The sequence below is a fragment of the Mchenga conophoros genome, linkage group LG22 (genome assembly GCF_057382185.1).
Source record: "Mchenga conophoros isolate Kocher_MC1m ecotype Shallow Benthic linkage group LG22, M_conophoros_male_GT1.1, whole genome shotgun sequence".
NCBI lineage: Eukaryota > Metazoa > Chordata > Actinopteri > Cichliformes > Cichlidae > Mchenga > Mchenga conophoros.
The window spans coordinates 27,509,465-27,797,029 of NC_140546.1; the positions used below are offsets into that span (position 1 = coordinate 27,509,465).

The 287,565-nt window shown below is 42.0% G+C and overlaps 13 protein-coding genes, 1 long non-coding RNA gene and 2 pseudogenes across 21 annotated transcripts; 9 read left to right on the forward strand and 7 right to left on the reverse strand.

The window, feature by feature from the left end:
- Positions 1-19,020: 19,020 nt before the first annotated feature.
- Positions 19,021-29,894, reverse strand: rnmt (RNA (guanine-7-) methyltransferase). 2 transcript variants are annotated; one of them, XM_085262723.1, is made up of 11 exons: positions 29,776-29,894; positions 27,923-28,060; positions 25,848-25,977; positions 23,687-23,812; positions 21,890-22,005; positions 21,563-21,744; positions 20,856-21,020; positions 20,647-20,764; positions 20,017-20,115; positions 19,638-19,671; positions 19,021-19,466 (listed from the first exon to the last, which is right to left on the reverse strand). In XM_085262723.1, the coding sequence occupies exons 2-11, from the start codon at positions 28,058-28,060 to the stop codon at positions 19,429-19,431; spliced, it is 1,146 nt and encodes a 381-aa protein (XP_085118849.1). In that variant the 5' UTR covers positions 29,776-29,894; the 3' UTR covers positions 19,021-19,428. The 2 variants fall into 2 exon arrangements, with proteins under 2 accessions (XP_085118849.1, XP_085118850.1); XM_085262724.1 differs by lacking the exon at positions 29,776-29,894 and adding an exon at positions 29,566-29,754.
- Positions 29,895-34,357: 4,463 nt separating this feature from the next.
- On the reverse strand, positions 34,358-42,644 carry glmp (glycosylated lysosomal membrane protein). Its single transcript, XM_085263217.1, has 7 exons — positions 42,489-42,644; positions 37,882-38,046; positions 36,704-36,802; positions 36,460-36,624; positions 36,168-36,386; positions 35,166-35,434; positions 34,358-35,086 (listed from the first exon to the last, which is right to left on the reverse strand). Exons 1-7 carry the CDS (start codon positions 42,582-42,584, stop codon positions 34,912-34,914), a joined length of 1,188 nt encoding a protein of 395 aa, XP_085119343.1. The 5' UTR covers positions 42,585-42,644; the 3' UTR covers positions 34,358-34,911.
- Positions 42,645-45,084: 2,440 nt separating this feature from the next.
- On the reverse strand, positions 45,085-52,140 carry cct3 (chaperonin containing TCP1, subunit 3 (gamma)). The gene is made up of 14 exons (XM_085262589.1): positions 52,014-52,140; positions 51,452-51,513; positions 47,796-47,846; positions 47,642-47,704; positions 47,464-47,560; positions 47,218-47,335; positions 46,958-47,144; positions 46,694-46,843; positions 46,452-46,584; positions 46,228-46,309; positions 45,970-46,150; positions 45,643-45,888; positions 45,422-45,553; positions 45,085-45,320 (listed from the first exon to the last, which is right to left on the reverse strand). Exons 1-14 carry the CDS (start codon positions 52,039-52,041, stop codon positions 45,228-45,230), a joined length of 1,623 nt encoding a protein of 540 aa, XP_085118715.1. The 5' UTR covers positions 52,042-52,140; the 3' UTR covers positions 45,085-45,227.
- Positions 52,141-58,507: 6,367 nt separating this feature from the next.
- Positions 58,508-70,028, reverse strand: LOC146549633 (protein disulfide-isomerase A3-like). Its single transcript, XM_085262370.1, has 13 exons — positions 69,612-70,028; positions 69,135-69,213; positions 68,936-69,053; positions 68,743-68,850; positions 65,817-65,946; positions 65,609-65,722; positions 65,358-65,483; positions 65,078-65,260; positions 64,777-64,885; positions 64,561-64,689; positions 62,158-62,237; positions 62,025-62,082; positions 58,508-58,862 (listed from the first exon to the last, which is right to left on the reverse strand). The coding sequence occupies exons 1-13, from the start codon at positions 69,773-69,775 to the stop codon at positions 58,773-58,775; spliced, it is 1,488 nt and encodes a 495-aa protein (XP_085118496.1). The 5' UTR covers positions 69,776-70,028; the 3' UTR covers positions 58,508-58,772.
- Positions 70,029-72,815: 2,787 nt separating this feature from the next.
- gon4la (gon-4 like a) lies at positions 72,816-87,102 on the reverse strand. 2 transcript variants are annotated; one of them, XM_085261309.1, is made up of 26 exons: positions 86,585-87,101; positions 86,025-86,220; positions 85,735-85,949; positions 85,330-85,404; positions 85,192-85,242; positions 85,031-85,084; positions 82,791-82,886; positions 82,616-82,708; positions 81,851-82,012; positions 81,545-81,755; positions 81,370-81,471; positions 80,972-81,012; positions 80,701-80,816; positions 80,213-80,393; positions 80,032-80,118; positions 79,779-79,956; positions 79,550-79,700; positions 79,306-79,453; positions 77,574-77,690; positions 76,090-76,722; positions 75,928-76,005; positions 75,660-75,845; positions 75,439-75,582; positions 75,041-75,252; positions 73,819-73,921; positions 72,816-73,730 (listed from the first exon to the last, which is right to left on the reverse strand). In XM_085261309.1, exons 2-26 carry the CDS (start codon positions 86,200-86,202, stop codon positions 73,626-73,628), a joined length of 3,717 nt encoding a protein of 1,238 aa, XP_085117435.1. In that variant the 5' UTR covers positions 86,203-86,220; positions 86,585-87,101; the 3' UTR covers positions 72,816-73,625. The 2 variants fall into 2 exon arrangements, with proteins under 2 accessions (XP_085117435.1, XP_085117434.1); XM_085261308.1 differs by having other exon boundaries at positions 86,025-87,102.
- A 4,829-nt stretch (positions 87,103-91,931) lies between these two features.
- Positions 91,932-103,935, reverse strand: LOC146549635 (dynein axonemal intermediate chain 2-like). Its single transcript, XM_085261317.1, has 13 exons — positions 103,843-103,935; positions 103,344-103,599; positions 101,665-101,826; positions 98,595-98,716; positions 95,922-96,064; positions 95,730-95,843; positions 95,507-95,646; positions 95,313-95,435; positions 93,283-93,506; positions 92,862-92,997; positions 92,636-92,782; positions 92,335-92,556; positions 91,932-92,256 (listed from the first exon to the last, which is right to left on the reverse strand). The coding sequence occupies exons 2-13, from the start codon at positions 103,524-103,526 to the stop codon at positions 92,194-92,196; spliced, it is 1,779 nt and encodes a 592-aa protein (XP_085117443.1). The 5' UTR covers positions 103,527-103,599; positions 103,843-103,935; the 3' UTR covers positions 91,932-92,193.
- A 1,406-nt stretch (positions 103,936-105,341) lies between these two features.
- Positions 105,342-107,112, forward strand: LOC146549636 (uncharacterized). Its single transcript, XR_014890322.1, has 3 exons — positions 105,342-105,424; positions 106,596-106,690; positions 106,807-107,112. It is a non-coding gene; the product is annotated as an uncharacterized LOC146549636 (long non-coding RNA).
- A 3,620-nt stretch (positions 107,113-110,732) lies between these two features.
- Positions 110,733-118,832, forward strand: LOC146549637 (uncharacterized). The gene is made up of 3 exons (XM_085261316.1): positions 110,733-111,096; positions 113,867-113,935; positions 116,062-118,832. The coding sequence occupies exons 1-3, from the start codon at positions 110,811-110,813 to the stop codon at positions 117,528-117,530; spliced, it is 1,824 nt and encodes a 607-aa protein (XP_085117442.1). The 5' UTR covers positions 110,733-110,810; the 3' UTR covers positions 117,531-118,832.
- A 5,033-nt stretch (positions 118,833-123,865) lies between these two features.
- LOC146549638 (uncharacterized) lies at positions 123,866-130,206 on the forward strand. Of its 2 annotated transcripts, none has more exons than XM_085261312.1 (2): positions 123,866-124,242; positions 127,251-130,206. In XM_085261312.1, exons 1-2 carry the CDS (start codon positions 123,948-123,950, stop codon positions 129,356-129,358), a joined length of 2,403 nt encoding a protein of 800 aa, XP_085117438.1. In that variant the 5' UTR covers positions 123,866-123,947; the 3' UTR covers positions 129,359-130,206. The 2 variants fall into 2 exon arrangements, with proteins under 2 accessions (XP_085117438.1, XP_085117439.1); XM_085261313.1 differs by having other exon boundaries at positions 124,157-124,242; positions 127,301-130,206.
- Positions 130,207-132,142: 1,936 nt separating this feature from the next.
- On the forward strand, positions 132,143-133,763 carry LOC146549639 (uncharacterized; annotated as a pseudogene). The gene is made up of 2 exons (XR_014890321.1): positions 132,143-132,384; positions 132,512-133,763. The product of XR_014890321.1 is annotated as an uncharacterized LOC146549639 (transcript).
- A 4,797-nt stretch (positions 133,764-138,560) lies between these two features.
- On the forward strand, positions 138,561-171,959 carry npr1a (natriuretic peptide receptor 1a). Its single transcript, XM_085261310.1, has 22 exons — positions 138,561-138,714; positions 141,878-142,618; positions 150,186-150,376; positions 150,473-150,586; positions 150,697-150,862; positions 160,647-160,741; positions 162,084-162,219; positions 163,065-163,149; positions 163,850-163,970; positions 164,540-164,614; positions 164,700-164,777; positions 165,088-165,192; positions 167,039-167,110; positions 167,272-167,431; positions 167,517-167,672; positions 169,362-169,530; positions 169,879-170,025; positions 170,110-170,233; positions 170,585-170,653; positions 170,738-170,912; positions 171,027-171,125; positions 171,610-171,959. Exons 2-22 carry the CDS (start codon positions 141,910-141,912, stop codon positions 171,753-171,755), a joined length of 3,192 nt encoding a protein of 1,063 aa, XP_085117436.1. The 5' UTR covers positions 138,561-138,714; positions 141,878-141,909; the 3' UTR covers positions 171,756-171,959.
- A 3,675-nt stretch (positions 171,960-175,634) lies between these two features.
- Positions 175,635-192,070, forward strand: ints3 (integrator complex subunit 3). Its single transcript, XM_085261311.1, has 28 exons — positions 175,635-175,944; positions 176,513-176,596; positions 178,292-178,375; positions 178,452-178,565; positions 178,857-178,941; positions 179,030-179,096; positions 179,208-179,349; positions 179,436-179,663; positions 181,018-181,209; positions 181,295-181,382; positions 181,488-181,567; positions 181,688-181,779; positions 181,864-181,970; positions 182,112-182,231; positions 183,454-183,583; positions 183,672-183,726; positions 183,843-183,946; positions 184,036-184,200; positions 184,285-184,438; positions 186,422-186,490; positions 186,572-186,647; positions 186,735-186,848; positions 186,923-186,971; positions 187,073-187,240; positions 188,332-188,432; positions 188,515-188,587; positions 188,663-188,819; positions 188,895-192,070. The coding sequence occupies exons 1-28, from the start codon at positions 175,861-175,863 to the stop codon at positions 188,970-188,972; spliced, it is 3,060 nt and encodes a 1,019-aa protein (XP_085117437.1). The 5' UTR covers positions 175,635-175,860; the 3' UTR covers positions 188,973-192,070.
- Positions 192,071-193,027: 957 nt separating this feature from the next.
- LOC146549642 (C2 calcium-dependent domain-containing protein 4A-like) lies at positions 193,028-195,482 on the forward strand. Of its 2 annotated transcripts, none has more exons than XM_085261318.1 (2): positions 193,028-193,157; positions 194,772-195,482. In XM_085261318.1, exon 2 carries the CDS (start codon positions 194,820-194,822, stop codon positions 195,390-195,392), a length of 573 nt encoding a protein of 190 aa, XP_085117444.1. In that variant the 5' UTR covers positions 193,028-193,157; positions 194,772-194,819; the 3' UTR covers positions 195,393-195,482. The 2 variants fall into 2 exon arrangements, with proteins under 2 accessions (XP_085117444.1, XP_085117445.1); XM_085261319.1 differs by having other exon boundaries at positions 193,064-193,157; positions 194,753-195,482.
- A 7,643-nt stretch (positions 195,483-203,125) lies between these two features.
- On the forward strand, positions 203,126-208,479 carry LOC146549643 (uncharacterized). Its single transcript, XM_085261315.1, has 2 exons — positions 203,126-203,522; positions 206,212-208,479. Exons 1-2 carry the CDS (start codon positions 203,288-203,290, stop codon positions 207,846-207,848), a joined length of 1,872 nt encoding a protein of 623 aa, XP_085117441.1. The 5' UTR covers positions 203,126-203,287; the 3' UTR covers positions 207,849-208,479.
- A 3,953-nt stretch (positions 208,480-212,432) lies between these two features.
- LOC146549644 (uncharacterized) lies at positions 212,433-218,177 on the forward strand (annotated as a pseudogene). The gene is made up of 2 exons (XR_014890320.1): positions 212,433-213,068; positions 214,743-218,177. The product of XR_014890320.1 is annotated as an uncharacterized LOC146549644 (transcript).
- Positions 218,178-278,597: 60,420 nt separating this feature from the next.
- On the reverse strand, positions 278,598-283,751 carry LOC146549645 (cbp/p300-interacting transactivator 3-like). Of its 2 annotated transcripts, XM_085261580.1 has the most exons (3): positions 283,576-283,751; positions 282,618-282,624; positions 278,598-281,675 (listed from the first exon to the last, which is right to left on the reverse strand). In XM_085261580.1, exons 1-3 carry the CDS (start codon positions 283,734-283,736, stop codon positions 280,977-280,979), a joined length of 867 nt encoding a protein of 288 aa, XP_085117706.1. In that variant the 5' UTR covers positions 283,737-283,751; the 3' UTR covers positions 278,598-280,976. The 2 variants fall into 2 exon arrangements, with proteins under 2 accessions (XP_085117706.1, XP_085117705.1); XM_085261579.1 differs by lacking the exon at positions 282,618-282,624 and having other exon boundaries at positions 283,580-283,719.
- Between the last annotated feature and the right edge of the window lie 3,814 nt (positions 283,752-287,565).

A 287,565-nucleotide genomic window follows, 5' to 3' on the forward strand; every position in this document is an offset into this window, starting at 1 on the left:
GGCCTTCATGGCTTCTAAGCCAGCCAATCATATCTGAGGGCTGAGGAATTCAAATCCACAAATCAGGGCCTGCACAGCTTCCCAGCCAGCCAATCATGTATGTGGGCTCCAGGTATTCAAATTTGCATATTGGGGAATTCGTGGCTTCTAAGTCAACAAGTCATCCATGTCATATATCTCTAAAAATTCATATTTTAATGATAAATTGTCAACACTTGAAGATTCCCCCATCTCTTCTGAACAAAACGGTGTAAGAATGACCGCTCTAGCCCCTATGGTTAGGAAATTATGGTCATTTGTTTGAGGGGAATCCTCACTATGTGAAATAAACTGAAAGAAGCAGGTCTATGTCTCTGTGCTGCGTGTGTAAAAAGAGGCACCTGTTTTGGCGGGAAAACGTAAACAGCCTCTCTGATTGGTGGATTCAAATTCAGCAGCTCCCAGGCTGACCTAGAAACTTAGTCCTCTCTCCCTGTGTGTGTGTGTGTGTGTGTGTGTGTGTGTGTGTGTGTGTGTGTGTGTGTGTGTGTGTGTGTGTGTGTGTGTGTGTGTGTGTTTAGTGGGAGAGAGAGGACCCTGCCCTTATTTGACAGCATGTCATTGTAGGATTTAAATTGAACATAGTTAGACTGGTTGACTGGATTAGAGCCTGTGTTTGTGTGTCCCTCTGTGCATTTGTGTTTCAATAAGTTATTACTATTCTGCTAAATCATAGTATTTCTGGTACTTTTCGGTACTTGTGCTAAATACAGTATTTCTGCTAAATCATACTATTTCTGCTTTTCATAGGATTTGTGCTTAATATAGTATTTCTGCTAAATTATAGTTTTTCTTCTTTTTATAATATTTGTGCTAAAACATAGTATTTCTACTAAATGTAGTATTTATGCTTAATAATAGTATTTCTATATATTTCTGCCAGGTCCCCAGGCAGCCAATCCTCTGTGAGGACTGAGACATTCAAATTTTCAAATCAGGGCCTGCACAGTTTCCCAGCCAATCAAATAAGTGTCCTGAGGCATTCAAATTTGCATATTGGGGCCTTCGTGGCTTCTAAGCCAGCCAATCATATCTGAGGGCTGAGGAATTCAAATCCACAAATCAGGGCCTGCACAGCTTCCCAGCCAGCCAATCACATATGTGGTCTCAGGCATTCAAATTTGCATATTGGGGAATTCGTGGCTTCTAAGTCAACAAGTCATCCATGTCATATATCTCTAAAAATTCATATTTTAATATTAAATTGTCAACACTTGAAGATTCCCCCATCTCTTCTGAACAAAACGGTGTAAGAATGACCGTTCTAGCCCCTACGGTTAGGAAATTACGGTCATTTGTTTGAGGGGAGTCGTCACTATGAGAAATAGACTGCAAAAATCCTGTGTCTCTCTGTGCTGCTGCGTGTGTAAACAGATGCACCTGTTTTGGTGGGGAAAAGTGCACAGCCTCTCTGATTGGTGGATTCAAATTCACCAGCTCCCAGGCTGACCTAGAAACTTACTTCTCTCTCCCTGTGTGTGTGTGTGTGTGTGTGTGTGTGTGTGTGTGTGTGACAGAGAGAGAGAGAGAGAGAGAGAGAGAGAGAGAGAGAGAGAGAAAGGCTTTTAATGGGATGATCTCATTCTAAGATTTAAATTCAATATATTTAGACTGGTTGACTGAATTGGATCTTGTGTGTGGGTCTCTCTGTGCATGTGTGTTTCCTCATGTGTACATATTTGTGATTGTGTGGCTGTAATAAATGTTTTTGCAGATTTTTGTCATTTAACAAGTATATTTGAGGGACCCTCAGCATGTTCAGCATTTTTTCAGCTGTCCATTTTGCTTTTCCAATTTTTCTGTTTAACTTATTACTATTGTGCTAAATCATACTGTTTCTGCTATTTTATAAGATTTGTGCTTAATATACTATTTCTGCTTTTATAGGCTTTGTGCTTAATATAGTATTTCTGCTAAATGTAGTATTTATGCTTAATCATACTATTTCTGCTTTTCATAGGATTTGTGCTTAATATAGTATTTCTGCTAAATTTAGTATTTCTGATTAATTATAGTTTTTCTACTAAATCATGGTACAGTATTTCTGCTTTTTATGGGATTTGTGCTAAAACAAAGTATTTCTACTAAATGTAGTATTTATGCTTAATCATACCATTTCTGCTTTTTATAGGATTTGTGCTTAATATAGTATTTCTGCTAAATTATAGTATTTCTGCCAAATTATAATATTTGTGCTAAAACATAGTCTTAATTTAAAATTACAATATTCATAGTTCATCACAGTGTCTCTGGTAAATCACAATATTTCTGCTCTGTTGTACTATTTTTCTAAATCATAGTGTTTCTGTAATGTTTAAGTATTTTTGGCTAAATATATTCTTTCTGTTATCTTATACTATTTCTCCTAAATTCTTGTATTTTTGAGAAGTTATCATATTTCTGGTAAGTTACAATATTTCTGCTAAATTCTGCTATGCTATTGTATTTCTGCCAAGTATTATGTTTCCTCTAAGATATTGCAGTTCTGCTAAGTTATTCCATTTTAGCAAACTTCTTTTGCTTCTGCAAAGTTTTTACAATTTCTGCAACTTTTCAGCTTTTTCAGCTACTTTTTGCATACAGCTTCAGCTTTAAGCATCCACACTGCATTTTCGCAGGAAATGCAAATTTTTCTAGTTCTTTATTATTATTCTTCAAGTTGCTTCCGTACACTTTTCGCCGTAGAACTACTTCCACAATTTTCAGCCGATTTTCACCGTTCAAATTTTAAACTATTCTGCTATTTTTGCTCTTTCCGGCTATGACTTTTGCTATTTTTTGCTATTATACTTTTTAAAATATTAAGCTTTTTTCCTTTAATTTGTCCCATTGAAATGAATGGGAAACTTCAGCAATTCTGCTAAAATTTGCTTGTTTTTGAAACTTAACTACTTCCTCATACTTTCACCTAGAACAACCATTCAAATTTTAAAATGTTCACAAATTATTGGGCTATTCAGGTATGATTCAGCTTTTTCAAATCTTTTACTGTTTTACTTTTATGCCTCTTAAAGTTTTGAGTTGCAAAATTGTGATTTTTCACAAAATACATCTGTTGTTATGGTTGCTATGCTCTTGGCTTCCAGTGTGCCACTGAAGGTTTTGCAATTTTCACTTCATGTCCGAACAACTTCCTGCTACTTGCTCAATTTTCACTCAACTTCCACAAATTATACATCAAAACGTAGGTATTTTTGCTGGCTTTCAGAAAATGTCACCATCATTGTTGTGGGATTTATAGAATTTTGGCAAATCTCCTCAGACTAACACAAGGTCAGAAAACTCTCCATATAAAGTCAATGGAGAGTTTGTTCAAAATCACCGCTGCATTTCTGTAATGAGAGGCATATTCGAATCGTCATATCTCCTTAACGAAGCAAAGTTAAGACATGAGGCTTGTCCCGGTATATCTTCAGACACTCGTGACGCTCACAATTCAAGAATTATTTTCTCACCTATTACCGTTCTGAAATGAGTTGGACTTGTTTGAGGGTAGGAAATTTGTCCTTCGCTCAGATTTCTTCAGATTTCAAACTGTGGAAATGAACCACTTTTTTCTCTCGTCATAACTTTTTGTTGGATTTCCACAGAGACCTGAAAATTTCCATGATTGTTCACCAAAGCCTGCTGTCTCTTACGGTGAAAGAATGATATCGATACTCCAAATAGATTTCGAGTTAGAAAGCGTTGTTTGAGGGCAAGTCAAGGCAGTTTTTGCTTCGCTCTACTCAGTTATGGTGCATTAGAAGTCAAATATCTTTAATAATTCATATTTTAATGATAAATTGTAAACACTGGAAGATTCCCCCATGTCTTCTGAACAAAACGGTGTAAGAATGACCGCTCTAGCCCCTACGGTTAGGAAATTATTTTCATTTGTTTGAGGGGAGTCCTCACTATGAGAAATAGGCTGCAATAATCCTGTGCCTCTCTGTGCTGCGTGTGTAAAAAGAGGCACATGTTTTGGCGGGAAAAAGTACACAGGCTCTCTGATTGGTGGATTCAAATTCAGCAGCTCCCAGGCTGACCTAGAAACTTATTTCTCTCTCCCTGTGCATTTTTTTGCTGATTTTTTCATTTAACAAGTATATTTGAGGGACCCTCAGCATGTTCAGCATTTTTTCAGCTGTCCATTTTGCTTTTCCAATTTTTCTGTTTAACTTATTACTATTGTGCTAAATAATACTATTTCTGCTATTTTATAAGATTTGTGCCTAATATAGTATTTCTGCTAAATTACAATATTTCTGCTTTTTATACTATTTGTGCTAAAACATAGTATTTCTACTAAATGTAGTATTTATGCTTAATCATACCATTTCTGCTTTTTATGGGATTTGTGCCTAATATAGTATTTCTGCTTTTTATAGGATTTTTGCTGAAACATAGTATTTCTACTAAATGTAGTGTTTATGCTTAATCATCCTATTTCTGCTTTTTATAGGATTTGTGCTTAATATAGTATTTCTGCTAAATTATAGTATTTCTGCTTTTTATAGTATTTGTGCTAAAACATAGTATTTCTACTAAATGTAGTATTTATGCTTAATCATAGTATTTCTATATATTTCTGCCAGGTCCCCAGGCAGCCAATCCTCTGTGAGGACTGAGAAATTCAAATTTTCAAATCAGGGCCTGCACGGCTTCCCAGCCAATCATATATGTGTCCTGAGGCATTCAAATTTGCATATTGGGGCCTTCATGGCTTCTAAGCCAGCCAATCATATCTGAGGGCTGAGGAATTCAAATCCACAAATCAGGGCCTGCACAGCTTCCCAGCCAGCCAATCATGTATGTGGGCTCCAGGTATTCAAATTTGCATATTGGGGAATTCGTGGCTTCTAAGTCAACAAGTCATCCATGTCATATATCTCTAAAAATTCATATTTTAATGATAAATTGTCAACACTTGAAGATTCCCCCATCTCTTCTGAACAAAACGGTGTAAGAATGACCGCTCTAGCCCCTATGGTTAGGAAATTATGGTCATTTGTTTGAGGGGAATCCTCACTATGTGAAATAAACTGAAAGAAGCAGGTCTATGTCTCTGTGCTGCGTGTGTAAAAAGAGGCACCTGTTTTGGCGGGAAAACGTAAACAGCCTCTCTGATTGGTGGATTCAAATTCAGCAGCTCCCAGGCTGACCTAGAAACTTAGTCCTCTCTCCCTGTGTGTGTGTGTGTGTGTGTGTGTGTGTGTGTGTGTGTGTGTGTGTGTGTGTGTGTGTGTGTGTGTGTGTGTGTGTGTGTGTTTAGTGGGAGAGAGAGGACCCTGCCCTTATTTGACAGCATGTCATTGTAGGATTTAAATTGAACATAGTTAGACTGGTTGACTGGATTAGAGCCTGTGTTTGTGTGTCCCTCTGTGCATTTGTGTTTCAATAAGTTATTACTATTCTGCTAAATCATAGTATTTCTGGTACTTTTCGGTACTTGTGCTAAATACAGTATTTCTGCTAAATCATACTATTTCTGCTTTTCATAGGATTTGTGCTTAATATAGTATTTCTGCTAAATTATAGTTTTTCTTCTTTTTATAATATTTGTGCTAAAACATAGTATTTCTACTAAATGTAGTATTTATGCTTAATAATAGTATTTCTATATATTTCTGCCAGGTCCCCAGGCAGCCAATCCTCTGTGAGGACTGAGACATTCAAATTTTCAAATCAGGGCCTGCACAGTTTCCCAGCCAATCAAATAAGTGTCCTGAGGCATTCAAATTTGCATATTGGGGCCTTCGTGGCTTCTAAGCCAGCCAATCATATCTGAGGGCTGAGGAATTCAAATCCACAAATCAGGGCCTGCACAGCTTCCCAGCCAGCCAATCACATATGTGGTCTCAGGCATTCAAATTTGCATATTGGGGAATTCGTGGCTTCTAAGTCAACAAGTCATCCATGTCATATATCTCTAAAAATTCATATTTTAATATTAAATTGTCAACACTTGAAGATTCCCCCATCTCTTCTGAACAAAACGGTGTAAGAATGACCGTTCTAGCCCCTACGGTTAGGAAATTACGGTCATTTGTTTGAGGGGAGTCGTCACTATGAGAAATAGACTGCAAAAATCCTGTGTCTCTCTGTGCTGCTGCGTGTGTAAACAGATGCACCTGTTTTGGTGGGGAAAAGTGCACAGCCTCTCTGATTGGTGGATTCAAATTCACCAGCTCCCAGGCTGACCTAGAAACTTACTTCTCTCTCCCTGTGTGTGTGTGTGTGTGTGTGTGTGTGTGTGTGTGTGTGACAGAGAGAGAGAGAGAGAGAGAGAGAGAGAGAGAGAGAGAGAGAAAGGCTTTTAATGGGATGATCTCATTCTAAGATTTAAATTCAATATATTTAGACTGGTTGACTGAATTGGATCTTGTGTGTGGGTCTCTCTGTGCATGTGTGTTTCCTCATGTGTACATATTTGTGATTGTGTGGCTGTAATAAATGTTTTTGCAGATTTTTGTCATTTAACAAGTATATTTGAGGGACCCTCAGCATGTTCAGCATTTTTTCAGCTGTCCATTTTGCTTTTCCAATTTTTCTGTTTAACTTATTACTATTGTGCTAAATCATACTGTTTCTGCTATTTTATAAGATTTGTGCTTAATATACTATTTCTGCTTTTATAGGCTTTGTGCTTAATATAGTATTTCTGCTAAATGTAGTATTTATGCTTAATCATACTATTTCTGCTTTTCATAGGATTTGTGCTTAATATAGTATTTCTGCTAAATTTAGTATTTCTGATTAATTATAGTTTTTCTACTAAATCATGGTACAGTATTTCTGCTTTTTATGGGATTTGTGCTAAAACAAAGTATTTCTACTAAATGTAGTATTTATGCTTAATCATACCATTTCTGCTTTTTATAGGATTTGTGCTTAATATAGTATTTCTGCTAAATTATAGTATTTCTGCCAAATTATAATATTTGTGCTAAAACATAGTCTTAATTTAAAATTACAATATTCATAGTTCATCACAGTGTCTCTGGTAAATCACAATATTTCTGCTCTGTTGTACTATTTTTCTAAATCATAGTGTTTCTGTAATGTTTAAGTATTTTTGGCTAAATATATTCTTTCTGTTATCTTATACTATTTCTCCTAAATTCTTGTATTTTTGAGAAGTTATCATATTTCTGGTAAGTTACAATATTTCTGCTAAATTCTGCTATGCTATTGTATTTCTGCCAAGTATTATGTTTCCTCTAAGATATTGCAGTTCTGCTAAGTTATTCCATTTTAGCAAACTTCTTTTGCTTCTGCAAAGTTTTTACAATTTCTGCAACTTTTCAGCTTTTTCAGCTACTTTTTGCATACAGCTTCAGCTTTAAGCATCCACACTGCATTTTCGCAGGAAATGCAAATTTTTCTAGTTCTAGTTGCTTCCGTACACTTTTCGCCGTTAAACTACTTCCACAATTTTCAGCCGATTTTCACCGTTCAAATTTTAAACTATTCTGCTATTTTTGCTAATTCCTGCTACGATTTTTGCTATTTTTAACTATTATACTTTTTAAAATATTAAGCTTTTTTCCTTTAATTTGTCCCATTGAAATGAATGGGAAACTTCTGCAATTCTGCTAAATTTTGCTTGTTTTTGAAACTTAACTACTTCCTCATATTTTCACCTAGAACAACCATTCAAATTTTAAAATGTTCACAAATTATTGGGCTATTCAGGTGTGATTCAGCTTTTTCAAATCTTCTACTGTTTTACTTTTATGCCTCTTAAAGTTTTGAGTTGCAAAATTGTGATTTTTCACAAAATACATGCGTTGTTATGGTTGCTATGCTCTTGGCTTCCAGTGTGTCACTGAAGGTTTTGCAGTCTTCTCTTCATGTCGGAACAACTGTTTGCTACTTGCTCAATTTTCACTCAACTTCCACAAATTATACATCAAAACGTAGGTATTTTTGCTGGCTTTCAGAAAATGTCACTATCATTGTTGTGGGATTTATAGAATTTTCGCAAATCTCCTCAGACCAACACAATGTCAGAAAACTCTCCATATAAAGTGAATGGAGAGCTTGTTCAAAATCACCGCTGGATTTCTGTAATGAGAGGCATATTCGAATCGTCATATCTCCTTAACGAAGCAAAGTTAAGACATGAGGCTTGTCCCCGAATATCTTCAGACACCCCTGACGCTCACAATTCAAGAATTTCTTTCTCACCTATTACCGTTCTGAAATGAGTTGGACTTGTTTGAGGGTAGGAAATTTGTCCTTCGCTCAGATTTCTTCAGATTTCAAACTGTGGAAATGAACCACTTTTTTCTCTCGTCATAACTTTTTGTTGGATTTCCACAGAGACCTGAAAATTTCCATGATTGTTCACCAAAGCCTGCTGTCTCTTACGGTGAAAGAATGATATCGATACTCCAAATAGATTTCAAGTCACAAAGCGTTGTTTGAGGGCAAGTCAAGGCAGTTTTTGCTTCGCTCTACTCAGTTATGGTGCATTAGAAGTCAAATATCTTTAATAATTCATATTTTAATGATAAATGGTAAACACTGGAAGATTCCCCCATCTCTTCTGAACAAAACGGTGTAAGAATGACTGCTCTAGCCCCTACGGTTTGGAAATTATGGTCATTTGTTTGAGGGGAGTCCTCACTATGAGAAATAGGCTGCAATAATCCTGTGCCTCTCTGTGCTGCGTGTGTAAAAAGAGGCACATGTTTTGGCGGGAAAAAGTACACAGGCTCTCTGATTGGTGGATTCAAATTCAGCAGCTCCCAGGCTGACCTAGAAACTTACTTCTCTCTCCCTGTGCATTTTTTTGCTGATTTTTTCATTTAACAAGTATATTTGAGGGACCCTCAGCATGTTCAGCATTTTTTCAGCTGTCCATTTTGCTTTTCCAATTTTTCTGTTTAACTTATTACTATTGTGCTAAATCATACTGTTTCTGCTATTTTATAAGATTTGTGCTTAATATAGTATTTCTGCTTTTAATAGGATTTGTGCTTAATATAGTATTTCTGCTTTTTATAGAATTTGTGCTTAATATAGTATTTCTGCTTTTTATAGGATTTGTGCTTAATATAGTATTTCTGCTAAATTATAGTATTTCTGCTTTTTATAGAATTTGTGCTTAATATAGTATTTCTGCTTTTTATATGATTTGTGCTTAATATGGTATTTCTGCTAAATTATAGTATTTCTGCTTTTTATAGTATTTGTGCTAAAACATAGTATTTCTACTAAATGTAGTATTTATGCTTAATCATAGTATTTCTATATATTTCTGCCAGGTCCCCAGGCAGCCAATCCTCTGTGAGGACTTAGACATTCAAATTTTCAAATCAGGGCCTGCACGGTTTCCCAGCCAATCATATATGTGTCCTGAGGCATTCAAATTTGCATATTGGGGCCTTCATGGCTTCTAAGCCAGCCAATCATATCTGAGGGCTGAGGAATTCAAATCCACAAATCAGGGCCTGCACGGCTTCCCAGGCAGCCAATCATATATGTGGCCTCAGGCATTCAAATTTGCATATTGGGGGAATTCGTGGCTTCTAAGTCAACAAGTCATCCATGTCGTATATCTCTAAAAATTCACATTTTAATGATAAATTGTTAACACTGGAAGATTCCCCCATCTCTTCTGAACAAAACGGTGTAAGAATGACCGCTCTAGCCCCTACGGTTAGGAAATTATGGTCATTTGTTTGAGGGGAGTCCTCACTATGAGAAATAGGCTGCAATAATCCTGTGCCTCTCTGTGCTGCGTGTGTAAAAAGATGCACATGTTTTGGCGGGAAAAAGTACACAGGCTCTCTGATTGGTGGATTCAAATTCAGCAGCTCCCAGGCTGACCTAGAAACTTACTTCTCTCTCCCTGTGCATTTTTATGCTGATTTTTTCATTTAACAAGTATATTTGAGGGACCCTCAGCATGTTCAGCATTTTTTCAGCTGTCCATTTTGCTTTTCCAATTTTTCTGTTTAACTTATTACTATTGTGCTAAATCATACTGTTTCTGCTATTTCATAAGATTTGTGCTTAATATAGTATTTCTGCTTTTAATAGGATTTGTGCTTAATATAGTATTTCTGCTTTTTATAGAATTTGTGCTTAATATAGTATTTCTGCTTTTTATATGATTTGTGCTTAATATGGTATTTCTGCTAAATTATAGTATTTCTGCTTTTCATAGGATTTGTGCTAAAACATAGTATTTCTACTAAATGTAGTATTTATGCTTAATCATACTATTTCTGCTTTTTATAGGATTTGTGCTTAATATAGTATTTCTGCTAAATTATAGTATTTCTGCTTTTTATAGGATTTGTGCTAAAACATAGTATTTCTACTAAATGTAGTATTTATGCTTAATCATACTATTTCTATATATTTCTGCCAGGTCCCCAGGCAGCCAATCCTCTGTGAGGACTTAGACATTCAAATTTTCAAATCAGGGCCTGCACGGTTTCCCAGCCAATCATATATGTGTCCTGAGGCATTCAAATTTGCATATTGGGGACTTCATGGCTTCTAAGCCAGCCAATCATATCTGAGGGCTGAGGAATTCAAATCCACAAATCAGGGCCTGCACAGCTTCCCAGCCAGCCAATCATGTATGTGGGCTCCAGGCATTCAAATTTGCATATTGGGGAATTCGTGGCTTCTAAGTCAACAAGTCATCCGTGTCATATATCTCTAAAAATTCATATTTTAATGATAAATTGTCAACACTTGAAGATTCCCCCATCTCTTCTGAACAAAACGGTGTAAGAATGACCGTTCTAGCCCCTACGGTTAGGAAATTATGGTCATTTGTTTGAGGGGAGTCCTCACTATGAGAAATAGGCTGCAATAATCCTGTGTCTCTCTGTGCTGCGTGTGTAAAAAGGATGCACCTGTTTTGGAGGGAAAGAGTGCACAGGCTCTCTGATTGGTGGATTCAAATTCAGCAGCTCCCAGGCTGACCTAGAAACTCACTTTTCTCTCCCTGTGTGTGTGTGTGTGTGTGTGTGTGTGTGTGTGTGTGTGTGTGTGTGTGACAGAGAGAGAGAGAGAGAGAGAGAGAGAGAGAAAGGCTTTTAATGGGATGATCTCATTCTAAGATTCAAATTCAATATATTTAGACTGGTTGACTGAATTGGATCTTGTGTGTGTGTCTCTCTGTGCATGTGTGTTTTCTTATGTGTACATATTTGTGATTGTGTGGCTGTTATAGATTTTTTTGCTGATTTTTTTCATTTAACAAGTATAGTTGAGGGACGTTCAGCATGTTCATCATTTTTTCAGCTGTCCATTTTTGCTTTTCCAATTTTTCTGTTTAAGTTATTACTATTGTGCTAAATCATACTATTTCTGCTATTTTATAAGATTTGTGCCAAATACCGTATTTCTGCCAAATATAGTATTTCTGATTAATTATAGTTTTTTCTACCAAATCATAGTACAGTATTTCTGCTTTTTATAGGGTTTGTGCTTAATAAAGTATTTCTGCTAAATTATAGTATTTCTGCTTTTTATAGTATTTGTGCTAAATTATAGTATTTCTGCCAAATTATAATATTTGTGCTAAAACATAGTCTTAATTTAAAATTACAATATTCATAGTTCATCACAGTGTCTCTGGTAAATCACAATATTTCTGCTCTGTTGTACTATTTTTCTAAATCATAGTGTTTCTGTAATGTTTAAGTATTTTTGGCTAAATATATTCTTTCTGTTATCTTATACTATTTCTCCTAAATTCTTTTATTTTTGAGAAGTTATCATGTTTCTGGTAAGTTACAATATTTCTGCTAAATTCTGCTATGCTATTGTATTTCTGCCAAGTATTATGTTTCCTCTAAGATATTGCAGTTCTGCTAAGTTATTCCATTTTAGCAAACTTCTTTTGCTTCTGCAAAGTTTTTACAATTTCTGCAACTTTTCAGCTTTTTCAGCTACTTTTTGCATACAGCTTCAGCTTTAAGCATCCACACTGCATTTTCGCAGGAAATGCAAATTTTTCTAGTTATTATTATTATTCCGGGTGTTTCCGTACACTTTTCGCCGTTTAACTACTTCCACAATTTTTGTGCTATTTTCACCGTTCAAACTTTAAACTATTCAGCTATTTTTGCTAATTCCTGCTACGATTTTTGCTATTTTTAACTATTATACTTTTTAAAATATTAAGCTTTTTTCCTTTAATTTGTCCCATTGAAATGAATGGGAAACTTCTGCAATTCTGCTAAATTTTGCCTGTTTTTGAAACTTAACTACTTCCTCATATTTTCACCTAGAACAACCATTCAAATTTTAAAATGTTCACAAATTATTTGGCTATTCAGGTATGATTCAGCTTTTTCAAATCTTCTACTGTTTTACTTTTATGCCTCTTAAAGTTTTGAGTTGCAAAATTGTGATTTTTCACAAAATACATGTGTTGTTATGGTTGCTATGCTCTTGGCTTCCAGTGTGCCACTGAAGGTTTTGCAATTTTCACTTCATGTCCGAACAACTTCCTGCTACTTGCTCAATTTTCACTCAACTTCCACAAATTATACATCAAAACGTAGGTATTTTTGCTGGCTTTCAGAAAATGTCACCATCATTGTTGTGGGATTTATAGAATTTTTGCAAATCTCCTCAGACTAACACAAGGTCAGAAAACTCTCCATATAAAGTGAATGGAGAGCTTGTTCAAAATCACCGCTGGATTTCTGTAATGAGAGGCATATTCGAATCGTCATATCTCCTTAACGAAGCAAAGTTAAGACATGAGGCTTGTCCCCGAATATCTTCAGACACCCCTGACGCTCACAATTCAAGAATTTCTTTCTCACCTATTACCGTTCTGAAATGAGTTGGACTTGTTTGAGGGTAGGAAATTCGTCCTTCGCTCAGATTTCTTCAGATTTCAAACTGTGGAAATGAACCACTTTTTTCTCTCGTCATAACTTTTTGTTGGATTTCCACAGAGACCTGAAAATTTCCATGATTGTTCACCAAAGCCTGCTGTCTCTTACGGTGAAAGAATGATATCGATACTCCAAATAGATTTCGAGTTAGAAAGCGTTGTTTGAGGGCAAGTCAAGGCAGTTTTTGCTTCGCTCTACTCAGTTATGGTGCATTACAAGTCAAATATCTTTAATAATTCATATTTTAATGATAAATTGTAAACACTGGAAGATTCCCCCATCTCTTCTGAACAAAACGGTGCAAGAATGACCGCTCTAGCCCCTACGGTTTGGAAATTATGGTCATTTGTTTGAGGGGAGTCCTCACTATGAGAAATAGGCTGCAATAATCCTGTGCCTCTCTGTGCTGCGTGTGTAAAAAGAGGCACATGTTTTGGCGGGAAAAAGTACACAGGCTCTCTGATTGGTGGATTCAAATTCAGCAGCTCCCAGGCTGACCTAGAAACTTACTTCTCTCTCCCTGTGCATTTTTTTGCTGATTTTTTCATTTAACAAGTATATTTGAGGGACCCTCAGCATGTTCAGCATTTTTTCAGCTGTCCATTTTGCTTTTCCAATTTTTCTGTTTAACTTATTACTATTGTGCTAAATAATACTATTTCTGCTATTTTATAAGATTTGTGCCTAATATAGTATTTCTGCTAAATTACAATATTTCTGCTTTTTATACTATTTGTGCTAAAACATAGTATTTCTACTAAATGTAGTATTTATGCTTAATCATACTATTTCTGCTTTTTATGGGATTTGTGCCTAATATAGTATTTCTGCTTTTTATAGGATTTTTGCTCAAACATAGTATTTCTACTAAATGTAGTGTTTATGCTTAATCATCCTATTTCTGCTTTTTATAGGATTTGTGCTTAATATAGTATTTCTGCTAAATTATAGTATTTCTGCTTTTTATAGTATTTGTGCTAAAACATAGTATTTCTACTAAATGTAGTATTTATGCTTAATCATAGTATTTCTATATATTTCTGCCAGGTCCCCAGGCAGCCAATCCTCTGTGAGGACTGAGAAATTCAAATTTTCAAATCAGGGCCTGCACGGCTTCCCAGCCAATCATATATGTGTCCTGAGGCATTCAAATTTGCATATTGGGGCCTTCATGGCTTCTAAGCCAGCCAATCATATCTGAGGGCTGAGGAATTCAAATCCACAAATCAGGGCCTGCACGGCTTCCCAGCCAGCCAATCATGTATGTGGTCTCAGGCATTCATATTTGCATATTGGGGAATTCGTGGCTTCTAAGTCAACAAGTCATCCATGTCATATATCTCTAAAAATTCACATTTTAATGATAAATTGTTAACACTGGAAGATTCCCCCATCTCTTCTGAACAAAACAGTGTAAGAATGACCGCTCTAGCCCCTACGGTTAGGAAATTATGGTCATTTGTTTGAGGGGAGTCCTCACTATGAGAAATAGGCTGCAATAATCCTGTGCCTCTCTGTGCTGTTGTGTGTGTAAAAAGATGCACCTGTTTTGGCGGGAAAACGTAAACAGCCACTCTGATTGGTGGATTTAAATTCGGCAGCTCTCTCCCTCTGTGTGGTGTGTGTGTGTGTGTGTGTGTGTGTGTGTGTGTGTGTGTGTGTGTGTGTGTTTAGTGGGAGAGAGAGGACCCTGCCCTTATTTGGCAGCATGTCATTGTAGGATTTAAATTGAATATAGTTAGACTGGTTGACTGGATTAGAGCCTGTGTTTGTGTGTCCCTCTGTGCATTTGTGTTTCAATATGCCTCCATATTTGTAATTTTGTAAGTTATTACTATTCTGCTAAATCATAGTATTTCTGGTACTTTTCGGTACTTGTGCTAAATACAGTATTTCTGCTAAATCATACTATTTCTGCTTTTCATAAGATTTGTGCCTAATATAGTATTTCTGCTAAATTATAGTATTTATTATTTTTATAGGATTTGTGCCAAACATAGTATTTCTGCTAAATTATAGTATTTCTGCTTTTTATACTATTTGTGCCTAATATAGTATTTCTGCTTTTTATAGGATTTGTGCCTAATATAGTATTTCTGCTTTTTATAGGATTTGTACCTAATATAGTATTTCTGCTTTTTATAGGATTTGTGCTTAATATAGTATTTCTGCTAAATTATAGTATTTCTGCTTTTTATAGTATTTGTGCTAAAACATAGTATTTCTACTAAATGTAGTATTTATGCTTAATCATAGTATTTCTATATATATATCTGCCAGGTCCCCAGGCAGCCAATCCTCTGTGAGGACTGAGAAATTCAAATTTTCAAATCAGGGCCTGCACGGCTTCCCAGCCAATCATATATGTGTCCTGAGGCATTCAAATTTGCATATTGGGGCCTTCATGGCTTCTAAGCCAGCCAATCATATCTGAGGGCTGAGGAATTCAAATCCACAAATCAGGGCCTGCACAGCTTCCCAGCCAGCCAATCATGTATGTGGGCTCCAGGTATTCAAATTTGCATATTGGGGAATTCGTGGCTTCTAAGTCAACAAGTCATCCATGTCATATATCTCTAAAAATTCATATTTTAATATTAAATTGTCAACACTTGAAGATTCCCCCATCTCTTCTGAACAAAACGGTGTAAGAATGACCGCTCTAGCCCCTATGGTTAGGAAATTATGGTCATTTGTTTGAGGGGAATCCTCACTATGTGAAATAAACTGAAAGAAGCAGGTCTATGTCTCTGTGCTGCGTGTGTAAAAAGATGCACCTGTTTTGGCGGGAAAACGTAAACAGCCTCTCTGATTGGTGGATTCAAATTCAGCAGCTCCCAGGCTGACCTAGAAACTTACTTCTCTCTCCCTGTGTGTGTGTGTGTGTGTGTGTGTGTGTGTGTGAGACAGAGAGAGAGAGAGAGAGAGAGAGGCGCTTTTAATGGGATGATCTCATTCTAAGATTTAAATTCAATATATTTAGACTGGTTGACTGAATTGGATCTTGTGTGTGGGTCTCTCTGTGCATGTGTGTTTCCTCATGTGTACATATTTGTGATTGTGTGGCTGTAATAATTTTTTTTGCAGATTTTTGTCATTTAACAAGTATATTTCAGGGACCCTCAGCATGTTCAGCATTTTTTCAGCTGTCCATTTTGCTTTTCCAATTTTTCTGTTTAACTTATTACTATTGTGCTAAATCATACTATTTCTGCTATTTTATAAGATTTGTGCTTAATATACTATTTCTGCTTTTATAGGATTTGTGCTTAATATAGTATTTCTGCTAAATGTAGTATTTATGCTTAATCATACTATTTCTGCTTTTCATAGTATTTGTGCTTAATATAGTATTTCTGCTAAATTTAGTATTTCTGATTAATTATAGTTTTTCTACTAAATCATAGTACAGTATTTCTGCTTTTTATGGGATTTGTGCTAAAACAAAGTATTTCTACTAAATGTAGTATTTGTGCTTAATCATACCATTTCTGCTTTTTATAGGATTTGTGCTTAATATAGTATTTCTGCTAAATTATAGTATTTCTGCCAAATTATAATATTTGTGCTAAAACATAGTCTCAATTTAAAATTACAATATTCATAGTTCATCACAGTGTCTCTGGTAAATCACAATATTTCTGCTCTGTTGTACTATTTTTCTAAATCATAGTGTTTCTGTAATGTTTAAGTATTTTTGGCTAAATATATTCTTTCTGTTATCTTATACTATTTCTCCTAAATTCTTGTATTTTTGAGAAGTTATCATGTTTCTGGTAAGTTACAATATTTCTGCTAAATTCTGCTATGCTATTTCTGCCAAGTATTATGTTTCCTCTAAGATATTGCAGTTCTGCTAAGTTATTCCATTTTAGCAAACTTCTTTTGCTTCTGCAAAGTTTTTACAATTTCTGCAACTTTTCAGCTTTTTCAGCTACTTTTTGCATACAGCTTCAGCTTTAAGCATCCACACTGCATTTTCGCAGGAAATGCAAATTTTTCTAGTTATATTTTCTTTTTCCGTACGTTTTTTGAAAGCCTACTCCTTCAAAACCGTTCAACTTAGAAAAACCATTCAAACATCGTTAGATTCCTATTATTTTGGACATGACTGCTTCTATTTTTCTCATTTTTAACATTTATATTTTTAATTTTATTCAACTTTATTCAACAAAAATTTCCCATGTATTTCAATGGGGAGACCCTTCAAATTCTCATTCAATTTACTCATTTTTAAACTCTTACTACTTCCACATACATTGACATAGAGCCACCATTCAAACTTTAAAACGAAGACAAGACATTCAACTATTCAACTTGTATTTATCTTTTCAATATCTATTATACTTTTTCTTCAGTTCCAGTTTAAGTTTCATGATGTTTTTTCAGCCGTTTCAGAGTTTATAATGGGTGTGTATGGGACGGAATGTTGGGGCTAGAGTGAGGCAGCTCAACTGCTAGAGTGAGAGGAGCAAAAAAATTAATCTTAAAATATTTTTTAAAACTGCTGCTGTGTCCGCAGCGTTTGCTCTACAGGTATGATTTTACCCTCAAAACGTAGCCATGGCTGTCCTCTTTCATCCAATGTGTTTACTATTGTCCTAGGTGTTACGGTTCTTTCATAAATGTCACCAATGCACAGCCTCCTCCTTCCAACTCTTCCATAGACTCTAATGTTAAAATGGCTCAGAAGGTTCGTTTGAAAATCAGAAGAGCATGGTGTCTTTCCACTGTCACCACGTCCATATAATAAACTCCACAGACATGAAAACTGAGAATTCAGTAGACTAGACATTGCTGTCACTCACGGTGAAAGAATTTTGTCAATACGACTTTTACTTTTCATTTGGGAACGATTTGTTTCGGCCTGACTTTTCTGTTCATTTTAAGCAGCAAAAGTGAGGCGCATGTCTGTGTACGTGTGTATGGAGCCATTGGGTGCGGTCACTATAGCAACCAGGCTCACACCTGCCTGCTTAACGAGCTCTGCCTGCCACTGTACCAAGATTCATCTTAAGCACTTCTCTTTCAACTGCTGCTGTGTCCACAGTGTTACAGCCATCATTTTACCCTCAAATTGTCGCCATTATTGTTCTCTTTCCAACATCTTGTCTTTCAAAGCTCAGAGATGTAAACTTTTTAAACTGTGTGGGTCCAAGTGGAGGGATCACATTTTCTTCATTCAGTGATTCAAAGAATATGACCTTTTAATATTCTTTCAGATGTTTTCTGACTCTAAATGTTCTTTTCTCATTTCTTAGGTTTTTCTAATTTACAATTAAAACATTTTCAGCTTTTTTCCAACTTCTTCTTCTGTGTAACCTTCAGCTTTTAGCAGTTCAGCACTTTTGTTTTCAGGTTAAATTCGGGTTTTTTTTTTTTTATCTCATTCAATATTTTTAACTCAAAATTCAGTAATTAATTCATTTCAGTGCATACATTCAGATTCAAGCATTCACACTGCAGTTTCTTCAGAAAATGCACTTTCTAGTTACTGAAGTTATTTCATTGCATTTGGATTATTATAATTCATTTTATGTGGGAGTCAGTCCGTCATTACTCTCACATCTGCAACTGATTCAGAATGCTGCTGCACAACTCTTAGAAGGAACTTGCAAAAGAGAGCAGAGGTCAGCTGACCAGCTGCTTCTGGAAGTATTGAGATCCAAGAAGAAGCTCAGAGAGAGCAGGGAGTTCTCTGTTGTTGCTCCTAAATTATGGAATAACTTGCCCTTGTACATTAGAGAAACCCCTTCACTGCCAAATTTTATAACATGTCTTACAACCCACTTTTATTCTTCGGCTTTCTACCCCAGCAAGACTCCGTTTTTCTCTTAGTTATCTTACCTTTTTAACTGGCTATCATTTGTATGTTATGCATTTTTATTATTCAGCTTCAGTGTGCAGTACTGTGTCGCTGTGGCTGTTATAAAGTGCTTTATGAATAAGTGTAGCTGTAAATGGCCCAGTACTTTCGTTCATATGTTATAGGTTCAGGTCCAGGTTTTTAGGTGAGAATAAACTGATCCTTAACAGTTTGTTTCATCCACAATACTCAAATCTGTGCCTGTCATAAACTTAACAGAGGTTCAATGAATACCAGAGGAATCACAAAGGGGAGGGAAACGGGGTTTAATCTGCCAGTTACATTTTGCACTTTGGAAATGCAACAGAACAAATTTCAGAGTTACATTAGACAATGAAAAAAAAATTAAATTTTAAGCCAAACTAAAAGATTAACAAATCAAAAATAACCAATTTACCCATCAACATAAGTAGAGCTACAGTATAATAATCTGTTTGCATTAAATGGCTGTAAATTCTGTTTATTGTAACTATCCTGTAATCCAGAAAAATACACGCTTTTTTCCATAATTCAGAAGAACAATACACAAAAAAGTTTGACAGAAGTTTTGTTTAATTTACAAACAAAACAATCATTTCTTATCAAAAATGACTTAAAGCAACAGAAACACAAATATGAGCTGAAGAACAGTGAGACAAACAGCAGCAGATGAGCGCAGCATCAGGACATCTTCTGGAACACAAACACCAGGTAGATACCTGCAGAGCAAAGACAGATGAGGGTTTTAGTGATCAACAGTTTGTAGATCAATGGGCCCACATATGAATACATATTTTAAAAGTAGATCAAAGACAACAATACTGAAATGTTTTTACAAGCATCAGTTTAAATGTGTCATGTAAACAGCTGATGGAGATGATCAGACTTACTGGTAGCTTCCCACTCAGATCTGCTCAGCGTTCCCTGCACACATGGAAATACAGACAAATGTTGTAAAACTGGGCCGAACACCTGAAACTGTTTTAGGTTTGTTTTTTTTTTTAAACTGAGCTGTGGGGGTAGACGTGGTCGCTCATCTACTAATGGAGAGGTTGGTTCTTCAATCGCATGCTATATATACACTTGGGCGAGATACTGAAACCGAAGCTGCTCCTGATGCATCCATGTGTTAATGTTAAAAAGTGCTTGAATGCATGTGTGTGAATGTGTGAATGAGACATGTGGCATAAAGCACTTGAGTGCTCAAGTAGAGTAGAAAAGCGCTATAAAAACCGGTCCATTTAACATTTACCATCTGAGCACGCTTACCAGGGGAGTTCTGACGTCGGCTCGGTCACAGTGCTCTTTAGCATGACAGTATTCCTCTGCACTGTCTGAGGCTTGAAGACCATCCTCACTGGGAAATGGCTGAAAGCAAAACAAACTCTTAAAAAGATAGTAAGTAGTGACAGGTTAAAAGCAAAACCTGGACCTCTGAGCTACAGTGACAGATTCTGCTGGTTCTGATGTGTTTTCTTTATCCTCTGATCAAACACTACTATGAGATGAATTGTTCTATTTATCCACAAGACACAGGACCACACTAATGTTTGTGTGGATTTATTGGAGCAAAATATCGCCACACATCTAGCAAAACAGTAAAGCAGTGAACTTTTTTTTTAACACAGCAAACAAAAAAGAAAAAAAAACAGTTCATCCACTGTGTGCAGAGGAGTGAAGCTATTCTTAAGGCTTGAGAAGATGAAATGCCTCACTGAAAGGATAAGTGGGTCCTTTCCTTTAATTTGTCACCATTTGGATCTGTGTCCAAAAATAACATGCTTAAATGTTGTGTTAAGTCCATATCTAGTTTGTCTTCTGGTCACATCATTATTGTAAAAATAAGAAAAATGAACTGAGAAATCATAGTCAGTATGTCAGTTTTAATTAATATTCTACCTCCATGGCCATCATCTTCATCATGAGGCTGCGATGATTCTCCTTCTTCACCTTCTCCTCAAAGAAATCCGCAAATCTTTGTTTCAGCACCAGCTGCATATTGTACTGCTTCGCCATGCTGGGACATAAGAAGTGGAAACAGAGTATCATGAAATATTTTTATAGGAAATTCAGAGTACACAAGCAGATGTTACTGTGAGTACTCTTACTGTTCAAAGAGAGGAAAGTAGACGAGGAACTCTGGAACGTTGACGACTTCCTCGAGGTTAAAGTGATACTGACATCCGAACAGAGGGTAGGAACCTTTGGACTGAAAGGTCACTTTGAAAACCTCATTACCAAATGACAGCGAATCAGATGCCTCCAAACGTTTACTGTTGGGGGGGGGGGCGGGGGGGGGGGCAAGGAAAAGAGTGAAGATGAAGCAGATACTGACTCAGTGATTCAGTCTTTACATCTGAACATTTCAAAATGTCTCTAATAGGGTCGGCTTAGCGCAGCTTGACTCAGTTTTAAGGTTTTTCATTAGGTGGTCGTACCTGGCACCAGGTACTTTTTTAGTACCTATTTGGCTGAGGTTCAGGGCGATCTGAGGCGATCCAGCCTCAGATCCTTGCTGTAATGACCCCACGCACATTACATGGTACTCGTTTATAATGAAAAGTGACAAAGTCCGGTTGAGCCAAGCTACACAGAGACGGTACTAATGGAAAAAGGCTATAAAAACTCCAAGTATTAAGCTTATCTTAATACTTGGAGTTTTCATAGCTCCAACACCAGGTGGACAACCTGCTTCACCTAATAGGATCATGTGGCTTAGGTGAAGAAGGTTGTCCACCTGACATGTGGACAGATGTGACTATAAACAATTTACCATAAAAAAGCGCCTTTCATTACACTTAATTGTTTATCTTACACAAGTTCAAAGGCATCTGGCGTTGTACCGATGAAGTACCCTCCAGGTTTAAGACGCTCACAGGCATTTCTCAGCATCATATTAGCCTTCTGCTCACTCTCAAATGAGTAATGATACACAAACTGACAGCTGCAGATGTCGAACATAAGCTCAGCATCATCCAGTTTCTCTGACAACAACTCCTGTAGGTAGAGATAAAAGGTCAGTAACAAATCAAACAATCCAGACTGAGAAAAACCTCACTTTTATTTTCTTCTTAATTCTGATTTTATATATTCACTTTTATCACAGAATACTCGACTTATTTTTTGTGTGCTGCAGGTCTACCTTTGAACAGTCTGCTGTGATGAATTCAGCAGTGAAGATTTTCTCGTTACGGTGACTCTTTTTTTTCATCTCGTCATAACGAATCTGACATTGTTCCACAGAAACCCCTGCAATATCTGAAAATAAACATCTATGTTTAATCATCAAAAATCTCCAGCAACATGCAACAATTAATCTCAATTGTAATGCCTTTTGAGCTGAGGGGCAGTTATAGAGGCAAGAGATGATATGGGCCACCCTCCAGTCGATCCACCGCCCCCAGGAGGTACGGTTGCAGCTGGGTGCAGGGGCGGGTATTTTTGTATCCCCTCAGTTTGTTTCCAGTATGTTTTCGGTGGTGGATGAGAAGGTTCTGACTGTCGTTTGTGCTTATGAACTGAATAACAGTACATAAGCTTAGAGTATACAGCAGGGGTGTCCATCTCCAGGCCTCAGGGGCTGGTGTCCTTCAGGTTTAAGATCTCAACCTGGGTCAACACATCTGAATCAAATGATTAGTTCATTATCAGGCCTAGCTGTGTTTATCAAGGACACATCTAAAACCTGGTACACAGCTTTCTTGGAATCATTGAGTGGATTGCTCCATTTCATGTGACATTTCATGTCAATGGCATCTGTAGAAATATATTTACTTAGAAAAAATTCTAAGTATATATAAAACGCATTTTTTTTAATCCAATGTAAATAACACTGAACTGAATTGACGTGATGACCAGTTATAGAGGACCGAGTGCCAGTTACTTAAGTCAAAAGTGAAGCACAAGTATTAGCTCATACATAGGTGAGATTTTGTGGCAGGTGCTCTCATTTGATCTCTGTGATGTTTGACATAATTCATTTCAATTCAATGCCACCACTTTACTGCTATGGAGAGGTTTGTGTGCCCCAGTAGTCCCAGCAGCTATCCTTTTCTTTGTCCCCTGGTAGGTCTCTCCCAAGGCAAATTGGTCCTGGATGAAAGCAATTCATTGGACCCCCATGAGAAAAAAAAGAGCAAGACACCTGAGTAACCTGTGCAAGATTGGGTTACTCCAGGGTTATTTCTCCTCACCCTGAAGCCAGGCTTGGTAGGGAGCTTGACAAAGAGCAGCTGGTGGCCACGCCTTGGGCCCACTACCTGTAGCAGATACCGTCGGGGTCCAGGTATATTGTGTGTCAGGTGGCAGTCAAGGGCGAGGGCCCTGATAGCCCGATACCCAGCTATCAAAGCTGGCTACAGAGATGTGGAACCTGTCCTCTCTGGTTTGGAAGAAGCCTGAGCTAGAGTGTGAGGTTTAGGGACACTGACTAGATATAGTTGGGGTCACGTCATTGCACAGTTTGGGAACTGGAACCAGTGTCCTGGAGAGAATCTGGACTCTGTCCCTCTTACTGAGAAAGAGGCAGGCAGGCGGTGGGTATTTTTGTATGCCCTCAGTTTGCTCCTGTCCCCCGGGGGTTTTTGTGAGCGAGAGTGTTGTTTCCCTACGCCTTCAGATTGGGGAAAGGGTCCTGACTGTCGTCTGTGCTCATGTGAAGAACGACCCAGTCAAACAGAAGAGGGAGGATGGATGGATGGATGGATGGATGGACAGATGGATGGATGGATGGATGGATGGATGGATGGTTGGCAGGCAGGTTTGATTTTACACAAAGTTAACATTGACTGTTTCAGGTTAAACAGCAGGATGAGGTGCGTCTTTAGAGGAAGATTTCACTGCTGGTCCTTTACAGTCCTTAAAGCTGTATAGGCATGAAAAGAGTCTGTAGAAATGTGATGTCAAGTTTCATAAACCATAAAAATCAATGAATCAATACCTGCACAGACCAGGTGATCGATTCCTCCTCTTCTCCACTTCAGTAGGTCTCCTCCTTTTCCACAACCAAGGTCCAACACAGACACCTGCTGAGATCCCGCCCCTCTTACCTGCTCCAAGATCTCACCTGTCAATAGAAAAAGACACTAAACTGTAAGAGGATGTAAATATTTTATTTTTAAAGTTGCTTCCACACAAGGTGCTGCAGAAAGAAAATAGGTAAAATCAGAAAAAAATATAAATAATTATTAAATGGTGAAAGAATAAAAAGTAAAAAGTTTATAAAAATGGTTAAAATACAGTCCAGTAGACTCGGAATAAAAATTATTCTTCCCCCAGTGTTGGACTGTAGCTGGTGATGGTAGTCCTAGTTCAGTTCAAGAGGATCACTCAGAGATCTGGTTCATGAGCAGAACCAGAATGACCAGCTCCAGCACACCATGGAGGAGAGACTCAGAGGAGGTGAAGGTAATAATTATTTGTTATCATCACAAAGGATGACTTTTATTATTTACCTTAAAAAAAAAACAACTAGGCTACACCTTTACTGAGAGGGTGGTTTGTGGCTCAGCTGCAATGGAGGGGTGGAGCAGCAGGTTCAAATAGTGTGTGGGGGGGGTGGGGGGTGTCCAAATAGTGCATGCCCTGCTCTGAGTGTCAACCTTTGTATTATTCTGGAGGATTATACAATGCAATTTCCTGACTAACCACCTTGTTCATGACTCACACACTAAAAGAACTGTACTAATTACTGGGTATTAAGTTTTGTTTGGCCAGCATCTATGACCTTCAGACTGACAGGCTGGTGGAACTGCTAAGTAAGACAGAATCCATGATTCGTAAGTTAATTCATGAGGATAAGGAGAAGGTTATCATGAGAATTTGCTCCAGGCACGTCAGCAGTGCCTAAATCTAAGATTTATCACCTCAACCTGCTCAAAGATAGGCTGAAATTGCTTCTCTGGTGAGCCTGGTGAAGGAAAGAGATGAGTTGGGACCAGCGGTATCAAATTCTATCATTTCCACCTCCTTCCGTTGTGATGACCATCTTGCACAGGCCCAGAGAGTGGATGGTGCTGCAGTGCAACATCGTTTTGTCTGGTTGTACCAGTCTCACAGAGCACCGTTTTGTAGCACACTCTAGTGTGATGGTGCATTCACTACCAGATACTTGAACACACAAGACAAATTGCTCAGAAGGAATTGGCTGAAATACTGAAAATGGGAGTAATAGAAGAGTCATACCAAAAGCAAAAAAAGACTACTAAAGATACAACAATCACTCAACTTACAATGCTGTCTGCGTCGGTCCTTTGTGTTACAGGATGGCAAATAGAAAAGCGTCCTTTTATAGTCTTTTTCTACTCGAGCACTCAAAGTGTTTCATATAACATGTCTCATCCATTCACACCAAGCATAGACATAGAAAAAAGTGCTTGTAAGTGCATTTAATCTAACATTCATACACAGCGTCACACTCCCATGAAAGTCGTGGTTCAGCATCTTGCCCAAGGACATCTTGGCACACAAACTGGAGCAGCCAGTTTTGGAATCAACAGCCTTATGATTAATAGATGACCTCCTAAACCTCTATGTTCATACAAGGCACAGGTGAAACATAAAGGCAAACCTTTTTAAATAAAATAATCAGTCCCTTTCTCTGTTCGATAAAACTGTAGAAAATGGACGAGTTCTCTGGTCCATGTGAAAATAAAAACAATAAACTGGCTTCCTGTAAAAAGTTTACACCAGCCCCTTTGCAAGGTTTAACCATTTATTTTAGTTAAATCTATTAAATCTGTTTTTTAAAACTTTCTGATCATTTATAAAACACTTTTTTTAAAGGATGAAGGTCATTAATCAGCATGACGACAACAGGCTGCCAAATAAAACATAAAAGGCCAATAATCTGTATTAGTGACTGGTATTATACTCGCTGGATAAATATCACTGCATTGTCATTTTGTTCTGATAATCAGCTTTCTAAATGTTGGATCTGATGTTTGGCCCTAGAGACAACTTATAGCAAAAAATAAACAAAAACAAAACTACGCTCTCATGTTATTATGCATGCGATTGCCGGATGGGTGTTAATTGCTTACAGATCACTATGGATATGTTAAAACTGAGGAAGTGTGGTGTGTTGATCAGAAGCCAGTTACCAATTAGAACACTCTTCAGCCAGTTGTTGAAGTTCCTCATGAAGAAGATTCGGCTTCTGCTACGAGCTGCCCGGCCAACTTCCTGCAGCTGGTTGTAGTGACTTGCCACCTTCACACCGTGATCAAGCACCTGAGAGATCAATTATAGGGATCACTAATAAGGAAGACAGCCTCACAGCAGCTTTAATACCTGCTGATAAATATTTAGATTGTTTTTGTCCGCCTGATCTTTCCGAATTAACTTGAATAATAACTTCCTCCAAATCAACAACGTGTCAATCAAACCTCGTTCCTACAAGACTGCTCAAAGAAGTCCAAAAATTATAAATCTTAAATATGATCAACCCATCTCTTCAAGCTGGCAGTAGTTAAACTGTTACTTAAAGCCGCCACTTGACCTTTTATCTCAAACATTCTTGAAAGAGTAGATGTAAAACAGCTAACTGATCATCTGCAGAGGGATGGTTTAACTAAAAGTTTCAGTCAGGTTTCAGAGATCATCACAGTACAGAAACAGCTTTAGTGAAAGTTACAAACTTTGTGTCTTATGGCCTCTGAGGGTGGACTCATTCTGTGCCTTTCCTGCTAGGCCTCAGTCCTTTATTCAATATTGTCAGTGTTGGGAAGGTTACTTTTAAAATGTATTCCGTTACAGAATACAGAATACATGCCCCAAAATGTATTCTGTAACGTATTCCGTTACGTTACTCAATGACAGTAACGTATTCTGAATACTTTGGATTACTTAATATATTATCATGCTTTTTACAACAACGTGAATGTACTATTGCTGTGTGATTTATTACTATTACTGAAGGTCCGCGACTCCGAACTGTAGTAAAGGGACCTCTGACTAATACGGCGGGGTCCCTGTCGGCTCGTAGCCGAAAACTAGCTTTACTTTGTTGTGTGGGTCAACTTTTCTTGCGACAGACAGAGAGAGGCGTTGAAAGACTGCTCCAACGGAACTTATTGTTTTCGGAGGAAAACACGAACACGGTGTACAGTCGAGTCTTAATAGCTTACTTACAACTGGGCTCGTCAGGCACTCTTCTTGGCTGCAGTGGTTATTATTATATTTACATGCTTCCAGCTCCCGTTTTTCCTCGATGACAACTCGTACCTTTCCACTCCCCTTTTTCTCTCTCCCTCCTCGCGCTCACAGACACATAATGTGTATGGCAGTCCATTCTCTCTGCAACACGGACTACACTGGCCATGATGCTACATTCTTTAGAGCTATGCTTGTAGCATTCTGCCTGTTAGCTTAGCACAACAACGAAAGGCGCTCTCTCACCCAGGAAACACACAGTCGCAGAGAGAGAGAGAGCGTCGCCCTGTAACCATGGCAACCGTAACGCTGCCGCCTGGAACAACAGAACGTAGCTGTCAAACAAAACCCAAACAGTCCTGACCCGCGACAATATGAAACAGGGAAGTACCGCAGTGTAATCCATTTATTTCAACAAAGTAACTGTATTCTGAATACCACCCTTTTAAACGGTAACTGTAACGGAATACAGTTACTAATATTTTGTATTTTAAATACGTAACGGCGGTACATGTATTCCGTTACTCCCCAACACTGAATATTGTTAACAATAATATTTTATTACAGCGATTAGAGCATGCTGTAGGTGTTAAAGGTACTGCGCTGTAGTGGTTTGAATCAATTCAATCTAACAGAGTCCTCTTCACACACTAAGGTTAACTGATACTCTTAACATTATGCATGTTTTCCCTCAGGCAGTCTCACAGAATAGCATAGCAAGTTCAGTCCAATTTTATTTTCATGCGCCAAATCAGAGCAAAAGTTGCTTCAAGGTGCTTTATATTGTAAAGTACAGACCGTAAAACACTGAAGACATTTGAGTTTTTAAATATGTTAGGTTGTTCGCTGAGTTTACAAATGTTTTCCAAATTATCCTAAACTTCTAAACTATATATATTTTTAGCAAATAGTTTTAAAAGTGCTGTCTGATCCTCTCACATCAAACCGAGACTTCATCTCACAACATGAAGAGCCTTCAGACAACTGCTTTAAAGAAATATAAAAAAAAAATGAACTTGACAACCTGCTTCTTGCTAGGTGACATCTTCTCTTCTTCATCTTCAACATGCTTCCTCTTCATCCCCGAGTTCTCTTCTTGCTGAGCTCCTCTGGTCTGTGTTGCCTCCTCCATCGTTTCTGTCTGACGAGACTGAAGCTCCATCTAAGAAAAAAAAGAGGAGGAAGAGGAGGAGAGAGAAAAACAATATCAGTTTGAGCTGATGAAGCTTTATGTTGAGTTTATTGAGAATTAGTGATGTCAGCTTGACTGAACAATGCCGAACGTGATCCATTTACCTTTTTTAATAACCCGTTATATCCGAAAGGGAGAGTAATACATTATGATGTCAAAAACTACAATGTATTAATCACTGCTTATGCGCTACAGTCTGATGGTCCTGAGTGGTATCGGAGTTTTCTATAATGAAATTTCTCATAAATAACTACACATAATAAATATTAGAGATATGTTAAAGAAAGTTTTAAGTTTTGTTAAAAAAAAAAACATTGACTAAAATATTGCATTTTCAGATCACCAAATAGAGGTATCTGTCTTAACAATCTGATATCATTTGGAACTTGATTTAACCTTTTTAATGATAAAACTGCTCAGTGACCTTTCAGAAGTTGGAAATTTAAAGCCTACATGTTGGGTCAATCAAACTAATTAAAAACAAAAATTTCAAAGGTGGCACGGTGGTTAGCACTGTTGCCGCACAGCAAGAAGGTCCTGAGTTCAATTCCAACACCAGTCTTTCTGTGTGGAGTTTGCATGTTCTCCCCGTGTTTGCGTGGGTTCCCTCCGGGTACTCCGGCTTCCTCCCACCGTCCAAAGACATGCAGCTTGTGGGGATAGGTTAATTGGAAAATCCAAATTGTCACTAGGTGTGAATGTGCGAATGAATGTGAGTGCGAATGGTTGTCTGTCCCTATGTGTTAGCCCTGCGACAGACTGGCGACCTGTCCAGGGTGTACCCCGCCTCTCGCCCTATGACAGCTGGGATAGGCTCCAGCGCCCCCCGCGACCCTGAAAAGGATAAGCGGAAGCGAATGGATGGATGGATGGAATTTCAAAGGTTACATAGAACTGTAAGTGCAGGTTAAACTGGGTTGTCACCATGTTGTAATGCAGTTTACAGTGACTGTTTCAGGGCAGACTGTTGTATGGCCACTGGGTCACATATTGATGCTACCCTGGGCCTGACCTAAGTTAAATTGATGGGTGATGTTCTTTGGTGGTGTGTGCTTACTTCCACCTTTGTACTAATTTGGTTTGGAAAACTGTAGGATGCAGTAAGCCTGCCGCCTTCTTGTTTTCGCTGCTCCCCAGGGGACTCTACAGCAGCTCATCTGCCTTAATCTCCCTCTGCATGTCCTCCTTCACTACATCTATGAACCTCCTTTGCGGTTTTCCTTCCTTCCACCCCCCGGCCTCTGTGCAAAAAAAGACGAGTATTTGTGCAGTGTGCCGTCACAGGATTTAATATTGCAGAGTCACAAACAGGACTCGAGTGTTTACTGAAGCAATGAGACTAAAGGGGTCGAGGATGCGTTTCCTTCTGAAACTTTAAGGCGCTATTTGACTCTTTTTACTCCGTGGATAAAACGGGTTAAATCTGGATGTGACCAGGTTAAAATCGGATACGACCCAAAGCTGCTCACTCTCACCTTCCATCAGTGACCGGAAGCTGCTACTGACTGTAAACTGACTGTTAGCCGCGGCTGCTAAGAGCTAACAGATGTCGGTGTGTGTTCAGAGATGAACCGGAAACAGCTAGCACAGTGGCTGAATGTGATATTCCAGTCGATACTAATCTAATGGATAACACCGAGACTAACTTGAATTAACGACCAAAGTTTTAGAGAAAAATAACTCACTGTGCTCCGCGAGAAAGACGCGTGCGCTTTCAGCCGCTTCCGGGTTTGTGCACGTCATATTTGCGTCACACCAGAGAGTCGGTGGGTTTTGTTTTTTGTTTTGTTTTTTTAAATTGAAAGTGTTTGTTAAACATTACATGAATGCATATACCTGATGTGTGAATGAGTATTTGGGTCACATTAAGACAAAAATATTATTGATCATTTTGAGAATAAAGTCGAAATTTCGAGATTAAACTCAAAGCGTGGAGATCGCTGTTGTTGTTTCAGGACAAACTGTCACAGCTTCTCCTATGACCTCTACAAAATGTATGGAGTTATAGTTATGCCTTAATAAATGCGCAAAAAATTTTTATCCGAAAATAATTTCATTTCGCGGTGCGATTAATTTCCTCGCACTTAAATCCAACGAGCGCACAAAGAAACCATCGCGCATGGAAAGTGTCTGCTTTGCATGTGCTGGTACAACACTCTTGTAAATTGCAATTTTTGGTAATACTCAAGAATGTTGCAATCTGCTTAGTAAAAACAAGTCAAACAAAAATGAATAAAATTTGTAACTTCTTAAAATCTATGCAAAGAGCAGTTTAAAGGGCTGGATTGTTTAAGCGCCACACACACTACACTTATGTATATAGAACTTAGCCATAATAATAATCAGGTCAATTATATAGGCCTTATCAGGCTACTTTTGTAGATCTGTACAGTTTTCTGTAAAGCCAAACAGAAAGTTTTTTTCAAAATCAAAGAAAATGTTCAGCAATTTGCCGCCCGGTGGCGTCAGTGTCCGGCAGCCTCGCCTCTGTCAGTGCGCTCCAGGGTGGCTGTGGCTACAATGTAGCTTGCCATCACCTGTGTGTGAATGGGTGGATGACTGGATGTGTAAAGCACTTTGGGGTCCTTAAGGACTAGTAAAGCGCTATACAAATACAGGCCATTGCCATTTCCTTTTTTCATCTCCCTAATGATGCCACTTTTTTCCTTTGAATAGTTCCCTGTACTTCCTTATTCCTCCACCAGTTCTCCTTGCCCTCTTTCTTCTGTCCAAAGGATACTACAAACACCTTCATAGCAGTTTCCCCCAGCACTTTATCTGTACTTACCCAGTCATCTGTTAAGCCACCATCATTTGGACACGGAAGTCTCTGACTGTAGTTAAGCTCCGTTAAATTAATAAGAAAAAAATGTATATAGTTTGTGACACGCTTTACTCTTTAAGCTGCAGCCCTGATATCTCCAAAAGTTGATTCTGTTCATCTGGACGTAGCGGTTTGTGGGAGAAACGTTTCGTCACTCATCCAAGTGACTTCTTCAGTCTCAGCTGTCTGCAGGTTTCCCCAATCTTATAAACAGTACATTTGCATAATGACTGAAACCAGCCCACTGAAGGAACAATGGGCTGGGAGGTCACCTTCATCATAATTATGCAAATTATCATGACCATTGATCAACAACCACTGATCAAAGACCACTGATCAACGGCCACGAGTACCATTCACAGAGAGTTGGGGAATGGCTGCAATCACAGCATTGTAAGATGGCGAAAGATGTACCCTTAGACCCCCTCCTCAATTCAGAGATGGTCTTTCCCTTTTCACGTAAATGGCCTCCTTTACTCTGCGCTCAAACCAGCGTTCCTCCCTGTCCAGGATGTGTACATCCTCATCCTTGAAAGAGTGTCCACTGGCCTGTAGGTGTAAATAGACTGCAGAGTCCTGGCCTGACGAGGTAGCTCTTCTGTGTTGTGCCATCCGCTTTGCCAGAGGTTGTTTGGTTTCCCCGATGTATAAATCCTGGCACTTATGTTTATAGGATTGGGGAAACCTGCAGTCAGCTGAGGCTGAAGAAGTCACTTGGATGATTGACGAAACGTTTCTCCCACAAAACGCTACGTCCAGATGAACTGAATCAATTTGAGAGATTTACTTACCTGGATGATTGAGTATGCATCAAGATGATGCAGCCCTGATAGTGTTCAAATCACTGCTCCTAAAAACGACATCCATTCCAGGAAGATCCAGGCTATTTGTGAGCTGTAGGAAAGTCTGAAATTTTTCCAAACCATCTGAAGTCAAGTCAAGTCAAGTCAAGTTTATTTATAGAGCACATTTAAAAACAACCAAGGCTGACCAAAGTGCTGTACAGTAAATACAGATAAAAATACAATAGAACACAATTTCGTAAAACACCTCGCTGATCAAATAAAAAATAAATAAACAAATAAATTAAACCTTTCTAAAAGCCAATGAAAAGAGGTGAGTTTTAAGAGCAGTTTTAAAAGTTTCTAGGCTTTTGGAGAATCTGACGTGAGGAGGTAAACTGTTCCACAGTCTGGGTGCAGCCACAGCAAACGCCCTCTCTCCCTTTGTCTTTAATTTATACCTGGGAACATCTAAAAGCATCAGATCGGCTGACCTCAAAGATCTCCTGGGGCGATAAGTACTAAGGAGTTCTGACAGGTAAGAAGGTGCAGTGCCATTTAAAACCTTAAAAGCCAGCAGTAAGATTTTAAAATCAATCCTAAAAGCAACTGGGAGCAGTGGAGAGAGCAGAGAACCGGAGTGATGTGGTCTCTTTTTTTTGAACCGGTCAACAGGCGAGCGGCAGCGTTCTGCACCAGTTGAAGGCGATGTAGACAGGAACGATGAAGTCTTTGTGTTGATTTGACGACACTTAGACACAGCTCTGTGTTTCTTTGCACCGTAAACCATTTTTATTGTTCCATAAGCATTATTTGACCATTTGTTCTACACTGGATGGCATTAAATTGGCCTCCAGTAACACTGTGAGGAATTTTGGAGTTGTTTTTGACCAGGCTATGTCCTTCAGTGTGGACATTAAATAAAAAATATTTGCACTGAGAAAGAGAGCCATATGTCTCCCATACCAGCTTCTCTTCGTTGGCTCCATGTTAAATCCAGAATCAAATTTAAAATTGTTCCTTACATACAAAGATCTAAAATAATCAGGCTCCACCTTATCATAATGGTTAATGTACAGGGTCTTATATGGGACTTGTCTACTGTACCTGAGCACACCAAGTGCTTTACCCAACTTGCCTCATTCACCCAAGCACTTTTTAATGCTGTTTTTAAGTGCTTTCAAATGTTCACTCATTCATCCTCAGATGGATGCTTCAGGGAGCAACAAGATCCTCTCATCAAGATCTCCCATCCCAACAATGGACTCTTCTCACTGTTGAGGTCTGGGAAGCGCTTCCGCTCCTTTAAGGCCAAAACAGAGAGAATGAGGAGGAGCTTCTTCCCCAGGCTATTCGATTCGGGCCCTGAACCAGGTGTAGGACTGGACTCTCCCCACACACATTACATCACTATAAGACTGGACTCTCACACACATCACCACACGCACTCTGGTTTTTCTTCATGCACACTTCCTATAATTTATAATCTCTTTCTGCTATTTGCACATTTTTTTACTGTAAATTTCTAAGTTAAATCTGTAAATTTTGTATAACCTGTGTATTGTAAATACTGTAAAACCACTGTCATTTAATGGTCGGGCATTGCATTGCACAGCTACAAGCATTTCACCTCATGTCTTACTGTGTATGGTTGTGTGTGTGTGACAAATAAAATTTGAATTTGAAGATATTTGGCATGCAGATTGTAATCAAACCACCAACCTTCCACCACCTGAGCTACAGCCACCGCAAATGGACATTTAAAAAGTAGAATGGGAAACAAAGCTTTGAATGAATGAATGAATGAATGAAAGCTTTATTTGTCACAAGCAGGTTGCCCTGCAGTGAAATGGGAACCCCCCCCCTCCTCTGCACAAAAAAGCACATGAATGTCCACAGCACAACATTGTGGAAGACATGACAAGCCACAGGGATGGGTAGGGGATGAGGAGTAACCCCAGGCAACACAGCAGCCATCCTGCAACGGCGCCGTTTCCAGCGCGGGCCCAGACCCGCCTCGTGTTCCCAGGGGGCAACAAGCATCGAAGGCGTTGGAAAGGGAGGGGGGATGAGTGAGTGCTTATCAGTGTAAGTGTATGTGTGTGCGTGTCCATAGTTCAGCTTCTTCTGTGGAAGAATCCAGCAGATGGCCGCTCCTCCCTGAGCCGGTTTCTGCTGAAAATTTCTTCCTGTTAAAAGAGTTTTTCCTTTCCACCGCCACACCAAGTGCTTGCTCAAGGATCATCTGATTGTTTAGGTTTTCTCTATTTTATCAAAGGGTCTTTACCTTACAATATGAAGCACCTTGAGGGGACTGTTATAACTATGTTTCTGAGTAAAATCAGCTGCTCTGTTCTCAGCACACCTGTGCATGTCTCTACAACGTGCTGCCAACACCAGCCCATTCATATGAATGTGCTGTAGCCAGACTAATAAATCCTGGGTTGATTTATTAAGCTGATAACCAATTTCATGTGACCTCCTGTCCTGACTGATGATGTTAGATTAGAGAAACCATCTGAAAAAAAACTTACTTCTTATTACAACTAGGTGTCAAACAAATCCAGGTGAGACATCCTGTAATATGAAAGTTTTTTTTTTTAAATTATTAAAAAACACCAGTGACATGTCAGCTGACATCTGATGAAGAAAGAAACTGAATCAGGCAATTCTGATATATTTTATTAACAATCAACTTAACTTTGCTTCTTAGTTTCAAAGTAAAAATTTTAATCGTACATCTTTTAATCTGAAAGTCAAAGACTGGCCCCAAGGTGGCAGACTCTTCATCTGTGAGCAGCTGCTTTAAATGAACCCTTTAGAGTAAGAATATGACATCATCAGAAAGGGACACGAACCTGTCAGGGTTCAGTAACAATGACTGAGGGTTCAGAAAAAGGATATATTTTATTTATAAACATTGTATTTTATATGACCTACTGAAAAAGTAAAAGAAAGCTTCAGAATAACCATGAGCATAAGAGCCCACAGGTTTTTCAAGATGGCTGCCAAGTGGTGAGCCTGGAGGTTTGATTCAGGAAGAAATCGATGAGGACAGAGTAAGATCTTATCCAATCACCAATCAAACACATTGACTGTCTTTAAAAACACAAATGGGTACACGGATTCTGCTGTGTGCTGACTGGCTGGAATGTCACTGTGACGTCATCTGTTTCTAAAACATTAAAACTGTCTCTGGCAACGCAGTGAAATGATTAGTTGATTGGCTCGTAGGAGGCTGAGGATGCTCCCTTGCTTTTACGGATGCAGAGCCAGATTCCACCAACCAGCAGGATGATCATGGGAATTCCCAGACCAACTGCCATGATGGCAACAACCAGAGGAGAGAAGGAGTCAACAGGCGGTGACCCAACACCCACCAGCAGTGTCCTGGAGGAGTAAGGAGGAGATGAGAGCTGATCGGCTGAGAGTAAGAGATGAAACAACAAAGAAATAACAACAAGCCTACCAGCTGAGGAAGCGTGTGACGTTGTAGAATGGTTCCCCCGCCAGGCCAAAGCTCACATTCAGTGCCATGCTCTTTGGATCTGAGAAGAAGCCTCGGATCAGACCGGACGAAGCCGTCACCATCGACCCACTCTGAGCCCGCGGTACCGAGTGACGGCATGGCGTGGCATCTTCCATAGCCGGCCGTGCCTGACGGTACGCCACTGGCTTCCACAGTGCATAACCCAGAACATCAGAACTGCCATTCACTGATGACACCCATTGAGAAACCTGAGGGGTCAGAGGTCAATACAGGACATTCAGTCAAACTTTACTCAAACTACATTGTAGACAGAATGAGCAGGACCAGAAACATATGGAAGAAAAATCAAAGTCATACTCCCGCCCACACCAACAGGGCCACTGTCTACAGTAAAAAAAATCTATCGAAATATATTTCTGTGACTCAACATCAAAACCTCATTTGATGTGAGAAAATATTCAAAGATCCAATCTGTGTTTGGCCAACAAGAGAAAACCCATTTTCAGCAGCATTTCAGCAGGATAGAGCACTCTTTTCTTCTGCAGGGAAGCTTAAAACAAGGTGGAGCAAACCTCCAAACCAGCCCCCGAGACTAAAGGAGTCCATCTGCGCACACAACCCTGGATGTGTGCGCAGGGTTGTGTGCACACATCCAGGGTTGTGGCAGGTTATTGGTCGAGTAGGTCGTCACACTGGATGTCCCGCTGAGTTTATGTCTAATCACTGACTGGGTCTGTCGTCAAACAGCACACCATACTCAATTCAGACCACATTAATTCATAATAAAAAATAAATGTAGTTAATGATGGGCCAGATTTCTCATTTTGGGTGGTACATTTATTGAATTTAACATGATATTTAAAGGGTCCTTATCATTCATTGGTTTAGGGATAAGTCTTTTGATGAGGATGATTTCCTCCAAGAAGAAAATAAAATGATGTCAGAACAAGAAGAAGAACATAACGCACAGCACAAAGCTACCTTGAATATCGATGGCGTATACTCATCGTCGATTGATTGGTAAACGTCGACTGTGCTTAAAGGATAAGCTTCCCCTACTGCATGCATCTCCAACAGGAACCTGGACTGAGTGGCTCGGGCCGGTATGCCATCCAACCACACCTCCAACTGGGAAGAGTTAACAGAGTGCAGGAGGTGCGGCCATGCCTCTCCCCGCCCCTCAGAGTCAAAAACCGACAGCTGAAATAAAAATAATGACTGTCAGCGTATCGATCATTTTTGAATACTGATTTCACTGTGCTCGGCAACAGACCTGAAGGCAGAGCGAGCCATTGGTGAAGGAGGCATCGGTGCCACAGAGAAGCGCCATGGGTTCGGACAGGTTGATGGGGTTCCAGGTGAAGTTCTGCAGGTCGTATGGAGGGAAGAGGTCAGAGGTCGGCTCAGCCGTGTCGTTCACATCGTCATACTCCAACAGCTGAGTGAAAAAAAAAGTTTAAGGTTAGATGTATCCAGACATACCCTAAAGATTTAAGGTGGACTGAGCTTGTTCTGACCCGGCTGAAGACGACAGCACTGCTGTACATCAAGCTGCTCTCTGGCTCCACTTTCAGGCTGCCGCTGGTGTTGCGAGCCACAAACTCAGGCCAGTTCACCTGGGACACAAAGCACACCCAAGGTCAGAATATTATGAACAGTCATGTGACTGTCACACATATATCAACATTAGGGTGTCAAGAATGTTACAAACAACAGAAATTACTTAAACTATTTATTTATTTTAATTTTTAATTTAATTACTTTTATTTTATTTTAAAAGTGTTTAGCCCCTTCTTTCGGCAACATTTATCCTCCAGCTGTGAGCCCATAGCCCCACAGCCCCGCCAATGACAGGCTTATGGACAGACCCTGGGGTTCCCAAGAAGTCTCTGTGCCCTCTCAGCTGAGTTCTCCTGATATACTTTCACATTAAAAAGTAAAAAGTCTCAGTAAAAAGGAAATCCTAGGGTCTGCTAATGAAACGTACAAATGCCTGATAAGTGAGAGGAATAAAAGGCACACTGATGTTATCGGCTTGTTAACTGTGGCTCAGTGTGTGGGCAGCAGGACCAAAAAGGACACTGAGTCTGAAGCACACTGGATAATGCAGGACAGGCTCATGTTCCCAGGTTCAGAACTGATTACCTGTACAGTTTGTATGCTCTGACTATGAGCCCCACCCACGATGTGGATCTCAGTTCGTCTATAATTTGGAATTTGGGCCTAATTATTATTTGGTAAATACCTATTCATACATGCGTAAGTGCTTTCTACCTATTATTCACACTCCAATGAACACATCAGAACCAACTTGGGGTCTTTCCCAAGGATATTTAGCAATTAGACTGGAGCAGCCAGGGATCGAACAACCAACCTTCCAATCAGTAGATCCTCTAGCTCAGGAGGTAGAGCAGATCTTCCATCATCTTTTAATCATTATTATTAAGTGAACAGTGTTTGTCAGGGACAGATTTATTAAAATCAATGCAGCTCTTAAGATTAAAATAAATAAATAAAATAAATAAATAAAAATCACCCTCTCAGTAGGCTGAGGCTTTTCATCCATTTTTTCATTTTATCAGAAGTATATTTTTTATTCTCACAAAGCTGGCCGTTCGCACTCGGTTTCACTTGATTGTTTACGCCCTTTCTGAAACATGACATCACACTGAGTTTACCGACTTCCTGTCCATACCTGCACTTCAGAAGAAGTTGAGTTGGTGTGGATGAGCAGCAGCGTTGGCGCCCCCTGGCTACAGAACAGGAAATGCAGCGTGTCATCGTCTCCCACGGCTCTCACATGCAGCAGGTCACCAGCTTGAGGGGTTGAATGTGAGCTGGGGTATAACTGCATTGAAATCTGCAAGACAGAAGAAGCAAACCTACTCAGAGCATTTCATCTTTTCTACAGCCATTGGTCTCATCTTGCTGAATATTTTTTTCCCTTTATTGAATAGTACTGAGTACAAAAAAGGGCATTTTTTTTTAGCAAAAATGTTCATTAAATTATGCAAACAGCAAAAGATATAAAAAAAAAAATCACTATGGGATAAAACCATGGAAGGCCCAATTTATTTTGTTTTTGATTATTTCATTTAAGTGTAAAAAAGAAATTGTAATTTTGATGAGATAAACATCTGTGCCGATTATGGCCTGGAAGTTCCGAGCTCAAAATGGGAGACACCCCCTGGGGTGCTGGAGAAAGGCCGAGGTAAGATCCTGTGGCACTTCCAGATACAGACAGACAAAATGGTGGTGGCTCCCCAACCAGACATAGTGGTGGTAGACAAACTGAAGAAAACGGCCATAGTGATAGATGTAGCGATACCGAATGAAAGCAACATAAGGGAGAAGGAACATGAGAAGCTGCAGGAGTACCAAGGGCTCAGAGAAGAGCTCGAGAAGATGTGGACGGTGAAGTTAACAGTCATCCCGGTGGTAATCGGAGAACTAGGTGCATTGACTCCCAAGCTAGACTAGGGGATCCAGCAGATCCCAGGAACGACATCCGAGATATCTGTCCAGAAGAGCGCAGTCCTAGGAACAGCTAAGATACTGTGCAGGATCCTCAGCGTCCGCATCACTGTTTTATTTGTGCCGCTCCAAAAACTTGTTTGTTAGTGCCTTCATTGTTTTAACACACAAAACAAAACAACCAACTACACTAGTCAACACAACACATTAACTACACACTCCAAATATGCCACATCTTAGAAATCTCTCACATCTCAAATTCAGTATCCGATGGCGCGATATGGCAGCCTCGCTTCTGTCAGTCCGCCCCAGGGCAGCTGTGGCTACAACTGTAGCTGCCTCCACCAGTGTGTGAATGTGAGAGTGAATGAATAGTGGAATTGTAACGCGCTTTGGGTGCCTTGAAAAGCGCTATATCAATCCAATCCATTATTATTATTATTATTATTATTATTATTATTATTTCTCTTTCGCTCGCTCTCTCACCTCCGTCACTCCCCTCTTCCTAAACAACTAAACCCCACGTGGTGCCATATAATTTTTTTTATGGTCGACGTGGTACATTTTTCGACCAATAGGAAAGGGTTTTCTTTTTTGCACTGTGCTTAGACATTTTTTACCGTTTTATTCGCACACTGAACATGATGATAGTATTCAGTAAAGAGCATTGTGTATATATACACAGAATATATTCTTTTATCATAACTCTGGTTTATTACTGCTATATAGTTTGAAGTCCGAAGTTTCAACACAAGTTGAAATGGATACTCATCATTCTTTGCTGCCATGTCATCTGAAATCGGTCATGTGATTTGGATTTGCATGTCCGTTGACCCCAGAGGGTTAATACCACTCACCTTCGTTCCATTTCCAGAGTGTAACAGTCAAACCACCTGTGTTAAAATCTAAAAATGCCCATGGTGTTGATTCAAAATGTGATCTAGCACAATTATGGCCATCGGTTGCTACTGAAAACAAGAAATAAAGCCAGTCCGCGCTATGGACTGAACCATTTTTTAATGGTGGAGGGGGGTTACACTATGCAATATATTCAGTTTTAGCATTTATATTCAATGTTAATAGTAGGTAGATCCACGCATTAATGGCTGAAAGCTCCGCCTCCCATTCTACTTGTAAATAATCTAGGAAGCACAAGTAAGCCACAGTCTGTAGGATGACATGGTACTATAAGGTCATTAAGAAGAGTCCTTATTATTCAAGACCGTGTAGCATGTGAGGAGCAGGATTTTCAATTCAATTCTGGATTTAACAGGGAGCCAGTGAAGGGAAGCCAATATAGAAGAAATATGCTCTCTTTCTAGTCTCGGTCAGCACTCTTACTGCAGCATTTTGGATCAACTGAAGGTTTTTCTGGGAGTTTTTAGGACATCTTGAGAATAACGAATTACAGTAGTCTAGCCCAGAAGTAATAAATGCATGAACAAGTTTTTCAGCATCTCTGAGACATGGTATTTCTGATTTTAGAGATATTGCACAAATCAGAAAGTATTTATACATATTTGTTTAATATGTGCATTAAAGAACATGTCCTGGCCAAAAATGACTCCAAGGTTCCTCACAGCGTTACTGGAGGCCAAGGTAATGGCATCCAGAGTAGTCATCTGGTTAGATACCATGTTTTCAGATTTTCAGGGCCAAGTGCAATAACCTCAGTTTTATCTGAATTTACAAGCAGAAAATCAAATCAAATCAAATCACTTTTATTGTCACATCACATGTGCAGGTACATTGGTACAGCACATGTGAGTGAAATTCTTGTGTGCGAGCTTCACAAGCAACAGAGTTGTGCAAAATACAATAATGTAAACAAGCAAAATACAAGAATGGCTACATCTGAAACTAATAAATATATGTACAATATATAATAGTATATGCATTTCTGGATGTGTATACTAAATATTTTTCTACGTGTGTGTGTGTGTGTGTGTGTGTACATATTTTACAAATTAAATAGAGTAAACAATAAATAAAATATATAAAATAAAATATACAGAGTGAGACATGTGCAAAACAGTGGCATTACTGTACAGTAACGTAAATTAGAGATCATCCAGGTCTCTATGTCTTTTAGATATTCCTGCAGTATAATTAATTGGTTATCTGCCTTCATGGATAGATAAAGTTGGGTGTCATCTGCATAATGTTAAAAATGTATATTAACACCTACAGCATGCGCTAATCACTGTAATAAAATATTATTGTCAACAATATTGAATAAAGGACTGAGGCCTAGCAGGAAAGGCACAGAATGAGTCCACTGTCAGAGGCAATAAGACACAAAGATTGTAACCTTTGCCACTTCTTTACTGTGATAAGCCCTGAAATCTGACTGAAACTACAACTACTGTTTAAAACATTTTGGAGATAAAAGGAAGGTTGGAAAATGGCCTGTAATTAGCTAACACAGCGGGTCGAAAGATGGCTTTTTAAGTAATGGTGTACCTACTGCCAGCTTGAAGGCCTGTGGTTTGCTGATTATATTTAAAATTGAAACATTAATTAATGATAGAAGCAATCATGTAGGAATGGGGTCTAAAAGACATGTTGGTGGTTTGGAAAAAGTAATTACTGAAGTTAACTCAGAAAAAGGAAAAAAAGAATAAATATCAGTGGCAGTGAAAGTAGCTGTACGTGTTACGTCCGTGAGATGATTATGAGTACATTTAAAATTATTTTAACTGTAGGACAAGCAGTTAAGGAAGTTTCATTAAGAAAAGAAAAACCTGATAGGTGTCTCCCCAAAAGTTGATTCTGTTTATCTGGACGTGGCATTTCAGTGGGAGAAACGTTTCGTCACTCATCCAAGTGACTTCTTCAGTCTCAGCTGTCTGCAGGTTTCGCCAATCTTACAAACAGTACATTTGCATAATGACTGAAACTAGCCCACTGAAAGAACAATGGGCTGGGAGGTCAGTTCCCTGATCATTAATATGTAAATTCTCATGACCATTAATCAGCAACCACTGATCAGTGGACACTTATCAAAGGGACCATGAGTACCACTCACAGAGAGTTGGGGAATGGCTGCAATCACTGCATTGTAAGATGGCAAAAGATGTACCCTTAGCCCCCCTCTTGGATTCAGAGATGGCCTTTCCCTTTTCACATAAACTACACAAAGACACAGCCTTAAGAAACAAGTGCGCCTCAACTGTTTAATACTCCTGACACATACAGGATCACTATGGGATTTCACTTAGGCAATGGTTGTCCTTCTCTACTGGATCCGCTGGAGCTTCCTAGCTTGATCCCATTTATCAATGGCTTTTGATCAGTGGGCTTTGAGCAGTTGTTGTTGATCAATGGTCATGAGATTAAAAACCAAGGAACTGACCTCACAGCCCATGACTTGCCACTGGTGCTAGTTTCAGTCATTATGCAAATGTACTGTTTAAGGTTGGGGAAACCTGCAGACAGCTGAGACTGAAGAAGTCACTTGGATGAGTGACGAAACGTTTCTCCCACTGAAAACGTCCAGATGAACAAAATCAAACTTTCTGAGATTTATTTACCTTGATGATTGAGCATGCATCAAGACTGATAGATGTCTCAGTTACTGAAAGGATTCCAACTGCTCTCTGATTGGAGGACCACAGGCGGTTCTACCCGCTGCGCCTCTTTACGACTCTATTCAAAACAATCGGGAAACAGCTAATCGATCACACGATACAACCTTAATCCCGGGTCTATAGCCCTCAGCTAAGCTGAGCAGCTACCAAACAAGCCTCCGTCACTTCCGGCTTCCCCTTCTGGCCCTCACGCTCTCAGCCGGTTCGGAGCCGGTTCCGGCTTCACCTGTGAACTCACCTGTCTGCGTCCGGGCTCCGCGGAGCACGTTACAGTGACGATCCACAGCACGAGAACCACGTACAGTCCGCCACTCCACGCGCTCCCCGCTGCCATCGTCTCTGCTCGGTCTTTGATCACATGATCCGCTGGTTCCCTGAAGTCAGCTGACCTGGCTGCTCGTAGTGTCAGAAAGAGATCAGCCAACCAGAGCTGAGCTCAGACTAACCCAGTCATGGGCTGAACTGCGCAGGCAGCAGGTTTATCTCACAGCTTTAAGTTTGTCGATCCTGAGTCGAAACTCCGGCTTTTTTGTTTCAGTCAGAGTTTCAGCTCTGTGAAACTGACCAAAGGCTTATACTGCAGAGTTAACCCCGGGTTTTCTGCACTACGACCGTGGTTCACTTTTTATATATGAATTATACTTCTGCATCAGATCATTGTAACTTACGCCATTTTGCTGTTTCATAATTTAATGAACATGTTTGCTAACCCCCCCTCTTTTCAAACTTTCTTTATTTGAACATAGAGCACAATCATACATAAGAAAGTCCAATCTGGGTGCAGAGTGCTTTCTTTATTCTTTATTTTGTTTAAGAATCAAACTGTGTACAGACAATGGAAACATTAAAGGGAAGAGGCAGAATTTTGCAACACAAAGCCAGAATCTCAAAGCAACTGAGACTAGACCAGCAGCTGCAGAGGCTGCACCTATGACTCCACTTTTATATCCATCTTTGTCGGCAAACTCACCTCCACCATATCAAGGTACAACTTTTGAGCAACTACATTGAGGCAACAAAGAATCCCAGAAAAAGAAAAAAATGTACAACTGGCTAAAGCAACATGAGATTTCAAAACAAACCAGAAAAGATAGAAGAAGCAAGAAGAAGAATCACCTTAGGTCTGTGGGAATGTAAGTGAATGGGAGATTTCCTGGAACCTTGAAAGGAAAACTTCTAAACGAGGACAAAACTGCTGATTGAGAGAGGACTCTGAAAGAGAGTACTGTTATTCTGAATCTCTATCATCAGAAGAGGATGAAGAGGAGGGAGCTGCCTTACCATGAAAATATTATACAAGATCTCAGACACAGATTGAACAACAAGCTTGGAGCTTTCTTCCCAAAATACAGATGCCATTGGGAACTGCACCCACTGGCCAGCTTGTGTATAATCCTTTTAGCCACTGCAACACGAAAGGACTAATTGCCAAACTCCCACCTTTGACAGGAGGAGCTTCAGCTTGGATTTCAGCTCTGAAAGACAACACAGCTGGAGAAATGCATGCCATGCATTGAAGGAGTTGATGTGACCACGAGATTGATGTTGGATGAAGGCATTTCACTCAGAGTGCGGCGACAACTTCAGTCAATTTAGAAATGGACGTGGCAGCACCTTAGTCACCTATCCAAGAACTATAGATTTGAGAACAGAGAGTAGATTCATCCAACTAGGTTTAGATTTATGCCAGGCAAACCATTTAAACCCCATTCTGCACCTTTTAGATATGTTTGTTGTTAATAAAATCTCATCACAAGCTAATTAAAAATCACCTCGTATCATCGCATAGTCAGTGGTGAATTCTGTCTACAGTTCCCTTATTACAATTGATGTCTGATGCAAAAAAATATGTTTTTGTTCATTGTTGTACCCATAAATAAATGTTAATTAGAATGGATGTTAAAAATATTCAAAACACAGGGAACCAAATGTCCATCTTTATCTGCCTTGTCACACACAAGCTTTTTTTGTTGGTCCTTAACAAACAGAAAAACAGCCTTCCACTTAATGGAGTCCTTACGTCCTCTTGTTTTAAAAGAAATAAATGAAATATAAGTTTTTAACTGAAAGACAGAACGCATTACAAAACATCTTTGAAAAAGTTAATGGAGATGGGAGTAAAAAAGTTTGATGCAGAAGTCTTCTGTGTGTTTGTTTCAACTTCAACTATCAGCCCATATCTGAATTAACTTTATTCATTCCTATTCCTTATTGCCTTCCATGTAATTAAGCTTTCCTTCCTAGCCTCGTCAAATCTCAGCCACGGTGCCTTTTTGTGTTTCTCAGTCCCTGGATGTATGGCAGGCTAGCTTATGTTAAAAGTTCTCTTGTATAATAAATACCGATTCGACAGTGTGCAGTCAACTTTTCATTTTTTCGATTCCTCAACACACATGGCACAGAGCATGTTACACACCATAAACAATCCCACTCTAAACAATAGGTAGGAACAAAATGGCATAAAAAACTTAAACGTTACAAAGTTTATAAACTCAGGCAAGTGATAATGAAATTATTAAATATTAAAATTTAAAGCTCACAATCTTTTTTTTTTTTTTAAATGGACACTTCTTAAAAAGCTGATTCAAATAAAAACATTACCTTCAGCTTTTCAGTAGCAAGCTAAAGATGTTGCACCTAGGTTCAACTGTTTATCGAAACATCAGGTGGGGATGGTGTTAAAGTGTGAAAACCCAAGCCCCTGAGTATGAGGAAAATTCTTTTACAGCTAAGCATGTAAAGACAGAGATAATTGTAAGCTTCTTTGTTGGCAGAATGAAAAATAAACCTAAACCAGGTTTACAATCTCATAAAAAACATAAAAGTACATCACGCAGGTTTCAAAGGTAACTTTATTAACTGTTGTTACAGTTCACTGAGTCAACTAGTCCCCATCCATACACACAAACACACACACGCACACACACAGAGGAAGAGAGACTGACGTGGATCTAGAGTGATGCGGACAGATGTGGGTCTACTCAGCTCCCTGTCCTCCCATCTGCTCCTCTTTGTTCTTCTTCTTGTGACCAGAGACGATGTCATCAATACGCAGCAACAAGATGGCCGTCTACAAACACAGCAGTATCATCAGTATCAATCACACTACTGATCAGTAATCATTGATATCAATCACACATCAGGATGTACTGCTGTGTGGGAAGTTCTGACCTCGACGGCGGTCTTGTAGGTCTGAGCTTTGACAGCGAATGGCTCCCAGATCCCAAGAGCTGACATGTCGGACAGACAGCCACTCTCACCGTCCACACCCCAACACACACTGTTATCCTGAGTGTGTTTGGCCTGAACACACACACACAAATACAAACAACTGACTTCTCAACAACACACACGTTAAATAAAGTTTTATTGCTGTTACCTCATTTGCTTACCCTCAGTGATGTCAGAACGCGGATGGTGGAGGCACCACAGTTCTGGATCAATGTTCGGGGGATAACCTCGAGCGCCTGAGCTACAGCACGGTATGGCCACTGTTCGACACCGGTGAGAGCACGGGAACGCTCCGTCAGGTGCTTCGACACCGCCATCTCCACTGCGCCACCGCCTGGCAACAGGAAGGGGTCGAGCAACACATTACGGCACACCTGCATGGCGTCCTGCAGGTTCCTCTCCACTTCCTGTGGACAGAGACAGTGTTAACCAATCCTTGGATTTACCAATCACCTCACTGACTGATTGATTGATCGACCACCGCTCACCGCCAAGATCTCCTTGCTTGCCCCCCTCAGCAAGATGGTGCAGGCTTTGGGGTCTTTGCACTCAGTGATGAAGGTAAAGTACTCATCTCCGATCTTCTTCACCTCAAACAGCCCAGCTCCAACGCCCATGTCCTCCTCACGCAGCTCGTCCGTCCGACTCACAATCCGGGCGCCGCACGCCCTGAGAGAGAAACAGTTATTTACAGCTCGCTAAAACTTCCTGTCTGAGGAGCAGAACGCTGATTGGCTGCTGCGTACCTCGCAATGCGGTTATTGTCAGTCTTCCTGACGCGACGGATGGCGGTGATGTTAGCTTTCACCAGGTAATGTTGAGCGAGATCTGACAGGAAACGGGAAGTAAATGCTACGCTGTTATTTTGTTTCAGGCATTGACCTCAGAGGACTTTCCCTTCACGTTTGTTCACCATCTTGGTGCTCTGCACCAGCTCCACTCTCTCTGCTGAGCTGCAGCTGACATGTACCTGAGATCCCCTTCTCGGTGAAGAGCAAGTCTGGTTTGAGGCGGATGATGTCCTCACAGAGTTGCTGGATGTACTCTTCCTCCATCTGCAGGATCCGGGCAAAGTCTTCCTCCTTACTGATCTCGATATCTGTCTGCAGGGGGCGGAGCCACAGACAAACATTAACACAAGTAACACACACACGCAAACAAGTGTAACTACCTCTGTGTGTGTGTGTGTGTGTGTGTGTGTGTGTGTATCACCTGACTCTCTCCTTTCTTGTACTCAAGCGAGCAATCGAGCAAGACAATTCGTGGGTTCTTGATCATCCTCTTCATCCTTGGGTGCGTCACATCTTTGTTGATCATGACTCCTCTCAGCACGCATGAGTCCTCGATGATTCCACCAGGAACCTGTATGCAGCACACCATCATTGGAAACGGGACAGATAAAACTTTATTAACAAACAACCTGAAGGCAGGCGAGCCAACCCTAGTTTAAAGCAACTGGCCCACAGTGATTCGTACCTTCTCCACCTTGGCGTACTTCTTGATGTCAATCTCTTTGCGACCGCTCTCCTCCAGTTCCACAGTGCGCACGGCGTCCAGCGCAATGTTACAGGCCAGCTCAGACCAGCGGCTCAGAGCTTTGGTGTTAATGGCTGAGTGGACAATCTTCAGCATCATGGAGCGGTCTGACGTGTCCACAGGGGTGCTAGGAGGGGAGGGGGCAAAGTTACACATAGCATAGGACATGGCAACTTCATCGCAGCTGGAACAGCTGTTACCTGATCTCCTTCAGGGTGTCCAACATGTCCTCCAGCGCCCGGCGGTAAGCACTGATGATCACAGTCGGATGCATCTGCTGCTCCAGAAACTGCTCAGCCACTGCCAGCATCTCACCGGCTGAAGGTCACACAGGTGACAGGGAGAGAGAGAGAGTGAGAGAGGGGGGGAGAGAGAGACAAAGACAGGTTTTAGATCAACTGAGAGATCGTGTGATTGTGTGCCACGTTTCTCGTCCTCTTCCTCACCCAGTATGATGACCGAGGTGGTTCCATCTCCCACCTCCTCATCCTGTGTACGGCTGATTTCAATCATCGACTTCGCTGCTGGGTGCTGTACCTGGATCTGTTGCCAAGGAAATGCAGCAGGTGAGGAATCACACGCCTGATTAGATGTTGAATGAGTGTGAGCGTGTGAGTGACTGACCTCTCTGAGGATGGCATTTCCATCATTGGTCATCACGATTCCTCCAGTGGGATCAAGCAGCATCTACATATACACAAACACACACAGGGGCACATGTTAGCATATTAGCATGCCGACAACACTTCTCTTGCTGTGCATGTGCAGAGGGTCTGACCTTCATCATGGCCCTTGGGCCAAGGCAGGTCCTGATGACATCAGCGATGGTCTGAAACGCACAAAGAGATCAAGGGGTCAATCGATCACTCAATCAATCCCAGCGAGTCAGATCAATAGTTCCTATCACCTGTAAGGTTATGGTGAGTCTGTGCTCACGACCCACTGGGGATCTCAGAGTTAGCATGTCAACTGTAACATGTTTCAAAGAGCCAGGTGTACAACTGCTTATTGATTATTATTTAGTCATGCTGATCACACTGGTCTGTGTTAATATGATCAGATTTTATCTGTCACACACAATTTGAGTTCATTTATCCTCCTGCAGTGAATCTATGTAGAGCACTGAGAGACCAGAATGCCAATATTCTGCCAGGATAACTAAAAGTCAATAAAAGCTGGAGCTTCAGCAGGTTGTGTGTGTGTGACAATGGTCAATAATGGAGCACACAGGAGCTGGCTCTTTGCTGAGATGTTTGTGATGGTACTCCTGGTCCTTGAGCAGCACCTGGACCAGCCTGAACCGGTCTAGTTATGTGCCGACTCAGTCTCTGAGCATCACCTTTTTGCTTTCTGTGCCACAGCCAGTCCGGCATTCAGAGGAAACACACAGCTCCCCGTTAGTGTCTGACGCTGTTAGCAGAATGAAACCCGTGTACACATTGTTTCAGACTGAACTATCAGCCAATCAGTGAACATGATTATGTCACTGTCAGCACTGTAAACTGCTCTCTGCAGGTGTTTCTTAGGTAAGCCATCAGTGTGCACAGGCTGTGTGTAACACACTAAAATCTAAATCTGAGTTTGACCCGTTCTGCACAAACTCTCTGCTGGTAGGGCTGCTCGATTATGGCAAAAATGATAATCACGATTATTTTCACTGAAATTGAGATCTCGATTATTTGACGATATTTATTTAACCCTTTAAGACCTACTATAGAACCAAATCCGCCAGAGCTCATATTATTTTTTTACATGTTGTAGTGCCATTTGTGGGAGCATTTTAATTTGCTATGCAACTGTTATAGCCCATATTTTAATAATATGTATGCATTAAGTCCATAGTAACTACATTAATTGCAAAAAAGTGCAATAAACTACAAAAAACAATTGAAAATCGTTTTTGTTTTTTTACATATATTTCTACTTGGAGAAATTTAAGAGGTTTATCCCTCAAAACTTTAAATACAAAAAAGTTGCAAAAAATAGTTTACAACAACAGGAAATTTATTTTGAGTGTCTTCATAGTTTTATTTTGGAGATACACCAATTTTTATATACACTGCAGGAAAAACGAAAAAACAATCCTATGATGCAAATTTGCAAAGAAAACAGCAGGTGCATCAAAATAAACTATTTCCAGCACTGCAATTCGAGTTCTAAGCATCACAGAAACGATTCAGAAAAGTCAAACATGACCAGTATAGGCTTTTAAGGCCTACAAGTAAAAAACTACAATTTCCGCGAAAATGACATCACTTCCGGTTTCGAGCAGGAAATAGCGGACATGCGACAGTTCCGCTGACATCTGTTTCACTGTGGGAAGTGTTACGAACAGCTGATCGGATCGGCAAAGCGTGTTTCTGGAATATTATGTTTTTGTTGCTGCAAGTGCTTTTTATGCAATTTTTGCAAAGCTTTATGTGGAAGGAAACCGTGACCGAGGACAAGCTGATGGCATCAGATGTAAGTACAACTCCTCCGGTTTATTGCGCTAGCTTACACGGTTCCGGTTCTACAGGGATTTAAAAATAGTTACACAAAACGGAGCGTGCTGCTCTGACCGGCTTTAAAAGGTTACCAATGACTTTAAAAAATAATATAAAATAGTGTGCAACACCACTGAAGTTTTTTTTACCTCTCTTTTCAGCCAACGGCAGTCACTCTCCTCTCCAAATAACTTCTGCTTAGCTTTCCGAGCTTTCGATCAGCGGTCTCCAACCTTTTTTGCGCCACGGACGGTTTATGCCCGACAATATTTTCACGGACCGGCCTTTAAGGTGTCGCGGATAAACGAGGGAGGGGCTAATAATCGGCTCAGTCATTTTTAATGATCGTTGAAAGATATTTCAGACATGGCGGGGATATATTTTATTATTCTAATGCCCTTCTCTCACTTTGCATCTGGTGTCTGGTCCTGGAACAGCCCAAGTCATTTCAGAAGGAGCTTGGCATGGCTGAAAGCTGTAATCGTGATTAAAATTCGATTAATTGAGCAGCCCTATCTGCTGGTCTGTAGGGTTGTTATGTACGCACACACGCACACAACTAACACATTCATATATGGTAAATGGCCTGTATTTATATAGCGCTTTACTAGTCCCTAAGGACCCCAAAGCGCTTTACATATCCAGTCATCCACCCATTCACACACTGGTGATGGCAAGCTACATTGTAGCCACAGCCACCCTGGGGCGCACTGACAGAGGCGAGGCTGCTGGACACTGGCGCCACCGGGCCCTCTGACCACCACCAGTAGGCAACGGGTGAAGTGTCTTGCCCAAGGACACAACAACCAAGGCTGTCCAAGCCGGGGCTCGAACCAGCAACCTTCCGATTACAAGGCGAACTCCCAACTCTTGAGCCACGATCGCCCCACGATATAGTGTAGGACTGTCAGAAATCTTCATCAGACAGTAACATTTACCTTACTGATAAGTGCATTTTTAACCAATTTGTTTTTGCATTTAGGACAATGTTTTATATAAAAACAATTTAATACCGCATGTGAATGCACTACACATCCTTTGGCAGATGTTTTCTGCAGCTTCTAAACAGAAAGCTAACAAAGCACACAAATTTAAACACCTTTTTTATCTTCTTCAAATTTTACTCTTCTTCATTTATGAGCAAATATATGTATAAATTCAATGACTAAATAATCATAAACACTTGGGTAAAGCTATTCATTATTTTAGTAACTGAGTATTCTATTAATTGCTCAGTGACAAATAAACACGTTCATCCTATTAATTACTAATATTAAATATTCAGGAGATTAAATCTTAGAAATGTATACAATCAGTTTAAACAGCTGTCCAAACACAATGCTTTTATTTTAGTTAAAAAAAAACAACAAAAAACTCTATCCAAGCTATGACAGGGTGAAAGGATGGGGACACACTGCATAGGTACTATGGGTTCTACATAGAACCAAGCTAAAAGCATGAGTAGAGGAGCAGAGGAGGCCCTGGCTAACCCAGGCTACTGTCACTGGTGGATTTCCTCAATTAGCCAGACCTGAGGTTTTTTGCTCAGACACAGAACATAATGTTTGTTTGCCTTCTGTGAGTGCACTTGGACACAGCTGCTTATTAAGTAACTAACCAATAACTTTAAGGACAGTGTGAAGCTCATCAAGAAGCTCATTGTGCTATGAGACCAATCCGGTCATGATTCTATTTTTTTTACCCAGCCCAGCTCCTACAAGAAGAGGAGCAGGCCAAGACTGACTACAACCAACAGCTGGAGCACCTGCCAGATTGGACATGTCAGTTACCACGGTAACAAATTTGATAGGCAAGATATATGTCAGCAGTGGTGCGGGGACCGCTGTGCACAGCACCAACACATCATCTGGATCACAAAGCAGGTTATTCAGTTTGTGACCTAAAGGGCACAGAAGGAAGTGAGCAGAGCCTTGTAGAACAAACGCACCTTTGCTGCATTGATGTTCCCGGTCTGGACTTTACGTCCAGACTCCCTCTTCACGTTCTGGTCTGCAGAGACACAAACACACACAGAAGTTACTGCCCGCATACACGCAGTGCTGTTACTCTTTATTCTTATTCGTACAGTGATGATCCGTTTTCAATAGGCAGAGGTTCCGCCTGAAAAAGAAAACGATCAGTACTGATGATGACTCTTCTCTCTGGATCAATCACAATGATCAGAAACACAATGACATGTTCCTAATGACATAATCAATAAGTGAGTTCACACTAACACAGGTGGAGGATTCCACCTTCACTCCATCACATGAACGCCTGATTTTAGCCTCAAAGGAACCGTTAGCCTGCTAGCTCCGTGTTCATGCTGAGTAACGGGTTAGCTTAAGTTAGCCTATCATCCATCTGCTAACCGGGCTAACATGCTAACGCCGGCCGCGCCCCGCTTTGTGCGTCTCTGGGTTGTTAGCAGATCGAAGGCAGTTCCGAACGGCCTGCGTACGGTTGTCGGTGGTTTTGTAAAAGCTTTGGAGGAAAATAAGAATACTCACTGAGCACTAAAACCTGCTGGCCGATCATTTTCACAGCGCGTGCCGGACAACAGCCTGGAAGCTTCTGGGTGGCACGAGGAGAGAGGAAGGCTCCACCTACAGGGGCGGGCAAACAGCCCGGGTCCGACTAATCAGAGAGAACATTACGTGACAGATAGGCAGATCCACCAATAAACTGAATGAGGCAAAAGGGTCGCCCTTTCATATGGAGACTAAAATCAGCCTTTAGTTTCATATTATTTCCGTGTATTAAAAACTATTTCCGCTAAAAAATAGAGCAGCTTCTACAATAAGCACCATCAGAATTCAGAGTTTTGGACTGAACTTCTAAAATGACATTTTTTGCTTTTTTTAAAGAAACAATTTATGCTCAGGAGCATGGGCGTCTCAGAGCTTTTTCTTACCCTCATCCTACCTACCTATGGTGCGCCGTTTGTAAACTGAAAATGCTGAAATTAGCGGCAACAGTTTTACACATTTAGCTCCAAACCTTATGAAAACATTTTTCGAGTCACTTTTTACAACATTTACGAAAATATTTGTAACGTTTTATATTTCAAACTTTTTGTATTTCAAAATATATTTAATCTAAATACTATATAAAATACAAATTTTACATCTAAATATTATATTTAAATCATCAGATAGTTTCTCAGATAAAAACGGAACATCCAACTGTTGGAGAAATGATGCTGATGGGACACCTGCATTCCAAAAATATAGTGGTTCAAAGATGGCGTCTAAGAGAGTCACTAGGGGGAGTGGACTCGGCTGGTGGCGAGTATATGCCGTGCCTCATCCAAATTTCATATGACATATAGATGCAAATCACAAGCTGATTCGTTGGAAGTTTGTTTTTCATGGTGCAATAGATACAGCGGGATGTTGATGTTTGATATCAGAGCTGAGACTGTAAAAGCGCTCTTTACTGCAGCTGTTGGACAATTTGGCAGACCCCTGCATATCTGGGGTTACGTGAGAAGTCTCACATTTGGGAGGACATGAGAACAAGCAGGGGTGAAGGCTCTGGCTTAATGGGAAGTTCTGTGCACAACCAGAGGATTGAGCTTTTCAACCGAGACTTAAACAACAACCGCAGCTGGATTTATGCATCTATTTATTAAGTGGAATCGCTTGGTATCCTAGACTTAGAAAATGCAACAGACCTAATGTGATCTGCTGTATAAAGTGCTTTGAGCACTCAGAGTAGCCTTCAGTTAGGTCCATATCTATTTGGACACTGACAACTTTTGTTTTGTTACCTGTTTACTGAAATATATTCTAATTATAGTCATATTATAGAAATGACATTTAATTTAGGGTATCCATATTCAATGTGGATGAAGTGTTTAGGAGTTTCTTCTTCTTAATATGTGGCACCCTCTTTTTGAAGGGACCAAACGTTAATGGACAAGTGACTCAACAGCTATTCATAGGCAGGTATGGATAATTTCTTCGCCATGTCATTATCAATTAATTAGTTGATAATGACATGGCGAAGAAATTATCCATACCTGCCTATGAATAGCTGTTGAGTCACTTGTCCATTTACGTTTGGTCCCTTCAAAAAGAGGGTGGATTTGAGGTGTTGTGCTTGCATTTGGAAAATTTTATTATGAACAGACACCACGCGGTCAAAGAGAACAGAAAAACCCATCCGAGAAATTGCTACAATATTAGAAGTGGCAAAATTTACAGTTTGGTAAATCCTGAGAAAGGAAAAAAAGGACAGGTGAACTCAGCAACCCCGAAAGACCTGGGTGTCCAAGGAAGACAACAGTGGTGGATGATTGCAGAATCATTTCAATGGTGAAGAGAGAACCCATCACAACAGTCAACCAAGTGTAACAACACTCTCCAGGAGTGGTTCCCAAAGTTTTTTTGCTGGGCCCCCCTTTGTTTTACAAGAAAAATGTTCGTGGGGGGGGGGGGCCCAAACACCCATATTTTGCTCCATTGTGGTTTATTTCACATTGTAAATGTGAGAGTGAATGAATAGTGGAATTGTAAAGCGCTTTGGGTGCCTAGAAAAGCGCTATATAAATGCAATCCATTCCAATCCATTTCACACCTCAAACATTTAGTAAGCAATTAAGCAAATACAAGTAATCTGCAATAAATTACAGGTAGTAAGAAAGTAAACTACTAACTCTTTTACGCTACGTCCACACCTAAATGGGTATTTTTGAAAACACAGCTGCTTCATCCACACATAAACGGTGTTTCGAATCACCGAAAACTGAGATTTTTTAAAACTCCTTTTTTGCGTTTACGTGTGGACGAGGAATACAGAGTTCGTCACGCAACGTCAAAGGTATGTGACTTTTTCACGTCACGCTGTGCGCATGTTATTTTTTACATGAGATGAATTGCAGAATGGCAGATAGAGACAAAATACTGTTAATCTGACTATCTTCAGGTTTTACACGCTTACATATACACACGCAGTTACTGTCCCTCCATTTAGAAAGGCAGAGGCGTGTGACATGCAGGCACTGGAAGCTTTCCTGGCAGACAAACAGTGTGAGTTTGTTTTCAGTGCTCCTTCTGCAAGTCATGCAGGTGGCCATTAGGAGCATTCGTAATGTGCTAAATGCCACTACTGCTCAGTGTGCAGGAAGACTAGACGATGCCTCTCTTAGAACTTTGTTTTATGAAGCCATGGCTATTGTAAATAGCCACCCATTGACTGTGGACAGTATCAGCGACCCAAAAGCACCTGAACCTCTTACTCCAAACCATCTTATACTGATGAAGTCCAAGGTTGCCCTACCACCACCTGGAAAATTTGTGAAAGAAGACATGCTTCTTAATTCAGATAAAACTGAGGTTATTGTACTCGGCCCTGAAAATCTTAGAATTATGGTATCTAACCAGATTCTTACTCTGGATGGCATTACCTTGGCCTCCAGTAACGCTGTGAGGAACCTTGGAGTCATTTTTGGCCAGGACATGTCCTTCAACGCACATATTAAACAAATATGTAAGACTGCGTTCTTCCATTTGCGCAACATCTCTAAAATTAGAAATATCCTGTCTCAGAGTGACGCTGAAAAACTAGTTCACGCATTTATTACTTCCAGGCTGGACTACTGCAATTCATTATTATCAGGATGTCCAAAAACCTCACTGAAAAGCCTTCAGCTAATCCAAAATGCTGCAGCAAGAGTACTGACAGGGACTAGAAAGAGAGAGCATATTTCTCCTGTTTTGGCTTCCCTTCATTGGCTTCCTGTTAAATCCAGAATTGAATTCAAAATCCTGCTCCTCACATACAAGGTCTTAAATAATCAGGCCCCATCTTATCTTAATGACCTTGTAGTACCATATCACCCTATTAGAGCGCTCCGCTCTCGCTCTGCAGGCCTACTTGTTGTTCCTAGAGTATTTAAAAGTAGAATGGGAGGGAGAGCCTTCAGTTTTCAGGCCCCTCTTCTGTGGAACCAGCTTCCAGTTTGGATTCGGGAGACAGACACTATCTCTACTTTCAAGATTAGGCTTAAAACTTTCCTTTTTGCTAAAGCATATAGTTAGGGCTGGACCAGGTGACCCTGAATCCTCCCTTAGTTATGCTGCAATAGATGTAGGCTGCCGGGGGATTCCCATGATGCATTGAGTTTTTCCTTTCCAGTCACCTTTCTCACTCACTATGTGTTAACAGACCTCTCTGCATTGAATCATATCTGTTATTAACCTCTGTCTCTCTTCCACAGCATGTCTTTTATCCTGTTTTCCTTCTCTCACCCCAACCGGTCGCAGCAGATGGCCCCGCCCCTCCCTGAGTCTGGTTCTGCCGGAGGTTTCTTCCTGTTAAAAGGGAGTTTTTCCTTCCCACTGTCGCCAAAGTGCTTGCTCATAGGGGGTCATATGATTGTTGGGTTTTTCTCTGTATCTATGAAGCGCCTTGAGGCGACTTTTGTTGTGATTTGGCGCTATATAAATAAAATTGAATTGAATTGAAATGTATGCAGTGAAGAGGTGGCATAGAGTAGAATACTTAACTGAGCAGAAAAGAGAATACCTCATGAATGCCTCCACAAGACAGAAGTGGCACAAAACCCTCCGCAATCTAAAAGTGAATGACATTGTTATCATCAAAGAAGGTATGTTACCAAGGTGTCAGTGGCAACTGGGACGTATAGTTGAAACTATTGAAGGGGATGATGGTTTAGTCCGTCGGGTCAAGGTTCAAGTAGGAGACCAAAGTCGGACCAAAAAACAGGACCGTGCTTTCAAGCCCCCCATTATCGAGCAGCCTATCCAAAAATTGGTGGTTCTTGTTGAAAGAGAATAATAACAAACATGTTATTGTCTGAGATGAACTGACATATTGACATAAACAATGTACCATTCCAAGTGGCAACTGCTCTATCATGGTCTGTACACCTTTATATTGGCTGAAGTGGTTTCATTTTTGTTGTTGTTCAGAATCATGTATGATTTAGCTAGTTTGTAAATCATAGCATGATTGGTGGGAGTGTAATGAACCGCTGGTCTGTACCATTGTCGGAGCTTTATGCACAGTAGCATTAATGATAGATGCGCTCAGAGGCGTGCCCTGTAACCTGTATAGAGCAGTATGTCGTGCAGAGGAATAAACTGTATAAAGTCCATCTTAGACATGTGTGTCACTCAAGCTAGCAGCGCCCCATGAGAAATGGGCCGAATGTTTACGTGTTCACGTGTTCCCACTGTTGCCAAAGTACTTGCTCATAGGGGGTCATTTAATTGTTGTTTTTCCTGTATGTATTATTGTAGGGTCTACCTTAAAATTGACTGTTGTTGTGATTTGGTGCTGTATAAATAAAACTGAAAAAATTGAACCATTTTAATCTGGCTTCCGTTCATTCCATAGTACAGAAACAGCTCTAGGAAAAATCACAAATGATCTTTTGTTTGCAGCGAATTCTGGACTCATCACTATCCTCATTCTCCTTGACCTTATGGCAACTTTTGATACAATCTCCCACGACATCCTTCTTCATAGATTAACATCTATTGGCATCAAAATATAGCACTCGCCTGGTTTACCTCATATCTTTCTGGCCGTGCACAGTTTTTTTCAATTACTTATTCACAGATCACCATCTACTCCAGTTAAGTCCTGTGTACCCCAAGGCTCTGTCCTGGGATCTTTGCTTTTTATTATCTCCTACATCTAGGTAATATTTTCAAGAAATATAACATTCAATTCCACTGCTACGCAGATGACACCCAAATCTACTTCCAAACCTATAGTTACTCTCATACCCACATTTCTTATCGTTAAAGTGAAATCAAGGTTTCAGAACTTTCTTAAACTTAATGGTAATAAAACAGAATTTATTCAAATATGCACCAAATCTATACTGACTAAAGTTGGGACCATAAATCTTTCATTATTCATTGATAACTATTGTCATACCTTCCCCTCAGGTTAACAGTGTTGGTGTCATCATTGACAGCACTCTTTCCTTCACGGCACATAGAAATAATATCACTTGGTCTTCTTATTTTTATCATTTATTTTGTTGTACTAATGTAATTTTGAGGATCTTTATAAATAAAATAAATAAAATTCATTATTATTAAATAGACTTACTCCTGGTAATGCAAACCAATCTTTCTACAGGACCGGAAACAAGCAAAAGCATCAGGCGCTACCACTTTCTCCCTTCCTGTCTGTTAAGGAGCAAAGGTTACACTTTTTTCCAGCTCGTTTTCCCACTGGGCAGTGGGCAGTCACATCAGAAGTCTTCCTCACTCCCAGCAGGGTTGTAGCAGCATCACGTCTCCCTTTCATGACCAGGAACCGACCCAGCTGTCTCAGGTTAATGCAGTAACATCTCCAGTGTTCTGGTAATTTCTAGACTGGATCAGGTGATTCATGAACCAATGAAGCCTTTCTTCTTTAAAATGACTGACAGAATGCCCCACCACCTTTGATATTGTGTGATACCTTAGTTTAGGATCCATGGCAAGCATGAGGTGAATAAATAGTTTCATTTATTGAAACTGCATGGGAGGAGGGGGTGTTTTTGACCAGGGCTCCCAAAACATTTTTATTAAGTACTTCTCAAAGCAGAAAATGGACTACAGTGCTTTTCTACTCTATGTAACATTTAGACTCATGAATGCATCAGAGTTGGTTCCAAGAACCAACCAGCCATAAATACAATAAAAGTGGGATTACCGTCATGAAAATGTGGCAAATAATGTGAGCAGTCATATGTGAATGTAATTATGCTTATATCTAACAGGCTGATTGTGAATGTCTCCTTCATTGAGGAGACTCAGGGCTGGTGCTCATGTAGCACTTTCTGCATTTCTTGTGACTTATTTGTACACCAAGCTGAGAATCAATTTTGACTGATTTGCATTCTGAAAACACACGTGGATATTCCCATGAGTGTGTTTACCTGTGTCCAGTGACATCACATGTGCCTAAAGCATATTGGGACGACAGGTCGATAAGCAGCTGTGGGCCTGAACGAGCACAAACCTGTCCAAGTCTCTGAAATTCATACAAAACTTTATTGTCCCAAAAAACAGAAGAAAAACACCTGCAACCTGTTTGTGCACGAAAGGAGGTCGACTGAAGTTAACAAACAAACAAACAAACAAACAAATAAATAAATAAATAATGAGGCTGACAATGGCATGATTAATAGCGGTGTTTCAGGGATGAGTGAGCGATTTGATTTGATGCAACGAGTGTCCTGATGTAATGTCCGGTATTGGCGCTCCAGATTCAGGCTCTCCTCCTTGCTGTTGGGGGTGTCAGAGTTCATCTTTGAAGCCACTCAACACCAAGTGGTGACTCGCCTCTCGCTTGAGGAACCGGAGGAAGTCTTTGAGCTCGCGGGTGCCCTGAAAGCACATGGGAGATGTCATGTGACCCCAGAAGGAAGTTAACATAAAGACTTTATCTTGAAAACCTGTCAGTGGCTCAAGCTCCACCCTTACTGTGAAGCCTTGCCTTCACAAACTGCACAGTGTCCACAGTGTCTGTGTAAGCTTCAGCAAACTACCAACTATTAAACACTGAACTTTAGCTTCACTTCCTCCACTTGCAGCTCTGGATGAATGAGGGTGTATTAAAAAAAACAGACTGGTCCGAGCAGGAAATGTGGCTGTGTGTGTACGTAAATGACAACAGACTTTCAAAGTAAAATTCTTCATTTATAATCCCTGTAGGCTCTTCTTTGGTGGTGTATGAGCCTATTGTTCAGAAACAGCTGTAGTGCTGTTTCTGAACAATAAATGTTGAGTCAAACAGTATAAACACGTTGGGTTTTCCAGGAAAGACCACAGCCTGAAGTTACAGTGTAATCAAAGCAAATATTTGTCACCAGGAAGGATTTTTAACATCCAGCCCTTTACAGGCTCACATTAGTTATTATTATATATACACACACACTTTTATTTATATAGACCAGCTGAGGAATAAGACGAGGATTTAATTAATTAGTATAAAATCAGGACTTTAGCAGCAGTCGGCAGACCCTGAGGGTACTGCGTCCGTATGCCCTGTGGATGATAAATGAGAGCAGTAAAAAGCACACTGGTGTTATTTAGGGGTGCAACGATACACAAAATTCACGGTTCGGTTCGGTTCGATACTTTGGTGTCACGGTTCGATATTTTTTCGATACAAAAAAATGTTCATGCCTTTTTAATTTGTCATTTATTAAAATTATAAATATATATTTTAACTCAAAAGTACAGTTTTTAAATTTAACTCTAACCCTTGTGCGTGTTTTTTATTTTGACAGCGAATGCGCACCTGCGGACCACTTATGTGCAGCCCTGGTTATTTAGCTCGTCATATTGCAGCCACAGAAATTCTTTTGTCCATGAAACCATAAAGCTGCACTTTCTTTTTGCCTTATAGTCTGATTTGTCATAACTTCTCCGTTTTGTGGTAAGCTTTTCTTTGGCTGTCACTTCTTCACCCTGACCTGTCTTATTTGGCTCAGCAGAACTAAAATATATATCCTGCTGCTTTTACACATGCACTCACATAAGCTCAGCGATTCTCTGCGCGATCAACCTCTCACATGTTTAAGCTTGCTGTGGGAGATTTCACTTGTCATGTTTGCATAGTAAGCTAACGATTAATAAGACGATGTCAGAGGAATTGGTGCACAAATTATCATCACTCACAGATCAGTGCTGTCGCTCTCTATACACAGTTCGCACGATTGCAAAGTGAAAGCAAAAAAACAAGCGCAAATTCAAACGCGACTTCAATATGTCACATATTGACAGTGGCTCACCGATGCCAATGACATAATTACCCAGCTACATTTCCGAAAGAATGCAAAAGCATTGACATATATTTTTCCTTCCTACAATAGCCCGACGGGCAGGGCAGAGATAGATTTTGGTAGCCCGACTGAAAAAATCGCTAGCTCCGGGACGTCGGGCTAGCGATATTGCAAGCCCTGTATCTGATTGAGGAATCACTCATCTTTGGAAAAGAGAGTTTATTACAGAGAAATGTCTCTTTCCAAAATAAAAGCTATACTATCCGCTTCTTCTGGGCTATATTCTCAGCAGCATAAGGAGAATCATGTGCTAACAGCTGTCTAAATGACTCGGCTAAAGTTAGTAGCATGCTTGTTGTTTTGGTCTTTGCACTAGGATGATGTCGGTGTAAATGTGCAGTCATATTCGTTGTGTTCCCACTAGTGCTTTCAGGTTAATCTCGTTGAAATGACCTTAACGCCACAACACGGCAACTCTCCGTTAACGAGCTACCGCTGATCACTCCGTGCATGGGGCTAGACGGCCAACACGTTAACGAGCTAACTGCGCTAACACACTAGTTCACACCAATGTAATTGAGCATTGCATGGCACATCCAACATACTGTTTTACTTTAGTCCATGACTGCTTACCTTCAGGGTCATACGTCACATGAAAACCAAAATAATTCCAAACGCCAGATCTGAATGACGTTCAATTTGCCTGTTGTAAGGAGAGCTTAACTTCTGTCTCGCTAGCTTGCCCTGCGCTCTTCCTTCTGACTATGCTGTCTGTGTTGAGCGCTCAGTGGATCTGCGCTCGACAGTGCAGCCTAGGCGGAGTAGTCGAACACAGATTCACTGAGCGCTCAACACAGACAGCATCGACAGAAGGAAAATTGATAAAATAAATTACAAATGTTGTATTGTTCGATACATATGCGTACCGAACCGAAAGCACTGTATCGAACGGTTCAATATCGATACGAATATCGTTGCACCCCTAGTGTTATTGGCTGCTCAACTTTTAAGATTAGGCTTAAAACTTTCCTTTTTGCTAAAGCATATCATTAGGCTGGATCAGGTGACCCTGAATCCTCCCTTAGTTATGCTGCAATAAGTGTAGGCTGCTGGGGGATTCCCATGATGCACTGAGTCTTCTTCACCTTTCTCACTCACTATGTGTTAATAGACCTCTCTGCACTGAATCGTTGAATGACTCACTTCTGCACTTTGAGAAAACGCCTCTTCTGATCTGTGCACAGATGTGGTTGTACCTGTACCATATCAGTCAAGAGCCTGTACAAGTGGAAGCAGGTGCAGTTTAATGGACCAAATTATGTCCTGTGTTTCTTCTGAGCTGACCATGAGTGGCTGTGGAGAAAAATGAGTGTCTGTACTTTGCAGTGCTCACACTGACCCGGGGGGTTAGAAAATTATTTAAATGTGAAGTATGAATGGGCAGACTCTGTGTTGACAAACAGGATGTATGTAAATGAGAAAATGGAATTTTTAAATCCCACTGACATATGCTGAGAGAAGCCGCAGACTGCAGGTGTGGACCTGAGCTGGTGCACATAGGTGAGCACAGAGCATAATTAACTACCCATAAAACCCTGAGACAAGGCAGCTCAAACAGCTGTGAGGGAAAACTACAGCACAGGCGAGTGGGCTGCTGCAGATAACATTGACCTTAGATAAACTGAGAGGAAGCAACTTCGTCTAAAACTGTAGCTGAGGTCCATCTAGCCTCAGGTCTTGGGTATGCACTCAGGTGTCTTACCTGGTATCTGACGGGTTCGTCCTTCCTGCCTACTGGAGCAAAGTAGATGGTGGGAAACCTGCAGGCAGACACAGCGACATCAGACTCACACCTGGCAATGACTGAAGCATGTCACGGGAAACCTGAATCTCACCCTTGGACATCGTAACCCAGAGGGACGTCATTGGCCAGGGCATTCATCTTGGCAATGACGATTTTGGGGTCAGAGCGCAGCTGAAGAACACAAAGGTTTGACAATGATTTCACACAGAAATAAACCAGTAATATCTCCTTCAGTACAACAGGTCATTTTAGTGGGTGGAGCTACAGCACACAAGACCTCATAGGCAAACAGGAACCAGCACCAGGTCTGAGACAAGTCCCCATTTGAGGAAGACGGAAGATGTTTCAGAGTTTCTAAGATGTCATGTGACCTTTTGCAGATGTTTTACACACTCAGGAAGGGGCAGAGCCTAAGTGCAGCTGCAGTGTGAGAGTAGTTCATAATAGCACACACGATGCTACAGAAGCATGAGCTGGCAGCTTTGTGTGGTTTGTTGTGCACCTGCTTATTTGCGGTGCTCAGCTGTTGTTGAGAGCAGGAAGGCCATGTCACACAAATATATAAGACCCAGCCTATTCTTATTCTAGCACCATTTCCTTATTGTGTAGAGAAACTGTTCAAACTGCACTTTTCTTATACTGAAAATTAAATGTATAGTTAATAGTAAAACCGCCAAGGGGTTCATTTTAAATGTCAACTGTAACTCTGTTAAATAATTTACATAATTTCCTCAGGGATTATTCAAATATTCTGATTCTGATAAATCTAAAACACCATCATCTCAGATTTCTAAGGAGCTTGAAAAGAAAAATCTGGGACACTCCACCACTTTACCCTAAAACTGAAGAAGCTTCTCGGATGAGAGGCGAAAAGTCTTCAAGCCGCTTTTCACGCTACTTGTAAGGCACTATGTTGCCTGGCGGATGGACATGTGACCAACATACCACTCTTGAACCCCGATCCTTCCGCCAGGCAACGTAGTGCCGTACAACAGCGGAACAAACAAAACAAATCGTCTTACGATATGACAAAAATCATGGACAATCCATAGAAAAGCCGCACCTGACTAAAAGCCGCAGGGTTCAAAGCTTGTGCAAAAAGTAGCGGCTTATAGCCCGACAATTACGGTACACTTCTTTTTCAATTAGTTAGCATTTTAATTATTATTATTTAATTTAATAATTTAGAACATAACAGCCCAGTACATGCACACTAGGGCTGCCACAAACGATTATTTTACTAGTCACCGATTATTTTTGCGATTAGTCGACTAATCAGATTATGTATCCATTGGACATAAAACGTACAGCTTATTGCGCCAGCAGCATCTGCTCTTATATAACTATCATTAGCTTAGAGCTTTAAGTGTTTAAGGTATGTGCTAGCTAAAAATAAAGACAAGATGATAGTTTATTAAACTCCACTGAAACAATCTGCAAATTTCATTTAAATTTAATAAACTCAGCCGTCTGCTCCTTGCTATCTAAAATATAACAGGACACCGGAGTATATTATCGAGCATCTCACACTTCTGATAATCAGTTGTCTGATTGACGTTTATTCTGCTGTGTAAAAACTATTAACGGCAGCTGGCATCCTTGTACATGCAGTGCTGCCATGTTCTGTTTCAGTCTGTTATTACACTCTTAAATCCTACTACTTATTCCCGCGTCTTTTGGGATCTTACAAAGCTTCAAACGATGCGTCGACTATTAAATTAGTTGTCGACAATTTTGATAGTCGACGTAATCATGACTATTCGACTAATCGTGGCAGCCCTAATGCATACCACACCACAAACAGAATGCAGTTTCTTACTGAAGCACAATTGGGAATACCATCAGCAAGTCTGCAGGGCAAGTAGGTTCAAGTGTACAAAGGAAAAAAAGAAAAGAAAAAAAAGCAGACGCTCTGAGAAAGAGATGTCATACTTTTTGGAGATGTTTTCTTTTTTCCTTACATCATCTCACTGACCGGATTATTTCATATTAGAAGTGAGGAATGAGCCCAAATGTGAGTGAAGGAGACTGTAACGTGGAGATTAGGTTTTTTTTCCTGCAGAAATGCTGATGGATGATGGGATTTGCAATTATCTTCGATAGGAAACAGTTATGTTTTTGGTGTGATACGCATGCAGTAAGTAACCTGTGTTGTAGTAATCTGTTTGGTTGTGTTTGGCGAAAGAATATTTTATTGTGTAAAATAGCATTGATCACACCTTGCAAACATCTGCTTTGCCAGCTGATTGCACAGGATGGTACACCTGGTGCAGAGAAGTTAAGAGTGTGGACTCAAGCTTGTTGGTCTGGTGACTAAAACAGGGTCTTCACCACACAGTGCTTATTTATAAAGTGCTTTACAAATCCGCACATTACGGCTACAGTTGGATTTTCCTGTTTGAGTGAAGCTAGCCAAACAGCGAACACCCAGTTACTGCTAAAGCGACAGAGTGTGAGAGTGGACATTATATTCTCAGTATATGAGTGAGCGTACCGTTTCAGCAAGCTCTCCATAGACCGGCTCCAACTTCTTACAGTGAGGACACAACGGAGAAAAAAACTGGATCAGAACATTTTTATCCGGGTCATTCACCACCTGATCAAAGGACTCTGCTACCACCACCTGATGCACACAGGTCAGAGGTTACAAAGAGGTCTACAACGTCATTGATACTCACACAAGAGGCTTTGGCGTGTTTGTTTTACTCACTTTGACAGCCCCAGAGTTCTTTTCAGGTATCGGTTCTGATTTGATGTAACGTTTGAGTCGACCTGCAAAGTAATCTTCCAGGAACCTCTGCAGAGACGCACCATCCCTCCTAAGACAAACAAACAAACACACACAGTTACTTGTTGGTGCTTTCATTGTGAATGAGGTCAGAAAGCTGAGAAATGCGGGTCAGCCCCCCCAAAAGTTTGAAACAGACTTGGATCAGATAGTTCTGGTTTATTGTGACCCCACCCCCTCACCTGCAGAACAGGTGACATAGTGGTATGACTTGGCTACGCACGTGAACTCCTCCCTCATGGTGTACTTGTGACCCAGTCGGGTCCGGATGGTGATAAAGGGCAGCTCCCCTCCATCTGACGTCCCCATTCCAAAGTCTTCCTCCAGCTCCAACAGGAAGTCCTTCTTATTGGCTATAGAGAAGGTTAGACCCCGCCCGACATACTTAGACGCCACCTTCATTACCCTGAGAAGAAAACACACAGGGGAGAGGATTACACACAAACACTTTAGTCAATCAAGCTGTACATCTGGAACACATCCCCTCTGTGTGCTCGCGTTACCTGTTCCTCCAGTAGTTGGAGCCGGGGATGTTGTGATGGTAGTCAAGATCGTAGTACGCCGTCAGCAGGTCCCGGACTCTCAGACGGTCTCTATTCTCTATTGTCATGTGAGGACACAGACCGTAGCTGCACATAGATGGACACACAGAATGAGGCTGCGGTTCCTCTAATGACGTAGGACAGTTTTCCAATTTCATTGTACTATATATGACTGTGCAATGACAATAAAGAGTTATCTCTTAAAGACTCACATGTGATCTCTGATGAAGCGCCGCAGTGAGCCGATGGTCAGGTAGTCTCTGAAGATGACAATGCTGTCCTCAAAAGCATTGGCGAGTCTGGGAGGTCTGAACAGCAGCACACATCTGGAGAGAGAGACACACACACACGCACAGAAGTGAGAATAACACCTTTAAACTGTGACATCACTACGGTGATATCACTTAGGTGTGAACTCACTCTGAGTTGGCCCCATGCTCTTCGGCGAGCTGCAGGTTGGTGCTGTGAGCGAAACGGAACTGTTCTCTGAGTAGAGTGGCTGCCTTCAGGAACTCAGCCAGACGGGGGCTGTCCGTACCTGAGAACACACCTGATGCAGACACATGCACTGGTAAGGGAGCTAAAGGGGAGTCAGAGGACCACAGACACCAAGTGTTTGCCTGACCCTGAAGTTAGCATGGCCATGTTTACTTTAAGGTTACTATAAGGTGATCATGCCATGCAAGCAATAAAACCTCAAAGGTGTACAGGTATCCAGACTGCAACAGTGCGAACAAATTCAACAAAAATGGTTTATTTGAAGAGTTTCAGTTAGGTTTCAGAGCTCATCACAATACAGAAATGGCTTTAGTGAAGGTTACAAATACAAAAAAAAAAATACAAAAAATTCATACACTAAGGTTAATTATGGAGTACCACGGGATTTTGTGGAAGGACCAATTCTGTTTGCATTATACCTGCTTCCCTTAAAAGGCATAGCAGATGACACCCAACTTTACCTATCCATCAAGCCAGATAACACACAACAACTATTTGAACTGCGTGAATGTTTTAAAGACAAAGACCTAAAGAGACATAAAGATAAAACTGAGGTAATTGTACTTGGCCCTAAAATTCTTAGAAACACTGCATCTAACCAGATGCTTACTCTGGATAGCATTACCTTGGCCTCCAGTAACACTGAGGAATCGTGGAGTCTTTAACCAGGATATGTCCTGGTATGTGAGGTCGAGCATTTTTATACATTTTGTTTTATGCACATCCTTCAGATTTTGCATGCAGCTTGGTGAGCAGTGATGAAGCCCGGAGTGGGCGTGCAGGCCATTGTTACCATTGCTCTCAGTTTAATTCTGCAGGTACACATAGAGATGTACCTGCAGATGTACCTATGTGTGAAATCTAACTGAGGATCATGCATCTTATGATTCTGTCTAGGTTAGGAGTGTAAAGGCTGCACTATGCCCGAGTACATTTAGAAGTCGTCTGTGCAAACCAGAGCGTAAGCCAGCACAGAGACACGTAACCAGGGTAAAAGTCATTACATAAAAAATAGGAGAGGCAGGTTGCTAACCTAGATGTGACCTCGTCTGTACAGCGGAAAGACGAGTGCTATGGCCTCCGGAGGGGAAGAGGACTGCCAAGAGGTTGTGATCATCCTGTCCACCAACGAGGGAATGCCAAGTCTAAACCACGGCCTCTCCCCCACAGTTTTAACCAAACAGATAGAAGCACAACTCAATATATAATCCTGTGTAATGCTAAGTTAGGCTTATTCTGTTTCAGGAAATTGGCTACAGCTAGCTGCTTGCAGACTATGGTTTTCTGATTGAAGGAGTACATGTTTTGTTTGAACTGTTTAAGGTGAATAAATACTTAAAGATTAGATTAAGACTACATCCCTCTTTTTTCTAGCCACCCCTCCAGGAGCCTGGTTCAGCTGGAGGTTTCTATCTGTTAAAAGGGAGGTTGTCCTTCCTACTGTCGCTAAAGCACTTGCTCATAGGGGTCATCGGATTGTTGGGGTTTTCTGTTTTCTTTGTATTATTGTAGGATCTTTACAATATAAAGCAACTTGAACACCTTGAAGCAACTGTTGTTGTGATTTAGCAATATATAAATAAAACTGAATTAAGCTGAACTGAGGGTTACCTAGGCAACAAGAGCCTGGAACTTTCACCTGTGACCAAGCAACAGCTACATTTCCTCATCGTTTGTTTCGTCTTCTGCTGTTTTGTTTATACTGATTTTATTCTTTAATGTCTGTATAACTTGACTTTGACAAATAAGAAGCACTCAGCCTAAAGCATGATGCAGCATACAGCAACACGCAGTAGAGGTTTTAGATACAGGCGACACGGGCAGTTGCTCGGGGCGGCATCACGGGCATCGGCAAAAAAAAAAAAAAGAAGCTCGTACTCGTGCTGCCCCGACATCAGCCAGCGCATATTGGGAATGGCATAAGCACCGATCGGTTTTCTATCGCTCATTTGCTGGGAGTAAGGGCGCCCTTCGTTTGTGAGGTGCGCCTGCTGCTTGCGGCGCAGAGAGGAGAGGGCGGGGCGGCGGCAGGTTTTCTGACCGGCTGGAGCAAAATTTACAGTTTGATGATTTAAAGTCTCACACACAAGCCGTCGAAAGGGGAGGGGGGCCTGCTGCTTCCAAATAGAGCACATTTCATTTATAATGTTGTAAATCCAAGCCCCTTATGTATTCATGATTTGAATCCTGGGTTGTGTGAAATCTCAGAAATAAACCTTAGACAAAGTGAATCTGTGAACTAAGGTGTAGGTCTGTTAGGTTATGTTGTGGTGATCCTTGAGTCCTCGAGGATTTGTGTTCATACTGGAGTGCAAAATTAAAACCAATGGAAGATGGACAAGAAAAGTTCAAAGCCATCAGCTCCTCAGTTTAGAAAAAAGAGAAAAGAGGAGGAGAAACGAGCAAAAGATACAGGTAAGCAGATGTGTCATTGGATAATGGCAGGTCATCCTGAAACAATCAGAATACTTTATTAATCCCTAAGGAAATTATGTGTGTTACAGTTGCTCCAAGAAGAAATGGTAAAAATAGTATCAGTAACAGACTAAACTCCAAACAATACATTATGTTACAGATTTTAATATTAATTAGTCATCGTCAATTGTTGATTTGTCCTGTTCTCATTGTATGACGAATTATGATGGCTGTTTGGTAGCTGTTTGCATACAATGCATACTCTGTGTGTGTGTGTGTGTGTGTGTGTGTGTGTGTACAACAGTTTTATGTTAATGTACAATCCTTAATATGTTTTGTGTGTGTGTGTGTGTGGGGGGGGGGGTGCAGAGGGAGTGTTCGCCCAGGGGGCCAAATAGGCTAGGACCGCCACTGGCAACACGTGACCTCGTACCTACAATGCTGGCGTCATGGTTATTGACAAAGGCCTTCAGATCGTCTTTGGTCTTCAGGTGCATCGAGTCTGGACCAGTCTGCCTCCTCATAGTCTCGTAGATCCCCTCTGAACACAAACACACACACAGACAGAGGTTACATCACAGAGTCAAGTAACAGAGCAGGATTGGGATGCTCATAGTGTTTCCTACCTGCAGTGCGAGGACCATCATAGGGGGCGGAATCTTTGCCGTACCTAAAAATTCTCAAGGTGGGATAACCCGAGACCCCAAAACGACTGCACGTCTCAGAGTTTGTCGTACAGTCCACCTGCCGCACAGGTGAGACAAACAGATAAGACTGTTGTGAAACAGGTGTTCACAACAGTAATGAACAAGATGGACACATTACCTTTGCTAATTGAACACTTCCTTTCAGTCGACTAGCAGCTTTCTCAAACTCTGGGGCCAATTTCTTACAATGACCACACCTGAAGGAAGGGAAAAATAAAGGGATGAAGGAAAGGAAGGAGAAATAAACAAAGGAAGGGTGTAAAGAAACAGGGAAGGAAGGAAGGAAGTTGGAACGCAAAGAAGTAATGCGGAAAAGACGGAAGGGGAGGGAAGGCAAGGAATGAAGGAAATAAGAGCCACAGTATAATAAATACAAAATAATTAAATCAAGGGAAATGACGTAGGAAAGAGGTGGAGGAATGGAACGAGAGATGGAAGAGGACAAGCAGGTTGTTAGTGCCTCCCTAACAGCAGAGACACGATTTAAAAACAGCAGAAAACCAATAAAGATGGAATGATTTCATTTAAAAAATAAAAAAAAACTCAGGAAAAATCTCCCGCCGCCGGCCGCGCTAAACTAACGCCGATTCTTTACCAAGGAGCGTAGAATTTCACCAGCATGGTCTCGTGCTCTGTTGCCAGGTAATCGAAGTCCGCGTCCCCGAGCTCGAGCACGTCCCTTCGCGAGGACACAGCGGCGGGAAAACCAGACAGCACCACCAACGTGACAACAGGAAAAAAGCCCAAAGTGGGCGCCATGACGGAAGTAGAAGAAGAGCTGAGAGAACGAAGGATGAAACCGGTGATCGTTACTGGAGACTTCTTACAATGAGGCGGTGTTCCGGTGACCTCCTTCAAATTAAAACGCTTCACCGTAACAAATAGGATTTAAAATGTGTAATAACTAAAATCAAACATCTTTATTGGGAAATTAAATATGTGTAAAACGAGAGCCTTTACAGACACCAATCCACGCCATTTTAATCCAGAGGAAAAACCTAGCAACACATGAAGGTCTGGTTACTGCAGATTGGGTAGTTTCCGGTGTCGTCTTCTTCTTTCGTTTTTAATGGCAGCTTGCATTCAATACAGTTGTACTACTGCCTTCTCTTGGCTTATACTGCTACATCGCTTCTATTTCCTTAACCCTACAATGCCCTTTGTATCCTATTTTTGATGCATGAGTTTCTGAGACCGCTATCTCATCAACATGATAAATACTTGCCATAATTTCAAAAACTCCTTTTTTGTCTAGAATTAACATTATTGTTAACAAAACGTGCCAAAAATGCCCAATGTATCAAGTGCAATACAAAAATAAAAGATAAACAAAAATATACATACAGCAAAAACATTTTTGTGGATTTTGTTAGAATGGTTAATCAGAATACTTTATTGATCTCTAGGGGAAATTATTTTTGGTTAAAGTGCTCCAGTATAAACAAACAGTAACAAAGAAAGACAATACACTAAGTAAGAATAACACAATATATACATAATAACCATCTCAGTTCCAAAAAAAATAAATAAAAAAAAAAATCGGAATTTTCTGGCCATTTTTTTTGATGGGTTGGGTCTTACAGGGTTAAATCCTCTTGATGAGTCTGGAATTTCACAAAAAACATCGCCGTCGCTTCAACTTCGGTGGTGGCTCCAGTGAGCCGGGCAACTCCAAGTCCGGCAGGCCGGGCAGCACATCCTTCTCCGAGCTGGGTGGGTAAGCTGTAGCGGCAGGGGGATGCAGATGAAGCTCATTAAGGAAAAATTCCTGTATGAGTGGGTGAAGCGAGTCCAAAAGCCAGGGGAGACCAGAAACTAGTCATTGTAGCTGGTTGGGTACAGCACGCTGAAACTCCTCTGGATGATTCAGCCACAGGTCACATAATCTATTCACTGAATAAATTATATCCTCCTTAAGCTCATCAGACAGGGTGAGTTCTGCTGGGCCCATGTACTGGTCGAGTCGTTCTGTCATGGAGGGCTGTGTGGCAGGCAGACAGGAAAGGTGGACCCAAGAGCAGGACTCAAACACAGAGGTAAAACTCAAAGCGCAGCTTTATTGCTGGGAAAAACCTCTTAGTAAATTAAACTCACCAGAAAACAAAACTCTGAACAGAGGAACTAAGAACTGAAACACTAGAAGAGGAACCCCTAAACAGGAGACTGAAACAAAACACACAGCACATTGAGGGTACAACACGACAGAGAGCAAAGGCAAACACAGGGCTTATATACACAGGGAGTAATCAGGGAACAGGAAACAGGAGGGAGACAGCTGGGAGAGATAACGAGACAGGGGGAGGTAAAATTGGATACACTGACATAGGACTGGGACTATCAATATAAAACAGGAAATAAGAAACAAATCACAAAAACGCAAACTTCACACTGAGAGACAGACATAAAGAATATAACACATAAAACGGAGAAGACAGTGATTTAAACTAGAGGCCAGAACACCAAATAATGTACAGGTCCTCCCTGATTAGAGAGCTGGCGGCAGCTGATTGGTCCCCTCATCAGGTGGCTGTTTTTAAAAGATCCCTGCCCAGCAGTCGTCAGTCGTGACTGTAGTGATGAGATTTCTGGCTCTTTTTAGAGAACCGGCTCACTAAAAAGAGCCGGCTCTTTCGGCTCCGAACCAGCTCTTCAGGTTGTTTTGTTACTTTAATTGATTTATTATTAACAATAATATAAAATTATAATTAATTTTAAAAAAAATGTTCATTTACCTGTTACTACCACACACCAAATCCGGTCGTTGGTATTTCCTGGCTTGTGTAGACTCTAGGTAACAAAAGCTCAACACTGCATCTAGCATTCTGGAGCACTTCTGTTGTCTTTTGTTTTTTGAGTTCGTACGTGTTTTGAAGGAAGACAGGCCAAGTAACCGTATCATTAGGGCCTTCTCTTCTTTTTTTAGTAGTTTGAGGAGGTTCTTTTGCTGCATAAGCAGTGAATCAGAAACAGAATAATTATCTTCACAATTACTTAATGCATGCACAATCATCCAGGTAAGTCAGTCCCGAAATGTGGAGTCTGTTCATCTGGACGTAGCGTTTTCAGTGGGAGGCGTTTTCAGTGGGAGAAAACGCCTCCCACTGAAAACGCTATGTCCAGATGAACAGACTCCACCTTTTGGGGTAGCTTCATAATGTTCCATAATTTACAAACCTCCTTTCAAAAAATTTGCTACACTTTCAACTATTTGTCATTTAACACAGGTTGTGGCAGGAGACCTCCCCTCACTGAGCCTGGTTCTGCCGGAGGTTTCTCCCTGTTAAAAGGGAGTTTTTCCTTGCCAAGTGCTTGCTCATAGGGGTGGTGTAAGGAAGAGGACTCCCTTACTGCATTTATTTATATTGTATTGTCTGTATAGCACTTTAGAGCACACCTTTCACTTTATTAATATCATCTTCCAGACATAAAAGAGGATCCATTGCTACGAAAACTACTCTGATAAGGCGCTGTTATATTTCTTGATTAAAAATTACTATGGCCTTTTCCAGGTTTCTTTATTGGCATAATTATTGCCTTTTTGCATCTATATGGCAAGAGCCCTACTTGTCATATCTTATTAAATAACATTAACAATTTATTTAACGCTACATTACTTAAATGTTTCAATATAATATAACATACCTCATCGTTCCCTGGAGCACTATCCTGGTGCTACCCAGAGCTCTTTTCATTTCTCCAATAGAGGGGGCAATTCATTATATCAGTACTCTCTTTCCTCCCTAAAGCTTAAAGATTTCTTTCTTTAGCCTTCACAAACAAACACTTTGTTTACAAACACTTTTAAGGAGTAAAAAAATTTTAATGAGTTATTTTCATTCAATGTGAATAAACATTTGTACAAAACCTTCACACAATGTCTCCTTCACCAACATGAGAGCATGGAATCATGGGAGTGATGAGGTGTCCTCAACGCAGAGCATAATGGGAAACCAGAAGACAGGCCCCTCACCAAGGTCACATGACCCAGTTTAAGCCAACAGGAGCTGGTTTCTACTTTCCTTCTTTGTATTATGTGACCACAGAGGCCCCTCCCTCTCTAGAGGAGATAAATTAATGATAAATATTTTTTAAATAAAGCTCTGCTCTGATTGGTCAACAAATCGGAGTTGAAGTATAAACAGCAAGTGTCTCTGAACTCTTTCACAGTAAGCTACAGTCCTGTAAATGAACTCTTTGATCAGCCTCAAATCTGCTCCAGAGAAAAAAGGTCTGAAGAATCCATCATCACCCAGATTGTAGAAGGGGGGTGTTATCCTGAGGCTGTAGAACTTTTAACTGGTTCTAGATTTTAAATCCACAGCTAAGTCTCTAAACCTAAAGTCCAGAACCAAAGGCCGGCCAAGGAGGTTCACATGTATCCTGAATCATTCATCATCTCTGATCTAGAATGGAACTCTTTGATCCTCTCGTCTCAACACATTCTAGACACGTTCTCTAAACAGTCTGGCAGAGGTGAGCAGAGCGCCTCCTGCAAGACTCCATTCTTTCATCTAAATAAACTCCTCTGGATTCTCAAAGTCGGACAGCGGTGGATTCGCATCATTTTGGACTCTGTAGTCTATTTGCAGGTCTCTAACTGGTCAAGGACTCAGTCTGGAGCATCTTGCCTGCTCATTGGCTGTGCCTCAAAGGAACAGGAAGTGGACTTTGCAGAGTGGAAAAGCTTCATCAGGTCGAGGAACCGAAGGCGTACCTGTAGAAAACATCGGATTTAATACTTAGAAGAAAAACACAGAGCTCAGAGCTCTACACTTGCATGCTGAGGCGTTGCCTCATCTCACCTGTTGGGCAGTCTTGTTTCCCAGGTGGGTAGACACCTGTCTAAACGTTTTCCAGGTGGCTCCCCTCTCCTGACAGGCAGTCAGGATAGCTCGGTCCACCTCGCTGGAACAGGAACAATCAGAGTTAGTTTTTCCTCTTTTCTTATGCTACTTTTAGAATCATCTTAAAACATCTGGCTCTGAAAGCTTCGATGCTTAAATTCATTTTATTTTCATAATGTTTCAAGATCAGCGTTTATGTTTGTAGAACATTTCAAATGAAACATTTCTACAACATTTACAGTTTTATACAATACAAATGTCTTTGCTACTAGAAGATGTATGCTACAGAAGTTTTATTTTTTGGGTTTACAGATGTTCCGTCTCATTTTTATTCCTTAAGGATTTTTTATGGAGCATTTAATGAATATTAAAGAGACTGAACAGGGTGATCCGAAGGGCCAGCTCTGTTCTAGGATGCCCTCTGGACCCAGTGGAGGTGGTGAGTGACAGGAGAATGGCGGCTAAGCTGTCATCCCTGTTGGACAACGTCTCCCACCCCATGCAGCAGACTGTGACAGCACTGAGCAGCTCCTTCAGTGGGAGACTGCGGCACCCACGGTGTGGGACGGAGAGATTTCGCAGGTCTTTCCTCCCCACTGCTGTCAGACTCCACAACAAAGACTTTAACTGAACAAACACACACATCCACACATGTGCAATAACACTAAGTGCAATAATCTTTTCTGGCATCGTTGTATTTTTACTCAGTTGTATATAGCATTCGTATTCTATTTTTATCTTATTGTATATTTTTATTCTATTTTATTCTACTGTATATAGTATATTATTTTATTCTATTCTGTACAGTTGTGTACTGTATTTATTCTTATTGTATTCTAATTTTTGCGTCATAACTTTTGCACTGTCCACTTCCTGCTGTGACAAAACAAATTTCCCACGTGTGGGACTAATAAAGGTTATCTTATCTTATCTTATCTTAGAACACGTTTCCAGAGCACGTGAACATTTGCAGGGTGTGTAATGTTTTATGCAACACAGATTTTGAATGTATGATTGTGGCTGGTGCAACACTTATTGATGACTTTCTGATATTTTCTACAACATCTGAATAATGCCTGCCAACACTTTTTCAGGACACTGGAGTTTTTTGTCTCTAGTAGTTTCAGAACCTTGAAATGATGTTTCATCGTTATAATGTTTCTTTAGTGTTTTCTCTGACCGTGTCCACATGACGACTTTCTCCCCAGTGGCTGTCAAAGTGATGTTTTTGGCACAAACCGCTTGCCGCTGCCCCTCATCCTGTTCCTCTCTGTCGGTGCCTTGGTTCCCGTCAGGGGAACTCTGGGCAGCAGAGTTTGTGGTGTGGAACTCTTGGTAGAACTGGCGGAGTTCCTGCTGCAGGTCAGGATGATGGCAGAGCAAAGAAGAGAGCTGACAAAACAAAGAGAGGATCAGACTTCGGTCTCTCTCTGTTCCATTTTTTATCAATAACTTGATAAACCCATCATTCCGGAGGAAAATAATCAGTGTTTAATTATTTTATCAGTAGAAGACAGATTTAATTGACAGATTTCCTCAGGTCAGATCAGCTGAGGGGTCAAATGTCATCTACCTTACCTTGTTTATGTCCTCAGGTAAAGGGGCAGAGCTTCCTTGCAGTACTGACACCACCTGTTGGTAGAGTGAGGAGCTTTCTCCCAGGCTCCATCTCAGTTTCCATAGAAACACTCGACTGCGTTCAAATAGCTGCTGCTCCAGAAGCTGCGGAGATGAAGAGAGCTGATGAGTTGCACCTAAGTCACAGCACACCTCTGCGAGGTCACAGTGATGTCACCCACCAGGCCACAGCGGCGAGCTTGTCTGCGGTTCAGGAAGGCGGCAAAGTCTCTGAGCAGCTGAGGCCACGGCCGCAGAACGCTGCTTATTCTGTCATACAGGACATCAACTGCAGCAGTTGAGAACTCGTCCAACACACACATCAGTTCCTCCCACAAGCCCGGATACATCTGCACCGCCTCATAAACCTGACCAGGTAACAGGAAATACAAACAACTGCGGTTACACAATCTTGCTAAATACAATTCAATTCCAGAATTAAAGCCTCACCCTGTAGAGATAATCATGAGCGAACAGCACGTCTTCTGACTCTCTCTGATCATCTTCATCACTTTCTTCTGACAGTGGCTGAAACCAAACAGGAAGTCAGATATCTGCAGATATTAATTGGTTGATTGACTGAGAGCTGACTTTGGCCACTAAAGGTTTCACCTGCTGAGTTTTTCTGTCTCCATCTTCATCAGGATCACCACTGTCTTCTTCTGCTCCTCTAGGTGGTGTCAAGATTCCGTCCTGTTTACTCTCTGACCCCACCTCCTGCACATCGTCACTGACAGCAACACTTCCTGCAGCACTGGGTGAAGATTCAGACAGAACCAGGATGATGTCGCCCTCTTCCTCCTCCTCTTCATCAGTTCTGATGACATCATCCCCTGTCACCTGATGGGAGGTGGGGTCATCGCAGGAAGGAGGTGTAAAGGATTTGTGTTCCCTCCCCCTCCTCAGGGCTGCAAGTTTCTGACTGTATCGTCTAATTTGATCTCTGGTTGCCATGGACACAGTGGCAGTGCAAATGTCAGTGGGGGAATCGGTCCTGGTCAGGAGCAGGCGGTGAAGGAGGACTCGAGGAGGAGTGGGAGCGGAGGGGGCAGAGTCAGGGGGATGAGGGGGGTTGTGGTTTTGATTCAGCAATACAAAGCCGATCCGTCTGAAGTCCAGGTTCTGAGGGAGGCGGGGTGGGTATCGGGTCCCAGGGGGGACGCTGTAGGAGCTGGAGGGGGTTGGGATGTTTGAGGCGGAGCTATTATAGTGCCTAATGATTGGGTAGATGACGGGGAGAGAGCGCTGAAGACAGAAAAGAGATGGTTTTATATATGCACATACACACATACATACTCAGACTTCAAACTACACACATGAAAGCAGTGTTCTCTTCTGATTCACTGTAAAATCAGCCTAAGCACATTCTTAATCGCTGAGGCATCCCAACAAACACAATTGCAGTTTCAACAAAGTGTGTCAAGATTCCACATTAGAAAAGGAAAAGTTGCTGCAATAAGTCACAGAAACGCTCCAATTACAAAACAGATTTTTTGGTAGTTCAAAGAAAATATTCTATTTTTGCAGGAGGATCTAGTGTGAAATAAAGTGTGGAACTTCTCTGCTTGGTTTGCTAAAAGTTCAAAGGTCACAGTTGGTTTTGTTTCCATCACAAACGGTCTGTGTCAGCAGCATCAGCTAATCCTCATCACATCCTTTCTTCAGAATCTAAAATACCGTTCGTTTTTATGACCTCTAAGTGAACCTCATACCTATCAGAACTAGTGCTTCTCAGATTACACAGAGGGAGACACTGCAACAGCGGGAAAACCTGCAGCTGATGGGGAACTGGTTCCTGAGCTGCACGATAACACCGAGGAGACAGTGGGAGGACCACAAGGCTGATTACTGACCAGTTAACTACGTTTGCTATTTCCCTCTTCTCTTATAATCCATTCCATGGAGCAGCAGTCTAAGCAGAGACTCCCAGACCTCCCCTGGGCACCTGCTTCATCTCTCCAGTGTCACCTGGGTCTCCTCGGTCAACTGTTTGACACCATGTCATCAGTGCTTATTCTGGAACTAGTTTTCCATGAAGAGAAGACGGGCAGGAAAAATGCAGAGAGGAACAAAGGAAACACAAGCAGCCTTCCTACCAGCAGCCACAGAGGCATGACGCTCTCCTCTCTCTCCACAGGAGGTCGCCAGTCTGCTAAATTCACGGGACGACATGCCACTGGCATTGGGAGAACCCGCCGCTGGTACCTGAAGGTCTGCAGAAGACAGACAGATGGACTGTGTGTTTTTATGTACAGAGGTGTGATAAAGCAGATCATTTTTCGAAAAAATAATGGACAGCTCAAGTGGAGCGGTCGAAGAATAAACTTTTTAAATAAGTACTCATTTATGCAGCAACACAAATGTTCTAATACTGAAGAACATGAAAACATTACTTTTAGCTACATGTCGGCAAAGTTATGTGACATTAGTGATGTTAGTACTAGTGAGGTTCCACTTGCTTTTAAAGCCTTTACTCTAAAAGGCATATTGTTCAAAAATTGACTTTAATTTTACAGAAATTGTGATATTCAAACCTGAATATCACAGTACTAGCAGGATTCACAGCACTGTTAATGTTAGTTTGGTTATTTTGCTGGCTCCGTTTGGTGGTGTCTGTGTTTTTTTTAAATGAGCTGCTATGTTAAATTTGTGTTTTAATCCTGTAGCTTTGCACACATTTGATTTCCATGTTTGACAACTGCAAGTGTTCAGATCATCTGCGATCATCTCTGAGGGACAGCTGATTGAGACCGAGGCTTTCCACCCTTGATGATACAGGACAAATTCAGCAGTGTGTGAGGAAGGGCCAGCACCAGCTGAGAGATGAAGAGAACAGACAGACTGTTCTCTCTATGAGAGGGACTACTTAAAAAAAAAAAAAAAGCTTAAAATAACTAATTATCTGTCCTAAATCACTCTTATTAGATAAAGTCATCATTAAATCTATCAAAGTGTTTTCAGTGTGGAAGAAAATACTCAGGGCGCTCAAGTAAAAACTATGAAAGGCAGTAAAAAGTTCTATATTCAGAAACTTAAAATACGCAAATATCAGCAGCAGAATGCACCTGAAAATAAAAGTCTGTGTTTCTTTCAGTAATATGAAACATGGAGTGTTTTGGATTAGTAGTACTGCTGTTTGTTGAATTATATTGCTGTAGATGTTTATATGCTTTATGTATTTTGGGATAAGTTGATGTATAGTGCTATAATTTATAAGGATGTTATGTTTTTTTTAATCATTTTTGCCAGGTCAGTCTGTTTAAGGCTCTGATATCTATTCAATATGACTTAAAACAGTTATGGGATGATTTTCTCAAAATCAAAATAAATTTTTCACAAAATTGACAAATCGATAAATCAATCTACTCTTCATTTTATCTAACAAACACATAGTTATCACAACTCGTAAATTGTCTTTTTACCCATATAAATAAGCTTTCAGACAAATTTGGTATTGCCAATATATTAAAAGAACAATATTTGTCTCTCTTATTTGAAACAGAGTTAAAGTTCACTGCTGTACATTTTTAATTAAATGCAATACATTTAATATTGGCCATGTTATATTTACATGACCAAACTGAAATGACACTAGTCTCATTAACAACATTAGCTAACTAGTTAATGTTAAAATTACTGTTGGGTACAGAAATTAAGCCCAACAATATTGTATTTACAGTCCTGTGGTCTTAGCCTCAGATACTTCACAAACCAAAAAAATCTAATTAAAAAACATACATAATTTTCGCTTTCAAAAGGCCAGGTGCTTGGAAGGATGCAACCCATGAATTGGGACGCACCATGTATGTGTATGTATGTCTGCGTTACCTTGACAACGTTGTCAGGAAAACCTGGCCGGCAGCACTGCAGGATCCTTCGTCGAACCTGAACCAGAGATTTCCTCAGCAGGAACTGGGACACCAGTTTGGGTGGGTCACATGACCCTTCCATATTCCTGAGGCCGAGCACCAACAGACTGAAACACACACACACACACGCACACACACACACACTAAGGGCATGGTGAAGGTTTTTCTCAGGCCTCTTTGTGTTACAGTGAGTGTGTGCTCACCAGTCCTCAGCCGGAGTGAAGGCTGCTGTCCTCCGGGGGCAGTACAGCGCGGGATCTAGGCTAGCACAAGGCAGCAGCTCCGGGTACATGAAGACGGGCCGTGTGGCAAAGAGCCAGGCAAGCTCAGCCGGCATGACGGGGAAGCAGCGCACTGTTAGCATGTAAAAACAAGTTTCAATCAAAGTTTCAAGTCAATCAATCAGGAAGCCCCGCCCCCACCTGTACTCACTCCGTCCCCGGGCATCACGGGGGCGAAGCTGTGGCCGGTAGCTGATGGGAGCCTGACGCAGCTCATCCAGCAGCTGCAGCGCCATCTGCAGGTTGGATGCTCTGAAGACACTACAGAAACCAGGAAGAGCCAACAAACCAATCAGCTCGGCCCGCTGCGCCAGCAGGTCTACCTCACACTGAAAGACAGGAAGTGAGCTTCAATGGGTGCATTAACAACAGGAAGTACATCACAACACATCCAGGTGAGTTACCAGGAACTGCCGGCAGGTCTCCGCTTCGCTGTGCAGTCTGGGCACAAGTGAGGTCAGCAGGTAAACCTGAGTAAGTAGCTGGACATGCTGAAAGAAAGACGACAGGTGAGTTCAGTTGCTGTTATCATGGTAAAAGCATGGTAAGAGCTCTCAGCCGCCATGCTGAAAGAGTAGAGTTTACCTGTTGGAGCTGCTGCTGCAGGCATTTCCTCTGCTCAGCGTTCAACTTGTACACGATCAGCTCTGTGTGCGTGTCATGTGGCACTCCAGTCAGCTGTTTCCTTCTTATCAATGCCAGCTGCTGCTTCACCGTGCGCAGCTCTGCGATTGGTCCATCCTCAGCCTCATCATCAGGACACTCTCTGATGTGAAAACACACAGACAGTGATGTATCTGTGTGTGTGAGCATGTATTCATGTCTTTGTGGGGACCAAAACATTGGAAGTTTACTATACTTGTGGGGACCAACAGCCCTCATGCGGACCAAAATCCCAGTACCCACAAGTTTGAAGGCCTTTTAGGGAATGTCACGGTTACAACTGTGTTATGGTTAGGTTAGGTTTAGGCATTCATTTTTGATGGTCAGGGTTCGTTGCTAGTGAAAGCATGTCAATTAGATGTCCCCACAATATATGAATACCCGACTGTGTGCGTGTGTTAGTTACGCACCTGTCCTGCTGCTCCTCAGGTGTGTGGATCTGAAATGTTTGTGCTTCCTCCTGTGGCTCTTCCTCTTCCTCATGGCCTTCATCATCCACTTCCTGTCCAGCCAGGTCCTCTTTCAGCTGAGACACACAGAAAGGTGAGGAGACAGGTGAGGAGACACTGAGGAGACAGGTGAAGAGACACTGAGGAGACAGGTGAAGAGACACTGAGGAGACAGGTGAAGAGACACTGAGGAGACAGGTGAAGAGACAGGTAACCTGAAGGTGTTTTATACCGTCTCAAAGAGCTCCTCCATCAGCTCGTTCACCTCCTTTTCTGAGGACATAAACACAAATTATCATCTTCAGCAGGTATTAATCACATTTATTGCTCGCTTATGATACATTTAATATTGGCCATGTTATGGATGCACCCTTGATGCATCCATCAGAGTGTGTGTGTGTGTGTGAGGGTAGACCGGAGGAGAGGAGAGGAAAAAAAAATACAATAAAAAAAATTTAAAATCCATGGACCTTTGATTGTTAGCCGCCCACTGATTACTGATTTCTCAGATATTACGGCTGATCACCTGAGGCACCCTCCCGAACGTGTGCACTGAGTTTAAACAGATGACTGAGCAGCTCCTTTGTAAATGCAGGGAAAATCTGAACACATGTGTGTTTGTGTACTTACTGGTGATGCGGACAGCCTTGTCATCACGGTAATCCTCTACATCGGGCTCGTCAATGTCAGCCAGGAAGTTGTACTCTGGATCATCCTCGTCATCACACTCCTCTGTCAGAAAAAGATTCTTGATCAGTTTGAGTCCAGTCAGAACTCTAATCCCTGCTCTGTTATGAACCCTCACCTTCATTGTCCATGTCTGAGCTCATCAGCCCTCTCAGCCAATCGGTCCACTCCCTGTCCTCGTGGGTGGAGCTAGAGTCGTACATATCAGGTGTGATGTCAGGAGCTTGGAGTTCTGCCTCCAGCCGGCCCAGCGGGACATCCCTGAGAGGACGTTTGGACCGAGTCCGAGACGCCATGAGACCGGCCTCATCCTCCGACTCAGACAGAGGCTGACGACACAGATGATCCATAATGATCTGTCGCTTTGATCTATATCGTTATCGTATATTGATGCATCACATGACCAGATTGTCTCCATGGTTACCTGATAGGGCTCCATACAAACAGCCAGCTCCTCCTCCACAGCATGAAGCTTCTCCAGGAAGGTCCTGTCAGTCACAGGTTTAGGAAGTGGAGCTTTGGGGGGAGGGGGCGGCCCCATGGAAACAGACCTTGCCCTCACAAGTCTGGACCGACTCCGCGACTTCTGATAGGATGGAAGACAGGAAGCAGGCTTTAAAGTTTAGGTAGGCCAGGGCTCTCCAGCTCCAGTCCTCGAGAGCTACTGTGCTGCAGCTTTTAGATGCATCCCTACTCCAACACAGTTGAATCAAATGGTTGAGCTACTTCTTCAGCATGCCATCAAGTTTGGCAAAGCCCTTAATTTGATTCAGGTGTGTTGGACCAAGAATGCATCTAACATTTGCAGGACAGAAGCTCTCAAGGACTGGAGTTTGAGACCCCTGAGGTAGACAGTGTCCCATTCACAGGTTCAGAAAAAAGTAAACTCAGAGCTTTTAGGGAAATCAGCAAATAAAAACAATGTTTTATACTCAGGTTTCATAAACCGGTGTGTTTAAAACTGCGGAATATTCCTGTTTTCACTCAAATCTCCATGTTTTACCATTGGATCAACAGAAATAATTTGATCAGTAGTTTTGCCATTTGGTCATCAATAAAGTTTTTGAATTTGTTCATTTCTAACAATCTGACGTTTGAGGGACCAGACAACACTGATTGTTTCACACATTTTCACTTCTAAAGCTCTGACTGATCAGCAGACTGACAGCGATGATCACACTCTGAGGACCTGCCATGGGCTGGAGCTGTCCTCCTCAGCTCGGGGCAGCCGAGTCCCTCGAGGAGACGAAGCTGTGCTCTCCATGTCACTCTCCTGGAACGTCTACAAAGACACACAACCAATGAAAAATCAGTAGCCAGTCATCATCAACATCACAGCACGCTGCAGACGCTTGGAGCCTCACGTCTTCAGCCGTCTCGTCCTCCTCCTCCTCCTCGGGATGGTACTCGTCATCAGAGGAGTCTTCCTCAGCCAGAGGGATGTCGACAAACTGCGGAGCCTGAAGACAGACACATGTAGCTGAAACTTCATTGACACTGTAATTCCACACAGAAAACAAAGGAGGTCACACACATCCTACAGCGTTAGTCTCAGCGTTCAGCAGAGAAATAAGAATCACATTTTATGACTACTACAAAAACACTAGAGTTGGAGAAAAAAGGACTTTAAAAATGCCTCTTTTTACTTTTAATTATTTTTAAATTGCTAACCTGCTTTAAAACTGTTCATACTCTGACTAAAAGTCAGGTCAGATATACACTACCAGTTAAAAGTTTGGACACACCTTGTCATTTAATGGTTTTGCTTATTTGAACTACTTTCTACATTATAACTGCAAACTGAAGATATCAAATATATAAAGCAGGATATATAGAAATGTAGCAAAACAAAATAAATAACTCTAAATATGCCTTATAGTTTAGATTCCAGAAAGTTAGACACAAACTTTGTTGACAGCGCTGCAAACCCTTGGCATTCTCTCAATGAGCTTCACGAGTAGTCACCTGAAATAGTTTTCCCCACAGGTGAGCCTTTTCAGGGTTCATTTGTGACATTTATTGTCTTCTTACAACCGATGGTCCCCAACTGTGTTATTGTGCACAAGTCAGGTTGGTACTCAGCGGACATAACTATTTGACAACTATTAGAATTCATATAAGGGCAAGAACCGATCAGCTAAGTAAAGAGAAACGACAGTCCATCATTACTTTAAGAGTTGAAGGTCAGTCACTCTGGAAAATTGCTAACATTTTGAATGTGTCCCCAAGTGCAGTGGCAAAAACCACGAAACCCTACGATGAAACTGGCACACACAACGACCGCTGCTGAGGATAAATTCATCCGAGTCACCAGCCTTAGAAATCGCAAGTTAACAGCACCTCAGATTAGAGTCCAGGATAAATGCCACATAGAGTTCCAGTAGCAGACACATCTGTACATCAACTGGTCAGAGGAGACTACGTGAATCAGGCCTTTATGGTCAAATAGCTGCTAAGAAACTACTACTAAGAAAAAGCAACAAGCAGAAGAGATTTGTTTGGGCCAAGAAATACAAGGAATGGACATCAGACCAGTGGAAATCTGTGCTTTGGTCTGATGAGTCTAAATTTGAGATCTTTGGTTCCACCCGCCGTGTCTTTCTCATCCGACACAGAAAAGGTGAACGAATGGTCTCTACATGCATTGTTCCAATCGTAAAACATGGAGGAAGAGGAGTGATGTGTGTGAGGTGGGGGTGCTTTGCTGGTGACACTGTTGGAGATTTATTCAAAATTGAAGGCACACATGGCTACCACGGCATCCTGCAGCGACATGCCACCCGATCCAGTTTATGTTTAGTTGGACTACCATTTATTTTTCAACAGGACAATGACACCAAACACACCTCCAGGCTGTGTTGGGGCTATTTGACCAAGATGGAGAGTGATGGACTGCTGCGCCATGGCCTGACCTCCGCAGTCACCCGACTTAAGCCCAATCGAGATAGTTTGGGACAAGATAGATCACAGAGTGAAGGCAAAACGGCCAATAAGTGCTCAATATCTCTGGGAACTCCTTCAAGACTGTTGGAAAACCATTTCAGATGACTACCTCATGAAGCTCATCAAGAGAAAATGAAGAAAGGTATAAAAGCAGTTTGTATATTTTTACAAATCGTCAAGAACACAGTTAAAAATATATATTTTTAAAAATACTAACATTAAAAATTAAAACAATTACATAATCTACTTAAAAAAAAGAAAAAATTACAAACTCATTTTTTTAATTTTATGTTAGTTTCAAATGTTTTTAATATCTAGAGATGGAACTAAAATAAAATAAGAATTTTAAATCTGAATTGTTTAACATTTAAGAACTGAATTAATGTGTAATTGAATTAATTTGATGGCTATTTCTCCAAATTAAATAAATGAAAAATGCCAATGAAAATTTTAAAATGATTAAAAAACACTTTACGGTGTTAAAAATTGAATTCAAGTCAAATGCTGACAAAATGCCATTAAAAGCTTTTACGTCATTTTAAAACATTTCGAAAAAATGCAGGGATTCAAATGTTTTTCAGATGATTTTAAAAAGTTACACTTAACTGAAGACTTTATAAAGATTGCAGTCAGGATTTCAGGTTTGACCTTTGACCTTTACCTTGACGATGTCACTGGTTTTCTTGATGGGCGAGATGGTCCAGGTTGGAATCACCTGACAGAAAACAAAAAGTTCAGAGTGCTCTGTGTGTGTGTGTGTGTGTGTGTGTGTGTGTGTGTGTGTGTGTGTGTGTGTGTGTGGGCTGCTGTAAGTGGACTCACTACGCCTTTCTCCACCACCTCCTTCAGCTTAGATCGAGTCATTTTGGGCTCCTGCAGAAAAGAAAGAAAGTCTGTAAGCAGGGTCAGGACTCACGTGATGGCAGTGAATGATTGATTTTGATTGGATGATAGACTCACAAATGGAGGGACAGCCTCAGTCTCATTAATGGCAGCTTTCATCATGGCCACCACATGCTCATTGGTGATCACTTCCTGTGGGTCAAAGGCCAACGTTTAAACTGTAAGTTTCCCATATTCTTGTTGAAAGCCTTTGAGTTTGTTACACTTCATATCTTTAAAAGAGCTCAGAGTAACCTCAGAGAACTGAATGTACTAAAGACTGTCAAAGACTGACAGTATTCTTTAATAAGCCGTTACCATCTAACAGGCATCCTACTCCAAGTCATTAAAGGGTAAGTCACATGACACTTCATGGACAAATACTTCAAATTAAACTGCTTCAAAGACAGTAGGCTTAAAAACCTGAATTCAATCAAAAATCGTGATCACACCCTCTCCAGGCATGTGGGTGGAGGCACTCACGTGGATGATGTTTTTCACGTTCACTGTGGTCAGGTTGTGCTGTTTGGACTTTGTCTCCAGTGACTGATCCAGCTGTCTGTCAATCTCCACCTCCACTCCTGCCTCCTCCTCACTCTCTGAGGCCCCATCCCTTGGCTCCTCCTCCTCAGCCAGTTTCCTCTTCCTCCTTCTGGCGGCCTTCTTCTTGGCAGCCTTCATCTCCTCCTGGCTGTCCTCTGATGGAGAGATCGGTCCATCAGAGACACGGGTCCTCACAAAGCCACCAGCGTATGTGCATGTGTGTGCATTACCCATGGTGATGACGAGTCTGGAGTCAGTGGTGTCTTCCTCCGCCAGCTGGTAACGCTGCTCCTCCTCCTTCTCCTGTAGCAAAGCATCATGGGAGGCGAACTGCAGCAGTGTAGTAGCAGTGACGGCAGGAGCTGGGCCGGACAGGCTGAGTTTAAGACACTTTCGGCCCGAGTTCATCGTGCAGAAACATGACCTCTGAAACAGTGACATCAGACTCAAACAACTTATACAGATGAGAATAAAAAGTATTGAAGGGACACCCAAGCTGTAACTCCCGCCCCTCAGCAGGCTTCCAAGAGTTGACCAATCACAGCAAACAAGATCAGAAGATTAACAACAGTTCTTTTTGAACTGAGCCTCAGAAGGAGACCCTGGTGCAGGCAAGCAGGGTGGACCTCCTTTAGCAAATCTAAAAGGTTAGCTGCTTCTGTTCGCAGCTCCTGTCGGTGTGAACATGCTGTTAAAGACCGAGAGACATGAGACCTGAACCAGCAGAGGAATGGGCAGACAAGGAACCAGTAGCCACCGTGGTAAACTACCTGAATTCACCTGCGTTTACCTGTTTTAGCCGCTTCGGCTCTTCGTCCCGCCTCCCGCCGGCTAGCTGCTAACGTTAGCCCCAGAGGTCCGTGGGCCGCGAGGGTGATCCAGCTCAAGAGTGCACGGGGCAGCAGGCCTTCTTGTCCGTTCTCGGTACCCACACGATAACGGGCATGGTCTGGTGCAGCACAGACTAACTTACCGCCACAACGTCAGACGAGTCTGCCTCCAAAAACTACATTTCCGGCGCCCTCACTGTGACGTATGGAGCGGCGTAATTTTCCTTCTTCTTCTTCAGTTTCATGGCGGTTGGCAAACAAATTCTAGGTGCATTAGCGCCACGTACTAGATTGTAATTTTTATCAAAACCTACAGTACCACCGTTATTTTCTTATTAAAATTCCTGTCTCTTTCAAAAATGTAAAAATATCAGCAAAAAACTATGCTCCCCGAGTCTCTTTGAAATAATTCCCTTCTCCTTAAATTATTCTTGTTCTTATGAATGTAACAAGTGTCACCTGGCAGTTTGCTGCTCTCTGCCAGGTGATTAGCAGAGGAGCTTTGAAAAGGTAGTGGGTGTGAGGGGTGAGGTTAGCGCTCTTCTGTGGGAAATTCCAGAGGTGATTAACTCACTCGGGTGCGAGTGGGTATATAGTTCGGTAAGAAACTTTTACCATTTTGTTTGGATCAATTATTATTGTAGGTGCCCATTTTTAATGCGTGTTGTTGGACTTTTTTTTAGTTTCGAGTTTTAATGGAGGAATTGATCAAGGTCTAGATCGACTGCGCGCAGGGAAACCGATCAATATTGTAGGTATGTTGAGTGTTTGTTTTAAGTTTTGTGATTTTTGAATGGTTTAATAAAACTCATATTTTATTGGGTAACATTTTAATCGATAATGTTGTTTGTGTTTTTCAGCTGTTGTTGTGCTGTCTCTGCTGTCCTTTTTTTTTTTTTTTTTTTTTTATTCTCTTGATTGATTTGTAATTTTGTTTTAGTTAGTACGTCCAGCCGTAAAGGCGGTTAATGACTGAGAGTGAGTTGTGTAAGGGCGGAATAACCTTTCTTGTTTTAGTTTTTTTGTTTGTGCCACTTCCCTTTATGTCCCAGATTGCAGGTCATGCATAGCGCTGATTCCCAGCTGTGCTGAGACCCGAATTATGTGCAGTGCGTGCCCACGGGTAGATTAACTGCAGTGTCTGTAAACGGGGTGTGACGGTAGCAGCAGGGGCGGATCTAGAGAAATTTTCTTAGGGTGGCATGAGGGTGGCAAAGAAATCAAATGGGGTGGCAAAATCAAAGCCTTTTTTTTTTTTTTTTTTTTTCAAACACATGTGCAGGTGGTTACATATGGTTAAAATAATTCAAATGCAGTAAGTATACACATTTTTCATATAAATACAGTCTATAACTTGATTATTGTCTGTAGCCCACATAATTACACACTTTAGTTACATAAAACATGTGAGTTTGGATCTTATGTACTGTATAGCCTATATAATAAATAAATATGTAGCCCAATAAGTATAAAATCCAGAAAGCTACACAACATGGGGCGGTTCATTTACAAACACAAGTCTAACTTAAGTTTCACACAGTTTTTTGTTAGAAAACAATCACATTGTTACAGCTTAAATTACACAAAATGTCAGAAATCTGCACTGTCATGAACAAAAATTTAAACCTAATTTTTCACGATTTGTTGGATGAACCCTCTGAGGTCTGAAATACAACCGGCCATTTTTGACTCCTTTTGAGTTTATGTTTGTATTTCACCCTCAAATTGTTTCATTTTATTTTTTCCCCTTGCCTTGTTTGGTATCTTTCTTTTCAGCTCAACTGAATTTAGTTGTTTTTTTCACTGACATACTGCATTAGTATTACTGATCTGAAATCACATAAAGAACTTAAAATCCTAATAGTATTTCTTTACTGTTAAAAAAACAAAAAAAACCACAGCCACCTTGAGTAAATTTTTATAACTTGAAATGCAAATATAAAATGCACATTTTGGAAACATAAACAACAATTTATCTAAAAATGCAGCCAATAGACCTGCCGTTTTTTCTTTTTTTAAATTTTGTACAACCATTTAAAAATGTTACTAAAACTCAAATGAGAGAACAATCAGGTGTTGCAATAAGATGCCCCACAAATGATGTGTGCCAGTAAAAACAGGAGAACAGCACAGGGATAAACCTGCAGGCCTGACAACAGGAGGTGTATCATTCCGCTGGTTTTCTACTTAGTGACAGTGTTTACGTTGCAAATGTGCCTCTGTGACATTCATTAGTGCCCTCACTGACACACAAAACAAAACAACGACTACACAACAGAACAACTACACAAGACAACACAACACACTAAGTATACACTCCACACTAAACGTCACAAATCTCCCACATCTAAAAACTCGCTCGCTCGCTCGCTCTGTCTCGCTGCCGTTACCGTCACTCCCAAAACTCTCCCCTCTTCCTAAACAACCAAATCCCACGTGTTGACTTTTTTTTTTTTAAATTGGTCGACATGGTACATTTTTTTGTTTCCGTATTCCACTCTCCATGTTCCAGATCCTCCATTTGGAGAGTTGTCCATTTCTGTGAGTTCATCATAGGTCTGACAGATTAAAGACCTCACAGGAAAAGGTTGTTAACTCCACTTCATGGAAATGCATAGGTGTGTCGATTTTATCTTATATAACCGTGCTTATTAGAATTTTAGTTTAAAAATAAAGAAATAAAAAATAAACAGGAAACATGCTAGCTGACTAGTCTAAAATTAAGAAACACTCAGATAAATTAAATCTGAGAACTGTTTAATCTCAAAAACGCTAAACCAAAGCATTTATTTATCACATTCTTCAATAATGAATCATGATGCTGTGCAGTACCTCACATGATCCATTGTCAACATTACAGGTTATATTCCAAATAGTCAACAACAAAGAAATATACTGAAAATAAACCAATATAATACGAAAACATGTTACTACACAAGATGTGGGCATATTATTAAAATAAGCCAAATTAATAACCGAAAAACGAATAAACTGTGGCTGAAAGGTGTGGTGCTAGGGCGACCGTGGTTCAGGGAGTTGGGATGCTCATTACAGATGAGCAAGACACTTCACCTACCGCCTCCTGGTGTTGGCCAGAGGGGCCGATGGTGCGATATGGCAGCCTCGCTTCTGTCAGTCTGCCCCAGGGCAGCTGTGGCTACAACTGTAGCTGCCTCCACCAGTGTGTGAATGTGAGAGTGAATGAGTGGTGGAATTGTAAAGCGCTTTGGGTGCCTAGAAAAGCGCTGTATAAATGCAATCCATTATTGTGCCATGCATTGTGAATGATGCATGCTGTTTGTAAAATTCATGACAACAAGGTCAATAAAAGTTCAAATTTAAAATAACAAAACAATAAAACATCGGGCTATTTTCTTCTGCTTATCTGAATTCGGGTCACAGGGGCAGCAGCAGGAAGGATGTGACCTCTTTGTCACTGCCTCCTCCAACTTATCTACGGAAATGTTGAGTTGTTCCTACGCCAGCCAATAGGTTTCATTTCTCCAGCGTGTCCCAGGTCTACTCGGGGGGCTCCTCCCGGTACTCTGGGATTTTGTCCAGAATAAGAAAGTGAAACTGACTATACAAAAGGAGTGAGTGTTCAGGTAAACTTGATCCACCTCACTGTTGTAAACTGTCTGCTGTACAGCCATTCTGGCTTCAGCTGTTTTGTATCAGAACATAGTTAATAATTACAGGTAAAATTTCAAACTCCCTATCTTAGCTAAGGTTCTTGACAGGCTGGTAAATAATTAACTTAAAAGTTATCTGGATGAAAATAGTATTTTATCTCCTCCACAGTACTGTAACTGCTTCCCTAAAACTTTTCAATGACATCTATGAAGCCAGCTCTTTTTATTGATCTATAAAAAGCTTTTGACTTTTGATTCCAATCTTTTCTTTAAGTCACACATTGACCATATATTAAAGAAACTGAGGCCGAAGTTCGTGCTCTTTTTCAGAAACAGATCATGTTTCTCTTTTACCGTTGCTGCCACTGTTTTTTTTTTTTTTTTTTTTTGCCTCTCCTGGATTACGGTGACATAATTAAATGAATGCCTCTGCTCAGTCTCTTCATCTGTTGGAGTCTGTCTATCAAGGGGCATTAAGATTTATAACTGGCTCTAATCACCACTGTACTTTATATTCTCTGGCTGGTCCTCACTGGCCTTACGAATGATGGTTCATTGGTATCACTTTATCTATAAATCCATTTCTGGCTTACTGCCCTATTATTTATCAGAGCACATGTCACCTCGTTCCCAAGTTATCACAGTCACAAGACTGTCAGAAAACTTGACCTTGAGGTCGTGGTCATTGAGATTTGAACTTGTCCAAGAGGACACCAGACCATGCCATTTGATACCATACACCTACGGTATCAATTTGAAGCTCCTACGCCACTTGGTTCTGTGTCAGATTGGCGATCTACCCAGGGTTAACCCTTCCTTGCCCTGTGATAGCTGGTCCAGGAAAAGCAGAAGACAACTGATGGATGGATGGGTGGAGGGATGGAAACCACTTCAGTCTCAGGTTATCATATTCACAAACATGGTGACCTTGCCGGCCAGCCGGCTGCCCTGCAGGATGATGAAAATACCCCATCCTGTCTCACTGGTACAACATGAGCATGTAATTCAGTCACTGTCAATGTTGGCCAGGAAAAGCATTATGTTGAGATGGGTGGGGGCTGAGCCTCCCTCCATTTCTCTATGGAGGTCGCTCATCATTGAAGTTATGACTCTGATCAGGCTGGGACACTATATTGATGGGAGCTCCCGAATTTTTGTGGACAAATGGAAGAAACCACTGGAAGCACTGGGAGTAACCTGTAAACTGGATCCTAGTGGACAACAATTATGGACATAATGTTGTAATATTCTAGTGCTGTGTAGTGTTATTATTTTGGATGTGAACCAGTCTTGTATTTGTTGGGGGGGGGGAGAGTTAAATAAAAGTTGGAAAAAAAAAAAAGAAACGAAGTGCAGTCAGATATAAAAAGACTGAATGTGATAATGATCTGCAGGAAGTTGCGTATAGGATCAGAACTTGTAAACATAACAAGATGATTCTCCACCTGCCAAAGCTGAGACATATCCAAGTCTCAGGGTGTCCACAGCACTGGGTATGAGATGGTTTTCATGACTACATGTGGACTGTTCTCACTCTGATAAGCTTCAACAGCACCACTAAGTTAATTATTTAAAATCTGAGACTTCATTTCATGGAAATTTAGACAACCCATTAACACAGAAGACAGACAAAATATTATCAATACTGGTATAAAACAGTCCAACACACACAAAGTGCTCATTAAACAGATCACCATTTACTGAACTAAATGTAAAACGGTGACAGAATCTGCTTGAAAACAGCTGCTAACTTTAAAAAAGAAACGTGTTTTCCTTCATTCTTTGTCTTTTTGACCTTCTTCCACCTTCCATGGCATTTATTACACGGTTTAGCGGTGGAAATATTCGAATTCTGGTTCTCTTTCGACTTTTGACCGGGAGCTGCAAGCTTATGCTGCCATCTTCCTTACGTCCCCCTAGTGGTCTCCCGTTTTCCTTCATTCTGATGTTCCTTTTTGTTCTTCATCTTTCACATCTTTCTCTTCACATATATCTTTTTCCTGGAAAATAAATGACCAAAAAGCAGTCAGAACAGAGTTAAAGGAACCAAATGAAAAACTCTTCTTCTTCCTCCTAACCTTCATCACTTCGTCCTTCTTCTCCCTCCTCTTCACCTCTGCCTCCACCAGGCTGTAGAAATCACTTTCAGCTCTGACAATCAGTTGCTTGGGGTCCTCCTCTCCCTCCTCACGGCCCGCCTCCTCTTCTCTGCTCTGCTCCGAGCGACTCCTCTCCTTTAGACGCACCTCCCTCTGCCGTGCCTCCAGGATCTTCTCGCGTTTAGACTCCCGCTCAAACATCTGCAGAAGTGTTGAGAAACACAGCTGCTCATCATGCAGTCAGAAGACCTCAGCTCAGTTTGTCATTGTGTCTCCTTACAGCAGCCAGCAGACTCTTTTCATTCTTCTGTAGGTTCGACAGCCCAGAGCAGATCTCCAGCAGCGTAGCCTCACCCAGCTGAGAGCCACAGGCCACCAAGCGCCCGTTGTCCTGAACACTGAGGCTGTACAGAGAGTTGTCACACACCTGGAGCCCAAAACACACATTAACATCAGAAACAGCAAGAAACGGCAACATCAGCCAGCTGTAGGACACGTCGGAGCACCTTCAGACTCAGCGTGGGGTCGCTCTGTTTGAACAGGATGTCCCACACATCCAGCACGCCATCCATCTTCACTGTGAAGAAGACAGAGGGTCTGACTGGACTCCAGCAGGCATCTGTCAGGTACGACATCTGATACCTGTGTATCAAAGAGACAAAGAGAAAGATATAGCTGAGTCTGAGCAGGATGACCATCTGGAAGGAAGACCTGGAGGTCATAAGAAAAGATCAAAGAGCAACAATGCATCAATGTTGCATTAATGCTTTGTTGCATATTATTTTGTGAAACTTTATGGCATCATTGTGACAGCCAAGTGACGAAACATTTCTCCCACTGAAAACTCTACGTCCAGATGAACAGAATCAACTTTTGGGGAAGTTTGTTTTGAATTATTATCAGAGGTTTGCAATCACTGATTCCTACTTGGTACACATGATGGATGACTCTTTGATGTCCTCAGACCAAATGCGAGCAGTCCAGTCCCCGACAGTGAGGAAGTTTTTGGGGAAGAAAGGGTTTCTCTGCAGGGCGTAGATGGGTCCGTGGTGGCTGTCGTATGTACAGACAATCTTCTCAGCTGGGGTCTTCGCCTTCCTGTTACAGGAGATGACCAGGCCCTGCTCCGTCCCCACCATGAACTTAGTTGGCTGCAGAGACATCAATGACAGAGACTGAAACACCTAAAGCTGGTGAAGTCATGATCCTGGGAGGCTCACTTTAGGACAAAACATTGTGAGACAACAATGAGCCTCATGCTATACACTGTCTTAAAGAAGCAGCTCTCGCAACTCCACAGACAACTCTTTATTGCTCTGGGCAACTATTTGGGCATTATTGAAATGAACTTTTATTTAAATGGTCACCAGGACATAAATCCTGCATGTTTGAAGTCACCAGGCAAATATGGTTTTAAAAATTCTGAAAAGTTTGCCTACTATTCTTCTTCCAGCTGCACCCTTTAGGGGTCTCCACGGCAGGTCACCTGCCTCCATCTCCTCCTATCCCAGCGTCCTTGTCTGTCACACCAACCCTGTGCATGTTCTCAATCACTACATCCATGAACCTCCTCTGAGGTCTTTCTATTTTCCTCCTGCCTGGCAGCTCCATCTTCTTCATCCTTTGTCCAGATTTTTCACTCTCCCTCCTCTGCACATGTTCAAACCAGCCTATCTGACGCTGAGCTGTCCATCACAGTTCCTCTTTCAGGAGCTTATCATCTACTTTCTCAAAGTAATTATTTAAAGAGGTTTTAGTATCGGGAGTTATACTTCCACCACCATGTTTCCTGCAGCAGAAATGCCACGTAGATTTCCTGGAGTGTCTCTGTGCCATAATGTATCCAACACTATACAGCAGGTTGGTTAAAATCAAATGTTGTGAATTAGCTCCATAGAAATAAAGCTGAATTGAACTGAGCTAATAAAAGTATGACAGCACAGTGCTACAAAACATTTTCCTACAGTAGCAGATTCTACTAAAGATTTCTTAACTGAGCAATTAAAAAGAATGATTTGGAATATCTCTGAGTCTGAGTTGAAGAAAAATTAAACCACGTTGGCCCACAATCTTCAAGGAAAGCGCCTTAAGGCAACAGTTGTTGTGATTCGGCTTTATATAATTGAAACTGAATTGCAAGTTTATCTATATTGGCAGTTCATGACTGAACAAAGAAAATCCTGAAAGAAACCCATCTACTGCAGACCTGTAGATTTGGTCTGTAGTAGATTAGGTACCAATCCTCACATGTATAGTTTCCAAACAAACACAGACAGCAGATGAACATAACACACCACACTGAAGCTCCACACAGCATCATGTAGGCTATCAAAGTTGTGGTTTGTTCTACAGAGTGATGCTGCTGAACCCAAGCTGTTTCTACTGCCTGTTCTTCTGTACTCTGGGATTTTGTCCAGAATAAGAAAGTGAAACTGACTATACAAAAGGAGTGAGTGTTCAGGTAAACTTGATCCACCTCACTGCTGTAAACTGTCTGCTGTACAGCCATTCTGGCTTCAGCTGTTTTTACTCATGACTTTAGTCTGCTTCGAAGTTCAACTTTGAATTGGTAACTATCTACAGAGTGAACACATCCCACTGTCCAACCCTGAATGGATGCAACTATCTATGTATCAGAACATTTTCTATAATCAGCGAACAGATCTTCCTCTTTGTTTAAATGATAATAGGATTCCTCACATCATTTTAAATGTTATCATGGTGCAGGAAGTGGAGTGATCTGGACTGGATGTAACTAGGATCACCCTACACATAGCTCCATCACTGAAACCAAACTACCAGAATGAAGATATCCAGTGTGAAAGGCAGCAGTGGGGATACTCACAAGTCCACTGTTGGAGCTTACCAAACAGAACCAAATGCATTCAGTAAGAATGATGAAGTTTAGCCACATTAGTAGAGAACTGTTAAATACTTAAAACGGAAACAGCTCTCACCATGGTGGGCTCAAACTCCAGAGATGTAGCCCCTAAAGCTTGGTCCAGGTTCCCCTCCCGGCTTGGGTCCAGGACTAGACACTCTGTGGGCTCAGCTAGCTTGCGGACATCCCACCACAAAACCTGACAGACAGACAGATAAAGGGTTATTTTAAAGGGTTTCAAAGGGTTTGCCAAACCATCTATCAGTCTACCTGTCCATCGGTGGAGGCAGAGAAGGCATCGGTTCCAGTCTTGGACTGCAGCCATATGATCTTGTACACTGGGTCTCTGTGGCTGTGCTCCAAAGAAGAAAACTCCACTGGCTGATTCCCTTTCCGGGTATCCCAGAACGCTAAACAAAACACACGTGTAGGTAAATAAACCTGGTAACAGAGAGAAGCTCACCTCTCTGACTATGTGTAGACCTGAACCCACCAATCTGTCCGTTATAGCTTCCCCCCACCAGAGTGTGGGAGTCTTTGGGGTTGTAGTCCAGACAGACAAGTGGAGACGTTGGCTTCAGCATCATCTCTGGTCTGTTCGGGTTTTCTGAAACAGAAAACATTGTGCAGTGAACATATTGATCCTGATGTGGTGTTAAGTCAATCTGTGGCCTCTCTGACCCACCAATGTCCCAGATGTAGGAGTCTAGGCTTATGTCTTTGGATGATTTCTGGAACTCAAGGCATGAGTAGGCGACCGCCAGCTTCCTGCCCCCATCAGGTTGCCAGGACAGGCTGGTGACAGTACGTTTGATCTCATTAGGATCTCTGAGGACACAGAAAGTACAACAATTACCAACCAGACTGCTGATTGGCCAAGGATCAGACAAGATGTGTGTGGGTTATAGGCCTAGCATGACATGCTGTGATTTTGACCCAGTGCATGTTTTTGATCTCTCTCCTGCTTTGTGTGCAGTTGTCTGTCCTCTGCATTTAGGCTGCGACAGCAGAGCTCATCATCATCATCGTTTATTTATATAGCACTTTAAAAACACCCAAGGCTGAACAATAGAAACATAATAGATACCATAAGAATAATAAATACGATAAAATAATAAACATAGCGAAAACAATAAAATATAAGTAAATACAAGTCAGTCAACCACTGAGTCAAAAGCCAGTGAATAAAAATGCATTTTCAATCTGGATTTAAAAACCAGCACTGATGTCGATTGTCTAATGTGAAGAGGAAGATTATTCCAAAGCTTAGCAGCCACGACAGAGAACGCTCGGTCTCCTCACAGTTTCAGCCGTGATTTGGGGACTGAGAGCAACAGCTGCTCAGCTGACCGGAGCGAACGAGTGGGGACATAGGGCTTCAGCAAATCAGACATATATGCAGGTGCCAGACCATTTAAAGATTTAAAAACCAATAAAAGAACTTTAAAATGAATCCTAAATTCAATTGGAAGCCAGTGCAGGGAGGCCAGAACCAGAGTAATGTGCTCAAATTTCCTTTTACCAGATAAAAACCGTGCCGCAGCATTCTGTACTAGTTGCAGATGTGTCAGAGTGCCCAGTCCAGCCCCTATTAAAAGGGAGTTGCAATAATCCAAGTGTGAGGTTATAAAAGCATGGATAACAGTCTCCAAGTCACGCCTTGAAAGAAAAGGTTTAACCTTCGACAGACGCCTGAGTTGATAGAATGAGGATTTTACCACCCCATTCACGTGACCATCAAAGGTAAGTGAAGAGTCGATTTTTAACCCAAGATTGGTAATTGAGCTTTTCAGGTGAGGGGTCAGAGCAGCAAGGTCAACATCAGGGATATCAGAGGAACGATTCGGGCCAAACAGAATTGCTTTCGTTTTACGTTCATTAAAATTTAAAAAGTTTTGAGCCATCCATAACTTAACATCACGAAGGCAATCAAGCAGGAGTCTAATTGGGGAGCTATCAGAATGACTGAAAGGAAAATAAAGCTGGCAATCATCAGCATATAGATGAAATGAAACTTTGTGTTTACGAAAGCTCCAGTGTTAGCGTCCCTTTGCAGTGTGGTGGCTGTATATGTTTTGATGATTTACTCATGCTCTGTGGAGAGGAGTGTATTTCCTTTCACATTTTTGACATTTGTTTAGCAATTATCTTCTAGGTTTTGTCTTTTTTCTCTTTTAGTTAAGATTCATTTAGTTTTCAGCTACTTCCCCAGATACCCCGGACACTGCAAGATGGCACATCAGGAGGGATATTATGTACCTTATGTCAACCCAGTGATTTATAACTGAGGACATAATAAGAGAAGTAGCAAAGTTAATGACAGTCATAATTTTTATGAAAATCATAATTATGACATCTGATCACTCAGGAATAATCAATTATGATATGCCCAAAAATCTGATCATGAAAATATGGCGATGGAAAAGGCTGATGAATAGGATGTTTGAGATAGAAATTAAAGTTACGGAATAATATTTCATAATGGTGGGCTGTTGTCATTTTAAACAAAAAGGTTTAGCTTTTGACAAAACAGGGCCACCTATTTAGACAACAGTTTATTGGGGGGCTGTGTGTGTGTGTGTGTGTGTGTGTGTGTGTGTGTGTGTGTGTTATATCACAATAAAAAGGGCATTTTTGGAACAATAGAGAGCTCTGAGGAAGGGGGGAGCTGGAGGCTGCATGCACCGCTGAAAGCATTGTTTTATTTGTGTTTGGAAAATCAGAATCAAAGTCAGACTTACACACGCTCCACCACAACACGAGGTGATTGTATCGGATCAAGGACCCCCCAAGAGAGTCAGGTGTGTCTTCACACATCAGCCAGTGTGGGCAAAGATTAAATTCTCTCTGACTCACGGTGCCAACCCCGAGCTGGGGCTCTTCCCTGCTCCACCAATAAAGCCATTTAAAATAGAGGTGGCCCAACCCTTTACCAATGACTTTGATTATGATTTTCCTTTTTTGAATTAAACAAACACAAATAAATCAGAATCAGTGAGACTTTATTTATCCCCAAGGGGCAATTAACATACAACAGAGCAGCAGCACACACACACACACACACACACACACACACACACACACACACACACACACACACCTACACCTGAACAGGTGGCCCACCATTATGAATTATTATTCCATCATTTTAATTTCTATTTCAAACATCCTATACACCAGCCTATTCCATCACCATATTTTCACGAGTTTTGGGCATGTGATTATTGATTGTTACTGAGTTATGAAATATTATAATTTTATGATTTTCATAAAAAAATATGACTGTCATTCATTTTTATTACTTCTCTTATTGGAATCAGTCACTAGAGTGAAAATGTAACCCTTGTGTCAGCCATACCTGAAGATATTGACGGTCTTGGCTGATGGTGGCTCCTGAATTTCCTCCACCACCTCCTCATCCTCGAAACACTCTTGATAGATGTCCACAGCATTGTTCTGTCTGATGCAGTGCTCCATGACCTGGACAACATCATACCATTAGAATGAGATCATAGAATGAGCCAGAAACACTCACTGATCGGTTTATTGGTTTGTCACTATCATCATACACAGACATTCAACTAATCAAATCCCAAATGTCACAGTCTGTTATGTACTCTTCTGCTGTGCAAGGCAAAATCCAGGGGTGAGGCTGTGGGTTCAAGGGACAGGTCTGGGGAAGACTGGCCAGCATGGCTGGTAGTCATTTTCTAATCATGCCCCACCTACTTCAGTAGCAAGCTGGGGCCAGGAGACGAGAGCTGCGAACCTCCTTGTACTGCAACAATTTGTGAAGGGGCTCCCGGCAGGAACAGCGGAGTGGGTCCACTGATATCGGTACGTGGGCCTCAAACTTTCTATAACACTGGCCAAAGACCAGTGGAAATTAAACAAAGGGGCAAAATATATACACTAAAGGCTGCGAAAGGTTTCTGCGTAAGGCACACCTTGATTTTGGGAACAGATTGGTGCATGATGTCTGTGCTGCGCTCAGTGGTGACATGAGGTCATCCAACACTGACCATTGGAAGGAGGAAACAACTGGGCCTTTACTGATTTTGCCGGTTCCTGTAATTTGCTCCATAGAAGAATTTTCACCAGAGAAGTCCCATGACGATACTCTACGCTCAGATTTTGACCAAGTGATAAAAATTAATGGTGCGTCCTGACAAAGCACTAACATTTTGTGATTATCAGGGATAGATTATACCAACTGAATTGTAAGGCTTGCACAGAGCAAGCACACTCCCAGTTGATGGTGCCAAAAAGCTGGTGGGAAATTATTTTCCCACTACTGTATAGTTCTGTGTAAATAATCATTCTGTATATACAATAATTTTTAATCCTACAACTGTTTATAACCTGCATAGTTCACATTTCTGTATAGCTGTATATCTCAGATTTCTGTAGAGTTTTTTTTATTTCATATTCTGTATAGTTTTTTTCATATTTATATCCTGTTCATATCCTGTACATAGCTTGTACTCACTACAGCCTGTACATACTTATAGTTATAGAATATTCATAACATACTTCATACCATGTACATTATAACATACCATAATAGATGCTGCTTCGTTTACGGGTGTCAGGCATATTTATGTGTTTTTGCGATGCACTCGCACAGTCCTCCTCACCGCTGTCTACTGTCTCACTCACTTACTGAGAGGACAGACGCACGCTCCACTTGACTGTCGCGTCTCTCACCCTCTCTGCAAAGCACTCTCTAAGCACAGCTCTTAGAGCTGATGCTTTTGCGCATGACACATTATCGAACGTTACGTTGTGTGTCATGGATACTGTTGACTCCAAGTCTCCCGACCACTATGTCGATCTGAGACAGCGAGACCGAGACAGCGAGACCAAGACAAGACCGAGGGATCCGAGACCAAGACAAGACCAAGACCACGTAAAAGTGGTCTCTAGACATCCAACTCTACTCATTACAAACCAATGACTGGTTACATGGGATATGAAAAAAAACTTCCTGCCCGGAATATCTGCTGGTAAACCAGCCAGCCATTCTGAGAGCATCTTTGCACCTTACTATTAATGAAGGTTTCATTTGAGCACATTGGCATGGACCCCGTCAAACCATTTCAGTAGAGTTCATGTGGGTATTGCTTTGTACTAGTTCTGGTGGATTATGCAATGCAATATCCCAAAGCACTGACCATTTCTGCCAGAGTGTGGCGCAAGCGCTGTTTCAGACTCATCTCCTGAGACAGCATCCCGAAAGACATACAAGGGCACTTTGTCCATGTCTCGCACAATAAAAAAAATAAAATTCCTGTACGAATTAGTTTACGAAAAAGACTTATTTGAAAGCTTAATCACAAGGATGAAAGCAATTGGGATCCCAGGTTAGACCATCTGTTGTTCAGATTGTACAGACTGCCCCAGAGCTCCACAGGATTTTCTCCCTTTGAGTTGCTGTTTGACAGGAAGTCTCAGGAAGTGTTGGACCCAATTAAGGAAAACTGGGAAGAAGGTCCATGCCCAGGAAAAAATTAAATTCAATATGTTCTAGACCCAGGGACGGTTCTAGGGGTAGGGCCACAGAGGCACTGGCCCAAGCTGAAATGTGATTGGCCCCCTGAAGTGCCCCTTTCCTGTCACTAATCTGTCCTTTGGACAAAAACGACAATCACATTACAGGTGGATATAAATCCAAGTCCAAACACCAGTGGCGCTCATAAGCCAAATAGGAATTTCCAGCAATGTTTAGAAGGAGAAGAAAATTTGAACAATCCGGTGGGAAAAGTTTTTCAACCGACAACTGATTTGAGTGTATGTTGAGGAGTTTGTTGGTAAGCGCAGATCAGTCCGTGCATGATTTCTTTGCTCTGCCTAACAAAAAGTCTGTGCCTATGCGAATATATCGCCTATCATCAGTTACTGGACTGATGATAGTTGGAAAATTTTTACATATCGCCCAACCTGTGTAACTGAACAGGAAAAAGTTAAAGGCGGGACAACAAGTCTCATTGATTAAAAATTAAATTACATTATTAGGCACTATTACATTATTAGAATATAAAAATTGTTAAACAAAAATGAATAAACAACAATAAAGTGTTTTAAACACAACAATAACTTAATTTTATACAATTATTTAATTTGAGTTTTGCTTTAGAGTTTAAAGGTTTTTCATCGAAATGCATTTACCACTTGAGTAATAATTCCAACAAAAGGTTTCTACTTTTATCTGTTTGTTACAGTGGGCTACACAACATCCATAAACAACATGCATCCATTCAATATCGATCCAGCCAACCAACATGCATTAACCTAAACATCCATAAAGCCAGCAACTGGCCCGCTAACATTCATTTACCCAACCAACATGCATCAACCCAAACATCCATCCAACCAACGTGCATAATAGTAAGACTGCGGTAGACTGCTGTGATTCATTTGAAACTTACGCTGCCCAGCTGCAGAACACTGTTGATGAAGCTCTCGTCCTTTTCCACCTTCTTTCTTACACGGATCGTTTGTTCCATCTCAGCAGGATTGATGTCTTTGGGCCATCCCCCCTCCATGTGGTTTATTCCACAGCTTGTGGTCTCAAAGCGCTCTGTGTTCACCTGAAAACAACAAGTAACACCTGAGCTTCACACAGACAGGTAATTCACATGGTGTACTGTTGCCCAGTAGGTAAAGCAGGTCACTAATCAGAAGACTGGTTGTTCAATCCCAGGCTACTCCAGGCTGCATCTCTTGGGCAAGATACTTAACCCTGAATTGCTTTCTGATGTGTTCATTGCATGTGAACATCTTTAGATGTTAGATTAAAAAAAATAAAATAAAAGGTGCTTTTATGAATCTGTGAATGAGACATATTGCATATATAAGAACCAGTCCATTTACTGTGTATATAATTTCAACCCATCTGGCAATCCAGTTCAAGATGTGTGTATGTGATCAGTTACTGCAGACTCACACTCGTAACACTCATTTTAGTTATTCTCAAGAGTGGTTGGAGCACTCCAACTGTTCCATAATAGCCCAATACTAACAAGATAACTCTAGACTATTCACATTTCTCTGTGTAAAGAAGGATAATCTGACAGTGTCCACAATTAATAAATAATTTCTAAAACTCATCAATAGCCTGAGATGTTTTCAGAAAAATAGAACATCTCCATTTTTACAACCTACAAAGAAACACTGCAGTAGAAAATGAGAGAAAACCATCAGCATTGTGCTCACAGTCTATGATGGGGCAGGAAATTAATTCTCCCAAGGGGCCACATAACAAACTGGGACTGGGAAGTTCTGGCAGATCACGGTAACATATTGTGGTCTTGTACCTCTATTCAAACTTTTTGGAATGAAGTAATAAGTGACTTCTTTAAAGTTTTGTTTCCTGCTGCTGCTCGTGCGCTGGTAAAAAAAACCCCCCCAAAACAACCCAAAGGCCCACCTCAGTGCATGCTTGTTGCTTATAGAAAACAACCCTACAGTTCGTCCTGGCTGTCTTACAAAGACAAACAACAAAAACAAAACAAAAAATTAAGCAACATTTTAACAAATAGCTCCAACCCCCCCTCAAATGCACTTGATAAAAGTGAAGAAAAACATATCTTCACTAATATTATAGTGATTTTTCTATGTCACTCCTCCAGTCCTACTCCTGTCAAAGTACCCTTGGGCAAGATTCTGAACCCTGAGTCGATGCATCGCTCGAGAGTGAGTGTGTAAGTGAATTGATCATGCCCTTTATTTAATGTGCATGAATAGCTATAAAGTAGTGCTTAGGCTTAGATGAACATGCTGCATGAATGCGTGACTGCGAGGCAGACACTTGTAGCAGGAAGCGCTCTGAATGTTCAAACTGAGTAGAAGGAATGCCAGTCCACTTAACATGGATAATAAAGTACTGGAGGAGTTCAAAGCTCTCACCTGCTGTACAGCACCAGTAGTCAAAAGCACAGCTCCCTCTGAAATCAACTTTTTTATTATTAAACTATATGTATTAAACTTTAAGTGTTACGGCTTCGCTTGGAAATCAAACGCACACTTGAGACAGTAGGTAAAAATGAGCTAAAGCTGGTTTGCACGCGTGTGGCTGCAGGTCATGTGTCGCTGGGATGAGGCTCACCTGGTGCTCTGACGTCTCCCAACATGCCTGCACCGCCTGGTCCCGGGGGCTCTTCTGGATGAAGCTGAGGGTCAGGCTCGGGTCCGGGGGGAGATCCAGCAGCAGCTCAGCAGGCCGATCAGAAAACAGACACTGACGGCCGAACTCGCTGCGGAGCTTCGAGTAAACATGAACGATCTCCATACTGCCGCTAAAACACCGAGAACTCACCGAAGAGCCAGCTCCAATCGTCCGTTACAGTAACCTCAACTTGGGTCTGTAAACCGGAAACAAACTCGGTTCAGTTTGTTGTTTCCTAGCAACGCTGTGAAAAAGACAGCATCCTAGCAACAAGGACAGGGGTGGGAAATATACAGTATACAGAAGTGCAAATAATTCGTTACTGTACTTAAGTAGAATTTTAAAAATATCTGTAATTTAATTGAGTATTGAGGGTTTTTTTCTGAATACTTTTACTCCATATATTTTTAAGCAAATATCTGTACTTTCTGCTCCTTACGTTTTCAATAAAGCCTCTTTTGTTCTAACGCAGGGGTGTCCAACTCCAGGCCAGTGTCCTGTAGGTCAACACACCTGAATCAAATGATTAGTTCATTACAGGCCTCTGGAGAACTTCAAGACATGTTGAGGAGGCAATGTAGCCAGTAATTCAGCTGTGTTGGATCCAGGACACGTCTAAAACCTGCACGAAACCGGCCCTTGAGGACTGGAGTTGGACGCACGATCTGATATCGTCGTGTTGGTGTTGTTCCCAGATCAAAATAGTAAATGTTGTTCCAAATGTTGATCAACATTGCAAGTGACCAATCAGAATGTTGCAACGTCATACTTTTGCGACTTCGGGAAAAACTACCGTAAAACAAAAAACGCTAAGCAGAATTGATATTGTCCTTGCAACATTGGAATTTCATAAATGCACGAATGGCTTGGCGTGCCAAAGAATAACGTCACAACAATGTGGTTGATCCTGGAACAACAGGATCAACCACATTGTTGTGACGATATCAGATCATCCGAGTTGCACACCCCTGGTCTAATGCATTTCGGAGGAGTTATTAATTCATGTCACTGTGAGCCTCCAAGCATCAAACGGATTTGAGCCTAAAAAGCAACGTATGAAAGCCAATCCTCTTTGTTTATTCATCACCGGGGGTGCTGCATAAAGAGAGGCGACTTCTGCCAAAGTCAGGGTTAGTCGTGGTTAGATGGCTTTGTAAAGTACAGGCAGACAGAGTAAAGCTAGTCAGTGATGGTAAGAAACACGACAATTGCCTGTTTGTGGCTCAGCAGAAAATAACACAAATTTCATTGAATGCTGGGGATACTGACATTTTATTTATCTTTCTGAGTGTGGAGTTGGGCTGTTCTTCTTCAGGCCCAAAGGAGCTACACAGATCTTACTTTGCATGTGTGTCCTGGCCAAATCTAAACCTGAAGGTAAAAACTGCCAGAGTTCCAGGATACAACATAGCTTTATTGCTGAAAAGCAATTGTAAGTTTCAACAGAAATAAACATGCCATTCAGTAACAACCCCTCACCCCATCTGGTTGCAGCAGATAGCTGCCCCTCCCTGAGCTTTGCTGAGTCGCCATCCTAACCGGTACCTATGGAATCAGAACGATGCCACCTTGAAACGAAACCGAAAAATGGATTGAAACCGAAAAAAAATATTGTAACTGAAATAAATGTACTGAAAAATCTTGTATTGAAACCGAAAAAAAAATTGATAGTGAAAAACAATTAATTGAAACTGTAATTTTTTTGTTTTCGCTTACAATTTTTTTTTTCGGTTTCAATCCATTTTTTTCGGTTTCAAACCATTTTTTGGTTTCAAACCATTTTTCAGTTTCAATCCATTTTTCGGTTTCAAACCATTTTTTGGTTTCAAACCATTTTTCAGTTTCAATCTGCTGGCACTGTTTTGGCGTCCGGGGGCGCTCTGGGGGTGGGGGGCGGGGTTTCCGGCCCGCATGTATTTGCATATATTATAGAGGCCACTAGTGCTGACCAAGCTGCCATCTTTCTCTCTTCCCGTCTTTCAATGGCTGCTTCAATTTCAGCTTGAACCTCCAAACCGCAAGTAAGTAATCATTTTTTGTCATCTTTTCTTGCTGTCCCACTGGGCTGGACATTAGTTTAGTTTTTTTAGCTACATCTGGTGAAGTTGTGGTAAAATGCTGGTATTAGCCTATTCGTCGTAGCAAGCTAGCCTGAAGCTAATATTTGCTAAATTTAGGGACACCCGTCTCTTCAGGAGTTGGAGGCCGGTGTTCTAGGAGCGGATCTCAGGATCTCAACAGGCAGTGTTGGGCAGTAACATAATACATGCACCGGCGTTACGTATTTAAAATACAAAATATGAGTAAATGTATCCGTTACAATTACTGTTCAATAGGTGATATTGAGAATACAGTTAGTTTGTTGAAATAAATGGATTACATGGCGGTATTTACCTGTTTCATATGTTAGGCTATGGTCTCTCTACTTTTTGGTAATTCCACGCTGGTGGAAACCCAAACAAAACACGCAATAAGAGCCTCTAAAAATTATTATACAAAAATTATTTAATATGAAGGCAATAGCAGAGTGTTACAGGCATCGCCCTAAACAATGTAGCCTCATGGGCAGTGTAGTCCGTGCTGCAGGGAGAATGGACTGCCATACCCGTTATGTGTCTGTGAGCGAGGGAGGGAGAGAAAGGAGAAGTACAGCTGTCACGGAGCAGAAACGGGAGCTGGAAGCATGTAAATATAATAATAACCACTAAAGCCAAAAAGAGTGCCTGACGAGCCCAGCTGCAAGTAAGCTGTTAAGACTCGACTGTACACCGTGTTCTTGTTTTCCTCCGAAACAATAAGCAGCCTTTCAACGCCTCTCTCTGTCTCTCGCTAGCAAACTTGACCCAGACAACAAAGTAAAGCTAGTTTTCAGCTATGAGCCCGACACGAACCGGACATATTAGCCAGAGGTCCCTTTACTACGGTTCGGAGCCGCTGACCTGTTTTATATACGCGCTGAATAGTTTTCTACACGAGATCGCTGCAGCCTTACCTAATGTCCACCTACTGTTACTCATTTATATTAAGATTTTAACATCTAGTTGGTGTTGGTATGGCGAGTAGCCTTCAGTAATAGTAATAAATCACACAGCAATAGTACATTCATGTAGTTGTAAAGTATTCAGAATACATTACTTCTATAATCTTTGGTGGAATACATTTTAAAATTAACCTTCCCAACACTGTCAACAGGTTAGCACCTCATACCACAGTGCATCAAAGCAGTCTCATGAGCGCTGGGAAGGAGGAGCCCAGAGCCCAAAACAGACAGTGCAGGAGATGACAAGGTTAGTAATTGTATGGTGAAAATTATACTTTATCTTGATTGGCAAAAGAAAAGTAAATACAAAATCTGCTTCTCACATATAGGGCATTTCCAAAACTTCAATTTCTTTCATTACAGCTGTCCTGTGCCAGAAGTTCTGTTGACCCACAGTGAGAGGCATCATTTCAGAAACACCAGGAAGACTGAAACTCATCGCCGGGATCAAGCAGGGCTCGTGATCTTCACCAGCAGCTCCCTCACAAGAAGGATAAACCCAGCATTTCATGAACACTGATGGAGACCTTTGCTTTGTGTAATGTTAGAAGTACTCAGATAATCCTCAGAGGGTCTGGACTTTTAATAGAATAGAATTCAACTTTGTTGTCATTGCACATGCACAGGTACAGGGCAACGAAATGCAGTTTGCATCCATCCAGAAGTGCTTTAGCCATGATATAGATATATTACAATATATATTAGCAATAATATAGATATGTAAGTATATTACAGAAATGGGTCTATTATGGTATGTTATAATGTACACGGTATGAAGTATGTTGTGAATATTCTATAACTATAAGTATGTACAGGCTGTAGTGAGTACAAACTATGTACAGGCTATGAACAGGATATAAATATGAAAAACTACAGAAATCTGAGATATACAGTTATACAGAAATGTGAACTATGCAGGTTATAAACAATTGTAGGATTAAAAATCATCATATGTACAGAATGATTATTTACACAGAACTATACAGTAGTGCAGTTAAGTAATAGCTATAGCTATAAGCTATAGTAATAGCTTTAAGTCCTGTAGAAAGTTAAATATATGTTGTGCTCACTGGTTACTCTGGTATGAATGACTCTGAATTACTTTATGATAAATAACACACTATTGTCAAAAAACAGTGAAAGAATTCCAGATCACAAGTTTTTAGTTCAAATACAAGTAACAACCTTTGACTTTTAATCAGGTTTTATTTAATTGTGTCAGAGAAAACATCACGTGCTCTTCATGTAGCTGAGTACATTCAGTGTTTAAAACAGAAGTTGTGCAGGTCTGAGATCAGCAGTTTTCTGAAACACCAAACTGAGGTCCTGTTAATGCTGATGTATAGTGACACAGTTACAGGGGTGATTAATCCTTTTGACTTTTTGTCTTTAAATTTATCAATAAAACAGCTGCAGCTTTCACTGACAGCACATGTGGTACTTTAACCTTTGTACTGTTTTCTTCAGTTAATTTTGGAGTTACTACAAAGATTGAAGATATAGGATGATCTGTCTGCTGTCACTGGGTGGTGCTGAGGTCTGAATCTGAGGACGGCTCCTGTAATCACAAACAGAACAGAATCATCACAAACTGAAATATAAAGTTTATCTCTCAAATCTGAAATAGAGCTGATCCTTCTCCGGCCTCACACACTCGGGATCTGAAGTTGTTCAGTCCTACAGTTCTGCCGACAGCTGTTTATTTTTTTATTTGTTTTAAAGGCCTTACTAACACTTTTTCTAATATCATGTTTACCTTTGAGTTGTTGATGCTTTATAAATGGACATCTGCAAAGATGAGATGATGGAGCAGGTTTCAGTCGAGGTTCAGTCTGCTGCTGCATCCTGGTCACAACATACAGAGGTGTTATCAGCTCAGTATTGAACAAGAAATATTAACGTTTCAAATTATTTGTCCTAAAGGATGCAAGCTGTACAGAGTACTGAACATGTGACTTTGTGAACATAATTCATTAAAAATAATTTGGACAGTTTTTTAACCTGAATATTTGTAACAAACTCAGTAAAAAAAAATAATCAGGGGAAAAATGTAACATTTTAAGTTAAGCTGACAAGCGGAAGTAGTTGGTTTCAGTACATAAGTATCGGGCTTTGCTATTTAATCCGTAGCTATTGACTAATGAGGGGAATTTAAAAGTTGGCTTTAATGTCCTTCCACATGTGGAAAGCGACAGAAAACATGCTGCTGTTTGCACATATTTAATAATCAGCTCTGCACAGGAGCAGAAGCAGAGTCCAGCCCGTTGCTCTTACAGTATAATACTCATAATAAAAGTACAGTAACCGTGGTTAGTCACTGAGCAGCCCGGTGCGTTTCTCTTGATTTCTTTAGTCAGGGTAAATCCATTCACCTGCACGGGGTAGCTAAACGAACTTTACAAAACATGTTTCCCCGACAGCCGAGTGCTCATCTTAGCTAGCTAGGTCCTTAGGTAGCTAGCTAAGGACCTAAATTACGGATTATCTTACAAACACATTTAACTTACCAAAAATAATGCGGTGGGGCCTCAGATCCTCCTGTCCGGTAGTCCAATTTACTGAAGAACACCTCAGGCTGTCACTTTGAAATAGTCGGTAATGTAAACGCTGGACCTCTCGGCATCTGCCATTCCCGAACAGACACGTGCGAGTTTGTCCGTGACCGCAGCCGCGTCGTCAGTGTTTTCTCCAGTCATTGGTCAGCATTATAATATATGCAAATACATGCGGGTCGGAATCCCCGCCCCCCAGCGCGCCCCCGTACGCCAAAACAGTGCCAGCAGAGTGAAACTGGAAAATGGTTTGAAAAGTGGATTGAAACCGAAAAAAAAAAAATTGTAAGCGAAAACAAAAAAATTACAGTTTCAATTAATTGTTTTTCACTATCAATTTTTTTTTCGGTTTCAATACAAGATTTTTCAGTACATTTATTTCAGTTACAATATTTTTTTTCGGTTTCGTTTCAAGGTGGCATCGTTCTGATTCCATAGTATCTATCCACAGAGCACCAAACTCCTAAAGCTGGTGGACCCACAGAAGGGCAGCTGATGTACTGGTTTCAGACCTGAGCTGCCTTCAGTCATTATTATTCATTAACTTAAAAACCATGATCCATTAGCTAAAGTTTATAAATGAAGTTTCTCTTTGAAAAACAAACAAAAATATACTAGAAACAAAGAGTTGAGGGTGATGTGACATTCTGTGGAGGGTCTTATGTTCAGCCCAGTGTGTGTGTGTGTTTTTTGTTTGTTTTTTAACTCTAAAGCTGGTATCATGTTGCATTATTCCATTAATATTTTGCTTGAATTTTCTATTGTGTATAAGAACATTTTAATCCATTGTTCTGGTGGATTTGCTGAGAGTCTCTAACAGCGGAGAAATGTAAGTAAGTAGTTCTACTCAACTGCAGTGCGCCCCAGGGCAGCTGTGGCTACAATGTAGCTTGCTATCGCCAGTGTGTGAATGTGTGAATGACTGAATGTAGTGTAAAGCGCTTTGGGGTCCTATGGACTAGAAAAGCGCTATACAAATGCAGGCCATTCAACTGCAGTACATCAGTCCGAAGTTCAAATACTTTGAACCTGTTCTTCACAAGGCTGTAGGAAGAAGGCAGCCCCACAGAGACAGAGCTGGAGTCTGACGAGAGGAGGAAATGGCTGATTGAAAAAAAGACCAAAAGACTTGCAGGAGGACACAGAAAATGGAAAAAAAAAGAGCAAAGAAAACTAAAAATAGTTTGTAGTTTATAGACTCTCTCCAAAAGGTCTACTGTCATCTTCACAGGCTTCAGCTCCAGGTTCTGACTGCATCACCTCCTGTCTGCATGTGTACTTGTCATTGTTCTGTATCAGGAGTTTCACAGATGGTTCTCCTGAGGTGCAGTCATCAGAGTAGAGGAAGAAGTGCAGTGGGGAGAGAACACACCCCTGGGGCAGGCTGGTGCTGATGGTCTGTGTGTGGCATTGTGATGCTCCTCAGCCTCAGCAGCTGCTGCCTGTCAGTCAGGAAGCTGGTGATCCACTGACAGGTGAAGGGGCACCTGTCAGTGGATCACCAGAATGACCCTGCTGAGATTTGGAGTAAACCATGCTATCACTGAATGTGAAACCTTTTTCTCAGGGCTTTCTGATCTGTTCCAGCTTCAGCTGCTGACTCACATGCCGTTAACTTCTGGCTAAAAATGTCCCGCACAACCAGAAAGTAGCAAGGAGACTCCGGAACTCTCCTCTGACTCCGACAGCCTCCGCTTCAGCAGGGGCGCTGTTCGCTCTCTCCGCACCGCGCTCCTCGACTCGGAACTCGCAGCGTGTTTACATTCCTGCTGGCTCTCTTTGTCCCGGAGGCTCCCGGCAGGGAGAAGCCGCAGAATGTGCACCGTGCAGCTGCTGCGAGTGTCGGTCCACGAGCGGATCAGCGCCGCCGCCGAAGACTTGTTGCTGCGGCTGGAGAAGGGAGAAGAAGCAGCCGAGCTCCCGACGATGAGAGCGCTGCTGACCGAGCGGCTGACGGTGGCCGCGGAGGAGATCGTCGCTCTGTTGGAGGAGACCGTGGCGGAGTACCAGGACAGAGTAGAGCGCTCGGAGCGGGAGATCTGCCGTCAGAGGAGGCTGCTCGATGCCGTGCTCAAGCCCGAAGTCCGGCTGCAAGCGGCAGGTCAGTGTCGCGCTAAACGCAAGCAGGACCCACGCAGAACACAAACAGGACCCTCGGTATGGGCTAACCAGCTGGTTATTGTCACCGATTAATGAGTTACTGGCTCCACGGAGACATAGCTGATCGTTCTCTTTTTCCAGTCAGCAGAAATCTGAAATATTTGATCTTCGAATTAATAAGCTTTTGCAGTCTCATCGGTCATAAAGGTTCAGTGTAAGCGCCACCGCAGAAATACTGTTTCAGTCTTCTTCTTCTTCTTCTTCTTCTTCTTCTGCATAGGGTTTACTGGCGGTTGGCACTATTTCAGTCTGTTGGGGCCGATGCTTTTACTCACACTGCTTTCCAGCACGTGTAACACCAGGGGCGGATCTAGAAGGGTGGCATGGGGTGGCAAGTGCCACCCTAAAATGATCCCTTGCCACCCCAGTTTTGCATATGACAGTGTTGTTTATTAATATAAGATAGCATTAACAGTTTGAGCATAGTTACAGTCAACAGTGAATATAAATGCTAAAACTGAATATATTGCATAGTGTTCCCCCCTCCACCATTAACAAATGGTTCAGTCCATAGCAGGACCGGCTTTTTTTTTGGTAGCAAGTGATGGTTATGATTGTGCCAGAGCACATTTTGAACAACACCTTGGGAATTTCGCTTTTTACACAGATGGTTGGATGTTACACTGTGGAAATGGAAGGAAGGTGAGTGTTATTAACCCTGCGTGGTCCACGGACACGCTGCACCTCCAAATCACATGACTGATGTAAGCTGACATAGCAACAAGCTGCAGCCACGCTGAGTCTCTATTTCAGCCCACATTGAAAGTTCGAACTTCAAAGTTTTTACATTTTAATTACAGGCCAGTAAATCCAGAGTTATGATAATATATATATAAGCCATGCTTTTTTCTAAATACTGTCGTCACGTTTGTGTGTGTGTTTTAAGCGTTTTCTAAGGACAGCGCAAAAACGGTAAAGAAAGAAATAAAGCCATATGTTTCCTATCGGTGGAAAAATGTACCATGTCGACCAATTAAAAAAAAAAAGTCAACACGTGGGATTTGGTTGTTTAGGAAGAGGGGAGAGTTTTGTGACGTTTAGTGTGGAGTGTATACTTAGTGTGTTGTGTTGTCTTGTGTAGTTGTTCTGTTGTGTAGTCGTTGTTTTGTTTTGTGTGTCAGTGAGGGCACTAATGAATGTCATTAAGGCACATTTGCAACGTAAACACTGTCACTAAGTAGAAAACCAGCGGAGTGATACACCTCCTGTTGTCAGGCCTGCAGGTTTATCCCTGTGCTGTTCTCCTGTCTTTTTTTTTTTTTACTGGCACACATCATTTGTGGGGCATCTTATTGCAACACCTGATTGTTCTCTCATTTTAGTTTTAGTAATATTTTTAAATGGTTGTACAAAATAAAAAAACGGCAGGTCTATTGGCCGCATTTTTAGATAAATTGTTGTTTATGTTTCCAAAATGTACATTTTATATTTGCATTTCAAGTTATAAAAATTTACTCAACATGTCTGTGGTTTTTTTTACAGTAAAGAAATACTACTAGGATTTTAAGTTCTTTGTGTGATTTCAGATCAGTAATACTAATGCAGTATGTCAGTGAAAAAAAACAGTTAAATTCAGTTGAGCTGAAAAGAAAGATACCAAACGAGGCAAGGGGAAAAAATAAAATGAAACAATTTGAGGGTGAAATACAAACGTAAACTCAAAAGGAGTCAAAAATGGCCGGTTGTATTTCAGACCTCAGTGGGTTCATCCAACAAATCGTGAAAAATTAGATTTAAATTTTTGTTCATAACAGTGCAGATTTCTGACATTTTGTGTAATTTAAGCTGTAACAATGTGATTGTTTTCTAACAAAAAACAGTGTGAAACTTAAGTTAGACTTGTGTTTGTAAATGAACCGCCCCATGTTGTGTAGCTTTCTGGGTTTTATAGTTATTGGGCTACATATTTATTTATTATACAGGCTATACAGAAACTCACATGTTTTATGTAACTAAAGTGTGTAATTATGTGGGCTACAGACAATAATCAAGTTATAGACTGTATTTATATGAAAAATGTGTATACTTACTGCATTTGAATTATTTTAACCATATGTAACCACCTGCACATGTGTTTGAAAAAAAAGGCTTTGAGGGTCATCAGCTGTTCCCTCCACTTTTCAGTCCACTTTAAACGCTTTTTTGGTTCTGAAGAGACGGCGCTGTTTCTGGAGCATGTTCATGCTTCTTCCGCTTTGTGTAACAGAGCTGATAGCACGGTGAGGTGTGTTCACAGGCTGTGGTCCTCATTTACCAACAGTGCACACGCACAATTCTATGTGGAAATCGTGAGCGTGACAATGACGATTCAGCGATATTTGCATACTTGGATTTTTTCAATGCTGCTGCGTCACTTTTAAAAAGGTCCAACAGCTTTGTTGTGAGCAGAGCAGCTTTGAGCTGCGTGGGGAGTTTGAAATTCTTTAAAAGGGGCCCACCTTAAAGAACAGGAGGTCTCCATCAGGTTAAAACATGTTTTCATGTCTTTGCTTTTCATGGAAAAACATTCTATAGATTATTTTAAGCTTTCCTATGTGGATTTTTATGGTCACTCATGAGTCAGTCATCTTATAGATGGGAATTAAAATGTGTTTGTTTTGCTGGTGGGACAGATTTTAGGATTTGCATGTACATATTGTTATATTATTATCCAGTGTATTGTTGTGTGTTGTTTCTTCTCTGGTTTAACTCCAAGGTTCTTCTACACACAGGAAATACCTCCATTGTGCAAACAGCCAGTCAGAGGACAGCTGAGATTAAGGTGACTGTGCAGTGTGCAGGTATGTGCATTAAAGTATTTCAGAATCATCACCATGACAATATTAATCTTAAAAATATACATTAAATATACATTAAACTGTTCACTGCTCCGCGGGTATGATGTATGTTTGATGCTCCAAGCAGCCCAGAAATCTTAGCAGGTTAAGTCAGAAATTAAAGATGCTTCCGCATCAGGTTAACACAAACCACACAGCCTGATTCTGTGTTCATTTTTTCCAAATAAAGGAATCTGATCACATATGCTCAGACCAAAGCTGGTGATTCTCAGTGCTCTGGGGTGAAAATGGTCCATATGTTAATGTAAATTGCATTGATCTGCACCAAGTAGATGAGGAGGGCAGGAAGAGCACAGAAAATCCCGTTTATTTTTTTCAAAATCAAAGACCCTCTGTAGACCAAACACTTGGCATTTCGGCATTATCATACCTGTTGGATTGGACTGAGTAACACCTGGAAATAAAGGTGCTTCGATCTGCATTACATCTGAAAGCATTCATCCAGCTGATGTCAGGACCTATCATAAATAAAATCAGAGTAAAGGAATTAAAATTCCAGTTTTTAAAAGGAGTTGAAAACCGTGTAAATGTAACTAAAACAGAATATGAAGAAAGAACCATTGGGGTCAGTTACTGTAGTTACTGTAATACCGGTTTCCACCACAGGGTGGAGCATTGAGTCAGTCTAACTTTCATCTAACAAGCTCACTCATTCAGTACATGTTTTGATTTTCGAAAGCGGCCTCTGAGGAAATGGATCAAAACATATCTCAAAATGCTCCATGCTGTAATGAGGGGTGGGTGATATATCAAATATACTCAATGTATCGCAAGTTTTTCCACGTATGATGGTTAAAAATGACTTCATCGCAATCATCGGGTATAAATTGCCATGGAAATATTACAGTGAAATATTGCCGCAAAAGGTAGCAGTACCACAAATTTATTCTACCAGCTGAAACGTCATCCACTACAAAATTAAGAATGTTTTAAACTCCACATATCAGCGTCTCCCCACACACTAAAGAAAATGTTAAATAAACCAGCTGCAATTACCTATAAAGGTTCTTGGTCGCTCTCTAGACTTTTATTTCTGTAATTTGAGGTCATCACATTTTTTATTTTACAGTTTTTATATGTTATAAGCACAAAAGAGCACCTTTTTCATCTCAATTGTTTTATTGTCTCGTGAATTTATTGCTTGATGTACTTTTTGTTTCTATGATCTTTTGCTTGTTAAAGGTCTATTGTTGACCACAGAAAGAGACATAAGGTATGTCCCAATTCGTAGGCCGCATCCTTCAGAGGCCGCATTTGAAGGCCAATTACCTCACGGCCAGGCGACGAAGGCTGTCATAATTTGAAGGCTGCTCCAAATGCGGCCAACAACTGTGTTCTTCATTTCCCCAGATTTTAAGGATGGGTCGGGTCCTTTTTTCAGTGTTTTATTTGTTTCTGAGTAAATCGGTTTAGCTGAGATTAAAGTTATAGTTTTCACACAGCTGAATAAACGTCAAACAGGAAATGGTTAAACAGAAATGTGAGATGGTCGAGAATTTACTCCAATGTCATGTTATATATTAGCGAGCAAGGAGCAGATGGCTGAGTTTATTAAACTCCACCGCGACAGCTGGTGACGCAAATCTGAAAGCTAGACCGTCCCATTCAACAGCCTCGCACTTCTGGCTTACTTGGCTTTCAAAGGACCTGGCCCACATAGACCGCGAAGGCCAGGTCCTATGCGGCCTATGAATTGGGACATACCTATACTGTAATGTATAGTCACTTGTGAAAAACCTTTGACTGGTTAAAATAAAATATTTCAATTTATTCACATTTTTTTTGTGTTTAAGTAAAAAAAAAAAAAATAAATAAATAAATTTAATTGTCGATTTGAATGAGTATACCAGTGCAATTTTGGGCACTATATGAAAATAGCATTTGTTTTTGGAGGTTATTTAACATATCATGATATATATTGTGTATCGTGATGTAGCCCCCCCCCGAAAAACGTGATATCAGATTTTCCTCATATTGCCCAGCCCTAGCTGCAATAACTCAGCCATCACTAGGTGCATCTCAGGTGTTCTGATCTGATTGATGCTGACAACTGTTGTTTTCCTCCTCAGATCCTCTGCAGTCAGTGACGCTGTATGACCCAAACGACCCCACAGACCAGGATCCCTCCGATCCAGAGGAGCACGATGGCAGCAACGTTTCCTGTCCATCATCACCTCCTTCGCCCTCGCCATCCTACCACCCACCCCTCTCTGAGAGCAGCGATGGAGACCCGGACAGTGACTGGATTGAACATAGGCGGACTCTCAGACCTCTGAGGAGGAAGAAGCGTAGCCGTCCGGCGCTCAGTGTCACAAGCAACCGGAGGCGCTCGAGTCTGGCTCAGAGCTTCAGCTGCCACGTGTGTGACCGGGCACTGCAAGGGAAAGGCTTCCTACTCAAACACGTCCTGCACACCTGTGCCAGCAACCCAGACTTTCGCTGCGGTTACTGTGGGGAATGCCTGGACTCTGCCGATGGCCTGAAGGCTCATCTGCAGATGCACCAGGACAAAAGCAAAACATGCTCCTTCTGCGGGAAAACCTTCCATTCCATCCTGGCCCAGGAAATGCATGTGCGGTTGCACACAGGAGAGAAACCGTACAGCTGCAACTTCTGCGGCAAGAAGTTCAGTCAGAAGGGCAACCTGACATCACACCTGCGTGTCCACGCAGAAGAGAAAGCCTTCAAATGTAAAGAGTGCAGCCGTGCCTTCTGTCACATGAGCTCTTTGGAGCGCCACATGGAGGAGCACAGGAGCTCAGCAGTGCACACCTGCAGTGTCTGCGGTGAGGAGTTCAGTAAACGGAACAGTCTGCGGCAACACATGGCAACTCATCAGAAGAACGACAGCCTCAGAATTAAGACGAACCGCACTTCAATACCGTCCTTCCGCTGCAAAGTTTGCAGTGACACCTTTGATAGGAAGACCCTGTTAGTGAAACACGTGGCGACTCACCTGCAAGACACGGACTGCCGCTGTGGACTCTGCGGACACCATTATGAGTCCTCTGACAGCCTTGCTGCCCACCTGCGCTCTCACCGCGAGGCTGGCGGCACCTGCAGCATCTGCGGGAAGTGCTTCCCGGGCCAATCGGCGCTGCAGATGCACCTGAGGATCCACACTGGGGAGAAACCCTACAGCTGCAGCTTCTGCGGGAAGGCTTTCAACCAGAGTGGCAACCTGAAGACACACCTGAAAATCCACACGGGTGAGCGGGCGTTCTCCTGCAGCCTGTGTGGGAAAGGCTTCACCCAAAAACAGACCCTGGACACACATGTCCGCTTTCACAACAAGGAGCGCCGCTTCCTGTGCCAGGTATGCGGGAAGGGCTTCATGCAGGATGTGGACCTTAAGAGACATATGCTGATCCATACCGGGGAGAAACCATACGCCTGTAGGGTCTGTGGGAAAAGTTTCCAGGCCAAACGCTCGCTTAATGGGCACCTTAAAGTGCATTTAGCTGGCCAGGAGGACTCGAGGCCAGAGCCGCAGAGGACAGCAGAGGACAGCTTCTACTCAGGATTCACGCAGTTGTAGTACCACAGCACCTCCCCATTATTCATAATAGCACAGAACACTACAGTTGACAGGAAGTTTCTGACAAAATGGAATCTCTATAAAGTTGGTCATGTTTTCATAATGGTAGTGGTACCACCTTCACTGACTGTACTCCTGTCGTGTCCATCTGTCTCCCTCTCATTCACACACATGCATTTTGTTTTCCTCTTACTGGCTCCTCTTTTCTCCAGAGCATACCTCCACCTCTCCATGCTCTCCTCCACCTACTCACTACAGATCACGGCGTCATCTGTAAACATCGCAGTCCACAGACCTTATCTCTCAGTCGGTCCTTCACCACAGTAAACAAGAGGGGCTCAGAGCATACCTGATGTAATCCCACCTCCACCTTTAACCGCCCTGTCACTCCTACCACTCAATTCACCACTGTCTCTGTCCTCATACATGTCCTGCACCACCATCACAGACTTCTCTGCCACTCCTTACTTACCGCAGTTCCTCTCTGAACTGCTAATCATCTGATCCCTCTGACCCACAAAGACACAGTGAAGCTCCTTTTGACCTTCTTTAAACTTCCTCATCAACACTCTCAAGGCAAACATCACATTCACTAACTGTCATCCTTTCTCATTTTCTTCATTCATCATCTCCTCCATGTACTGCTTACATCACATCACACCCTCTTCACTTGTTATTACATTTCAGTCCTTGAAACAGCTTGGTCTCTATGTCTAACCAGTCTCCTTCCTTGGTGTCCAGTCTCACATACAGGTCACAATAAGCTTTTTCTACCATTGCTGTCCACTGAGCCTGTGTACTTCTGTCTACTTTTTTCAATCAACCCACTTTTTCTTTGCTAACCTCTCCTGTAGTTCCTCATTCCTCCACTAAGTCTCCTTGTCCTCTTTCCTCTCACTACTCAGTCCTCTGTTAACTCTACCTGCCACCGAAAGCTTGTTTCACCTCCTCCGTGAACTCTGTACAACATTTATTTTTCTACAACTTCCACCATTTAATCTTTGCCTCTACCTTTGCTCAATTCCACTGCTTTTTTTTTCAAACTTTATTTTTTTTCTTTAGAAATACACAGTGCATCTTGCTCCTTTATACATGCGCATATATACACACATACTGTACACATACACCCACACCTACATACATATACACACACCTTCAAATACCTACATACATACAAACTTTGCATATTGTTGTATGTGTCTACACAAGTGCCCATTCAGCACAAAATGGAGAAAAGTCCAGTTGAGCACTAAACAAGGTCCCGGAAATAAAGTTAAATGAAAAGAGATTGAGATGGGAAAATCATTTTGTATGACCATATCTTTGAAATTTTTCTTTACAGAGTCTTAGAGAAAAGGTAAATGTTTTCCATTTCAAAAATATCTTTTACCTTTTTAATCGTTGTTTTCTCTCTCCAATAAGATTTAATAGCAGGACAGGTCCAGAATATGTGATAGTGATCAGCCATGGTGTTGCCACATTGTCTCCAGCAGTTACTAGATTCAGGTTTGCTATTCTGAAGTGGTTTATTTTTAGGGTTAATGAAAAATCTAATGTTATTCTTCCAGGAATATTCCCTCCAAAGAGGGGACCTTGACGTGCTATTGTTTGTCTTCTTTCTCCCATTTGGTCTTAACATATTGGGTGTAGTGCTTCCTGAATGATTGTAAATATGAATAGTTTAGAGATCAGCCTTTTATGTACTTTACCTTTCTAGGTGTTCACAAATATGTCAATGAGGCACCCACTCCCTTACAACTTTATTATTTTTATTAAAGTGGTGTCTCAATTGTCTATAAAAAGCAGTTTTATTTAACCTGTAAGTTTCACTGAGTGGTAAGAATCTGCCCATATCTGTTTTGGCTGAGATTTTACAGTATGCTGTAATACCCTTCCAAGTCCTTTGTGGTAGTGTAAAGTCTGTATCATATCCTGCCCATCTTAGTATTCACACTTTCCTTTCTAAATTATTAGTTTTTACCTTCTTTAATCCCTATGTTTAAAGCTACTTTAGTGTACACGTGTTTTTCCTGTAGGCTTATATCACCCAATAAAGACTGTAAAACCTGTCTAATTGGGTAAGTTCAAAATCTTTTCATTTTGCTTCGTATCTAGTATCACAAAGTCTAACCAAGTACTGAAGCTGTAATCGTAATTGTCCTCCAGGTTAGGTAAAGACAATCTACCTTGGTCTTTTGGTAACTGTAGAGTCTCAAGTTGTACCCTGGTTTTTATCTCGCCAAATAAGTTGTGAGATCATTCTTTTCCACTCATTAAGTTGTTTCGGGGGAATTTCAATTGGCAGGGACTGAAAAAGAAACAACACACGGGGTAAAATTGTGAAGAAAAAAATGGTCACAATTTCTATTCTGCCATACAGACAAACTGTCAAAGGTGCCCATCTTCCTGAGTCCACTTTTATATTTTGTGTGATAGCGTTATAATTTAAGTTATAAATTTCTGTCAAATCCTTTGTTATGGTGACTCCAAGATACGTCAGTTTGTTAGTATTCCATTTGAAATTATGCATTTTACGTATGTTTTCTTTTGGTACATAGATGCAAGTTAGAGTTTGGGTTTTTTGTATATTTAATTTGCAACCTGAGTATTGGCTAAATTGTTTAAGACGAGTCATCAATTTAGGGAGGCTAGAGTCCAGATTGGACAAGGTCAAAAGTACATCATCTGCATATAAGCATATTTTATACTCCACTCCTCGATTTCCTTGTCTTCTCTAATCTATTGAACCAGGGCTCTATAAAGAGTACAGACAAAGTAAAGTTTAGGGGACTCCCCTGAAGACATCCTCTCTCAAGCGTAATAATCCTAGACAGATTTCCATTATTTTTTATCTGGGCAGTTGGATGACTGTACAGCAATTTCAAACAACCTATGATCTGTTCTTTGAATTCAAATTGTTTTAGTACTAAGAGATTCAGGATTTTGATTTTTTGATAAGTTTGAGGAGTCCAAGGTAGGGTGTAATTGTACATTTCAGTCTCCACCACATATCAGAACACCTGATGTCTCTGTAGCAACTAAATCAAACATGGTCCTTAATAATGATTTGTGTTGTCCAGGAGGTCTGTAGATGTTAAGTAGCATCACTACTTTAGAGTATAGACTTCCTTTTACCAAAATATATAGTCCTTCCTCAGCTGGAAGGAATTTGTTTTAAAATTAGAATTGCAACTCCCCTATTGGGTCCCTTTGTGTTTGATAAATAAAATATGTATTTCAATCTGGGGTGTTTAGGTTTTTGTGCCCTTTTTTGGTAAAGCGGGTCTCCTGCCAAAGAATTATATGATGGTTTTCCTCTTTCATTCCAGCAATAAGTTTACATCTTTTAACTGGGTTTTGTAACTCATTGACATTAAGTGTTAGTAAACTATACTGCTGAAAGGACATGCCTTGTATAAGAAACAGCATTTACATTGTAAACCTTGGGTGACAAAAAACACAACACACATCTGACAAAACTTGGAACTTTAACTGAAACAGAACAAATGAGAGAATGGTGGTTTCTACTCAAAATCAGAATTTCCCAAAAACCTTTTGGAGAGGAAAGCTCTTGCATTACGAGGGGCCTCTCCTCGGTAAGGTTATGAATAATCAAAGTATTACAAAGTAGTTAGTAGTCAAAATAAACAGGAAAACAAGCTTCCAGAACAGTGGCTTATTCTCCAAGTTCTCTAAGGCAGACATTTGTAACTTCCAGTGTAAAATTAAACTGAAATGGTTACACTAAATTATATTTAGTGTTGTTAAACTAAAGTGTCAAGCCTTACCCAGGGAAAGTGAAATCGACAGAGAAACTGAATTTCTCTGGATTCTGTGGTTTGGGTCTCTCTCTGTGACTTCTTTGCATTCACAGCTCCGTATCACTTAGGGACAACTCCAATTTAATAAACGTTTCTAAAAAAACTCCCATAGTTTGTCTCTTACAGTGTCTTCAGGAATTCTGTATACACAAATGTTGTAGCTATATTTTTCCCAATTTGTGTTTTCACCTTCTTTCCCCCCCGCTTTTTTTCCTCCATGAAATCTGTAACAGTCAGTTTAAAGATTAGTTGATTCAAATAAAATGTCAGATATCTTCCATTTGAATCTTCTCAGCTCTGAGCACTCCTCCTCCTTTAAGTGACATGTATTTTCCCTCAAGGTGCCACAATTGGTTTTTGCTTCAGCAGCTGGTGGAGAGTCCGCTGACATGAGTGTGAAGGTTGTCTGTCTCTCTGCGTTAGCCTTGCGTCAGCCTGGTTACCTGTTCAGGTGTGCCCTTCTTCTCACCCTGTGGCAGCTGGGATAGGCTCCAGCCCCACAGCCCGGAGTGGGATCAATTCTAGTTATGATTTTTGGTTTAACCTTCAATATTTAACCATTGCCCTAAACTCGCGACAATCTGCTTTAACTTTGGAGAGAACTGAGCATTTTAAATTTTGTATGTTTTTATACAACCTTATTTCCAAAAAGTCCTGTAAATGAAATTTAGGGATATGTGAAACTGAAAGCTGAAAAGATCCATTTATGCGTATGATATTGATGGTTTCTATTTTTAAAGGTTGTGATTTAAAAAAGAGAACAGGGAGTATGTAAACAGTGCCGTTTCCTTTCAGTTACCTGTGGAGCTGAGCAGAGCACTGATGTGGTAACATTGATTTGACATTTGACATTGACTCTGTTGCATCAGTAAAATCTTTGCAGCACGTTCATGCCTCCAGCAGGTCAGGAGAGTCTGAAGGGAACCCAGTGCTGTCGCTCTGAAGTCATTTGAAGAAGGAAAAACATGATGTTTGAAGAACACCACAGGTGGCCTGAGTTTGTTCAAACTGATCCACAGTCTTTGTGGCTTCAAGTTTTTTTTTTAGCTGATTTAAAAAAATTTTTTTTTTTTAATGTTGGAGTGATGAGTAATCAGAAGGATTTAATAAGTTTCAAGACTTTTATTGTCAAATAAATGTGTGTGAAGAGTCAGTGTACAGTGCTGACCTTTCTTCTGTGGATTGGTTCTGGTTGAGGTTCGCAAAGAGGAGGCCTGGCCTCGGTCAGCAAACTGTTTACAGGCCACTGAGAGAGAGCATGTGCAGCTTCTCTCTGTGAGCAGGTGACGCTTGACTCTTCAGTCTGATAAAAAGGAGAGAGACTGAAAAACATGCAGCTCAAAGCTGAAACTAAGTGTCACACTGAGTCTGTGTGCATCTGTTTAAACACAGATGCTGTTTCACATCAAGCTCTGTGTGTATGTGTGTGTGTCTGAGACTGAGAGTGAGCTGATGTGTGGTGTGTTAATGTTTCAACCAAGGTGATGGCCTCAGAGTATTTAAAGATGAAATTATTCCAATTGTGGAGGTAAACACAGACGACACGAGAGCTCTTGATTAACACTCCTCGTTTATAACTCATCACCACACAACTGAATACTTTTCCCTCCAAAACACAGCAACAACACTTCCTGAGAACTGGGTGTGAGTGGAGCCCTCCAGTGGTCCACCACACAATGATGATAGCACGTGACATCCTGATCTCTGTTCTTTAGTGTGGTTTAAATATTGGAGTTTCCAAAATACTAGCTCAGAGTACTTCCTGTCTGTACAGTTGCTTCCTTCACTCAGACGACCTTCATCTTCTGTTCTGAGGAACATATTAATGCGAGAACATAACTGTGAGTGTCTCAGAGTAATCACATTACTGTTACTATTACTCTGACCTCATAACCCGAGTTATCCCCCCGCAGGGATAAAGTTTTCCTCTTTGGTTTGGCTTTAAATCCATCATTGTGACAGGAAAGGAAGACTTGATTATGCTTTCTGTTCACGTTTAACACACAAAACGGACCTTCACGTAAAGAAGTGGCTTTGATGATGAGCTGCAGATTTTATAACCAGAAGAGGAAACAAGTCACCACAGCTGAAAATTCATTTTTCTATACCTCTAAACTGGTGTGTGTGTGTGTGTGTGTGTGTGTGTGTGTGTGTGTGTGTGTGTGTGTGTGTGTGTGTGTGTATAAAATTTTATTTTTAAACAAATCGGAAAGAAAACAGAAAAATAAATACAACAGATATAGTAGAAAAACAAGTATAAGAAACCAAATACAGGCTGATATTTCGGATCTAACTTCTCATTTCCTGTGCGTTTGTTTCTTGCTTTGGTACTTTTACCCAAATTCTGATTGGCAGCAGAGGTCTAGACAGTTAAACACAGGGTTCACACTTAAAGCAGCTCAGCTGGTACATTTATCCGCCTTAATATAAAAACACTAGCACACTTTTTCCACAAAAAATAGTTCCTGCGCTACGGTCTCTCTCGGGAAGCGATGCGTCCTCCACTCCAGCAGGGTCGTGCTCTGGCTCGTCGATACTGAGCATAGCGGGTTTTCGGGCTGTTTACCTTCCTGTGGCCGCAGAGCTCTGAACCGGGATGTCTCTGACAGAATCCCCGCCAAGCTGCTGCAGACACCGGGCTTTGGCGGAGTCTGTGTCAGAGCTGCTGGCACGGGTTGCGGAGGAGGTTCTGGGCGCGTTGGAGACGCAGAGCGGCGGTTCTGGGTCCTCCAGAGGACCCGGCCGTCTGCTGCGGCCGCTGCTCGCCGAGCGGCTCGAAGCGGCAGCGCAGCAGATCGTCGGGCTGCTGGAGCGGGAGGTGGAGGAGTCCCGACGACAGCTGCGGCGGCTGGAGGCGCTGCTGAGCCCGGTGGTCCTGCTGAACCGGACAGGTGAGCTCCGTGTCTGCTGACGTGGCTCTCCGGGCAAACAGGACCGGAGCTGTTCAATCAGAAATCGATATTGATCGGGAAGAGGTGACATCACAAGAGCATTACTGTAGTTCAGGAACAGCACCGGAGAGTAAAAGGAAAAGGGCGGCTTATCAGCCTCACACATGGCAGAGAGACAAACAAAGACACTGTTTGAAAGAGTCATTATCTCGTAGAAAACCTCAAAGTCTGACTGCTCAGGAACCAATCCTTGTAATGCCACTGGGCAGCTACTTTAAAACACCAACTTTATTAAAACAAAACAAAACAGAAAGTTTGAAAGCTTTTTTTCCTTGCTGGCTATTCTCCTACTGCACATACTCAGAGGAACATCATAGCTTTATACAGGCACACTGCAGAGCAGAGACAGTAGGTACCATGATGGCGGCTGCTGGTTTGGCACAACCTGCTCTCAAGCCTTCAGATCAGGTCTCTGTACTCAAGAAACCATATGTGAAATGGAGAGGCAAGTCTGACTGAAACTATTTTCTCATTGGCTAATAACCAAGTCTTAGAAATGCCATGGCGCAAATGTACAAAAACCACGTTGTTTTACATAGGCTTCTTCTGAGGTCTTATAGACAGGTAGTCAATAACCACGTCAGGTTAACCTGACACGTGGTTAGGATCAGGATAAAAACGTCTCAATCTCACAGATCTACAGACTGGTCTGAGACCGTCTAGCAACCACAGGATGTGAAAGGTTGCTGGTTACTTCCCTGTGATTTCTTTGTTTGCTAAAACATTGCTGCTTCATAGTTTGAATGGAAGTGATGGATTTGCGTGTAAACACTGTCAATTGCACAGCAACTGTTGGTTGCTATGTGTCCTATATGGTGGACAAGTCTTTAGCACATGTGCATAACATGATGTGAAAATCATTCAGGTGGCGGGCAGCATGAACACCCAAGTTTGTAAATGTGATAACCTGAGAACAAGGTCACCTAGAACTTTCAAACTGATACCATAAGTCTATCTGCTAAATAATAATAATAATAATTTTTCTTTTCTCATAAATTTAAGGCTTTCACTTCACCTCATCCACCTTTTTCGTTACTGTCTTTAACTTCTGTGGTCCTGGCACACTGTAGTACTAGTATGAATTTCGCTTTGTTCAGCAACAGCAACATGAAAATTAGAGAGAGCCAGTGAGAGCTGTGATTGGCCTGTTAACACGTGCTGCAGTTTAAACAGATGTGTTTAATATGAGACAAAAAAACTAATATCTGCTTTCTGTGATGACATTTTGTTGGCGATCGACTGTGGTAAATATGCATTGCTTGTTTAGTTGAATCTGACTGCTGCATTTGACACGATGGATCATGATTGTGCTGATCTCTGGTAAGGTTGGGCGATTGGACAAATATATAGACTACTGACAACAGGGCAGCCTATTGTCGAAAGTTTTTACAAGGGCCATTTATTTATTTATTTGTCCATGAGTAAGTTTGCTAATAGTGTCTGTTAAAGCTAACAGGCAGTCAACAGAAATAAATAATAGCGTTGTTTTAACAGCACCCTCCTTTAACTGTGAACAAATGCACCCTCCTCAGAGTGCACCCAAATGCAGCAGCGATTCATTTATTCAAACTCATAACAGAAAGAAAGAACCGCAGTAGCCTATGTTCAGGAAAGAAAAGCATTTTATTTAATTAAAAAAACACAATGGTCGGGAAGGAAACAAAGAGAAACTGGCCTCTTTTTTTCCATTATAACTGTGTTTACAGGCCGTTCCAGTGTTTATCTGTCTTACACACTCGACCAAACAACAGATAAGTTAAAAATCAAAATGTCTCTTCCAGCGAACATAAAAAAAAAATCCCCAATGTAAAGTTTAGTCTTTTGTGCTATTCGGCGCATCTCAAATAAATAAATAAATGAATGAATAATCCAAAAAAGTAGCCATATTAATGCTGAAACAAAGAAGAAAAGAAGGTAAAATATTCCCTCCAAACAAAACTTATAAATTCTTTGACAGGAAAACAAGCATTTTTACTTTATCCGGTTTTAGTAGTGTGCGCAGGTGGTTAACAATATTATGATGCGTTCTGAAGGTGTGCTTGTGGCTGGTATACACAGATATTTCCGTGCCATGTGTGACATCAATAGGAAATGTTTTTCATGAATTTTCCACCAAACCAGTGGATCGTCTTCTCTGTCTACGACCTCCTCGGTGAGGTAACAGTCCATTTCTATCTGCGCCTACTCCTGCAGTGTGCAAGTTGGCAATTAGTTCGTCCATGTTTGGACTTCTTCTGTGTTGTAAACGGGCAAATCAGTCCGTGCATTGTTACATCACTCTGCCCATCGAAAAGTCTGTGCATCCATGAATATATCGTCTATCGTCGGTTATTGGACTGACGATTGTCGGTTGGAAAATTTTTACATATCGCCCAACCTTATTCTCTGGACTACAACACTGTATGGGAATTTCCGGCTTGGCACTTTTGTGGATAAAATCATATCTTTCTAACAGGAACTTTTGTTTTAAGTTGGGTTCTGCTTCATCATCTGTGGCCCCTTTACAATGGGGGGTACCGCAGGGCAGTACTGTTTTCATTGTTTCTCCTACCACTGGGTATGATTTTTCAGAAAACACGATATTTAATTTCATCTATATGCTGACGTTTGCCAGCTTTATCTACCTTTCAATCACTCTGATATCTCCTCAATTGGACTCCTGCTTGTTTGTCTTAGCGATTTGAAGTCATGGATGGCTCCAAAAAATGCATCTAAAAATAAAAATCTAAAAATATTTCTGCTGTGCAGCACTTTGATCGGCTATGTGTTGTTTTTAAAGTGCTATATAAATAAATTATGAATGGAGCTACAGATGTGTGCTGCATTCAGGTGCTAGTGGAAACACTGAACATCTGTATTTCATGTTGTTTCACTGTTACTTTCTGTGTCTTTCATGCCGCAATTGCTTTTATGAACTGTTGACGGTTTTTTCTTTTTTTTTCTTTCAGACACATCTGCTCTTTGTAAGGTTGCTGCTAATGAAAGTCTCTGCCCACAGGCAAACTCCATCCACATGCCTTCACCTCTGCCCAGCCCTGCCTCCTCAGACATCACCTGTGCAGCTAAAAGTGATGACCACTGGAGAGGCAGCCAAAACTCACTCTGCATTAAAGGGACAGATAGGAGAACCACAGACAGGAAGTCCAGTGGGCAGAGACAGCGGACAGCATTGTTGGCGCGCCCGACAAATCAGCCTTGTGTCCTCTGTGGAAAGATTTTCCGCCATCGAGGGAATCTGTTGAAACATGTGAAATTGCACTCAGACTCCCCCGAGCATCTCTGCGGGGTCTGCAAGCAGCGCTTTGAGTCATCAGACAGTTTGTCAGACCATCTGAGATCTCACATGGAAACCGTGAGTGGTGGAGGCGGGACCTGCAGGGTCTGCGGGAAAATGTTTCAGAACATGGAGACACACATGAGGAGCCACACTGGAGTTAAACCTTTCAGCTGCGTCCTCTGCCAGAAGAGCTTTCCCCGATCCGGAGCATTGAGGCGCCACAAAAAGATTCACAGCAGAAGAAGCACTGACCCTTGCCCCATCTGTGGACTCAGCTTTGCTCAGAGTGAACTTCTCCAAGAGCACCTGAAGATCCACGAGCACGGTGGAGACCAAAATGAGAAAGACAGCGGGAGTGAGGACAGTCAGCCGGACTCACTGAAGCCAAAGCGCGAGGGACCAATGCCAGATCTGAAGTCGGCAGTGCTCTACTGCAGAGTCTGTGGTGATTCGTTCCACAGTCAAGGCTTCCTTAGGAAACATGCCCAAATGCACTGCAGGGAGTCAAAGAGCATGTGTGGCATCTGCGGACAGCAGCTCGACTCGCCAGATGTTCTTCTAACACATTTGCAGTCACACAGAGAGACTGGTGGGACCTGTGGTGTCTGCGGAAAGACTTTCCAGAACATGGAGACGCACATGAGGAGCCACACAGGCCTCAAACCGTACCACTGCTTGGTCTGTGGCAAACACTTCCCCCGGCCAGGTGCGCTTAGGCGCCACAATAAGATCCACAGTGGTGAGCGCCCGCATGTTTGCAACTGCTGTGGCAAGACCTTCATAGAGAGCAGCGCTTTGAAAACTCACAGAAAGAGTCACTCATTAGAGGGTCAAGATGGCGAGTCACCGGCGCACTCTCACACCAGGACATCTGACATAGAGAATGCCAGAATGCCGCCACGCTGTAAAGTTTGCGGTGAGTCTTTTCACAGTAAAGTAAGTTTGAGAAAACATGCCAAAAATCACTCGGCAGAGTCTGTCTGTGGGGTCTGCGGTGAAAGTATGCCGCCATCAAAAACGCTCACAGAGCATCTGCAGAGTCACAGAGACACCGGCAAAATCTGTCACGTATGCGGGAAAACCTACCAGAACATTGAGACTCACATGAGGAGTCACACCGGCATCAAACCGTACCACTGCAGTGTCTGCGGGAAGTCCTTTCCGCGGTCTGGTGCTCTGCGGCGCCACAAGAGAATCCACAGTGGGGAGCGACCATATATCTGCGAGTTCTGTGGCAAGACGTTCATCGATAACGGCGCTCTCACCTTGCACATCAGGAACCACACCAGAGACAAACCATCCAACCGCATCTCTTGCGAGACATGTGGGAAGAGCCTCGCCTCCATCCACGTCCTCGAGGTTCACAGGAGGATCCACACAGGCGAGAAACCCTTCCAGTGCTGCATCTGCGGGAAAGCCTTCAGGCAGGTGGGAGGGCTGAATGCCCACAAGCTGACACACACAGGTGAGAAGCCATTCAGCTGCAGCCTGTGCACTAAGAGCTTCAGCACCAAAGGTTACCTGGAGACACACCTCCGCTTCCACAGGAAGGAATGCGCGTTTAGCTGCCACCTGTGCTGGAAGGCCTTCGTCACCAAGAATGACCTGAAAAAGCACCTGCTGACGCACAGTGGGGAGAAGCCATACAGCTGCCGGCTCTGCGGCAAGAGCTACCAGGAAAAGCGCTCCCGGGACGTGCACATGAAGGTCCACGCAGACGCCAGTGACGACCCAATCACGGAGCAGGACACTTTGCAGCCACAGCTGCTGCAGCTGTAGAGACCAGTCCAGACCAGTTTGTACTGGTTTTACTAACTGATCGGAGACAGAAAATATTTTCACAAGACCAAATAAAATCTTCCTGAATATGTATGTTTTTTGGTGTTTGCAATAAAATAAAAAAAAAGCTCCTGCAGGGCTTCAAAAACAGAGGGCCCTGAAAGGATCCAGTTCTTTAACCCAGGATTGTTTATTCTGAGTTCCACTGAATCCTGGGTTCCTGGTAATGTGCTAAAAATAATCCTGGGGTGAATGAGTCTACTACTTTCATTAAGAGTTTTTAGCTAATGAGCTCAAAACATGTTTGAGACCACAGGACACATTTCTGTTTTTTTCCAGCATTTTACTCTTCCCAAAACATTTAAACATTCAGAAATAAATAATTTGGTTTGATAAAATGTTCTCATAAGAAAATTAAAAACTACAGAAATTTAAAGGTGCACAATTTAAATGAAAAATAAAAATTTAGTTCATAAAACAAAATTATATTTTTTAATTTCATTTTCCAGTTTTCCTCCTAATGAAGCTACTGAGTACAAAGTTCTTCAGTTATTACATTAACAGTAGCCAGTGCTGTTCATTATTGTAGCAGTGGGGTGAATTTAAAACTTTTATATCAAACTGCTGCCATGTTTTGTTGTTTTCATGGCTCAGTCTGACTACTTTGATTGATGTAATGTAGTGACCTCAGAGAAGAGCAGCAGAATGAGTGTGTACATGACAAATGGTTTTACTGTCCGTTAAAAACTGCAAACACGAGTAAACCAGAAACGCTTTCTCGTGTCTGTTTTTTTTTTAAATTGGAAATTTGAAGACCAACAAAAGGAAGTAAAACAACATCATTAAAACTTGTCCAGTGCTTTTCTGTTAATACTCACTCAGTTACTGCTGTAAAAGTACCCCTGACCTCGACTTTTACTGCACTGGAGTTACTGTTTTTTGGGGATGACTGCCACCATCACCAAATATCAGGTTCATCCTGGGTCTCCAGAGCTCCTCAGGGACTTGGTGATTTGAGTTTAGCTCAGAGAAACACAGGTACGGACCAATGACTGTAGAAACACGGACCCATATCAGATACCCTGCCTTCGGTCTGATCATAGTATCTGTAGAACATCAGCAATGAGAAACCTGGTGGTGACCTTCAGAATGAGGATCTTCATTTCAGTCTGAGAGGAGATCTGCAGCTTTGCAGCTCTAACCTGAGCTGATGAGGTGTCTCGTCCCTGCCAGCAGCCAGTGAAAGGAGTCTGCTCTTGTCTCAGTGCTTACTTACATTTCTTTGCTTCTGCTCACCTTTAGAGCTTTCTGCTCTTATATAGCTGTGGACTCCAGTCTGGCTGCTACTGTTCATTGTGTGAAAGTGCGTTTGAGTAGTCCATGTTTCTGATGAAGTTTCCTCACTGAGAGACATGACCCTGTCTGTGTATCTGTGTGGGAGCCATAATCAGAGCAGTTCCAGTTTCCAAACACTAAGGAAAGGAGTTCCTTTATTGTTTCCTTTAGCAAAGGCCACACTGGAGCATCCTTTGTGAAGAGGGAGGAGCTGAGATGGGTGATGCAATTTTACTGCAGTCATAGAAATTCCAAGCAGAGCAGAACACAGCAGGTGAATATAAGAAAATAAGATGGATTAAATTTTATAGGCTAACAGACAGAATAACTAAGTGAGACAAATTACTGTGATGTGTTCAGTCACAGCATGATGTACTTATAATGTGCTGTAATTTATTTACAAAGACAGAGCCAATTCACTTCAGTAATAATAACTGCAATCTACCAAGAGCAGAACACTAGTCTCTATATTAGTTGTTACAGTTTTTCTCGATTGCTTAAACACTATAACCAGGCCTCTAAACTAAAATTTCAAAACCGTAACGCTATTGTTCAAAAAGCTCACCCATTTCCCTGAACTATAAACACTATTCCCTGCTTTGACACATGACTCAAATTTGGTGAACTGTTACTGCAAAACTCTACACACAAATCCCTACATTTTACAGTGCTTGTAGTCATTTAGAAAGCACTAGCATGCAATAATGTTAACTTAAGTCAGCATAGCTTGAGCTCAATTAGCACACAATTAACCAGGTGGAAACACTAGGAGTCAAAATTTAGCACACACCAATCAGAACCTGCGATGGATAGATAAAAGGGCCAAAGCCAGCTCATTCAGGTTTGAAACAATGGATCCAAAGAGATGCAAAGGAAGAGGACGTGGTGGAGAAAGAGGACGTGGTGAAGGAGGAGGACGTAGTGGAGGAAGAGGACATGGTGAAAGAGGAGGACGTGGTGGAGGAGGAGGAGGTGGAGGAGGAGGAGGAGGTGGTCTAGGACAACAGGAAGGTGGTGGAGGAGGAGGGAGAGGTGGAGGAGGAGGAGGACGTGGTGAAGGAGGTGGAGGTGGAGAACGACGGCGACAAGGAAGGGGAAGAGCAAGGGCAAGAAGACAGTCAGTCTCGGATGAAATTCGAGCCACTTTAGTTGACCATGTCCTTGTCCATGGGATGACTATGAGGGAGGCTGGGCAACGAGTACAACCAAATTTGAGTCGCTTCACTGTTGCCTCCATCATCAGAACCTTCAGGGAGGAAAACAGGTAGGTGTACTTGCAGTAAGACTGCTTTGTACAGTAACATTTAAGTTACTGAACTTATGTGTCTTGAGTTTCAGTATGTTTCCATTATTTGCCTGTAAAATGAATGTGTGACAGTTACAGTAATGAGCGCTTCTATTTTTGTAGGAAACAGAGACGACCACCTGGTGGAGGCAGGTTAAGGCTTTTGTCGGAGGAGCAAGAGAGGGAACTTGTAAACATGGTAATTGCAAATAATGTAATCCGCCTGCAAGAGATTCAAAGGAGAGTGATTGAGGATGATCATCTTTTTCGAGGCATAAATGCCATCAGCCTCTCCACAATTGACCGCATCCTCCGAAAGAATCAATTCCGGATGAAACAGGCATACCGAGTCCCTTTCGAACGAAACTCTGACAGAGTGAAAAACCAACGTGTGGAATATGTTCAGGTATGAGTTTGGATATTGTATAAAGTATTGTGTACCATCACAGCATGGCAGTTTATGCTGCCATTTCAGCACTCTTGAACTGTGGTTCAGGGTACCGATTGACTCTACTGTGTTATGTGTTTTGCAGAGAATCTTTGAGATTGAAGGACGGCCTGTTCCCCATGAAATAATCTTTGTGGATGAGGCAGGTTTTAACCTGACCAAAAGAAGGAAAAGGGGGAGGAACATAATTGGCCATCGGGCTATTGTAAATGTCCCTGGTCAGCGTGGGGGGAATGTCACTATGTGCGCAGCCATCAGCCAACGAGGGGTACTCCACCGCCATGCCGTACTAGGACCCTATAACACTATGCTTCTCCTTGCTTTTCTTGATGGTTTAAGACAACATATGTTCCAGCTGGACTACAGGGAACCCAGCACAGCCAGAGCAGCCTCACTACGTTGTTGTGTGGGATAACGTCAGCTTCCATCGCGCTGCTCTGGTTCGTGACTGGTTTACCAATAACCCAAGGTTTTCTAATATCTTTCTGCCTGCATACTCTCCCTTTCTAAACCCGATAGAGGAGTTATTTTCGGCAAGTGTATGACCGAGAACCTTATGTCCGTGTTCACCTCCTTCAGGCCATGGAAGAGGCCTGCCTAGACATATCAGTAGATGCATGCCAGGGGTGGATCAGGCATGCAACAGGATTTTACCCCCGCTGCCTGGCTGGGGCCAATATAGCCTGTGATGTGGATGAGATTCTCTGGCCTGACCCAGACCAAAGACAAGATGCTGAGGTGGGATAATGTTTCTGGTGTGTGTTGTACTGTATAGTACATGAATGACAATGTGCTACTGTACATACATTGGTTGCGTCTTTTGTGTTTATCATGTGACAAGGGTTTTGAAGGGGAGAACCATAAGCAACCTATTTGTTTTGGAACTATTGTTTTGAATTAATTGTACCAGTGTGCAAAACTCTGTTGTAGTGTGTGTGTTTTTGAGGGCTTGTGTTTGATGTCTGAGGGCAAAGTTTGGTTTTTCAGCAGGAGTGAATAGTTTTGGGTGTAGAGCTTCATTTTGACCTGGAAATAGGATGTTTGGGAAATTGAGTGAGATGTTATGGATTTGTGTTTACTGTTGTGAGGATATGAGGCGTAGTTTCAAGAAATGTGTTTTAGCAATCGAGAAAAACTGTAAAAAAAATTAAATGTTGTAAACTGTTTCACCATAAACCTGAAATCTGTGTGAACAGCTGGCCTCCACAATGTATAAAAAAACATTATTTACTGTCAGCTCACGAGCTGTCACAGTTAATGTTACTTTGCCACACCACGTTTTTAGTTTTTTTTTTTTTTATAGCACACTGCAACATTCAGACAATAATCTAACACATTGACACAATTCATTAAAAGATGGATTTTCTGCATTTATCTGTTACAGATTCAGTAGAGAAAAGTGCCCCTCAGAGTTCAGTTCATTTCTGCCTGTTTCAGTAAAATACAGTATTACTGGGGAGCAGAAATAAGTGTATTTGCCTCTAACACAGCATGAAAACTGAGTGAAGACGTTTGTGACAGAGTTTTGGTAACGAGCTCACAGCTTTGAGCCAATTATGCACTTGTTCTCAAGACATGTCCCCCTCATAAACCTTTCTAGTAGCAGCTATCACAACCACAACAGGCAGAAGAAGATTTTTTTCTGCGTTAGATTTCATGCAGTTTGCAGTAAATTGTGTACCACAGACTTTAGATCACGCAATTGTGAATTACAAATATTTTCCAAATCCATATGACATAAGGCTGCAAAAATCCTCTTGTCCACACCGTTCAGTCACAAACTGACTCTTCTTCAACAATTCCAGAAGCTTTGTGCCGTTATATAACTCAACTGTGTCCTTCTTCGGCTCCAAGCCACGGTCAGCATCTGACTTCATTTTTTCTGGACTCCACGAACAAAAGATTCCACAAAACCTTTCAGCTGAAAAACTTCATTAACAAACAACATTGGGCTGGTAGCAGCTCTGTGTGAAAAAGATGTGGACTCCTCTGGCTGTCAAAGAAGCTCTTCAGATGCCACTCATATTTTTCTTTGTAGTGTCTCACCTTTTAAAGCAGTTTTTGCTTTAGTGCCTTTTGCATTTTCTGCTATCGTTTGAGTGCTTGATGTGCTTAGGATTGGTTTTGCACAGAAGCAGTGAAATGACTGCACACAGTATGCGAACGTCCAGACGTCACACTGTTCCCGCATTGTGGGCTTTGTTGTTGTGGAGGTGTAATCAGTTTCCTGTGACAAGTGTTCCCTGTGAGATTAATTCTGTGTGATTATATCTCAGCAGACAAAGAATTTCCACAATTTCTATAAATAATAATGGCTTTTATTTCAGGCACTATTTACAGGGTTTAAAAAAACACTAATCCCTTAAAAATAAACAAATGATAAAATAGTCTGCAGAGGTACAAAACCATCACCTGCTGAACAAATCAGATAGCCCATAAGCTGGAGAGGAAATGGTGTGTCACTAATTTAGAAGATCTTCATTTAGCCTGGAAAAAGAGTTAGTTGTTCGAATTCATTCATCTGTTTATGCTCAGTTTGGTTTTCAGATCTCCTCGTTCATCCTCACAGCAGAGTCAGACCTGAGCCTTGGCACAACTTTGTGTACCGACTGGATCCTCCCGCAGATGGCTTCACAAGACATGGCTGCTCATATCAAATTTACCCTCAAGTTTTACCAGCCACTCTGACTCGTTTATGACACTAAAGAACCGTTAACGGTGATTGAGTGCTCCTCTCGACTTGCTGTCTGCTGTCTCCTGTTCCAAGTTTGGATGTTCATATTAAACATGTTTCTACTTCATGCTCCTCCAACCACTGCCAGCATCTTACATTCAGCAAGCTCTGTGCAGGGCCACCTCCTGAATTTTTTCAATGTATGGCCATATGGCGACCACTAAAAATATTGGGGTAGCACACCAATTCAAAACAGCACAGGGGTGTAGCAGGAAACCGTGAGGGTCATACAGGGAGTGCAGAATTATTAGGCAAATGAGTATTTTGTCCACATCATCCTCTTCATGCATGTTGTCTTACTCCAAGCTGTATAGGCTCGAAAGCCTACTACCAATTAAGCATATTAGGTGATGTGCATCTCTGTAATGAGAAGGGGTGTGGTCTAATGACATCAACACCCTATATCAGGTGTGCATAATTATTAGGCAACTTCCTTTCCTTTGGCAAAATGGGTCAAAAGAAGAACTTGACAGGCTCAGAAAAGTCAAAAATAGTGAGATATCTTGCAGAGGGATGCAGCAGTCTCAAAATTGCAAAGCTTCTGAAGCGTGATCACCGAACAATCAAGCGTTTCATTCAAAATAGTCAACAGGGTCGCAAGAAGCGTGTGGAAAAACCAAGGCGCAAAATAACTGCCCATGAACTGAGAAAAGTCAAGCGTGCAGCTGCCAAGATGCCACTTGCCACCAGTTTGGCCATATTTCAGAGCTGCAACATCACTGGAGTGCCCAAAAGCACAAGGTGTGCAATACTCAGAGACATGGCCAAGGTAAGAAAGGCTGAAAGACGACCACCACTGAACAAGACACACAAGCTGAAACGTCAAGACTGGGCCAAGAAATATCTCAAGACTGGTTTTTCTAAGGTTTTATGGACTGATGAAATGAGAGTGAGTCTTGATGGGCCAGATGGATGGGCCCGTGGCTGGATTGGTAAAGGGCAGAGAGCTCCAGTCCGACTCAGACGCCAGCAAGGTGGAGGTGGAGTACTGGTTTGGGCTGGTATCATCAAAGATGAGCTTGTGGGGCCTTTTCGGGTTGAGGATGGAGTCAAGCTCAACTCCCAGTCCTACTGCCAGTTTCTGGAAGACACCTTCTTCAAGCAGTGGTACAGGAAGAAGTCTGCATCCTTCAAGAAAAACATGATTTTCATGCAGGACAATGCTCCATCACACGCGTCCAAGTACTCCACAGCGTGGCTGGCAAGAAAGGGTATAAAAGAAGACAAACTAATGACATGGCCACCTTGTTCACCTGATCTGAACCCCATTGAGAACCTGTGGTCCATCATCAAATGTGAGATTTACAAGGAGGGAAAACAGTACACCTCTCTGAACAGTGTCTGGGAGGCTGTGGTTGCTGCTGCACGCAATGTTGATGGTGAACAGATCAAAACACTGACAGAATCCATGGATGGCAGGCTTTTGAGTGTCCTTGCAAAGAAAGGTGGCTATATTGGTCACTGATTTGTTTTTGTTTTGTTTTTGAATGTCAGAAATGTATATTTGTGAATGTGGAGATGTTATATTGGTTTCACTGGTAAAAATAAATAATTGAAATGGGTATATATTTGTTTTTTGTTAAGTTGCCTAATAATTATGCACAGTAATAGTCACCTGCACACACAGATATCCCCCTAAAATAGCTCAAACTAAAAACAAACTAAAAACTACTTCCAAAAACATTCAGCTTTGATATTAATGAGTTTTTTGGGTTCATTGAGAACATGGTTGTTGTTCAATAATAAAATTATTCCTCAGAAATACAACTTGCCTAATAATTCTGCACTCCCTGTACAAAGTGACACAATACGAATGGCAAAATAGTATATGCAGGAATAAATAACGGTTAATGTTTCAACTCACTGTAGGGTGTCTTCCTCTCTCTCTAACCTCATGTTTATTAAAATAATACCAACATATAACAGCCTTGCTAGGGTGGACCAGTGCCCCCCCCCTCCCCGGCCCCTCCTTGTGGCGACCCTGGCTGTATGATATCACACAGAGAGGATATCCTCACAGTCATCTCATCATAGTTTGTTTACCTGTATGAAGGAAGAAAAAAAAAGATAAAGTTTCTATTTTCAGATCAGCGTTCACTTCATACAGGAATCACAAGATCCCAGTATGAAGCTGAGCCTTCAGCTGTACCAGTTCAGTCCAAACCAACAACCACAAGTCATGTTTTCAGTAGCTTCATGTTGTCTTTTTTTCTCCAGTAGACACAGCACAATATAATACTTACAAGGTTCTGTTGGCAGAGAACAACCAATCAAAAGAGAGGAAGAGGCCGCACTATAACCCAGAATCAGACACAGAAGGATTATTCTGAATACAGAATCATGCAAAGCTTCTCTAACAGAATCAGAAGAATAAAAGGAGGAAACAGCTCACCTTAACTGTATTTACTGACTTCCTTTGGAGTCGACTTGCTATATTCAAGTGTGACCTTTACAGTCAAATAAGAGAAACATTAATGTGTGTTTTCATTAACAGGAGAGAGTGGGAGGAAGGCAGGACACATGTGAGAAAGAGAGCAAGAGAGTCTGAGTATGAGGGTGGGTGGTGATCATTTCCAGGAAGAGGTACAGAGAGGGAGAGTTTGTGTGTTTCCAAGTGACTTCCTGGTATACCGGGTGTATCCTGTTAAAACACACACACACACACACACACACACACACACACACACACACACACACACACACACACACATTCTTTGGTTCTCTATATATGTGTTGTGCGTGAACTTTATGGACAATAACAGACTTGCAGTGTGACGTCATGTGTGGCTGTTAATGAACTTTAATCTAAAATCTCTCCTTGCAAAGAGGTCAAAGGTCAGCAGTGAGTTCAGAGATGCTGGAAGTTTGATGAGAAACTGATCAATCATTTAACTTAACTGATGTTAGATAATTCTATGAAAGTTGAACTTTTACTGAGCGGAAGGCAGAATCACAATCATCTGTCTATAATCCATAATCACCCTCAACCTCAGTCATTTTACTCGGGGTTCAATCTAACTAATCAACTGACTAGTGCCGGTATCCAATCAATAAAACCAACTGACGGACGTTTTGTCATAGCTGCAGACAGCCACCAGGGGGCTCCATATCCACATGCTCACGTCGCAGAGCAGCTTATTTATATAAAGTTTTTGATTAAAAGTAATATTTCAGCCTATCAGGCCTACCTATGCGCAGAGCACGGCGAGGAGGGAGTACTGCGAGCACACATATATAGCCTGTGTCACTTTGGTAACTGAATACACGTAGGTTCAAGCACGCGCTTCAGTTCGCGTTTTCAGGACTGCCCTCTTACCCTCCACACCCCCTCAGTGTGCGCGCACGGCGGGAGGCTGGATTATCACCGGGATGGTTTGTGAGCGCGGAGAAGCGGAAACGCGCCGGCAGCAGCGGGGCGCGAGCCTCCGGTGAGCCTCCGGTGAGACAGAGTTCCCACCGAGTGTTCACGAGGCTTCCTCCTCCGCACGAGCTGCCGCTGAAAACAGCTGGATGTCGTTCTGCGGACACACGGAGATGCGCTGAGCGCCGAACAGGTAAAACAACGTCAGCCGCTCCTCTATTGATGAACTTACACAGGAGAAAGGCGCCGCGAGTTAATAAGCAGTTAGCAGAAAGTTATTTTTAGTTCTTTTCTTAGTCTCTGTCCTGGTTACGCTTTCAAATGAACGAAGACTCTGATTTTCCTTCTTCATTTTAACCGAAGTCTATCTGCCTTCAGACAAAACAGCCCACATTAAGAATACATTCAGTTCAACTTGATTTATACATCGCCAAATCACAACAGCAACAAAACAGTGAAAGCTAGCAACCATTAAGCACTTGGCGACACTGGAAAGGAAAAACTCCCTTTGAACAGAAAGAAACCTCCGGTAGAACCAGGCTGAGGGAAGGGCGATCATCTGAGAGACTGGATGGGCATGAGGGGACAAAATATTCATAATCGATCGCGAGAATGATGCATTTGACATCCACGATATCATTGACTGTTTTACATAACAATAGTATTATTATTAATAATAAAAATGATATGTGAAGCACACAGACGGACACACAGACACTCAATGGTCAGATGGACAGTCACCTCAGAATGAAAGTGAGAAAGTGTATTTTTTTTGTATGAGGTTTGATGTGTGCACAGATCCTGATCCTAAAGAAGCTGAAAGTTTAGAAACAGACCTGAGTGCTGACAGCTTTTTGTTCCGTGAGTGATGTGTTTGAGTCTCACTGATGTTGCAACAACACTTATATACAACAATGGCACACACACACAGACCGGGTGGCTGAGTGTGTTTTACCTCCATCTCTGGACAGTAAAGTTTTAATCAGCATCAAAAATCCTGATGTGTTAAAGACACTTCAGCCTGACTGAAGTTGGCCTATACTTCTTCTTCCTGTCAGATTTCCTGCTGCCTTTTTTCACAGCAGCCTGCTGTCAGAGATTTATTCATGCGCTCATATGTGTGGAGAAATGTGGTGATTAAAGTCTGATTTTGTTTCCACATACAGAGAAGCTATGCACGCATTTCAAGACCACACATCATATTACTTTGCGCTACCTCCCACCATTTGGACAGACCCAGAAACACACGCTGCATTTCAAAACTGGGATGTGAGGGCGTTTTGATGGATTCTTGAGTTTAAAGTGGGACCTACATTTTGGTCAACAGCTCAACAACAGGTGTGAGTCATGTAGGCTGAAAGCCGAAGAGACCAGATCATCTGTACTCTAAATGTGTGGAATCATAGGCAAATTAACATCACCATAACAACCATAACCCTTTACTTAAAGAAAATGAAATAAAGGAGATTTCAAAGTTATTAGGGAGAGCCCAATTCTGTTGATCTGGGCGTAGCATTTTCAGTGGGAGAAACATTTTGTCACTCTTGTTCAGCTCGTCAAGAAACTGACCTTACAGCCCATTGTTCACCAGTGGAGTTAGTTTGAGTCATTATGCAAATGTACTGTTTAAAAGATTGGGGAAACCTACAGCTGAGACTGAAGAAGTCACTTGGATGAGTGATGAAACGTTTCTCCCACTAATAAAACTATGTCCAGATGATTGAGCATGCATCAAGAGTTATTAGGGAGTGGTTTTACTCAACCAGCACAGCTGATGAATTTGAATGGTAAGTGGCTCAGGAATGAAGGGTTTGACATCCCTGGTGCAGATACTGGTACTGCATCTGAAGCTTGACGCCAATGCAGAAGCACTCTAATGTCCAGCAGGGTGCAACTGCTTTGGTCTGATTATACAGAAGTCTAGGGGAAAATGAGCCCACTCCTCACTTGATCGCCGAGCTCAGTACACACTTTCCTGATGAGTTCATGATCTCAGTCCCTAGTTTTAAATCCATCCGTCCATCCATCCATTTTCTTTCACCCTGGACTGGCAGACCTGGTTTCAATTCTTACTGAATAAAACATCAGGTACATATTTTGGAGCTTATTTATTCATTCTCCTTGAAATTCAGTCATCCCTGGAGTGCATTGATGAAAGAGAGCCAATTAAGTCAAATGAAATGATCCGAGCTGTCAAGTTGCTATAATGCGAGTGGACTGATTCCAGTCATGGAGCCACACCACCTGGCTTCAAACTTCACCGTGACCTCAGTTTTGTTTCTCTCTTCTTTGTTCGCTAACTGTTAAAGATGAGAAGACGAGAAAAGGATCCTTCGTTGTTTGGAACAGCTGATGAACTAATGCTGTCACCATTAACATTGTGTTGTCTTTGACCTCTGCTTACCTCATTCCTTGTATTTTATGGGATGAATTAGACCTGTTTTAGTATTTTTAATTCTCTCCTACCTTGTTAAAGTGACTCAACTCAACATTTTCTGCATTTATTTCAAATTAAAAGCCCTGTTAGCTTTGCAGTACAGAAACTGTATGTCCATATGTCAGTGAGGCTTTTATTATGGAAACTAATGGATAAACCGTGCACATCTGCTTCCTCACGCAGGTGTTACCCTATCACAGGACTGTATAAATGAGGTACAGAGAAAGATGACAAAGGAAACCCAGGTAGAGCAGAAAAATGTGAGGAAGAAGCTGATGAAGATGTTCAGATTAACTCTGTGGTCTGTTGAAAGGAGTCACATAGCTCTGCAGCTCTGATCAAAAGGGACTAGGAAGCCGGGGAGGATTTGGAGTTTGATGAAACCTTAACCCTAACATGCAGTCAGACTTCTCCCATGCGTTCGTTTAGCTTTTAAAGAGAACAACTCATTTTATTCAGAGGACCCTGAACTCTGATGTGTTCTCTCTTCACTCTTTAGTTGGCCTTTCCCTCACACCTTACTCTTATCATTCACCTCTGTTCGGTTTTACGGCTCTGTGTTACCAGGAACAGATGGACTGTAAGAGTGTGACTGCTTCACTGACTCTCACAGCAGCAGATTAGATCTAATTGTCACTCACATTACTCATTAATCAAACGGTAAACATGGTCAGGCTGCTGTTTAACAAGCAATTATCTTGGACCGGCCCAGTGGAGGACTTCAGCTTCATGTCTGCAAACACATGGCCACGTGAAGGATGGATAGATCCCACTCAATGATCCCACACGGAAACTCGCACAGACTTTCCAGAATTCCCAGCAGCTTCAAGTTTCAGTAGCTGTTCTGATGAATAAAGGTTTGTTTTGAATTTTCTCTACAGGACACGCTGATTAACACTGTGTTATATTTTCCCCACAGCTCGTCTGACAGGCTATTAACGCCTCTTCATCATGCTGCCCTGGGCCTGTCCCTTGCTCTTCCTGGTCCTTCTTCCTGCCCAATCAGCTGCAACCTCTCTAACTGCTGACAACAGAACGGAGGACCTTCAGGAGGTCACCCTGGCAGCCATCTTGCCTCTGACTAACACTAACTATGCATGGGCATGGCCTCGGGTTGCGCCCGCCATCTACCAGGCATTACAGCAGGTGAACTCTGACCCCTGGTTGCTACCAGGTCTGAAGCTGCGGCTAGTTTATGGCAGCTCAGAGAGCCGCGACGGCTTTTGCTCAGACTCCATAGCGCCGCTTGTAGCCGTCGACCTCAAGCTGTCCCACGACCCCTGGGCCTTCATTGGACCCGGCTGCGACTACTCATCCTCACCTGTTGCCCGCTTTACCACCCACTGGGATGTTCCCATGGTGACAGCTGGTGCCCGAGCAATCGGCTTCAATTTGTACGCTGCGGTCACCAACACGGGCCCCACGCACAAAAAGCTGGGTGAGTTTGGTGTCAGGATCCAGGAGATGTTTGGCTGGCAGCGGCACGCCACGGTCATCTTCAGTGACAACAGGGACGCCAATGATGATCCGCTGTGCTACTTCGCTGTGGAGGGGCTGTATGAGCTGCTGGGCAAACGTAACATCACTGTCCACGACCACGTCATCCAGGGCGACGTCAACTACAAGTCGATGGTCCAGGATATCCGTGACAATGGCCGAGGTCATATTCTTCTTCTGCTGCTTTCATTCCTCATGTTTTAACAGTTGTTGTTGTCCTCATCCCACTGCTTTCTGTTCGTCCTTTTCTCTAAAATTAACTGCGTAAAAGCTACGCTGTTTCTGCTCACTCTTTAAGAGCAGACATCTCAAGGTTACTTATTCTTTTACGTTCTCTCCTTCATGCCATTCCTTTTAGCCGAGGTGATCCATGATCTTGGGGAAGATGGCTTTTCAGCTGCTTTTGTTGCCCAGTTTCAACTCCTCCAGCCTTGCTTCTTTTTCATTTCTTCTTCAGACACTTCAACTGATTTAGCATTATTTTCTTCATTCATTTTGTTCTTTTATTTTCCAGTTTTCCTTTTTGCTTCCTTCCTTAACTGAGTTTTTTTCTTTTCATTCTTTGTTCTTTCATTCTTTCATCAGATGAAAAGCTGTGGTCAGATGCTTCATTTGCTCTCGTGTCACTGATTGTTTTTCCTTCATGACACTCCTCCTTCCTCCTTTCCTTTCCTCCCTGCCTTATTGTTGTTCTCCTTGTTAAATGATGGTTAATTATTCTGAGATTTTTATCCTCACTGGTTAATGACTGACTTCACCTCTGTGTGTTTGGGTGCTCCTACATGTTTGTGAGGAGTAATTTCATTTTAAGACCTTGGAGTGGGGACAGTCCTGTGGGGACCTCCGCGTGACAGTTCAAACGTCATTTTAGAGGAAAATTATATTTTCAGTCTCTAACTTATTAATGGAAATTAGTTCATGAGCGATACATGCAGATCGCTGCTTTGGACTTTGATTTGCAGTCAGCGGTGGTCAGACTGGAAGTGTCAGTCATTTAGCTTAGTCTTCAATCAATGACAAGCGTGTTCATGGTGTTTGGGCAGCACTGGCTGCTGAAGGTGACTGAAACACAGCTGGAGCTGGAAATGCTTTGCATGATATCAGGTTCAGTTTGTGGGTAATGATGTGAGTGAGGGTCTACAAGTACAGAAAACAAATGTGTGTCTGTGTGTGTGTTTGCTGAACACACATGTAAACAATCAGTCTGTAATTTAGTACAGAAGAAGAAGCAGAAGTGAGCCTGTTTGCTGTGTTTCTGCTCCTCGCCGTCAGCACGTTTTTATTGTAAGCATCACTGAAACGCTGCTCTGATGGCGTGAAAATGTTTGCAGTGACCTGCATCGCCCGCTGATGTCACAGTGTGAATTAGATCACGAGATCAGAGCTGTGTGACATGATGACATCATCACAGACACACTATCGTCCTTTAACCAACGCCAGCTGCTGCACCCAGCAACATGGACGTCCTAGTAATTACCTCTGAACCCACACCCACCATTGGACACTACATGGAGAAACATTATGAGCACGCTTGTGTTCATAATGTTTGTGTGTGTGTGTGTGTGTGTGTGTGTGTGTGTCAGCATTAATCAGTCAGTCCTGTTTTCTTTTCTGCTTCCATTAAAAGCACTTTTTGGCTGCAGACAAACCAACATGTGACTTTCTGCCTTTCGCATGTGAAATTCTCAGTATTCACATTTTTTTGTCCACCTTGGGGACTGTGTGGACAGAAGGGGGTTGGGTGGTGGTGGTATTTGTCTTTTTTCTCTGACAGTTGATTATTTTCAGGCTCTGTTATAGCAAGGTGGGGGATGGGGGGTGTTTTTGTTTTTCTCATCCCACATTTATTCTTGATTTCTCTGGAGAAAAAAATAAATTCAGACCATGAAGTTCTCATCAGTTTTTTATCAGGAACCCCAACAATACCCCACAACAGTGTGGGAGTGGTGAGAAAGAAGTATATAAACGACGGATAGCCAACCAAGATTTCACTAAGCACCATCCATGTTGGTTTATTATTTCAGGAAATGACCAGGAGAGAGTGGCATGCTAAGTTATCAGCCAGTGCTAGCTGATAGTCATTTATGAACTGAATCATTGTACATTTGCCAAATTCTGAACACATTTTAATGAACACCGTGATTTTAGCTATCCACAATAATTAGTTAACACAGTTTTTTATATGTTGATTTGGGATTTTTTTAGAGACCTGGAATGTAAATATGCCTGTCTTTAAAGGACTTTGGGTCAGCTTCTGTTGTTTAAATGTGGTATGGGCTATAAAGAATTGACATCACAATATTTTTTCATTAAAAAAACTTTCAGTTCAGTGGGATTCAGTGAGGTCAGGTTAATTGGTGATTCTAAATTGCACATAGGCGTGAATGTGAGTGTGAATGATTGGCTGTCTGTGTGTTAGCCCTGTCACTGCGCAATTGCGGAAGAAAATGTATGGATGGATGGTAAGGTTGGGCGATTGGACGAATATCGACCATCAACAATAGGCTGAGTTTTTCACTGATCGTTTTTACTAGAGCTATTTATTTATTTATTTATTTATTTATTTGCCCATGAGTAAGTTAGCTACTAATGTTGGTTGAAGCTAAAAGAAGCAGCCAACGGAAAAAATAATAGGGCTGTTTTAACGGCAGCGTCTTCCAGCTGCGAGCAAATGAACCCTCCTCAGTGTGCGCCCAAATGTAGCGATTCAAACCCAACAATGGTGGGGAGGGAAACACGTGTTGACAGGCTGTTCCAGTGTTTATCCGTCTTACACACTTGACCAAACAGCAAATACAAAATTAAGTAAGTTAGTAAGTAAGTTAAAGTTAAAGTAAGTTGAAAGTTAAAATGTCTCTTAAGCACAAAAATGGTCCAGAGGTCCAGTTCTGGTGAATCCTAACAGACAGCTAGCAGCTCCAGCTGCCTGTGTCACTATCCACCTGTCAGTCAAAGAGGCCACGCACCCAAATAATATTACCCCAAAATAATGGGGTAATGTTTACACATCGCAGTTTTTTGACTTCAGAGAGGTGCTTGCTCTGTCCTTTCTGCTTCTCAAAGGTGCTGCCTGGGTCATGGACTGCTGCTTTGGTATGATGAGATGTGATTTCAGATTTTAGAAGATGAATCCAAGACTGGTTATGAAAGGTGAAAGAGCTACAGAAAGTTGTGTGGGTGTTATTTTTTAATTTCATTTAATTTTTTTTATAACAAATTAGGTTTTTTGAGACGTTTGCAACAAAAAGGTTGCGCAAAGCCTTTCTGAGGAAAATGAACTTTGAAGAGTTTATTGAATCTGTCTTTATTTCTATTCCTGCCCAAATCTGTCCCATGAAAGGACACATGTGGGTCTGCTAAGAAGAGGAGGACGTTACCAGCTCTGGGCTGTCCCTAACATCTGCATGCTTAAATCAGTCACCACAGGTCAGATTTCGCACATGAGCAGCAGGATTTGAGACATGACAGGTGCTGTAGTCTTGGACTTTGGCTCCAAACTTCAATTTAATTTTAGTCTTAATTTAGGCATCTCAGTTTTTTCTTAGATTTAAGGTAATTCTGGTTGACTATATATCATAAGATTATAGCAGACTATATCTAAATCTGATTCAGTGACTAAAATCTAAAGTTTGAGGAGTTGTTTTTAGCAGTGAGAGTTGCTCCACATGGTTTACAAATTGATATAATATTTGAAATTTGTCCATATGTCTGCTCTTCTCTTCCTCTCAAGAATTGAGATTTTCATCAAATGACTGCACCTAACCTTACTGTACAAGGAGATTCTTTTTCTGATTGGATTGCATTCAAACTCGTCCCGCCTTTCTACGCAACTTAATTAGCTCTGATTGGATCTTCCATCTCTAGAATCACCCCACAGGGTGCGCAGGAGGTGTGGACTAAGTTTGTGAATGCGATACCTTGAGAATTAAATCTCGGATGAGTTCACATCTCAGTGACCTCAACCTAAAGGTCAAGGGTCAGAGGTCAAGTTTTCTGAAAATCTTGTGAATGTGATAACTCGAGAATTGGGATGGGAATTGATAAGAATTTATCGATTCAGATTCCATTATCGATTCTTTTATCAATCATCTTATCTCATCTTATCTCATTGGCTCCATTTTGAGAGTCACCACCAGCAATAAAGAAATTAGGCTCATGCAAATTAATAGCATGCTGTCGATCAAATATTTGTGCATGTTTGTTGAGGTTTTTCCCCTCTTTGATATGAGCAGTGTTGTTACTTAAAAAGGCCATTATTACTCATATTACACAGAACACCTTTCTTAAAACTAATGCAGTATGTTACTTAATTCAATTCAATTCAATTCAATTTTATTTATATAGCGCCAAATCACAACATAAGTCGCCTCAAGGCGCTTCATAGATACAGAGAAAAACCCAACAATCATATGACCCCCTATGAGCAAGCACTTTGGCGACAGTGGGAAGGAAAAACTCCCTTTTAACAGGAAGAAACCTCCGGCAGAACCAGACTCAGGGAGGGGCGGGGCCATCTGCTGCGACCGGTTGGGGTGAGAGAAGGAAGACAGGATAAAAGACATGCTGTGGAAGAGAGACAGAGGTTAATAACAGATATTATTCAATGCAGAGAGGTCTATTAACACATAGTGAGTGAGAAAGGTGACTGGAAAGGAAAAACTCAATGCATCATGGGTAGGGATGGGTATCGTTTAGGTTTTATCCGATACCGGTGCCAAATCGGTACTTTTGAAACGGTGCCGGTGCTCAAACCGGTGCTTAAAGAATGGAGAACACAAAATTGGTCCAAAAACCTCTCATGTTCAGCTGTTTTTTGTAAAAATATAACAATGTTAGCCTTTTCTGCAGCTATGGGGCATATATGGTATCACTCTTGGCTGGAAGCAGTGCTTAAACAATGGAAAAAACACAAACTTTGTCCAAAAACCTCTCATGTTTAACTGTTTTCTTTGGTCATTTTAGCCTTTTTAGCCAGGGTGAAGGGAGTATCTGCCATCAAACAAGAGGACAGCCGCATGTAGCTATGATGATGTTTGCTAGTTCACCTTACATGCATTAATGTAATAATGTGGTTAGCCTACTCAACGTAAATTAGCTACTCACGCAGAGAAGAACGGCTGCTGCCACCATCATCCGTCATCATTTCTGCTACACTGGCAGGGCTAGGGGCCAGGACTCTCCTCTTCGTGTTTTTGGGGGATGTTGCATAACAGGCAACCCACCCGCAGTAGATGTGCTCGGTGTGAGGTCTCGCAGCAAGCTATCAAATACGGCGCATTTCTGGGCTTTTAAAAAAAAACGCTATGCGTCGCCAGGTGTTTCATCGGATTTGAGGTGTTACCTCCTTTGACAGTATCACAGTATCAGCTTAAAGCACTTGTTGCAGGCTGCTGAGTTTGCATCTTTTGCTGTGAAGTACAGCCAGACTTCTGACCGCTTCGCCTTGGACATTTTTAATCTGTAGCTCTGCTCTAACAGAACTACGTACCTGGCCACGCCTACTATCCTCGGAAACGTAAAATGATTGGCTAGAATCTAAAGTGTATCACAGCTCAGGAAAAAAAAGCACCGAAATAAAGCACCGAAATGTGCGCTGCTTTTCGGTCTGGTTACTACCGTTTATGTCAGAACCGGTGCCATCATGGCACCGGACACCGGTACCCATCCCTAATCATGGGAATCCCCGGCAGCCTACGTCTATTGCAGCATAACTAAGAGAGGATTCAGGGTCACCTGGTCCAGCCCTAACTATATGCTTTAGCAAAAAGGAAAGTTTTAAGCCTAATCTTGAAAGTAGAGATAGTGTCTGTCTCCTGAATCCAAACTGGAAGCTGGTTCCACAGAAGAGGGGCCTGAAAACTGAAGGCTCTCCCTCCCATTCTACTTTTAAATACTCTAGGAACAACAAGTAGGCCTGCAGAGCGAGAGCGAAGTGCTCTAATAGGGTGATATGGTACTACAAGGTCATTAAGATAAGATGGGGCCTGATTATTTAAGACCTTGTATGTGAGGAGCAGGATTTTGAATTCAATTCTGGATTTAACAGGAAGCCAATGAAGGGAAGCCAAAACAGCCAAAAATATGCTCTCTCTTTCTAGTCCCTGTCAGGACTCTTGCTGCAGCATTTTGGATTAGCTGAAGGCTTTTCAGTGAGTTTTTTGGACATCCTGATAATAATGAATTACAGTAGTCCAGCCTGGAAGTAATAAATGCATGAACTAGTTTTTCAGCGTCACTCTGAGACAGGATATTTCTAATTTTACAGATGTTGCGCAAATGGAAGAACGCAGTCTTACATATTTGTTTAATATGTGCATTGAAGGACATGTCCTGGTCAAAAATGACTCCAAGGTTCCTCACAGCGTTACTGGTGGCCAAGGTAATGCCATCCAGAGTAAGAATCTGGTTAGATACCATAATTCTAAGATTTTCAGGGCCGAGTACAATAACCTCAGTTTTATCTGAATTAAGAAGCAGAAAGTTAGCGGCCATCCAGGTCTTTATGTCTTTAAGACATTCCTGCAGTTTAACTAATTGGTGTGTGTTATCTGGCTTCATGGACAGATAGAGCTGGGTGTCATCTGCATAGCAGTGAAAATGTATGCTATGTCTTCTAATGATACTGCCTAAGGGAAGCATGTATAATGTAAACAGAATTGGTCCTAGCACTGAACCCTGTGGAACTCCATAATTAACCTCAGTGTGTGAAGAGGACTCTCCATTTACATGCACAAATTGGAGTCTATTAGATAGATATGATACAAACCACTGCAGTGCAGTACCTGTAATACCTACAGCATGTTCTAATCGCTCTAATAGGATATTATGGTCTACAGTATCGAACGCTAATTACTCCCAGGAGAAAGTAATTTGTTATACTGCTCGTTACATTACTTTCATATTACTCTGTAAAATAGCTGAAACACTCATAATCACAATTTAACAATATAAACTTGAGAGGCTACAATCTCACACCGAACCAGCACAAAAACATGAAATGTGAACAGGTAGAAAGGGAGGCTGCAGCTCATCTTTTTTTTTTTTTTTTACATGTTGAAGTTAAGGGTCTGGCTGCTGGGGTTGGCATTCACCCTGGGTTGTTGGCGGGCTTAGCATTAGCATGCTGTCTGGGCAGATGCTTACAAAGAACCAATGTTATGTTAGCAGCATAATGCGGTTGTTTCTGTCATGCATGCAGAGATCCACTTTACCATTTATTCCATCCTTTAGTGCAAAAAAAAATAAATGTGACTACGTCATTATTTTCCCTCTCTGACACCTTAACTGAAATCAGCTGATTGTAGTGTGAGTGCAAGAACAGATACGTAGGATCGATAGGCAGGCAAACTAACAGTTCCAAAGAATTGGACTACTGGGAACCAGTTTCCTACAAGAACCAGTTCTTGATTCCCAACCCTCGAGAAGGACTCTTCTGGAGTATCAAACTTACAGCACAGGTGTGTGTACTATGAGACTGAGGGGTAGCACTGGTGGTTGCCATTACATTTATTTTTTTTCATCAGAAAAATGGTCATTGATGAAAAGTATTGGTCATGGAAATTGAGAAGTCTTGTTGATGAGCTGGAATGGGGCTTTTGTTATCCAGGCTTCCACGCAGGTCACACCATGAAGCACACATGGTGTGTGTAATAAAGATTTACCATCAAGCGTTGGCAGCTGTCTCTGATCCTTTCCTTTATGGAATAACATTGCTGCTTCTTTGTCTTCAGTTGTGTACATGTGCTGCTCCTGGGACATCTTCAGGACGTTGATGGTCCAATTCTGGAAGGAAGGGGTGGAGCTGGAGGACTATGTCTTCTTTTTCATTGATCTTTTTGCTGAGGGTCTGGACGGGAGCGCTCCCATCAGGCCCTGGTTCAGAGGAGACCAGGAGGACTATGCGGCTCGCAATGCTTTCAGGGTGAGACAAGATGCTCTTTCATTGTTAAATTTTAAAGGATGCTCACTGATGTAAAGTGATCCGGTCAATTGATTAGCTTGTTATTGATTTCGTCAGAGTGTGAAAGTGCTGACGTATCTGCAGCCCCAGAATCCCGAATATCTTCAGTTTGTTAAAACTCTGAAAAAAGACGCAAAGGCGATGTTCAACTTCACCATCAGAGACTCTATGGTACAAATAACAATCCTTATTGATTAACTGAATCTGATATTTCAAATTTTTATCCAAATATGTGAGAGACTGATATTCATCTATAACAATCACATGCTTTGTCCCCTCAGTACAACCTGATTGCCGGAGGGTTCTACGACGGGGTGATACTGTACGCTCATGCTCTGAACGAGACCCTGAATTTGCAAGGACCAGGACTGGGACCAATACTGGGACCAGTCCAGAGGCCCAGAGGAGATGAGGTGACCCGGAGGATGTGGAACAGGACAATCAAAGGTGAGCACAGATATTTGTCAGCGGGTGACTAATCAGAGCACAGCACTGGGCTGAAAATCGCATGTGCACTACAAGTAACTGAGTAAAGTAGCACAGGTGTAGACTTCTCTAACTAACTGGAAAACCACACGTGGCTCTCTGATTGGCTGCCTGTGTGTGATGCTGTTGGACTCAGAGTAGAGGTCATGGACACCCAGTACTGGGTCCCAGTAAAATCTCATTTTGGAGTTTTAATTAGGATTCATTTAGACTGAAGATTGGACATGAATAGGAATCCAATCAATCCTGTATGAAAAAGCCGAAGAAACATAGGAACACATCAGATCAAATGCAAGTGAAAAGAAACACCGACACTAAAGCTTTGGGTTTTAGATTTGCCTTTATTGGATAGTGGCAGTGGAGATAGGCAGGAAAGTGGGGAGACACAGAGAGGATTGGACTCAAACCTGGTCGGCTGCTCTCCTTGCTATATGGTCACCTGCTCACCCACTGGCTAAACGCAACTGCACAACTTTCACACACCTCATCACCCTGTCAATGCCTTATGAGCTGTGGTTGGTGGATGCATGTTGCTAATGTCGACAATGACAACAGAAGTTGATTCAGGTCACTGAAGTCCAGCCTGAGGCTCCAGTGGTAGTTCAAGTTAAAACACTGCTGTCACAATGCGAGAGACAGGTTGCACCTGGACAGATAACCGGTCCGTCACAGGGCTGACACACAGAGACATTCACACCTGCAGTTGATCTAGAATCACCTCTTGTTCTAACAAGCTGTATGGTATTCATTGATCTAAAGTCTAAAGTTTGTAAAAGTTTTTAGTTAAAAAGTGTTCACTGGCAGTTCATAATACACACAGATAACACAGTTATCATGCTCCAGATGTAACTTGGTGCTCGCAGATTTAGGTATAGAGAAAGCGGGGCCTTTGAGTGCACAGGTCAGGGACAGGGTCTCTTCAGTGTCATCCTGAACCATAATATGACATTAATCATAAGCTGGAAAATGAACAGCTTTCCAGCTTATGATTAATCTAAGAATTTGCAGGGGGTAAAGCATGTTAATGTCCTGTTGTTCTTTTGTGCGCAAAAACAATAAAAAAAAAAAAGATTTTCATATTATTCTCTAACATCTGAAAGATCTTAGTTGAGAGCTCATTTTAAGAAATGCAGCATTTTGATGGGGGTATTATTGACATCATGCAGGACAGGCGGCGAGGACACTAAAGATTTTGTGAATGCAATGACTCGAGAACAAAGTGACAAAATAATTTTGAAATTGGTACCATAGGTGCATCTATTAAAAATCTCAGAGGAGGTCAAATTCTGGTCACCTGAAGGCCAAAGATCAACTTTCCTGAAGATTTTAGGATTTTTAAACTGATACCACAGATGCACCTACTGGGAGGAAGCCACCAGTGTTTTTAACAGTCTGCAATGTCTTTCTTATTTTTGTATATTTTGCTCTTGATTGTATATATTTCGCCTATTCGCTGTTCATTCCTGCTGTCTTCGATTTATATTTTATTCCGGCATAGTTGATTTGAAGCACTTACAATTTCGTTGTACCATGTACAGTGACAATAAAGGGCTTTTCTATTCTATTCTATTCTATTCTATTCTATTCTATTCTATTCAAACAGAAGAACAGACTGGGCAAAAGATAGCAGGGCAGACAGGAAGGAGAGGAGAAGATTACAAACATGATTGGGGGGGGGGGGGTCCAGGTGTAGAAAACGAATGTCCACCACAGGATATAACAGCCGGACTCAGCTGGAGATGAGCGCTAATCCGATCTGTGTGTGTATATTTGTGTGTATAAGAGAGAGTGTAGTTGGTCATGTATAATAAAGTTTCATAATGCATAAGAAATGAGGACGAAAGGCTTCACAGACCTGGCCAACCTGTTCATCTGCAGTCAGTGTTGTGAAGGTTACTTTTAAAATGTATCCCACTACAGATTACAGAATACATGCCCCAAAATGTATTTTGTAACGTATTCCGTTACGTTACTCAATGAGAGTAACGTATTCTGAATACTTTGGATTACTTCATATATTATCATGCTTTTTTACAACTACATGAATGTACTATTGCTGTGTGATTTATTACTATTACTGAAGGTTACTCGCCATACGAATACAACTAGATTTTTAAGTCTTAATATAAAATGAGTAATAGTAGGGTGGACATTAGGTGAGGCTGCACTTTTTGCAGCGATCTCGTATAGAAAACTATTCCGTACGTATATAAAACAGGTCCGCGGCTCCGAACCGTAGTAAAGGGGCCTCTGGCTAATACGTCGGGCTCCGTGTCGGGCTCGTAGCTGAAAACTAGCTTTACTTTGTTGTCTGGGTCGACTGCTAGCGAGAGACAGAGAGAGGCATTGAAAGGCTGCTCCAACGGAACTTGCTGTTTCAGAGAAAACACGAACACAGTGTACAGTCGAGTCTTAATAGCTTACTTACAACTGGGCTCGTCAGGGACTCTTTTTGGCTGCAGTGGTTATTATTATATTTACATGCTTCCAGCTCCCGTTTCTGCTCGGTGACAGCTCGTACTTTTCCTTTTTCTCCCTCCCTCGCGCTCACAGAAACATAACGGGTATGGCAGTCCATTCTCCCTGCAGCCCAGACTACACTGCTCATGAGAGGCTACATTCTTTAGGGCGATGCCTGTAACACTCTCTTATTGCCTACATATTAAATCATTTTTTAAAATATTTCCTCACGTCATTATGAGACGCTAGATTGAGACACAGACATTAGAGCCTCTGTGTTTTGTTTGGGTTTCCACCGGCGTGGAATTACCAAAAATAGAGAGGGGACAGCCTAACATATGAAACAGGAAAGTACCGCAGTGTAATCCATTTATTTCAGCAAAGTAACTATTCTGAATACCACCTTTTTAAATGGTAACTGCAATGGAATACAGTTACTCATATTTTGTATTTTAAATACGTAACGGCGGTACATGTATTCCGTTACTCCCCAACACTGTCTGCAGCTGTGAGTCAGATGTGAAGCACAGTGTGAGCCTGCTGACTGGTGCAGACAACGCTACACATGAATCTCTCAGGGTGACTTTTTTAAGCAAGCAAACATGGTGGCAGGAAAAATCTCCTCCTGGTTTATCATTCATTTACAGCACACACCGAACATGACATTGATTTTTTTTTTAAATTACATAAAAACAATAAAACTGCTTAAAGGAACAGAACACAGCAGATTAGCACTTCATCAGCTAACATGGTTAGATCCTATTTTAATATACAGTGTGAACACACTGATCTCCAGTGTTCTCTTTCCATGTCACTGGTACACTCTGACCCACAACCACACACACACACGTTGGTCCATGTGCAGCGTAAACTCTCCAGAGGGGACTGGGTTACCATCCTGTGCTGCCGATTGGTGTGGATCAGGGAAGGACGTCCATCGATGGTCCAGTCAGTTTAGGATCAAGCTTTCATGTCCCATAATGACTCGGCTGTCAGAGCGTCTGTTGGAGGGAGTGGAATTAAATGTTTTTCTATGCATTTCCTAATTGCCATGAAGAACCAGTTAGGTCAGTCCTGAAAACTAGTCTAAACTGGGATAAATTACAACTGCATTCTCAAACTGGAACAGCTCGAGCCTGGTTTCCTCGCAGTGCTATTTCTGTTGTAGTATTTTTGTAACCCTGTTTCCAAAAGACTTGGCCGACTGCTAAAAACAATGTAATCATTTACACTCTGTCAGGTCTCAAATTTAATTGAAACAAGTCCAAAGACTTATCATGTTGAATTTCAATGAAAGACAGAAAGTTTTAAAATTCCCTTTTAACAGGCATAAACCAGAAGACAGGACAAGACATGCTGTGGAAGACAGCCAGAGACTGATTAATAACTAATGATTAAATGCAGAGAGGTGTATAAAAACACAGTGAGTGAAAAAGGTGACTGACGTAGAAACACAGAGGAAGGCACCAGCTGCATAACTAATGGGTCCCGTGATCCAATCATAACAATATGCTTTATCAAAAAGAAAAGACAATAAAAACCCCTTGCTTTACTCTGCAACAGTCTGTCTCTTCAGAGAGGTAAAGATGAGGTGATACAGCTCAGAGGAAAACGAGCTAAACTTCGGCCATGTGCTGTTTTCTGTTACAAGTCAAAGTCTCTCTATTTTACGGAGCCCCTCTGATGACATGGTCCAAAAAATAAATAAATTGTGGCCACAAAATACTATTTCGAGGGCACGAAATAGGTATAACGTGTGCAAGAAATGCTCATTTGTGGGCACGAAACACTTGACCGATAACCGTGATCCTTCCCAGGCCCTTGCAGTTGGTTGACAATAAAATCTATCCCGGCATCCAGGTCGTACTTACGTCTGTAAAGCAGCTGGGCTCATAATATCCCGTTTAAATGTCTCTCCGTAATAATGGTTCCTTGCATTGCCAGGCTTTTCAAAATGCATTTGTAGCTCATTCCCAGCCTAAAAAAACCTCAATCATACTGTCTCTGTCCATGGTGTATAGGTTTAGCCTACTCTTATGCTTATGTCTCTACGCAGCTGTCCAGGAATTGTATCAATATGATGTGCGCACGTTATCTATTTTGTTGCCACAAATGCGTAATTCATTGCCACGTTATACCCAATTCGTGCCCACAAATTAGCATTTCGTGCGCACGTTATACCTATTTCGTGCCCTCGAAATAGTATTTCGTGGCCACAATTAAGTATTTCGTGGGCACGTTATACTATTTCGACGGCACGAATTAGTATTTTGTGGCCACAATTTATTTATTTTTTGGACCACGTCATCAGAGGGGCTCCGTACTATTTGTCTCCCTTGGGAGATATTTTTTTCAGTTACACCACACAGACCCCTCCACACAATCACAAAAATGATACATATATACATAGAATAATAAAAACATTAAAAAGATTGTTCAGAGTAAGTAAATAAATAAATCAAAATAAAAACACTTATCCCCCCCCCCCCCAAAAACAAACAAACAAACAAACAAACAAACAAAAAAACCAATGGAATCCAACACATGCATCTGTAACCACAATAAAACATTTTTAAGGAACTAAGCAGCCAAATCTGTGCAGTGTTTTATTTTTCTGGGCCTGTTAATCTCGTGCTTTGTGTGGACTATAAATAATGTGTAAGGATCACCATCTACTTTATTAATATTTGGAATGAGCATTTTTTGGAAACAGGGCTGTACCTTAGAAACAGATATGTCCTTATATTTATCACGTATATGTCAACCAGCACTAATATAATCAAAACCAGAGTCAGACTCAGGAGCGGGACGCCCAGGTCCCACTGTGATTTCGGTGTGTGTTTCTTCAGTGTGTATGCGAGTGTGTTGATGGTGCTGATAAACAGGCTGCTCTGTGTGCTCTTTATTAGATTGAACAGCTTTTATCCACAACATACACCGAAACACCGTCAGCGGCCATCAATCAGTGGGCATTTGCGTCAGAGGTGTGTGAGATGGTGGATGGGGGTACAGGAGAAGGGGAGGGGAAATGAGGGGGTGGTAGTAAACAATCCTAATAGATGAAAGGAGGACAACAGTAGAAATGAATATAAACCTTTAACAAAAAGCAAACCTTCACCAAGCCTATGTAGTATTTGCCATTAAAGAATAATATTGTATTCTCTATATATTCTATTAATTTTATTTCTCTTGAAACACACGTTAAGAGGTTTGTAGTGCAGTAAAAACAAAGTGCTAAGTGCAGTCTTTTGATACTTGCCTGGCTGAAATTCATTTTAATTTAACTGACATCATTTTGACTACAGATATAATTTTATTATTTTTTATTTATGCGCATACAAGTGGTAAATGGCCTGTATTTGTATAGCGCTTTTGCTAGTCCCACCTAGGGACCCCAAAGCGCTTTACACACCCAGTCATCCACCCATTCACACACTGGTGGAGGCAAGCTACAGTTGTAGCCACAGCTGCCCTGCGGCAGACTGACAGAGGCGAGGCTGCCATATCGCGTCATCGGCCCTTCTGGCCAACACCAGTAGGCAGTAGGTGAAGTGTCTGTGGGGTGGAAGGGTTCTCTCTCGGTATAGAGTGAAGAATTCAGTCATTAAGGAGGGACTACAGGTGCTGATCCTCCACATTGAAAGGAGCCAGCTGAGGCAGGCATCTCCAGGACAAGGTGTTATAGGCAGAAATGTCCTGCCATAAGGATAGCATACCAGCATAGAACTGGGACACGCTGGAGAGATTACACCTAGGCTGGCCTGAGAAAGGCTCAATGTTTCCCAGGAAGAAGGGGTGGTGATGAAGAGGTCTGGGCTTCCCTGCTGCCCTAACGTAAAGGCTAAACTCAAGGTGCAATGTACAAAAGGGGCGACCGTGGCTCAGGGGTTTGGGAAGCGCATCTGTAACCGGAAGGTCGCCGGTTCAATCCCTGGGCTCTCTGTTCTGGTCGTTGTGTCCTTGGGCAAGACACTTTACCCTACTCCGTCCACCAGTGTGTGTGAGTGAATAGTGGCATTGTAAAGCGCTTTGGGTGCCTTGAAAAGCGCTATATAAATCCAATCCATTATTATTAAAAGTATCAGTTTCTGGAAAACAAATTTGAGATCAAAAACCTCTTTTCAACTTGATATTTTTTACTAAACGTTTGGATGAATTTTATTAAATGATAAAATGTACTATATAGGGGCGATCATGGCTCAAAGAGTTGGGCGTTCGCCTTGTAATCGGAAGGTTGCCGGTTCGAGCCCCAGCTCGGACAGTCTCAGTCGTTGACTCCTTGGGCAAGAAAGCTAATTTCTGCCGTTTTGATCCGTGATCTCATTCTAATGATAATGTTAAGAAAACATCAGGCCGAGATTAACGGAGTTTTGGTGTTTCTCACCAACAAATTTCCATCTGGTGGCAGATGGTTGCATAACATTAAGATACAACAATTTACTGGCATTAAGCATCAAAGAAAATGTAAACAATTAGATTAAACGACTAGTATGTCTGGTACCGACTAGTAACAGGAACAACTATTAGTTGACTAGTTGCGCACAACCCTAATAGTTATCAGTTATCGTTAACCATCACTTTTCAAAGAGCACTGAAACATCTAGGAATAGTAAGAACTACCCGAGGACTACATGAGGACTTTTCATGGACTACAGCTCACCATGATCCCAGACATCCTTACCAACAAACTGGACCACCTCAATATCCCCCTGTCCTTCTTTTGCGCTGGTGCTCAGAAAATACCTTGAGCTGAATATCCCAAAGAAGTCATAATGGACTCCAGGAGGCTCAGACAGGTCTACTCCCCTCCCATTATAAATGAAGAACGGGTGGAATCTTTCTCCACCTTCAGGTTTCTGGGCACCCACATCTCCGTCAATTTCACCTGGACTCACAACACCAACACCCTGGTAAAGAAGGCCTAACAGCAACTGCACTTCATCTGTGTCCTGAGGAAGAAAAAGCTGGACCAGAAACTGCTGCTAGCCTAGCATGCCTCACTGGAGAGCGTGCTCGCCTGATGCCTGGGTGTTTGGTATGCTTGGGCCACTACTGAGAACAGTAAGGTTAAGATAAGAGAGATAAGATAGAACTTTATTAATCCCTCGGGTGGGTTCCTCTGGGAAATTCGACTTCCAAAAAGCACAGCAACGACCGAAGGTAATGAACACCGCTCAAAAAAATCATTGGCTGCCTTCTGCCACCCCTGGAGGTCATTGCCAGATCCTCCTGTCTCAGAAAAACCAGGGCCATGATGACTTGCCTTGCATCCCACCCACCACATGTTTGACCTGCTGCCCTATGGTTGGTGCTTCAGGTCAATCAGGTCCCACACCTCCAGACTTAAAAACAGCATATTCCCCTGGGCTGTTCGGACTGTCAACAAACACTATCCCCCACATCACACCCCTGCCCACTCACCTCACCAATCGGAGCCTTCATCTGAGTAACCATCACCACTCAGACCACTCGCACGTGGACTCTTTTCAGACCGAGTAATTTGCATCCTTGCACTGCCTTTTGCAATTTCTTCTGTAATGTGTGCCTTTTGTGTATACCCCTCATGATTGTATGTATTTAAGCTGTTTGCTATTTATTCCTGCTGTCTACTATTCATATTTTACTCCAGCATGGTTGATGTGGAGCACCCACAATTTCATTGTACATTTTCAATGACAACAAAGGGCTATTCTATCCTGCCTGCTGTGTCCCTTGCATCTTGTTAAGTCCTCTTTGCTGCATGAGATAGCCCCTTTTAGTTACTTCCTGTTTTATTTTGTTAGTCTCTTGTCTCATGTGTTGTATTTAGTTGGATTTTCTGTTTGGAGTTTCCATTGTGCAGTTTATGTTCTAAGGCTTTTTGTTAATTGTGAACCAAGAAAACATTAAATTAACCTTCATCATGTTTGCAGACAGAAAGACATAAAAGCACTCAAAGGTGCTCACGATTACATCTCAGTGAGTTTATTCACATTTCTTTAAATTTCAGAGCATTTCACCATAACGCGCCCACTAAAGGACAGTTTCAGGTAACTGAGCTTTGCCAAAATGCAGCGAGTATGAGGGAATTCTGATGGACATTTGCTGTGTCTCAGTTACTCATTAAATGAGGCTGTGCTGGAGTCTAGCTTCACTGTGTTTAACTTTGTTGTGCTTCACTAGAAGCATTGTTGTTTCTAGCTAATCAGAAAATATTCAGTTATTACAAAACTGTTGAGTAAAAGAAAAAAAAAGTTGACAATGACATTTTATTTACAATAATCTCTTCTCTCTGCTTGGTGGTATTACAAACAGGGTGGAGAACCACAGGGCTTTAAATGAGGAACCATTTCAGCTTAAAAACCCTCATTTGTCCCTCCATGTCCATACAGAACAGTGGGGTGGGGCAGGCTGCAGTAATCATGACCATACCACTGTAAAACCAGAAAATCTGACAGCTTTTATTTGATAAAGGTTGGTCGGTCGGCTGATTCTTTGAGGTCCCTCCCCCCTCGAGCTTGTATATTGCTGTTGTTTGCTGTGACACAGTGTCTCCATTCCTGATAATGGTCAGGAAGAAAACAAGCTCCTGTTTCACTGATTCCTTAAATTGAAGGTGAACCCGAGTTTAAATCCTGCAGGCTGTTGAGCTGTATGCAGTTTAATTGGCTCAGAGACTTCACTAGCCACAAGCTGCTTCACTAGCCACGAGCCCGAGGAGGCCATGCTTCAATGTGCAGATTGATTTCCACACAATTGTGTGCATTTATACATATTACTACAGGCATAATAAAAAGCGACAGATGTTTGACTGACTGAGGAGCCAAAATCAGTGTGGAGAATTATTCCTGTAAACAAGCCGCTCTGTCAGTGATCATTCCACCTTTTTTTTTTTATTGTTGTTGGTGTTTGTCAAGGGATCTGAGAAGACTGCAGAGTGGTCGCAGTATTTTTCCATGTTGGAGCAGAAATGTGAGAATTACATCACCAACCCGTCAGGCTTCAGTTCACATTTGTGTTTGTCTAAGCTAGATCTTTGACCTTTTGGGTATGCGAGATAAAGACTTCCATCATTCAGGGTGCCAATAAAATATGTCAAATAAATAAATTTGATTGTGAAAGTAAACATTTCTCAGAACATGGTAAAAAAAGATTAACGTGACCTCACGTCAGTTCAAACTGTGCCCGAGCTGAGTGAAAATATTTCCCCATCGCTGCAAAGCAAACACTCAGAAATAACAGAGAAAAGAGTTAGTGTTCTCCAAGATCACAAACAGATAACATCTGCTCTGTGGCGTCTCTGCAGGCGTGATGGGCCCTGTGGAGATGGACGAGTTCGGGGACAGAGAGATGGACTTCGCTGTGTGGGACATGACCGATGTTGAGTCTGGAGAATTCCAGGTAAGACTATTGATGTCATCATTGTCATGTAACACCTTAGAGGTACGATAAAGGCTGCAGAGCTACCGTAAAACCGACTGGAGTAAAGTTCAGTGTGTCAGGGGAGACCCCGACGAGCGAACCAAGCTCTTGCAATGGTTGTATAAGGATCGAATGGCCCGTAGTAACGGGCCAGACACCCTATACTCCCCCAACAGCTCCCACAGGACACCCCGAGGAACACGGTCGAATGCCTTCTCCAAGTCCACAAAACACATGTAGACTGGTTGGGCAAACTCCCATGCACCCTCAAGTATCCTTGAGAGGATAAAGAGCTGGTCCAGTGTTCCGCGACCAGGACGAAAACCGCATTGTTCCTCCTGTATCCGAGGTTCGACTAGCGGACTCTCTTTTCCAGCACCCTGGCGTAGACTTTCCCAGGGAGGCTGAGGAGTGTGATCCCCCTGTAGTTGGAACACACCCTCCGGTCCCCCTTCTTAAAGATGGGGACCACCACCCCGGTCTGCCAGTCCAGGGGTACTGCCCCTGATCTCCACGCAACATTGTAGAGGCGTGTCAACCAGGACAGCCCTACAAAAAATAAAATAAAAATAAAAGTGCCAATAATCCCCAGTGCGTGTTCTCTTCGTGTGTCAGTTCCCAGCTCCCTCTTCGGTGTCTATGTACACTTGTGCCCAGCACCCTCCACCCATTTCCTCAATCCACCTGGAAACAAGAGACACTGCTGTAAGTATATTCCAAACAACTGGCCAACAGAAACACTTTCACCTCACTAGCAGGAGAACTGATTGTACAACGATCCTGTGCTGACTGTCGCCCAGTTAGTAGTACTCACTTGACGAGGCTGATCAGCAGCAGGTGAGTGTAATTACTCCAGATGTCACTGGCTCCAAGGCAGGAAAACTCTCCAAGCCTGGTGTAGCAGCACCAGAGAATTAAACTTAGAACATCCTTTAACCCCAAACCAGAGTTCAAATTCTAAACCCTGCGTCCCCAACCCAGGGCCCTGACACACCAATAAACCCTATTCCAGGGGTGGCCAACTCCAGGCCTCGAGAGCCAGTGTCCTGCAGGTTTTAGATATCACTCTGGGTCATCACAACTGAATCAAATGATTAGTTCATTACCAGGCCTCTGGAGAACTTCAAGAAATGTTGAGGAGGTAATTTAGCCATTTAAATCAGCTGCGATGGATCAAGGACACATCTGAAACCTGCAAGACACCAGCCCTCGAGGCCTGGAGTTGGCCACTCCTGCCCTATTCGATACTGTTAGGGAGTAAGTGAGATTGCAGGCTTTGAACAAAGTGAAGAAACCAGTTGTGGTGTGTGTATGTTCCCAGGTGGTGTGCGTGTATAACAGCAGCATAAAGCAGCTCATCCTGCAAAATGGTCTAAACTTCCACTGGCCCAAAGGTTCTCCGCCACCAGACATCCCCAAGTGTGGCTTCAAGAACAACAACCCAGCATGTCTCACAAGTACGAACGCACAACTACAGACTACAGACCAAACTGCACAAAGGATGTCACGAGAACCAATGCATGGACTGGTTCTTATATAGTGCATTTGTATATAGTGCTTATAGTGAAGTTTGATATGTTCAAAAGGGTCTTTGCAATGGCTAACGTTATACATCCTTAAGGTAACTTAATGGAACTAACTTTAAAGTAACACTAACAGTATACTCAGTCATTTCAGCCTCTGTGCTGTCAAAAAATATAGTTAACACTTTAAAGAAACAGCTTGCTGCCAGGATGCCATTGATTTATTAAAGTAGTTTATCTTTAAGTACATGGGATGATAATTTTTTTTCCTATTGATAATCATATAATTTTAATGATTCGTACCTACATTTCTGGTATTGTGACATTGCTAAATTGCAGATCACAGGCTACGTCACAAAAACGTCACATTTTGAAGCCTAAACATCAGCATTTTTTTCTGCATAATCCATCATATACAATTGAATCAAATGAAAAAGTCTCTTTTTGAAACTTGTTTTTATTAGTATTTATCTTTTGCTTGATGCAATGTGCATAAAGTTTAAAATGAAATTGTCATGAGACACTCTCACAAACAAAATCACTGTTTAGTAATGCAGCATGCTTATGGGAAAGAAGTAAGAGTAATCTAATTACTTTTTTGCAATAGTAATCCCTTACTTTACTTGTTACTTTAAAAAAGTATGCCTTACTGCCCATCATTGCTTATAACACATGTTAAGCCCCATGGACTGAAAACCGCTTCACCCAGAGCAAAAGAGCTCAAACTGGTCCTCACTCCTGCAAACAGTAATGGATTTTCTTCCTGTCTCATCTTTTAGGTACAGTTGCTATGCATCAGATGGTTGCAATGGTGATCTGCTTTGTCTTTGTCATCATCGTTACTGTCACCATCTTCATCTACAGGTGAGCCAAACATGTTTGTATCTCTGTACTGAGTATGAAAACTGGACGTATGACCCCATTGCGACCCCGGCAGATCTCAGTTTAAATCATTACACTCATGCTGCACATCAGGCCCAGAAAGAAAGGAAGGCTCGAAGGAGAAATCCTCATCTGACTTCAACAAAGAAAACCCTGATTTGATTTTGAGTCATTGAAAGTGAAAATGAACAAAGCATAAAACTGACAAGAAGCTCACTCATGCACTCAAATTCAAAAACTGACTCCATACAGGCAGGTGAGACTCTACTGTTACGGAGGTTTGTTATCATCAGTTCATAAGCTGAAGTCATTCCCTTGCTCTGGTCTGGCTGCTTTTCCACTTATAGAGCATAATCCTAACTGGAACAAACGCTAGTGTAAAGCCAAGCATCTCTGACTGAGATCCTCAAAGCACACTCAAAGCACTTTCTACTACAAATTTCATCCGCCCAATCGCAGACATTCATCCAATGCTTTTATCCATACCTAATACTTTCACACACGCCAGTGCTCCAGTGGTTCTAACACCAGAGCCACAGCCGCCCCACCAGATCTCTGTGTAACTCATTCAGCCTGTTTATCCTTTCCATCAGCTTTCTCTCCATTTTCCTTCCCCTCAAATTTCAACACACACACTCGCACATATGCACATATACACACTCTCTTCCTGTCTGCTGAACAGGAAGCTGAAGCTGGAGAGCGAGCTTGCAGCTCAGCTGTGGAGAGTTTCCTGGGATGACGTCCAGATGAGCAACCTGGATAAAGTCCTGAGGAGAGCGTGCAGCAGGCTCACCATGTCTCTGGTAACACAGCTGTTATTATACTATAAATAAATCATCCGTACTCACTGGAAACATATTATACCTAATACAGTGCCTGTCTTTACTTCCTGAAATTTTCCAGTTTCAGTTTATAGTCTGAAATGTGTTTGCATTTGTAAACAATGACTAACAGATGGAACAGGAAGCCTTCAACTGGATTTCTATTTTTCCCTTTCTGGAATTCCCGGCTACACCGGAAGCTCTCTGGGCCTGGATCAGCTGACTGACTGATTTGTTCACATTGAATTAAATCATTTTCCTAAATTCTTCATTGTATAGTAGAGTTGTGCAAAAAAAAGATAATTGAAGTCTCCTTCAAACCATAAACCTGGTTTTCTTTTCTTTATATAATATATATTATGTTATATATTATATAATTATTCACTGTGATGCTGATTACTCTATTAATTAGTAACTACTGGGCTGGACCACCCATGCAAAACATGAGGAAAAAAGTTTCCTCCGTATGGTAGTGCTGCATGTTATCCAGGACCTACACTCTTCATTGAAAAAAAGCCGAGTGTCTCGATTGTTTGTGCTTGTGTCTGCAGAAAGGATCCAACTATGGTTCTCTGATGACCATGGAGGGAAACTTTCAGATCTACACTAAAACCGGATACTACAAGGTCTGACAGACGCTGACAGTCCCATCACATGTTCCTCTAACAAGATGGTGTCAAGTGGTAATCTGGTTCACTGTGTCTCCTGCAGGGAAACTTGGCAGCTATCAAATACATCAACAAGAAACGCATCGAACTGACCCGGAAGGTTCTGTTTGAACTGAAGCATGTAAGAACTATCTGCCCACTAACCTACCAGCTAACACTGTACCTGACTGACCTAGCTTATAGGTCTTCTTGCAGGATGTTGAGCTTTTGTATTTGTAGCAAATGAAATAATAGCCTAGCGACTTGCTATAGACTGAAAACCTTACCTACCTGCATGCATATATATATATATATGTGTGTGTGTGTGTGTGTGTGTGTGTGTGTATACACCTATCCGATCTAACCTCCTAAATGATCTCAACCTACCAATCTACCCATTTTGTTTGTAGAGCATGATAGGATTTAAAGTAGCAGCCTCTGTGTTTTTGTAGATGCGAGATGTCCAAAATGAACACCTGACCCGCTTCATTGGCGCCTGTATTGACCCGCCGAACATGTGCATCATCACAGAGTACTGTCCAAGAGGCAGCCTTCAGGTACGTCACACCCAGCTAATGTTTTGCTAGAAATCTGTGCATTATTTTTCATCGACACTTTCAGCTTGCATGTCAAAACCCTGGTCCAGTTTTACTTTATACAGATTAGAAATATTGCAAAAAGTCAGAACAATATTTCCAAATAATATAACTGCACACCTTGTCCACATCCTCAGTTTACTTTGGTTAGATCGCGACAGCTCTTTGGATGCAAACTCTGACATCAAACATGGAGATGGCTGCTGTGTGGAGCTCGTGTTAATACGGGAGCAGTTGAAAGCTGGTTAGGCATTAAGATACCTAAATGATGCAGTGGTTTCTACAGTCAGGAGGTAGCACTGCAGCCATCCTCTGCTCGTTCATTCCTTACATTTTTTCATATGAGATGTTTTTTGTGTTTCAGATGTTCTCTCTCCTCTCAGCTACAGTTATCTGTCAGCACTGTAGCATAGCAACCTCCCAGCACAGTAACCTAGCAACATGCAAAGGTTGATGTGGGCCGTGTGGGGGTTTGGGTTGTTGTCAGATGACCGCTGGATGTCAGGGCTGTCATCCTAACACAGAGCAACTCAGGCGGTTTGAGTTATTTTGAGTTTGTGCTCTGAGATGAGGATGATGCTTTTAGTGTGGGGAGGAAGAATGAATATCAAATATCAGCTGAAGCTGCTGCTTACAGATAGTCACAAGCAAAGACACCATTACTCTGCTGAGTGATTCAGTATTCAGTACACAATTTTAACCATGCACAGAAATGTCCTCGCAGAGCAGAAGTGTCCTCAGTGTCTGTCACTGAGGACCAGTGTTGGTCAAGTTACTTGAAAAGAGTAATCAGTAACTAATTACTGATTACTTCCCCAAAAAAGTAATCCAGTTACTTTACTGATTACTTATTTTCAAAAGTAATTAATTACTTAGTTACTTAGTTACTTTTTAAAAACACGATTTACAACCTGAATAGGTGATAAAGTGATAGATCTTTCAGCCCAATTCTACTTTTTCTGCATAATCCATCATACAAAATGTAATCAAATGGAAAAGTTTCTTTTTAAAACTTGTTTTATTAGTTTTAATCTTTTAACTTTATGCATCAAGCAAAAATTTAATTATATGCAACATTCTCTGACTGGAAGAAATTTGTTTAATATTTAAACCTATTTTCTGCACATTCCAGCACATAAAATAATTTTTTTGTGTGTGTTTACACTCACTCTTTCAAATAGATGCAAGTAAAGCAGAGCAGAAAATAAATAAAGTCAAAGACTCAGCAGTCCTGTTGCTCTATTTTCACCTGTAAAGCAGGAGTAGGGTAGGCGGAGGTTTACCCTGGTGCAGGTGTGCCGTGGTCAGTTGAAGAATCCGCGAGTTTCTCTGTGAGTTTCCCATTACGTCGTTGCGCACTCGGTGCTTGCTCGGAAGTTTAGGGATTTTTTCGCTGTAAAAAGAAGTTTTCTTCCCACGCACAACGGACGCTAATGTGTTTGTCACTTTTTATGGAATCAAACTCAAAGTAAGGTCAGTGCTTCCACACTTTAAATGCTGCACGCTCACATTCTCTCCCGCACTCGATATATTGTCCGTTGTTGATCTGCGCACAGCTGTTGTCACGAACGTCGCACTCGCTTACGTCGCTGTCATGAGACATTCTCGAAAAAAATCACGGTTTTAGTAACGCAGCGTTACTACGGGAATGTAACGGTAATCTCATTACCGTTTTTGCAATAGTAAACCCTTACTTTACTCGTTACTTGAAAAAAGTAATCGGATTACAGTAACGCGTTACTGCCCATCTCTGCTGAGGACCTCACTTGGACTGAATGGCCAACATGCGTGTGTGTCTGTCCCTCAGGACCTGATGGAGAGTGACAGCATCACACTGGACTGGATGTTCAGATACTCTCTCATTAATGACATTGTCAAGGTAAAAACTTGTCTCTTTGGCTTGGGGGGTGGGGTTACAGAAAACACATGTAAATGAAAAAGTATGAACGAGGTCTCTGACATCAATGTTGGACTCATGTTTCGATTCTAGAGAGCTTCAGACTTTTCACCTGAATCAGCTGTCTGTCTGTTTGCCTCCAGGGAATGGCATTTCTCCACAACAGCGTCATCATCTCCCATGGTAACCTTAAATCGTCCAACTGTGTGGTGGACAGCCGCTTTGTCCTGAAAATCACTGACTATGGCCTGCAGAGTCTTAGGACCAGAAACTGCCCCGAGGACACACATGCTTACTATGCACGTATGTATTGAAGCTGACGCTCTACATTAAAGACTGTCTATGAGGATGTTGTTTTCACTGATATCAGTTATTGATCACTTGGCAGGGAAGCTGTGGACAGCTCCAGAGCTGGTGAGGATAGATTGTCCTCCGAACTGTGGGACACAAAAGGGGGATGTGTACAGTTTTGGAGTGATCCTGCAGGAAGTGGCTCTGCTCAGAGGAGTTTTCTACCTCGACTCACACTCTCTCTCCCCTAAAGGTGAATGTGTGTTTCTCAGGGTTAAATTAATTCAGTTCAACCTTATTTATACAGCAGTCACCTCAAGGTGCTTTATATTGTAAGATAAAGACCCTACAATAATAGGTCAATAGATTAATGTGTGTCTGACCTGAGTCGCTGCTGTAGGACAAATAAACGAGACTTGACATTCACACCAATTGTCCGCATGCTGAGCTTCTAATATATAAGGGAGAAGGTGATAGACAAAGCTCCATTTTTAGATGCTTGGCAGCTTTCTTTTGTAGCGATGTCACAGCACCAAAAACCGTTTTACAGCATCTTCCACTTTAATTTGAGGCATGAATCGAGCAGCAACCTCATAATAGCATCAGCTTCAGGCACCACAGCCAGTTTCTTTACTCACATGGATATTTCTGCTCGAGTTCAACTACAATCCTAATGGAGTTATCATCTCTAAATTGGTGCCATCGGCAATGACCTCTCTCAAGTCCCAAACCAATTAGCAGTTTTTTCACTGTAAGAACAACTGAAGGACAGAAGAGTTGTGTTATTTCACTTCAACGTGTGGAAACAAAAATTAAAGTTTTTGTCTGGAGTCAGGTGGTCATAATCATTTTAACTGCTATATTCCCTCCTGTTGCTGCTAATGAAATACACTTCTGATCCCCCCCCCGTTTTTCAGCTTCACCTGAGCTCTGTTCTGACAGCTGAACTTCTAAAAACATCAGTTTCTTACTTGTGCTCACTTTTGGAGTGGCTGTAGAGCAGGTCATCTGCTAACTGGAACATTGGTGATTTGATCCCTAACTGCTTGATCTGCGTGACAACTTGCCCTTGAGCAAGATACAACCCCCCGAGTTGCTCTGTGATGTTTTTATCGGAGTGTGAATGTTTGAAAGCAGGTGGGAATAGGGTATATTGTATAAAGTGCTTTGCATACTCAAGTATAAGAACCAGTCTAATTAGCAGACAGACCATTTCTTTGTTTTGATACTTCAGCACTTCCAGGTGAACACTGCTTGTGCACTCAGGCCTACCTATCTCACAATGGTAAATTATCACTCCAAAATGTCCTGGATCCACATTAGGATTGACTCCAAAAGTTCATCCTGTTTCATGGAAATCCATCCAGGACTTTCTGAGCACCCTGAACCAGCCTCGTGAGGATGAAAGAGATCTGAGCCTGTGTTTGGAGCTTCTGTAGATTTGTTTATCAGCTGATTTCTTTCAGACTTACTTCAATGACATGAGGTTTGTGTATGGTGATGGATGGATGTCCCCCTCACATTTGACAGCCACAGCTGTCAAATGTAATAATTTTACATCTTCAAGTTCAAAGATAATCGACCATTGTGGGGGTAGAGTTCACGTAGCTACTCTGCACTCTGTTGGCACATGGTATTGAAGAAGATAACAGTGGAGGAATTATATCCTTAAACTTAGTTACAACCCTTTTAGAAAGACATCTGCTGTAATTAAATGTATTCCCAATAATACATCCAATAATGTATTAATGCTGTGTAATCCATTATTGTAAATGTATATGTTAAGAAATGATCAGACAAAGGAGGATTCACAGGATTGAGTCTTCTAGAATTAGAGCATCAGCGTTTTTAAGTGTTTGTGTTTCTACTTACCTCTTACTGCTGAACGTGTGTGCTTTTGCAACCAATGCCCCCCCCCCCCCCCCTCCCCTCCCTCCAACAGAGATTGTGCAGGCAGTGATTCATGGTGGCACCCCACCCCTCCGCCCCTCCCTCTGCTTCCACAGTCACAGTGAGGAGCTCGGTGTCCTGATGCAGCGCTGCTGGAGTGAAGAGCCGAGCGAGCGTCCCGACTTCAACACCATCAAGATCCTGCTCAGGAAGCAGCACAGGTGAGGGAGAGGCGACGGACCCACATTTATTCTGAGACAGGTTTTTATGATGCTCTGATTAATGCTGAAGCAGGAGACATGCAAAACATCTCAGAGTATGCTCTCAGCTGTACAAAGCTTTTATTCAGCTCTCTGTTTGGACACTAAACAGAGCTGGCAGAGAGCGTCCCCGGTAACTCTGTAAAATCAGCCAGTAAAGAAATATTGAAATATAAATATTCATGTTGTTCTTTCACTAAAATAGAGGCTGAGAAATGAGAGAAATATGTAGAAAAACGGTCACTCACAAAACAGAAAGCCAAACACCTGTCACCCTGTCTGTCTCTGTCCAATCATGTGTCTCTTCAGAGGATATGGCTCTAACATCCTGGACAATCTGCTCTCCCGGATGGAGCAGTATGCTAATAACCTGGAGGAGCTGGTGGAGGAGCGAACGCAGGCCTATCATGAGGAAAAGAGGAAGGCGGAGGCCCTGCTGTACCAGATACTCCCACAGTAACTATACTTCAGTACTACTGCCCTGAATACTACACTAAATACTGGATACTGCAGTACTATAACATCCTATTTATGTGTCAGTTCTGTAGCAGAGCAGTTAAAACGAGGAGAGACAGTTCAGGCTGAAGCGTTTGACTCTGTCACCATCTACTTCAGCGACATCGTTGGCTTCACCACTCTGTCTGCAGAGAGCACGCCACTGCAGGTTGTTAACCCGGAGGAAGCTACAGGGAAACCATCCACATGAGGGTTCTCCAACTCAGGTCCTGGAGAGAGGTACTGTCCTGCAGCTTTTAGATGCATCCTTGTTCCAACACACCTAAATCAAATGAGTGGCTTGTGACCAGGCCTTTGCCAAAATTGATGGCATGCTGAAGAAGCTGCAGGACAGTAGCTCGTGAGGACTGGAGTTGGAGACGCCTGATCTATACATTCAGATCACAACGTGCAAACATAAGGCTGCCATCTGCTGGTTTGAGCTATTATTGCAGTACATTTCTGATTGTTTTGGTGTGAAATCTCACTCACCTTCTGTGTCTGCGTTTTCCTCCTGCAGGTTGTGACGTTATTAAACGACTTGTACACCTGTTTTGATGCCATTATAGACAACTTTGATGTATACAAGGTACAATTTGCTAAACTGAGATAATCTAAGCTACATCCCACCTGTGAGTCAGATCAGTTTACCGTGTACATCTTCACCTTTCAGGTAGAAACAATCGGTGATGCCTACATGGTGGTCTCAGGACTACCTGCCAGGAACGGTAAACTTCACGGTCGAGAGGTCGCCCGCATGTCCCTCGCCCTGCTGGAAGCTGTCAAGAGCTTCCAGATCCGACACCGACCCAATCAGCAGCTACGGCTCCGCATTGGCATCCATAGCGGTACTACATACACTGCAGCCAGAAATACTACAATACACGGCATTACTATCACTACTATCATTACACTACAGTAAAAGAACAGTGCAGACTTAGTGTTGGTGTGTGTGTCACCAGGTCCGGTATGTGCTGGCGTGGTTGGGTTGAAGATGCCGAGGTACTGTCTGTTCGGAGACACGGTCAATACAGCGTCACGCATGGAGTCAACTGGGGAGGGTAGGGCCTGCTTCCTGCTAAGTAATCACATGTCTGTGTCCACCAGGACAGGTCTAACTTGATTGGTTCTTTAGTCTAATCAACTCTGATGGCGAAAGACAAAAACATCATTTAGTGTATGTTCTAGGAATAAAGTGAATCTAAAAGATGGATGTAGCCACATACTGGTTTGTTGCACCTGCTGCCTATTTTATTTTTATAAAGCCAGAGGTGACTTTCAGCCTCCCCTCTTACAGTTGTTATGAAGGGAGAAATTATTTACACAGGCCAAACCAGTTTGTGTGTCAGGCTGTAAACATGTTTATTTCTGCTAAAGTTTTAACATGGGTGTCTATGCTGACTGATTTGCTGTTGGAGCCTTTGGTGAACATTAGAGGAACTGCAGGTTTTGGGACCTTACATATTTGTCATGCTGTGGTTGTACTTGAGCACTTTATCCCCTGCTCGGCCAGGTGTGACGTAATGCGTTGTTGTGTCTTTGCAGCTCTGAAGATTCACGTGTCGGAGGCGACTCGTCAGGTTCTGCAGGAGTTCAGCTGTTTCCAGCTGCAGCTCAGAGGAGAGATTGAAGTGAAAGGGAAAGGACGCATGAGGACGTACTGGTTGGTGGGAGAGAACGCCACTAACTAAAAGATCAGGAGGACATCAAGAACCCGCCTCCTCATCTTCCCATCTAATTGGACAGAACATTGTTTAAGATGACAGATAAAAGACTAAGTGAACTTTCACCAAAGACTGTAGAGAAAAACAAAGATAGGCAAATGTTTTACTGTAAGATAAATTAATCACGAGGAAGAAAATGTGTAAATACAACAATAAACTGTGTTTGCTACCTGTGTGCCTTTATTGTCAATAAATCCATTGTCATATTTGCCACATCAGGTGATTTTTTTTTTTGCATGTTTTAAGTTCATAGAATAGTCTTTTATTGTCATTGCACATGTACAATGAAATTATGGGTTCTCCACACCAACTGTGCCAGATTAAATATAAATAGTAGACAGCAGGAATAAATAACAAACAGGAGAAATATATATTATCGAGAGGGATATATACAAAACAAAACAAAGGCACACATTAGAGGATCGAGTGCTTGGACAGAGTGCAAAGGACTTGGTCTGAGAATAGAGTCCATGTGTGAGTGGCCTGAATGATGAGGGTTACTCAGGTTGCAAAATCCCTAAAAATGTGTGATTTATTTCAGTTTTTCAGGATTTAATTGTACTGTGTCAAAACTTTATGTTCACTGTGATTTCAGCACAAAAATATTTCTCAGTACTACAGCTTCTAGGTTTGCTGCCATTGCCAGTGGTTATGAATGGTCACTCGTGTGAAATATAACAAGCCATAAGGGTGAATTGTAACTTTAAGCTGCTGTTGTGAAAGATGGTGTTTTGCTCGATACTTGGTAGAAGGACTGGTTTTTAATATAGCCCTTTTCTACTCAAATTGAGCACTCAAAGTTCTTTATACTACATCTCACACACATACATGCAAGCACTTTTTTTCTTTCTGTATTTACAGAATTCATGATTTTATCAATTACAGCATGTAGTCCACATCCTGAAGCAGCAAAGCAGTCCCAGACCATCACACCACCATATGTTAAAGTTACTATGATGCTAGTTTGATGTCAGATGTGACAGATTGTTGAATCATGAACTCTGACCTTAACAAGACAACTGAAGACTGCAGTTCTTTAGGTGTTGTTAGGGGTTCTTCTGTGACCTCTTGGATGAGTTGTCAATCCACTCTTGGAGTAAATTTGGTAAGCCAGGCACTCCTGTGAAGGTTTCCACTGTTCCAAGCTGGATAATGGCTCTCACCGTTTTTCACTCGAGTTATAAAGCCTTAGATATGGCTCTGTAAACCTTTCCAGATTCATAGATGTCAGTGACTTTGTTTCTCAGCTGTTTGTGGCATGTGCCTGATTGTTTTTTGAGATCTTTTAGCCTTTCACTTTGTCAGACAGTGAAATATTTTTTCCCTTTCTAAATGAAATCATCAGTTATTAACTTTATTTTGTATTTACTTAGGTTATCTTTGTCTAATATAATAATGTGTTTAATGATCTAAACATATAAGTGTGATAAATATGCAAGACAATAAATAAATGCAGGAGTTGGCAAACACATACGGATCCACCCACCACTGTGCATCACTAGAGGTAAAATGAGAAACCTACCAATTAAACAGAGATTTCTAAAAGAGAGCCTCAGGTTTCAATGTCTTCATTAGTTCCTCAACATGACTTTTAAAGGAAAGCAGCTACTCAGATTGTCAACGGAAAATTGTATTTAGTAGTCAGTATAATTTACAACTGTTTACAACTTGCATAGTTCCCATTTCTGTATAACTGTATATCTCAGATTTCTGTAAAGTTTTTTATCTCATATTCTGTATAGTTTTTCATATTTATATCCTGTTCATATCCTGTACATAGCTTGTACTCACTACAGCCTGTACATACTTATAGTTATAGAATATTCACAACATACTTCATACCGTGTACATTATAACATATCATAATAGACCCATTTCTGTAATATACTTACATATCTATATTATTGCTAATACATATTGTAATATATCTATATCACTAAAGCACTTCTGGATGGCTGCAAACTGCATTTCGTTGCCCTGTACCTGTGCATGTGCAATGACAATAAAGTTGAATTCTATTCTATTCTATTCTATTCTAATCTTTTAATGATATAAGTTTGCATATGGTAGAATACTGCATGTAATCATTTGTGTTTAGAAGTATATAATTGGTGGCATATTGAAAGAATGTCTCATCCTAGGAGGTCTGTAACATTCCAGGGTGTTCTGGCGTTCACCCCCACATCCTAGGAGTATGGGAGAGGTCGTACCTTGTCTTATTGTTTTACGGTAGGATTAACGTAGCTATATCTGTCTTAGTCTAAGTGCCTTTTGGTTTGATGAACTGCTGGACTGCGAGGCCAGCAGGTTTCGGGAAGTCATTTATGGGGTCACACTCTGACACCACACACACACACACACACACACACAAGCACCCACTGAAGTATAAATAAAGACCGGGGCAGTTTCTCAGCGCGAGTCTCAGTTCGGGAGGCTGCCCTTGCTAGCAAGAAGTTCTGTGTGTTTCTCTTCTCTGATTCCCTACTGAAGAAGTGTTTTAGAGTATACCTATTAACACAGATAGTTCTATCATTTTTCATGTCAGTAACATGTATTCAAGTCCACATCAATTAACATGAATTTGTCTATGAAAACAATACAGTCCACTTTAGACAATCCAGCAGTTTTTCTAAACCTAAAGTATTTTGAAATCGACCACTGTTGTAACAAATCAGTTTATACACTTTCTTCCTTCCTAGATGTTCTGGGATCAGCTGTAAGTGCTGTTATTACAAAATGGAAGCATTTAGGAACCACAGCAACTCAGCCATGAAGTGTCAGACCATGTAAAGTTACATAGTTGGTCACTGGGTGGTGAGGTTTAAGTGACCAAGTTTAAGTCACCAACACTCTGCCGACTCTGCAGTGCTCCAAATCTCCTCTGTTATTAACATCTGCTCAAAAACGGCACCAGGAGCTTCATGGCTAAGTAGACCCTGGAAGTGGAATGTGCAGGTGGTCCAGTTCTTTCTCCTAGAGTGTGCAGATTGATTTTTGTTTTTACTTTACTTTATATTGTCCTGTTTTGTCCATAATAAAACTAATAGATATGAGGAAATGGACGTCCGCACTGCTGGCTCAGTGCGGACGTCCGTTATGTTAGTTCCAAAATAGCCCACTGCAGAGTAGTCAAATGTGGTTAAAAATCTGGATTATTCTTCTTCCCACTGTTCTCTTTGCTGGTCTCCACAGTGAATCATCATCTCCATTTCCTCCTATACCACTATCCTCCTCAGTTGTACCAACAGACAACAATGCATGATAAATATGAACAAATTTTCTGTCTCTGACTTTTTGGACCAACAACAACTATTTCTATCTTTTCTCTGCCTGGTTCTAAAAGGTTTTGAGACATTTAGGAATTAATGTCATCCATGCAGCTCATTTGTTTGGCTGTCTTTTTGTCAGTGCCAATGTCTCCAAACCTTCCATCACAGGAGGTCTCACTACCATCTTTTAAACATTCCATTTCACATTCCTCTTTTTGAGTTTATGTTGTTACTGGTTTTTACTTGTTAGATGTTGACATTTGGGATGAAGAAAACCAGTTTTTTTTTTATTATTATTTTGTACATACTTCAAAAGTATCTCAAAAGGTGGTATAACAGCAGTCTAAGTGCAGTAAGCAGACAAGTACTGCGTACTTTACAGTTCTTCAATATTTGCTCTACAACACTATAAACACGCTGAAGCCCTTTCCATGCTGTTGGCCTTCAGTATAGGCGATCGAGGATTGGCTCCAGGTTCTCGCTCCTGTTATTGGTCCACGCTCACTTCAGTCTGTGGTGTAAGTGAAATGATTGGTCGGCGGCGTGTGCGGTCCCGCCTCTTCCCCCTGCTGGCTCAGTGCGGACGTCCGTTATGTTACAGTGTCGGACAGAGTGGGACTCACGGTCCGAACTGACCCCGAAAAAGTTCTGAAAACACACATTAAAGGTCCGAAGCGGCTCACCGCAAGGCACCGACCCTAAATCCTCCGTTATACTGACACAGACACCCATCACGCCCCCCAGCACAGGTAGTCCCAGTCCGTCTCAACTCCGCGGGGCCCGGCGAGGCGCAGTGGGAGCAGATGGAGCCTGCACCGGCGAAAGCGAAGCCGCAGGGCCGGCTCCTGGTATCCACCCCACTGGACGCCAAAGACGAGCTGGAGGAGGTAGGTTGACGCTGTTTAGCTGATCTCAAGGCAGACTAAACCCGGACTAAACCAGGACAGAGCGGGCTTATGGGCAGACAGCGCAGCCTTGGTATAAAGACTCCGCGGTACCATTTTATTAGACGGTTAGCACGGCTAGCAGCAGGCTCATAGCGTTAGCTCAGCAGAAGGGTACGTTGCGGGACTCGGAACTGCTACCGGAGGTGTGGAATTTGTGTCTCTGCTGTCGTGGTCGTTCACGGTGTGAGGGACTGCGGACCGAACCGCGGGGCTCATTAAAACCAAATCAGTTAGCTTAGCATGCTAACTCTACGTAAACATACGAACATAAGAAAAGTGACATGCGCAGTGTCTCACTTGTCAGACGCTAACTGTGAGTGCTGTTTGATAAAGTTCAGTTTTTCTGTGGGGCGCCGTCAGCTGATCGACTAGTTGATGCTATTTTTTTTAATCTTTACTATTTTCTGTTTGTGTTTCTCGTATTTGCATTGATTCTTGTTGTGCTTGTGTTGTCGGTGTGTTTAGTGTTTGTTGTCTTGTTTACACTGATTGCTGTGTTTGCTTGCAGAGATTGGAGCGCTGTGTTGGAATCGTCCAGGCACTGACCAATGGACTGTCAGAGAGGGAGGCCAATGACGCACTCACGGCCAACGTAAGAAACATCAGTACTACTACTGCTGATACTACTAATGACTTCCACCCATGTGAAGAAACGGAGTAGCATTTGGAGCTAACATAAACACATTTTGTGCATTCAGCCTTCCTGGGGCACAGTCTGAGCTGCAGGAGCTTTACATGCAGGCATGTCTTAATTTCCCTATTTCTATTGTAAAGCACTTTGGTGTCCGCAGGTTTTTAAAATTTGCTATATAAATAAAGTTGTATTGTAAGTTGTAGCTCCTCTGTGAAGCTAAGTGTGATCAGTTCTGCAGCATCAGTGAGAATGTGAGGGAGTACAACGCTGCACACTCCACACATTATCCTGCTGCTTCTATCAGCAGTCCACAAAGATTGTGTGGATGCTTCAGATCAACTGTTCCTCTCCTTCTTCAAACTTTTCTCTTCCATTGTTTTGGTACAGGTTCATCTTAGTTTCATTTTTTTTTCCAGAACTGTGCTGGCTGTGTTTGATGCTATCTGGCAAAGTCTAATCAGATGACCACCAGTGGTTTACACCTTCTTGGTTTTCAACAAGGTGCAAACCTTGTTTCCTGTTATTAAAGTGTTTCTTGATTGTCTCTTGAATGTGATGCTTGATGATGCTCCTGCCTTCTTAACACTATTCCTGACTTAGTTAGATGGTGGTTTTTCTGAACTGTGGAAATAATTCTGTCACCATGCTCTTTAATGTATCTGTGGTCTTGGTTTGTTGTTGCTGCTTGGTGCATTCAGTCTTTTCAAGAATGAACCAGATTGTTGGATACGTCTAAAGATTTAGCTCTCTCTGATAGGGCTGTTCGATATAACGATATATATCGGATGACTATATAAAAACGTCTATCGTTTCATTTTACGCTATCGTTTGTTTCGTGGTGTCGCAAAATAAACTGTTTACGGCAATATTTACGGCTGTGTAATAAATACTCACAAAGAAAACGGCGGCTGTTACAACTTATGTCTGAAAATGTATCGTTTCATGCATCGGTTAAAACACTCGACTCCAGGTACATGACGCGCAGCTGGAAACACTTCACGCAAGTTGAGCTGCCCGAGATTCACAGAATTTACAGAAAATGTTACATTTTTGTGATTTATATCGTTATCGGACGATAGATGTCTTAATATCAGGATATGAGATTTTGGTCATATCGCACAGCCCTACTCTCTGACTGGTTCATTTGGGTATTTCAGCCTAACAATGACCTCCTTCACTTACACTGACATCTCTTTGACCCTCATATAGAAAATTTCAGTGACTATAAAATACAAATACAATCCTTGGAATCGACTCCAGATCTATATTAACTTAATGAAATAACAAAAGAACAGGTCTCTCCATGAAATTGAAAATAGGGAACTGTGAATAAAAAATTCCTGGAATTCCTTATTGCAATATTTTTATTATACTCCTTTAACTAAAGCAGAGAGTTTGATTTGAAATTCAGTGTGGTAGTGTGCAGAGACTAAACTACAAAAATGTGTCCTTGTCCAAATACTTCTGGATGTCAGAGCTGGAAACATCTAATCTCTAGTCTCTCTAATGTGCTCCAATTCTGAATCACTTCATTCAGTCTACTCTGTGTTTAACAGCTGGAACCAGACACCTTCCTGATTTTCTGAGACCTGAAAATGAAAAGACTATATTTTTGTAATTTGTGTCTAACTTCCTGTTTTACCTGTTCTGTAGGCATGTAAAGGTCAGCAACAGCATGAGGAGGTGTGTTTGGGTCTCTTCACACTGGTCCTCACAGAGCCGGCTCAGGCCCAGAGGGTGAGTTTCTGCAGCATTGTGGGTAATGTCTGATGCGACTCTGACATTACAATAACATCACTATGTGTGGTGATAGTGTTACAGAGACCTGGCACTGGTCAACAGAGATGGGATGAACGTTGTCCTGGTTAAAATCAACCAGATCTTGATGGAGAAGTTCCTGAAACTGCAAGACGTCCCCCGAACACAGGTAAACCAATACAGGTGGACACACACACACACACACACACACACACACACACACACACACACACACACACACACACACACACACACACACAAAGATAACTGCACACAGTTATATACAAGTGTTTTGGGTAGCAGGGACCCGTGTTTACCATTGTGAAGGAACAGAGGCAGACCAGGTTAGGTCCTGAGAGGACAGGACAGCAGCGTCCCTCCTCAGGTCCTGGTCTTAAATGTGGGATCTCACCTGAACCTGACTGTGGTGGTTACTAATGAAGTGCTGGTGTGTGTGCAGCTAGTGTGGCTGGTCAGAGAGCTGGTGAAGAGTGGCGTGATGGGAGCTGATGGCGTCATCATGACACTGCTGAAACAGATTGCAGGTGAGACACTTGGATTTTTACCTGAGCTGAAACCACGAATCCTGTCACCACTCGCTCTGACTGTAATGTCACTGTTCTCTCTGCACAGGCGGAGACATCTCCACCAAAAACCTGTGGCTGGCTGAGAGTGTCCTGGATATCCTGCTCGAGCAGAAGTATGGTTCACTGTTTTTTTCAGACTGTAGTATCAGCTGCTTTTTTCTGTCTCTGTTAGAGCCCAGAGTGGGTTTTTATAGTGCAGCAGCTGATTATTTGTGTCTCTCCAGAGAGTGGGTATTGAAGAGTGGGATGCTCATAGCGATGTCAGTCTACACTTACCTTCGCCTGATTGTGGACCACGGAGCTCCGAACTTGCTGCCTCTGCGCCAGAAAGAAGTGGACTTCTGCATCAGCATGCTGAGGGAGAAGGTAATAAGGAGAGGAAGGAAGTATGGTGTGGTCTGTTATGTATTTAACGCCTTCTCTTTACACTGATGACCTCTCTCTGTCTGTAGTTCATGGATTGTCTAATCATCGGCAGAGATCTGGTTCGTCTGCTGCAAAATGTTGCTCGGATCCCAGAGATGGAGCTGCTGTGGAGAGACCTGCTGCACAATCCTCAAGTCCTGAGCCCTCAGTTCACGGGTGTCCTCCAACTACTGACGGCTCGGACCTCCAGGAAGTTTCTGGCCTGTCGACTCACACCAGACATGGAGACCAAACTACTGTTCATGACCTCCAGGGTAAAGCCTCTTTTACCTCATAAATGTAATGATCTTTAAGAAGAGGGTACCACTCTGTATTTAATTATGTTAGAGTGGTTCTCCACATAACTAATTTCCAGAAGTTGATTCTGTTCATCTGCTTCTTCACTCATTCTCAAGTCTCACCTGACTGCAGGATTCCCCAACCTTATAAGTAGTACATAATGACTGAAACTATCACCACCAGATCTTTTAGTACCACAATATGGAATTCAAAATCTGAAAAGCTCAGTCTCGTTTTGGCTTTAAACTGGACAAGCACTGATCAGGTGACCTCAGAGGTGTAATAGTTATGTAATGATGTAGTAGTTCACAGACACAAGAGAGCTCTTAAGGAGACAGACCTTGGCTAAATTCTGGGTTCTGGAACCGCATGTCATCTGGATGTCATCTGCGTAACAATGCTTTAAGATGCCTTCAAAATCATTCAGATGTGTCCCTGTGTAAGCATATACAGGAAAAGCAACATGGGCCCTAAGATCAAACTTTGGGACACATCACAAGGTAAAGTGGGAAAATAAACTCCTGTGAGAGAGACAGAAAGAGAACAAGCCCAGAACTGACTCAGAGATGTCCACCCACAATTGCAGGCTGTCACTCAGGATACCACAATCTACTGTGTCAAAGGCAGCTGAAAGATCCAACAGTGTTAGCCCCTTGCTGTGAGTGGGACCTGAACACATGCCAAGTTAAGTTAAGAGTCCATTACAGTCCGTTTAGCTGCAGGTTTATCTGTAGCATCTGTTTCTGTCAGAGACAAGAAAACCAAGTTTCTGGTCTGATTAGGATCATTTAAGATGAGATGGACCATGCATTTATCAGTGCTGTCCTGCGAGGAGCTGGAGGATCGTTTCACCTCCAGCACGGTGGCTGTCAGCACCTGACAGAGACAGCAGGTCCTGCAAAAGCATCCAGGGAGGAAAACATGTAGTATCCTGATGAATCAGGGAACACCATGCTGATCAAATAGCACTGGCAATTGCAACAAATCATCATCACCAATATCGCCTGGACTCCAGCCTTTTTCCCCCCTTCCTTCTTCTGCGTTCACAGGAGGTCAGCTAAAGGGTATATATAGGGCCCTGAGAGAGTGGCTCACCAGGTTACACAAAAGAAGAGCTGTGATATTTCTTAAAAGCTCAGATGTGTAGTAGAGCCTGACAGTCATACTCACCAGTGCAAAAGCCTCCAACAAAACAAATACAGCAGGTAAACAGGTCAGACAAAGGTGCCATTCGCACTCTCACCTCAACCACGTTATTAAATGCTGTGATTTGGGTGTTTCTCCACCTGTGACTCAGTTGATTTTGACTCTTTCTCCATCTCTGCTCAGGTGCGTTTTGGGCAGCAGAAACGGTACCAGGACTGGTTTCAGAGACAGTACCTGTCCACAGCAGAGAGCCAATCACTACGCTGTGATCTGATTCGCTACATCTGCGGGGTAGTACATCCATCCAATGAGGTCCTGAGCTCTGATATCCTGCCACGCTGGGCTATTATTGGCTGGCTGCTAACCACTTGCACGGTAAGGGGATCTGGTTTCAGGCTGTCAATCTGCAGGAATTGTTATAGGTCAATAACTAATAATCAATTGATTTGTGTGACTGCAGTCAAACGTGGCGGCCTCCAATGCTAAGCTGGCTCTCTTTTATGATTGGCTGTTCTTCAACCCTGAGAAGGACAGCATCATGAACATAGGTAACACAATTTAGGCTACACCAGAGTGGTGTTGGTCAGAGATGATGTCATCATGTTATTAGGTAGACAGGTAAAACAGCACTCACCTGTGATGATGTGTTTCAGAGCCAGCCATTCTGGTGATGCATCACTCCATGAAACCTCATCCTGCCATCACTGCAACGCTGTTGGACTTCATGTGCAGGGTAACACACACACACACACACACACACACACACACACACACACACACACACACACACACACACACTACCAGGTTTTAATTTCTCTCCTCTTATTGTTGGTCTGCTTTCTCCCCTCTTCAGATCATCCCTCATTTCTTCCCTCCTTTGGAGTCTCAGGTCCGTCAGGGTGTCTTCAACTCGCTAAACTTCATTATGGAAAAGAGGGTCCTGGCGTAAGAAGCATCAATATTTATTGATCATTGACCACTCTATCACAGGGATCATTTTTGATTATTGGTTATTGATCTCTCTTTCAGTCACCTCGCTCCACTGTTTGATAACCCAAAGCTGGACCGAGAGCTCCGGTCAATGCTCAGAGAAAGATTCCCCGAGTTCTGCAGCCCACCATCACCTCCTACTGAAGGTAACACACACACACACACACACACACACACACACACACACACACACACACACACACACACACACACACACACACACAGGTGAGTAGACACAAACATTAACCTCTTCCCTCTCTTTCACTTTATTTTTTTCAATTATGCAGTGAAGATGGAGGAGTCTGTTTCCATGGAGATGGACAATCATGTGTTGGACAAGGAGGAGAGTTGCTACGACAACACAGAAGCAACTTTCAGTGACGATGAGGAGGAAGTCAACAACAAAGGTAACACCTGGAGAAACAACTTCAGATGACTTGATTGCATGCGCTGTTACAGTTCCACGCTCTCGCTGGTAGCTCCCTGCGTTCAGGGAGAAATCCTTCTCATGCGAGTAAATTTACTTTTGACAGTTTGTAGGCGGAGCTCAAATGAGGATGGGGTCCTAATGGGATTGGTCACTTTGTTGTTCAGGTTATTGCGTTAAACTGAGTTACACTGGCAATGACAGAAATGCTGTTTTAAACTGTGTTTGTTTACAATTTGAAAAATAACATTTGCTGAATTAATTATTAAGTTATTGTTTGTTGTGCAGCAGAAATACTGACAACTGTCACTGGATTACTTTAATGTTGAAGACATATTTTAAACCAGAGGATTCTAAGGCAAGTCCTGAAGGCTCTCCACTGCTGTCCCATTAATCTGTTGTACAGTATTGCATACCTTCTATGATTTAAGTAATTTAAAAAACTCATAACGAGAATCAGGAAAGTAAATGTGGATCCGAATCTGGTAATTATAACTTTGGCCAAAATACAGACATTGAAAACTGCCAACAAGAAGTTGCTCAGTCTACAGCGAATGTGTAACTGCACATACATGTTTGGATGGGAGTGTTTCAAAACGTGCCCTAGAATTCTGATGAAGATGTTTGTCACTATTAAAGTGAAGCAATAAGAGAAATGCAACACAAACAAGAGACTGTCAGCAGTTTCCATCAATGTTTGCACCATGCAAAACCCTCAGTGTCTAAGATGTATGTAAAATTGAGAGGCGGTTTGCAGTGAAGGGGTGATTGGGACTACCATTGCAGCCCCACCTAACTACACTAAGTCATGAAATAGAGATGATGGGGTTTAAATTTAACAGTTATATTTTTCTATGCAAATAAGTCAAAATGACTGAACAAAACTGAATGAATTTATTTTAAAGTGGAGTAAACAAAACAATACAAGTTGGACCAATGAAACAAGTTTAATTGAAATAAATTGTATCCTGGAATAAAACAGTTTAAAATGGTTTAGAAACTACTTTAAACCAGAATAACCTGTTTTATCCTGGATTTAACTGGTGTGGTATTCCAGTTTGGGGAAGAAATATGAGCTGTGAGTTTATAAATATAAATTCAATTTCCAATTCATAATTTGGAAGTTTTACTATAAATTTCTAACAATTCACCCCAAACAGGAAGTAGAGTATTTGACCACCTGTCCTCCCATCACTGTTCAGGAAAAAAGAGGGAGTTCAGATTTCATCCAATCAAAGAGGCTGTGATTGAGGAGCCTGCTGATATCACACCCTGGCTTGACCAATTAGATGACACAATGAAGGAGAAGGTGCAGCAGATTCAGAAGACCAGGTGAAAGTCCAGTCTTTTTTCAGGTCCTCAGGTTAGATGTTACATCAAGGTCATTTCCTGTTAACTGACAGCAACACTTCCTCTGCAGTGACACAGAGACTCAGTGTGAGGTGATGCAGGAGATTGTGGATCTCATCCTGGAGGTGAGCTATCTTGTTGAGTTAAGTGAGTAATTCGTGGCTTATCAGAAAAGAGTGCGGCCAGCTGCAGGGCTTCAGTGTTAAGAGATGTTGGTACAATGTTGTGTTCTGTCCTACAGGAGGACTTTGACACAGAGCAGATGTCAGCTCTGGCTTCCTGTTTGGCCGAACTGTTCAAAGATCATTTCAGAGGAGAAGTCTTGCCGGAGGAGATCACGGAGGAGTAAGATCAGACTGACTCTGTCCCCTTCTCTCTCTCCTTATTGACTCATGTCTGGCTCTCTCTGATGACCCGTCTATATTTCTCTGTAGGTCCCTGGAGGAGTCGGTTTGTAAACCCGTTTGTCTGATCTTCAGGAACCTTGTCACCATGCAAGAGGACAACAGCGGTTTCTCAGTTCTGCTAGACATGCTTGCTGAACTTTACCAGAAGCAGCCAAAGATCGGTTATCACCTGCTGTACTACCTGAAGGCTAGGTGAGCAGGTGTGACAAAAAAGCTGCTGTCACAGATGTTGATAGGAGAAACGTGGTTAAACTCCATGTCTGTGTCTGTCAACAGTAAAGCAGCAAATGGGAAGATGATGTTGTACGAGTCATTTGCTCAGGCGACGGCACTTGGTGACCTCCACACTTGTCTGATGATGGACATGAAGGCTTGTCAGGAGGACGACGTCCGGCTACTCTGCTACCTCACACCCTCAATTTACTCTGAGGTAGGCTTACCCAAGTCTTACATGCACCACAAAAAGTCTCTAAAAAAGAGACCAGCCAGAAAATCTTCACACAGTAGAAGTACTGATTTAAGAGCATCCTTCCAGGAACTTATTTTTTCCCTTCATGTCCTTTAAAATGCTCCTGAAACTTCCATCCTTCTTTTCCAATGAGCTGCTGTCATTGGGGACCAGAGATGGGCAGTAACGCGTTACTGTAATCTGATTACTTTTTTCAAGTAACGAGTAAAGTAAGGGATTACTATTGCAAAAACAGTAATTAGATTACCGTTACTTTCCCGTAGGAACGCTGCGTTACTGCGTTACTAAAACCGTGATTTTTTGCAAGAATGTCTCATGACAGTGACGTAAGCAAGCACGACATTCGTGACAACAGCTGTGTGCAGATCAACAGTGGATCACATATCGATTGTGGGAGAGAGTATGAGCGTGCAGCGTTTAAAGCGTGGAAGCACTGACCTTACTTTGAGTTTGATTCCATAAAAAGTGACAAAAACATTAGCGTCCATCGTGCGTGGGAAGAAAACTTCTTTTTACAGCGAAAAAAACCCCTAAACTTCCGAGCAAGCACCGAGTGCGCAACGACGTAATGGGAAACTCACAGAGAAACTCGCGGATTCTTCAACTGCACCAGGGTAAACCTCCGCCTGCTTTACAGGTGAAAATAGAGCAACAGGACCGCTAGTCTTTGACTTTATTTATTTTCTGCTGTGTTTTACTTGCATCTATTTGAAAGACTGAGTGTAAACACAAAAAATATTTTATTTTATGTGCTGGAATGTGCAGAAAATAGGTTTAAATGTTAAACTAATTCAAGTCAGAGAATGTTGCATATAATTACATTTTTGCTTGATGCATAAAGTTAAGATTAAAACTAATAAAACAAGTTTTAAAAAGAGACTTTTCCATTTGATTACATTTTGTATGATGGATTATGCAGAAAAAGTAGAATTGGGCTGAAAGATCTATCACTTTATCACCTCTTCAGGTTGTAAATCGTGTTTTTAAAAAGTAACTAAGTAATTAATTACTTTTGAAAATAAGTAATCAGTAAAGTAACTGGATTACTTTTTTGGGGAAGTAATCAGTAATTAGTTACTGATTACTTTTTTCAAGTAACTTGACCAACACTGTTGGGGACACACTGTATGATTTAATGTTTGACTGTACTGAAACAGAGGAGTGCGGTAGTAGTGACCCAGCATAAGACAAACACAAGTACAAGAGTAGCCTAACCAGTAAAAGTACAACATAACAGCTTAACAATAATTAAACTAACTGAACTCTTAAACATCATCAAACTGGAACATCATGTCTTGGGTCACTCGTTCTCAGACATGCCCGGGCTTGTCTCGGGACAAGGGAACATAAAAGTATGGCATCGCTATAGAAATGGTATCACAATATGACATTTTTATGTGACGTGAAAATGTAGTACTCTTTTTTTTTTTTTGCCTGTCCCGTTTGGCTCTTTTGCCATCAGAATTATTGTCTAAAGGCGAAGAAAGATGCCCAACGGATTTACTTTACCAAATAAACCATCCCAGCCTTGCCGTAATGGTCTATTTGATTCACCTTTTATTGTTTATTTTATTTTTTTATTTTCACTTGTTAGATACGGGACAGACTTGAATGAGGAAAAGAAAAGGGAGAAAGAAAGAGGGGGGGAAAAAACAGCGGAGAAGAGGGACGGGGATAAAGGGCAAAAAACAAAAACCAACAAAATAAGCAGACAAAAAATACATATATCAATCACCTGGATCACCTGTTGAGAGCAATAGAATAAACAACATCATGATGATCGATGGGAATATAACAGTAAATACTAAATGTTAAACATTATTGTGCAGCACGTAAGATCGACAGCGCACAGTGTGCTTTGAGGTAGGAGCCAAAAAGGGTGTAGTTTGTGTGTGTGAGCACTGAAAATGTAGTACTCTGATGAAGGTCCCTGCTCTTGTTCAGTTTCCAGATGAGACGCTGCGGAGTGGCGAGCTTCTCAACATGATCGTCGCCGTTATCGACTCCACACAGGTAATAAACCTGATCGGTGCGTCCCCGCTGCTCTGGCTGGGAAACCATGTCTCATCTGTGTGTGTTTGTGTGTGTGTGCAGTTACAGGAGCTGATGTGTCACGTGATGATGGGGAACCTGGTGATGTTCCGGAAAGATTCTGTGCTCAACATCCTCAGTGAGAAACTCGGATTAAAAGTTTGACTCTTCAGTTTTTCGGGCCATGGTCCATCTTCATTTGCTTGTTTATCCTCGATCTCCACAGTTCAGTCACTCGAGTGGGAGACCTTCGAGCAATATAGCACCTGGCAGCTGTTTCTGGCCCACAGCATTCCCCTGGAAACCATCATCCCCATCTTGCAGCACCTCAAATACAAAGGTGAATAAATCCTCAATAGACAGGGACACAAAGCAAAGGAAAGATTGTAACCCTCCTTTCTGTTTATGGTTCAGAGCACCCTGAGGCCTTGTCCTGCCTGCTGCTGCAGCTTCGCAGAGAAAAGTATGACACATAGCAGACACCCCATTTCACATGTGTTTCTGTTCCGCATTTGAGCTGTGTTTCTGTGTCCCTGTTAACATCCCTTCATGTTTTTGTGACAGGCCCAGCGAAGAGATGGTGAAAATGGTCCTGAGTCGTCCCTGTCACCCAGAAGACCAGTTCGCCACTAGCATCCTGAGACACTGGGCTACCAAATACGACGACACACTGGCAGAAAACATAAAGGCCCAGCTGATCAAGAACAACAACCAACCCCGCAAGAGACAGAGGTAAGCACAGAGAGTTAACCACAAAAAGTGACTAACGTAGAAGGAGACTGAGTTGAGGGAAAAACTCTAAAAAGACAGGTAAGAAAAGAAAAACAGATGAGGGCACAAATAGATGAGAGAAAAAAGACAGAAGAGGTTAGGATAACGTAAAAACAGAAATTACAATAAAAAGGACAATTTGAAGGCGATGACATAAGGACGTAAAAAAAAAACAGGTGAGGACTGTGAGTTCTGCCTGGGGCTCTCCCCTCTTTGCATCTGTACTTCTTGGGGCTCTCCTCAGCTGTGTCCCATATCAGGGGCTTCACACTTGCAGGACTCGGCCCATGCAGAGTGGGTTCTTCAAAGACCACAAGGCCACAAGTAAGTGGCTATATGATACAAAAACACAACATCCTTATAAAATATGATGTAACGCTGTAGATCAGGGGTGTCCAATTCCAGGCCTCGAAGGCCGGTGTCCTGCAGGTTTCAGATGTGTCCTTGATCCAACACAGCTGATTTAAATGGCTGAATTACCTCCTCAACATGTCTTGAAGTTCTCCAGAGGCCTGGTAATGAACTGATCATTTGATTCAGGTGTGTTGACCCAGGGTGATATCTAAAACCTGCAGGACACCGGGCCTTGAGCCCTGTAGTTGGACAAACCAGCTGTTGATGAACTTACCCCAAAATATATAAAACGTTTTCAGACAAAGGAAATCAAATGTGTGGTAAGTCGCAGGATTAAAACACAAATTAAAATAAAAAAATGTACATACTTTATATCTGTAAGCAATTGGAACCTGAGCTGCATTAAGTCAGTGGTTCCCAAACTGTTTTTGCTAGGCCCCCCTTTGAAAAATGTTCTTGTTGGTTTTTCTTCCCTTTTCATACCGCGCACCTCCCCCCCCACTTGTTTTCAAATTCAGGTAAAAGGAGAACACATTTGTTGAAACCTTTGAATTGGGGCAGCCTTGTACGCCTTCAGATGCAGCCTTTAAAGGATGTAGCTCCTGAACTGGGACATGCCCCTCCTCTGTTCATCTGTACTTCTCAGGTTCATTTCTTTGTCTGTAGTGTCAGTTCTGTTAACGTTATTCTGTCTTCAGTCTGCGCAGTTCGAGCAGTAAACTGGCTCAGCTGACCCTGGAACAGATCTTGGAGCACATGGACAACCTCAGACTGAGTCTGAGCAACACCAAGAACAACTGTCAGTACCCTCACACACAGTTCTCGATTGTCAACCAATTACTGATGACCTGAATGTGCTAATGTCTGTATGTCTCTGTCAGTCTTCACTCAGACTCCGATACTTCAGGCTCTGCAGCACGTCCAAGCAAGCTGTGATGAGGCCCACAAGATGAGGTACATTTACTCCCACAGACACACACAAACGATTACATCACAACACTGCTGTTTACGTCTCATTTTCCCTGTCAGGTTCAGCGATCTGTTCGCCCTGGCGGAGGAATACGAGGACTCTCAGACGAAGCCGCCAAAGTCGCGCCGTAAAGCTCCAGCCTCGTCACCTCGTTCCAGGAAGGGAGTCGCTCCACCCACCAACAATGAGGAAGAAAGTGCATCCAGCAGCGGCTCTGTATGTACCCCCTCTATACACGTTCAAGTCTTGTTTTGGTTCAGGTCTGTTTCTGATCTTGTTATGTTGTTGCAGGAGGAGGAGGACTCAAAGCCCAAAGCTCCAAAGAGGAAACGGAAAGGATCATCAGCTGTTGGCTCTGACAGTGACTGAAGGAACCTCCAAACAAGATCACATGCCAGCTGCTCCATGTACTGGGAGAGACCATGTCTCTTCCTGATGACATGCACTGACTGCTGCTGGGAGGTGGAGCTCTGAGATGCTGCCAACTTTAACTCCATGTGATGAACTGACTTTTAATGTGCTGTTTCCATGGAGACCAGCAGTCAAAGGTCACTGTGTGTGGCTGATCTCCCACAATGCACTGGGGGAAGGAGGAACTCAGACTGATTTTAACAGCAGACATGATGATGATGATTTTTGTTCCTTTTTTGGGGGGATGGGTTGTACTTTTTTTTTGGAAAATCCTCACTTCTTGCTGTTTTTAGCGCCTCCTTCCTGTTTGGCTCCCTGCAGTAAAAGCTCCGTCATGTCAATGAGTTCTTTGTATAAAAACTGATGGTTGGTTTCAGACTCAGCTGTCTGTTATTGGGAGTTTGATGGGGGTGGAGAGGGTGGAGGGGAATGGGGTGTGCCGCAAAGGTCCTTTTAACACCTTTTCGTGGCGTTCATCAGATGCAGGAGGGTAAAAAACAGAACAGACGAAGCAGCTCAGAAGTGAACTGACTTAAAGCTGGGTAATAAAACGGTGAGAGCACGGAGCAGCCAGTGAGGAGCAGTGATGTCATTGCATTTCTGTTATAGCTGGACTGAGCCAATAGCAGGACAGTTTCAGAATTAACCCATGTGTTGTCCTTGGGACATTTTTGTCCTCTGCAGAAATCTTTTGCTATCAAAAATGTGTTTTTTATTCATCAAATGGTCTGAAAATAACAGTTATTCAGTACTATGCTATGCATGATTGGAATAAGTTTTAAGTAATTTGTTTTATTTATGGGGTTTTTATTGTCCTCGGGGATGAAAATGTGCCCAAAGTACAAAGTGTTGCAAAGAGCCGTATTTTCACACCATACTGCTTTCAAACATCTTTGATCTTGAATCACTGATGTGTGGGGTCAATGGTCTTGCTTAAAGGTCATAACAACCACAACAACAACAACAGGCAGCCCAATGAGGAGGCAGGTGCTCTACATTCAATTCAATTGTATTTTTACAGCGCCAAATCACAACAACAGATGCATCAAGGTGCTTCATATTGTAAGGTAGACCCTACAATAATACATACACAAAGTATGCTCACAAGCCTCCATTGCACTGGAGGCTTGTGAGCATACTTTTTTTTTTTTTTTTACCATGTTGAGGAAAGGAATGACCAGTAGAGCAAAGCATATATTGTCCTCTAGTATAATGAGAAGGACGAATCAACTTTCAGGAAGATCCAGGGTTAGAAGATAAAGAAAATATTGCCAATATTTAGATTACATGCTACCCTTTCTCTGAAAAAGCACATCACCCTCCTGCAGAAGTGGAAGAAGGCTATGAAGTGAAGGAAGTGATGAAGAATCTGAACTATGTTCAAGTAGGTTCTCATCAATCCAGGACATGGTAGTCTGAGGAGCTTGGAGAGAAAGTGACTGGGCTTCTTGAAGTTTCTTGAATTTTCAGAATGTGAAACTGAAATAGAAGATGTGTCAGAGGACTACACATCATCCATTTCAATTATGATGAAGATCAAGCAAGAAAGAGGAGTCAGCTGAGACAGGAATATTTGCAGTAATGTGAGGAAACACTGATCTGGTCTTCTATCCTTCCCAGTGACAGACGATGCATGACTCTCTCGTGCGTCAAAGAGAAAGACAATCTACCACAGTCCAAGCACATATGCCAGGTCCCATACTCCTTCAGTGGCTTTTCTACTCGAGTACTGAAAGCATTATATACAATGTATTCTGCTTGTATTATGCTTTTTAATTTTCAAATGCCAATGGATGCATCAGAGACCAAGTTGGGGTTCAGTAACTTGCCCAAGGACACCTAGGCAATAACTCCAGACTAGAGCACACAGAGATTGAATAAGATAAAAACATGGGCAGTATGTGATGCCAGGTACAGCTGTACATGGAGTGTATGATGGCAAACCGTCTGGCCGCGAGTTGTCCCTAACATTGCAGAAGGTTTCCAAAAGAAAACAATCACCAGTAACACCTTGTTTACTTCATATGCCCTTGGCCTGCAACTGCAGAAAAAGAGCTGTCCATGATGGGACCAGTACAGAGGAATAAACCTGAGCTTCCTCCTGCACTTGTGTCAAATATGGACACGCCTTTGTTCTCATGAAAGTTTGCCTTCACTCAGACCCATGCCCTGGTGTTCCTACCATGCCAAAACAGAAAAATATCATGTAATGAGTCAGAATAAAGTTGAATAAGACCTTGAAACACAGAGATGAATGATATTTTATACTTACTGCTTTATAAATAGTCAAACCAGTTGAGGTCATTTTTGAGCCCAAAGGACAACAGATGTGATTATTTGCTGCCAGTAAAAAACTTGAAGTAGTTTAAAAACAGCTTCCCAAATTAACTTCGACATATACCCATCTGTGATCATCTGTTAAAGCAACCAATTTTGGTTGTGAAAGGATAATCACAATAACTGATGATTTTATTTATTTTGTTACCTGAAAACACCTGAAACATTTCGTATAAATGAGGTTTTATCAGACATAAATTTGAAATGGAATAAAGAAATAGTGTCAAAGTGTTTGAATTAAGTTTTAATTAAAAGTGGGGGAAAATCCACTTTATATTAATTAAGTATCAATCAAACCAGATGGGGACATTTTTGACCCCTGAGGACCACAGGTGTGATTATGTGCTGCCATTTAAAATTTGTAAATGATTAAAAAAAACATTCTCACTAAAAATCAACATACAACACTCTGTGGTTATTCAGATAGTCATAATAATATAAACATTTAAATACTTTATTGTCTCATTTTGTTTTCGCTCAAAAACAGAGTATACTTCATGTAAACAAGGTCGGGTGGCCCTAAAATGTAAAATGTAGGGTAAATTTTGTGTTAATGTGTTGGTGTTAAGTAAAACTAAAGTGTAACACTGAATTGATTGAAAATTTATACTTTATACTTTAAAAAACACTCAAATGAAATGGGGACCTTTTTTCCCCTGAGGACCACAGGTACATGGAAATCGAGAGGACATTATGACGATTAAACATCATATCACAAACTGCCCTGAGTAGGTTTAATATGAAGCCTGGTGTGGTCGGCTGATCATTACATTTCATGAATTCTCCAGTGTTCAAAGTTTTTAAGTTATGTGACCTCTGAAATAAAGAAAAAATACAGGGTGTATCAGAAAGAATCATCAGATTTCAAAGTACTTGAATTCTGCAACTGTTCACGGTAACCATTAAAACACATACAGCTTGAAAGAACATATTATGGAGTTTCACATGGTTCCTGGTGTTGCGCTAAAAAGTGATTTCTTATTTACCAAAAAACCTGCAGACCTGCTCACCATATGGGCTGAGTTTGACTGTCATATTGACATACGCTGTGTGTCTGGAGGGGACACATTTAGCACTTATGAACATTGTAAATCTCTGATATACCCTGTATTAAAAAAAAAAGTCAGTGAAAATGTCCAGATGTCTTTAAAAACATGAAATGAAGCAGGAGGAATATGGAGGTGGTCTTCATCTGGAAACCTGAAGAATATGAATGTAGTGTGGTTAAGTCAGCATGGCCCCACCCTCTTTGTGATAACTAAGCAGTTGTTTACCATGTAACATAAATCTTGTGTTATCAGAAAGAAACCTAAATAATGAAACATAAGCATGGGATCAATGTTGGAAAAAGCTCCTTAATCCAACAAAAAGTCACAGGGTTAGAACGGTCTGTGATATATTAACAGATTCATTGATACAAAAAAAGTGAAAAAGATTGTTCCTAAAATCAAATTCTTAGATCAGTGAAGGAGAAAACAGATTATGAACATGTAAAGGTTCCTAAAATGTGAGAAAGAAAAGATACAAAATAAAATGTCTTTTTAAAAGCATCAGACATCCAAAAGAAAACAAAGTAGAAATAAAATAAATTGAGAGCCACGTAAATCAGATGATTCCACTGTAATTAAGGTGGACTACACCTTTAACAGGTGTGTGGTGTCATTGGCTGCTGCTCAAATACACCTGAGAGTGAACCCTGTGTGATAAGTTGAGCGTGTGCAGACAAACTATCAGGTTGTTCTGGAAGCCTGAAGGTGTGGATGTGAGGACGTGCTGCCCCCACCTGAATGTTATATTGTCCATGAGGTGAGCAGCAACAGGCAGAGTAATACAGAGATCTTCTGATGTGACTGTTTCTGCTAAGTGACAACTTTGACTTCAGCTACATTATGTGTATATAGAGTCTTCAAACCTCTTTAGTGTTTACAAGGCTTTCAAATGTTTGACTGCAGGACTTCCACACCCACGTTTTGTGAAGTACAGCCTCTAAATAGTTCCTGTTCCTGATAAGTTGAGCACACGCTCAACTTATCACACAGGTTTAACTTATCACACAAATAAACGGTTTGAGACACTTGGTGCACAAAGCTAACTAAATTCTAGTCCTTCAGTGCCTCTAAAACCTTCTCAGTCACTCTAGGAAATGTACATGATTTGTAATCAAAGTTTAATTGCTTTCATGAACTTTGTGTGCTTAGTCCTTGGTGAGTGAACCCAGTCAGGTCCAGTTCAGTGGTTCCAAAGATTGAGAGATGCTTGCCAAGACATCTGCCCCCCTTTTTTTTTTTTTTTTTCTTTTCTTCTCTCAGCGTCCCTGCAGCTTCAGAATTGCTGTAGATCGGGGTGTCCAACTCGAGTCCTCGAGAACTACTGTCCTGCAACTTTTAGACAATCCCTGTTCTGACACACCTGAATCAAATGAATGGCATCAGGCCTTTGCCAAACTTGATGACATGCTGAGGAGGTAATCCAACCATTTGATTCAGCTGTGTTAGAGTAGGGATGCATCTAAAAGCTGCAGAACAGTAGCTCTCAAGGACTCGAGTTGGACACAACTGCTGTAGATGAAATGGTTCTGACCAAGAATTAAGATTTTTCCCAGTAACATGTTCATCAGAAGGTTGTGACTACAAAGTTTAACACAGCCAGCTTTGCTTTGCGCTGGCAGCTTAAACAAACCCAAACCACAGGTGAAAATAACAGTATTGTGAAAGCAGTTATCAACTCTGTTAAGCTGGGCTCTACTTTTCTGCTTTGTATCATAAAATTGATCATATGGCTGATAAACATGTTAAATTATTTTCTGGTCTTCATGTGAATCGCATGAAGCGTGAATCTTTTTTCCACTGCATGCATAAATCAATATTTTGTACACCAAACATGTAAGGTCAGCAAGACGTCCATGTGAATGAACACTTAAAAATTGCTGCAAGAAATTAATGTTTGCAGCTCTGAGTATGCATTTTTCTAAAATTGATAGAGATTTTATTTAATAGGGTTGAAACTTTTAAACCTCTCACAGGATTAGAATTTTCTCAAATGGTGTGAATGGATGATGGGATGAGCTTGAAGGGAGAAAATTATTAAATGGTTATTTTCCCAAACCATGAAGTGTTAAAAGCCAGTCATTTATGTGATGTCACCACTGTTATGCAAAATAGAGATTAAATTGTACTACAAAATAATATATATATTTATTTAGTGGAAATGCCCCAGAGTGGTAAAATGGAATACCTGAATTGCTGTGAATGATTTTATCTAAGCATGTTCAGGGCTGCCATTTGTTTCTAAGGTGATGGCTGCACATTAGAGCTGAAACTTTAATGTATGCATGCATCCAGTTTAATGTTTCCTGTCCCACAGCCTCAGGAAGGACATGTGATAATCACAATCATGTTCAGGTGTTTGTTATGTTTGCAGAAATATCAAAGAGACCACCTATAAACAACATTTTGGAAGGAAAGCACCATGTCGGCCTTTAAGCCTAGATCTTTGCAGACTCTGGTTCTAACCCCGGAGAAGATCCCGAGTTTCTTTCTCCTACCCTGCACGCCGCGGCCTTATCCGGTGTCCCCGGAGCGGACCAGACTACTTTCTCATCATGGTGGTGATAGTGAGCGCCCCCTTGAGAACCCACCTAGCCCTGCATCCTCTCCCAGATTCCACACACCCCTACCAGTCATTCACCCTCACAATGCCGCTGCAGTATCTGCGGACGTAGACATGGACCTGACCACACGTGCAGCTATGTCGCTGTGTCACGTGCCGAAGGTGACCACGCCCTACGGTTTCCGCAATGTGTTGGCTGTGAGCCCCTGCACACGGCGACGGGAGTCCCTGTTTCATCGGAACAGAGGAGACCCCCACACTGTATCTGACCCAGCAGACCTTGGTCCTGGTCCCAGTCCTAGCAGGCGTGCTAGGACTGCATCCCTGCATCCAATGAGGACTCTGGGTCTGCAGGTCATTAAGGCACTCCAGAGACCTGCAGCTACTCTAAAAGCTCCAAGTCCTGCAATCCAAAGGACTACCCCCAAGTGATGTCACATACAACCACACTCATCTGATAGGTGGAGCAGATCTGAAACTGCTGCTGGTTTTAAGCTGTTTTAATAAAATGTTTGAATTACACTTTAGTTTCCTGTGTGTCTGAACAAGATTACTAAAGACTGTTCTATGCTTTTATTGTGACAATTCTCAGCAGGGAGAAATATTTCCTCTTCCTGTGGAGGAATTTAATAGTCTTGGAGTACACAAGCCTTATTTGGCGAATGTGTACATGAAATGATCCAAGCAGCAAAGGATAATGATAAATTACAAAAACCCACCAAAAAGTGTCTAAATTGAATCTAAATGACATTACTGGGGCTCATTCCAAATGGACTGCTGGTACTTATGAAAAAAAAATAAACATTTCCTTTTCCTCTAATTCAACAACCAGAATTGAACAATAATCAAAATGTTTCTACAAACACTCCTGATTTGTTCAGTATGAAAACCCAAACATCCATATCATATTCTAACAAATTCCTTTAAATCTGGTTAGAACCAGAGTCTGCAAAGATCTAGGCTTAAAGACTGACATGGTGCTTTCCTTCCAAAATGTTGTTATAGGTGGTCTCTTTGATATTTCTGCAAACATAGAACAAACACCTGGGCCCTATTTCAGGAAGCTGGTTTAGAAAACTCAGAGTGAAAAACGATACTCAGGGTTGAGTAACCCCGAACTGTCCAACTCGGAATATTCGGTTTCAGAAAGGCTGATAACAAGTAGTTCAATCAACGCGGAGTTGCTTTAACCCCAAGTTAAACGCGCGCACGAGGATACATAAAGCCCTGATTAGTGGAGCACAGATTACGCGAGTCACCATGGAGACGGAGGGAAAGAAGGTGCGGTCGACGTATTTCACAGCGCTCGAGGCCGAAACCCTGATGGCAGCATATGCCGACAGCATGCACATCTTGCAGAAAAAAAGTAACACAGCCGCAGCTGCAAAAGAAAGGGAGCATGCATGGCAAAACATAGCCGACAGAGTCAATGCGTGAGTGTTAATTTAAACATTGATCTAGGGATCTCCACCCATTTAACACGTTATCTTAGTATATGTTATTCCATTTTTTATGTCATACATGTTATTTTGTGATGTGATGTGAGCGCAGGTGCAACCCAACAGGCCCCAAACGTTCCTGGCAGCAAGTAAAAATGAAATATAAAAACATAGTCCAAACAGGTAAGGTGTAATTGTATTATGAGCCATAGTGCTTGGTCTGTTTGTCCGATGTAAATCAATTGCAGTTAGAGGCTACATTAACTTACCGCCTGTAAGCACTCATTGAAATTATCTGAGCACATTACAAGTACATATTTGCTTACTCTGTATGCTCAAATGTGTGCCGTCACAGCCAACAGAAAAAAAGCGGAGGCCCGAAAAACAGGTGGGGGTCCTCCACCACCACCACTCACAGAGGCTGAGCAGTTGGCCCTCAGCCAAAACAGTGGGCGCCCTGTGGCCGAAGGCATCTCTGCGGGGACATCCTCTGTGGCAATAACCCCACAGGGCACAAGTGCCTACATAAGAGGTAAATCCAAAACAATACATGATGTGTATACATCCATTCTTCACAGTCACCTTGACCAAAATGAACTATGTCGTAGTGAAGTCATTGTCCTACTGTCAGAGATTTACAGTTATCAAACAGTCAGGTGAATAAACAACACTGAGACACTTGGAGACTGTTAACGTGCTGCACGGGTGAGGGCTCAGGGAGACACTCACTCACACCGAGCTGCAGTAGTTCGTCTTTATTTATAGCATAGCAGTGTCCTTTAATTTTGCATGTGTGTGTGTTAATCTCTCACAGGGTGAACTTCCTGAGCGAGTAGTACATTTTGTTCTTTTCCTATTAAGAGTAACATATGAACATATACTGTAATGCAACATAAAACTCATAAAAGCGTTTCCACCTTAACACCTACTGATTTTGCCTTCCCTCAGTGTCGGTTGTCTCTGAGAGCATACTGACAATGAGGTGTATGGTGATTGGTATGTCTGGTAATTGCCAGTTGCGCCCACATAAGTCATGAGTGACCTGTATGAACCCCATATTCTTCCAGTTGATGGTGATGGTGTACTGCATCTGGTGCAGCCCCCTGTTGAGCCAGACCAACATGCAGTTGTGAGTACTCGTAATACTCCACAGACTACATGTGTCAACAGTAGAACAGCAATGTTGTTAAATGTCTCCACCACAGGCATATGATGACGAAACAGTGACAGCTGTTACAGAGGAGGACGCAACAGAGACACACCATGAGGTTTACAGCGTACAGTGGAAAATATAACAACTGACTACAATGTGGTACTATGATAACACCATGGACTTACTATGTCCCTGGCAGAGTGATGCTGGAAATGAAGAGGAAGAGGGTCCAGCCACTCCTACAACAAACCTGTCCACAGTAGGATGTTCAGCACTGATTTACAACCAACCTAAGTAGGCATGTACTATGGATGCCAATGCTATGTCCTGTGTTGCAATAGCTCCCTGTGAAGCAGCTGTACAAGACATATCTGGTCAGGAAAATATAGAAGTGCGACATGGAAATGGTACACCTCAAGCTGCAGATCCAGAAGTCCAAGTTGGAGATTGTACTGCTGGAACAACAGTTAAGGGTGGGTGGAGTGATCAGAGATGGACGGATCATGTCAGTGTTTGTACAACATACTAATATACGCATTTATACTTTGTGTACAGGACATACAGGGCGACCAATAAAGCCAGTTGACCACAGAATCTGTGTATTTGTCTTGTAACATGTTGAGGTGACGGGTCACAGGAAATGGTTGTGGCATATGGTGTCTCTGACTGCTCTTCCATCCTGTACGTTCGTGGGAGGGTCAGGATGTTCATCGTGTGGATCACTGCTGATGTTTGGTTCAGAAGGACAGTGTTCTCCTCTAATTGTGGCAATGTTGTGAAGAATCACACATGCCACAATAATGTCACATGCCCTTTCTGGGGCGACCCGGAGTCTTTGCAGGCACTGGAACCGGGCCTTGAGCATTCCAATGGTCATTTCAACTCTGGCCCGTGTCCTGCAATGGGCCAGATTATAACGCTGCTGTGGGCCCGGTTCAGGGTCAGGGTAAGGGGTGAGCAAATAGGGTAAACATGGGTAACCCCTATCACCAAGCAAGTGGCCAGTGAACTCTCCTAGGACAGAAGAATACATGTCAGTGCAAACGTCCCTGTGGCAATTGGTCTCTGTATATTTCACAGTAACTTCGACCCACCATGTCCAAATTTGGTGCTCAGTGTACATTCCCGGAAGATTCGTGAGTCATGTACAGAGCCTGGCCACTTGGCTTCCACATTTGTGATGATGTTGGCAGCATCACATATGATCTACACAGTGCAAAAGAACACAAATTAGCATCCATTACTATGATGCCATCACTTGTTAGTGTGAAATGCTACAGGGAACTATGTACCTGTACATTGATGCTGTGGAAAGACTTCCTGTTCACATAGTCTCCTTCATTTACTGAAGGAGCAATGATTGGAATGTGAGTGCCATCTATACAGCCAATCACGCCTGGGAACCCTGGAAATTAATGTACCATTTAAGTAGTAGTTCAAATATCACCACATCATGCATTGGGTTTTGTTCATCCTGATACCTGCAATTTTGTGGAATCCCTCTTTGATAAATCTTGTGGGTCTGTGACCGGGGAACACCACAAACGAGTGCAGGAGACGTTTCAGTGCAACTGTAACATTCCTGACTGCCCGACAGACGGTAGCCTTGGAAACGTGCTCAGCGTCACCGATATTGTACAGAAAGCTCCCGTTTGCAAAGAAACGGAGTGCAGTACAAAGAATATGTAATGGACTGAGAGCATGTCCGCGATGTGTCACATGCGCAATATATGGCCTGAAGATGTTATTCAAATAAATTATAGATTGTGCTGAGAAACGGTAACGTTCGCACAGAAAATCATCAGGGAATGATAAAATGTCCAAACGCGCTCTGATCACTCTCTCCCGGCGGAGAGCTCTGCGGAGAATTTGGGCTTCACGATCTACTGGCTCTTCGAGGTAGGGGCACGCCATGTCCGACACTTCCTACTGTCAGGTTTCCGACAAAGAGGCGGAGACAGTCAGGGTTAGTTGTAGTAAACCTGCTAGGGGGCAGGTTAGCTTCACGGAGTGTGTCGTCATAGTAACTCACTCAGGCTTCATCTGAACTCGCTTTGTGAAACCGAAAACCCAGAGTTTTCGTTAACTCAGGGTATACTTACTCAGAGTTTGCACTAAACCGGCTTCCTGAAATAGGGCCCTGAACAATGTGGAGAGGGTGTCCTCTAAGTTCCTCGGCACCCACATATCCGAGGACCTATCCTGGTCCACAAACACATCAGCCCTAGTAAAGAAAGCCCAGCAGCGCCTCCATTTCTTGAGGGTTCTGAGATTGAACAGGCTGCAGACTGAACTCCTAGAGTCCTTCTACCGTGCCACTACCGAGAGTGTGCTGGTGCACGCCATCCCTGTGTGGTACGCTGGTTGCACAACAGCTGACAAGAAGAGACTACAGAGGGTCATCAGAACTGCAGAGAAGGTGATCAGCTGTCCGCTCCCCTCCCTGGACTTAATTGCCAGCTCAAGATGTCTCTCCAGAGCCAGGGCAATTATAAAGGACCACCTCCATCCTAACCACCACCTCTTCAACATCCTGCCCTCTGGAAAAAGGCTCAGAACCATCAGGTGCAAAACCAACAGACTAAAGAACAGCTTCTTCCTGTGGGCTGTCAGAACTCTTAATGTGTGTAAAGACTTCCCCAACACATCCACCCTGACACTGCTGCTGATCATCTATGTGCAATATCTCAGTCTTTCTATGTTCTGTGCAATATTTTTGGCTCATGTGCAATTATTTTGGTCCCAGTCTGTTTCAATGTTTCCTACACATACACCATGTATATAGTTCCACTCACATATGTATACATATACACTGTTTTTTATTTTATTCTATTTATTTAATTATTTATTTATTTTCCGCCTTCGTTGTATATTGGTTTCTCTTCTTCTTACTTTAGCACCTTTGTGGTTCAGCTACCCAATTTCGCTGTGCAAGAAACTGCACAGCGAAACTGCACCTTCTCTTTTCTCAAAGTACAATTTTTCTTTTAACAGGAAGAGTAATAAAATCCCAGACTACCAGTTACAAAACATTTACTGTCAAAGGTAATCGTAAATTCTGTGACTAGAAAAAACAGTGTTGGAGGAATACTATATCATTATTTTCACCAGATAGATTAAAAATGGCTGTGATGGCTTTAACTCCAGTAAGGGGTAGGGATTTTTTTGATGTTTTCCATTTTGTTAAGCTGAACTCTATTTTATTCATGCTGCTTTTGATCATTGTGCATTAGTTTCTCCTGTAGGTGTCAGAAAGTCAGCAAGGGTTTGTTTTCAGTAGTCAAAAAACTGCTGCTGTTCTGGAGCTTTTGGTCACATCACATGACCTTGATGATAGACGTATTAAAGTGGACCAGTTCTGGTTCTCCTTATTTGCCATTACCCACCTCTGGGTGAGGGCAAATAAGGGATGTTGATATCAAACATGAGCACAGTCCCAATAACGAGGTCAGTGTGTGAGCCAAATTTTCAGTCTGCCCTGAACAGTTTAGTTTACCACAGTTTCTCCTACTCTTGGATCAGAGGATGTAAAATGGATAATAAACACAAGCCTTTGAGAGGGGCAGCAAAGAAGAAAATTCTTGTTTCAGATGAGAGCCTCCTTTTAAAGCTCCTCTAGAGAGTCCAAAAATTAAAAGACAAAGCTGAAAGTGATCGGGATGAATCAACTTTGATAAATAAAAACCATGATTATACTTTTGACAAAAAAAAAGGAGAAAAAAAAGCTGTGTGCAGGAATGCGGGAGTGAACTAGAGCAAGGTCAAGAAACAAGCTCTCACAGATAGATGCTGGCTTAGGGTCATGAAACTGTGTAACAGGTTAGGGAAGGCAGGACTGTGTGTGTGTGTGTGGGGGGGGTGTCCATCCCTAGGTGAAGCTGCACTTGATGGAGGAGAAGAAGAGAGCCATTAAGGGGGTCTAAAATCTAAACCACGGCCCTTCTCAATGGTTTTTGACCAATCGGGTAGAAGCACATCTCTTTTATAAATATGTATACCTCTAAGTTAGGGGCATCTCTCTTCCAAAAGTTGGTTACAGCAAACTACTGCAGACTGTGGCTTTCTAACTCGAGAGCATGAATTATTTTGCTGCTTGAGGCAGGCTGGGAAAAGAGAAAGAATTGGATAAGATTCACGACTGGAGATTTTCAGCAGGACCTCGGAGGAACGCTGTTCATTCACTCATCATCATAAATAACTGAAAGGTGAGCAGACATCTGTTGGAGCCCACTGCTTTTGAACTCTTTAGGGTCCTCCATGCCTTATTTGCTCCTCTTGGTGGAGCTCTGCAGGTCATTCAGGCAGTTCTGCCTCTTGAAGCAATGACCTCTGCCGGAGGAGTTAAAGAGCTCCAGCTCTGCTGGTGGATCCAGCCCATCCACGTCAATTAGGTACCTACAGACCAGGTACCCAATGTGGTTCACGCCATAGGTGCAGTGGACTTAAATCAGCTTGTCATTGTCCTGGCTCTCATTCAGGAAGTGCCTCGCTTCCCATTTGAAGCTCAGGATGGAGGCATCAGAGGGAACATGGTGGTCTTTGATGAAGATCTTGATGTAAAAGTATAGGACTGCAGGATGTCGATCAGTTTGTAGTACCTAGTCATGAAGGTCCTGACTCTCCAGGTCACAGACTGTTTAAAAGGCACTTTGAAGGCATTGAATCAAGTCCCAGGGATCCTCTGACCAGCCACTGGTCTGGCACATCCTTCTTCTTTTTCAGATGGGACATCTGCACAGCTATGACGTTTATACTCCCATCTGAAGCTTTTAGACCTGAAATCTGTCTCATTAGCTGCCCTAAATAAAATTAAATACCCCCCCCAACACTGCTTTGAATGAAGGTGCAGTTTTAACATTCATATAGTGTGAGCATCATGCAGCATCATTGGGAACATTATAAGAAATCCAGACCTCTCAGATCACTTGCTTTCTGTCTCATGTCAGAGGTAAACCCGAAAAAGCAGTGCTAAGGACAGTAGCATAATATCCACTCCACCAGCCCATAATGTCCTTCGCAAATAATGGTCAGCTCTCCAAGCATAAAAAACGAGTCCAGAGGTTTCTGTTCCCATATACTTCCTACCAATACGATATTGCAGTTTTTATTATTAGAAATCCAGCTCCAGACTCCTCTGATTTTTGAAATCTGGTCATGATGTGCCTGTGAAACGTCAGAATTATTTTATTAAAGATTCTTTAATAATCTTTTTTAAAGATTTATTTTATTTTATTGTATTAAAGAGTAACGGTCAGTTCGACAGACGTTAACACTATGTGACAAGTTGGATGGTGTCTTCACTAACCTCTATATTTAAACTCAGTATCTGCTTGTTAATGGTTCTGGTACATGCAGAAATTAACAGGAGACGTTGTTAATTGACAATTTACCTAAAGCTTTATTATTGAAGCTGTAGCTCTCTGTGAATTAGTGAAGACATTTTAAATTGAGGTGTTTTTGACAAATTTCGTGTCACGTGATGCATTGACATTTGAGGCGTTTACACGACACTGGAAGAAAAGTGAAAGCTGGACACTTTAAACTGAAACCTGAATAATTTTACACCTTATTTCTCTGTCGGACGTTTCTGTCGGATTTTAGCTGGTAGCATAACAGCAGCTGTAGAGTCACATTCCGGTTCACGCAGGAAATGAGCGTCCGCCTCCAGTGACGCTTGCCCGGCGATCCCGGAAGTGTCTCGTCCTGTTTACATTCTGCTCTTTGTTCGCTGCAAAATGTCGAAAAAGCGGTCCGAGAGCCGCAGGCTGAAGGCCACCATCGAGCAGCGGATGGCGGCGGCCGCTCAGGAGATCTTCCGGCTGCTGCATGAACGCAGCCGAGCCGAGCTGCCGGAGCTACGGGAGCTGCTGGTGGAGCGGCTGTCGACGGCCATCGAGCTCATCCTCAACGCGTTCGAAGCGAGCAGAGCGGCCGAGAGAGGCGCGGAAGATCCCGGTGGGGAGCGCAAAGGTCAGTGTCCACATTCAGCACCACACTGCAGCCTCAATTAGTCCCATTTACTGGCGCGCTCACGGTCCTCCCCCAGATCTTTTAGTGCTCATTCTTCTGTTTATATACGACAGATCTGAATGTATATGTATAAACTGATTTTCAATGATAACTTTATCTCCTTTCTGCATTTAAATACTCCGAATACTACATGGATTTAATGAAGTATTTGCACACAGTGCTATCAGGAAACATTACCTGTCAGTGTGGGAGTTTAGCCAGTAAACACATCACGTTTATTAGTTTCACATAAGTAAGTACTAAACTAACACGAGGCTCAAGAATGCTTGAGACTTCGTTTCAAATTTAGGATTAAAATACAGACCGAGCTGAAACAGTGTTGATGTGATGATGCTGGAATAAAGGAGCAGACATAAGAAACTGTGCAATGACAGAAGGAGACCAGATGCATGAAGATGGAAAAAGATGCTGGAGATGGTCCGAGACAAAGAGATGTTATGTGGTCCTTTCTGTACTTCTAGAGCAAAATAGTTCTTATTCGTAAGGGCTTTAAAAAACATTTAATTCAGTTCAATTCAATTCAGTTGTATTTATAAAGAACTGAATCACAACAGCAGTCACCTCAGGGTGCTTTATATTGTTGTAAGGTACAGTCGTGAGTGCATGCTCAAAATCATCCATCCATCCATCCATCCATTTTCATCCGCTTTGTCCGGGGCCGGGTCGCGGGGGCAGCAGCCTAAGCAAAGAGGCCCAGACCTCCCTCTCCCCAGCCACCTCCTCCAGCTTATCCGGGGGAATACCAAGGCGTTCCCAGGCCAGCCGAGAGATATAATCTCTCCAGCGTGTCCTGGGTCTGCCCCGGGGCCTCCTCCCGGTGCTCAAAATCAACAGAAGCAAATTCACGATACACGGAAGAACTACAAATTACACTAGAGCACTGCGGACTGCTTCGGAGGCATTTATCACCGACCCTTGCTACTAGATCTCGCCCACAGTGGAAATGTCTCAGGCGGTGTGAGAGGAAACAGAAGAGGGGTAAGCGCGGAGGCATCCGGAGTAGGTTAGCGGCTAATCCACACAAACCCGCTATTCCCACCATTGAACTGTCCCAATGTGCACTCCCCTGGACAGCAAGCTGGATCAGGCTCGCTTACTTTGGTCCACTTCGAAGTCAATGAGGGAGTGTTGGGTCTTCGTGTTTGTGGAAACATGGCTTAACATGTTTCCACATGTTAACATTCCCAAAAGCGCCATTCATGCACTTTTGGAATGGGGTAGGGGGTAAGGCTCATGGAGGGGAACTCTGTGTTTACATCGATGATGCCTGGTGCTGCGACCCTGTTGTGGCTTGCAAACACTGTTCACCTCTGCTACTATGATCATCAATTGCAGACCATTCTACCTACTGAGAGAATTTTCAGCCATACTGTTTGTTGCTGTTTATATCCCTCCCTGCTCCATTAACAACAATTGGAGTGAGGCACTGAATGAAATGTATCAGCATGTCAGTGAGCAGCAGAAGGCCCACCCAGATGCTTTTCTCATCCTGGTGGGCGATTTGAATCATGCAGACCAAAAGACTGCCCAAACTGGAGAAACACGTGAAAATTCCTATACGGGGAAACATGTAATGTGGCCTTCAGAGCCGGGGATGAGGTGAGCCTAAGAACAGCAAGGGCAAACCTGTCATGTAGCATCGCCACCTTTTCACTGATTCCTCCACCCCACTTGCACACAAACTCTTGCCCACGAACACTTGGATTGTGTTGGACACTGTTGTTTATAAAAGATTGTATTGTATTGTGTTGTATATAAGACTGTTGTTTTATTTTTATCTCTATATTGTTTTAGTGCACAATGAGGGCCATGGGAGCATTTCAGTTTTAAATTCCTGTGTATGACTGTACATATGGTGTACAGTGCTTACCCCCCATGAGTAAGCACTTGGCCACAGTGAAAAGGAAAAACACCCTTTTAACAGAAAGAAACCTGTGGCAGGATCAGGCTCATCGAGGGGTAGCCACCTGCTACGACTGGTGGGGGGTGAGGTGAGGAAGACAGGACAAAGACCCACTGGAAGAGAGCCACAGATTAATAATAACTAATAATTAAATGTGAGTGGTGGTAAAAGCTTTGTCTGCAGGATAGAAATTATCAAATTAATGTGTGGCTTTACTTGTGGTTCCTGCACTATTGTTCCTTTGGTAAAAAAGCAACTGAATGTATTAACAGATGGAAGTTTAAGCATTACTGCAGAGTTTTATTTTCAGCATGACAGTGATCTCAAAAAACACCACCAATGCAGTAAAAACATACTTGGATGGAAAAACATGTACTGGAACACTATCAGTAACTGGTCTCTCCAAATCCCGCGCCTCAACATTACTGAAGCAAACTCTGATATAAACGTTAATGTAATATACAAAGTTCAGGTATCAGTAGTTCAGTAAATTTAATCCCACGACAGCAAGAAAATGATTAATTTTAAACTACAGCAATGACAGGAAACAAAAGAAGCAAAAGTGTGTGCAAAACAAATCAGGCTTCTGGCGTGGACCATGCAGAAAGGGCATCAGAGGGAAAGTATGGGCGGGGCTAGTGTTTAGGTAACACATAAACCTTTAAAAAAAAAAAGTGATAGAGTCACATGATTTAAATAATCACATGTCATGTATTTTCTCTCCAGAGTTGTGTTTGTCAGTTGGCGTCACGAGTCTCTCTGACAAGAAACGTCTGAAGCCAAGCAACTCGATAGACAACCAACTGAAGGAGACTCTGCCTGGCACATCCTCCAGACCACAGACCATCTCTGAACTGGATCGCCAGCTGGCCTCTCCAGATGATCCAACAGGAGACGAAGAACAATGTGAGAACGACAAGAAGTTGGTGTCTCACCTTTGCAGAGTGTGTGGGAAGTCCTTTGACAGGAAAGGCTTTCTGATGAAGCACGTGGAGAAGCACTTGAAAGAGGCCGACTGTCTGTGTGGTCTGTGTGGTGAGCGTTTTGAGTCCAGTGATGGCCTAATGCTGCATCTCCAGATGCACCGTGACAGCACCAAGACATGTGATGTCTGCGGCAAGAAGTTTCCCTCAATCCGAGCTCAGGAGATGCACATGAGGATGCACACTGGAGAGAAACCTTTTAGCTGCGTTGTCTGTGGGAAAGGCTTCAATCAGAAGGGCAACATGGTAACCCACATGAGAATCCACACGGCAGAGAAGCCATTCACCTGCAACATCTGCCACAAAGAGTTCAGTCAAGGCAGCTCGCTTGAACGACACATGAAAGCTCACGACGGACAGACACCGCTCAGCTGCAGCTTTTGCGGAAAAGAATTTGCAAAGAGTGCTGAGCTGAGGCGACATATCCGGTGCCATGGATCAGATGAGCAAACGACCATCAGTAGCCGGCACAGAAAACCCAGCCTGACCCCTTCTCACTGCTGCAAGGTCTGCAGCAATGCGTTTCACAACAAAGGAAACTTTGTGAGGCATGCAGAGACACATCTAAACCACCCTGATTGTCTCTGTGGCATCTGTGGAGAGCGTGCAGAGTCCTCTGAGAGTTTGCAGCTGCACATCCAGAGTCACAGAGAAACAAGCCGGATCTGCGACATTTGTGGCATAAGCTTCAGAGACATGGAGATCCACATGAGGACACACACGGGCCAGAAACCATTCAGGTGCAAAGACTGTGGGAAGGACTTCCCCAGAAAGGGATCGCTGGAGAGGCACATGAAGCTGCATGCTGGTGAGCGGCCGTTCATCTGCGAGTTCTGTGGGAAGACTTTCATAGAAAACACAGTCCTAAAGAGGCACATCAAGAGCCACATGGGAGGGAAACCACGAATATACTCCTGTGAGGTCTGCGGCAAGAAGTTCACCATGAGCCAACACCTGGATGTTCACAAGAGGATCCACACTGGGGAGAAGCCATACACCTGTAGGGTGTGCGGGAAGAACTTCAGGCAGATCGGAAACCTGGACTCTCACATGAGGATCCACACGGGTGAGAAGCCATTTATCTGTAGCCTCTGTGGGAAGAGGTTTCGCCAGAAAATCTCACTCGAGACACACGAGAGGTTCCACAAGAAGGAGAAACCCTACAGCTGCCAGCTCTGCAATAAGGGCTTCGTACAGAAGATCGACCTGAAGAGACACATGCTAACTCACACAGGGGAAAAACCCTACAGCTGCCAGGAGTGTGGGAAGAGGTACCAGGAGAAACGCTCAGTGGAGTCACACATGAAGGTCCACAGGGGAGAGCAGCCTGTCAAAGACTGTCAAAGACAGGAAGTTCAGCCTGACTTCATCCAGCTGTGAGCTGCAGACACAGCTCCTGTTAAGTCCTCAGTTTGAGAAGCTGTTGCTTCATGAACATGTTGAAGTATATTTATGTTCCCATATCTTCAGAGATGATATAGACAGAGTGTCAGCTGGACAGAATTGAAATTACCATAAAGATCTGAGCTTCCTGCCAGACAGTGTGGCTGCTTTTATGCAGAAATATTTGAGTTTTTTTTAAATTAAAACTACAACAGTCAAGATTCCAGTCTATCACTTTTAAATCAGCTGAATGAAATGTGTAAAACTCAGGACAAGGAAGCTTCACAAGAGACAGCCCGCCTAAAAGAAGTATCCTTCAGGGGGCGGCACTTTCTGATAGTCTAGGAACAGCAAGGGTGGAGGCTCAAAACCTTCGAGCTAAAACTTTGAAACATGCATTAAGAAATTAGTTAACAATCGGTAATTTTTACAAATGACGTATTCTGGGAGCTCCACAGATAGAAATAGTTTCTAGTTTTCAGTGTTTTTAACAACTGAGTTTTTCTCATATTATTTCTTGGTGTTTATGGAGCAACATATTAAACATATAAGGATGCTGGTAAACAGGTTGATCGTCCACAGCTACAAATCTTAAAAATGAAATAAAAAAAGTCTATTTTGGATTTTAGGTTGTGTTTAAGTTTCAAGTGAATACAGTACATAAATTAGGGCTGCCACGATTAGTTGACTAGTCACGATTACGTCGACTATCAAAATTGTCGACGACTAATTTAATAGTCGACACGTCGTTTGAAGCTTTGTAAGATCCCAAAAGACACAGGAATAAGTAGTAGGATTTAAGCGTGTAATAACGGACTGAAACAGAAGATGGCAGCACTGCATGTACAAGGATGCCAGCTGCCGTTAAACCCCGAAGAAGAAGAAGCAGTGTCCGGTATCGTAGCTGTGTCCAAATTCAGGAACCGCATCCTCCTGTGCCTGCATTTGTAGGCCGATTACGTTACAGCGACATGACGAAGACTGTCCAAGTTTGAAGACTCCGACAAATGCGGCCGACAAATGCGCCCTTCGTTTCCCCAGATTTGAAGGATGGGTCGGGTGTATACTTCGTGGCCCTACCTATCCCAGAATTCTTAGCGTGGCCCTGCTCAGTTTCCAACAATGGCGGAAGCTAGTTAGTTTTAATATTACTCTTATTATTCTTTCTGGGTCACAAAATAAACGTTTAACGTATTTTCAGGCGAGAATGTAGCTGTGTAAACCTCAAATATCTGCTCAGTTTATCAAGACACCAGATATTTTCAAAAGAGCTCCGAGGTTTTCGGAGACGTCTGTTACCCAGCAGCTCGATAGCTAGCTGGGGTTCAAGGCTCACTAGAGCCGGTGGGGAAATCGTTTTCAAACCCACTGCTGTCTTTCGCTACTCAGGTTAAACATGATACATAGTCATTTAGATAACTTAAAAATGTTATTGTTTGGCTTTTTTCAGTGTTTTATTTGTTCCTGAGTAAATCGGTTTGGCTGAGATTAAAGTTATAATTTTTACACAGCTGAATAAACGTCAAGCAGACAACTGATTATCAGAAGTGTGAGACGCTCGAGAATATACTCCGGTGTGCTGTTATATTTTAGATAGCAAGGAGCACACGGCTGAGTTTATCAAACTCCACCGAAACAATCAGCAAATGTCATTAAAATTTAATAAACTATCATCTTGTCTTTATTTTTAGTTAGCACATACCTTAAACACTTAAAGCTGTAAGCTAATGATAGTTATATAAGAGCAGATGCTGCTGGCGCAATCAGCTGTACGTTTTACGTCCAATGGATGCATGATCTGATTAGTCGACTAATCGCAAAAATAATCGGTGACTAGTCGACTATCAAAATAATCGTTGTGGCAGCCCTAACACGATTATTACAAGTATGTATTCATGTACTGTTGTGACCTTTTTATTCATACAAATATTTCCTACCATTAATTTGAATCTGCTTCTGTAACTATTTATTTTTAGATTTTTACAGGAATTATTCCATTGGTGGAGTGAATATAATCGAAGGTTGTGGGAAATATGTGCATGTTCGTGAACATAATCAGCAGATTGTGTTATTTTGCAGTGAACTGTAGCTAGCTGAGCTGAGCAGCTTCAGAGTGTGTTGTGAAGTCCAGAGGTTTGAACAGGCAGGCAGGCATTGGGCAAACTCGCTGCTATTTATAAAATGTTTGTAGCCCAGTGACTGGATTCATACCTGACCAGGTGTCCCTTTCTACATCCCACACATTCAGCCAGTGTTCCACATTTTGATTTTCCTGCATTTTCATTTTTTTTGTATCTCACAGGTTTGGACATGGCAATGCTTTCCTCATGCTAACTTAGAGGCTAGAATGTCTTGTAAGTCGCTACAAAGAATTGGTATGAATATGATGGAAACTACCCAAAAGAAAGAAGAAACTGAACCAACAACACAAGCTGACAAACTGCTTCTCCCTAGGATGAAGCCAGTGGGAGGCACTGAGTCTTGTGATTTTTTTTTTTTTTTTTTGTGCTATTTTGCAGTTTCATACAAGGATGCATTAGCATCATAATGAGCTTGAAAGAGTCATATCAGCCCATGGATGTACCCCCTGAAGCCCCACCTTGGAGAGAGTGGAGTGGGAATCTGACAGGTGGATTGGAGAAAGGTCTGCAGGGATGTGGTGTAGACAGAAGTGAGTTTTATCCTCAGATATGACTACGTGGGTTGAGGATACCAGCAGCAGGAATGAAATAAAATGAAATTTCTGTCTGTAATTTAAATAGCTTGGTCACTTTAAGGCCAAATGGAAGCTTATACAGCAAGCAACTGACAAGATCAGCAGTTTTATACAGGATAAAGATACGTTCCCATGCTCAGTCACCATAAACGCACAGTAAGTTATTAGAAACTGCTAGTCCATGACCGGGTCCTCACTTCACCTGCTGCTTGTCGTGTAGAGATGTTCAGGAAATTTGGAGCTACTGTGTGTGTCACCAGTGTCTTTATGAATAATTATCCTTTCATTTGATTAAGATCTTGCTTTTTTTTTTAATGGGGTACTTGTCTTATTTATAGGGATTGTCATGTCTCACCAGAGAAGAAAACAGGTGATTCATCAAAAGACTTGCTGCAGGACTAGAAAAAGGAGAAAAGAAAACTAAAAATAACAAGAATTTATATTACTGACAAACTTTATTAACAACCTGACTGCATCCAATGAGCTCTAGCTAACAGCGGCACCTGTGTCAGGTAAGTCCAAGGTGAGTGACAAACAGCAGCTCAGTGATGACCTAGTCCTCTGACAGTAAACTAGGAGGACAGAATCTTGCTCCATCTGGCTGCTGCTCATAACGGAGCCAACAAGGCAGCTGCTGGACCACATGAGGACTATGGATTACTGTGGACTCAATCTGAACCAGATTCCTATTTCTTTAAACTTTATTAATAAAGTTGCAATTATTCAACAAACAAAAATGACAATCAGTATAAAGTCAAAGTATATAATCGAAGTATAATTTTTCAAAATTTATTATTAAGCAGTTTAAATTTCAGGTAACTAACTGTGCCATGCCTCTTCCTCTGGTCCATATGCCAAAACAGACAAAGCGCTCCGAACCCAAGCAGAACACACTTTTGTTAGGAGACACAGAAAGAGAATATTCATATCACTGGTTGAGAGTTTGGGTGAAGACTGCAGTTTAAACTTGGTCCCCCTGGTGTGGGTCCATCCCTTAGGTCATCTTGCACTTTATGCAGCGAGCTTCTCCCTGTGATAGGAAGAAAACTCTCCCCACTTCACCATGGCAACTGTCTCTTGTTCTCTGGCCAGGCCTGTAGAGAGCAAGAAAGATGAGGAGAGGGAGAGCTCTGCCAGAATTTATATCTTATAGTTTCTGTGCTTTGCTGTGCCATATAGAACGGCATCCTATCACAACCCGTACACAATCCGTGGGGCGGTGTCTTCTGTTTGTTTGTGTCTGTTAGTATCAGAGTGTACCAGTCTACTTTCAATGCTCTATTCTACAATACCTAAACATGTGATCAAAATTATGAGGTAGTTTAAAAATAAATAAATTCTACCACATGTGATGCTCCTCAGCCTCACCTGCTCATCATTGAATGCGCAACCTTTTTCTCATGGCTTTCTGATCAGTTGATCTGCTGACTCACAGGCGGTTTACTTCTGGCTAAAAATGTCCCGCACAACCAGAAAGTAGCAAGGAGACGCCGGTGTTGTGCCAAAAAGTGATTGTCTGCCAAAAACTGATTTCCAGTGTTTCTGTGTATTTTTTATGTGTAATATCTTTACGTATGTTCGTAAATAGACTTCGGTGAACAGGGGATACAAAGGGGTTACATAAAGAATTAAAACATTATCTGTTTTTTAAGTATCTTTACAACTTGTACTTACATTATAACCAATCCGGTCCTTTATCCCCACTTAAAATATTTTTACAGAACTATTGTAATATTTGCTGCCATTTCTGCTGTCCTGTTGGGCAACTTACTCTTACAAAATACATTTTTAATGTTAATGAGATTTTTTTTACTGCATAAATAAAGGTTATATAAAAGTCGCTGCCAAAAACTGATTGCGGCTTGTATCTTGCTACACGAATGTTGTTTGTGGCTCAAGATGACTTTATGTCATCCATAAGGGATGCATTTGACATATGTTTAACATATTATAGCCCAACAAGTTACTTATAGCACTTTAAATATGAGCAATCGCTTTTTGGCAAATACCGGAAATCAGTTTTTGGCAGACAATCACTTTTTGGCACAACACCGGCGCACGCTCACAACTCTCCTCTGACTCCGACAGCCTCCGCTTCAGCAGGGGCGCTGTTCGCTCTCTCCGCACCGCGCTCCTCGACGCGGAACTCGCAGCGTGTTTACCTTTCCACTGGCTCTCTTTGTCCCGGAGGCTCCCGGTGGGGAGAAGCCGCAGAATGTGCGCCGTGCAGCTGCTGCGGGTGTCGGTCCACGAGCGGATCAGCGCCGCCGCCGAAGACTTCCTGCTGCGGCTGGAGAAGGGAGAAGAAGCAGCCGAGCTCCCGGCGCTGAGAGCGCTGCTGACCGAGCGGCTGACGGCGGCCGCGGAGGAGATCGTCGCACTGTTGGAGGAGACCGTGGCGGAGTACCAGGACAGAGTGGAGCGCTCAGAGCGGGAGATCTGCCGCCAGAGGAGGCTGCTCGATGCCGTGCTCAAGCCCGAAGTCCGGCTGCGCGCGGCAGGTCAGTGTCCGGAAACAGCCGAGAGCAGCCGAACCGAGCTCGCGTTGTCAGCTGATGTCCGCGCGCAAGAGTTGAGATTGCGTGCATCCCAGCAGATACAAAGTAAAATTATTGATGAGAAAAAGAAATGATCACTTTTTCACCAGGTCAGGTAAAATCCTGAACTCAAGCAGAAGGTTTACACTTTTATTCACATCTTCACTAATTTAACATCCACTTTGGTCATACACAGAGGTGAAACTGTGTCAGAGTGCCACAAATCACAGACCTGACTGTACATCACTCAAACTGCAACAGACAGCGTCTCTTGTCTTTCTGAGCTGTTATTAGCAATAAACTGATCGAGCATGGAAAGTTTTTAGTTCATAATGTTTTCATTTCAGGAGAAAAAAAAGGAGGCAAGATAAAATGAGATAAGATCAGAGAGCCTTTATTATTCCCAGAGTTGGAAAATTAACATACAGAGTAGACAGAACAGGGATAAATAGATGCACCAAATGTTAAACCCAGCAACATTTAATTATCTATAATTCTGGTCCAGTCGTGTGTACAGTCAACACTTATTTTGTTACACTCCAACTGTGACATCTGCAAAGCCCTATGTTTATACTGGCTCTTTGCAATTTTTTTCTTCAACTTCCTTCAGAAGGTGGTGCCAGTTTAGCTCAGTTGGATGAGCAGGCGACCTTATGCCGCATGGCTGAGTGTGGCCGGCCCGGGTTTGAGTCCGACCTGCGGCACTTTGCCGCATGTCTTTCCCTTCACTTTTATGTCAGTTTTCACTGTGCACCTATCTAATAAAGCCAAAAAAATATATTAAAATTTTTTCTTCAGAAGCAGTGCTGACTTTTGGTGCACACCTCTGTTCATGAGCATAAACTAGGCACTTCCACAGAGTGTCTGTGGTCCTGCTATCAGCTAGTTAGATAATCTTCTCTGTGATGGACCACATCTGGTGATAGTTCCATTAGACCAGTCTGCAGCAGGCGAGGACCTGGTTCATAAGCTGCTGCACTGAGCACTGACCAGAACAACACGAAGGAAAGACTCTGAGAAAGGCAGCTGATTATTAATCCAATTTCACATATGCCACAAATTACATATTTAGTTATTTGCCCCAGAAAGGTCGAAGTCCTCACTGGCTGTGCTCACATCTTTTCTCTTTCTTGTTTTATCTTCAACGTCATGCTGCTCTGTTGTATCGTAATTGCCTCCTGGGGATAAATAAAGTCTTTCTGATTCTGATTTCTCCTCACACCCAGCTGTTCATGGCAGATGTCCGCCCCTCCCTGAGCCCCTGATTTCCTCTTTAACAGTGTAGGATCTTTACCTTTTGTAAAATAAAGCACTCTGAGTCAACTTTATGTGATTTGGCACCACATTGTAAAGTTAAATAATCACACAGATCAAATATATTCTCATTCTGTTCCCTCTGCTCTCTTACTTTCTCCAAAACAGAGATAGGTTTAAGTGTACAGGGTTAAGAAAGTGTGCTTCTGGCTCTTGGCATCCCAATTAGTCATGTGCCTATGATGGTGTCACAAATTGACCCCGAGCTGCTTCTTCTGCATAACAATCTGTAATCTGTAGTGGACATTATAACATATATGATGGTACAACATATTTCTGCTAGGATTGAAAGAGAACTGAGATCACATTTTGTGTCTGTTTCAGTGTTTCCTTCAGATGTTCAGCAGCCGTTGGGGAGCAAAGATGAAGTTTCCCGTGAACACCAGGAGAAGAGCTCCAGCCTGGACCCGGGGGAAGACCCAGTGCCCCCACAGATTAAAGAGGAAGAGGAAGAAGCCTGGGCCAGTCAGACAGGAGAACAGCTTCAGGACCTGCAGGTAGCTGAAATCACCACGTTCACATTCAGCCCTGTGCACGTGAAGAGTGAAGATGATGAGGAGAAGCCTGAGTCCTCACAACTTCATCACTGCTGGACTGAGGAGAGCAGAGGCTCGGAGGGAGGACCAGAAGCAGACAGGAACTCAGATCCAGATCCACTGTTACAGCCTGTTAGTGAAGACAACTCTCTGGACTCGACTGAAACTGATGACAGTGACTGTGACTGGACACAAACAAAGGAAGCCCAGTCAGGTAGAGATGTTAAAAATCCTGACATTGATGTTGGCACTGTAGTCAAGGAGAGACCATTTCCCTGCTCATATTGTGGGAAAAGATTTAGCCTTAAGGGAAATTTGAACAGACACATAAGAGACCACACAGGAGAGAGACCATTTCCCTGCACAGACTGTGATAAGTCATTTAAAGACAGTGGCTCCTTAACGGCACACATGCGATGTCACACTGGGGAGCAACCATACAGCTGCTTGTTCTGTGGGAAAAATTTCAGTGGGAGGGGAAACATGACCAGACACATGAGGATCCACACAGGAGAGAAACCGTTCACCTGCTCAGTGTGCAATAAAAGTTTTCATGTTAAAGAACATCTCAACAGACACATGAAGTACCATACAGGGGAGAAACCTTTCAGCTGCTCTGTCTGTGGGAAAGGCTGTGCTCAGAAAACAGACCTAAAGAAGCACATGAGAGTTCACACAGGAGAGAAACCCTTCAGCTGTCCTTTCTGTGGAAAGTGCTGCGCAGAAAAAGGAGACCTAACCAAACACATGAGAGTCCACACAGGAGAGAAACCATTCAGCTGTAATATTTGTGGGAAAAGCTGTGCCCAAAAGGGGAGCCTGAAGATCCACATGAGGATTCACACAGGAGAAAAACCATTCAGCTGCTCTGTTTGTGAGAAACGTTTCACTGTTACGGGACATCTAAAGAGACACATGAAGCTGCACACAGCAGAGAGTCATCCGCCTGGGTCTGCAGAGTCACATTCAGGCAAAAGTAGAAAATGATGAGTCAGCAAACACATTGTGACGCACAATGGCCTTCTCAGACTGATCAGCTGTTGCTGGAGATGGAACTGATAAAACATACAATCATTTACAATGAAGAGGATACAATGTTTCTTTGTTCTACAACCAAATCAAAACAGGCTTATAAAAAGTGGCGAGTTTTGATAGGAGCGTAACAGTTTGTCTTTTTACCAGGAGCTGTGAATGCATCTCCTACAAAGCTTGATGTCCTATTTATTAAAAAGTGCAGGTGGAAATATGTTTCACATGAATCTGACAGGTGTGAACAAAAAAGTACATCCTCATATCCACTTTTTTCCAGATGCAGTGCTCCTTTTAATAAACCACCAGGAAGGACATTTATGTGGATCATATAAATGTATTCACCGGCAAACTCTCACATTCAGCTTTAAATGTTCAAGAAAAATGTCTGCATGCACAAGTGTTACTGCAGGACTTGTAGTGTGTGCAACAATCAGATTTATTATTGTCGGGTCAAAGCGCCTTTGGTTGACTGTTGTTGTGAACTTGCGATTATTTAATTAAAATTAAACTCAACAAATCTGCTGCTGTCCAAATGAATGTTGCGATATTGTTTGAAATTGAGGCTTTGATCAATCTGGTTTAATTTTTCTTTTTCTTTTTTAATATAACGTGAACATGGCCCTTTATGGTCAGAACAAGGATGTGCTAAATTGTAGGCATCCAGATGTGGAGAAGAAAAGTCAGTTTTGTAGAAAGGTCACGTCACAATCACATCAAGATTTTAGAAATGGGAGTGGGAAGTGCCATAAATCCTGTTTATAAATGAGAACCTATTTGTTTGGTTTGTGTTGGAGAGGCACGACATCTGACTCAAATGAAAGGGCACTGAAATCCAAAGAGAAAATTCGTGGTTTTAACGTTTAGTCGCAAAATTATCAGTTGAGTTTGTACTGAAGAACGTCCTGCAAACCACTTAATGAAGAGTTTGGTAGGAATCATCAGTCGAGTCATGACTCAAGTTCTACTTGGTGATATAAATGACATATCATGTACTTTAAAAAAGTCTTCACTCTGCTGTCCTGCTACAGAAACCGCTTTAGTGAAGGTTATACATTATCTTCTCATGTCCTCTGACAGTGGACTCATCTCTGTGCTTGTCCTGGTAGACCTCAGTGCAGCGTTTGATACTGTTGACTATAATATTCTATTATTATTAGAATATTATAGTCAGAGCATGCTGTAGGTAGGTACGGCGCTGCAGCGGTTTGAATCATATCTATCTAATAGACTGTAAATAGGAGTTCCTCATTAATTATGATACTGCCCCTGTGATAGCACATATTTTCACTGCTATGCAGATGATATCCAACTTTTTTTATCCATTAAAATCGGAAAAATTAAATATATGTGTTTCAACCTCTGTGGACCCACAACACCAAAACACAACAGCAGTCGCCTCAAGGTGCTTTATATTATAAGATGAAGATCTAACGATAATCGTATTTACTGTCTCTGAGACTCAGACTGACTTTCTGTCAGATTTATGGAAACATGAGTCTGGGTTTGAAAAGGATTCTGGAAGAATCAGGTCTCCAGCTCATTTTTATATCCACAGCTGTATAAATCAATGTTTAGAGCTGATTTCACTGAGAAACAAATGGATTCAGCTTTATTATCCCATCAGTGATCTCTTACAGAATAACTACCTGTTTATTTTCAATGAACCTGCGAGGAGCTGCGCACTTTGTAAAAATGATAAAACACCCATGTGTCTCTAAGAAACACTAACCTGGTTTTCTTAAATTACTTTGCCAGACAAAGATTTGCAGCAGTTTTCATTTGTTTTTTTACAGTTAAATTCATATATATATTAATTTAATATGATGTACCACCATAAAAAATCGTATGTGAAAACCTTTAACAGAAAATTAAAAATAGTTAAATGATAATTCCTGCTGAGTTTTCCTTTACTGTATCACTGACTGAGCTGTGGACTGAGCTGAGAATCAAATCAGTGGGAGATTTCTGGTCAGAGCTCAGTCAAAGGTCAATGGAGGACCACAAGAGCCACATACATTGAAATAAAGAATTCTGTGCTTAAATAATGTTGTAGAATAAATTCTGCATTTTAAAAAAAATATCATTTTATTTATTCATTTATATTTATTTATTCATTGATTTATTTATAACATTACTAAAGTAATTTGTTATTGAATAATTTAATTTTAAATAAAAACACTATTTTACTCTATAGTACTTTATTATTAAGAGCAAATGTATTAGTTACACAAAGTTGTTTATAATCGAATTATATATCGAGCTCAGTCTTGCATCATTTCGATTGGAGTGATTTATTACACCTGATCTGGTTTGTCTAGCCAGTATTGACTGAACACTTGGAGACAAGCAGGAAATACAGTTTCAACATTGCAATGCATCATAATTTGCAATGATGTCATAATGAGAGTTCCTTAGTGTGAAAGTACAGGAAAAATACATTTAGACAGATACACACAGGTTGACTTTTATGAGGGTAGCAGAATAAAATATATGCTCTCTTCATCACTGTATATGCACTGCTCCTCTTTATAACTTCATTGTTTTGATCAGTCTTGACTTTATGATTTATCAAGCCTCATGTTCATTTTAGTATCCTAACACCCCCTTATTATCATCGCACACTGTATCTTATGCTGTATCAGACACACTTAACTTACAAACAACAGATTTTTCAAGCTTCTCAAATCATGTATTCTCAAAGTGCCATTCCAATTCACAGAAAACGAAAAAAGCATAATATTCCAAACCATTTAAAGATAAAAAAAGAGGAAGAAAAAGGAGGAGTGTCTTAAATGTCCGCCATGTCAAGTCCGTTAAAAGATTCTGTGGTCAGATCTGTGTACTGTGTGCTCACAGACATCTGCGGACCTGCTCTCAGTGTGTCGCTCCTGTCCTCAACATCTCTGCACCCTGCACTCAGCTCTTTCTGTACACCGTTATAAATGTGCCACAAAACCAATCAATCACAGACTTTGATGCAAAAATTCTGATTGACTTTTGGTCTCCAATCAGCTCGCTAGCTTCTGCATTCCAGAAACACTGTCCAAAGTGTAGCTAAATCCAGTGGAGTGGTTTGGTTTAAACTAGATTAAAACCAACAATGGTTTTAATATATATTTTAAAATAACTAAAATAAAATAACATACTAACCGAAAATGGGTTTAGCTGCACTTTGGAGAGTGTTTCCAGTATATGCTGGTATTTACATATAAAACTTGAATTCATGGAGGGTTAAACTGCAGCTCCTGGTACCGGGGGAGCTGGGGTCAAGACATATTGTGAAAATATATATTGTGTATTTTGATGTAGCCAAAAAATATTGCAATATTAGATTTTCCTCATATTGCCCAGCCCTACCATAGAGGCTAGAGGCTATTAAACAAGCTTTTCTCCACTTGTTAAAGCAATTTTAATCAAAATTATGACATCACCTTGTGAATTCTGTAAATCCTTGCATTGAAGTTTTCATGAAAGTGTACAAAACCACAAGCACTTTAACAAATATGGAATGCTTAATAAAGCTATGCTTCATTCCTTCATTTTGAAGTTCCAGGTTGTTTGAAAGAGTTTTTTCCCCTTTCAAAATCATGGATGTTAAATGTAATAAAAATAAATAAATCGGCAATTCAAAGTGCGTTATCCTGTATTCAGGCACTGTTTGAGGTAAGTGCAGTCTTTCCATAACTCCAGATAGCAACAAAAATTTCTGGCACAACTTCACCTTCTTTCTTAAATTGATTTAAGACTAATGGAATATGAAAATAAAACAAAGGACCTCAAAAGAGCCAAATTCCTAAGAGATGAGATTATGCAAAAAGGGATTCACACACCCATGGTCCAAAGATACTCAATTCAACTATGAATGCTGCCACGATCACTGAACCACACCAAACGCAACAGAAAGTTTGTTTTAAGAAAACACATCCAAGGCTTCCTTTAACTACCACAAATAAGAAAAGGTCACAGCACAAATTACCCAACCACTTCATATATCCTTTCTTGGACCAAACGGAGTTTCCCCACCTGGAACCACTGTCCAGAAGAGGCCCAAATCCAAATGCACACGGTGGGGAAAAATGAAAAGACTCACAGAACCGTCCATGGACCCGATCCCGATTCCTGGGAAGAAGTTAGCTGTTGTTAACTTGAGTAACACTGCTTTGACCCCTGCTCAGCTGTCAGTGCTTGAACTTGGTCTTTCTTTTGTACCAACTCCTTCTGTAGGTCAATTTGAACTCTTTTGAGATTTACATAATGTTTTTAGAAATGTTAGATGCAATTTTTTTTATGAACAATGAACCTTCCCACAATAATGTACACAAAAGTACCTTTTACATTAAAAGCAGCTTTTGTCCTAAGAACATAAACCACTTGATAGATACACACTGTAGACTCATAGAACTTGAAAAATATATTTAACAGAAAACCTTTACTTCACACAATCTAACAGATGACTAACAACAAGCACTGACAGAACTTGAACAGAATAAATCCATTGTCATCATTGTCATCAAACCTGCCGACAAAGGAGGTGCCATAGTCATAATGGACAAAATTCAATATGAAAATTAAAATTTAAGACGTTTAACAAAGGCAGCACGGTGGTACAATGCTACTATTTTTACTCTAATACTTTCAACCTTAATATTTGACTCTATTTAGGATGGTTTCAATTCAACCCAATGTTTGTATAAAAAAACATTATTGCAGATTAATGTGATATTACTGTGGAGTAACAAGTCTTGGGAATGCAGTCAGTCAATTCACCACAACTCTTCATCTTACCTTATATATAATGGCATTTTTCATAGAGGGCAGCATGGTGGCATGGTGGTTAGCGCTGTTGCTGCACAGCGAGAAGGTCCTGCGTTCAATTCCACCATCAGGCCGGGGTCTTTCTGTGTGAGTTTGCATGTTCTCCCCGGGCTCTCCGGCTTCCTCCCACAGTCCAAAGACATGCAGTTAGTGGGGATAGGTTAATTGATCAATCCAAATTGCCCATAGGTGTGAATGTGTGTGCGAATGGTTATCTGTCTTTGTGTGTTAGCCCTGCAACAGACTGGCGACCTGTCCAGGGTGTACCCCGCCTCTCGCCCTATGACAGCTAGGCTCCTGCGACCCTGAAAAGGATAAGCGAGTGGATGGATGGACAATTAACAAATCAAACTTTCTATAAAAAAACTTAAATCTCACCCTACAAAAGAATACTTTAAAGAACTATAACTGTTACTTGAAGAGGGGAGATTTCTCTGAAGGAGAAAACATTTTTACTTAATGAACATCTCTGAAGGGCTTTCTTATACATATTACCCCATATTCATAAAAACCTAGAGGAACCACCTGGCAGACCTGTTGTTTCTGGAATTGGTAGTCTAACAGAGAATATCAATATCAAGCTTTGTAGACTTCCACATTAAGAACTTTTTACCATCCTTAAATTATTACATAAAATATGGCTCCCACTTTTTGCTTTTCCTCAAAGATCTCAAACCAGATATAATATTGTGTACCCTGGATATTAAATCCCTGTATACCAATATTAATCAGGAACAAAGCCTAGAGACCCTGGAACATTTCCTTGATACCAGGTCTACGAAATTACCATCTAGCTCTCTTCTAACTAAACTGGCTGCTTTTGTCCTACAGAGGAATTATTTCTTTTTCAACAACACACCATACCTTCAGATCTCTGGCACTGCAATGGGAACCCAAATGACCCCCATTTTTACTTGCCTTTTTGTTGGTCGCCTGGAAGAACAAATTCTATATAATCACTAAAATAACCCTTATTTACCATTTATTATGTCTTGGAAACGGTATATAGATGATGTGTTTTTACTCTGGAAAGGACAAGTCTCTATATTACTAGTTTGTAGAATTCCTAAATGGACATTTTGTAGGCTTACGTTTCACCCTCAATTACAACACTGAAGAAATGAACTTTCTGGACATAAAAGTAACAGAAAAAGACAAATCTCTGTCCACCTCCTTGTATTCTAAACCCACTGATCGGAATACATTACTTCATGCTGCAAGTTTCCATCCGAGCCACCTCAAAAAAAGCCTACCTGTAAGCCAATTGAATAGAGTCAAACATATCTGTGAAACTTCTGAGAAATACAATGAGAGCAAAGAAGAGATGAACAAATTTAAAGAAAGAGATTACAAAGAGGACTGCTTAAAATCTGCTGAACAGAAGGTGAATTCAGTAACAGGTTTCTATTTAGAAACTAAGAAATCTCCAAAACTTAAACCTAACCGTGTCTTTTGTACAACCTTCACACCAAAAACCAGGAACATTAAAGAAATAATTTTAAAACATTGATATATCCTTCAAAATGACTCAAACTTATTGGGGACCTTTAAAGAGCCACCAATGATAACCTATAGGAGAGAAAAAAATATTAGAGATAGGCTTGTTAGAACTTCCCAGGAGCCTAATACCCCAGACAAAGTCAGATTGGTGGGATTTGGGGCGTTAAAACTCTTGCCATGTTCCAAGTATAGCTTTATTAGTTTGTCCAATAACATTTTAGCCTCTGAAAATGAGGAACTATATATAATAAATGGTGTAATTTCTAGACAGTTATATATTTTTTGTGGTATTTTGTCCCTTGAATTAGAGATGAAATCTGCACGTCAATCACATCTTGATTATTTTATTTAAAATTAATTTAAAATTTACTGTGATGACGTTCATTGGCAAAATAACAAAAATTTTTATATTGTCCATATACTTCTGGATCCAACTGTAATACCCAAATATTGCTCTGCCATCAGACTTTTCTTTTTTTTGCTGTTGTGTATTGATTATTGTCCTTCTGCATAACTCAAGAGCGTCAGGGGACAAACCATCTTCAGTTACTGAGATGGTTTACTGTTGAAGACTGAGAAACCACCAAGCCAGATTTAGGGCACATCGATTATAAAACTATATTCTTGGGCAATGGTACACCACTGAATGCCCCTTTTAAGTACATAACTGCACACAGGAAGCTCAGATTATTTCGTTTGTTCCTCTGAAAACTGGAACACATGAAATCTCATAGCATAGTGTTTGTTGATGCAATGCCACACAATAAACAGCAGGGGGCAACAGAATACTGGCCCTGATTTTAGCCTCCTGCTTCATGGAAGGTGGAGGCAGTGCCCACTCATTGGTGATTAAGGTTCTAGTGATGAGTCACAAGGAGAGGGTGGGAGATAGGATGAGACACAGAGATAAAGAGAAATTGGAGAGCAGAGTTAGGAAGGTGGGCTGGGGAGGCCTGCTTACATTACTTCCAGGTGTCCCCTCACATTGCCAGGAGGCTGACATATTTCTGTCGTCTGACCATGAATCTGCCTACTCTGTGCTCTTCTGCCAGGGTCCCACTTATCCATTTATCTGCAGCACATGTTCATTCAGAACAGGCACAGTCTCAAATCTTAATCTCCATTCAGGTCAAAGGTCAAATCAACAAACATCCTGCAATGAATATTATGTGGCAATTTAATAGTCTTTGCCTCAATCAAAACACAAATTCTCCGGCTTTATTTTTCTATATTTGGGGTAACAGAATTAGACATTTAGGCACCTGCTTGGTACTATTCAAATTCATCCAGGACTTCTTTTGCAATTATTTTAGATGAAGTTTCATTTTTTCAACCTATTTAACATATTTCACAGCATGCTTCCCCTTTGAGTTTCATGTCACATTTCCGGTTCTATTCTTCTTTTAGCCCTACAACAAACATCTGTGGATGTTGTTTTTCTTCTTGTTATCTCACACGTTTTATTTGTGCGGTTGACTTAGCTCAAGCATAACCACACGCAGTACCAACAGCAGCTGTGAGTTAGTGTCTATGAGCCAGCTAAGCTGCATGGGGGTGGCTGACTAAGTCTTCTTACCATGCAGAAACTTTGCCTCCCTCCTCCCAGCCCACCCACATATGAAGTGTCACGTTGTGTTTTGTTCTCATGGCTCAGGTGTCATCACAGAGGAGCAATCGTAAATGCACGTGTACAGTCTGTGGACACAGTGAATGGAGCTTTTTAAATTGAAACATAGAAGACAAAGGTAAATTACTACTTTCTGTTTTGTCTTTGTAAATGCTGCAGTTGTAAAAGATGTGCCTAGAGCTGTTTATCCTCATTTTATGAGATGAGAAACAGTTTCTTTGTGCCAGCAGTGACAGTTTATGTGTATGTACACAAGTATGAGTTATGCCACGTGCATAAAACAGCAATATATATTCCTCTTGTCTTTAGTTTATACCCTTTCAAATCATATCTGGTTTTGTCATCTTTGGCCAGTCTTTAAAAAGAAAGCATAAACAGCAGCTTTTTCTTGAAACCTGCAAATTTGTCCCCTTGCACCAATGGTGTAAATTTACATGCCTGAATGAACATGTGCATCATGCCCCTGAGGACTATCTGAGCAACCCCCATCTTCCATAAGTCGAAGCTTCTGACTCACAGTGAGAGCCCTCAGCAGAAGCTGTATTTCAATTCCCTGTTAGTTTTTTTTTCTTTTTTCATCCCACTGTATCAACTTACAAATGTTACAGCTTTGAGATAATAGAGTCATCTTCTTATGGCAACGGTGAGTCAGGGAAGTAAACCTGTCATATATTTAAAGGATGATGTGTTCAAAAAGGCAGACTATGACCTCAAGCTAGTGAGCACTGGAAGGTAAACAACTACCAGTGTGCACAAACATCCAGGATATCTCTAGAAGAGCATTTATTAGGCTCCTTAAAAGAAATCTGTCCTCATGTCACACAGCTTCAATGGTTTTCAACTTTAACTTTACTATTTATTATTTTATTATTGTAAGTGGTTATATATAAAATAACACATTTTCAACAATTAGTTTCTGAGGCTGGTAAATACACTTCTCTTTTGCAGTAATGATCTTTCTTTGCAAGGAGGGTCCCAATGAGAGCTCGTTTTGTCTTAATAATTGCTTTTTGTGTGCTTGAATAAGCTTTCAGAGTCCTTGGAAAGACAGAAGGAGCTTTCCAAACCAAGTCACTTCTTTGGATTTCTTAACTTATCCAGCTTAGGGTTGCAGGAGAGCCAGAGTCTACTCCAGCTGTCACAAGCCAATCCAAGGGTAGACTGGGCAGACTGTTACCTTCGGCCACAGGGCTAACACACAGGGAAATAGACAACCACTCTTACATCCTCACCTACAGCAGATTTAGAAAGAGCAGTATGAAGCGTGGAAGGACTCTCGGGAACCAAGAGAAAACCCATGCAAGCACAGGAAAAAGATACAAACTCCACACAGAAATGCCTCAGATGAGATTTTAATGAAGAACCTTGTTTGTTTGCTGAACACTGCATCAACATGTTGCCCAAGGCCTCTGCAAGTCTATATTATAGTGATATTACTGACATGTTTTAACAATCTGGTGTTCAGCAGCTTGTACTTTCTTTAGAACATAGTACAAATAAATTGTGAAAGACTTTTACACAAGCTTATTATCAGGCACGGACATAGGCAATCCTAAGCCCCCTAAGGCCTCTAAAATATTGCAACTGTCTAGACGCAAATTTTTTCCCATCATGCCAAACAGCACTTTACTCAAACAACATTAAAAAAAATTACAGCTATCTTTGCAAAACTTTCAACGTTCTTTAAATTTTCCAGTTTGACTGATCTGGACTGATCTAATATTCGAAAGTGTCACGGTCCTGGGTCTCCTGACCCAGCGTTTTTAGTTCTTTGTGATTTTTGTATTATTGTACTTGTGTGTGATTTATTCTATGGCTTCTAGTTTTGATCCCTTGCCCTTCATGTCTCTCTGTGTCCCCTCTGTTCTGTGTAATTGTGTGTCTTTGCATGTTTGAGTTTCTTGTTTTCTGTCACTCTGCATTGTGCATTATGTTCTCATGGTTGGTTTTTTGTTACTCTCTCTAGTCTAGTCTCTTGTGTTCCCAGCTGAGTATTTCCCTGTGTATTTTGGTTCTTAGACCTCTGCCTTATGGTTTATGTCTCTGTATTTCTTAGTTGCTGTCTCCACTGTGTCAAGTTCGCGTCTCTGTGTGATACTTCCTGTTTTACTTTGATGGTCCGTGTCTCATGTGAATGCGTCCTGCTTTGCTTGTCTCGTCAGTCCTGATTTCTCCCAGCTGTGCCCTCCTTCTGTGTCTCATTCCCCTCGTTACTTCCCAGTGTATTTAAACCCTGTGTTTCTCTGAGTCAGTGTCGCGTCGTCCCTCATGCTGAGTGGATCTCCCTGTGAGTTCTTAGTTTATGGTTTCCCAGTTTAGTCTAGTTTTGTATGTTTGTTCTACCAGCAAATAAAGCTGTGTTTTGAGTTCACCTCCCCGAGTCTGTGAGTCCTGCATTTTGGGTCCAACTCCTGCCTGCCGCACAGCGATTCATGACAGAAAGTGGTGATAGACCATAATTTGACTTTAGTGCAGAGTGGCTGTCATCATAATATGGACTAAAAAAGTAGATGAAAACGCCTTATGTCTGGTTGCCAGCATTACTTCAGCACAATAAAACTAACGGATGTAACACAACGCAAGATCAATGGAATAGTGGGGCATCTTGAGACTAAAGCCAGAGTTGTCGAAGTCACAAAACGTTATATCTTTGTGTAACTAAGCATGGACACTAATATATTTCCTAATAATAACATGCACCTATTCAGGCAAAATGTAAACCTTTCTGCATTCTCCAGAACTCTAAACACATTTTCACATTTTCACTCACTAAAACATCCTGTCTACATTCATGGTACATAGCAGTAACCATGGTTGCCAGTAATCAGACACAACTGCAATATGGATATCACAGTACAACTCTAAATTCTTGTTGCTATTGATTCCAACAATCAAGTAATAATCTCAGAGGCACAGGGAAAAAGCCATCATATAAGAGGTTCCGAACAATGAGAGAAGGATAAGAAAGAACAGATTCAAGCTTAGTCTGTTTTTAGCTTTTAGTGCATGAAACTGGTTAACTGAATAACACTGATTATCTCTTCATCATGGCACCTGTTAGTGGTTTCAATATATTAGGGAACAAGTGAACATTTTGTCATCACAGTTGATGTGTTAGAAGCAGGAAAAATGGGCAAACATAAGGATTTGAGGGAATTTGACAAGGGCTAAATTGTGACGGCTAGACGGCTGGGTCAGAGCAGCTCTAAAACTACAGATCTTGTGGGGTAAACTTCAGTGGTCAGTATCTATCAAAAGTGGCACAAGCAAGGCAACATCACTAAACTAGCAGCAGGGTTATGAGCGGCAAAGCTAACTGATGCATGTGGGGAGTGAAGGCTGGCCCATGTGGTCCCATCCGATAGATGAGCTCAAAATTGCCCAAAAATGTTGTGCTGGTGTCAGAATATAAAAAGGTGTCAGAATATACAGTGCATCATAATTTGTTGTCTGTATGGGACTGCATAGACACAGTCAGGGTGCCAAACTGAGCCCTATCCATTGCCAAAAGAACCCACAATGTGCACATGTGGATGGTTGGGTGGATGTTCGTTGTTTACCTGGGGAACACCTAGATACACTATGGGAAGAAAGCAAGTCAGTGGAGGCAGTGTTATTGTTCTTTCTGTAGGGAAACTTTGGGCCCTGCCATCCATGTGGATGTTACTTTGACACATAGCACCTAACGTAAGCATTGTTGCGCACCACGTCCATCCTTTCATGGAAAAGGTATTCCATGATGGCTGTGGCCTCTTTCAGCCGGATAATACACCCTACCACAAATCAAAAACGGTTCAGGAATGGTTTAAGGAACACAACCATGAGCTTGACGTGTTTGACTAGGCCTCCCAACTCCTCAGATCTCAGTTCAAGCGAGCCTTACTTTGATCCATGGAGTCTTCACCTCTCAACTTAAAGGATCTGTTGTTACGGCCCCAGCAGGGCCTCTTCCTGAAGTTGCTTGTGTGGGCATGCCCTACCATCTGTCTTGCCTTAGGTGCCACCTTTTTCTTTTGTACAGCTGACTCCGATCAGCAATTAAAAGTATTTAAGGGCAGAGAAAGGTGACCTCTGGTGCCAGAGTGCCATGCAGCTAGTGAGCTGTGTGTTTGTAGCTAGTGAGCTGTGTGAGTGTTTGGTGGTTGCAGCTAGTAGCTAGTAGCTAGTGAGCTGTATTTTGTGATTGTTTGCTCCTGCTTGGTGGAGAGGAGTGTGCTCGGTTACTAACCCTTTTCTGACTTACTTTTCAGTTTACTGACCGACGCTTGAGTTTTGTTTTGTTTCTTTAAATGGTGATCACGGCTTGTCCGTCTCTTTCAGTTGACCTTTAATAACTCTTTAATTTAACCATTTTGCTTCTCTGTCTCCTTTTCCCGACCCGGACACTTTTTGTTACTTTCCCTCATCGCCTGGACCCTTTTAGGGGAACGTAACACTAACCTCTTGGTACCAGATTTTACAACACACCTTCAGGGGTCTAGTGGAGTCCATGCCTTAATGTGTATATATTCCATTTTTTAATATTTCATGTGTATGATAAGAAAACGCGACCAGAATCAAACTCCTAAAAAGGGAACAAAATCCACCAATGAATATTTGACACCCATGAAGATGCTGTCCCCTAATGAAAAGTCCTTAATGTTTATTTCATCCTATGTTTTATGTTCTGTGTTTTGTTTCAAACTGTAGAAAATCTAAACAGAGAGAAAAAAAATCTCTGAATGAGTTGACATAATACTAAAATGTGGAATAGAGTCTACAGTGCTCCGCTGATAATCTAAGACCTTGATTGTCTAATTTAACTGGTAAACAAATGAAAAGGAAGCAAAGGAAGCAAAATTAATCTAAGAACATAATACATGCTTCAGATATGGGAGATGCTTGAGCAATCACTGGCAGAGAATGTCATGCTTGTTAGTGGAGCTCAAAAGGAGGATAGCTGTGACTGCTGTGGTCCAATCAAATCAAAATGACAGAGTGACCTTGGAAAGGCACAGGGAGGTTGTATTTTTAGCCAGTCATTCTTACAACCCCCCCGCTGCCTCTCAGCTGAGGGAGTAGAGAGGGGACTGCATCACATCACTCGTCTTTTTGACTAGTTGTTTTTCATGCTCTGTCAATAAAAGGCTGTTGTTTACACGCTGGGTGTCAGGAAGAGAGCTTGACTTGTATATTGAAATTAAGTCCCCAAGGTACTGTCTGTTACACACCACCAGGTGAAGAAGAAATAGTTCTGTTGCTTGCTAAACAGGTAATGCTAGTTGTCTTTAAAACAACAGCAACAGGCAATCGTGAACATAGATGGCACTCTCATTCAAGTGAAATTGTTGAAATTAGTCCAATTTTATTTAGTTAGTTCACCAACCAATCATTCACCCATCAACACTTAACTCTTATCCAGAGCTCATTCACATGCTAAAAGGGTTAGTCCAGACATCTTTGCCCAGTAACTGTCATGGTCCTGGGTCTTTTGACCCAGCGTTTTAAGTTTGAGTTTATTTTGTTCATTAGGTTATCTAAGTTCATTTGGTTATTAGACTCCTTGTGTTTTCTTCCCCTGTATTTAAGCTTCCCCTCACCCTTCGTGTTTCATGCTGCGTGTCTTATGTTATCAAGTTTGTATTATTATGCCTAAGTGTTTCTAGTTATTATTTTCCCCTCGTGTTTCCAACCATGTTAAATCTGCCCTGCTCTTCATGCGTTTCATGTCTGTGTCTTACGTTGTCAAGTTTGGGTTGTCATGTCTATGTCTCATTATGTTTCCTGTTTTATTGTGAAGAGGTCTGGCGTTTCTGTGTTCATCATGTTCAGTTTTACTCTCCCACTGTGACGTCATTATGTTCATGTGTGCCAGCTGTTTCCTCATGTGTCTCCACTTCCCCTAATCACCTCCTGTGTATTTAAGTCCTCTGTTTTCAGTGTGTGATTGTCAGGTCGTCTGTTGTCCACGCCATGTTTCCTATGCCATGCTTCCAAGTTTCTTGTCTAGGTTTTTCTTATTGTTTGTTTAGATTTCCCAGTTTAGGTTTGTGTTAATTTTGCTTCAGTTTGCCTTGCCCTTTGTTTGTACCTTTTTTACCAGCCATATTAAACGGCTCGCTTTTTGTTAACATTCAAGTTTTGTTCCCTGTTCCTTGGAGTCTGCATTTTGGGTCCTTTTTCAATTCATACAGTCTGCCCTCGCCAGACTGTGACAGTAACTTTTTCCAGCTCCTCCAGAGGAGTCCCGATAAGCTTTTATCTGATTCCCAAACAATCTCAGCTAGCTATTTTCCATGCTGCAGGAATGTATCTACACTCCTGAATCAATACCTAATTGGTTTGATTATTATATATACAAACAAGTTTAATGTACACATTTTTACAGATATCAAGAGGATCATGAAGTAGGCTTGGTCAGTCAAACATCGTGTTTCAAATGTTGTATATATTAATTTTTATTCATATCCTTCCATAATGGTGGCATTGAGTGCATTGAAAAAAATAAATAAAATTAATGCTGATAACAAAGACGTGTTCATGTTGTGACCTACTTTATATAAAAGAATTTGCTCAGTTAAATTTCAACTTTGAGTTTCTCTAAAATGTTTTTTTTTTTTTTTTTTGGGGGGGGGGGGGGTTGTTTATTTATTTATTAAAATAGACTTTGATATTACACACTCTGAATAGTGTCATATATGGCCTCAAGGAAGTAGGGTAGGGTAATTTCCCCAAAGACGCTGTAACTGATGCTACCCTGGGAGACGCAGCTCAATATGCTAAGAGCTTGTTATGTGGGCACATTTGATATGTAGGCAAGTTTGGTATCATTCTGCAATCTCCCTGCTAACCACAGCTCTAATCAAGAACAGCATATCTTTTTTGGGGTAAACATTTTTAGACAAACAAACTATTTTATGTTTATTTGTCCGTTTTTTTCTAAATAAGTTGCTACCCTCTTTTCTTTTTAAATAGAAACTCCTTCTACCCGATATAGTACTGTCCCCAGATAGATGTGTCACAATGTCACAATTTAGCTCAGCAGAAACTTTGCTTTCTGTGGTCTCACACTTTGGTAATGTTTGATTGATTTCATCACTTCAATTTTATTTACATAATGCCAACTCAGTTCACAAAGACAATTTCAATGCACTTTTTATAGGAAGGTCAACCCCTGCAACATTCTTCAATATAAGCAGCAGAGACGGACAACTGCAACTGGCTGGTCATGAAGAGGAAGAGAAGATAGAAAAGAGGAGCAGAGAGAGACGAGGACACAACACCAACTAAGAGAATACATTTAATAAATGAGTTTAATGACTTGAAAGAGAGAAGAAAAAATGTGAGCGTAACATGGTCAGTACCCCAGCAGTCTGAGCCTAGAGGAACGTAATTAAGGGATATGCAGGGTCACCTTTTCATTTACGACAGCTAGCCAAGGTAAAGCTATATCTTGCAGCTGGTGTCTTTGAACGTGTTATTCATCTGTTCATTACTTGCAGACTGGACAAGTGCAATTCTCTGTACTTTGATTTGGACCAGACCTCTCTTCATCGTCTCCAGTTGGTCCAAAATGCAGCTGCTCGCCTGCTAACTGCACTAAATGGAAGGAGCATATTACCAGTTTTTGGCCTCTCTACACTGGCTCCCTGTTCCGTACAGGATCCAATTTAAAATCTTCCCTTTTTTTTTTAAATCGCTTAACGGCCGAGGCCCTTCTTACCTGTCCAGGTCCAGATCAAAACTAACCTTGACTATTCCACAGACTAAACTTAAATCTCATGGTGACAGAGCCTTCTCTGTGGCAGGTCCCAGACTGGAAAATCCTTCCTCTTAATATTTGATCTGCACAAACGCTTAAACATTTTAAATTGTTACTAAAGACACATTTTTATGGTCTGGCTTTTAACACAAATTGATCAAAACATTTTGGTTTTAACAGCCTTAGTTGTTGTTTTTGCTGTTTTTATTGACTTATTTTATTTATTTATTTGTTTGTTTTTTTATATTTTACTTCATCATTGTTGTACATTTTATTTATTTTAGTGGCATTTTACATTGTTAAGCACTTTGTGCAACATGGACTGTTTGGAAATGTGCTATATAAATAAGCCTGACCTGCTGTAAGCCTAAATATGAGCTTGATCAAAAACAAAAGTGTTAAATTTAATCTTAAAGCAACTAATGTTTTTTGTCTTCTGAACCCAAACTGGTTCCACATGAATAAAGCATTACAGCTAAGGACTATACCTCCAATCTTTTTTAGAAACTCTAGGAACCATAAACGAAGTAAAGTTATGCTTCAGCAGGGGAAGTGTAAAGGCAGTCTATGGGCAGTCAAGGAATGCCCTCATGCTAGCCCCCACTGAATCAGTGCCCATTGCTGATAGAGGCAGTGTATCAAATATGTGGTACAACTGGTCTGTGGGGCACTCTCGCTTGTGCTGTTGTTGTTCCACCAACCAGCTTGGGGAGGAGCAAAGTTTATAACATACAAAGAGCTGAAGCGAAACCAAGAGGTGTTAAAAACATCTGTCCACTGCAGCCACTGTCAGTACTTTTCATATAGTATATCTATCTCTAACCAGATTCTTGCTCTGGATGGTATTACCTCGGCCTCCAGTAACACTGTGAGGAACCTTGGAGTCATTTTGACCAGGATTTGTCCTTCAATGCACATATTAAACAAATATGTAGGACTGCTTTCTTCCATTTGCGCAACATCTCTAAAATTAGAAATATCCTGCTCGCTCAAAGTGATGCTGAAAAACTAATTCATGCATTTATTACTTCCATGCTCGGCTACTGTAATTCATTATTATCAGGATGTCCTAAAAACTCCCTGAAAAGCCTTCAGTTAATCCAAAATGCTGCAGCAAGAGTACTGACGGGGATATTTCTCCTATATTGGCTTCCCTTCATTGGCTCCCTGTTAAATCCAGAAATGAATTCAAAATCCAGCTCCTCACATGTAAGGTCTAAATAATCATGTGTTAATAGACCTCTCTGCATTGAAGCATACTTGCTATAAATCTTTGACTCTCTTCCACAGCATGTCTTTTATCCTGTCTTCCTTCTCTCACCCCAACTGGTCGCTGCAGATGGCCCCGCCCCTCCCTGAGCCTGGTTCTGCCGGAGGTTTCTTCCTGTTAAAAGGGAGTTTTTCCTTCCCACTGTCACCAAAGTGCTTGCTCATATGGGGTCATATGATTGTTGGGTTTTTCTCTGTATGTATTATTGTAGGCTCTACCTTACAATATAAAGTGCCTTGAGGCAAATATTGTTGTTATTTAGCACTATATAAATAAAATTGAATTGAATTTATTATTATGTCATATGTTGTTTTGTTTTTTTAGCGTTTCTCCCTTTCTTAGACTATAAAATTGCCATCAGTAATGTAGGAGATTTGAATGTGTACCATAAACCAATGCATATAGATCAGCATTTAAGGTTTGACTCTTATTATCCACTCCAACACAAACTGGGTGTCAACACAGAACAAACACTAACCCCCCAGACATAGTCGCTAGGGAAACAGATGATTTGGTGATATGGGAATTTCAGAACAGCTGAGACTCATTTTGGCGAAATACTGTGTTTTCAAGGCTTTTGAACCTTAATATAAGTTCTGCCAAAGTCCATACCAAGGATCAGGTCTGCCTGCATACACAGGATAATATAGCATATGAGGTTGAGTGCTAAGAAGATTGAATTATGCATCAAGGAAACCAAACAACTTCTGCCTAAGCAGATTGCACAAAACAGAAGAGCTACCTCGTCTGTCAGGACACTGCAGTCTATTTACACCCACAGGCCAGTGATGAGATGTCATATGTCTGTGTAGGTTCTCAGTCATCCAGATCCTGGTAGTCTAAGGAGCTTGGAAGGAATGCGACTGGAGTCTCTAAGACATTTCACCTCTCATCAAAGAAGTGCCTTCAGTTCTAAAACCAAATGGTGGCAAGTCCTAGGTATTTAAACCCTGGTTGGAGTTTGTAGTGTGTGAAAACCTGTCTCTGTCTGTATGGAAATTCATACACAAGCTGGCACATTTGTAATATCTTAAATTACACATAAGTTCAGCATTTATGCATATTCTTGCCCACTACATGTTAATTACCTTGTAGTCAGCTCTTAGTGTTGTGGTTCCAATTGATTTGGAAGCATTTTATTTGTTTTAAAATAAAATGCTGGGAAATAAAATGCTTTGTTTCCCCTGGCTGCACACTGTTTATTTTTTGGTTCAAACACATTTTCCACTTTTTGTACAGTCCCTCACATCCATTCCAATACTTTCAGCAATCTCCCGCCAGGAAGTTGCTTTGGAAAGTGTTAGATTTGTGTTCTCATGAGTAAATATATTGATTTATTTTATGTTGGGAGAGACGTTTTTTCTGATTGTCGTTTTCTGATTATCATTTTATTTTGAAAGAGATTTTACTTTGGTGATTGTTTTTTCATTTCCTCTTCCTGTTCCGTGTGTGTGTTCAGTTGGCGCGAACTGCAGCAATGCTGTATCTCATTCCCTTCCTGTGTTGCTAACAATAAAAGAAACGGGCAAAGTAATCAACCAAGTGAGTGTATTATTAAGAGAACATGGCCGAAGAAGAAGAAAACTCTTCAAGCTCAACAGAAAGTATTTCTAATTTCTTATATTTTTTTACGGATGTTCCTTAAACCGAGATGCAGATTATATACTATATATCTAACAGTATATACACACACACACACACACACACACACACACACACACACACACACACACACACACACACACACACATCTGTTTGTTTCATATTTATCTCTTTGAGGGTGTGTTTGTTTGTTTTTTTTCTTGTGGGTGCAGCAGTTGGCGACCCATTGTGCTTTATATATATGTATATATATATATATATATATATATATATATATATATATATATATATATATATATACAACACCCAGCACGCCCCTGCGGGCGGTTTATCCTTCAAGCTCGGGTCCTCTACCAGAGGCCTGGGAGCTTGAGGGTCCTGCGAAGTATCTTAGCTGTTCCCAGGACTGCGCTCTTCCGGACAGAGATCTCCGATGTTATTCCCGGGATCTGCTGGAGCCACTCGCCTAGCTTGGGAGTCACCGCACCTAGTGCTCCGATTACCACGGGGACCACCGTTACCTTCACCCTCCACATCCTCTCGAGCTCTTCTCTGAGCCCTTGGTATTTCTCCAGCTTCTCGTGTTCCTTCTTCCTGATGTTGCTGTCATTCGGAACCGCTACATCGATCACTACGGCCGTCTTCTTCTGTTTGTCTACCACCACTATGTCCGGTTGGTTAGCCACCACCATTTTGTCCGTCTGTATCTGGAAGTCCCACAGGATCTTAGCTCGGTCATTCTCCACCACCCTTGGGGGCATCTCCCATTTTGACCTCGGGACTTCCAGATTATACTCGGCACAGATGTTCCTGTACACTATGCCGGCCACTTGGTTATGGCGTTCCATGTATGCCTTGCCTGCTAGCATCTTGCACCCTGCTGTTATGTGCTGGGTTGTCTCTGGGGCATCTTTACACAGCCTGCACCTGGGGTCTTGCCTGGCGTGATAGACCCCAGCCTCTATGGATCTTGTGCTCAGAGCTTGTTCTTGTGCTGCCATGATTAGTGCCTCTGTGCTGTCTTTCAGTCCAGCTTTGTCCAGCCACTGGTAGGATTTCTGGATATCAGCCACCTTCTCTATCTGCCGGTGGTACATACCGTGCAGGGGCCTGTCCTTCCATGATGGTTCCTCGTCTCCCTCCTCTTTCTTGGGTTTCTGCTGCCTGAGGTATTCACTGAGCACTCGGTCAGTTGGGGCCATCTTCCCAATGTATTCTTGGATGTTCGTTGTCTCATCCTGGACTGTGGTGCTGACACTCACCAGTCCCCGGCCCCCTTCCTTCCGCTTAGCGTACAGCCTCAGGGTGCTGGACTTGGGGTGAAACCCTCCATGCATGGTAAGGAGCTTTCTTGTCTTTATGTCAGTGGCTTCTATCTCCTCCTTTGGCCAGCCTATTACCCCAGCAGGGTACCTGATCACGGGCAGGGCGTACGTGTTGAAGGCCCGGATCTTGTTCTTACCATTCAGCTGACTCCTCAAGACTTGCCTGACCCTCTGCAGGTACTTGGTGGTTGCAGCCTTTCTAGCGGCCTCTTCATGGTTCCCATTTGCCTGCGGGATCCCCAGGTACTTGTAACTGTCCTCTATGTCTGCAATGTTGCCTTCTGGTGGTTCAATCCCCTCAGTTCTGACTACCTTCCCTCTCTTTGTTACCATCCGACTACACTTCTCCAGTCCGAATGACATTCCAATGTCATTGCTGTATAGCCTGGTAGTGTGGATCAGTGAATCGATGTCTCATTCACTCTTGGCATACAGCTTGATGTCATCCATGTACAGGAGGTGGCTGACAACTGCTCCGTTCCGTAGTCGGTATCCGTAGCCAGTCTTGTTAATGATCTCACTGAGGGGGTTCAGGCCTATGCAGAACAGCAGTGGGGACAGAGCATCTCCTTGGTAGATCCCGCACTTGATGGTGACTTGTGCTATGGGCTTGGAGTTGGCCTCTAGTGTTGTACGCCACATCCCCATTGAGTTCCTGATGAAGGCTCTTAGGGTCCCATTGATCTTGTACAATTCTAAGCATTCCAGTATCCAGCTGTGGGGCATTGAGTCATAGGCCTTCTTGTAATCAATCCAGGCAGTGCACAGGTTGGTCAGTCTGGTCTTGCAGTCTCGGCTGACTGTTCTGTCTACCAGTAGCTGGTGTTTTGCGCCTCTGGTATTCTTGCCAATCCCTTTCTGTGTCCCGCTCATGTATTGACCCATATGATGCCTGACAGGAGCTTCCATGTAGTACTGAGGCAGGTTATTGGTCGGTAGTTGGAGGGGACCGGTCCCTTCTTGGGGTCCTTGGGGATCAGGACCGTCCGGCCTTCAGTTAGCCATTCCGGGTGTCTCTCGTTAACTAGCAGCTGGTTCATTTGTGCTGCCAGACGCTCGTGGAGTGCAGTCAGCTTCTTTAGCCAGTAGGCGTGAACCATGTCGGGCCCTGGTGCTGTCCAACTCTTCATACTGGAGACCCTTTCTTGGATATCTGCCACTGTGATGGTTACTGGACCCTGTTCAGGGAGGTCGCTGTGGTCTGCCCTCAGATCCACTAGCCACTAAGCATTGCCGTTATGGGTTGTGTCCTTCTCCCATATGCTCTTCCAGTATTGCTCCGTCTCCAGCCTTGGTGGTGCTGTTCTCTTATTATTATTGTTCCCTTGCCACTGAGAGTACACCTTTGCTGGTTCTGTGGAGAACAGCTGGTTTATTCTCCTGCCTTCTATCTCTCTGGTGTACCTCCTCAAGCGGCTGGCCAAGGCTATGAGTCTTTGCTTGGCAGTTTCCAAGGCCTCAGGTATGGACAGCTTGCTGTATTTCTTATGCACCTTCTTTGTCGCACCTTTCTGCCACTCCGTTAGTTGGCTAACCTCCCTCCGTGCTACTTTGATCTTGCCATCTAGCCTCCTTCTCCATGGAGGGTACTGCCCCTTGTGGCTGTTCAACTTGTAGCCAAGCATCTCACTGATCACTGCTGCCGTATTGTAGATCAGCTTGTTAGTGTCGGTAATCGTGGTTGTAGGTATCGTCCGTAGTGCTGCATTAACATCATCTAGCAGACCTTCTGAGGGTACTTCACGTAATCTTGGTAACCGGCTACGGGGGATCCAGGTTTCAAGCTTGGCCATGATCCTATTTTTCAGGTCAGTTCCTCTCGCACTCAACGATCCTTCTCCTATCGCACTTGGGGCTATGTACCCAATCTCGGGTGGGGGTGATGATATCTCCCCCCTGACCTGGCGTCCTGACTCCTCCTTGCCGTAGCATTTGTGTTGTACCTCGTCAATCTCTAGCTGTGAGAGCAGTCCCTTCTTTCGAATGTTGGAACACTGAGCTACTAGTTGTTTCGCCGTCATTGTGGATGTTGGGTATCGAAGAATCCATAGGTCCCTCCTCCTATTCATGTAGCCCCTTCCGCCGGGGTTACTTGCGTTGTAGCATTCCAACAACGCCCTGTTTTTCGTCTCTTGCCCACCGATGCCGTCTTGTTCCAGTAGCCCACTTCTCGCTCATGTCTGCGGTAGGCTTGCTTAGCATAGGGGGTCTAGCCTTAAGACCCTTACTGGATACAGACGCCCCAAGGCAGGAATCGAACTCTGTTCCAAAGGCGTGTAGTCTAACCACTACGCTATCCAGCTGCTATGATATATATATATATATATATATATATATATATATAGGTATATTCCAAGGCGTGTAGTCTAACCACTACGCTATCCAGCTGGTATGATATATATATATATATATATATATATATATATATATATATATATATATATATATAGTGAGCCTACCGCAGACATGAGCGAGACAAATAAATATGAAGGCATGCCGGCTCGGACGTCGCCCGGATCAACAAGGTCCGCGTCAGGTCTTGAGGAACCAGGGCACCCTGACGAAAAGTGGGCTACTGGAACAAGAAGGCATCGGTGGGCAAGAGACAAAAACAGGGCGTTGTTGGAATGCTACTACGCAAGTAACCCCGGCGGAAGGGGCTACATGAATAGGATGAGGGACCTATGGATTCTTCGATACCCAACATCCACAATGACGGCGAAACAACTAGTAGCTCAGTGTTCCAACATTCGAAAGAAGGGACTGCTCTCACAGCTAGAGATTGACGAGATACAACACAAATGCTACGGCAAGGAGGAGTCAGGACGCCAGGTCAGGGGGGCGACATCATCACCCCCACCCGAGATTGGGTACATAGCCCCAAGTGAGATAGGAGAAGGATCGTTGAGTGCGAGAGGAACTGACCTGAAAAATAGGATCATGGCCAAGCTTGAAACCTGGATCCCCCGTAGCCGGTTACCAAGATTACGTGAAGTACCCTCAGAAGGTCTGCTAGATGATGTTAATGCAGCACTACGGGCAATACCTACAACCACGATTACCAACACTAACAAGCTGATCTACAATACGGCAGCAGTGATCAGTGAGATGCTTGGCTACAAGTTGAACAGCGACAAGGGGCAGTACCCTCCATGGAGAAGGAGGCTAGAGGGCAAGATCAAAGTAGCACAGAGGGAGGTTAGCCAACTAACGGAGTTGCAGAAAGGTGCGCCAAATAAGGTGCCTAAGAAATACAGCAAGCTGTCCATACCTGAGGCCTTGGAAACTGCCAAGCAAAGACTCACAGCCTTGGCCAGCCGCTTGAGGAGGTACACCAGAGAGATAGAAGGCAGGAGAATAAACCAGCTGTTCTCCACAGAACCAGCAAAGGTGTACTCTCAGTGGCAAGGGAACAATAAGAGAACAGCACCACCAAGGCTGGAGACGGAGCAATACTGGAAGAGCATATGGGAGAAGGATGCAACCCATAACGGCAATGCTCAGTGGCTAGAGGATCTGAGGGCAGACCACAGCGACCTCCCTGAACAGGGTCCAGTAACCATCACAGTGGCAGATATCCAAGAAAGGGTCTCCAGTATGAAGAGTTGGACAGCACCAGGGCCCGACATGGTTCATGCCTACTGGCTGAAGAAGCTGACTGCACTCCACGAGCGTCTGGCAGCACAAATGAACCAGCTGCTAGTTAACGAGAGACACCCGGAATGGCTAACTGAAGGCCGGATGGTCCTGATCCCCAAGGACCCCAAGAAGGGACCGGTCCCCTCCAACTACCGACCAATAACCTGCCTCAGTACTACATGGAAGCTCCTGTCAGGCATCATATCGGCTAAGATGAACAGGCACATGGGTCAATACATGAGCGGGACACAGAAAGGAATTGGCAAGAATACCAGAGGCGCAAAACACCAGCTACTGGTAGACAGAACAATCAGCCGAGACTGCAAGACCAGACTGACCAACCTGTGCACTGCCTGGATTGATTACAAGAAGGCCTATGACTCAATGCCCCACAGCTGGATACTGGAATGCCTAGAATTGTACAAGATCAATGGGACCCTAAGAGCCTTCATCAGGAACTCAATGGGGATGTGGCGTACAACACTAGAGGCCAACTCCAAGCCCATAGCACAAGTCACCATCAAGTGCGGGATCTACCAAGGAGATGCTCTGTCCCCACTGCTGTTCTGCATAGGCCTGAACCCCCTCAGTGAGATCATTAACAAGACTGGCTACGGATACCGGCTACGGATACCGACTACGGAACGGAGCAGTTGTCAGCCACCTCCTGTACATGGATGACATCAAGCTGTATGCCAAGAGTGAACGAGACATCGATTCACTGATCCACACTACCAGGCTATACAGCAATGACATTGGAATGTCGTTCGGACTGGAGAAGTGTAGTCGGATGGTATCAAAGAGAGGGAAGGTAGTCAGAACTGAGGGGATTGAACTACCAGAAGGCAACATTGCAGACATAGAGGACAGTTACAAGTACCTGGGGATCCCGCAGGCAAATGGGAACCATGAAGAGGCCGCTAGAAAGGCTGCAACCACCAAGTACCTGCAGAGGGTCAGGCAAGTCTTGAGGAGTCAGCTGAATGGTAAGAACAAGATCCGGGCCATCAACACGTACACCCTGCTCGTGATCAGGTACCCTGCTGGGGTAATAGGCTGGCCAAAGGAGGAGATAGAAGCCACTGACATAAAGACAAGAAAGCTCCTTACCATGCATGGAGGGTTTCACCCCAAGTCCAGCACCCTGAGGCTGTACGCTAAGCGGAAGGAAGGGGGCTGGGGACTGGTGAGTGTCAGCACCACAGTCCAGGATGAGACAACGAACATCCAAGAATACATTGGGAAGATGGCCCCAACTGACCGAGTGCTCAGTGAATACCTCAGGCAGCAGAAACCCAAGAAAGAGGAGGGAAACGAGGAACCATCATGGAAGGACAGGCCCCTGCACGGTATGTACCACCGGCAGATAGAGGAGGTGGCTGATATCCAGAAATCCTACCAGTGGCTGGACAAAGCTGGACTGAAAGACAGCACAGAGGCACTAATCATGGCAGCACAAGAACAAGCTCTGAGTACAAGATCCATAGAGGCTGGGGTCTATCACACCAGGCAAGACCCCAGGTGCAGGCTGTGTAAAGATGCCCCAGAGACAATCCAGCACATAACAGCAGGGTGCAAGATGCTAGCAGGCAAGGCATACATGGAACGCCATAACCAAGTGGCCGGCATAGTGTACAGGAACATCTGTGCCGAGTATAACCTGGAAGTCCCGAGGTCAAAATGGGAGATGCCCCCAAGGGTGGTGGAGAATGACCGAGCTAAGATCCTGTGGGACTTCCAGATACAGACGGACAAAATGGTGGTGGCTAACCAACCGGACATAGTGGTGGTAGACAAACAGAAGAAGACGGCCGTAGTGATCGATGTAGCGGTTCCGAATGACAGCAATATCAGGAAGAAGGAACACGAGAAGCTGGAGAAATACCAAGGGCTCAGAGAAGAGCTCGAGAGGATGTGGAGGGTGAAGGTAATGGTGGTCCCCGTGGTAATCGGAGCACTAGGTGCGGTGACTCCCAAGCTAGGCGAGTGGCTCCAGCAGATCCCGGGAATAACATCGGAGATCTCTGTCCAGAAGAGCGCAGTCCTGGGAACAGCTAAGATACTGCGCAGGACCCTCAAGCTCCCAGGCCTCTGGTAGAGGACCCGAGCTTGGCTTGTAGGATAAACCGCCCGCAGGGGCGTGCTGGGTGTAAAAAAGTATATATATATATATATATATATATATATATATATATATATATATATATATATATATATATAAAAAACATTTCTAGGTAGCAACGTGTGAGGTTATGCTGTAGTTGCATTTGGGGTTATAGTGTAGAAACTATAAATGAGATCTTAAGCTCAATGTGAAGGTTCAAACATTTTGCCAATAGCTATGTTGCCTATTGGCAAAATTGCAATAGGTATCAGGCGTGCTGACAGTGCAATGTCTGAACTGCCACAAACACTACACACACTGTATTGTTTAAAAAACTACATGAAACCTTAGAAAACCATTGTTTGTCCACTGATGACATCATTGCCATTGTCATGAAATTAAGTTTAGTCCTTAATGCATTTCCATGTATCTTGTGCTTGCATGAGTGTGATCTAGCAAAAAGCAGTGTAATACATAGGGCGAACATGCTTTATACAGTAGTTTTTCATGTAATTTTAGTCAGTCCCAAGAAAAAAATATTGGCAGTCATGCAGGCATCTATGCAAATCCGTACACTCATCTTCTTAGACAAAAGCAGACCGAAGTGGACTTGCAGATGCAGACACTATAACACCTTTTTCACAATCTCCTGGTGCATTTTAACATCTGTTTTAACACCTCACTTTCAGAATCAATAAAGGTTGGAAGCAATACAAAAAAACATTTTTATGCAACTGCAATGACTAGACAAATTGATTATATATGTTAAAAGTATTTAAAAATCTGTTAAGAACCATTCCTGTAGTTACCTTTCCTGTAATTGTCCAGTTTTCTAGGATAACGGTGATGATCTGGTGTTGCGATAATGGTTGCAAATACAAAAGATAAAACTCATGACTGTACATTACTGTTTACATTATGCATTACTGTGTTATGCAGGTAGATTAACCTAAGCTAGATCTCTGTAAAATTGTAGAAATGACATGAATGACAGAAATTTCATATAGTTGTTGTAGGTTAATTAATTCTCATGTCAGTTGTATTTAAATAACAATAATTAGTATTTATTAGTAGCACAGATGTAAAAACAATGGATAAAATGAAAGAGAGAACATGAGTTGGTGGAGGGGAGCCTATAGTGACACAGTGTGATGTGGGAGCCTGGCTGAGGTGTTGCAAGTGCGGATAAGAGGAGGGGTGGGAGGAAGGAGTGCTGACGCATTTAGGAGCTGGTGGAGGGGTGAGGAAAGGGGGGCTGCTGACGTGTGGACAGCCATGCAAATCTTGGAAACCAAGGAGATGGCCCTACTCCAAAGTGTGCCCAGTGAACCATGGTGATTCCAGACAAAAGATGAAATGAAGCACCAGGGAGGCTCAAACGGCAAGTTTGGATTTCTTTGTTTGGCTGTTTGGTAGCACTTGCCTCTGTTTTACAGAGTGATCCACTTAAGTGAAGAGCACCTTCTTACCAAGGGAGTTTTGGAGACAGATAGCAGAGCATGTCTCGTGGTATGAAAAATGGGTTGTACAGTTTGCATTCTCTTTTCAAAAAAGATTTATGAAAAACATGATATTGTCTGTCATGATGGATTGCAAATGAGCTTAAACAGTTTTTCTTTGGTTTGTGTCCAGGGGTGGAAATTTTTAGCTACTCAAACATTTAACCAGCCACTATTTTACCGCTGCCACCAGAACAATCAAACTCTGTAAGAAAAAAATTAGTGCAAATAAATGTAACAATTTATCATACATGTGTACTTATATAGACTGATGTAATACAACACAGACTATTTTCTCCAGAGCTGCAATTCATCGAATGATGCATTTCACCTCCGTAAGGCCTTTAGACAATTTGTGGTCATTGAAGCTATTCGTCTTGCTGCTAGAAGGCATGTGCAACCAACAGTTGGAACAAGGCATTGACTGGCTGCTCTCATCAAAAACGAGCCAGTCGCGTACCTGACCATTGTCAGTTCTTTTTCATTTTTCATTAAAAACTGCAGTTTAATATTAGGTTCTATCTTAAAACCTCTTGAGAAGCGTGAATTTCTGTTCAACGTGAATTAAACACAGTTACAGATATGTAGACGGCTGGAGATTTGTAACAGACACCACCAGATTTGCAGTTTTTACAGATTTATCACAGTTGCAACTTGACTGCATTCAGGTCCAAACTGAGAGCATGCTGATAACACACGCACTCGTCTTGGTAAACAAAGTCACTTTTTCTGACTGCAACCTGGTTCCAGTCTTTGAAACAACCTTTGAAACAACAAAGGCAAAAAGATCTAAAGTATATTGCAAACACTGGCAATAATCTTGTGCTGTAGTCTCCAACTGATCCTTTCTTTAGTGTCACCAATTCTAGGTTACACTAAGATTGTCAACTAGAATGCGTTTCAAATGACAGTTGAGCTATATCAAGGGTTAACTGGTGGAATTTGTTGCCATCTAAACGTGTTTAATGCCATCAGATGTATTATGCTGAGGTAGTGCTCATATATAGGAAATGGCTCTATTCATTTATTGTAGCAATAACTACAAAAACACCAAAGAAATAAATGTAAAAAGTTTTTTTCCTGTATTTCAAGTAGTAGATTCATCTCAACATAAAAAATGTTCAAGTCATATTGATTCTGTCACAAAGAAACTACTAAAGGAGATCTTTAAAAGAAGGACAACTCTTTGGACCAAAAAAGAAAAAAAAAGAAAGACACCCATTGTTGGGTGTCTTTCTTTTTTTTTCTTTTCTTTTTTTCTGAAGTGGTAAAATGACTTTTAATTCAGCAGTTTAGTTGCAGCAACCAGGTGTTTTTGAGGAGCAAAAAGGTGTAGAACTCTCCATGTGTCTTGTACTATTGTAGAGTTTCGTCATCTTTTTCATTCCTTAATGCATAAACTGGCAAGAAAAATAGCAAAATGTGGGAGCTTATGAAAAAGTATTGAGGTCGTTTTACTTTTCAACAAGTAAATACAGGTTTGGAAGGTGTAATTCAGCTTGCAAACATTGTCTTGTCCCTGCACCTGGCTTAAATATAGTGCACACATTGCACAAATGCACATTTGCTCTTTGCATATGTGCACACATGTGCACAAGTCTCTACTTTCATCTTTGCTTAGGGTTAAGAGAGAATCATTTCTTTAGAAGTGGAGAGCATCCTGGAAAATGGTCAAATAGTCAGACAAATTAAGCTTTTCACCCTGACTCATATGCAGCAGATTTGATTGTCATCTTAAAGTGGTAATACTCCAGGTTGTGATGTCCTAATGAAGCAACATCCATAAGACTCGATATAGATAGAATTATCTGCTGAGTAACCGCTACAGCTCCACACAACTCAAATTTTAAGTTTAAATTTCAAAGAAGCTGTGCCATGTCAGATGTTCACTTGTTCAACTATGTGTGTGAAAGTGCTTCACAAGGTCAAGGTTCATAGCACAAATAGAGCTTTTCTGTTGTAACAGATTTTGCCAACACAGCAGCTTACAAATGCAAAACCAAAGTTAGTGCTGATGTAACTCTGCTGTGTATTCATTGGTCAAATACCAGCATGTAGAAAGGTGTGACTGGTGAGCAACACTGGGGCAAATTTACTAAATGAGACAAATAGTAAATTAGAAGTGCATATATATATATATATATATATATATATTAGGGGTGCAACGATACACAAAATTCACGGTTCGGTTCGATACTTTGGTGTCACGGTTCGATATTTTTTCGATACAAAAAAATGTTCAAGCATTTTTAATTTGTCATTTATTAAAATTATAAATATATATTTTAACTCAAAAGTACAGTTTTTAAATTTAACCCTAACCCTTGTGCGTGTTTTTTATTTTGACAGCGAATGCGCACCTGCGGACCACTTATGTGCAGCCCTGGTTATTTAGCTCGTCATATTGCAGCCACAGAAATTATTTTGTCCATGAAACCATAAAGCTGCACTTTCTTTTTGCCTTATAGTCTGATTTGTCATAACTTCTCCGTTTTGTGGTAAGCTTTTCTTTGGCTGTCACTTCTTCACCCTGACCTGTCTTATTTGGCTCAGCAGAACTGAAATGCTTTTACACACGCACTCACATTATTTCAGCGATTCTCTGCGCGATCAACCTCTCACATGTTTAAGCTTGCTGCGGGAGATTTCACTTGTCATGTTTGCATAGTAAGCTAACGATTAATAAGACGATGTCAGAGGAATTGGTGCACAAATTATCATCACTCACAGATCAGTGCTGTCGCTCTCTATACACAGTTCACGTGATTGCAAAGTGAAAGCAAAAAACAAGCGCAAATTCAAACGCGACTTCAATATGTCACATATTGACAGTGGCTCACCGATGCCAATGACATAATTACCCAGCTAGATTTCTGAAAGAATGCAAAAGCATTGACATATATTTTTCCTACAATAGCCCGACGGGCAGGGAAGAGATAGAATTTTGGTAGCCCGACTGAAAAAAATCGCTAGCTCCGGGACGTCGGGCTAGCGATATTGCAAGCCCTGTATCTGATTGAGGAATCACTCATCTTTGGAAAAGAGAGTTTATTACAGAGAAATGTCTCTTTCCAAAATAAAAGCTATACTATCCGCTTCTTCTGGGCTATATTCTCAGCAGCATAAGGAGAATCATGTGCTAACAGCTGTCTAAATGACTCGGCTAAAGTTAGTAGCATGCTTGTTGTTTTTTGTCTGCTTCCACTTGTCTTTGCACTAGGATGATGTCGGCGTAAATGTGCAGTCATATTCGTTGTGTTCCCACTAGTGCTTTCAGGTTAATCTCGTTGAAATGACCTTAGCGCCACAACACGGCAAATCTCCGTTAACGAGCTACCGCCGATCGCTCCGTGCATGGGGCTAGACGGCCAACACGTTAACGAGCTAACTGCGCTAACACACTAGTTCACACCAATGTAATTGAGCATTGCATGGCACATCCAACATACTGTTTTACTTTAGTCCATGACTCGCTTACCTTCAGGGTCATACGTCACATGAAAACCAAAATAATTCCAAACGCCAGATCTGAATGAGAGTGGGGGAGGTCCATGTTAAAAGGAGAGCTTAACTTCTGTCTAGCTAGCTTGCCCTGTGCTCTTCCTTCTGACTATGCTGTCTGTGTTGAGCGCTCAGTGGATCTGCGCTGGACAGTGCAGCCTAGGCGGAGTAGTCGAACACAGATTCACTGAGCGCTCAACACAGACAGCATCGTCAGAAGGAAAATTGATAAAATAAATTACAAATGTTGTATTGTTCGATACATATGCGTACCGAACCGAAAGCACTGTATCGAACGGTTCAATATCGATACGAATATCGTTGCACCCCTAATATATATATATATATATATATATATATATATATATATTCCATATATATTCCATATATATTCCATAGCACAAGTCACCATCAAGTGCGGGATCTACCAAGGAGATGCTCTGTCCCCACTGCTGTTCTGCATAGGCCTGAACCCCCTCAGTGAGATCATTAACAAGACTGGCTACGGATACCGGCTACGGATACCGACTACGGAACGGAGCAGTTGTCAGCCACCTCCTGTACATGGATGACATCAAGCTGTATGCCAAGAGGGAACGAGACATCGATTCACTGATCCACACTACCAGGCTATACAGCAATGACATTGGAATGTCGTTCGGACTGGAGAAGTGTAGTTGGATGGTATCAAAGAGAGGGAAGGTAGTCAGAACTGAGGGGATTGAACTACCAGAAGGCAACATTGCAGACATAGAGGACAGTTACAAGTACCTGGGGATCCCGCAGGCAAATGGGAACCATGAAGAGGCCGCTAGAAAGGCTGCAACCACCAAGTACCTGCAGAGGGTCAGGCAAGTCCTGAGGAGTCAGCTGAATGGTAAGAACAAGATCCGGGCCATCAACACGTACGCCCTGCCCGTGATCAGGTACCCTGCTGGGGTAATAGGCTGGCCAAAGGAGGAGATAGAAGCCACTGACATAAAGACAAGAAAGCTCCTTACCATGCATGGAGGGTTTCACCCCAAGTCCAGCACCCTGAGGCTGTACGCTAAGCGGAAGGAAGGGGGCCGGGGACTGGTGAGTGTCAGCACCACAGTCCAGGATGAGACAACGAACATCCAAGAATACATTGGGAAGATGGCCCCAACTGACCGAGTGCTCAGTGAATACCTCAGGCAGCAGAAACCCAAGAAAGAGGAGGGAAACGAGGAACCATCATGGAAGGACAGGCCCCTGCACGGTATGTACCACCGGCAGATAGAGGAGGTGGCTGATATCCAGAAATCCTACCAGTGGCTGGACAAAGCTGGACTGAAAGACAGCACAGAGGCACTAATCATGGCAGCACAAGAACAAGCTCTGAGTACAAGATCCATAGAGGCTGGGGTCTATCACACCAGGCAAGACCCCAGGTGCAGGCTGTGTAACGATGCCCCAGAGACAATCCAGCACATAACAGCAGGGTGCAAGATGCTAGCAGGCAAGGCATACATGGAACGCCATAACCAAGTGGCCGGCATAGTGTACAGGAACATCTGTGCCGAGTATAACCTGGAAGTCCCGAGGTCAAAATGGGAGATGCCCCCAAGGGTGATGGAGAATGACCGAGCTAAGATCCTGTGGGACTTCCAGATACAGACGGACAAAATGGTGGTGGCTAACCAACCGGACATAGTGGTGGTAGACAAACAGAAGAAGACGGCCGTAGTGATCGATGTAGCGGTTCCGAATGACAGCAATATCAGGAAGAAGGAACACGAGAAGCTGGAGAAATACTAAGGGCTCAGAGAAGAGCTCGAGAGGATGTGGAGGGTGAAGGTACTGGTGGTCCCCGTGGTAATCGGAGCACTAGGTGCGGTGACTCCCAAGCTAGGCGAGTGGCTCCAGCAGATCCCGGGAATAACATCGGAGATCTCTGTCCAGAAGAGCGCAGTCCTGGGAACAGCTAAGATACTGCGCAGGACCCTCAAGCTCCCAGGCCTCTGGTAGAGGACCCGAGCTTGAAGGATAAACCGCCCGCAGGGGCGTGCTGGGTGTTTTTATTTTTTTTATTTTTATATATATATATATATATAATACCAGAGGCAAGAATACCAGAGGCGCAAAACACCAGCTACTGGTAGACAGAACAATCAGCCGAGACTGCAAGACCAGACTGACCAACCTGTGCACTGCCTGGATTGATTACAAGAAGGCCTATGACTCAATGCCCCACAGCTGGATACTGGAATGCCTAGAATTGTACAAGATCAATGGGACCCTAAGAGCCTTCATCAGGAACTCAATGGGGATGTGGCGTACAACACTAGAGGCCAACTCCAAGCCCATAGCACAAGTCACCATCAAGTGCGGGATCTACCAAGGAGATGCTCTGTCCCCACTGCTGTTCTGCATAGGCCTGAACCCCCTCAGTGAGATCATTAACAAGACTGGCTACGGATACCGACTACGGAACGGAGCAGTTGTCAGCCACCTCCTGTACATGGATGACATCAAGCTGTATGCCAAGAGTGAACGAGACATCGATTCACTGATCCACACTACCAGGCTATACAGCAATGACATTGGAATGTCGTTCGGACTGGAGAAGTGTAGTCGGATGGTATCAAAGAGAGGGAAGGTAGTCAGAACTGAGGGGATTGAACTACCAGAAGGCAACATTGCAGACATAGAGGACAGTTACAAGTACCTGGGGATCCCGCAGGCAAATGGGAACCATGAAGAGGCCGCTAGAAAGGCTGCAACCACCAAGTACCTGCAGAGGGTCAGGCAAGTCCTGAGGAGTCAGCTGAATGGTAAGAACAAGATCCGGGCCATCAACACGTACGCCCTGCCCGTGATCAGGTACCCTGCTGGGGTAATAGGCTGGCCAAAGGAGGAGATGGAAGCCACTGACATAAAGACAAGAAAGCTCCTTACCATGCATGGAGGGTTTCACCCCAAGTCCAGCACCCTGAGGCTGTACGCTAAGCGGAAGGAAGGGGGCCGAGGACTGGTGAGTGTCAGCACCACAGTCCAGGATGAGACAAGGAACATCCAAGAATACATTGGGAAGATGGCCCCAACTGACCGAGTGCTCAGTGAATACCTCAGGCAGCAGAAACCCAAGAAAGAGGAGGGAGACGAGGAACCATCATGGAAGGACAGGCCCCTGCACGGTATGTACCATCGGCAGATAGAGGAGGTGGCTGATATCCAGAAATCCTACCAGTGACTGGACAAAGCTGGACTGAAAGACAGCACATATAGCACAAATACAGACGGACAAAATGGTGGTGGCTAACCAACCGGACATAGTGGTGGTAGACAAACAGAAGAAGACGGCCGTAGTGATCGATGTAGCGGTTCCGAATGACAGCAATATCAGGAAGAAGGAACACGAGAAGCTGGAGAAATACTAAGGGCTCAGAGAAGAGCTCGAGAGGATGTGGAGGGTGAAGGTAACGGTGGTCCCCGTGGTAATCGGAGCACTAGGTGCGGTGACTCCCAAGCTAGGCGAGTGGCTCCAGCAGATCCCGGGAATAACATCGGAGATCTCTGTCCAGAAGAGCGCAGTCCTGGGAACAGCTAAGATACTGCGCAGGACCCTCAAGCTCCCAGGCCTCTGGTAGAGGACCCGAGCTTGAAGGATAAACCGCCCGCAGGGGCGTGCTGGGATTTATTTTTATATATATATATAGGGTAAGAATCTGGTTAGATACCATATTTCTAAGATTTTCAGGGCCGAATACAATAACCTCAGTTTTATCTGAATTAAGAAGCAGAAAGTTAGCGGCCATCCAGGTCTTTATATCTTTAAGACATTCCTGCAGTTTAACTAATTGGTGTGTGTTATCTGGCTTCATGGACAGATAGAGCTGGGTGTCATCTGCATAGCAGTGAAAATGTATACTTTGTCTTCTAATGATACTGCCTAGAGGAAGCATGTATAATGTAAACAGAATTGGTCCTAGCACTGAACCTTGTGGAAGAGGACTCTCCATTTACATGCACAAATTGGAGTCTATTAGATAGATATGATACAAACCACTGCAGCGCAGTACCTGTAATACCTACAGCATGTTCTAATCGCTCTAATAGGATATTATGGTCAACAGTATCGAATGCTGCACTGAGGTCTAGCAGGACAAGCACAGAGATGAGTCCACTGTCAGAGGCCATAAGAAGATCATTTGTAACCTTCTTCCTCTGAGCCTACGATGAGAGGAACTATTGCACTAATCAGGTAACCTACACACCTGTTAAAGTACTGTTAATGTCAATGGAGCAACATACAAACCCTTTACTTTCACCAACAAACTACATTCTACATGCACTTTACCAATGTGGCTCTGTAGTGAAATTGTCTGTGTGCTGAAGTAATGACTAAAAAGAAGACACAAGAAGGCACTTGTTAAAATCAAACCATTCATTGTATTATAAAACTTTGAACCCTTTTAGCAGATATAATTCAAATATACCATTAAGCATTCAAAATTGCAGCAGGGTTTTTACATTCCTAATCGATATGGTGTTGTTAAAAGAAGTAGTAACCAGAAGGTGATACACATGCATCTGTGCTGGCTTTAAAAAAAGAAAAAGAAAATTACTGCATTCTGTTTATGCTCACGTTTGCAAAACCGTGTGTGTTTGCATTGTGAATATGTTTACATGCATGCATACAATCTTACATAGTTACTTCTAGAATAGTCTCCAAAGTCTCAAGAGTTTGATTGAACTAATGTGGGCACATCCACATGAAAATGAAAACAAATGTTACTTCCATTTCTTAAGATTATGTGAATTAAAGCAGAAAATCCAAATATCCAAAATGATGTCAATAATCCAACCAGTGGTTGTTTTAGAACTCTTTTTCTTTAGTTGATAAATTAACTAACCGAGTAACTGAGTGAATAATAAAATCTTGATGTGATAAAAGCAGTAATAACGAGTTACGGAAATCAAAATTACTCCACCTCATGTAGTTTAACAATAAATTCTGTTTTTTTGTTGAACATGCCTTGAATACTTGTGCATCATCACTTTTCTTTGCCTTTAACCCTGAAGCAGCTACTTCATTAGAGTACTGGAATGAGTCATGTAGTAAGCAAGAGCACGAGGTAATGATGCCATGACTGGCTTTTTCTCAGACAACGAAACAGCTGTAAAGTAAGAGTGAAAAACAGATGTTAGCAACTGCTGAAATTAGCCATGATATTTATCACTGTTGCTTCAGGGCAATGTGAGTTAACTGAATGTACTTGACTGTCAAAACTGTTCATAGAGTAGCTTGGAGCTAATGACATCAGAGCATGGGAAAGGGTAGGGCTCACTCTTTGGCATTCTTAAATCATATTGTCCCTAGTAACCACTCAACTCATGGATTTTACTTTTAATGTGTACTTTTAACAGTTTACTATTACTGCTCAAAGCACTGGAAGAGGCAACGCAGAACTATCATCAATTCACAGAAAACTGTGAATAAGAGTTAATAAACTTGGTCGGACCTGGATCTCTTCCTTTAAAATGGCACATAAAGGGTAATTCTCTGCCTCTTGTTCTTATATGTCCTGATCCTTCATTTCCCCCAACTCCCTCAAACAGCACATCACTCACACATGTAGAGTCTTGCATTGGATGTGTGCCACATTTGTCACAGTAGGTAGGGCCATTTGTTTGGTTTTGCTGGCTGCTGTGTGCTGATCCGGCCCTCATTTTTAATTATATAGTAGTCATTATGGCTCATAACATATCATATACATCTGGGGTCTTGAGGGGCAGGTGTGTTGTCCCACCAACCAGCCCAGAGGTTGGTTGGTGGGTCTGCTGAAGTGGCCCAGCTTACCTCTTCATTGCTATCTGCCCCTCAGTTTTATCTGAAGCTCAGAAATTGAGGCTCTTGGGGGCCAAGTGTGGATGAGCACTGTTGACCAGGAGTCAGGTACTCATACACGTCTGTACCCTCAGTTTTAACAGAATTCTCCACATGCTTTACACGTCATATAATCACGCACCCCAGCATATTACTTTTAATTAGAGTTGGATGTCTCGAGACCGGTCTCAAGACCACTTTTATGTGGTCTTGGTCTTGTCTTGGTCTCGGATCCCTCGGTCTTGCTGTCTAAGATCGACATAGCGGGAGGGAGATTTGGAGTCAACAGTATCCATGACACACAACGTAATGTTCGATAATGTGTCATGCGCAAAAGCATCAGCTCTATAAGCCGTGCTTAGAGAGTGCTTTGTAGTGAATCAGAAGAGTCTACTCCTATTGAGCGAGAGCCGGCTCCTCACTTAATTTCCTTTAGCAGCTCAGCTCTCACACAGTGGCTCAGCTATGCTCCAATCCCTCCATATTGTGGCCAATCAAATGCGAGGATATAGGATAATATCATTATGTGAAAAACAGAGAGGGCGAGAGACGCGACAGTGGAGCGTGCGGCTGTCCTCTCAGTAAATGAGTGAGACAGTAGACAGCGGTGAGGAGGACTGTGCGAGTGCATCGCAAAAACACATAAATATGCCTGACACCTGTAAATGAAGCAGCATCTGGCTGCAGTTTAAAGACTTTTTTGTCTCGGCCTCGATCTTGTCGCGACTTTGTCTTTGTCTTTGTCTTGTCTTGGTCTCGATACCCTCTGGTCTTGGTATTGTCTTGGTCTTGGTTTAGGTGGTCTTGACTACAAGTCTACTTTTAATACTGAATGGGTGGTAAGTGGGGAGGGTCTTCCGAGCCCCCTCTTTCATACACCCTGCCTGGCAGGAGTCTGTTGGAGGTTTGGGGGCTAGGCTGACTGCATCCTAAGTTTGCTGCTACTTAGAAAGGAGGTGTTTGTGTGTGTGTGTTGGGATGGCACGGATCTCCCAGGTCTCTTGTCTGCCTCTGGCTTGTAGGGGATGTTATTGCAGCTTCTCACCCTTATTATCAAGTATGTTTTGTAAAAAAAGACACACACACACACACACACACACACACACACACACACACACACACACACACACACACACACACACACACACACACACACACACACACATCTGTTTGTTTCATATTTATCTCTTTGAGGGTGTGTTTGTTTGTTTTTTTTCTTGTGGGTGCAGCAGTTGGCGACCCATTGTGCTTTCTATTTGTGCCTCATCCTTTTATTATATTTTATTATTAATATCCGAAACATCAATCATACATATTAAATGAATTTTCTCTGTGTTTTGGTACAGCAAGATCATTTTCTTTCTTTTCAGCTACATAATCAATACCAGATTTAAAGCAATTCCACAATATCTTAATTTTTCAAAGCTGGAAGCTTAATGCATTTTTTATTTATAGTCCATGGTAACCATTGGTAAACAGCTAGTCATACTCTTTCCAAACATACAAAACTTGTAACCTTACACACATAAATACCAAAGGAAAAAATGTTATTTTCAATTTTTTTCCCCAAGTGTGTGTTTCTTTCATTTCCATGAGAACATGTGCTAAATGTGTGGCATTTTTATCTTTTGTTTTGTGGTCAAGTTGCCAGTTTCATGGTAAAAGCTTGTATCATCCCCATTTCAGATATCCAAAACTACCAGGTAAATGAAACCTTAAGTGCTTAAGTGCTTTTAAGATATGAATGCTAAGCATTAATACCACTTCAAATCCACATTCAAATAAGTTAAGGTAATGTTGGACACGCCTGAGCATGTATCTTTTCACTGGGGCAAAGGCGAGACTGTCTGCTGTCTTCTTCTGTAGAATGAATCACCAAACATCACAGATAATAAAGTATTCAGAAAATCAGACATTGTACCTGGCCATTATTAACTTTATGTATTATGACTTTTTAAATCCTGATGTCAGGATTGTTTCAGAGTATTACACATGCACATACACAAAGACACAAAAGAAAGGGAATAGGAGAAAGGAGGGATCTGAGTAATGCATTCACAATGAGAACCTTAAAACTGTGATGTTGCCACTTTGTTTGGACTTATATAACAACTTGCAAAAGTCAGTAAAAGCTTGCAGCTTGTTTGAAATGAGGGAAAAAAGTACTGTTAAAGTGACGCTACAATGTTGATAACAAGAGCTGGAGATAGGAGAAAGCAAAGGATTTGGGGCTGCCAGGGAGTTGCTGACTGGTCTGTTGGCCTATGTGATTGGAGGTTTACAGAGTTATGTGTGAGACTTCTCTGCTTAGGTCAACCTGGTGGATAGTTTTGTCTTGGTAACCTTATAATTGCTGCATTAAAATTCCATACATCGGAAACTACTGGTTAAACAAAACCCTATTCTTCTTTCCTTATTACACTACCGCTTCACCCTGCTGGCTAGAAAACCGTGTATAATCATTCAAATAGATTGATCTAGTAACTGCTAATGTAAAAATTGATTTAGTCATAGATTTTTATAATAATACATGCAGTGCAATTTTGGAGCTACAGAAGACATTATTTTTTATTCAAATATACACCTATTTTGTCAAGTCACCCTGTGCAGTCAAGATACAGCATCATTTTCTATGAAACTCTTGGCAGAGCAGACACCTTGTAGTACAGGAAACTTAAAGATAACCCTGGTGCAATTTATTTTCCTATTCCTATTAATGTGACTGCTCCAACAACTGCATGGTTGAGTGGCTGTTATTAAGTTAGCCAGCCACAGGTATACTGTACAGTTATTTTTTTGTTGTAATGCTTAAATATAATTAATGGTGCTCCTCTTATATTTGTTTATTTACTTCAAAATATGTAAATATGCCAGTGTGCTCTAATTAAAACAAAAAACAGAAAGTCTTGTTTTTATGTCTGTATTTTCAGAATACTGTACATTAACAGAGATATGTCTTCTTCATATGTTTTGAATGATGACAGAGAATTGTTTGTACCTAAATTTTTCTATGCATTTTATTAATCACTTACTCAATTAAGGCCATGCAGGGAGCTGTCAAAAGGTGAAGTACACCCTGAACACATCTTCAGTCACACTCTGTGAGAACACAGAGACACAGACAATCATTCATGGTTACAGTCACACCTATGGCCAATTTAGAGTCCCCCTGGCAGAAATTTTTTTTCCAAAATAAAAGATTTTATATTTTTTTCTGATTGCTTTGCATTCTTAACTTGAAAGTTTTATTACAAAAACCCTGCAAACTGCCATAGAATTATCAGAAATCAGGAAAAATATGGGTTCCTCTAACAGATGGTGCCATTGATCTTTTTTGTTTGAAAAGCTTTTTTTTTAATACTTATTAAACACTTCAAAATAACATAATATAATATCATACATCATCATTCTCATATTATGGTATAATGAGGTCTTTATGAATGAGTGAACCTGTGAACCAGAACCAAAACCGAAAGTAGGGAGGTTGTGGTGGCCCACCAGAGGGCTCCACTCACACCCAGAAGGGGTTCTGCTGGTTTTTGGCGCAGTTTTTCCAGTTGTAATTTTGGAGATGAATAAAGTCAGAATGGAAAGTTACAGCTCCTGTGTTGTCTGTACCATACTTCCACAAGGTAAACAAGTCCCAGAGCGAGCAGAGAAGCTTCTCTCCCTCTCGGGCCTGGGTGGGGGCACTGCTCTTGAACTGAGACTTTTCAGCGCCTGATGGACTCTGTTCCTTTGTGAGTGCGCATGCGCCATTAGCGTGCTGCCTGCTGTAACCCCTAATTTCCCTCGGGATGAATAAAGTATTCTGATTCTGATTCTGATTGACACTGACTCGGATGCCGCGGTGGGCGCCGTGTTGGAACAGCTTGCCTCCGGCATCTGGCAGCCTCTTGCCTTTTTCAGTCGCACGCTCTGTGACCCCGAACGCAAGTACAGCGTTTTCAATAGAGAGTTGTTGGCTCTAAACCTCGCGCATTTTCATTTTTTTTCTTGAGGATCGCGGTTTCACCACGTATGTCGACCACAAGCCTTTGACCTTCGCTATGTCCAAGATTTCCGACCCTTGGAGCGTGCTCCAGCAGTGCCAGTTAGCGGCTATTTCGGAGTTTACGACGGACATTCAGCACATGGCTGGTAAGTCCAACTGGGTTGCTGACTGTCTGTCCCACGTGTTGGTTGACCTGGACGTCCTCGCACTTTGTTCCGCGCAGACAGGCCTCGTGTCGGAGGACATGCCGGTGTGTGAGGGTGGTCTGCGTTTGCTGTGCGACGTTTCTACGGGTTGCCCGCGACCGGTCATTCCCCTTTCGCGTTTTCGACTCTGTCCACTCCCTCTCTCATCCGAGCGTACGTACTTCAGTCAAGCTGGTCAGCGCCAGGTTCGTTTGGCCGGGCCTCCGGAAATTGATGAAGGACTGTGTGTTCCATGCCAGCGTTCAAAGATTCCACAGACACACGCAGGCGCCCCTCGAACCCTTCCGCGTCCTTGGTCGGCGTTTCGACCATGTGCATGTCAATCTGGTTGGCCCTCTTCCGCAGTCGCAGGGTTTCACACACCTTTTGACTGTGGTGGATCGCACAACCAGGTGGCTGGAGGAGGAGGCGATTCTGTTCCGGGCCCCGTGCACCACTGCCTGCCTGACGCTTTTGTTCCAAAATCGTTGGACTCCTCTCAGTTTGTTTTTGTCAGGCACGATGCTCATCAACCCCCCTTGCGTACGCTTTACAATGGCCCATATAGAGTTATTAAGCCGGGCCACAAGCACTTTGTTTTGGACTTCGGTGGTCGGCAGGAGGTAGTTTCAGTTGACTGGCTTAAACCTGCGCACGTTCTGCAGGATGAGAGCGCCCTGCGCCCGCCGGTGATCCAGGAACCTATGGCAGGTTCGGCCAGAGCTAGTGGGCCCACAGCCAGTTCTCCACCTCCTCGGTTCAGCTGTTCTGGCCGTTTGCTTAAACCCCGGGCTTTGGACTAGTGGACAGTTCTACTGGGTGTTCGGGGGAGGCATGTGTGGTGGCCCACCAGAGGGCTACACTCACACCCAGGTCGGGAGGAAGGGTTCTGCTGATTTTTGGCGCAATGTGTCCAGTTGTAGTTTGGAGATGAATAACGTCGGAATGGAAAGATACAGCTCCTGTGTCGTCTGTACCATACCTTCACAAGGTAAACAAGTCCCAGAGCAGTTCTGGGGACTGGCAGTAGCCCATGGCAGGGAAGAAAGAGTTTGGGAGGCTGACCGGGTTGCCCACAGGGACAAAACAGTTCAAGGAGGTAAATAAGTACAATTTTATTTTTATTACACCTCTTGAAAGATCACAAAGTGCTTCACAACAAAATAGCAGAGCATTAACAAGAAAAAAAAAGTTCACTGATCCATGTAGAGCTCTAAACGTCAGAACCACAATCTTGAAATAGACTTTAAATTCAATGTCGAGTCAGTGCAGCTGGAACACCAATGGTGTGACATTCAATTCCATTCAATTTTATTTATATAGCACCAAATCACAACAAAAGTCGCCTCAAGGCGCTTCATAGATACAGAGAAAAATCCAACAATCATATGACCTATGAGCAAGCACTTTGGCAACAGTGGGAAGGAAAAACTCCCTTTTAACAGGAAGAAACCTCCGGCAGAACCAGGCTCAGGGAGGGGCGGCCATCTGCTGCGACCGGTTGGGGTGAGAGAAGGAAGACAGGATAAAAGACATGCTGTGGAAGAGAGACAGAGGTTAATAACAGATGTGATTCAATGCAGAGAGGTATATTAATACATAGTGAGTGAGAAAGGTGACTGGAAAGGAAAAACTCAATGCATCATGGGAATCCCCGGCAGCCTACGTCTATTGCAGCATAACTAAGGGAGGATTCAGGGTCACCTGGTCCAGCCCTAACTATATGCTTTTGCAAAAAGGAAAGTTTTAAGCCTAATCTTGAAAGTAGAGATAGTGTCTGTCTCCCGAATCCAAACTGGAAGCTGGTTCCACAGAAGAGGGGCCTGAAAACCAAAGGCTCTCCCTCATATTCTACTTTTAAATACTCTAGGAACAACAAGTAGGCCTGCAGAGGATATTTCTACAGGATATTTCTAAATGAGAGTACTTAGTATTTAGTACTTAGAGTAATTTAATTAGAATCCTCACAGCTCCATTCTGAACAACCTGCAGACATTCCAGGGGTTTTTTCCTTTAGACAAATTAACAGTGAATTACAGTAACCCAAACATGATAAAATAAATGTATGAAAAACAACCAATCAGTTCAGAGCCTAACACAATGGAACTTAAGTTGGCAATATTTCAATATCTACCAGAGATTTGACATGAGCATCAAAAGTGAGAGTGCAGTTTCCCCAAGGCTCCTGATGGACAATTTAGCAAATGTCGCAAGAGGACCAGAAGCTTTCATTACCCCAGGCACAAATCTATCAGGGGCTCAAACAACAAATTCAGTTTTTTTCTTCATTAAGTTTGAGAAAGTTGTCAGTCATCCAGCCTTTAATAGAGTCTAAGCACCCATTCAAGATCTGCAGCTTAGAATTATCCTAGGGGTTAAAAGACATACCTAATTGAATGTCATCTGCATAGCAGTGTTAGCAAATGTCCTTAAATATCCTCATAGTGGCCTGAGGAGGGAGGAGATATAATAGAAACGATGAAGCCCCAATACAAAACCTTGGCTAAGAGAAGAGGCTGGGGACCTGTACTTAGAAACAACTACAGAAAAACACAGTTCAAACAGACATGATGTGAGCCACTTCAAAGCAGATACATCCAATATTTCAATCTATCAAGCAAAATGTGGTGGTCAACAGTATCAAAAGCACAGATAAGGTCCAACATCTGCAAAACAGAACATTTTCCTACATGTTTTTGTATCAAAATGTCACTAGACACTCTAAGAAGCGCAGCTTTAGTAGTATAAGCTCTATGAAAGCCAGATTGAAATTTGTCAAGTGTACTGTAGTTTGTCCAAGTCAAATACTATAAGCTGTAAGGTGTTTAGCGAATACCTTTTCTAAAATCTTAGCAAGAAGCCAGTAGAGCAGGCAAAACAGTTCAGGGGGAACATGGGAAGCCAGTAAACCCGAACCATTGGCCAGCATTGGTGGAGAAAGAAGCCATCTGGTTGAAAAGGAGGTGGAAGGTGGATGAAGAGACTCTCAAGGGTCAAAATGAAGGGTGACAGGACTGGTTGGGATCTAGGTCCACACATTTGGGAAGCTCAAGTAGCTCGGGATCGATAGGGTTATGGTTCAGGGTCAGGCAGCTCAGGACCTAGGGGCTCTGGCTTGGATTGGACAGGACCCATTCATGCAGTCTGGGATTCAGCTGGCCTTTCAAAAGTTTTTTTTGGTTTTTTGAAGATGCAGAATTCTCTTGTCCCGTTGTCCAATTGTTCTGAACTTCCTAAAGTCACTTCACTGAATATAAAGTCAGAATTACTTCCATTCCAACCTGTTCAACAAAGGACATCAGGGGCAAGAACATTGACTGACAAACTTGCTCAGAAGGTGAAAACTGACAAAATATAAACTCACCGTCAATTGCCCTTCATCTGGAGCTCCATGCCTCATCAAGAACACCATTGGTAATACACTACACCGTAATGTATTGAAATCTTTCAGCTCAAGGTTACCCTATACAGGGAGGCACATGTATAGAACCATCTTAGGTTTACCAATGAACATTTAAATAACTCAGAGGCAACTTGGGATAGTGCTCTTGTCAGATGAAACCAAAATTGATCTCTTTGGCATCAACTTGTCTCATCATGTTTGGAAGAAGAGGAACGCTGAGTATGACCCCAAACACACCATCCCCACAGTCAAGCATAGAGGTGGAAATATTATGCTTTCTGGCTGTTTTGTTGTTGTTGTTGTTGCTAAGGCTGCAGGACAATTACACTGAAGGGCAAATGTACAAAGGGCCATGTACCAAAAAACATTTAACCTCTTAAGAGGTATGCAACCCTCCATGACTTCAAGTTTTTTATACAAATATCGACATGTGTGGTATCCACAGAAACTTTAGAATCCCAGCTAAAATGCTAAACCATTTCGATAACAACTAAACACAGTGAAAACAAGTGATGATTAAAAGAGCAGTTATGTAATTGCGCAAAAGTCCGCTAAACACACACAACCGAGCTACGAACTCTACCGCCTTCATGTAACTGGTTAAACAAAGTAAAATGGTAAAATGGTAAATGGCCTGTATTTATATAGCGCTTTACTAGTCCCTAAGGACCCCAAAGTGCTTTACATAGCCAGTCATCCACCCATTCACACATACATTCACACACTGGTGATGGCAAGCTACATTGTAGCCACAGCCACCCTGGGGCGCACTGACAGAGGCGAGGCTGGCGGACACTGGCGCCACCGGGCCCTCTGACCACCACCAGTAGGCAATGGGTGAAGTGTCTTGCCCAATAATAATAATAATAATAATGGATTGGATTTATATAGCGCTTTTCAAGGCACCCAAAGCGCTTTACAATGCCACTATTCATTCACTCTCGCATTCACACACTGGTGGAGGCAGCTACAGTTGTAGCCACAGCTGCCCTGGGGCAGACTGACAGAAGCGAGGCTGCCATATCGCGCCATCGGCCCCTCTGGCCGGGTGCAGGGATTACGGATATCGGATTCATATCGGTATCGGCAGATATCCAAATTTATGATATCGGTATCGGTATTGGACATAAAAAAGTGGTATCGTGCCATCTCTAGTAGATAGTAGATGTAGCTTCTGATAATTGCCTCACTAACACCATGCATCTGAGCCACAGTTGCCATTTTCAGCCCAGTTACGCCACCTGTCGTAAATTTAGGGCCATGTGGGGTTTTCGCTTTGCAACTTGTGATTGGTGGAACTGACGTGAACGCGGCATCATTATCGTGATTCTATTGGCTCAAATGATTAAAAAGCGGTGTCAATCTTGCAAATCGGCCAATAGAAGCCAATTCATTGATTCATTATTTTGGGCATTCAAACGAAATTAAATATTTTCTTCTGTTTACTTCCTAATAATTCAGCTGACACATGGTCTCTAGAGTGTGCCAAAATTGGACAAACTGCACAACGCCTGAATATTTATTAATTATTATTATTATTATCTATGTGCAATAACTCAACTGTATATACACAACACTATTTATTACATATTACTTTTTTTTTTAAACCGGCTTGTATATCTGTACATTTTATATATATATTTCTTTTTCCCTATGTTAATACTGTCCATATGTATATAGCGCTGCAGAACTGTACCCCCTCCCCCCCCAGCATGTTTACACTGAGTAGGAGATGCTCTGTATCTCATTGTACAACTGTATAGTGACAATAAAGGCATTCTATTCTATTCTATTAAATGTAATAATAATAATAATGGATACTTTATTGATCCCCATGGGGAAATTACTTGTTTTTCTCTGCATTTGACCCATTCACTCTGTGAAGCAGTGGGCAGCCCACTAAGCAGGCGCCCGGGGAGCAGTGTGTAGGGACGGTACCTTGCTCAGGGGTACCTCAGGGTAGCCGTTAAGTGGATTCGAACCGCCGACCTTCCGATCATGGGGCGACCACTTTACCTACTGAGCTATCCCTGTACAGTCATTTTTCACTGTTTCACATTAGAAGCATAAATCTTTGCACGGAGGATGTTTATATGTTGATTACTGATTTTCTGAATTAAAATCTGAACTAAAGCATATTTTTAAAGGGGTTATATGCTAAAAAATAAAAACAATTGGAGGAAAAAATTGACTTACTTTTTCTGTGTTCCAGCTTATTCACTTTGACACACATCTGCTGCAATATTTACACCTCTGATGAAATCTCACAAGTGTTAGTTTATTTTAATACCGAGATTGTTTACACAGTGTTTGTTTTTGCAGAGAAATACTCCATTCATTTTGGGCATGTCATGTTCGAGCATGGAGCTCAGAAAGCCCTTTTGGTAGTAACAGATTAAGAAAACCTATTTCCTTTAGCCAGAACACTGACGATGGATCTTAAATCGGCCTTCAATACAACAAAGGAGTGGCTAATGAAAAACTGAGGTCATGGAATGGCCTAGCTAGTCTCAATCTTACTGCTATGTATCCTGATATGTATGCAAACTAGAGATGGACCGATCCGATATTACGTATCGGTATCGGTCCGATACTGACCTAAATTACTGGATCGGATATCGGAGAAAAATAAAAAATGTAATCCGATCCATTAAATATCACGAAAGCACCTCACAAAACTTGCAACACGCTGTAACTCACCTCAGAACGTTAGCAGTCGGAGCAGTATGCATCACGTGATAGAGCAGCTGTGGCATGCCGGACCTGTCGGTGGTCTGGATAGCATGTGGAGCTTCGCTAGCAACCTGGCATTTCATCTCCGACAAAGTTATCCCCGAGAGAAGTAAAGCAAGTGTGTAAGTCCATCTCTGAATGTTTGTAAAGCATTCCCACGTTAAGCTTAACAAGCGACTGCCTCTCGCTCTCCGGCTGCTACTTCAATCATGAAACTGCTTAAATGATCAGCTCCGTCTCTCTTGTTTGTTTTTGGCCCACTTTGCACCAGAAAGAGGAAACCAGCGGCTGAACAACAGCAGAACGTTTAAGCTTGATAAGCTGTTGTTAGAATTTATTTAATATTTCTTTCTACACCAGGATCTTTTTCTACGTAGCTGATGCTGGTAACTGTGCAGGGGCGGATCTAGCAAAGTTTAGCCAGGGGGGCCGATAGGGCATGAACAGGGAAAAGGGGGCACAAAGACATACTTTTCTTTCTTATTCTCATTTAAAATGTCGAGCTTTTAATAAATAATTATCTGACACCCAAAGTTTTAATTTGATGTAAAATGAATAGAAGTCAATTACTGTATATAGTGACTATTAAGTCTAATATATACCCTAGTAAGCTATAGTACTTTTTACTTTGGGAAGGTACCATCTGTGCAGTCTGCAATTTTGTTGAAGAAAGATGTTGAATCCATTTAATATTTCTTGAAAAATAATTGATTTCTGTGCATTTTTTTTCACACTGCATCAAATTAAGGTTGATTACGTCGATTAAGCATCATGAGGTGGCGCGTGAGGGGTGGTTCCTTATTTTTTATTTATTTATTTTTGTTGTTGCTGGGAGTTGGAACCCTATTAGTTAGGTTGCTTAATATTTACGCTAAGTACTCTTTAAAATACCAGAATAGGGAGGATGGTGTAGGTCTAAGTTTATTAGATTGATCAGTATTGCTGAACTATGAAATATTTTTTTTGTATACAGGTATAACAGAATAGCTTTAGTGTAGTTGTTGTTTTAAACTTGAGTATGAACTTGCAGACTTGCAAAATGCAGCAAGATATTTTAAAAAACAGTTTTGTTGATTAAAAAACACTATATCGGATTCATATCGGTATCGGCAGATATCCAAATTTATGATATCGGTATCGGTATCGGACATAAAAAAGTGGTATCGTGCCATCTCTAATGCAAACCTGGTAACAAGAAATGTTTCACAGGTGTGCTTGCTAACAAGGGTTTCTCCACCAAATACTAAGCCATGTTTTGCTTAATGATCAAATACTAATTTCACTCAATGACTTGTAAATCAATTTATAACTGTTATATAATCTGTTTTTTTATTTGGTTGATATTCTGTCTGTTATAATTAGAGACTGTTATTTTTTCTTAAATGTGTAATATCTATTCAACTATTTGCTGGCAAGTGTTGGTGTAGAAAAAGGTGAACCTAATTCAGAACAGGAAACAGGTGTAAGGCACCATAGTGGTACTTTAATTCAGCTTGTGTCATGTTTCGGCCGTGTGGCAGGCAGAATGAGGACCCAAATTGCAAACTCACAGACACGGGGGATAAACTCAAAATGCAGCTTTATTGCTGATAAGTGATAAACAATAACGATGATACAAAAGCAATACAAAACTACACTAAACTGGGAAAAGCTAAAGTAACATATACCGGAAGACACGGGGAGAACCACACACGGCATGAGGGAGAACGCGACGCCGAACAGAGGAAGACGCAGACAGAAATACACAGAGGGTTAACGAGGAAAGTGGGAACACACGGGGAACACAGGTGACACAGATAACCATAACGAGACAGGGCGGGGTGAACATAACGCTGACGGGTACAGGCACAGAGGTTCAGACAGGAGGAGAGAGAGCACGGGGAGAACGCAGACATAACGGGCTGGGGAAAACATAGAATAAAGCACAAAGAGAGACGAAGGCTCATAAATACACAGAGGGGCACACAGGGGGTAAGAGTCACGAAGGGAAAACACATAAGGAACAACGTAACAGATCAACCCAGGAAGCATGGCCTAAATAAAGAACAAAATACAAAAATACATGAAAACTAAGAATACTGGGCCCACATGGCCCAGGACCATGACACCACCCCCCCCTAAAGGGCTGGCTCCCGACAGCCCAAACCCGAGAAACAAAAACAAAAACAGAAAACAACCCACCCAGGGCGGGAGGCGGGGGACCAGGACGGAGGGACCAGAACGGGAAACAAAACAAACAACAGAAAACACAGGAGCACATGACCGTAGTCAAAATAAAGTTCAGGGGGCCGACCCAGAGCCCACAGGCACAAGAGTTCACGGGTCACACGGTCGGGGGGCCGACCAGGCGGGTGGCACAGGTGGCAGAGCTGGTCCGGAGGCCGGCCGTGCGGAAGGCAGCGGCGGCGGCGAAGGAGACGACGGAGCAGTTCAGGGGGCCGGCCGCGCGGAAGGCAGCGGCGGCGGCGGAGGAGACGACGGAGCAGTTCAGGGGGCCGGCCGCGCGGAAGGCAGCGGCGGCTCTCCAGTGTCAGGCGTGCTGGCCATGGCCCGGTGGGCACAGGACCAGACGAAGCACAGGCTGAAGCTGCGGCAGACGAGGCACAGGCCGGAGCTGCGGCAGGCGAGGCTGAAGACTCGGAGGCTGCGGCAGGCGAGGCTGAAGACTCGGAGGCTGGACCAGGCGAGGCTGAAGACTCCGAGGCTGCAGCTGACGAAGGCTCCGAGGCTGCAGCTGACGAAGGCTCCGAGGCTGCAGCTGACGAAGGCTCCGAGGCTGCAGCTGACGAAGGCTCCGAGGCTGCAGCTGACGAAGCACAGGCTGGACCAGGCGTAGCAGAAGGTGGCTGGATGGGCTCCTCGGGCCCTCCAGCTGATGTGGCATGGTGCTGGACGGGCTCCTCGGGCCCTCCAGCTGAGACAGGAGGCTGAACGGGCCCCTCGGACCCTCCAGCGGAGACAGGAGGCTGAACGGGCCCCTCGGACCCTCCAGCGGAGACAGGAGGCTGAACGGGCCCCTCGGACCCTCCAGCTGACGAGGCATGAGGCTGGACGGGCCCCTCGGACCCTCCAGCGGAGACAGGAGGCTGAACGGGCCCCTCGGACCCTCCAGCTGACGAGGCATGAGGCTGAACGGGCCCCTCGGACCCTCCAGCTGACGAGGCATGAGGCTGGACAGGCCCCTCGGACCCTCCAGCTGACGAGGCATGAGGCTGGACGGGCCCCTCGGACCCTCCAGCTGACGAGGCATGAGGCTGGACGGGCCCCTCGGACCCTCCAGCTGACGTGGCAATAGGCCGGCTGCGTTCACATGACATCTTATAGGTATCGGTCCAGAAACAAACAGGTGTGAGATGTCTCGAGGCAGAGACCAGCCCAGTCACTGCAAGACTCATGTTAGTTGACATAATAGGTTCAAAAACAGAAAGCCCTGTGTCTACATTCCGCCCTTCAGACTCAATCAATGACATAACGTTATGGCACAGGTAAGCAGGGTCAGCCACAGGGAAAACAAGGATTACTATATTACCCACAAAAACATGACTTAAACCTCCAGGGGGAAGTCCCTGGGTGAACATGAGATATTCAGATATGGATCTGGGTGATGAGAATTGACCAGTCTGATAGCGGTAAGTGGTACATTGACTTGGGACCACGCTAGAGGTGGACTGTAACTCAAGGGTGTTATGTAGAATGTATGGTGAAATGGGTACGGATAATGCTGTGCTAGCAACCATAGCCGAGACGGGTGACATTTCCGGCTGTGTGCTGGTGTTAACATTAACCTTGGGACTCAAAACCCTGCCCGATAATGTGCTCACAGAAACCTCGGAGAACTGTGTCAAAGTAACTCCGTGAGGGGACGCTACATGGTCATTAATAGTGGAATTGTATCCCCTGGTCTCAGACTCAATCCTCTGAGTAGAGGCGGCAGGGATGGAGGTAAACAGTCCAAAAACACCCTGCTCACGACTGTGGGGAAAACAGAATTTAGGTGGGGACATTTTGCAATTCGTGTTACCCTGATTAGAATCCCTGTTGTCACCTTTAAGTCCCAACATGAGGTCATGACCAGCATTCTTATTTTTAAGTTCATTGGACACAGGAGCAGCAGGCAAAACATGATCACACCTCGTCTCACCCTCCGTTCTTATATGCTCTGCGACATGACCCTCCTCTAAAAAGTCCTCACTCGCTGTGAAAGCACAAGTGTCTACTTTAAGCACCTCGTAGGTGAGCAGAGCAGACTCAGGAAGGGAGGCGTTAGCCACCGGCAACTCAGCTTTAGATGGAACCCCAGGCGAAGCAACGGACAACGGAGGAAATTCCTCCCCCCCTCTTGTCACACAATTAGCTTTCAGGTCTGTGGAGGTCTCCCTCCCTCTAAGTATTATACCAGAGGTCCCTGCCAAATCACTAGGTCTGTCTACGGGTGTCTTCGGGGCAAAATCTCTGGGCGGCGGCCCGGTTAGCGCTGTATTACTCAGTTCACAGTTAGCACTGGCTGTCTCTGAAATAATGTCATTGTTTTCGCTGCAAGAAAAACACGGAACAGGGGATTCCCCGGTCGGCTCAGAGGCTGGACCGTCAAACTCCTGTTCCGGTGGCGGTGACGAGAACACAGGCTGAGGTTCTCCAGTGCTGGGGTTTACAGTCTGTGTGGGTCTTACTCCCTGTTCATGGAAGCCAGACGAACTGACCACATCAGTCACAGTACTGGAGTCCGCCGCCTCCACACTATGTGTCTCCTTTAATGGTGACCCTTGGATCTGTAAACTTGAATCTAGTTCCTCTTCTACGGCTTCAACGAAGGCTGGTGATGGGAGAGTGCGTTCACTCACCTCCGGTTATCGCGCAGCGCGACGGGGACGCGAACGCCGTTTCTGCTTGACTGCAGCTCCCGATGAACCAGACAACGGCGCTTCATGCGCGCCGGGCGGCGTCGCAGAGGCTGGTGAACTGGGTGCTGATGGAGCGGTAGATGAGAGTTCCTGGAAGCTCAGGGGACCCCCGAGAGCCAGGCGGGTTCCCCGGAAGATCTCCTCATAGTCAGGAGCTAGCCACGGCTTCCACCGGAGCTCTTCATCCAGTTGATCGCATGCTGCACGCTGCCGCTCCTCCAGGTCGAAATCCATGACCTCCCCCGCATCCTCGTGTGGCTCGTTGGAGGGCGAAACATGCCGTAGCGCTGGGCGACGGCGACGCGAACGCCGCTTCCTCTTTGAGGTGGTCGTGGATGAAACTTCGATTTCTGTGGCGACCGGCTCCTCGTCTTCTGACCACATCCGTGCCAGATAGGAAGCGGAAGACGGGTAGGTCGGTCGAGGCGGTGAGGGTGAACGACTGAGCTGCGACAGCGAAGTGGAAACCGGCGAGTAGAGGGACGGCGCCAGCGTAGAGGAGTGTGGTGCCGTGGCGAACCTCAGCGTGCCGACTTGTATGCTCACAGCAGGCGGAGGGGAGGCTGCGCGGCCACGGGGCTGTGGTGACGCAGTCCGCACACCGGACCGCTGATGCTGCCGAGGGCAGGCTGGGAGGATGGTGCGGAGGAAGTCCGAGATCAGAGGGGGTAGCGCCTCCCATAACCAGGGAAAAACCGTGACGCTTGTCCCCAACGAGGAAAGTAACTCCTCCCTCTCCTCCTCACTAGAGCTTCGGCTCCACTGGTAGCATAACGACTCCACCGCTTGTATTACGTCTCTGCCAGGAGTCGCTGGGTCCATATCGTGGTCGCGTTCTTCTGTCATGTTTCGGCCGTGTGGCAGGCAGAATGAGGACCCAAATTGCAAACTCACAGACACGGGGGATAAACTCAAAATGCAGCTTTATTGCTGATAAGTGATAAACAATAACGATGATACAAAAGCAATACAAAACTACACTAAACTGGGAAAAGCTAAAGTAACATATACCGGAAGACACGGGGAGAACCACACACGGCATGAGGGAGAACGCGACGCCGAACAGAGGAAGACGCAGACAGAAATACACAGAGGGTTAACGAGGAAAGTGGGAACACACGGGGAACACAGGTGACACAGATAACCATAACGAGACAGGGCGGGGTGAACATAACGCTGACGGGTACAGGCACAGAGGTTCAGACAGGAGGAGAGAGAGCACGGGGAGAACGCAGACATAACGGGCTGGGGAAAACATAGAATAAAGCACAAAGAGAGACGAGGGCTCATAAATACACAGAGGGGCACACAGGGGGTAAGAGTCACGAAGGGAAAACACATAAGGAACAACGTAACAGATCAACCCAGGAAGCATGGCCTAAATAAAGAACAAAATACAAAAATACATGAAAACTAAGAATACTGGGCCCACATGGCCCAGGACCATGACAGCTTGCAAGGCTTACATTTTAATAGATTAGCAAAGAATTATGTGCAGCTGCTTTAGACTTTCATTTAGCTAGAGTCATGAAGATGTAGCTGCAAATACAAGAAGAGAGGGAATGTTCAGCACGAAATGCTTTTGTTACCGCAGAACCTTCCAAGTTGTCCAACGTGATTGGAACAACCTTAACAGTCTGAGGTTTGAAGCCTTGATTATATCCTTCTGTTGCAGACATTGAGACAGTTATAGATAGATACACAGACAGATATGATGGCCAAGTAATCATTCCTGGTATACGTCTTTGAAATCTGCTTAGTCTGTAGTCCTTTCCACCTTTACTGACAGCTTGGTCAGCACTGTTCCCTGTGAGCTTTGGACTCAGACTTTGTCCCTGATTTTGTTTAGAAATTTCCTGGAGAGAATTTCAAGATGAAACTGAAAGGCAGTGGATTTGACTCTTGTTAGGTATTTTGATACCATAGTAGCATTTACAGGATATTGTTTTATACAGGAAAACTGTTACTCAATAAGGCCGATCTACTAGTTGTTTTTCTCTTTCTCTGTGACCCAAGAATTAATGTGTAGGACTCACAAGCTGGTACCTGAAGGTCAAAAACACCACAGAGATGAGACCACTTCTTTACTCCCATCCTCCCTTTTCTTTATCTCCTGGAAAAGGCTCGTTAAAGGCTAGGTGGTTTGTTTCAGAATTCACTAATGAAAGAACTCTGTATTCTATGTCTAGGAGTGTATTTTGCTGGGATGATCATAAATTATAGCTGAACTGATAAACTACACACAGGATACTTCTTGGCTCACAAGGCAGGAAGACGTTTCCTTATTTGGTCTGTACCGGTTTGAACTGGGAAAGCTGACACACGAACCTTTTTTTTCATCTATATAAACTGCTGTGTATCAAATAAACCTTTGAGTCGATTTGGGAAGACAACCTGAAGCAGTCTGTGTTTCCTTGTTCTCCCAAGCTGCTCCCGACGTCGTAACTAACCCAGCTGAATGGCATACCTGAGTGTTACTTTAAATAATTAGGAATCTTATAAGGAAAGGACAGAACTCTGCTTATCGCTCACGCCACGGAGGAAACCCGGGAAGGCAATTTCCTTCAATTTTGGTGTCAGAAGTGGGATCCTGACAGAAGGTAAATATGTGTCTTTCATATTTATATAGAGACCATATTATACCTCTCTCAGTGATCGATCCATAAAAAAACGGGATATGCTGACGAAGTTTCACTTAGTGATCCAGAGAGATACACTGACTGACTTCCTCAGTCCCCGAATAAAGTAAATTAACCCTTGTGTGGTGTTGGTGGACACAGGAAGTTGCCTGTTGTCTTGAATATTTTAATTTTGTTTAAAAAAATAATAATAATTAATTGTTTAGTTAAACGTACGTTAAAAAGTGAGAAGTTGCTCACTCAGAAAAAGTGACACAGAAAGTTGCCTGTTGTCTTAAATACTTCTCGTTAAGTGAGAAGTTGCTCATCAAAGAGTGACACAGGGAGTTGCCTGTTATCTTGAAACGTACGTTAAAAAGTGAGAAGTTGCTCACTCACAGAAAGCTAGTAAATAATTAAATTTAATTTTGTTAAAAAAAAAAAACGAAAGAAAACTGAAAACGGGTCTCACAGACCCGATTACCATACAAGGGTTAAAATCAGTAAATTAAAAGCAGAAAGACACAGGAAGTTGCCTGTTGTTTTACGAGAAGTTGCTCGTTAAGCGAGAAGTTGCTCGCTAAGTGAGAGTTGCTCACACAAACAAAAAATTGCTAGCAATAAATTTAAAGTGACCTCAGCTGTGCCGCAGCGAAAATACTAACATAAATCCTCCTAGCGTGTAAACCCCTCTGGAAATCACTGAACATGGGTCAGAATTATTCAAAGACCACAGACAGGTCCGATAAAAAATCTAAAGTACCTGTAAAACCAAAAATTAATAAAATACAAAATAAAGTCTCAAATAACGGCTCAGTATAACTCCCATTTCCGGTTACGTGTAACCTACGTCCACGAATCGGTGAAGACGTCCATGATCACGTATCCAGAACATGCGGGAGTGCTTATGTGACTGACTTTGTTTACAACTTAAGAAGTTCAATGCATTCTAATTTATTTCCGGAGCCCTATCCCGAACGATTATCGCCAGAAAACAGGTCAGTAGAAATGTTGAATATCATTTGTGATAAGAAAAGTAGTCTGCTTAAAAAGTCCTGTAGAAAATATATGATAGAATGCCGCGACGTGATGCATCAAATGTTACCGCTATGGACAAAAGGAGGGTAAATAATGACAAAGTCGCCGATTTCTTTAAGAATCTAAAGAAATTCCTGCTAACAATGTCCAGAGACAAAATTGACTTAAATGCAGTAACTATGTGTAAACAGAAGCCTGATGAATCTATCCTAGTATTCATAAAACGCTTTATGCACTGTTGGACAAGCTAGAGGTGCAAATTTAGCTCAGTTTTCCAGCAGCCGCAGACACCCAAAGCAAAAATGAATTTGTGTATTTCATTTAACATAAAGGGTGAAATGTTTGCTGACACTGATAACAGCTTATGTTTTCTCTGCCCTATGTACCGACATGATGGAGAAGGAACATCCTCTGTGTCAGCTGGACCCTCAGCAGAGAATGAACTCAACATCCTTTTTGTCCGGTACTCTATGTCACACACTGTGCCAAAAAAAACGTGTACAGACGCCACTAACAGGTAATCCCATGACTGGGAGCCACACTTTTGTTTCTCTCACACTGTTCAACAACATGATAACTGCTCACACAAGTGAAGGTCAAACAGTGATTTTGTTACATAACTCAGACATAGTTTATGACATAACTACACCATGTCGTCACATAGATCTAACCTACCCTATCCACTGTACTATTTCTGCAGTTACATTGCCAGCTGAATACCAGAATATGACATTATGGTCAAAAAGTGAGAATGATATAGGATTTATTGACTGTACACTTTATCACGTACACCTATTAAAACACAACAAGCAGTATATGTCACGCAGCATCCCATTTCCACGGAAAAAGCCGCAGCTCTAGATGTCATGATAGGAGATTTATTGACTACAGGAGTAATAAAGCCCACACTCCTGTCAATCCTGTGCCAAAGCCTAACAAACCTGGCGTATGGCGTTTCATACAAGACTTAAGGCAAATTAATGCAGTCAACATTCCTCTGCCACCTCTCGTTTCAGATGTTCACAGCATATTGACATGCATTGCATACACATTTTACCGTGGTGGATTTATGCTCCGCTCCTTTTTCTCAGTACCTGTGACACACAGCCGTTATTTGCATTCACACATAGAAATAAGCAGTACACTTGGACTCGTTTGCCCCAAGGCATGATAGACAGCTCTGCTGCTTTCTCAATGGTGCTTCACTCCTCCAGGGCTGCACCCTGATCCACATGTGGATGACCTCCTCCTCTGTGCTGAAAGTGAAAAACTGTGTCAAACTGCTACACACATGCTTCTCCAGCACCTCCAAAAGACTGGCCACAAAGCATCAGCAAAGAAAATGCAGTACTGTCAGACTTCTGTTCAATATTTGGGATTCACACTGTCTCACGGAAAACGTTCCATGACTGCAGACAGGGTCAAAGCTGTGACCTCTGTCCCTCGTCCCACTACACAGAAGGAAATGTCGTCCTTCTTAGGCATGGTGAACTATTGCAGACAGTGGATACCAGACTGTTCTTTTCATGACCACATTCTGCGTAAATGCTGCAAAAAAGACAAGCCTCCTCGAATACTGTGATCCACAGAAATGACTGTCTCTTTCAATGCATTAAAGGGAGTGCTGACCTCCGCCACTCAAAGGTGCTGCCTGAATTGTTCAGGAATGCCGGCCTGCCTGAGGGCAGTAGCAGCTTGCTCTATCATGATAAGGGACTGCGAGAAGCTCACACTCTCACATGACACTATTCTACACACCAATCACCAGGTCACGACCATTCTAGCAAACATAACTACACAACATATGCAAATCTCACTATAAAAGCGAGCAGCACACCTGATTCGCCAGCACATTTATTGATCCTATGCTGTGTTCTTCTGACCGACAGGATGGCTCAGACAGGCTTGACGTTCATGACTGCATGACACGTATACAGGAATCCACAGCACCACGTCCAGATTTAGAGCAAACACCTATCCCAGACTCAGCCACGGTTTATGTGGACGGGTCCTGTTCAAGGCCGAATGACAACTCATTTCTTTGTGGCTATTCAGTGGTGACATTGCCTGACATCATACTAGAGGCTCACTCATTACCATTTCACTCAGCACAAAAAGCAGAGCTCATGGCTTTAATACGCGCCTGTGAGCTACATTTGGATAAGCATGTGACGATTTACGCAGACAGCCGCTATGCATTTGGCGTTGTGCATGACTTTGGCACATTGTGGAGACAGAGAGGATTTAGATCTGCTGATGGAAAATAAATTGCTAAATTCTGATTTTGTTCAAAGACTTTTTCAGGCTATACAGCTGCCATCGGCCATTGCAGTTGTAAAAACGAAAGGACACAGTACAGCTGACACAGACGAAGCAACAGGTAATGCCTTAGCAGACGTGACAGCCAAGGCTGCAGCTGCATCACAGCTCCCACCTCCGCAGGAAGTATTATCTGTGCCCCTACAGCTGCCACTTGTTACACTCCCAGACTATTTAGACACAAATGTTGATTTAAAATTCATACAAGAGCAAGCCTCTGCATGTGATTGCACCTATTGGGAGAATAATGACTGTACCTTAGATGACAGAGATGGCTTATACAAAATCTTAAGGGTTTGATTGCCCTCCCATATTCCCTGATGCCAGTCCTTGTCCGACATTTTCACTGTGTGAGTCATGTCGGACAAAGAGGGGTAATAGGGGCAATAAAATCAAGATTTGTAATTGAGAAAACATCACACGCAGTAAAACGCATATTAGCAACCTGTCTAACATGTGCACGAACTAATGTAGGAAAATCAAAAGCAAAACATCAGCATTTACCACAACCAGATTTTCCATTTCATACATTACAAATTGATTTTACACATATGCCAGCACAAGGAAGCATCAAGTACTTACTGGTAATAGTGGATCAATTTAGTAAATGAGTAGAAGCTTATCCAACCTCAAAAGAAACTGCAGAAGTAGTCTGTCAAAAGTTGAGCAATGAAATAATACCCAGATTCGGAATACCTCACCAGATTAACAGTGATAGAGGATCTTCATTCACATTAGAAGAAATTCAAAAGTGTGCTAAAACTTTAATGACCTGGGTCAAATTACTTCCTCAAGTCCTCTGTGAGATTGGAATGACTCAATCTGCAGTAACCAAATTATCTCCATTTGAAATAAGATTATTTCCAACACCATGGTCAGCTTCCAGAGGGGCACCGCTAGTAGAAGGTGATGTATATTGCATTGTCCACTGATGTTCACAACCTGATAGAAAAACTGAATAATAACTATCAGAAAGTTTGTCTCTCTCAGCTTTTCCCCTCCACAGTTCCACCAGTGGAGACAAGGAGACGCATGTTGGAGAAGCCACTAAAACCAAGGACACTCTGGGAGGCCGCGTTTTCCAGCCCCCAGGCTTTACTGGCAGTGACGAAGAACCAGCATCCTCACAGACGGACAACCTCAGTGGATTCATGCCAGCAGGGTTAAGACCAGCCCAATCGGACCATCTCAGGCGTCGGATCAAGCAGACGACATCTCCGGCGAGCCAGCGCCCGGAACTAGAGCAAATAAACACACACGGGTAGATGACATCTCAGGCGAGCCAGCGCCCGGATCCAGTGCACACACGCAATCACTGATTAACACACAACGTCTGAAAGAACAACAACAAGGTACTCAAACATCCAGCAGGAACAGAAAGCCAAAAGTACCACATGATGTCTAACCTGATAAAGCCAGACTCATTCCATCCTGATAATGGAGAAAATGAAATGCCCATTGTCATCATACGACGCTTATTCAATGTCTCTCGAACCTGGGACCAGGCCAGGAGACGACTGAAGAACTGTTTTTCTTATATACTTTCTTATATATTTAGGTTATTTATCATATCTATCGCATTAACCTTAGGATTTCTCTTTGCTATTTTGTATTGTAAACTGCAACCATGTTCACATTTCTGCAGGTCATATTTTGCTGACTATACCTCATGCTCCATTTTGCAAGACACCTACTTAATGCACTCCTCACGTTCCCTAAAATCAGTAAATGACAACATAGACGCCACTAATAAACCATTTTATGCACCCTCTAGAGTAGGAGCTAACGCCTGGTATGAAAATGCCAGAACAGCCGCTCGTGATTTAGGAAACAGTAACTGTTATGTCTGTTCAAAGGCTAATCCAGAACAGGTAATAGTAGGATACCCCATATCCGGTTTCCCCCTCACTGAGGGACTAGAGAAAATCGGCGGAGATAATGCTCTCTTTAAAGACACTTTACAGTTGACTCTGAGCCCTCTCGACTGCCTACTTAGACACACACACACACCAACTAACCCTGAGACTCCATTAGGCGAATTATTGAAGTTATCTAATGACACCGCAGGGACCTGCGCCCCAATGAAACGCCCTAAGAATAGGTTAAAGCCCTCACTGCCCTTAGGACAGATCCCTCTCCATTTTAATACTAGTATGATATGTCTGCGCAGACTAAAGTTAACTGGCCCAGACACACACATAGATTATACAAAGGATAACTATACATTCTTCTCTGACTCCCCAGGTGCACGCTGTAATGAGACATGGCTAGCTGTCTCTGTGGCTGAAGTTGTATCATATCTGGAGGAACACACACACAGTTCAAGTTCGAGCAGAGAATCGATCATTGTTCCCCCAGACGGTGTCTTAAATGATACTGACTGGGGGGAGTTAGTTAAATCACACATGGTCACGCGCCTGACCAGACCAATCCCACATGCTTATTGGTTGTGCAATAATACCCTTAGATTAGCTTTACCTGTTGATTGGACCGGTACCTGTGGTCTAGTAACCGTTGATGTATGCTGTACTTTCATTCCCAATAATACCGCTCCTAACGGTTCATTCACACAAGCTATGAATAAACTTGAAGCATTGCAGATAGAACTAATTGCCAATACAGGTCACGGTCAGTGGCTACATAAGTGGCTACAGGACATGTTTGGGAGATGGAAGGAACTAATTGTAGCCTTTGTAACCGTTGCAGCATGTTTTTGATGATTATTGTCTGTTGTGTGGTACCCTGTGTACGTTCAATGATAACCCGTATAGCTACTAGTACAGCTACTTCAATGTATTTGCAATTGGCACAAATTGACCCAGATTATGTGTCAGATGTTACCAATGATGTTCCTGATGTGTATATTGAACATTAGGTTGTGAACTATTACATTTTATGATTTGCTTTTTATATTATGTTATTACATTTGTGATTTTTCCTTTCTATTTGAGTTATTATTTTTAAAAATAATAAAAGAGGGGAACTGTTAGGTATTTTGATACCATAGTAGCATTTACAGGATATTGTTTTATACAGGAAAACTGTTACTCAATAAGGCCGATCTACTAGTTGTTTTTCTCTTTCTCTGTGACCCAAGAATTAATGTGTAGGACTCACAAGCTGGTACCTGAAGGTCAAAAACACCACAGAGATGAGACCACTTCTTTACTCCCATCCTCCCTTTTCTTTATCTCCTGGAAAAGGCTCGTTAAAGGCTAGGTGGTTTGTTTCAGAATTCACTAATGAAAGAACTCTGTATTCTATGTCTAGGAGTGTATTTTGCTGGGATGATCATAAATTATAGCTGAACTGATAAACTACACACAGGATACTTCTTGGCTCACAAGGCAGGAAGACGTTTCCTTATTTGGTCTGTACCGGTTTGAACTGGGAAAGCTGACACACGAACCTTTTTTTTCATCTATATAAACTGCTGTGTATCAAATAAACCTTTGAGTCGATTTGGGAAGACAACCTGAAGCAGTCTGTGTTTCCTTGTTCTCCCAAGCTGCTCCCGACGTCGTAACTAACCCAGCTGAATGGCATACCTGAGTGTTACTTTAAATAATTAGGAATCTTATAAGGAAAGGACAGAACTCTGCTTATCGCTCACGCCACGGAGGAAACCCGGGAAGGCAATTTCCTTCAACTCTTAGTGGTCTCAGCAGTCTATTGGGGGAGACTGCATCATAGTGTACCTATGATGACTTTGGTCTCAGGGTTAACAACTATATGCAGATTAGTCAATGAGAAGTGATTTGAGTTCAATTTTATGAAATAGCTGATTGAACCACTGCAATTTTGAAAGCATCCTTACAAGGGCTTTAAAACTTTTGCACATTGCTGCATAGCATTACCTTTTCATTATTTAAATTCTTTTATATAGTCTTTGTTTTTACACCTTATTTATCTTTATTTGGGTTTCTCTCGTTTGTCATGAAGACAAAAATGTTTCCTAAGTCCAGCACATTTCTGAACCTGCTACATAGTGTTTATTTACAATTCATTATATTCCAGTATAAAGCCTATGTGTTTTAATTCGTTTACTCTAGTCATTTTAAAATAACTTTAATTGTGTAGGCAATGTAATGCAGGCTTCTTTCTTAGATTTTACTTAATAAAACATCATGGATTAAATGTCTAGAGGATGGACAACATTTTGGTTTGGGTTACTTAGCACTTGACTGTCTGCAACCCATGGCTAGTGGCACAAATCTTAGATGCTACTAGTGTCTGTCCTTCTACAGATTTGGGTTCCTGCAAGCCTGCACCAGTTCTCACTGTTTTCAGCAACCTATTAAAAAAAGCTCAAGGACAAAATCCTGCCTTGACGAACACCATGTAAAACAGCACGTGTATTTGAGGTCTAGTAGTATGACTTTACTGCACAGCTAATTAGAATTTCAATTAGACTTTTTTTTAATCGTAAGTCCCCACAGAGCTGTTCTTTTAGAAAAATGGTAGAGCAAAACTTCTAGCTGGAAATGTGCAGTGAGCTCTTTATTCAGATCTAACAGAGAAATAAAGGCCTTAGGAAAAAACAAGACTTGTCATTTAAATGTGTCAGTGTGGGAGGATGTCTCTGTGAGCCATTTCAGCCATTTAGTATGTATGTATTTATAAATCTTTACTCTGGTATGCTGTTACTTTGCAGGTTGCTAAACTTTTTTTTAAAATTATATAACACAACGAATCAACAAAAACATTCTCTGTGTTGACAGAGTGCTGACTCACTACTATTTAGGATATGTAACTTGTACTTTGCTCTTCTGTTTGCTCATTGCTTATTGTGGGTGTGGAAGTCTTGAGAACCAATAAAAAAAGATCAGGCAAATAAAGAGCATCTCTCAAGGCTCTCGGTATATATCAACAGTGCTGTATCTTTATGACAAGTTACATGTTTGGCTCCTTTTAAGAGTGGTTTAAGAAATCACTGACATACAATTAAAAACAGCACTTTAAATAAATATTTTATTTGAAAATAAATACATTTTCTTCAAATATAATCAATAACATTACAAAAGCTTTGTGGAAGTGGGAAAGGAGGAGGATGAGGAGAATGTGTGGGGGAGGGTAGGCGGGTGGGTTGTCACCCAAATTAATGGTGTGTAATTTGGAATAAGGATTACAATCTCACATGTTTATCTACCATTGTAAGACAAGCTCCCACAAAGTACTGTGCTGTACATTCTCAGCTGCTTTGTAAGAAAGCAGTGGCATTCCTCTTGCATCCTTCAACACATGCAGTCCACTTGGTCTTAAAGCTTCAGGCCCTGCACCCAAAAACATCTACACACTTTTTCGCTAAACAAAACAAATAAACAAAAAAAGTAGGATATAATCTCTTGTCAATACATCAAAATCAACCACTGACTTACATTTATTTCTGACAATGCTTTTTTAAACATTTTTTGAAAGTACCTTAAATGTATCTAGATCAGCTTCAGCTCTAGTCTACAGTACAAAGATACAATACACAAAAAGGCTGCGCTTGTTGATACAGCGGTAATCAGAGGCCACTGTCTTGCTAAGGCCAGAAGAATTTCCACCTTAACTATGAGGTTGTGAGTGTGTCTGCAATTCTGGCAGGGAGAAAGTGAAGCAGAGTGCTGGCACTTATTCTGTCTTTACAACAGCATTTCAATGCCCATTGTTGGACTCAAGAGCTTCAAGATGGCAGATCTCCAGTGAGACGCAGGAATCGCAGCACAGGTGTGTTGGAACAGATTAACACAGTGTCGCCCTGGCTCTTCTGACAGTTCCACAAAGAGCACAGAAAGTTATCACGCATCCAACCTGCTGTGGAAAGGCTTCACCCTTGACCAAAAACCTAATTACTTTTAGAAAAAGTCATCATATATGTCCATTTTATAATTACTGAGTCACTAGAGAATGCACAAGCTGATCTCAGTAAAGACAAGCATGTGAGAACATGTAATTCAAATCCTGTCAGTAGAAACACAGCAGAACAAGCTCATTTATGGCAAAAAACATCAGCTTTGCTACTTGTTTGCTCTTCCAGTCTAATGAAATCAATGCCACAGGTAGTGACAGATTTAAATAATGATTAAACTAAGTGCTGCACAGAGTGCTGTGTCCACGCATTGTGTCCACAGGCCAAAATCTCTCTCTCTATCATTCCCTCTCTCTGCGCAGTCTCCTGATCGGTTTACCAACCGATGACTTTTGGGATGAGGATGCCCTTCGGTGGGATTTAAATACCTTATTCCACAAACGTACACACTAAGCACACAAAGACTGCAATCAAATGCATTTTTTAAAAATCCTGTTTTGGAAAACAAATGTAAGCATTAGCTATGCCACCAGTAACTGATTTTGTTGTGGGCCTAACTTTCCTTAACATTTTAAATAGGCCATAATTATGCAGTTTTTGAGATGCTAAGAGGGCATTCACCGTGCATCTGTTCTTGCAGTTCCATACAGCAGTAACCTGTCTTGTAACACATATATGAATGTCAGACATGGAGTGGTGAGACTTTGATGCACAAATAAAAGCTTTGTTAAAGCCAAGACTCAAGGAAATGTGCTACTTTGCCAATGTTTCAATCATAGTTACTTAGCAGGAAACAGATGCAATGCAGATTTCACCTAGTCAGTCAGTTAAATGACTGAAATAATGAAATAATCAATGTAGCACATTTTACCCACAAAAGAAACTAAAATGTGCCACTCTGGAATGATGCACAACTTCATTTCCCTGCTCTTCAAGGAAATGTCATCTTTTGAAGAAAGTCAGTTTTGAAGAGCCAGCCTTCAATATGCACACAAAAATCCTTACTTCCTCATATAAGCAAATTCAGAGAACTACCTTTTTATAAATTTGTATGATCTATAGTCTGCTACTAGTTAAAATTGTCATCAGAGATAAAACACTTTAAAAGATTAAACCAAATCTGGTGGACCCAGAATGACAGTCTTTTAGGTCAGCTTTTCTCATTGTGTTTGTTAAATTTACAATTGTCCAAAAGCCTTGGCACTGTAGGCACATGTGCTGTGGGCCAGATGGGTACAGACGGAGCCCGCTGCATCAGGATGCCCCATTTTGGCCAAAGGCAGCGGATCTTGCTGGCACCGTCTCAAAGCAGAGAAACCTGGTGTTTTTTCTGCGTTTTTGCCCATTACAGTTCTTCAACAACTCACAGGCATGTCATGGTGAAGTTGTACCAGACACTGTCATATACACAGATACAGAAATACCCAAACAGAACAGGGGGATTGTCTCCTCTCGCTGTGCTACTGTGGCCATTCAGTCATTCTTTGGGCTGTTGAATCTAAACAAACCAAACACTTTTCAACTAAATTCCTCAACAGCTCACTGTGCTCGGCTGCTGTTTGCACACAAAGTCTGATATGAAGTCAAACTCATTCTGTCCCAGGAAGAGCTCAGGAAGCTCCTGAATGCGATCTAAACCAAATTCCAGTACCAGTGAAGTCAGAACCTCCTCATCGATCAGATCCATGTCCATACCATTCAGCCCCAAAGGCCCACTAATGTGTTGCATGCTGGAAAGCTGGGCCGGGCCCATCCGGTACTGTGGACCATTCGGCAGATGGTGACCATTAGTTGAGCTCAGCGGGTGTCCGTGATACTGAGTGTTGAGTTTTTGCAGGTGCATGCTGGCCATGAGCTGCTGCGAAGTGAGATTCCCAGGGAGGTACTGCTGTGGGTGTCCTCCCTGCTGCTGCTGCTGCTGCTGAGAGTGCAAGTGGTGGTGCTGTTGCTGTTGCTGTGGACACTGGCCATTGTACATCATGTTACCAGACATCATTTGGTGGTGGTGGTGGTTGGCCATGGGAGCTCCATTCACAGGGACCATCCCTCCAGGTCCCACCATACCCGGTCTCTGTCTCATGGCAGCTTCCATATTGCTCTGAGGGTTCCTGCCATAGTGCATTACCTGGCCATTGGGCAGACTGCGCTGGCAGTTGTGCTGTGGTGGCCCATTCATGCCCATCCTGAAGCCATGGTTCATGGGCATCATCATGTGTTCAGCCATGTCGCCCTACAAAACCAATAACAACCAGCACAATATACCATTAGATTTGAAATAGAACCCATTGCATAAAGTAGACAAGTTTAATATATGTACAGTTTAAACTGGCAAGAACCCACTTTACATATTGCAAAAGTCCTATTTATTCATAACGACAAGTCAGAAACCAGCTTTTTAAGGGCTTTCTAGAATAACAAAATAAGAAATAACTCAAGGAGAACTCAAGCAGGTTTTTTTTGATTGCCAAGATAGCTAATGCTAAAGTTGTTAACTTTCATCAATGCCACTTTTCAATTAAATTTAACAGTTTGAACATCTTCCAATGATCTAATATTTGGCAAAGGAAAAAAAATCAATTGTATTTGGTACAATTCACCAAAAAGTGTTGCCAACAGGTTTATTTTGGGCTGGACATAAAAACTTTAAAAACCTGCATTACAAACAAAAGTTGTGTGGAAGACCTGGAATGCTGTATGTATTATACCAGCTTATCTAAGTAATTGTGCATCTTATCTAAACCTCCATTTTTGCATTTTCCATGTTATTTTATCTCATGTAGTATCACCATTGCATGTAATAATTTAGAGACATGAAATGTTCCTGGAGCTCCAGCTATTCACATATGATTCCCATGTTTATAAAAATATTTTTAGAGCAAAATAACAATTTAAGCCTGCAGCTATATCCAACGTGATCCTAAAAAGTAGGTCCCTACAGTTTTTTTCAAATAACACCTATAAACACATCTATATGTTAGCATGTATAAATTAAGACAGCTGAAATCTCAGTTACCAGTTAGAGGCACAGAAACACACAAAAACTGACTGCAGATGATGGAAAAACTACGATTCAGTGACCAAGTTGGGATATCTTGATCTTAGCTGATCAGGTGAGACCATTTTACTGTCATGCCTCTTTTCATGGGCTTATGATTTAACAAAGGTGTGACACTGCATCACTTAATTCAAGTCCCTTGAAACAACAAAACAAAAAACCAAACATAATTGTTTCAAAACTTATTTTTCCTCAGCTTCTATGATTTCTGCTTCTCTATTTGAACACTTTAATTTCCTGTGTGGAAAAAAAAAAGAAAAGTCAAAGCCTCCAAAATTACACCATCAGTGAATTACCCCTCAGTCTCACACTAACAAGGGAGGGCAGCAATACCCTTGCAGCCCAAAGGACACAGAGAAATGCTTTTCAAGACCACCCCCCTCAACCTCAACACACAACACCTCTGTCCTTACTAAACATCGCACATTAAGATTTCCTACATGGCAAACAGATCCGACTCAGTGAACATAATTAGCTTGTTAAAATGATGACATTATTCCATGAGCTGCCTCTAAATGGGATGGTTGTGAAAACAGGTCTAGAGCAAACCATGAAAAGAATGCTTGAGTGTGGAAAAACAAAGAGGTTTCAGGTTTTTAAAATGCCACCATCCTAGAATGAACTCAGCCTTTGCCCCTGGCTGCTTGTATCAATTCAACCCTTTTAGTGCTGATAAAACAAGAGACTTTCCTCAATAGCCTAAACCATCCTTATAATATTCTGCTCTTGTGATATCTAATTATATCCCCTCTGTGGAGCTTATGTACTGATCGTTATTGTAATTCAAATGGCACTTTGATAGTCTGAGGGAGGGTAATAGTCATTATTACAGAAGCACGAAACCTCTTTTTTATCCACATCGTTACGGATTCTTTTTATCATTTGGTGCGATAAGACCGCAACAGAAAACCTATAATGCCGTTAAAGTAAGTGGCAAGGTGAAATATGATTGATTCCGTCCGAATCCAACCAGTCTCTCTATGTGTAATTATGTAGCGAAATACGAAAATACTCCACAGGACAAAGGCGAAGAGGTGCCTTTCAACCCGTTTTAAATAGCACCTATAGATGACACCTACCCGATATTTTATTGTGGAATCGGCTGAGAAGTTGGATCAGTGCCGGCGTAGTTCCTTCAGCTGATGCTCCGGCTACATGCAGCCCTGCGGCGAACTCTGCAATGTCTCGGCAGTCAGAGGAGTTTGTTTTCTGGGTCATCTCAGGGATTATGTACATCTATAAAGCACAGAGAGAGCGAGAGAGAGATAGGGAGAGGAGGAGCCACCTTCCTCTCCGTCTCCTTTGTTGCTATTGGTCCGCCCCCTTAATCACTGTGCAAAGAAACGTTCGCTAACTACTTCCACGGATACACCAGAGCAGAAGAGACCCGCTCAGCCCCGCTGTGATCCCGGGGTGATTTCACTGCCGCCTGCTTTCATTACACTTATACTTTTATTAGCAATGATCCATACTCTCTTAACTGGAAGAGTTCTGTGCAAAGCGCATCGGTAAAAACTGTAGGCAAAGCAAAAGCCCCACAGCTGTAGAGGAAATCATTTGAGCAAGGTGTTTTACAGCATTACCCCGGAATAGTTCTGTACTGTAAAGTCCACTATAAAGTTTCATTATAGAGCACTTTTTAAAAAGTGTTTACAGGGGAAAGAAACAGTAAATAAATGCGCTGTTCATAGAATAGGAGAACAGAAAAAAAAACTAACCTGCTGAAAATTACAATTACAAAACAGACAAAGAGCAAACTGCTAGAAGGAAATGTTAAAACGGGCTATTACAAAAGGGACGGGGATTTAGAGTAAATTCCAACAAATTACTATTAAATTTCATTGTGTAACTTGTAGCTTGTAGATAAGCTTACAGACCTTTAGTCATTTCATCTCTCTGGTGCTAGGGCTGCTTTCTACTACTTATCTGCGGTGTCTATGCAGTTATCTGTTTTCCTGTGCACAACCAAGTATAATACTCCTCTAAGTCAGTCTAAACTTCATGTAGGCTTTTCAGCTAGGACTGTGAAGGTTCTGCTTCCTTTGTTTTTAAGTGTAGGCATATGACAAGTTCACACTGCACTGCACAAGAAGGTCACCCTGGCACGTTCTTTCATGGACCTGGCCAAGCTTAAAGGAAGACTTGACTTTAGTCACCAACCAGTTGTAGCTTGCCTGCCAGTTGTCATTGGCAACCTATGTGATGTCATCTTTAATGACGTGTCATTAAAGACTACCTAAAACAGGAATGTAAACAAACAATGGCTGGGATGATACTGGCTGTCGTGTGTATGTAAATTAAAGAAAGCTAAAGCAACCACATAAGTCTATTTAGCTGGCTGTTGAGAAGCGTTCTAAAATAAGGATGTAGTTACTTTACACCGATACAAATTGCACTGATAATGCAATGATACAGTTGGTGATTTCTTTTTTGATTTTACATTTCATTTTCCTGTTTCCATGTTGTTATTGTGGAGTCTAAACATAGCATTAGGAATAGTCAGAAGAGCTACATTTATGAACTACATGGAACAGGCTACTACGCCTAGGGTTAAAAGTTTTAATGCCTTGGGCCAACCCCCTTGTGGACTTTATAAATAAAACATCAAAAGTGCAGAGATGTTTGAAAATTTGCAATATGTTTTTGTTTTCAGCACCTTTTACATTCTTTTTAAAGTAAATGACTACTGACGCTATTTAAAGATATCTACAAAAAATGGAATGTATGGATGTATGCCCTGAAACGATCCTTTTTTCTATGAAGCTGTCGGGTAACAGCGAAGGTAAAAATGGCAACACTCATACAACCACAAGAACCTCCACATAGCACCTTTTAATAATAATACCTGCACTTGCCACAGCCAGCAGAAGAAATGTCTTTGTGGTAGCTGTGCAGAGGTTTGTACAGAGCGCTGAAATGGACTGGTAACCAGCATAAGCTGTTAAAAGACCCTAATGTGCCACCTTAACAGGCAATTTTAGAACTGTGTTGAGCTCTAAAACCACACTGAAATCTTTCACGCACACATTTATACTCATGTTCTATATAGAGAGATTTTTCACTACAAAATTAAAGGTTAGCAAGTAGAATTTAGGCATCATTAAAACAGTTGGGACATGGAGCACTTTTTATTATTGTTACTGTTATTGCAAATACAGCACCAGTTCCTGCAACTGCAAATTTTCCCAGTTTTGCTGTTCCTAGACTTATTAGCTTCAGGAAATAATATTACCTAAAGTCATAATCAGTGCATTTTTGTCCTGAGCATATAGGTATGAGAATAATGTAAGGGTACATGTACAATAATAACTATGAAATAAAATCACTGGACCGTATCCATGAGGAAATTGTACACCGTTCAAACTGTATACCCCTCACAGACATTATAATATAATTTGCCTTATACATAATATAAGATAAATACATTTTATTTTTAGGAGACAGTGTTGCACTAAACTACTAACAGACAAAGACAAAAAAATTACGCATTAACTTCACAGTGAAATATCTAGGTACTTATATCAAAACTTCAAAGTAAAATTCAGAAAATCCTTTGTGTTCTGAAATCAATCCACCTCCATCCTGTTCCAAAGCCAGCTCACACCACCTAGTTCTTTTGTTTTTGGGCTGTCTTCCTGTGTGGGGAAAGTTAGGCCCCCTCAGCAGGAGCTTGGTATGTATTCCTGTTGACATACACACACACCCTTTGCAGTAGAGGAATGTGTCCTATTTTTGGGCCCCTAAAGTCATCCAGACTCCCAGCCTCTTTGTAATCCTCTTTTCACTTGACCATTGTGTTTATTGTCTGGGAGAACACTGTATGATTTGGTCTGCAGCCACAGGCTCTTCACTTTATTTAGGAGATGTTGATTTCAGTGAGTACAACTGGTTATTTTGATGAATACAACTACAACTGTGGTTCTTTAGGGTGCAGACTTCCAGAGATTCAATTACTGAATACTTTTCTTTTGTCAGTACTTTGTGCCTCTCTCACTTGAATTATTGCCCTTTATTTAATTCTGTTATAACTTACTTTTAAATAAGTAAGTTAATTAAAATAGCATTATGCATAAATGCATAAATGTAACGAGTTAATAATTTACAATAATAGATAGATGTTTTGTCTGGAAATGTATTTGCACTCTATGTATCTGTACCCATATGTAATTCATTTTATTTCATATTTTACTATTGAGAAGCACTTTGGAGTACCTCTGGTCTTTTAAATGTGCTATACAAATAAAGTATTGATTGATTGACTGATTGATATATGTAGTTCCCGTATAGCTAAAATTCCTTTTCTGTTATATTTTGAAGGAAACGTGTTTTACTGTAGTCACATAATCTAGAATTCAAAAGATGAGTGCATTCTGGAAACCTCTCAAGAGTTCAGCCAAGGAAAAGAGTCTTCAACACTTATATCAAACCATTATTTTAAATTAATTTCATATTATTTGGCCAGCAGTCCCAATCCATCCAGTATATAATTATTATCCGAATAATAACCTGAAAGAAAGAAACTAAATAATAGAGATATGTTCATTGCGAAGTGTTTTTGAAACAGCACAAACATAGTCTCAGACGAAATATATTTTCTTCAAAATTAAATGTTGTGTGCTGTATAAGAACAGACTTTTAGAGAGAGAAGAATATAAGCCAAGACTGTATAATTCACATATATGGACAGCTGATATAAAGTTATATTTTGTAACTTTTACACATCTATCTTGATAGAGAGATAGAATAGATAGCTATATAGATTAGATTATTTTATCTTTAGACATAGCCAAGCTGGCTTTTTCCTCTTTTATTCAGCCTTTAATAAAGAAAAATAAATCCACCCAAAGTCACTTCTAAATCACACTTATTACAACTTTCTCAGCTAGGAAGAGTGAATTCTTGCTCATTATGTGGCTACTAAACTGGGGAGAATCACTCTATTTAGTCAATAAATTATCCAATACCTGTGCAAAATAGCAAGTGTTAATTTTAAGATTTTTTAAAAATGGAAAATTAAGTGAATGAGTGGGATTTACAAATGCTGGCAGCTTTGTTACATTTGTAT

What these genes read in the sequence shown, in the direction of transcription:
- rnmt (XM_085262723.1), bottom strand. Translation starts at nt 28,060, where the DNA reads ATGGAGCTTCAGTCTCGTCAGACAGAAACGATGGAGGAGGCAACACAG. An exon ending in TGAAGATGATGGCCATGGAG is followed by an intron (nt 20,116 to 20,646) that starts GTAGAATATTAA and finishes TTTTGCTTTCAG; the next exon opens with CCATTTCCCAGTGAGGATGG. An exon ending in CCGACGTCAGAACTCCCCTG is followed by an intron (nt 19,672 to 20,016) that starts GTAAGCGTGCTC and finishes CCATGTGTGCAG; the next exon opens with GGAACGCTGAGCAGATCTGA.
- glmp (XM_085263217.1), bottom strand. Translation starts at nt 42,584, where the DNA reads ATGGCAGCGGGGAGCGCGTGGAGTGGCGGACTGTACGTGGTTCTCGTG. An exon ending in CGGAGCCCGGACGCAGACAG is followed by an intron (nt 38,047 to 42,488) that starts GTGAGTTCACAG and finishes TCTGTCTTGCAG; the next exon opens with ATTTCAATGCAGTTATACCC. An exon ending in ATGGCTCGCTCTGCCTTCAG is followed by an intron (nt 36,387 to 36,459) that starts GTCTGTTGCCGA and finishes TTTTTATTTCAG; the next exon opens with CTGTCGGTTTTTGACTCTGA.
- cct3 (XM_085262589.1), bottom strand. Translation starts at nt 52,041, where the DNA reads ATGATCGGCCAGCAGGTTTTAGTGCTCA. An exon ending in GCCCAAGGGCCATGATGAAG is followed by an intron (nt 47,705 to 47,795) that starts GTCAGACCCTCT and finishes GTGTATATGTAG; the next exon opens with ATGCTGCTTGATCCCACTGG. An exon ending in ACAAGAAAGGAGAGAGTCAG is followed by an intron (nt 46,585 to 46,693) that starts GTGATACACACA and finishes CGCCCCCTGCAG; the next exon opens with ACAGATATCGAGATCAGTAA.
- LOC146549633 (XM_085262370.1), bottom strand. Translation starts at nt 69,775, where the DNA reads ATGGCGCCCACTTTGGGCTTTTTTCCTGTTGTCACGTTGGTGGTGCTG. An exon ending in ACCATGAGGGAGGAGTTCAC is followed by an intron (nt 64,886 to 65,077) that starts GTGCGTAGCCAA and finishes TGTTTGTCTTAG; the next exon opens with GAGGGATGGTGCGTCTCTGC. An exon ending in ACGAACCCGTCAGATACCAG is followed by an intron (nt 58,863 to 62,024) that starts GTAAGACACCTG and finishes ATGTGCTTTCAG; the next exon opens with GGCACCCGCGAGCTCAAAGA.
- gon4la (XM_085261308.1), bottom strand. Translation starts at nt 86,235, where the DNA reads ATGTCACTGTTTCAGAGGTCATGTTTCTGCACGATGAACTCGGGCCGA. An exon ending in AGGTGGTGGAGAAAGGCGTA is followed by an intron (nt 85,085 to 85,191) that starts GTGAGTCCACTT and finishes GTTTTCTGTCAG; the next exon opens with GTGATTCCAACCTGGACCAT. An exon ending in AGACCTGCCGGCAGTTCCTG is followed by an intron (nt 79,957 to 80,031) that starts GTAACTCACCTG and finishes CCTGTCTTTCAG; the next exon opens with TGTGAGGTAGACCTGCTGGC.
- LOC146549635 (XM_085261317.1), bottom strand. Translation starts at nt 103,526, where the DNA reads ATGGAGATCGTTCATGTTTACTCGAAGCTCCGCAGCGAGTTCGGCCGT. An exon ending in TGGAGTTTGAGCCCACCATG is followed by an intron (nt 93,507 to 95,312) that starts GTGAGAGCTGTT and finishes ATGTCTCTGCAG; the next exon opens with CCAACTAAGTTCATGGTGGG. An exon ending in ACCCCACGCTGAGTCTGAAG is followed by an intron (nt 92,783 to 92,861) that starts GTGCTCCGACGT and finishes TTTGGGCTCCAG; the next exon opens with GTGTGTGACAACTCTCTGTA.
- LOC146549637 (XM_085261316.1), top strand. Translation starts at nt 110,811, where the DNA reads ATGTGCACCGTGCAGCTGCTGCGAGTGTCGGTCCACGAGCGGATCAGC. An exon ending in AGTCCGGCTGCAAGCGGCAG is followed by an intron (nt 111,097 to 113,866) that starts GTCAGTGTCGCG and finishes TTCTACACACAG; the next exon opens with GAAATACCTCCATTGTGCAA. An exon ending in GGTGACTGTGCAGTGTGCAG is followed by an intron (nt 113,936 to 116,061) that starts GTATGTGCATTA and finishes TTTCCTCCTCAG; the next exon opens with ATCCTCTGCAGTCAGTGACG.
- LOC146549638 (XM_085261312.1), top strand. Translation starts at nt 123,948, where the DNA reads ATGTCTCTGACAGAATCCCCGCCAAGCTGCTGCAGACACCGGGCTTTG. An exon ending in GGTCCTGCTGAACCGGACAG is followed by an intron (nt 124,243 to 127,250) that starts GTGAGCTCCGTG and finishes TTTTTCTTTCAG; the next exon opens with ACACATCTGCTCTTTGTAAG.
- npr1a (XM_085261310.1), top strand. Translation starts at nt 141,910, where the DNA reads ATGCTGCCCTGGGCCTGTCCCTTGCTCTTCCTGGTCCTTCTTCCTGCC. An exon ending in TCACCATCAGAGACTCTATG is followed by an intron (nt 150,587 to 150,696) that starts GTACAAATAACA and finishes TTGTCCCCTCAG; the next exon opens with TACAACCTGATTGCCGGAGG. An exon ending in GTCACCATCTTCATCTACAG is followed by an intron (nt 163,150 to 163,849) that starts GTGAGCCAAACA and finishes TCTGCTGAACAG; the next exon opens with GAAGCTGAAGCTGGAGAGCG.
- ints3 (XM_085261311.1), top strand. Translation starts at nt 175,861, where the DNA reads ATGGAGCCTGCACCGGCGAAAGCGAAGCCGCAGGGCCGGCTCCTGGTA. An exon ending in CAGCAGATTCAGAAGACCAG is followed by an intron (nt 183,584 to 183,671) that starts GTGAAAGTCCAG and finishes CTTCCTCTGCAG; the next exon opens with TGACACAGAGACTCAGTGTG. An exon ending in CTGCAGCTTCGCAGAGAAAA is followed by an intron (nt 186,972 to 187,072) that starts GTATGACACATA and finishes TTTTTGTGACAG; the next exon opens with GCCCAGCGAAGAGATGGTGA.
- LOC146549642 (XM_085261318.1), top strand. Translation starts at nt 194,820, where the DNA reads ATGTCGGCCTTTAAGCCTAGATCTTTGCAGACTCTGGTTCTAACCCCG.
- LOC146549643 (XM_085261315.1), top strand. Translation starts at nt 203,288, where the DNA reads ATGTCGAAAAAGCGGTCCGAGAGCCGCAGGCTGAAGGCCACCATCGAG. An exon ending in TCCCGGTGGGGAGCGCAAAG is followed by an intron (nt 203,523 to 206,211) that starts GTCAGTGTCCAC and finishes TTTTCTCTCCAG; the next exon opens with AGTTGTGTTTGTCAGTTGGC.
- LOC146549645 (XM_085261580.1), bottom strand. Translation starts at nt 283,736, where the DNA reads ATGTACATAATCCCTGAGATGACCCAGAAAACAAACTCCTCTGACTGC.